At 38.9% G+C, this 288,358-nt stretch overlaps 4 protein-coding genes, 1 long non-coding RNA gene and 2 other non-coding genes across 12 annotated transcripts; 3 read left to right on the forward strand and 4 right to left on the reverse strand.

Moving 5' to 3' along the window:
* Nucleotides 1–14,377: 14,377 nt before the first annotated feature.
* On the forward strand, nucleotides 14,378–120,059 carry LOC105032798 (transcriptional adapter ADA2). Of its 3 annotated transcripts, none has more exons than XM_010907365.4 (15): nucleotides 14,378–14,553; nucleotides 41,298–41,353; nucleotides 41,849–42,012; nucleotides 43,025–43,090; nucleotides 43,229–43,354; nucleotides 43,453–43,513; nucleotides 55,207–55,270; nucleotides 55,354–55,409; nucleotides 55,492–55,614; nucleotides 75,232–75,454; nucleotides 76,362–76,572; nucleotides 77,941–78,273; nucleotides 78,788–78,949; nucleotides 83,184–83,350; nucleotides 119,932–120,059. In XM_010907365.4, exons 1-15 carry the CDS (start codon nucleotides 14,501–14,503, stop codon nucleotides 119,960–119,962), a joined length of 1,896 nt encoding a protein of 631 aa, XP_010905667.3. In that variant the 5' UTR covers nucleotides 14,378–14,500; the 3' UTR covers nucleotides 119,963–120,059. The 3 variants fall into 3 exon arrangements, with proteins under 3 accessions (XP_010905667.3, XP_029116970.1, XP_073103747.1); XM_029261137.2 differs by lacking the exon at nucleotides 119,932–120,059 and adding an exon at nucleotides 84,581–84,854; XM_073247646.1 differs by lacking the exon at nucleotides 119,932–120,059 and having other exon boundaries at nucleotides 78,788–78,913; nucleotides 83,184–83,677.
* LOC140853261 (uncharacterized) lies at nucleotides 66,723–69,107 on the reverse strand. The gene is made up of 2 exons (XM_073247647.1): nucleotides 67,529–69,107; nucleotides 66,723–67,440 (listed from the first exon to the last, which is right to left on the reverse strand). Exons 1-2 carry the CDS (start codon nucleotides 69,090–69,092, stop codon nucleotides 67,298–67,300), a joined length of 1,707 nt encoding a protein of 568 aa, XP_073103748.1. The 5' UTR covers nucleotides 69,093–69,107; the 3' UTR covers nucleotides 66,723–67,297.
* Nucleotides 120,038–151,170, forward strand: LOC105032799 (plant-specific TFIIB-related protein 1). The gene is made up of 3 exons (XM_010907366.3): nucleotides 120,038–120,673; nucleotides 149,610–149,768; nucleotides 149,861–151,170. Exons 1-3 carry the CDS (start codon nucleotides 120,038–120,040, stop codon nucleotides 150,719–150,721), a joined length of 1,656 nt encoding a protein of 551 aa, XP_010905668.1. The 3' UTR covers nucleotides 150,722–151,170.
* A 48,060-nt stretch (nucleotides 151,171–199,230) lies between these two features.
* LOC105035983 (uncharacterized) lies at nucleotides 199,231–250,842 on the forward strand. 4 transcript variants are annotated; one of them, XM_073247826.1, is made up of 8 exons: nucleotides 199,237–199,388; nucleotides 242,884–242,935; nucleotides 243,666–243,954; nucleotides 244,218–244,270; nucleotides 244,424–244,625; nucleotides 244,770–244,866; nucleotides 249,730–249,812; nucleotides 250,577–250,842. In XM_073247826.1, exons 1-8 carry the CDS (start codon nucleotides 199,312–199,314, stop codon nucleotides 250,582–250,584), a joined length of 861 nt encoding a protein of 286 aa, XP_073103927.1. In that variant the 5' UTR covers nucleotides 199,237–199,311; the 3' UTR covers nucleotides 250,585–250,842. The 4 variants fall into 4 exon arrangements, 3 of the variants coding, with proteins under 3 accessions (XP_073103927.1, XP_073103929.1, XP_073103928.1); XM_073247828.1 differs by lacking the exon at nucleotides 199,237–199,388 and adding an exon at nucleotides 242,024–242,327; XM_073247827.1 differs by lacking the exon at nucleotides 199,237–199,388 and adding an exon at nucleotides 242,389–242,799.
* Nucleotides 250,843–253,634: 2,792 nt separating this feature from the next.
* On the reverse strand, nucleotides 253,635–255,953 carry LOC140853387 (uncharacterized). The gene is made up of 2 exons (XR_012136388.1): nucleotides 255,416–255,953; nucleotides 253,635–255,319 (listed from the first exon to the last, which is right to left on the reverse strand). It is a non-coding gene; the product is annotated as an uncharacterized lncRNA (long non-coding RNA).
* LOC140853544 (small nucleolar RNA R16) lies at nucleotides 254,557–254,638 on the reverse strand. Its single transcript, XR_012136614.1, has one exon. It is a non-coding gene; the product is annotated as a small nucleolar RNA R16 (small nucleolar RNA).
* On the reverse strand, nucleotides 254,745–254,830 carry LOC114913777 (small nucleolar RNA R16). The gene has a single exon (XR_003799660.1). It is a non-coding gene; the product is annotated as a small nucleolar RNA R16 (small nucleolar RNA).
* Nucleotides 255,954–288,358: the final 32,405 nt, after the last annotated feature.

Below are 288,358 nucleotides of genomic sequence, written 5' to 3' on the forward strand. Positions count from 1 at the left end.
CATAAAATATTATCAATGATGAGATTATTTGCGACGAAATATTAGTGATCAAACTTTCATCGCTAATATTATTAGCGATGAAAATCAAAAATTTTTCATCGCTAATAACCTATTTTATTGTAGTAAATAAATTACTTACAATCTCAATATCCTATAAATACTATCGATCTCAATTCATAATAAATAATTTTATATTAACAAATATTAATCTTGTATAATTTATAAAACTTGATCATCCAACTATCATTGATGGTGCTTTATCTAATCGATCCTTTCAATTACGATTCCTACCTTGATCAGGTGCATGTATCCCGTAACTCTAAAAAAGAAAAGAGGAGAAAAAGAGATGGTGAGCTTTATAGCCCAACAAAAATCTCCACACACTCACATTAATATAATAATAATTCAAAAATAACACATGAACAGTAAAAAAAAAATAAGCTACAAATTCTCATGTCAAAAATCCAATATAACTCAATACTAATATATACAAAAGCATGCATCACATACCATCAATATCCATCTTTTTAAAAGTGATATACTGCACATATATAGTTAAGTAAAATCCTTTTTTACTTAATTATGATTTCATGTCTTATCTCTCATTAACTTGATCCGATTCAATCAACGATTGTTTTTAGGATTTTAGACTAATCATGATCGTGCTTTAGCCTGTGACTGGCAAATCATAAACCATGCTTCAGCTCGTAATGGCAATCCATGATAACTGCACTGCAACCCCTAGTAAGAAACCATAATAATCATGCTTTAGTTCGTAGTGATAAATCAGAATATCTACGATCCAGTGTATGGTGGCAAACTAGAATAACCGCACTTCAGTCCGTATTGATAAATCAGAACAACTATACTTCAGCCCAGGTGGTAAACCAAGAATAACCATGCTTCAGCCTGCAATTGCAAACTAAGAATATCCGCACTCTAGCCTATAGTGGCAAACTCAAATATACCATATATCTATCCGTGGTGGGGCTATTCTCGATACTGTATATTTATCCATAAAGGGCTATTCTCAGTACCATGTATTTATCCATGGTAGGCTATTCTTAGTACTATATATCTGTCCATGGTGGACTATTCTCAATACTATATTCCTGCCTATAGTGGGCTATTCTCAATATCACGTTTCTATCCATGACGAGACTATTCTCAATTTAATATGGCTAGCCCAAATATTGAATCTCAATTTATTAAATTTCAATTATGCCAAGAAAGTACAGTATCATATTATGTTCTTTTCAAAAATCTCAATTGCTGGTGTCACAACCTAAATCATCAAAAAAACCATCATTAAAGTATGTAGAAAGTAAAAGTAGTCATATGGACAATCATATATCTATCAAAATCGATCATAAAAAATCAAAATTATATAATACAAAAATAAACATATATACAGGTATTTGTGTACAAGAATCTTTATCTCTATTGATGATTGACTCAACACAGTAATTGATAAATTTCTCAATCTATGAACTTCAAAATAAGATATTCTGCTTAATACTTTGTACAGACAATTACACCTCTATATGATCAAGATCAAATATAAAAATCATAGAAGATTAGGAATGCTGAAAAATTACGATAAATGACCTTAATATCATAAGTTCAGGATCTCTCTTAGGATTAACCAATTGATCTAGATTACCTAAGTACTTGGACCCTCCACTAATCCATATGATTTTTAGAGAGAGAAATCTATGAAAAGAGAGAAACAATCTAAAGAGAAAATATAGAGAGAGAAATTTATAGAGAGAGAAAGTGGAGAGAAAGTTGAGAGAGGAGGGAGAGAAAGAGGGAAGAGAGGGAAAACTCTCTCTTTTTTTCTTTTCTTTTCTTTTTTCCTTTCTTTTTCTTTTTCTCCTCTCTCTCTTTTTCTCATTTTCTTCTTTATGAAAATAGGGGATGCAAAATGATCGTTTAGGCCGGCCATCTCCCTCTATGGTGTACACCGACGGTAGTGGTGACCCCATGGTGCCAACAATAGTGGCTCCAATCGGTGGTAGTCTGAGCGCTGCCACATCCAATGATGACAGCATACTCATTGGAAGGAAAAGAAAAGGAAAATAGGGTAGCCTCCGTCCATCAAAAAATTCAGTGAATCACCGATCAATACCAGGTGATATGAAGCCTTGAGACCGAAAAAGGGAAGAGAAGAGATGCTGAATGTCCTTACCTCATCGTCGGTGAGAAATTGGTAGTGATTTGCCGAGAAAAGCTCAACATAATCCAAGAGAAATTGGACCTCATCGAGGATTGGCTGTAGATTTAAGTGGCACATTGAGAAGGATGGGAGGAAAATTTATAGGTGTGGATCTTAGGGTCTTCGCCGGAGTTTGAATGCCTCAAGGATCCTTCTCCCAATTAGACAATGAAGATGGAAGAATAATTCCTTCAAGAGTCTTCTTCTGTTCTTTTTTTTTATATCCTGCTTTAAGATTTATGCAGGTAAGGTTAAAAAATCTGGGTTCTCACAGAAGTAGTCCATTTTCAAATACTCCAATGAATAAAATTTCTTGCATCATTTGTTGAACATGAATCTCAAAGTCCATTATTCATTGCATTCTATTTCATGATATAGATACCCTTTGTTCTCACATTTAATAGGCTTAAATTGCAATCTTTTTACTTCATTGCTAATTGGCATAATTTGAAACCCATAGGCATCAATTATAACAAAATTATAAGATAGCATCAAAATTGTATTAACATTGTTTAACAATTGTTATTGTGCAACATGTGTCACACTTGAATAGCTCCTTTTTGTATTATATTTTATAAACCTTAGGTTTTGCATTAATTTCATTGGCATTTGCCTAGGCATCTAAACTCCTTTTGTTTCATATGATCATATAACCTAATGCACCTATATAACTTTGTCAAGTTACAAATAATTCTCATTGGCCTACTAATACACTAACACATTCTTAAATAGAGTAGATGCATTCCTATTATGCCCTTGACCCAAGTTTTGTGAGCTAGAAGTTATGACAATCACCGCATACTAATAGAGAACTCGCTCCATAAGCATGAAAGGCAATCCAATATGATATCAATGCATCACAACAGAATTGACTTAAATAACTCAAAGTTGAAATTCAATTAATTAACCAATCCAACTGATAACCAAATTTAAAAGTCTGACATCAATAAATCACAATTAAAATTCAAAATGATAATAACAGATCTCAATCCAACTAATTTGATATTATCAAATCTCATTTCCAATCTTGTACTCAAGCAATATTCATATCCACAACTAAATATTTGAATATGACAAAAAAAAAGGAGAGATAATAGCTCAATAGTACAGTAAATAATAAATAACTCAACTTGATATTTCAGATATTATCATAAAATATTTTGTTCAAAGATAAATGCCATGAATAAATATAAAAACATAATTCATGCAATTAAATTCTTTCAAATATATTATATATATATATATTCAATGATTCAGTTTGAAATAAATCTATTCAACTCATCAGTCTTTAGCTATGACTACAGTTATATCCTGTGATGGGGTCAGAATAGAATAATGAGCCCAATAATAATCAGAGTATCAATGCATAACCTCCATTAGTAGAATTCAGAGAATCAATACATAATCTCTGTTGATAAGATCCAGAAAATCAATGCATAACCCCCATTGATAATATCTAAAAAATCAATACATAACCCCTATTGGTAGAATTCAAAAAACATAGGTAGACTGAGAGCTCAAATCCGACATGTACTAAAATACTTTTTCAAGATAATATATATACCATAATTCCAATCAACAAATGCATATTTCATAATAAATTGATAAATTATAATTTTTTGAATATATCAAATTTATAAATTACTCTTCATTCAAATATAGTTCTACAAAATTACACATAAATCAAAGACTAATTATTTACTTTTAAAATAAAATATTTAAATAAAATATCTTGAAAAGATGGTTCATTGCTTACTTTTGCAGAATAATGAATGAACAGATTCAATCAATCCTGAGAGGATCCTTCAGAATCTATTATTAAAAGAATTTAATCATGAATATTTAAGAATAAAAATCATAAGTACCAACACCTTCATAGGTTTGGCAAAGCCATAGCGCCTGACATCCCAATTGCCCAATCAAGGTAATTTTAGCTGATCATAACTAGAATAGAATACAGATGATTCGACAAAGATCGAAAGTGATCAAACCAGTAGTATTCGATAAGAGCCAAGGTGGAGACCAATATACCATCCGATGATCAAAGATTAGTATAATCAAGTAACTTTAGTTGATCAGAGTTACTTAAGATATAAGAACTTGATAAAGATCAATAAGGACCAAACCCATGAGATGCTCAATAAAGGCTTGACTAGTATATATATGTTATTAACAGAGCAGTTCAAAATCTCTTACTAGAATCAATTCAAATTCAAAGCAACAAAGCTCAGGATCTTTCACTAGGTTCATAAATCAAGTAGAGAAAGAATGTCGGATGAGAGAAAAATTAATAATATGGAACTGGACTGATCAGGAAACACTGCCTAGCATCTCGATCTAGCTGATCAAGATAATTTGACTAAATCATGACTAAATTAGTATACAGATAACTCAATGAAAATCATGGGTGATCAAATATAATAGTACCTAGTCTAAGTAGGGTCGGTGCTGGCAAACTATCTAGCAATCATGGATCAAGACCTCTTCACTAAGATCATTCAAACTCATTAAGACGGGCTTCTTGAAAATCCAAAAAAAAACTCTATGAGAAAAAACAATCTAGGGAGAGAAAAAGTAGGGGAAGCAAGTGAAGAGAGAGAAATGAAAGAGAGGGAAGAGAGAAAAACTCTCTCTCCTTTTCTTTTTCTTTTCTTTCTCTCTTTTTTCTTTCTTCTTCTTCTTCTATTCTTTGGTAAAACAGGGACATGTTGATCCTCTTATTTTCCAAAATAGATAAGATCCCCGAACCAATGGTGCCCATGCCTAGAAAAGTGGACCATGGCGATGCAACCAATGGACCCTAGTTTAGTGATCAACGATGATGAACGACATCGGAAGAATTCCAACAATCATAGAAAAATAGAAAAAATTTGGAAGCTTAGTTTTTCCCAAGAAATCTAGTGATCGGGCTTCAACAATGGGCACAAGCTAACATAGAGCGTCGGTTAAGAACTCCAATGATACATACCGATGGCGGAAAAGGATGGAAAAAGGAGAAATAAGGCCGAAAATTGAATCTAAAAATCGGGGTTGCTAGAATTAAAATAGGACACCCCTTGTTTTAATGAAATCTGATGACTAGTCAGCTAAAATATGTAGTTTAAAGCTAAGGAGGATGAGAAAACATATAAATTCAAAGATTAAAGGATCTTATCAGGGTTCTAGTGGTGATTTTTTGTGACCATAAAGGTGGCGGCTATCGATACTCAGAAAGGAAGAAGAATATGGTTGAGTCTCAAAACCAATAATAGAGGTTGAAGGACAATTGGATTGAGCTAAACAAGAGGGCTTGGTGAAGTTCTTTGAGCACATGGCTCCCCGGTGATAGACCCCCACTCAGAGTCAATCAGAGTCTCGGTCGGCAAAGAAGAGAAGACTATTTCTTTTTTCTGGTTTGGGTTTGCATTGTGCTTTTGGGCCGGCCTAGCCCAGTACATTTTGGGGTAGGGTATTATTGTTCCCCCCTAAACATAAATTTTAACCTTGAAATTTCTTGTGTTAAAAAAAAAAGAACTGGGAATTCACGGTTCTAATCTCATTCTCGAGCTTTTTGATATTCTAATTCTCGATGTAATTTTATCGTTAAATCATAAGAAAAATATCAATACCACAAAAGTTGATCTGAATTATAATCATTTATTTCTTGTGATTGAAATCAATATCTTAATTTCAGATAAAAATATCAAATTTCTTGCTAAAAATATCAATTGCTCTTGATTTAATTGATCTATCATAAGATCATTAGTAAACTCTAATGTGCTCTTAGTAGACGAGCATTAGAATATAAAATCTATGATTGATAAATAATCTCATATACTTTCTAACAAATAAAGAAGTATAAGCTTCAATTCTACAAGAAAAAAACCCACCTACATATATTCCAACTCCAAGATCAACAATCGATGGCCGACTAACCATAAACTCAGGATGCCTTTTTTCATAGCACAATAAATAGAGGAACTACTAGTAAAAACTACATACGGACATCTAATGTAATCCAAAATCAAAAGTATTATCCTCTTTGTTATCAATGAAATCCTCTAGAAGAAAAAATAAAATCGGATCTTCCAGCACAAATTTTCTAATTCAAAGAGTTAGTATTGCTGGCCAACTTAAAATAATCCAAACTACTATACTTTCATTGTGCACTCTGATTTAAACTGCCATAATTCTTTGGATGTACTGAATAACTTTCAATTAAAATACTTTGAAAAGATTCAAAATTTAATTCCTAAGTAAGTCAAAAAGAAACTTCTAAGCTTCGTCCCCAATATGCATCAAGCATATCCATCCAATTAACCCTTGAATTAATTGACCCATTTAAACCCAGCATATAGGCCAGTTACTAAAATTCAAACATGGATTACATCTTAATCCTCTTATCAACTTGAGTGAATGATTCCAAATCAAACCTCTATAAGTGAAAACAATTAGAAGATTTTTTTATTCAGTGCTCCATCAAGTTAGAAAGCCTTAAATCAAAATACATAAGTAAAAACTAATTTAATCATCTCTCTTAAAATTTTCTTTCATCAACATCTTTAATATCTATGAAGAATCTTTAATAATAATCATGCAAACCACTTAAAATCAAATTCTCCAATCCATACTAGATTTTACTAGCGACCTCAATAACAATGGCACAAGAACTCTGAATTAGTTCATAAGTCAAAACTTTGAATCAAAGTTTCAGACACCCTCTATAGTCTCCAATAGAATAAGATCCATTATTTTAATTCAAAGATAGAAATTAAAATGATCAAAGGTTCAACTAAGATTTATATTTTATGACTTCAAAATAAAATCAATTCCTTTAATGAGATAATAGACTTATGAGCAATATCTCCAAATGCATTTCCTTCTATATGCCAATTTATGCATGATCCACATGCTAGGTTCAACCTCAAAGAGTATTGCATTCAAATATTATTAAAAAAATAATCTTTCTTAAATCAAATCTTTTACAACTTCATATGAATTTATCCAAATTTGTCACTTAATGATTTACTTCAAAACTAAATATCATAGTGCTATGCCCATATTAAATTGGAGCTCCCAATTTCATTTAAACAACTAATGAACACATAATCACATCGCATGATCATATTCATAGTCAATTCTCCTACATTTAATTTAGGTCAAAATCTAACTATCATAACATGATTCCATAAATTAACTAGCCTTCAGTTATAAGTCAAACCCTATGAATCAATTTTATCATAATTTTCTGATCTTTTCATACATAATAACAAAGCTTAGAAATTCATTAAGATAACTTACACTATAATCAACACAGATTTATATCTCAATATCCTTTGTGTCCACCCACCTATACTTATCATATATTATATTATATATATTATAATTCATCAATTTATACTCTGATACCATATTAATTGTTATACCTCCGACCCAAGATTTGCTAGCTAGAGGTCATGGCAATCACTGTATACTCATGAAAAAAAATTTTCACAAGCATAAAAGGTATTCCAACATGATATCAATGTATCACAGTAGAATTAACTTAAATAATTCAAAGTCAAAATTCAATTAATTGACCAATTCAATTAATAACCAAATTTAAAAGTCTTATATCAAATAAATCTCAACTAAAAATTTAAAATGATATTAATAGATCTCAATCCATCTATTTTAATACTGTCAAATTTTGCTTCTAATCTCACATTCGAGTAATATCTATGTTCGTCATTAAGTATCTAAATCTAAAAAGAAAGAAGAGATAATAAGCTTGAAAGCCCAGAAAGTGATATGAATATCTCAATTAGATATATCACATGATATGATGTTCAAAAATAAATACCATGAATAAACATAACTAGATAATTCATGCAATCAAATTCTTTTAAATATTATATATATATATATATATATATATATATATATATTCAATGATTCGATTCGAAACAAGTCCATTCAAGTCATCAATCTTTAGCTACGACTATACTTATACTCTATGGTGGGGCCAGAATAGAACAATAAGCTCAATACTAACCAAAGTGCCAACATATAATCTCTATCGTCAAGGTTCAGAGAGCAAATGCATAATCTTCATTGACAGGATTCAGAAATCAATGCATAACTCTCGTTAGCAGTGTCTAGAGAACATAGCTTAACTGAGAGTTCAAATTTAATGTATACCAAAATACTTTTGTAAGATAATATATATACCATAATTTTCATCAATATATACATATTCAATAATAAATCAATAAACCATAATTTTTTTTAAAATCTAAAATTTGTAAATTACTCTCCATTCAAATATAGTTTCATAAATCATATATAAATTAAAAACTAATTATTTGCTTTCAAAATAAAATATCTTGAAAAGATGGTCCATTACTTACCTTTTGCAGAACAATGAATGGATAGGTTCGATAAATCTTAAGTGGATCCCTAAGAACCTAATATTCAAAATATATTCATTTATCAAAATTTAACCATAAATATTTAAGAACAAAAATCTTAAATTTCGACATCTCCACAAGTCTTGCAAAGCAGTAGCGTCCGACATCCTAGTTCATCCAATCAAGATAATTTCAGCTAATCATGATTAGACTAAAAAACAGATGGTTCAATAGAGATTGAGAGTGATCAAACTAGTAGTGTCCTAGAAGGGCTAAGATGGAGGCCAATATTACCACTTCATGATCAAAAGTTAGTTTGATCAAGTAACTTCATCCGATCAAAGTCACTTAAGGTATAAGAACTCAATAAAGATCAATAAGGACTAGATCCTGAGATACTTGATAAAGACTTGGCAGGTGTGGATATGTTGCTCGACTAATATAATGGTTTAAAACTCCTTATCGGAATCAACTTGGATTCAAAGCAACAGGGCTCGGAGCCTTTCACTAGATTTATATATCAAGTATAGAGAGAATGTTGGAGGAGAGAGAAATTAATAAGATAGAAAGTATAGAGAGAATGTTGGAGGAGAGAGAAATTAATAAGATAGAATTTGATTGATCAGGCAACACTATTTAGCATCTCAATCGGTTTGATTAAGATAATTTGATAAATCATAATTGAACTAGTATATGGATGACCTAATAGAAATCATTGATGATCAAATCTAGTAGTACCGAGTCTAACTAGGATCGGGGTTGGAGAAATAAGTGAGAAAAACAAGCGAAGAGAGAGAAGGGAGAGACAAGAAAGAGAGAAAACTCTTTCCTTTTTATTTTCTTTTCTTTTGTTTTTTTTTGTCTCTCTATTTTTTTTCTTCTTCTTTCTCCCTTCTTTGACAAAATAGGAGACCCATTGATCCCCTATTTCCCAAAATAGGGAAGGTCTCCCAGTCAGTGGCACAATTGATGGACCCTAGTTCGATGATCGGGGGTGATGAATAGCACCAAAAAATCCCAAAATAATCACTTGAAAATATGAGAAAATTCAGAAGCTTAGTTTTTTCCAGGAAAATCCAGTAATTGGGCTTCAATAATAGGCACAAGTTGATACAAGTTATTGATCAAGAACTCTGACGACACATGTTGATAATGGAAAAGACCAGAAAAAGGAGAAACAAGGCCAAAAATTAGATCTAAAAACAGGGGTTGCTAGAATCAAAATAGGACACCCATGTTCTTAACGAAATCCGATGACTAGTTGGTTGGAATCTATAATTTAAGGCCAAGGAGGATGAGAAACCAAGGTTCCAACAGTGATTTTTCATGACCATAGAGGTGGTAGCTACCGACGATCAGAAAGAAAGAAGGAACACCGATGAGGCCCGAAACCATGATGGAGGTCGGAGGACAATTGGATTGAGCTAAATAAGAGGGTTTGGGGAAGCTCTTTGAGCACTTGGCTCCTCAGTGATGGACTCCCACTTGAAGTCCATCGGAGTCTCAATCGACAAAGGAGATAAGACCCCTTCATGAGTCTGTTTTATTGCCTTTTCTTTTTTTTTGGTTTGGGCTTGCATTGTGCTTCTAGCCGGTCCATCGGACCTGGACCAATACATTATGGGGGAAGGGTATTATAGTTCCTTGCTGGACAAATGAAAGCCCTTAATTGGCCTTTACAAATTATATGGCTGCATATCTAGTGACTTTGGCTGTATTATGAGAACTAGTTAATGTAAGTTGACTTGTTCCAATATTTGATGCTAACAAATGAAACACTTTAATCCCACTTAGTTTACCCATAAGATTATAAAGAAACTGATCGAAGACCCCACGTTGCGCAGGATCAAATGCATGAAAATAATTTTTTAAATATTATTATCCTATTTTTCAGATATTGCTGTGTTCTTATTATTATTCAAATTATTATTAATAATAAATTTATATTTTAAAAATAATATTTTTATAATTATTTTAAAATAATATTTTTAAAAAATATTTTATTATTAATTTTAAAATTAATTTTTAAAAATAATATGTTATTATATAAATAGTATTTTTAAATTAATAATAAAAATATTATTTTTTTTAAATAATATTCTAAAAAATAATATTTTTATTATTATTTTAAAATTATTTTTTTTTTGCTTCAAATTATTAATAATAATAAAATAATAATATTTTTTATTTTAAAAAATATTTTTTTAATTTTTTAAAATTTTTCTTCTTTTTCCTTCCTCCTCCTGCCCCCGCCCCCACAGCATAAGATCCAGGTCATGGCTATCCGCACCACCCCTACCGCGGCCCCACCCCACCATCAGGATGTATGAAAATAATTTTTTTGATATTGCTGTATTTTTGTTATTATTCAAATTATTGTTAATAATAAATTAATATTTTAAAAATAATATATTTAGTATTATTTTAAAAATAATATTATTTTAAAATAATTTTTATTATTAATTTTTTGAAATAAAATTTTTAAAAATAATATGTTATTATTATTAATCATATTTTAAAAATAATATTTTGAAAAAAATAATATTTTTATTATTATTTTAAAATTAATATTTTTTTTCTGCTTCAAATTATTATTAATAATAAAATAATAATATTTTTTATTTTTGCTTTTTCTTCTCCTCTTCAAATATTTTTTATAAAATTAATATCCTAAAAAAATAATATTTTAAATTATTATTAGTAATAAAATAATAATATTTTTTCCTCCCCCTCCTCAAATATTTTTTTTCTTTCTTTTCTTTTTCCTTTTTCTCCTTCCCTTCCCTTTCTCCCGCCATCTCTCCCCCACCCTCTGCCCAGTCATGTCCCCCGGCTCCGACACCACCAACCCCCCTTCTCTCTCCTTTACGGCCCCACCCCCATCACCGTCCCCTCCTGTTCCCTCCCTTGGCCCTGACGAACCCGAGCCCTTGCGGCTCTATGCAAGCACTGACAACCGTGCCTCCCCTCCCCCTGCTCCGGCGCCATTAATCTAGCCCCGCCGCACCCGCCGTCTGCATTGCACTCGCCGTCCGCACTGCATCCGGTTCTGTGTGATCACCAAACCCCCTCCCCCCCTCCTCCGGCTCCAATGCCACCAACACCTCTCCCCTCTCCTTCGCGGCCTCGCTCCGTCGCTGTCTCCTCTTGTTCCCTCCCTCGGCCCCAGCGAACTCGAGCCCCATAGCTCCATGCGAGCATCAACGACCATCCCTCCCCTCCTTCGGCTACGGCGCCACTAACCCTCCCTCCCCTCCACTCCCCTGGCTCTGGCACCACCAACTCTCCTCGCCTCCCCTCCCCAAGCCCCACCTCCGTGCGACCACCACCCCCATCCCCTTCCTCCCAGATCCCGATGGCCGTCCGTGCGAACACCAAAACCATCTCGAACGTCTTCATCAGGAATGGCGGTGGGGCCACTTCGTTCAGCCCCACCATCAACCGCGTGCTCATCGCCGCCGCCTCCTCCTCCTTCACCACCACCACCTCGCTGCCACCTTCCATCCACTCGTCCTTCATCAAAAACTTTGTGTATATGAATCTATGGCGATCCTCTCTGATCTCTTGATGGAGATTCTGATCCCAGTGGCTGCTATCGTCGGGATCTTCTTCTCCTTGGTCCAGTGGTGATGATCACAACTGCTGTCGATGTCGCCTCCAATGGTGGCTCTCCCTTCCCCCACCCTGCATCTTCGAGTGTGTCATCGGTATCTTAAGAGCTTCAAGTTTCTCTTTGACCCCGTAACCCACATCCTTGACCACGTTTTCCTTATACGCGGCTCGCTTCTTTTTTGAAACCTTCCGCACGATGCATCATTTTTGTGGTATACATGGCACAACAAAATTCATTTGAGAAGCTAAGTTGGCAACACCCCGACGTTCCTCCACAGAGTATTGTTATATATATATATATATATATATATATATAATTTGAAATAGGCCTTACACATACCAAAGAAGTGAAGAAATACTCGACTGTGCTTGTTTTGTGATCAGATGAGGATATGGTAATATATAGTATTCTTGGCAACACAAGTTTATAAGAAGGGATAAAATAAAGTGGCTAAAGTAAAAAATAATCAATTTTTGCGATGTGACTTTTTGAAAAGTAATTTTTAATGAAAATAGAATCTTATTGTTTGGTGTGTCGATGAAGGTGATGCTAAAAAATTAAGTACTGAAACTTTAAATAAGATAATATTATTTTATTATTGATCATTTAATTGATATTTTTATAATAATTTTTTTAATTTGAATGTAAATATATATTTCTTGAATATTTAATCATAGACGATATCGCTAAAAAAATATAACAAATTTACTACTCTTATTTATTGGTAATAAAATTAAAAAAATAATGGTAACATTATAGTTCATGATATTATTAAAAATAAACAACAAATCATTAATATTCTTCAATATGATGAAATAAAATACATTTTAAAATCATATTATTTAAATATTAATATAATAAATAATAGTAATATTAGTGATAAAAAATAAATCATATTAGTATTAGATATTTTTAAATAATATTAACATTGTTAACTATGAACAATATTAATTACTAATATCTCATTTTAAATAATATAAATGAAAAAGTAATATTATTATTTTTTAATATTTCAATAATATTGCATTAGTTGTGTAATATTATTTATTACAAGTAGCATATTATAATATATTTTTAAATTAAATAATTTTATTATAACCATAGAATTTTGTAATATTTAAGTAATATTTATATTAATTATTCAATATTATTTTCTATTAATAATAAATATGTATATTATCAACAAAAAGTGGGGGCAAAGTGAATAACCTCCTTTTTTTTTTTTTTTTTTTTCTCTCAATTTTTTCACTTTCAAGTGATCACGAGCAGGAATACAAATGAGTTGAGCTACTCGTGAGCTATTCGAGTTTAAATCGATTCCAAGCTCGACTCAATTTAATTATTATCTAGTTCGAGTAGTTTAAATAATTTTTTAAGTCAAATTCGAGTAATAGGATGCTTAGCTCGGAAGCTCACTGAATTTATTCAAATTTATATATTTTTAATTATACTATTTTTGTTTATTATATATACTATTAATAAGCTAAGACTCGAATTTGAGCTCAAATTGGAACTTGAGTATAGCTTGGTTGATATTCGAGTTGTGTTAAGGTGATCTTGAGTTTTATCTTTTTTTTCATTAAATCAAACTTAACCATTAACGCTCAATCGATCTTGAATCAAATTTTGAACCTCAATATTTTATATCGAATCGAACTAGAATTTTTAGTCGATTGCATCCCTAATTATGAAACTTAGATGCCCAAACACTTTGGAGTTGAACCCTCTATCTTCTGGCATTCATTTTGATTTTCTCCAGCTGAAACCGTTGATCATCTTCTCATGCCACCACTGACAGCTTCTGTTATATCATCTACTAAACACGCATCTCAAAGTCCATTTATAGCACTCCATCAATACAGTTCCGCAACTTTTGTTACGTGACGTGTCATCCTAGCACGGCTCTTTCAGATATTTCATTTTATAAATTTTAGCGTGTTTCCTACAGTAGCAGTGAGTGGTACTTCACTAGGCGCCAAGACCCAACCGGAGAACCAAATGTTCTTCAAGATGATATAAACTAACGTGCACAGAACATCGTTGGGTAACACGCGGTTCCCGTCTGGCTTTACAAGAGGGTGTCCGACGATGTAAACTGTGTTCCTGCGGAACAAAGTGAGCGAGATTCCACAGGGAGCCCTTCCATAAACACGCTGCCTCGCAACACTGAAAGTGGACGCATTTGTGAGGACTGGAAACCGGCGAGCGCACACAGGCGGGGCATCTCCGGAGACTAGAGTGTTTTGGGTTATTTATTCGGAAGATTAGGGTTTCGGAGGGGCATTCTGATCCCGACCCACAATGGGGCGCTCTCGCGGAGAAACCAATTCCACAGGCAAAGATTCCAGACAGAGGTGAGGATTTCGTCTCATTCTCTCCTCCTTTCCCTTTAATTTCTTCTCTTCCGATCTTTCTAAGGTTTTTGCGTTGCAGTTCGTGGATTTTTGGGAACTTCCATGTGGAATTTTTGGTATTCTCTGCTGGATTTTCTGTTTCTTTTGTTGGATCTTTTGCAAAGCTTCAGGATGTTCAGTGGGATTTTGGTAGGCATTGAGTTTGATGAATTGTAGGTCATTTTAGTTGGAAAGATATCGACTTGCGCTTGATTTTCTATGAGGGAAGGGGATTATTGGTTTGATAGGTGCCTGTGGATGAGTTGAGATAGATTTTATAACGTAAATTAAGAGTACAATTTGGAAATGGGGTTGAGATGGAGCTGTGGATCCAGGATTTGCAATGCGTCTAGGTTATTGTCATTATGTGCATATTTTGATGAGAAGTATGGAGATCTGACACTTTTTAGGTATCATGTGAATATTCATTATGTGGATATCTAACTAGTCACTCAACTTTGGTGAATGGTCATGAACATATGTAGAAAGAGTCTGAAGAGTAGTGAGAGGATTAGTTATAATCCATGCAGAAGGTGATGAAGCCTATAAGAGGAATGATTAATTTTTTTTGAAGATAGAACAATAAAATGGGGGCAAAAGGAGTTGCTATGCCCCTGGATCTTGGAGTTTCAAAGATAAAATATTCATGTACAAGGAAATTTGTAATTTTGTAAAGGTCCATGAGTCAATGAATGAGAAATAAAAAAGGATGTTTGATATTGCGTGATGTTGTTGTAGGACACTGTGATTATCAGTTTAAATCCGACTTTGAAAAAAATTAAAATACATAAAAAGCAATGAATCAGGTCGATTCTACAGAGAAGGCAATATTGATTTGAAAACTTTGATTTTATAAAAGAAAAAAAAGATGCGAGAAAATAATTGAAATCGAAAAATAGAAATTTAAAAGTACAAAAAAAAAACTTAGTACTGAGATCTATTATCTAGATCTTAGCTTCTACTTGCGATAAAAGTAAAGAACAAAAATTTAAAGTGCATAAAAATAACTTTTGTATTAATTAAAATCAGAATTTAATTACAAAGAATTTAAAAAATAAGTAAATAAAGTAAAACAAAACTGTAACAAAGATTTGAAGTTGATTGGTGCAGCCTCGTCGAGAAGATAGTTGATGACTCTCCTTCTTCCTTCAAACTCCTCAGAGCATGCTGGGCTTCCTCTTCTTCTTCCTCTTTGGATCTGATCTTTGAGATGATGTAGGCGTGGAGATGGTGCAGGAAGCAAAGCTCTCTTCTAAGCTCCTCTTTCTTAGAAGCCAACCCAAAACCCTAAGCTATGCTGCCTCCTCTCTCTTGGATGATTTTTTTCTCTTCTTCCTGTACCCCTTTTTATATGCTTCAAAACCCCCGAAGTCCTAAATGTATTCAATCTTTGAGTCTCTCGCGGTTTCACGGCTTCCTGCGTTCTATTTTCGCATATCAAATGCATCTCACTCGCTGGCCTTGTTCGGACCCATCAACCGTTGTCTACTCTTGCCTTGCATGAAATCCCACTTAAAACCATGCTTGAACCGGCCCTGCTCGCCCATGTGAACCCAAGCTCCAAGCACTTGCTTGAAGTCTGTTTGAATCCACTCCATCACTCACTCAAAAGCCGTGTGAAAGGTCGAAAAGTCGCTGGGTCCCTCCAAACAGCCACCGGTCCACCTTTTCTTTTAACACCCACTAGGTCCCCCATGAAATCATGCCTTTCTTATTTCTCTTTTTTTTTCTTTTATCCATTGGGTCCTTGCCATGCATCCATGTACCTTCGCATGTCATGTATGTGATAGGTTTAAATTTGAACTCGAGCTTCATCTGCACGTGTTGGAGAGCTGTTGCTTGTTGGTTTGCAATTAAATCTTCATAATTAATTATTTCTGAAGAAGAGCATAAAATGTATCAAATATTAAATAATAAAAATTAAATAATAAAGGTTTTAATACTTCTTATATTATATTTGATGCACTGATTATACCCCCCAACTTGAACTTTGCTTGTCCTCGAGTAAAGAAAGGATTTAGGGCAAAGTATCATTTAGCTTTGAGTTTTAGAATTTCATCAGGCAATTTTCAAAAGGACCATTGATGTTCAGTAGAGCGTGAGTGAATTGTCATTGGGATATTAGTATTAATCAATGTGGAAGTTAAGCCAAGAACATTAAATTTTTTCTAAACATTTTCTAAATTGCCCCTACCTTTATCTCTAAATCGCCTAACTTTCATATGGGCAAGTGTAGTGTTGCTTCCGTCTTTCATTTATTGATTTTTTTTCATATTTCTTTAACGTTGTACTGCTATTGAGTGTCTTAACCTCTTAAGCTTTCTGTTTGATCTATGTAGCGAGTTTTCAATCAATGACTCCCGAATCAGATAGCTTTAGGGTATTAGGTATAAAATATCCCTCGAGCTTATTTAGCTCGAATTAAATAGGCTACGAGTTAAGACTAGTTTTACAACAGAGCTTCTTTGCTCTTCACATCTTTTAATGCGAAACTCAATTCTTGCTTAGGCAAAGAGGTCCGATTACTCAACATGGAGTTCTTGAAAACTTTTTTTTTATAAAATAGTTTATTTTATGAAGAAGCATATAGTTATCCTACACAAGCCCATAAGAAGTAAACTCTTCTTTGATGCTATTAGGAGGAATTAAAAATGCTCATAGAAAAAATATTTATATTCTAGATTTAATTTTTTATTGAATTTTTTTAGTACTTGATCCCACGATATCTCACAAACTCTCTGGGCTGTGCATCAATTTTTTTAAAAAAAAATGCTTGGTTCAACTCGAGTCTTAAGCGTAATCGGATGCCAAACGCTAAATATTAAGTTATTTGAGGATTTATTAAATTTTTTTATTATTCTACCTCCCCAATTTAATTGACATTGTCCTCAATGGAGTAGAAAAAATAAAGTATGATAGACAAAGAGGAAGAAAAGGAGAGATGTCACCTGACCCAGATGTGTATTTAGTTCAGCTTGGCCTTCATGATTCTACTCGAAGTCTTCTCAAAATTGATTTTTCCCCCAACTTAGTCTTAAACTTAAAAAAAAAGGTAAGCTAAAAATAAAAAGTAGATTCAAATATAAAAGCTAGGTTGTCTTTCAACAAACGCTAAGTTTAAAGTTTTCAGCCAGACTATGCCGATTCTCTCACCTATCCAGTATCAAATACTGGATTGAAAAATTCTAGTAGTCTTTCACATCTAAATTTAAAAAGATAGCTTGCAAGCCGATCATTGATAAATTCCATTCTTTCATATTATCGATTTTCGGAAGATGGTTTGTGCCCCCATTTTTAGTTTCTTGTTTATCTAGAATTGTTTCTATATATTCTTCTAAAATGCTCTTAAATTGGGTTTTAGGAATTGGATCTGATGCAATGATTACTAACAAGGTTTTCTTAGGCCCTAGAAACACATACTTAAGTAATTTAGGCAAAGGTTTCAGTTAAGTTGTGGTGGGGCTTGAATCGAAGGATGTAATGGTTCAATTTCTAGCTTAAGTAAGGGCTTAATTCTCATTGATCAAGGCAATGGATGTGATGGGTGAGGTGAATCAAGTAGGACATTCACCTTCTGGACTTGAGTTTCTTCAATGGGCTTGTCTAAAAAATTATCTTTCATCAAATCTAAGAAGGAATCGGACTCAACTATCTCATCTATCAGATCAATTACAGAACAGTTTTCCTCTTTTTGAGCGTACTTTAAGGCATTGAAAATGTTGATTCTCACCTTTTGATCTCCAAAAGAAATGTCCATGGCTCCTGTTTTACAATCGATGTTGGCATTGGCAGTGGCTAGAAATGGACGACCTAGAATTATAGGATCTGATTCAGCTCTTGAGATAGTTCCATATCAAGTATAAGGAAGTTTACTGGGAAATAACATTTGTTTACTCTAATTAGGACATCCTCAATCAGACCACGTGACGTCTTTATAGATCTATCAACTAGTTGCAAAATCATCGATGTGGGTTTCCGTTCTTCTATCCTAAATTTTTCATTGATCAAGGTTGGAAGTAGGTTCACATTAGCTCTTAAATCTAACAAGGCTCGGTCAAAGGTGATGCCTCCTATAACACATGAAATCAAAGGAGCACCAGGGTCTTTTATGTTCTGAGGTAATGGGTTCAACAGGATTACACTTACATCCTCAGACAGCATAATTCTCTTTGTGGTTCGTGACTCACGTTTTTGGGTGTAAAGTTCCTTGAGAAATTTAGCGTAAGTTGAAATATGTTGAATTGCATCGAGAAGGGGTAGATTAATATGAACTTGCTTAAATAATTTCATTAACTTCTCATTATGTGCTCTTGCTTTTTGCAGAAAGAACCGGCTTCGAGGGTTGAAGGAAACGGGACTCTAGGTTTATATATCTCGGATAACTCATCTGCTCTCCTCTTCCTTTTATCTTTCTCACTCAAATTGGAACCAGCATCAGTATCAGTTTCGGACTTAGGTTCTTCTATGCAGTTAGTCTCAGTACTAACCTTTTCTTCTAAATTTATATTTTGGCTAGCATCAGTACTAGCCTCTCTTACCTGATCTTGGTATGGGTCCTTAAGAATCCTATCACTTCAAAGCTCAGAAGTTGCTTTGGCATTCTCAAATTGGGGATTCTTAAGGTAGGATATTGGATTGATGACTAGATCCAGATGGTTGGTGGACATTGGATGGGTTGTTCTTAGGATTCGCTATCGGTTAGTTTCACAATTGATCTGATTCTCTCCTCATGGTGGACTCAACTAACTATCTTATTTATACTTTTAGCTTGATGATGGATTGTTGTTGGGTCACAATCAGTTGTTAAAGTTGAGTAAACCTATCGTCGGCTATATTGGTCTGTTGAAGAGGTGGGTATGATGGCTGATTGTGATATGGTGGCTGGGTAGGCTAATTAGGCTGATCTTTATTATATGCATAATTCTGATATTGGGGTCTATTTCGAAAGTTTTGCATTAGAGGAACTTGGGTTTGAGCCTGAGTCTGTTGGGGTTTCCAAAAAAAAATTGGGGTGGTTCCTTCAATCTGGGTTATATGTATTCGTGAATGGATCATTAACCGGCTTGGAGTAGCCTTGTGCAGCTTGGACTTGTTCTTGGATGAAAGGTGAAAACTGTGCAGCCATGAGACATTCACTCATATGATGGGCTGGGCTAGCATAGATAGAATAAATCTCCTGATAATTAGAAGGTGATGTGCATTGTGCAGGAGATTATTGATCTAAGGCTAGGACTTGATCTAACTTCTGAGCAAGAAGATCGATTTTATCTAATTTTTGAGCTATCAGGCTCAAGTTAGCCTTAGAACTAGAGTCTGAATGTTTGATCTCATAGATTGTCCATTTTTGGTGAGGAATCGACCTTTCATAAGCAGATAATGAAGCATGGTGGATCGAATTTTCATCCAAAATTTCAAACAAGACATAGGCTTCATCCTCACTCTTGTTCATGAATGCAGCTCCACAAGATGCATCCACTATCTGTCTATATTGGTCTCCTAAATCCTCATAGAAAGCTTGAACAATTTGCCACTTAGATAGATCATGGTGTGGGCATTTTCTAAGAAGTTCCTTAAGTCTCTTTCATGACTCGTGAATTTGCTCTCCTGGAAGCTGAGCAAATCCAGTGATGGCTCGCCTCATGGTGTTGGTTCGACCTATGGGATAGAATTTTTTAAAAAATTTGTGTTGCATTTCAGCCCAAGTTCGGATTGATCTCCTTATTGTGCCAAGCCAATGCTTGGCTTTGTCCTTTAGTGAAAAAGAGAACAAGGTCAGTCTAAGTGCATCATCAGTAAAATTTTGGATCTTTACCATGGAATAGATTTCTAAAAACTCATCTAGATGCTTATAAGGATCTTCATTGATGTTCCCATAACAGGATGGGAGCATCTGGATTGTGGTCGATTTGATCTCATAATGGCTTATAGGAATATCAGATAAGTGGATACAAGTCGATGGATTATAGGTAGAAGGAATAAAGTATTCCTTTATCTGCCTAGATGGTTCTTCAGGATTTCTAGCCATTTGATTGTCAGATTTAACGTGGATCATCCATTCAATTTCAGGATTGGGTTTAACTAGGTTAGGAAAAAGAGATCTCCTACCATGCATGTATTAGTGCAAATCCTAATGTGTGTGGTTCATATTTTTTTTTTAAAGGAAGAGGGAGAGAGGAAGAAGAGAATAGGAAGAAAGAGAAAAGTTCTAAAGATGAGAATCCCAAGAGAGTCCTAGACCTAGAGACGATAGAAGAGAAAAATTATTGTGGTTAGATATTAATTGCAATCAAGTTAGCACAAAGTGAACTCTCTATCTTGAGGTTATCCTAAATCTAAACAGCTTCTAACTGTTTCAAGTGCACCGTTAAGCACTCCAAGTGTGAACCTAACCAACCAAGTGTCCAGATAAGTGTAAGGTTAGTGGGGGTCCCCCTGTTGCTTTCCTTAAACACCAACTAAGTTGGCCAGATCAACGAACGAAACCAATTAATAACCATCTTTCTTCAGGACATAGTCTCTGAACCACTTTTCTAGACATCAACTGATCAACTAGGCCCGATCAGGTTCAACTTTTGGGATCACTTATCCTATTAAGCTCAAGTTCCTTCGGGGTTGACGTCTAGTTAATTTTAATTTAGAGGCTTGGGTTAATGAGGGATGCTAGTTGGTTATTTTTGGGCTAAGGAAGGGTGATGAAATCCCCACCCTATGTTGTTAATGGGTGTTGCCCTTAAGTTGATTTGAGATGAATATGCACAACTAATTTCAAACAAGAGGTTCTATGCAACTAAATTAGATGCATGAAAATAATTAAACTTGAGAGGCTTACCTTATCTCCAGCAATCACCAAAAAGTAAATCTAAATAATGGATGCTCTAAGCAATTAGGGTTTCTACTCTTGTCATGAAGTTTTGATTAGGTTTAAGTGGGTTATTGTTAAGTTAATTTGAAAAGAAAGCAACTAATGCTAAAAAAGAAAGAAAACTAGGCTTAGGATTGATCTCATTAAGCGAAATTGGAAGCTTTTTTTCTCTCCTTTTTTTTTTTTTTTTTTTTCTGCAAGAAAAATAAGAAAAGTTAGTAAGCTATATTCACAAGAAATCAAAAACTTTAGCATTCGTGCCTTTCCCAGTAACAGCATCAAAAACTTGATATTGCACGATGTTGTTGTAGAACACTGTGATTATCAGTTTAAATCCGACTTTGAAAAAAATTAAAAATACGTAGAAAGCAACGAGTCGGGTTGATTCCACAGAGAAGGCAATGCTGATTTGAAAACTTTGATCTTATAAAAAAAAGAAAGATGCGAGGAAGTAATTGAAATCGAAAAACAGAAATTTAAAAGTGAAAAAAAAAAAACTTGGTACTAAGATCTACTATCTAGATCTTAGCTTCTACTTGCGATAAAAGTAAAGAACAAAAATTTAAAGTGCATAAAAATAACTTCTACATTAATTAAAATCAGAATTCAATTACAAAAAAATTTAAAAAATAAGTAAATAAAGTAAAAGAAAACTATAACAAAGATTTAAAGTTGATTGGCGTAGTCTTGTCGGGAAGATGACTCTTCTTCCTTCAAACTCAGAGCATGCTGGGCTTCCTCTTCTTCTTCCTCTTTGGATCTGATCTTTGAGATGGTGTAGGCATGGAGATGGTGCAGGAAGCAAAGCTCTCTTCTAAGCTCTTCTTTCTTAGAAGGCAACCCAAAACCCTAAGCTATACTGCCTCCTCTCTTTATGCCGCCTCCTCTCTCTTGGATGATTTTTTTCTCCTCCCTGTACTCCTTTTTATAGCCTTCAAAACCCCCCAAGTCCTGAACATATTCAATCTTTGAGTCTCTCAAGGTTTCATAGCTTTCTGCATTCTGTTTCCACATATCAAACGCGTCTCGCTTGCTGGCCTTGTTCGGACCCGTCAACTGTTGTCCACTCTCGCCTTGCGTGAACTCCTGCTTAAAACTGCACTTGAATGGCCCGGCTCGCCCATGTGAACCCAAGCTCCAGGCGCTCATTTGAAGCCTGTTTGAATCCACTCCATCACCCGCTCAAAAGCCGCGTGAAAGGCCGAAAAGTTGCTGGGTCCCTCCAAACAGCCATTGGTCCACTTTTTTCTTTTAATACCCACTGGGTCCCCCATGAAATCATGCCTTTCTTCTTTCTTTTTTTTTTTTTCTTTTTTTCTTTTATCCATTGGATCCTTGCCATGCGTCCGTGTACCTTCACGTGTCATGTACGTGACAGGTTTAAATTTGAACTCGAGCTTCATCTGCACATGTTGGAGGGCCGTTGCTCGTTGGTTTGCAATTAAATCTTCATAATTATTCCTGAAAAAGAGCATAAAAAGTATCAAATACTAAATAACAAAGATTAAATAATAAAGATTTTAATACTTCTTATGTCACATTTGATGCGTTGATCAATGTTATGCTCCAACATTTGGTATCTGATTATAAACCAAACTATTTTGAAAAATCCAAGAATTTCACCAAGGAGGGGAAAAAATCAGTTAGGTGAAATATGCGATGCTACACCCAAAGATGGCCCATTACCATGGTGCTGGTGATCCAACAGCGACCCGATGTGTGTCTTCCAGAGGAAATGACAAAGCGACTGCCCAGCTTTTGTCATCTGGACATTTACGACTGCACCAAGGAGTTCTAGAGTCTTCTATTCGCTAAAAGACAAATGGCAGACCATTCCATCACTTTGCTTCCTCTACTCAGTGAGATCCAAAATCTTAATAACCTCGGAACGTGCATGCCCTTATCCTCTAGCAACCATAGCATGTAATGTCTCCATGGCGCTGAAGGGGAAAAATGGCACCCATTTCCTCAGACGATAGGTGCCCCCTTCATCTATAAAAACCTAATTCTCCGGGACCCTTTAGGTAAACGAAAAGAAAAGTAAGTGAACACTTGCTCTGCTTGCTTTCTTCTTGAGCTAGATCCCATACGAATTGGAACCTAACTCCATGACAAGACTTTGAGCAGTTTTGATTCCACTTCTGAACTCCATCTCCTATAAGACCTTCTCTAAACTATCACTCTCCACTCTCAACATAGAACAAGTTTCACCTCATACTCAACCACGAAACTCTTTGAAAAAGCTCAGACCTCTTTTATTTGCTTCTGCAAGAGATTGACTTAGGCATCGAAAGGTCCACCGCCGGGGAAACCTCCAGTGTGAGGACTTTTTTGTCTTTGGTGGTGTTACAGGATTTGATTTGAAGGATCGACCGTGGGCTCGGAGTCGGCATCTGACTCGGAGGTCTCGACCAATCATCCTGCGATCATCTCTCTCCCTTTCTTGACTCCTGCTTGTCGGTCTGAGCCAAATCGACTCTTCGGTGGCAACAGATTCGCGTTAGAGGAAGGGCCTGACCCATATTTGAGGTTCTGAGCTCTTTTTTCTCCCCTTAATTTGAAGTATGAGGCACAGAAAGATCGTGGTGACATCTTTCGCTACCCTCCCAGGAGTGCCTGTGGAATCCACTGAGCCCGACTATGATCATCAAGATCCTAACATCCTGAAGGTGCCGACCACTAAGGTTTTAAATCCTGTGGGATGGGGTTATCCCAATTTTCTCATGGAATTGGACGTGTCGCTGTCTCATCCCATCTTGACACTTGGGACAGAGGATGTCTCAAGACATCCTGGTCGGAACATTGGGGTGCTAGCGAGATGGCCTTGTGCGGACACATGAGATGGTATCCCATCTCGATGTCCCATGAGACGTCCTGCTGTGACTTGAATCCTTGCCGACTACCCCAGACATCACCTTCGAGTAGTTTCGGTATCTCCTGCAATAGGTGCAAGCATTAACCACTGTAGTTTATGATCTGCAGTAGTCGATTGATTGGCCCATTTCGGTGTCGAGTGATTACCCAGCTTTGGTATGCCCTGATCTTCCTTCTTCCTGAAGGAGCCTGAGGCGGAGCAATCGATCTCACCCTGCCAACCCAGAAGGGGTTCCCCGGGTTTTTCGATCCACCCATCGGAGTCCCGAGCGAGCTTTGTTTTACGATCAGCAAGGCAAGGAGCGCAAACCCGATCCCCTTCTCCTTTACTCTCTTTTTCCTTGTAAGGTTCATCTACAAGTAGATCCACTGATCGACGGCCCCGAAGGAGGTACGGTCGGTGGGACAAACTGGATTGAAAGCTCCAGGAAGTGGACCATTACCTGCTATGCAAGTCCTTCCTAGCCACTCTCCAGGGAGTTGCTCTAGCTTAGTACACTAGGTTTCAACTAAACTCCATCCATTCTTTTGAAGAGTTTGGTCGCTAATTCGCTGCTCAGTTTTAGAGCAGTAGGAAGCCAAGAAAGGGTACTGATGCCTCCTCTATTAAGTAGGAAGATGGATAATCCCTTCGAAGCTACATGAGTTGCTTAAAAGTGGCCATGTTGGAAGTCCATGATCTGGATCATTCGATTGCGATGTCAGTCCTCAAAAAAGGGCTGAAGGCTAATGGTTTCTACTTCTCCCTCTCAAAGAGGTTTCCTCGCAACTTCTTCGAGCTCCTCGCCCATGTCGATAAGTACATTGACAATGAGGAGGGGATGACGGAGAAGCGGAAGGAGAGGGTAGATCACAAAAGGTCTAGGGAGGATCACCTTGTTCCTCAGTTGAAGAAGTAGAAGCATGATGGGAGACCACCCGCCGATCTCGGAGCCCTCGATGCTTCGAGGACTTCATGCCCCTGAATGCTCGTCGGAGGCAGATTCTCATGGAAATAAAGAATCAAGACATTCTTCGATGGTTGAAGAATATGAATCAATGGTCTCAGTCTTGGCACGATCAGTCAAAGTACTGCCACTTCCATTGGGATCACGGCCATGACACTGAGGACTATTTTTAGTTGAAAAAGAAGATAGAGATCCTCATTCGGTGGGACTATTTGTGGGACTTTGTCAACCGCTTGGAGGATGCCAAGGCTTCGGGTTGCAAACTCCAACCTGTGCCTTAGCCTTCGATCGAGAATCGGCCTATCATTGGAGTTATCCATACCATCATAGGAGGATCTGTTGTTGGAGGCGAGAGCTCATTCGCAAGAAAGACCTATGCCCGCACTATCCAGTCTAGGGTCCCTATGCCAAAGTGGCAGAGGTTGGATGAAGTCATCTCCTTCTCGGATGTTGATGCTGAGGGCATCCAGATGCCTCATGATGATGTTGTCGTCATTTCCATAATCATTGCAAACTATGATATAAAAAGAATTTTGATGGATAATGGAAGCTCTACAGATATCTTACTTTATGATGCTTTTTTGTAAAATGAATTTGCCTATGGGGTGGCTTTGAAAGAGAATTCTCCTTTGGTTGATTTTGCGGGCGATGCTGTCTCCATAGAAGGCATTGTAACCCTGCCTATGACCACAGGGCTGGCTTCGAAACAAGCCATGGTGTTATGCTTGATTTCTTGGTTATGAGCGTAGTCTTGGCCTATAATGCAATCATGGAAAGGCCTGGCTTGAACGTCCTCCAAGCCATCATCTCCACTACTATTTGTTGGTAAAGTTCCCTACTACCTGAGGCATAGGGGAGCTTCGGGGTGATCAGGCTCGGCTTGGCACTGCTATGTTGCCTCACTTAAGGGCAAGAAGCCTAAGGAGGCTATGCTTATCAAAAGCCTTGACGACCACAGTGAAGGAAGGCGGCAATAGGGAGAATCGGTTGAACAGCTCATCTTAGTTTCTCTGCACGAATCGGATCTGATTAGGACGATCCAAATCAGATCACTGCAGGATGAAGCCTCTTGATCCAAGCTCCTAGGCTTCTTGCAGGCTAACGCCAATATTTTTACGTGGTTGGCTGAGGACATGCCTGGAGTCGACCTGAAGGTCATGATGCACCATCTTCATGTCACCCACTGCATTGATTGGTGCGGCAGAAGTAACGGAGTTTCATCTCTGAGCACCAGCAGACCATCAAGTAGGTGGTGGACAAGCTCCTAGCGGCTGGTTTTATTGCGAGGTGGACTACCTCGAATAGTTAGCAAACGTCTTCATCAAGAAGGCAAATGATAAATGGCAGATATATATAGACTTTACTGAATTGAATAAAGCTTGTCTAAAAGATAGTTTTCTTTTGTCCAGGATAGACCATCTCGTCGATGCTACTATGGGGCACCAAATGCTCAGCTTTTTGGATGCCTTCTCCAGATACAACCACATCCGGATGGCACCTGAGGATGAGGAGAAGATATCTTTCGTCACCAACCAAGGGCTCTACTGCTACAAAAACATGCCTTTCGGACTAAAAAACATGGGAGCCACCTACCAGTGCCTCGTCAATGGGGTCTTCAGAGATCAAATCGGTTGCAATGTGGAGGTCGATATAGATGACATGCTAGTAAAAGGCTGTTTGGTGGAGTAGTGCATGGCCGATTTTGAGGAGACTTTTCAGACCCTGAGGAGGTATCGCATGAGGCTCAACCCGAGCAAGTGTGCTTTCGGGATTGCCTCAGAAGAATTCCTCGATTTTATGGTTATCCATCATGGGATCGAGGCAAATCCGAAGAACATTCAAGCCATCATGGAGATGTCACCCCAAGGATGTGGAAGGAAGTGCAATGCCTCACCGAATGAGTGGCTACACTAAAAAGATTTGTGGCTAGGTCAGAAATGCTCGTTGTTCTTGAAGACCTTGAAGCAGATCAAGGACTTCTAGTGGACAATGGAGTGCCAAATCACCTTCGACCAGCTTCGGGAGTATCTTACCTCGGCTATACTCTTGGCCAGATCGTCTAACGAGGGGATACTATACCTATATCTCACCATCTCCTCAGTGGCTGTGAGCTCTGTCCTCATCCAGGAGGAGGGAGGAGTGCAGAAGCCCATTTACCACACCAATAGGGTGCTGTAAGATGCATAAACCCGAATCCAAAGGTGAAGAAGATTGTCTACGTCTTGGTGACATTAGCATAGAGGCTTCGACCCTACTTCCAAACGCATGTCATCACCATGTTGATCGATCAATCCTTAAGGTAGGTCTTACAGAGGCTTGACACCTCAGGGAGGCTGACCAAGTGGGCTGTGGAACTCGAAAAATTTGATATTCACTACCGACCCCGACCATCCGTCAAGGCTCAGGTTCTAGTAGATTTCCTTATGGAGTGCTCACTCCTCGAGGAGGTCGAGGTTATGCTAGAATCTTCTATCTCAATGCTTGTGATTTCGTGGATGTTGCATGTCGATGGATCGTTCAACATTGGAGGCACTGGGGTCGGGTGATCCTCTCCAATCCTGACGGCATCATGTGGAACAAGCTCTCAACTTCAGCTTCAAGACCTCAAACAACGAATCATACTACAAAGCAATCTTAGTCGAGCTAAGGCTCACTTAGAAACTCAGAGTCTAGCACCTTTAAGTCTTCATTGACTCCTAACTGGTGGTCGGCCATGTTGGCGGGAATATGAGGCAAAGGCGCCCTCCATGGAAAAATATCTATAGAAGGTATGAAAAATAATCCTTTCTTTCGATAAATTCGAGATTTTTCAGATACCCAGGATGTAGAATGCTCAGGCAGACCTATTATCGAAGCTAGCAACCTTTGAATACGCCGATATCTAAAAATCAACCTGTCTGGAGATCTTCGATAGACCCAGTATCGAGGAAGAGCTGGCTCAGGTGGCATAGGTGACTCCAAACCCAGCTGGATGGATCCATTGATCAAATACTTGTAGGATGGGTCATTACTGGAGGATCGAGCAGAAGCCTGAAGGATCCAATCCTAGTCCACATGGTACATGATGCTTGAGGGAAAGTTCTACAGATGATCCTTCTCCATGCCTCTCCGTCGCTGTCTCCGACCCTCCGAGGCCGAATATGCCTTGCATGAGGTCCACGAAGGTATTTGCGGCAACCATTTGGGGGACAAAGCTTTAGCCTACAGAGTCTTGTAGTAAGGATATTACTGGCCAAGCATTTGCCAAGATGCAGTCGAGTTCATAAAGTATTATGATCAATGCCAATAACACTCGAGCATTCAGCGCCTGCCAGTAGCTCCTTTCTCCAACCATCCTTAGCTGTTCGTTCAGTGAGGGATGGACATCCTTGGCCCTTTCACATTGGCCACCAGACAAAGAAAGTCCCTCATAGTGGCGATCGACTACTTTACTAAGTGGGTTGAAGCTGAACTACTTGCCTGGATCATTAAGAACAACGCTCACGACTTCATTTGGAAGAGCATCATTTATCGCTTCGATTTGTCTCGGGTCATCATAATCGACAATAGTCGATAGTTCGACAATGCCTCCTTCTGTGAGTTCTATCAAGAACTCCACATCAACCACTGCTTCATCTCCGTTAGACATCGCCAAACTAATGAAGAGGCAGAAGTGACCAACCAAACTATTCTTCAAGGCTTGAAGATTGGTTGGGCAAGGCCAAGGGACTCAATAAATGAACTACACAGCATCCTCTGGGCCTTTCGGACCATGCACAGGTTTTCGATGGATGAAACACCATTTAATCTCGCCTTCGGAACCGAAGTAGTTGTCTTGATGGAGATAGGCCTGCCCACGTTTTGGTTGGAGGCCTTCAATGCACAAAAGAATTTGGAAGACCTACGGGTGAACCTGGATCTTCTAGAGGAAGCTTGAGAGAACTCATTAGTCCCAATGGCGGCATACCTAGGGCACATCACGTGCTATTACAACTCCAAGGTGAAGGAGAAGCACTTCCGACCTGGAGATCTGGTGCTTCGAAGTACTGAAGTTAGTCAGCCCACCAAACGAGGGAAACTCTCACCTAATTAGGAAGGATTGTACCGTATCATCGAGGTAGTATGCTTTGGAGCATATCATCTGGAGCAGTTGGATGGGATGCCTTTCCCATGCACCTGAAATTTTGCTAATCTCCGACTTTTCTATCAGTGAGGTGCTCCATGTAAAGCTATTTCTACAACGAAACTCTAATTTTTCTATGCAAAGAGAAATGTTATCGAGTAATGCAGTCCAAAGAAGCAAACTTCCTAGGCCGCTGCACCTGATGAGAAGTTCTGGTTGAGCTACGCACCCCTGGCTGGATCATCATGCCCGAAAGTCTTGGTTGCCCTGTATGCCTCTAATGGTGGAAGACTCCGAGCCTCGGGGAAAGAGTAAGCCCATACTAGCTGAAAACTCTGAGAAAGCTCTGGATGAGCCATATGCCCTAGGCCAAGCCACCATGCCTATCGAGAAGCTCTGGGCAAGCTACGTGCCCTAGGCCAGATCACCATGCCTGAAAGCCTCAGCTATCTTGTACGTCTTCAATGGCGGAAGACTTTGAGCCTTAGAGAAAGAGTAAGCCCATGCTAGCTTAAAACTCTAAGAAAGCCCTTGGCGAGCTGCACGCCCCAGGCCAAGCCACCATACCTATCCTCTCCACATTTCGAAGGCCATGGCATGCTCGAGTGCTCCTCAAGATCCCCAGTGAAAAAGACTTCTAGCCTTGGGTGGCCCAGACTCCGAAGATTCCTTCTTTCGAGTCCGCCCAACTCAAAGGAAGATGAAGCCTCAACTCCCAAGCCTTCGAAAACCCCTTCCCTTGAGTCCACAGAACTTGAAGGAAGACGAAGGCTGAGCTATCAAGCCTCCAAAGATGCCTTCCCTCGAGTCAGCACAACTTGAAGAAAGACGAAGCCTCAGCCCTCAAGCTTTGGAAGATCCCTTTAAGTCCACAAAACTTCAAGGAATGTGGAGCCCTGACTATCAAGCTTTGGGCCATCGAGCCTCAGGATGCTCCCTCTTTTAAGTCTTAGGGCTTAAAGGAGGGCAGGCCGACACCTCAGTAGCTCCTTGCCGACCCTAAGGGGGTGGGGGCAAGGCCTCAGAAGAAGCTTGCCGAAGCACCAAAATAAAGATTCAGATGGAGGCAAAGCCTCGGATCACAGCACATCCATAACAGCCATTCACAACAGAACAAAGAGAGGTTAAACAAAAAATCTTTCTTTATTCATTCATGGTTCAAAAATACAGGACTTCGATTCAAAGATAGTGACAGAACGTGTGGACTTTAAGTACAAGGATATTGGGGGGTAGAACCCCTCATACGTGACCTTGAAGAGACATTCTCACTGGCCCGGCCAAGCAATGTTGGAGATGGCATGACCTCTGTTGGATTGATGCACCCATGGAACCCGTCCATCTCTCGGATATTCCTTGATGGAAAGCCCTATGAAGTAAACTCAATGGGAAGATGAGGCTCGACTGAAAGGTCCATGGCCTTCCAGAAGGACCTAAGGCTGAGAAGGTCCCTTAACCTGCTGCTTGCCCCTCATCGGAACCAATGGTGAACATGGGCTACTTCGTTCTCCACTAACACGAAATCACATTGGAATGGTTGGAACCTCAGCAGTTCGCTGGAATGATTGGAACTTTAGTAGATTGCCCCAATCGTGGCTTCACGACTGGAGCAGTGACACCCATTGGCTCCCCACTTGGTTTTGAAGGCTCCGTATATAGTCGAAGGGTGGGAGAGAACCCCTCCAGAGAGCAGTGAACACCAGCGACGGCGATCCCACTGATGGGAGGCTGCACCGGCAACATTCTCTCCAAAATTTCCAAGTGGGAATGGATTTGGCCATAGGTTAGAGCCCCTTCCCCTTATTTATAGAGAGATCCGGGTGAAAGGAAACCCTTCGTCTCTCAAATCAAGTGCCAGGTGGTGCAACACCAGTGGCCCCAAGAGATTGTGCCTTCCAGAAAAAGATGCTTCAGGCACTTCTTTTGATGAAATGCCATTTTGGGGGCTATAGCATTAAAAAATCATGCAGTCTTCTAGAGAGAGGTGTGCCAATTGTCGGAGCATTAAATGCTCTAGGATCTTCGGATAATGTCCGCACCAAACTTGCAAAAGGCGAAACGGACGATGGGAGTTGGTGTGGGGCATGATGTCCCATGTGACCAAGGGGGCAGAATATCTCAGCATGAATCCCAAACTTGCATAGGGCAAGCACTGAATAGACGTTCGTCTTATGTTGCCAAGAAATCAAGACAAGAGGCACGTATGCACAAAAAGGTAGAAAAAGAGAGTTTGGCTAGGGGGCAGGAAGGCGACACCTCAACCGCTTCCTAGGAGTGGCCCGCACTCACCTCCACGATCCCAGCCATCGTGACAACTGGTCCCTTCTCGACCTCCTTCTTGGCTTCAATGAAGCCTGTTGCAACTACTGGAGTCACCTGTTATAGTCTGACCTTCAGCATCCTCACTAGCAATCTGAGACATCTTGTCCGCCACATTTGAAGCTTCGATGATGGCGATGGGCGAAGACTCCATTACGGTCCCTTGGCCGGCGATCTCCACTGCACCCCAAGGAGTTGCCTCAAGATTAGACACGTCCGGCTCTGGCTTAGCAAGCAATTCTAAGGTCTTGGCCCGGACTCCAGCATCGACAGGCTAAGACTCCAATGCAATCGGAAGTGGCTCTGTGTTGGATGGGCCTCCCACAGTCTTTGGCAGACTTGGCTCGACAGCCTCAACAAGTTGATCACCAGTTGCTGCCCCGATTGCCGACACATCCTTGATCATGCCTGAAGAAGGCTCGGTTGGGAAAGCCTACCTAGGAATGCCGAGAGTAGTCGAACCTTGCCCTCTTGTTTCCCAGTTCAGCTTGGCGCTTGAGACAACCCTTGCATAGCTCAGTTCAACAGCCTCGACAAGCTAGGTACCGACCCCCATTCTGACTTTCGGCACATCTCTGGCTATGCCTGCGGAAGGCTCGGCCAGTAGAACCCCATTGAGAACATCGGGAACTATCGAACTTTGTCCTCAGTTCAGCCCAGCGTGACCAGTCTTCCTCTTCTTCACTTTCAGCAAGTCGGCCAATAGCTCCTCCATGGTGAACTTCACTCTGCCCAAGCCAAGAAGTCACAAGATAAGGACATACACAAGGAAGAAGAGAGCAAAGGCCGACATTCCAAAAAGATCCATTCATTTCCAATGGCTTTTCTTAAATTACAAAGTTCTATCAACCAAGTTACAGAAAGAAAGAAAAAGAAAAATTCATTGAGGGTGTGACTCAGCATCACCCTTCGTATTCCCATCTTCTGCATCGATCGAACCATTGCTAGAGGAAGACGAAGCCAACGTCGATGCAGGACTTAGATCGATTTTCAAAAATCGTGCCGCAATCTTCTTCTTGCACTAGTCGAAACCAGTGAAGAAGGCCTCCCGGTACGACGTTAGCAGCTCTTCGTGGAAGGCCTCGCTCTGCTTGAAATCTTCCATGCCTTTGGCGGCAGCTTCCACAAGATGATGCTCAGCAGCTGCAACCTCATCCTCAAACCGAGATTGAGTCTCTCTCATCTGGGTCGCTTCTTCTCTAACTTGGTGCACAGTTCTCTCAGTTCTCACTAGTTGGTCCCCCAAGGCTGCCTTCATGGCATCAGCACAAGACTTCTCTGCAGCAAGCTGCTCCTCCGATTGCACCAAGATAGAATGCAGCCTCTCCTCAGCCTTGCCTCGCTCCTCTCCAGCTATCTAAAGATGATAAAAAAACTAGCAAACTTCCTCCTCTGGACTTTGTGCCTGCTGCAAAAGGCCCCATGTCATGAGGGTTCCCTGAAGATCTCCATCAAGTTAGGGTAGTGACATACTGAAAAAAGAATCAAAGTTGAAATTTTACCTCGATGGCATCCTGAAGACAATCCCCGAGGGACCATGCCAGTAGTCTCCATCTCAACCGACGGCACATCCTCCTCCTACATCAAGAGAGCTATTCGCAATGGGAGCTGCATAGGCCGCGACGGCCTCTATTACCTCGACCATAGGAGCAGCATGCCTCTTCTTCGACCATTTCTCCCTCCGTTGATCCAAGGCCTCGGCTACTTCTGGCTTTATAGCCTCGGCTTCGGCTATCCTTGCCTCGACAATGATAGCCTCAGCCGTGATAGCCTCAGGAGAAGGAAGCAAGATAATCCACTTCCTCTTCTTTTCCTTCTTCTTGGGAGGACTGGTTCTAGATAGCTCCTCCTGAGAAAATATCAAACTTGCACAGACATGAAGTCGATAACTTTGGCCCCATAGTTGGAAGGTCGAACAAACAAACACCGACACTCGCCTCCAAGAGTTGGACCTCCAGAGTATAGTCTTCGAAGGAGAACCTCGCATAAGAGCTCCAAGTATAATGGTACCTCAAGCTGTCTTAGTTCCCTCACCATCACCTCTTCTACTTTGATCAACTCTAGGAGCTTCAATGATGCTGACTTCATTGGTGCTCCCCATTTGGTCGGAAATCCCCACGGAGTCGGGGAGGATGTGAAGAAAAATTGGCTCTTCCACTCATGAATGGAGGAAGGATCGGAAGGAAAGTTGGTGACACCCTTCTGGGGAGAAGCGTACTACCAATCTCTGCTCCGAGAATGCATCTTCACTTGAAAAAGCATCTGGAACATCATTGCTCGAAGAGGTACCCCTAACACAAAAGGAAATAGAAAAACCCAACCATCATCCACCAAGCATTGAAGATGAGTTGAGCGGGACAAAGCTGATACCATTCCAGTAATTTGGCAAAGATCTCGAGAATCGGGAGCCTAAGGCCGGCCCTTAAGGCCTCCTCATACAAGGCTACCCTATTTCCCCAGGAGGAAGTAACCCTATCAAAAAGATTGGGTACTTCAAGGATTATATTCTTTGGGATCCCGTACTCCCTTCGAATTCGCTCGAGATCATCATCCTCTAGAATAGACTTGATTGTGTCTGGAGTTTGATGGGCCTCAAGCACCTTTGTGGCGGAACCCTCAGAAACTCGGGCAGGCAACCCTGGATCAATGGGTCCCTGTTCTATCGGTTTTTCTAAAGGCGAAGCCACGAAAACAAATGTAGGACCAAGGAAAAAGAACCAGGAGAACAAAGACTAAAGACAGAGGAAAGCCAATCCACCAAAAATCCTAGGCAGGATGGAGACGACGACTATGGCCACCATAATGCCCCTCTCCAACTCTACAAACAGGAAATAAAGTGGGCGACGCCCGCCTCTCCTGTGTGCCATTTATAGTATGGCCCGATAGAATAGAAATCCGGACGAACGGTCTGATCAGCTTATGTGTGTCAGCACTCTGCTGGATGCCATCACATCACTTGGCTTGACATCTCTGAAATGTCCAATCATCTCGTTGCAAAGCCCACATGCCGTGGTGCCTTTTCGGAAAAAGGGTGGTGAATGCATGTCTGCCATAAATGCGCATAGCGGTGCGTGATGTCAAGGCTCTTTACTCCATTTGGCATGCTGCTCAAGGCGCTCCTTGGTGCGATCTCTGCCCCAAGTGCCCTCGCCAGCATTGGTACCAAGGTCTCCGCTCGAAGCTTCGACGTCAGCTCTGGCTGCCAATGCCACGATGAGCGCAAGAGAATCTTTTACTTCCTTCACCCAAGGCAAGGAAATGCCTCAGCCTCAGAAGTGGAAGGCAACTGATACACCTAAAGATGGCCCATCCATCGTGGCATTGGTGACCCAACAGCGACCCGACGTGTGTCTTTGAGAGGAAGTGACGAAGCGACTGCTTTGCTTCTGCCTTCTAGACTTTTACGACCTCCCCAAGGAGTTCTAGAGTCTTCCATTTGCTAGAAGACAAGAGGCAGACCATCCTACCACTTCGCTTCCTCCACCCAGTGAGATCCGTAATCTCAACAATCTTTAGATGTGCAAGCTGTTATCCTCTAACAATCAGAGAATGTCACATTTTTGTGGTGTTGACAGGGAAAAATAATGCATGTTTCCTCAGACGATAGGTACCCCCTTCATCTATAAAATCTTAACCCCCAGGACCCTTCAGGTAAGCAATAAAGAAAGTAAGCAAACACTTGCTCTTCTTGCTTTCTCTCTGAGCTAGATCCCATACGAACTGGAACCTAGCTCCTCCACAAGACTCTGAGCAATTTTGATTCCATTTTTGAACTCCATCTCCCACAAAACCTTCTTTGAACTATCACTCTCCACTCTCTCAACACAAAACCTGTTCCACCTCATACTCAGCACCAAAACTCTTTGAGAAAGCTCAAACCTCTTCTGTTTGCTTCCGCAAGACACTGCATCGAAGGTCTATTGCTGGGGAACCCCCTAGTGCAAGGACTTTCCTATCTTTGGTGGTGTTGGAGGATCTAGTTCGAACGATTGATCGCGGACTCGGAGCCAACGTCTGACTCGGAGGTCTCGACCAGTTATCCTGCGACCATCTCTCCCCCTCTCTCAACTCCAGCTTGTCGGCCTGAGCTAGATCGACTCTCCGGCGGCAACATGCGGCATATCCATAGGTTTTACATGCTATGTTTGAAATTAGCAACACACACACACACACACACACACACACACACAAAGAAGCAAAATATTGAGCATAAGGAAAAGTAATGATCTGAATGGTTTTAGCTATATCCTTCTTGTTAAGCAAGGTTCATGCTAGGGTACCTTTGAGTGACTAAAAAGATTACTGAAAAAATTATGAAGACTCTTTTAGAATTTGTCAAATGAGGAGAATTTTAGGAATGTGGGGATACTGGACATTCCATGCATATTGGTGGTGGAAATAATAATGGATGTGCTATTTCAAAATAGCAAACAAATGGTGACTTCAACTAGGATGGAAAGGGATTGGCATTTGAAATCAGATGGGTTATTAAACTCAGATATAAACATATACAACCTAAGTTCAATTGGCCTTATTTATGGACCTCTTAAATGATTTTGTAAAGACTGGGTGGGTAAATAGAAAGCACAATGGTACTGTTAAGTGTGGAACAAAGGAGATACAGGATGTTGACTGCATTGCTCTGGATTTGCTGAAGTAAACTTACAATTTATGCTAGAAATGAAAATGACAAAATAGAATAATTGATGGCATAATTTCTGTACCAACATTATGCTATTAAGGTTTAAAGTGGACTAATGTTTCATGCTCAAAAAATTGATAGAAAAAAATCAGAAAAGGAAAATTTACACAAGGTTCTATATCTTTCAAAAAAGCTTATGGTGGAGTATAGGGCCTTAGCAGGTGTCATTAGCAAGAAATGTATCATGAATGCATATATTGACAATGCTTAGGACATATTTGCTGGTGCAAATCCAAGTGTATGCACTATCTATAGGTGGACTAGGGAGATTCTAACATGAGTGTCCCTTCTTTAGAGTTCAATTTGAGGACTTGCTACCTTTTACTTGTTTAATTCACTTATTATCTTCAATAGATCATTCATATTAATTTCATATGATATAGTGTTACTTGATAGGAAAAATAAATGGATGGCCAACACATTGTAGCTAAGTAATTTTCATAGATGGTCAACTATGGAGTAAGAGTCTAGTTTGAGAAGCTCATATGCATGGATTTAGTTGATTCTTCAGCCACACATAAGCTTGATTTGAATCCTTTAAAGATTGGCCCCAAATTCTTGGCTTCAGCAATATTTGACAGTCTAGTTGGCAGGCAGGGAAATCTACCAATTTGGTTGTGGTTCAAGCTTAGGTAACTAAAAAGCAACAGCATATATTGCCCTAGACTTGGAAGAATCTAAATGAGGATGCAAGATGACCATGTTTGATAATGGGAATTATATTAATCTTTGAAGCACAAGTTGCAAGCCAAGTGAGAAAGAAAAAGTCAATAAAAATTGCTTGATATATGATTTAACATAGTCAAATATGTAATTAAAGTCGATGGTTAAGTAATTCTGCATGTATTTTTTTTAATATATTTTAAATTTGGATCTATTTTTCCTCTCATAGAGTAGAAGATGGATGGGGTGTCTCTAATAGGATCACAAGGTGAGTGGATTCGACTTTGGTGCATAGTCTAAAAGCCAAATACCACAAAGACATGAATAAATTGTATAAGATACTCACAGGTTTAGCTTCTTTTGCATTAGCTTTCTGTCTTGGTTGTCTAATCTGCTCTGGAAATTTGTGTCCACTCCTGTCCATGATTTTGATCTTTCTAATGCTGATATTGATAGCCATTGCTTTCACGGATTGATTTAATTTCTTTCATACTTGACTAATTTGATGCACCTTGTTATATGATATCTGCCTCACTTGTATCCTTGTACATATTACTGTTAGGGAATGCCTTTAAATTTGGTATCATATATATACAAAGAATGTATTATTTGAGGCTACTACTTTGCGCACTTTTTGATTCCTAGATCTAGGTTTATGTCAGATTGGCTTGTAGATTACCAGAAGAGCAATAACATATTTCCAAGTCGTTTTAGTCTCTTCCTTTCAAACACTGACATTGACATGCGATATTTTGCTCATAGTATTATGGGAGTATAAGATGACAAATGTGTGACTAAACAATCAGCTTAATCATGTTGAGAAAAGGGTGATTTAAGATTTCATCCTCCACAAACTGTCCTCTAATATGAAAGAAGAGATATTATAAGTTTTGTAAGAGGAAATCCATGAAGGTTCCAGGATAATAACTTAGAATGTTGAAGATTTTTCAAAAGTCAATTTGTAAGCAGCCTTGTAGTTTATACTCTATGTTCATCTGATAGAAAAAATTAAATCATTAAAGACTTGACATCCATTTTAGAACTAGTCTCAGTGGTGGAAGTTACATTGATGTATTTTTGATGATCATTGTCAAACCTCAATGATTAACATCACTTCCTTGTTAATTGATCTGTAGATGTGCAAAATCTAATAATAATTTGAGAATGGAGCATCATTTTGAGGTTTGATATGGATCTTGATTGATCATAACAGTCCAATGTGGAACCTAAAGCTGGAGTGCATTATTGTGTACTCAAAATAAGATCCATGCAGTGGAAGCAAATTGATGTAATAAAACTTGGTGTTTTGGATCAAGTATTTTTTGTCTTTTAAGTTCTTTTCTGGAATGAATCCTATATTTGATGGGATAATGTTTGGGTAATCATGATGATGATGATGGCAATCTTTCTTGTTTTGTTATTTATTTGTTACTTCACATATTTTAAGTTCCCTTTTGTAATGGACCTTATATTTGATGGGACAAGGCTTGGGTAATCATGATGATAATGATGAAGAATTGAAGATCTTTCTTATTTTGCTATTTATTTTTTCTGCATAAAATAGTTATGCAGTTAAGAATAAAATAGACTTTACGATGTTCGGTCTGTTATCTTTCACTTCTGATAAGTTAACTAAGATGATCATGTCATATTATTATAGAAGCTAAAATCAGTTTTCAAGAGGAAAAGAAATATTTACTGAGGGAGAGATGAAGAAGAGCAAAAGAAGGAAAGGAAAGAAAAAAAACACAGGAAAGGTATGAGAACACGAGGAGAACCTTTCATTTTTATTTATTTATTTATTTTGTTGGGGTGGGGGGAGCGAGTGGGTGGGTTGGGGTGGGGAGGGTGGGTGAAAGATGTCCAGCTTTCTGGCTCTATGAGGGAGGCTCTTTGCATGGTGGTTCAATATAATGCCAAATTTAGCTATTTTCTTTTTTGATTATTTCAGTGATGTATCCCGGATGGCTCTTGTAAGGGATTTAGGAATGTAAGATGAGAGATGAATATCTCAGTTCTTAATACAGTCCATTGACTTTTTGAAACAATTTGATCCTTTCACATATCTTCTCTCGTCTTCTCATGTACATAGTAGGCTCAAGTTTCATCTGTATCTCGGTACCTGGGATTGTCTATGCACCCCTTTCAACTATGTCTTAAGCATGATTTTCTGCATAAATCTGATGTAGTTTTGGATTCATATTTTGAACTTGAGCAAATTCATATCTAGGGCTATTGAAGCTTAGTTAAGATCAGTTTGAACTTTGAACAATGATCTACCCAGGTAGCATCAACATGTATGCACAACTGCATTGTGTATGAGATGTAAATATTATTTATTTTATTGTGGTATACAGTCCACAATTTTGATTGTCACTATCATTGTTTTATGTATTATATGCTTTTTTGCTTATTAATATTGATGTAAACTGTGCCATTAACCATTATTGTTCTCCAAGGATGAAATATCATTGTGGCAAGAATATGTATGAAGGAAAATGCGTGCCACAAAACAATTTAGACTATTGTCATGCTTAGTATCAACAACTATGAGGGAATTGGCTAAATTTTGCACCACTTAGAGTTTTTTTCTTATAGATAAGACAGATTGAGATGATAGTAAAGAATGGATGAAAAATGAGTTTGATAACAAGGAATGGTCTTTGACTCTTTTTCAAGTTTTTTTTTTTTTTTTTGGCTTTTCATGATAATAAAGACTATATGTGTGATAATGAATATCACGAATGAAAAAGGTCTCTTTAGACTTTTCTAGAGGAAGATTGCGAGAAAACTTTCCGGAGAGAAACCCTTTCTTGAAGTGTCAGCTGCCCCTCTGTGGGCTACTCGGTCCTTTGAGGCTAGGGAGCCCCGACCCTCCTCTCCCTACCCTCTTCCTCCCATCTCATCTTCTTCTTCCTCTTCTCTCTCTATATCTCTTTGTAGGGGCTCATAAGTATCTCTCTTTGTAGTCTATTGGATGAAATAGAATCTACAGATTTTAATCATTCAGAGCCTTGTTTAATTGGTTAACTCAAAAGGTCATGAGACAGTGGCTCATAAATATCACTCTTTGTGGTCCATTGGGATGAAATACTTGGAGGATTCAAGTTGTATAGCCATTTGTTTGCATTTGCTGTGATACTGTTGGGATGTCACTGGAATATGCTCAAGGTGCAAAAAAATGGTGGAAAATAATACCTAGACTTATTCCATTGACAGTATTGATGAAGTAAGTGTTTGAATGTGAGTCATTTAGAGAAGTGTATAAAATTTTCTTGCATGATACAAACCGTGATGATTAATTGAAGATGGTAATAATTGTGCCAACAAGAGGATGAGTTTTGGCTCAATGGTAAGATCGCTCCATTTTGACCTGGAAGTCCCTGGTTTAAAACCAAATCCAAAATTGTGCGAGCATCATGCTCTGGGCCACCCTTTCTTGATAATTACAATTTACACCAATAAATTAAACAGTCAAAAATTGATATTCGCTGTGCAAATTTTGTTGCTGGTTTGTTTAAGGATGAAGATGATCTTTTGGCCTAATCTAGAACTCCAAACTAATGAAAGGGAGTATGATGAAAATCAATCACCTGAAGGGGCATTAAGAGAGAGAAAATTAGGGCTATGTGGTAGTAACAAAAAAAAAGTTATGATGTCATCTAAATAACTTGTGGGAAGTTATAGTTGATTTCCTGAAATTTTTTTTTTGTTGTTTTGAGAGATTGATTTCATGAATGGTAGTATTTATTTGCATGCATGTCTTGTTTTATGTAGTTTGTCTTGTGTTCTACGTTGATATTGATTTAATTGAAGAGTTGAAACTTGAAAGCTTTAAAAGTTCAAGATTGTTTCAGTGGGCTAGCATAGTGTCGCTCAGAATTGTAAATTCAGCTAACTTTTTCAAGTTTCTTATGGGAATAATAGAAAAAATGTTCCAAATACTTCTACCATTCTCTCTATGATTATTTTATAATCTTGTCTTTTTACTTTCTTCTTTTCCCTTTTTTTGTTTCCAGTTCCAAATATTGCTACAAAGTTAAGATAGACTATATTTAATTTCCTGTTCCCATGCCTTTTTGTCATAACAGCTCATATATACTCATTACTTGTATAAAATGCTGCACATTGTTATTATTAAATTCAGTGGTCAACTTGCATTCACATGTTTAGTTTTAATTTCTTTTTCACATATGTTTCTGCCTGTCTAATAAACTCCATTTTGTTGTTCTTTTGTAGATCAAAGAAGCGAAGAGCTGTGCCAGTCAAAGAAGATGCTGAAACCTTAGATGCAGGTCTGTTTCCTCTGTGCAGCTGAGCTGCAGATTGCACAAAATAACTTTTATCATATGAATGCCCTGATGAACATGAATGTGGGAATTTAAGAATTGAACATGTTAAAGAAAATGGCATTTGGTTCTTCAAAATAATGATCATAATTAAGACTCGATTTCTGAAACTAAAAATGTCTTTTGACTCCAAAGGCATTGCAGTTATATGACATACAAAGCATATTAACCTTAAACTTTATGAAAGAACTCCTTTGGTTATTTTTGAAGTTGTCCATGTTTTCTTGCTAGAACAGCAACAATTCTAAAGTTTCTAACATTTGAGCTATTTTTTTTATTGTACTAATAATTTTTAATGTTTGAGATCTTGTGGTATAGTTTCTTGAGTAATTTATTTAATACTTTGTTATACTACATAATCATAAGCACAAATATGGATCTTTTGCCATTTAAATACTGTCTAATGGTAGTTGCCTTTTTTGTTTTTTGAGACCATATCAGGAACTAAAGAAAGGAAATATCACTGCAATTACTGCAACAAGGACATTTCTGGGATGATTCGCATAAAGTGTGCGATATGTGCTGATTTTGATCTATGTGTGGAATGCTTTTCTGTGGGTGCTGAAGTCAGTCCGCACAAAAGCAATCACCCTTACAGGGTTATGGTTGGTGCAACTCTGTCTTCTTTGGAATGATTATTGCTGATTCACTATGTCTGCTATGTCTGAGTTGATGTCTTGTTGCTTAAAAATGTTAAATAAAAAAGTTGTTAAATGTGATGTTTAGCCTGTACTATTAAAATAAGTGTAATATTTCACTGTCTTCTGCAACTTGCTATGTGTTCTTCTTTGGCTTTCTCTAGCACTATGCTGAGTCATTGATATTTAAGATATAAATGTGTGATTCTGATGTTAACTTGACCCTGTAGTAATTCTTGATTCCCAAGTTTTTTTTTTTTTCAATTTCAAGAATTTTTCATGGATGCATGGTTGGTCATTACATTCGCAAAGAAAATAAGGTTAAGTTCTTGGCATGTTGATGTCTTGCACAAAGTTAGGATATCAGCTTTTTGGGTTTTAGGTAGAAAAAAAAAATATTTTTGGAGGCTTAGGTCACAGTTATGTGTTCATTTTGCACTGAGTTCTGTGTTCAGTTTGGACTACATATATTGACATTTTTTGGTGATAAACGGGTATAAATAAATATATAAGACAATCAAGGACATTATAAATCCATTATGGCAAGCACATAATTCTCTAGAAACATGTCTCTGTTTGCTCAGTTGTCACAGATTATTAGAGTGACATCCTTAATCTCTTTGATTATTTGGTATAATAGAGCGAATTGACTGAATAATAACTGATTCTGGGTGTCTATTTACCATGAATGTTAACTGAAGCCTGGCCCATTATAATCTGCATGTACTTTCTATATTTTAGTTGGTCCCATTAATTTTGCATCCTAATATTCATTGACAGTTCTAGTTTGCTTTCTATTCTTGTAACTGTTGCATCATTAAGTACTCCGGAAATGACATAAAAGATGCTGCTGTCTACACTTTATTCTGGCTCCTACTTTTGTGAACCGTATCATTCTCTCTCTCTTTGATAGCTCTAATATATTGGGATGATGACAGATCGGATATATATTGATTGCACACTATTTTTTTTCCAACAGGACAACAAATCATTTCCCCTACTATGTTCAGACTGGAATGCAGATGAGGAAATATTGCTTCTAGAGGTATGCCCGAAATTTCTGTCACTTATAGTATAACATGCTGAAGATCCGGGTATTAGCATATATAGGAAGAAATCTGGCTAACTTTTGTCAAGATAAGTTACAATTCTAAGGCTGAGGTTTTCCTTTTTGTTTCCTTAGGGAATTGATATGTATGGATTGGGGGGCTGGGCAGAAATTGCTGAGCATGTTGGTACCAAGAATAAGGCACAATGTATCGATCACTATACAACAGCATACATGAACTCACCCAGTTTTCCTCTGCCGGTATTACATTTTCCCACCATGTCAGTATTCTTTACTAACTTTCATGCTATCTAGTATTTAATCACATTCCCTTGTGCTTGTTGATGTGTAAATGGCAGGGCATGTCTCATGTCCATGGGGCAGCAAAAACTGATCTTCTTGCTATGGACAATGTGCAAGGTGAGGGAAAGCTCCATGCTGCTTGGTCTGTGATATTATTGCTTTCCGTACATCTGTACAAGTTACTTTCACTGCAATATTTTCCTTTCATAGTTCCTATTTTTTTTATACCTAAATATATGGACAGATATTTTGATGTGTCCTATGTTCTTTATGAACTACCTTCTTGGTAAAATAAAATGAAAATATACCAACTTAATTTTGGATGTCACTGCGGAATTCTCATTCGGTAAAGCATGGAATCACTGATTATTTCTCCAAAATTTTGGACTGTGCATTGTTGGATGCTAAGAATCAAAATCCTGCAGCTCTAAAATCAATCATCATACAAAATGAGTATCTTCTTCTTTGTAATAACTAATCAAAGACAATAATCATTGTTTCTATACTGATTGTATAGTGCTGTTATGGAGAAGAGACATGTGATAGAGGACTTGAAGATTTGGTTAATAGGCATAGTTTTGCAAGTTCACCGATACTCAAGTGCATATGTAGAAGCTTATACATCCATTTACAAATGCTTTCTCATATGCAAGGTTCACCGAACTAGTACCAGGTGCCATACCAGTTGGTCTCCGATATGGTATGGCATCATTCTGTATCATATGGATACACGGTATGGGCTGATGCACCAATCATCTAAGCGGTACACCATTTTCTTTATTTTTTTTGTTTTTTCAATTTTTTTGTTTTCTTTTTTTTTGTTTTTGTTTTTGATTTTGATATTTATGATTGTCTAGTTTGAAATTTTGATGTCTTTTTGGTTATGAAATGAAATTGAAGTACATTTAAGGCATTTATAAGTGAATATACATATAATACAAAAAGTGGAGTCGATTGAATGTATTTAAAGTCGAGGTTCGCCATCTCGATATTGGGCTTTGCACCGGTGCCACCCTATTACTATATCAGTATGGGGCTGGTTCGGCATACCAAGTGTTTGTATGCCCCCCATACTGCATTCTGGCATCGAATCGGTATGTTATGGTATTCTTCATATTGCCCAATTCGATTTGGTGCAACAAACCTTGATTAAAGTATAAAATACATATCGACATCTAAAATTTTGTGGAGTGTCAATGTCTCTTGTAAACATAGGGAACACAATCATAGTCCCAACATGGGATACCACTCCAAGAGTGTAGGAGGATTGTCTCATATTTCTGCCAACCTATTGGATAGCATCCTAAAACTGTTCCTCTATCTGATACATGGCTGGCCATCCAAAGATTGTGAAAATGAAATTTTAAATCGAAGATTGTGATGAAATCCAATGTGTAAGTTGCTAGAGGATATGAAGGTGGTACCTACTCAAATATGATGCCTCAGACGAACCGTATCCACATGGGTCATAGCTTGGCCTGTGGAATAGGATCCGATGCATGATTTAGATCCAGATAAGCCCAAGGGCCCTACTCCATATGCAGTGTCATCTGTAGCAGCAGTAGCATCATATACTGAATGACCTCGAGGGGCCCATCTTTTGTATGTAATGGTTTCTTTGCGGGCTCTAGCAAGTCATGCATCATGATCTCTATTCAGTTTGACATAAGTGAACTAGGACCCATCAATGAATCAAGGACCATCTTGGGGTTGTGAGTCATATACTGTTGTGTCATGTCCATTGCTACCTTCCTAGCCCCTAGATGCATCATTGCTCGAATTCTCATCATTGCCGGTATCATGGGTCGATCTGGGCAACCAATCATTCGAGGGCTTATTGGTCTTTGAATATGACATAGACTCCTTGACTCTCCAATAGAACTACAATTGTCTTTCCTTGTCCATTCATGTTGGCTTGAGAAGCTGTCTTCTTTCCTTGGGTTCCCCTCTCTACCTGGCTTTACTGGGTGGATTGACTACTCCCTCCACCTTGAGTAGGTCGAATACCATGGTGGTCTCTTCTCAGCAACTCTCCATAAATCTTTGGAAGGATGTCTTGGACATGAAGCCTTGCGATGATCGGCTCTTCTCGACCTTTGTCAGTGCTCGGCTAGATGTAACCATGGCATATGTTGTTCTGCTAATTGATTTGCATTCACCCTAGCCTCCATGGCCATGAAACTAGCTGGTTAAGGAGGCAATTTAGGCTCATCTAGCTCAAGCAATTGTTGTTGGCACTTAAGCCAACTAATCATCACATCCTTTTTATTATACACAATGTTGTCGTGAAGTGGATCATCATGCTTCAGCAATACTTCCTCTTCAGTGTACTTTAATATAAGATGTAGATTGTAACGAACATATATAAGATCATTTAGGAGCTTCTGCATGAGACGGTTTATTTGTTTGCTATAATGGTTTCTCTATTTGCTATGGATAACGGTGAAGGTAAATTGGTTGTTGCCACAACCATTGGAGGAGACCATCTGCTAGAGGATCTGGATTGCCTGCCTTGAAGGTTCCTAGGTGATTGCTTGAAGTGGAACCACCATACGGTTGCAAATGCATTCAAGAAAATTGCATATTAGATGCTAGTAATTATAAAACATCAGAGGAGCTGTTATAATCGGTGTCTCAAAATACTTAGATTTATGCTTCCTTTACTTACCACAACTAGCCTATCGTTGAAGCTTTGGTAGCCCTCCCTAAACATTTGTCTACTGAAATAATACATGTAATGTGATGCCAATTTGACATTGTCAATGATTTACATGAGTTGACAAAGTAATGATCTTGTACACCACTCACATTGACTTATCTCTTCTAGATGCTGGGCAACAACTTTTGGAGCAGGCTTCATCTTATATATGACATTTCACAGGCAGCCAGAATTTTTTTATCCATATTTATTGCTGGGATGCTATACTGTAACTTCTGGTTGAGGTATTGGGCGATTAATACATTTGGTAGTTGATTTAGTATAAAACATTATGTGAGTACATGATGAACAAGTATATGACTAGACATTATTTGCTAGATATAACTCCCTATCCATCTGATAATCCTATCTATGCATAGTGATGTCAATATATTCCTGGGCATGGTTTAGGTCTGCTTGCCTGATTTGAGCCTTGGCAACGATCATCTTACAATACAGGAAGCCCATCTAGGGTATCTCTCGTTGTCCATGGCTTTTAGCACTTGTTACAAAGGTGTGATAACCTTCACAATTTTCTCAGTTTGCTGCTAAAACTATTAGCTTGTGACCATGCCCTCGACGTGACTCCTTCAGTGCCTACCTAGGAATATCTGCTCTCTCATGACAAGGAATTGATGAACATCTGATGCAGACCTACTTTCTTCTCGATGAGGCTATTGAGTGCAATGTAATTGGTGGCCAAAAAGGTGACTATTGGCCTCAAATCTCATCCCTTGTATACTTTCTTGTAAAAAATAGTACCATGTATGGTTGTAAATAAATCTAGTAATGGACTGGGTTGTCTTGGTGACTTGTTTCACTCCACAAATCTTTTCGATGTTCATCAACGTTAGATCTATGTAGTGTGCAGCACATGAAGTCCAAAAAATATCACCATCTACCATTAGAGTCTCTCCTATGGCATTTTATTGTGGCCTATTATTCATGACCATCTGCATGAAATTTTGCTCCCTTACTGGTCGATAATCTTGTCTATCAATCTGAGAATGTAATAGGCATTGTGCATGTGATCCGAAGAATCAACTAACTTGTGGGAAATTATTTTAAGGTCACAATATATTAGAAAATTGATGACGCTCCGCCTGCTAGGATCCATCCTACCATCACATATCAAAGTTAGCCTTAGGTGTCCCACTTGCTTTGGTAGGAGGCTGCCCAGTTCTCTAACTAATTATTTTCTAATAGCTGACCATATAAATCCTTTAGCCCCGGAGGACCTACATCCTGATCAGCTCACTAGATGGAAGCGATAGTAGATTGATAGAATGCATTGTCTGTCACATTTGTAGGGATGTGGTTGAAGTGGAACCAGGATGCAATAGCTCTCCATATTTCATTTTTCATATCCTTCACCAGCATGATGTCAATCCTCTGCTACTTGGAATCTCTATTGGAAAAGGTATGCGAATCTACATCATGAATGATAGCTCCACTGGTATCTCTTAGGATTTCTTCCTTTCCTTATTGCCAAAAACTCCAAACATAGAGGCTATATAGCCTCTGTCTTTGTCGACAATCTCCCTGACTGTCAAGATCCTCCTGAGCTTGGATCTACCATAGCAAACTTGAAGCTCGAGCTTGACTCATATTCTGAGGGCCTAAGCTAAGCTTTGTGCCTGGCAATCTCCTTCCACTGGTAGTCATTTAGGTACTCCTAGATGGCAGCTTGAATTTGCATCTCCTTATCATTTAGGATGGATGCCTCATAGTCCTCTGGATTCTTGGAGTGGTATAACTATGGCTCTGCTGCTTGGTGTTTGACCACCACTTCTTCTCAACACTTCTTTGCTTGGTTGTCTTAAAATTGGCGAAGTGTTTCCTTATTAGTTGGTGGACCTCCTGTAGGCATTTCTAGCAAGAAGACACGTCAGAGTAACCATTAGATAAATGTTTCTTCAACCTGGTAAACCTTTCCCCTTGAACTTTATGTTGCACCACTTGCACATTCATTGATGTCGGTTTGGGAGCATGACCCTATGATCCTAGTCAATGTCACGGTCAGACTCTTTTCTTCCTGGATCCATTCCACAGGATTATTGAACACATGTCAAACATTTTACATGAATTCATAATTACTTAATTATATAAAATTAGTAAAATTACATTGTAATAACCAAAGCCAAATTAGTCCAAAAGATACTTCTTCATTGTCTGTATATATAAAAATTTTAATAATTTTTAGACTTCACTAAATATTTTTAATTAATTTTTATACAATAAATTGAAAGTTAATTACAAAATATCTAGAAAATATATGTTGATCCAAAATACTGTATAACCCTATTAAGGATGCTACATATATTATTATCTCCATCAAGGTTCGTCATCTTGGTATTGATCCCTATACCGGTACTATCCTACTATAGTATCGGTATGTGGTTTGATATGATACAGTACGGCATATTAGTATGGTAAGGTATGTTCCATATTATCCGATACGGTACCATGTGCCCCATATTGGGCAGTATGGCAAAACTTCTCAATTGATTATTATTTAATTAATGATTTAAAAACAGTAAATTTCATTGTAATGCAAAAAATCAGTTTTCTACTTTTAGAAAATACTTCTAGATTATGCATACATGATACTATTTTTTCATAATTGGTTGTATTATTTATATTTTTGATTATTTTTATTAAAATAAATATTTAAGTATAAAATATTCAAAAAATTAATGGTACTTCATATCAAGGGAGCACCTTATTGGGATTCTACTTATATTTTTCTTAACCCATGGACATACACAAAAGACCACTTATTTTTTTTCAAATTTATTTAAAATTAAGCCTAGGTCTCTATGCACATAATCATGCCCAAACTTAAATAAATTGCTGCTAAAGTTAGATACATAATGGCTTGCATACCCCTAATTATGCTATCAATTTTGCAAGATTTTTTTGATCATTATTTTTATTTTGTTAATTATTTTTAATCTAGACTTAACGAAAAATTATGCTTTTAGCTGTATTGCATAGATCATTCAGAGATAGCATATCATGAAATCATGCCAAAATCCAAAATTTTGGCATGATCTCTCCTTGTTTTTTAAAAAAAAAATTATTGATTTTTGGCTTGAAAGAAAAAAAGAGAGGAGAGGTGGGGTGAAGGCCATTTACCTGTTTTTGGCTTTGATCTGGGCTGAAATCCACAGATTCTGGCCTCTTTCTTTGCATTGAAAAAAAAATATATATAGGAGGAAGGGCAGAGAAGGCACGGGAGGCCTTCTTCACCTCCCTCTCAATAATTAAAGAGGGAGAGAGGGCCAAATGACCCTAAATTAATTTGGATCAAAAGGTTCAACTAAATCCATGATTGTATTGCTCAGTTTAGGCCCGAACTAAATGGTTTGGGCCTTGTCTTGAACCAAACAAGTGTACCATCTTCGTTCATCGCTGGCATGGTTCAGTACACACAGAGCTAGGTGGTTCGGGATGGTATGGCCTTCCTTGATAGTAATGAGTTTGATGTTTAGGGTTAATTTCACAAGCTTGAGACTTGAGAATTTCAGATTGCAGAATTTGGAAAAAATCCAGTGATTTCAGAGGGACTTTAGGATATTCTAAAAAAAATAAATATAAAAAAAAATTAATGACTAGATTTTTATATATACGGAGAGAGCAAAATATAAATATCAAATACCAAAGAAGTAGAACCAGATCAGTATATGGGAAGATTAGATGGAGAGAAGAAAAATAATGGAAGGAAAAGGAAGAAGAGAGAATGGAATAAGAATGACTTCTGATGTCGCTGTTGGGAAAATAATATTTCAATATTGATGTAATCCCAAAGTTAGTAGAACACCTCTTCCTGAATCCCATCCCATGGCATTCCTGCACTTTGTGTTGTTTTAGAGCTTGAGCCCTGCAGAACGGCCAACCACTGCTTCTCACATATAATGCAATTAACTATTCAACAATTCACAAATAAATTGCTAGTTTAATGAATTAATGATATATTCTTGTATGGATGAATAATTTGTAGAATAATTCATTAGACTTGCCGAACTAGGATAATTTGTGAAATTTTCAATTATTTGGAGAATTCTATGATATATATATACATTTATGTATGTGTTGTGTCTATTTGTGCACACACATACCCCAGTATCATGAATCTTCAAAGAATATTCCTACTAGATCATGATATTTATGTATGTGACTAAATTTGATATTGATGCTTTCTTCTTTATAAAAAAAGTAATTTCTTATACTCTAATTTAAATATCTCACCTTGACTATGGCACAATTATACCAAAGACTCTTCCCCTTTTCACTGCACACCAGTAACAATTTTTTGTAATAGAGCTATTTCAATAGTGAAGACTGTTGATGCTTAGAGTAGTGTCTCCTTGCTAAACTTGGTGTTAAGTGTGATAAAAGCAGAGCTTGTTTTTGTTGTATGTCAAGCTTGTTGTTTGTTGGACTAAGTTATGGTTTGGAAGTCTTGGTACTACCTTGTCACTCGATTGATTTCCAAAAAGAGGAATCTTCGATACATTTGAAGGCAATGTTCGACGGACTGGTATCATTGGCCATACTTGTTGGCAACCAGTTTGGTTGGTAAGGATAGGTACTGTATTATTTCGAAGTGTTCCACCAGGGAGAGGGAGAGGGAGGGAGAGGGGTCAATGTAGAAGAGGAGAGGGAGGAGAAGAGATACAAGGGGAAGAGGAAGGTGGGAAAGAGAGGAAAGGAGAGAGTGGCTTATGGATAGAGAACGAAGGCGAGAGAAGAAGAGAGAGAGGGAGGGAGAGAGAGAGAAGAGGAGACTTACGTTGTGTTTGGCAAATGGCATTGTCGAATAGGAGAGAGAGTGTGGCTGAGGAAGGGCAGTGAGTGAGTGAGAGAGGGAACTTATCGGGGGGGGGTGGGGGGTGGCGCGGGTCTGTAACCTGAACCCGCTCGTATGGCAAACCATCCCAATTTAGTCTCAGTTCAGTTCGATACAGGCTGAACTACTCAGTTCGGTTGGTTCAATGATCTTATTTGAAAGGATAATGTTCTTTTTTATAATTCATTACAGCTTTGCTATCTATTGACCAGAAGAGTAAGAGAAATTAATCTCCATGAATATTTTATAGTAGCTTCTGTAATATGCCATCGGATCATCTTTCTCAAGAGGCAAACTTGTTTGTGTCACATGCTATAGGAGTAAGTAGCAATACCTTTTGTTCTATGCTATATGCAAGTTTTGTCATATTGGATCATAATACCCTGTACTATGCATACTGTACTTTGTTGGTTGATACTCGGTATGGGGGGCATACAGAATGTTGGTATCACAAACCAATCTGTACCTACACTACAATAGCATGGTGCTAGTATGGCTATCGAAATCGGTACTGTGAACCATGGTTAGATGCATGTGTCTAAATTTGTGTATGGCATTTTGCACTTTAGTTATTTTTCCTTTTACAGTATCTCATGGTATAGGCAAACATAGTAATTCCATTCTTCTATATGTAGGGGTTGTTCCTCAAAGGTGCATATGCTTAGCATATCCTTATCTAATTGTCAAGTTATCATCAACATCAAAGCTTGCATATTTGCCTAGGAGCTTTGAGTGAAAGCTTGGGTGGGATTCTATTGTTGTAGTTTCAGAAATCATCTTAATCAGGGGTGACACTAGAGAAGACTAAGGGGCAGCCACCACTATTATTGTTTTTAAGGTTTTGCCAAGTAATGCATTAGAAAGAAAAATAAAAGACTATTCATAATCTGAAATTTAAACTAATGCATAGGATATGAAACTTACTTTAGATATTTAAATATCTAAAAAATATATCTATTGGTCTATAAATTATATTTTATATCGTAATTTATAGTCTATAAACATAAAAAAACTTTTAAAAAATATGCATCGACATGAATAAGAAATTATGTATAGAAAAAGAAGAATGAGGTAGAAAAGATACATAACATTCAAAAAAAAAGATAAATATTATGATAAAATAAATAACAAAGAAAAATACATAGCAGATGGAAGGGAAAATTTGCATAACTTGATTGATACAATTCCATAATTAGTCCCAATAATGCATAATCAATATTCAACCAAAGTCCAGGTCCTAAATTAGCATTTGATATGAATTGTTACAGTGACATTTTCTAAATCTAGTTTAATGTGGTTAGAGGGAGCAAGCACACATAAGTGCCATCCTGAGGTTTTAGACTAGGGTAGCTTGTGAGGTCATCTGCATGGCCATTGCCATGAAAGGAATGCAAGACTTGGAAGAGCAGAGGGCCTTAGGGCAAAAGGAGAAAAGGAGGCTGAGATGTGGAGTGTAACCAAAAACACACACAACAAAGAGCATGTAATGAGACAAGGTGCATTGATTGGACTAAACAAGGTGGGAGATTTGACAAAAAAGCCTGAGTGCGAAGGTCTTTTCAAGTTGGAACTGGTTTGGGGCTAGTTGAGGCTAGGATCTCTGATCAAAAGGCCAATAGGGGCACAACTAGTCTTTTTCAAGTTGGAACTGGTCTGGGACTAGTTGAGGCTAGGATCTCTGATCAAAGGGCCAACAGGGGGCACAATTGGTCAAAGTAGGACTTTTGGGGTATCAATTGAAAGAGTATTGAAGGTCATGTGGCAAGCCAAGGGGGCATGTTCCTCCATGGGATCCCTTGCTTTGCTGCAGATCTTGATGATTTGGAAGTTGGATTGAAAAACTACATTGTCTCTTTGTGCTTATGTACTCATTGAACAATATTCTGTGCTGGAATCCAACAAATTTAACTGTTGGTTTTTGTTCAGAATTTTACTAGAGTCTTGAACAAGGTTCGTAGATTCAGTATCGAAATCCGTGTTGGCCAGCTGGCAGTACGGGTCAGTATAGATCCGTACCGGACCGGACCAACATGAACCGACACAGGCAAAGGAAGCGAACCGAGAGGAGAAAAAGAGAGAAAGAGAGAGAGAGATAGAGAGAGGGGGGAAGAAAGAAAAGGAGGGAGGAAAAGATATCAGAGAGGCCGCCGGACAGTCTCCTGCGGTCGGCCATGGTCGCTGGATGGCATACTTCATGCTTGCGGTGTCGTGGATGTGAAACAAGGGCATCGATGTGATGCCCCTGTTTCATGATTTTTTTTAAAAAAAAAATCCGAAAAATAGTAAAGTCGACAAAATCATTGCCATCTTCATTGTTTTGAATTTTTTTAAAAAAAAATTCAAAAAGTGAAGCCGGCAAAGCCATTGCGCCGGCTTCACTATTCATCTATGTTTTTTAAAAAATGTGACAAAGGAACAGGGGCCACCACTAAATTGAAGCCAGCAAAATCAATTGCCAGCTTCACTATTTTTAACTTTTTTAAAAAAATTCAAAAAAGTGAAACCGGCAAACTCATTGTGCCCGCTTCACTATTCATCGGCATTTTTAAAAAAATATGAGGAATAAATAGGGGTGGTTGCCCTTGTTCCACAGCCGCGCTCCACCTACACGATTTTTGCCGCTCAATGGCCACAGCGGCCATTGACGAACTCTGGTAACCCCTCTGTCGGCTGCACCTCCATCCGGTATGTCGCTCTCTCTCTTTTTCTCGCTTGTTTAAAAGTTCTATTAGACGACATTGAGCCATGGAGGCTTCTGCAGCCCTCCGACGGCCGCAGCGGGCCACTGCCAGCCTTCGGCGGCATCGTGTTCCCTCTCCCTCTCCTCCTCTCTCTCTCTCTTCCTCTCTTTCCCTCTCTTTCCCTCTCCCTCCTTTGGTGTACCATTCTCCTTGGCCGAACTATCCCGGTTCCCCACCAGTTTGGCTCGGTAGGGGGTGTATCGGTTGGTTTGGGCCGGTATGGAATTCACTAGTCTTGAATAACCTTTCACTCTTTGAAGATCTTCTCAAGAAGAGTTGACTATGCATTTGGACTACTTGTTGGGTGTGTGCTATGGAAGATCATAGTAGATCTTTCTTGAACCCAAACATTTTTCTTCTTTTTTCTGGCTGTTCTTTCCCAGCAATCTTTCTAGCAAAAATTGTCATTTGGATTGGTTTTTTGCACTCCTTGTCTTGCCAAAATTATCATCTAGATTAGTTTCTCTCTCTCTCTCTCTCTCTCTCTCTCTCTCTCTCTCTCTCTTTTTCTTTCTCTCCTTTGCCATTTTGCTGGACATGGTCTGATAAATATTGCCAGCTTCCATATCTGTACTTCTTAGTTCTTGTTCTCCACATTCAACTCTTCATGTTTTGACTTTTGATGATCTCTTTTTTGCCATTGTTCTATTGGTCTTTGTATGAGAAATTTCTTATTAAGTAGTTAATGTTAAAATATAGAAGACATGTTATCTCTTAGTTCTTGTTCTCCACATTCAACTCTTCATGTTTTGACTTTTGATTATCTCTTTCTTGCCATTGTTCTACTGGTCTTTATAAGAAATTTCTTCTTAAGTAGTTAATGTTAAAACATTGAAGAAATGTCATCATTAGTATTAGTATGAAAATTATATTTTGAAGATAACTTCATGTATCGAGCAGATTAGATTCACTTATGCAGCCTTGGATATAAATAATATGGTATATATGAGAAGAATATATACAATCTTGCACCATTATTTGTCTGTACATACTACCATGAAGGTACTCCATTTGGTCTTTTGTGTTCATAAATTCTTTCATGTCATGTAGGCCAATAAGCACATTCAGAAAGAGGAACTCATTTCTGCACGTGCATAGCTTTCAGTTACTTTCAAGAAGCTGCATGCGCTAGAATCTTAGCAGTAGTTTTCATTTATGCTTGCTGATTCTTGTTGTCCTTTTTGGCTGGGTTAATGATTTATGTTATTGGTTTCCATGTGTAGCATGGTTCTTCCATGTAATGTGAAACTGACAACCCTATTCATAGATCTTAGGCTGGTTTTAGGATCCTTTGTCGCTATTCATGTCTATGAAGGAGTTGAACAGCAATGGAGGAAAAAATAGAGATGAGGAATTGACGAAGGATTCATATCATAGTTTCTCCTTGTTAGAACCTGCTATCAACTATGTCAACTTTTCACCTTTTCTTCTCTTCAAATTGTTCGCAGACTATGATTAGCTGTTAACTACTTTACTAGGAATACTGTACTCTCCTGTTATGCCCTGTCTATTGTGACAGGGATTTCGGTGCCACAAAATGCTAGTCCAAAAGTGGAATCTTTATTCTCATCTTCAGGGCTCAAGTATGTCGACTATCAAATAACCTTCTTTCCTTTAACTACTGTATTTTTTTTTCACTGAGAGTTTTTATCCCGTGAATTAATAGGATTGGAATTCCAAGTAGTGAGCCTCCAGCTGAACGATACTCAAGCTCAACTTCTGGTAGTATTAGCACTTCACTCAAACTTCTCTATGTGATTGAATTTTAGTACAAGATATTCTAAATACATAAACAATCATGCAGTTTGGACAGGCGAAGACTGTACAAATATGTCTTCCACAGCTGCAAATATGAAGGCTCCGAACATGTTGAAGTTTACGAATGGTTCTGGTGGAACTAAACTGGAAAGTTCGACATCAGCTGAAGGTATCGTAGATGCCAGAAATTTCTGGCCAATGTTAATTGTTGTTTATTTCATGTCATAAGTTATTTAGGATATAACCTCACCAATCTCAAATTTTTAGTTCTTTATATTATTTTGATAATGGAGGAATATGTTGATGCAATACTATATGGTAATGGCAAAATCATACTTAAGAAACATGAATACAGAGCATACCTGTAATCTGTAAGCTTTACGCTTACAATGGTCGGTATATCTTCTTAAACAGGCAATCCAATCAGCAGACTAATTGCCTTCCTGTGAATGAAAAAATGACATCATCCACATTACAACCACATCCATACATTTTACCTTTGTTTTTAGAAAGTTGTTGTCCTAGTTTCATGGAGCAGTTGTTACCAGAAACAACTTTCCTTCTATACAGAATTTATGTATAAGCTCCCTATCCATCTGCCTACCTATTTTGGTTTCGGTTTTAAACTGTAAAGCCTTTTGTTTTACTGCACATGAATGTAACTACTGCATGAGACTTGGATGGCCTAATGGCTAGTTTATACTTTATACTTTATACTGTAATCCATCTTCCAACCTCTCACTATCCTGGTTGACTGTGACCAGTTGAAAGTTTGCCCACCAACATGCAGGCCACACTGCAGCATTCCACTCTATACTTTCATCACGTGGTGTATAAGTTGGACTTGCCTAAGCTTTCTTTCAGCAAATGTCTAGTATTAGTGATGTTAGCATTATACATTAGAGATTTCTTTTCTGTTTATTAGAGGTGTAATTTCCTCCATATCGCCATACTCTAAAGCTTCTGCTTAGTTTTGTTGATCATCTTGGGGATCTCAAAATGCAATTGTTGTTATTCTGTTGCTTTTGCTTCTCTTTGCACCAACAAGTAGGGTTTGATTGTAGCATTTTGTTATGATTAACTAACTATTGTAATCAATGCTTCTTCATGCCACTTAATTTAATAAAGTTTGTGTGCTTTTTAGTTGGAGGCTTGGAGCTGTTGCTTTTGGTTTATTTTCTAGCATATTTTTCTGACATTTTAACTTTTGAAATTTTTATGATGAGTTTATGTTTAGAGACTTTTCTTGTCCAATAAGGTACCTAATACTGACACTTAAGCTTGTTGTGGCATTTTTCAGAATGCACTTCTTGTTTGTGGAACTTAAGTCTTAATTTAATACCATATTTTAGTGATCCCAAAACTGTATCTGTTTGATTTGGAATTACACAGTTTGATTTTTGGTTCACACATGAATTTGGTTTTTTTATTCCAAATCTCAAGTAGATTCAGAATCTATGGAATCATTTCTAGGGGTAGTGTTTTTATGCATTTCAATTGGTTTTCCATATTAGCAGATAAATCTCTTTTAAGATTAATTAATATATACACATATTAAAGTGTGTCAAATATATTTCCATATTCAAGGTTTATGAAATTGACCTACCAGGTGGAGTATGTTTTATACTGAGGTATGCATCACATGGCATATTGAGGCATATCAAGGAACCATGATTTTATATGTAAGCACACCACTGTATGTACCATGCCATACATGACAGCTATGCTCTTGTAATATGATACTACAAAGCTTCTCCATTATTAATATCCTAAAATAACGGACCCCTCCAACCCTATTATTTGCTCCTGCAAAAGGAAATGGTAGCTGTTGCTACCCATTGCAGCCCTATATTGGGTTTATATGGGAAAAAAATCAATATGTATACATACATACATATATATATGTATGTGTATATATATATATATATGTATGTACATATATACATACATACATACATACATATATATATATATATCCTAAAATAACAGACCCCTCCAAAACTGTTATCTACTCCTGTGAAGGAAATTGTAGCTGTTGTTACCCATTTCAGCCCTTTATTGGGTTTATATGGGAATATCATAATGGCTGTCATAAGGGCTGTGGGACCTAATGGGTGAATGATGTTTACTGATTGAGAGATTTTTTTTTTTCAACTGGTATAAAATCTGAATTTAAGTGTTATTTTATTCAGATTAACATTAAAAAATATTAAATAATGGCCATTATATGTAGACCTGACCTAGCCTCAGTGACTTGATGGTTCTAGAAGATTTTCCATGGACCTGACCTGAACCAAACCCATGCAGATAGCCAATGGATCGGATCCAGACCCAAAAAGATGACCTAGATGACCAGGTTGGAGCTAGTCCAGTTGTAAATAGTAAGCCTAATTCTAGATCAATAATCTGCCAAACTTCATGAAAAATCATAATATTTTGTTTTTGGTGGATCATGAAAGAAGGATGCAGGTTCTGATTCTTGAAAAGCAATTAGAATCTTCATTTATAATTGAAGTATAAAAAAGGTAACTCACAAAGTAACCAAAAAATAAATGCAAGCTACAAAGTTGCAAATGCAAGCTACTTGAAATTATTCTGATATGCACTAATGGATCAACTAAGATTTCAATGTTCGACTATATTAGCCCATATTGACCCATACGTACCATACCAATTGTGAACTAGTATCCAACACCCTTCGAGATGGTTCAATGAGTGAACTGGGCTGAACTGACTGTACCAGTCTTGAACATGCATGTAATCCTGAATTGAACACCTCCTTAACATCAAAGCTCAAAAGGTGTCTTTCCACACCCTTCTTTTGTTTTAATACAATGGCTGCTCAGTATCTTGGGTTTGAAGATCAGTTGTCTTAGAGCTTCTTTTGTTTCGATGGCTGTTGGTACCTTGTATTAGTATTGTACATACCATATCAGCCAGTGACCTGTACAAAGCTATTCTGCAAGATCTGAAACCTTGGAAATCAACTATAAAATGAAAGCACAGTAGTTTTGTACATTCAGGGAGTGTCTAGAATAGAACAAGCCATACTGATCATTTCCTTAGCAATGGTCAAAATTGATTTTGTGATGGCAACATTAAGAAATCAAAGTGTTCTCTTATTTTTGTAATATAACATTTGACATAACTACTTATACAACAAATTATGCAGCCTGCTGATTATCTTACATACATGCATGCACATGTTCATGTTTCAGCTAGATTAAGTGATGCAGCCTATAGCGCGGCGATCGTTGAGGAAGAAGGATTGAAGACGCACGAAACAAAGAAAGATGGAAAAAAGAAGGAACTCTCTTCTCATGAGTTTTTATTCAATGATCTCAAAATAAAACTGATTACAATGATAGCCAAGGGCCTTATTTATAGTGTAAAAGTTCTAACTCAACTAAAAGAAGGAATTTGAAAGAAAATAAAATACTAAATAAATCAAAAATAGACTCCATGTTAGACTAGGACTCTTGCGTGCTCCCGTAGGTTTGTTAAACAATTGAATTAGGCTCTGAAACTCGTAGTGGCAGTGAAGTACTCAGCCTTGTAGAGCTTAAAAAGAGCTTTTTGGAATGGGATCAACTTAAGGATTCTGATATCGAATGACAAAGTTATGGCTGTTTTACTGGAACAGCATCAGAACCCTGTAGGAATCGACGGTACTTCAGATACCTTAGTAGATATACCTCGGATACCTCAGTAGATACCTCGGATACCTCAGTAGATACTTCAGATACCTCAATGGATACCTCGGTAGCACATGGATATCTCGGATCAGTCAGTATCCTAGCACATGCAATAGCTGTCAAGTTGAATTCGCACCCTTGTGGATCCGATCCCTCAATTCCATGTATCTGTGCACTATGACGTCTGCGTCATTCTCCCCTAGCTGAAAAGAACTCGTCCTCGAGTTGTTAACCTCCTCATCTGATGAATCACCTGCATAAGGAATTAAATGCTTCACATTGAACACATCAGAGATTCAAAGATGACTTGGTAATTTCAACTGATAGGTGTTGTCACTGATTTTCTTAAGTATCTCGAAAGGACCTATCTTGCGTTGGCTCAGCTTGTTATATTCTCCCACTGGATATCTGTCTTTGGTTAAAACAGTCCATACATAGTCGCCAACTTCAAAAGTTACCTTTTTTCTGTGTTTGTCCGTAGCCTCCTTGCACTTGGCATTGCTAGCTTCAATCTGTTCTTTTACTGATTGATGAATAGCTTGAATATCTGCAGCCAAATCTTCAGCCTTTGCACTGGTCATCCTCTGGAAGTGATGGGAGTTAAATCCAGAGCACTACTCAGGTTCAGTCCATAGACAAACTGAAACGGACTGTAGCCCGTAGTCCTATTCACTGAATGGTTGAACGTGAACTCAGCCTGTGCTAAAGCTAAATCCCATTGCTTTGGGCATTCGCCAGCAAGACTCCTCAATAAATTTTCCAAACTTCTATTAACGGACTCGATTTGACCATCTGTTTGAGGATGATAAGCTGAACTGAACTGCAAAGTAGTTCCTAAACTCCTCCACAGGCTCCTCCAAAAGTGGTTCATGAACTTTGTGTCTCGGTCAGATGTAATGGATTTGGTTACTCCATGGAGTCGTACAATCTCTTTGAAAAATAACTGAGCAATGTTTGAAGCATCCATGGTCTTACGACAGGTAATGAAGTGGGTCATCTTAGAGAATCAATCTACGACCACGAAGATCGAATCGTTCCTCTTTTGAGTCACAGGCAATCCCAACACAAAATCCATGCTAACTTCCTCTCAGGGATGATCAGGGATAGGTAAAGGAGTGTACAGCTTGGCATTGGTCGCCGTCCCCTTAGAAACTTGACATATCTGGCATCGCTGCACATAGCGAGTCACATCACGCTTCATCTTGGATCAAAAATATTTGTTGTGGATCAATGTGAGAGTCTTATCTCTGCCAAAATGATCTTTTGCATGAAGCTCCTGTACTATCTTCTTCCGCAAAGAGCAATCGGGGATACAGAGCTGTACATCTCGAAACAAGAAGCCATCATGTAATTGGAAATCAATTCGTTTGTGAGAATGTACCTCTTGTAAAATTTGGCCAAAGTTTGGATCGCTGGCATAGAGGTCCTTCAGGGTATCAAATCCAATCACCTCCACACGAAGAACTTCTAGCAACTTGGCTGTCTAGCTTAATGCATCCGCCACCTGATTCTGAGCACCAGATTTGTGCTTCAGAACAAAGTGGAACTCTTGCAAGTAGTTCAGCTATTTGATATGCTTGCAACTCAGCTTTTCTTGTCCATTGATGGGCTTTAGGGCTTCATGATCAGTATACAAAATAAACTCTTTTTGGACCAAATAATGTCACCGCTGTCAAAGTTCACTGATCACCGCATAAAACTCTACATCATATGTCGAATAGTTCAGCTTAGACCTGGACAATTTTTTACTGTGGAAGCAAACGGGCTGCCCCTCTTGACTGAGTATTCCACCGACTCCAGTAGAGGATGCATCACACTCTACCTCAAAGACCTTAGTGAAATCAGGTAGGGCAAGAACATCAGCAGAGGTGATCTTCAATTTAATTTCTTTAAAAGTAGACGCACCTCAAGAGTTTATTGAAATCACCTTCCTCATGCAGTCGGTAACCAAAGACATCACCGAAGAAAAACCTCAGATGAATCTGCGATAGAAGGATGCCATGCCATGGAAACTTTGGACTTCAGAGATGTTGCGCGGCATCAGCCAATTCTGAACAGCCTGAATTTTGGATGGATCAGCCCACAGCCCTTCGGAGGAGATGATATAGCCCAAAAAGGTCAGACTATCCGCCACAAAGCTGCACTTCTTGGGATTGGCGAATAACTTCTTTCTCCTCGGTGTGCTAAGAACCTCGGTGAGATGCTGCAAGTGATCTTCTAAAGTAGGGCTATAGATAAGCATATCATCAAAATAAACCACAACGAATTTATCGATGTATGGTTGCAGCATATGGTTCATCAGCCTCATGAAGGTGCTTGGCGCGTTGGAAAGTCCGAACGGCATCACCAGCCATTCATACAGACCCTCCCTTATCTTAAAGGCTGTCTTCTACTCGTCTCCAGGTCTGATGCGCAACTGATGGTAGCCACTCTTCAAGTCCATTTTGGTGAACACCTTGGCCCCAGCAAATTGATCAAGCATGTCGTCTAGCCTCAGAATCGAAAACCAGTATTTAATGGTGGTCCGATTGATGGCTTGGCTATCAATGCACATGCGCCAAGAACCATCCTTTTTCGAGACCAGCAGAGCAAGAACCACACACGGACTCATGCTCGGATGGATGTATCCCTTGTCCAACAGCTCTTGGACCTGCCATTGTAACTCCTCATGTTCAGCTGGGCTCATGTGGTATGCCGGTTTGTTTGGTAGACTCGCCCCAGGAACAAGATCAATGTGGTGTTGTATGTCTCTTTCTGGTGGTAATCCTGCATGCAAGTCTTCAGAGAATACATCAGCAAATTTCTGAAGTATAGGATGTACCAAGGGTGGGGTGTCTTGCTCAGCCAACTCACCCTTTTCCACCACTACTAGCAAGTAGTTGGCCTCCATCACTTCCTTCAGATAGGTGTGCTTCGTCAGAAGGTTGATGCTGGTCTTCGCTTTAGATTTGGTAAATCCTCTTCCTTCATTGGTGTCAGGGTGATCTTCTAATTATCTTTCCAGAAGGTATAAGTGTTCCGATGGCCATTATGAATAACACCACGATCATACTGCCATGGCCTTCTTAGGAGTAGATGACAGGCATCCATTGCAACAATATCACACCACACCTTGTCATAGTACTTCTGCCCAATAAAGAATGAAACAAGGCAACGACTGCTAACAATCACCTCACTTCCCTTTTGAAACCAAGATAGCTTGTATGGTTGTGGGTGCTTCTCAATGGCTAGATTCAGTTTTGTAATAGCCTCGTGGGAGATGACGTGTTCACAGCTTCCACCATCTATGATGACTTTGCAAACTCTCTTCTCAATGGTGCAGCAGGTATGGAAAATATTGGTCTATCTCCAGTCCTTTTTTTTCTCTCTTTTGGGAGAAAGTAGGCTCTTTCGAATAACTAAAGCCTCCCCGCTATCGCCAAACAGCAAGGAGTCATCCTTTTTGTTATCCATTTCATCGTAAACAGGCTCTTGTTCTTCCTTTGATGGTTCTTCTTCAATCAACAGTTGCTTCCTGGGTCGTCCAACGGGCTTCTTACAATTGTTCTGTGTGTGTCCAATTTCACCGTAATTGTAACACCGCAGATTCAATGATCCAATCGGGGTTAGATTTGAGGATCTTGTATCTACAATACGAACAGAAGGGTTAGTAGTATTGCACTGCATGTCCCCCTGGTTTTCTGTCACTTGATTGCTTTGTTGGGGTGGGTCAGATCTGTGTATAGGTCTGCGTCGCAGCTGCTCCTCAGCAACAACAGCATGATGGTACACCTCTTTGACCGTCCACAGGGTATGAAGCCTCAAAGCATCCGGAATCTGCAGTCATAGTCCCCCCAAATACCTCGCGACTATCTATTTCTCATTCTCCGCAAGGTCGTTTCTAGCCACGAGTTGGTAAAACTTTTTCGTGTAATCATCCACAGATCTAGGACATTGTCGCAAGTTTTGTAGGCACTGGTATAAGGATTGCATGTAATTGAAGGGTAAAAACTGCTCCCTCAACGCTTTCATCTTCTTCCAATTCTGAATTTTTGGTTTGCCTCTGCGCTTCCTGATTTTTTTTAACTGTTGCCACCATGCAGAAGCTCGACCTATCAATTTTAAGGCAACAAATTTTACCTTTTTATCATCAGGTACCTCCTTGTACTTGAAGATGCGCTCATTTGATCCAGCCAATCAAGGAACACCTCCGTTTGCAGACCACCAGAATATGCAGGTAGATCTACTCTTATGGAATCAAACCAGCGGGCTGATCATTTGAACAAGTCACCACGACCTTCTCGCCGACGTGTGACCCCTATGAAAGGGATTTTCGAAATCTGAAAACTCTCTGTCAGATCTGCGATCATTAGGTTCCGTCTCGGATCTCGCATTCTAAATTTCTAACTGCGTATGACGTGCAGTCAGATCCATCACCTGTCTCCTCAAATCTTTGCACTCCAACATCAGGTCCCGTTCTTAGTGTGTGATTTCTTCATGGGCTGCTGCTTGATTCGCAGGTTGGTTTTTCTTGCGACCACTATCCGCCATCTGAACTGCAGTAAAGAATCAACACTCATGGATCTGAAGGGCTCTGATACCAACTGACGCAGCCTATAGTGCGGCGATCGTTGGAGAAGAAGGATTGAAGATGCACGAAACAAAGAAAGACGAAAAAAGAAGGAACTCTCTTCTCACAAATTTTTATTCAATGATCTCAAAATAAAACTGATTACAATGATAGCCAAGGGCCTTATTTATAGTGTAAAAATCCTAACTCAACTAAAAGAAGGAATTTGAAAGAAAATAAAATACTAAATAAATAAAAAACAGACTCTATGTCAGACTAGGACTCTTGCGGACTTCCGTAGGTTTGTCAAACGATTGAATTAGGCTTTGAAACTCGCAGTGACGGCAAAGTCGCCAGCCTCGTAGAGCTCGAAAAGAACTTTCCGGAATGGGGTCAATTTAAGGATTCTGACATCGGATGACAAAGTTATGGTCGTTTTACTGCAACAGTGTCAGAACCCTATAGGAATCGGCTGTACTTCAGATACCTCAGCAGATATACCTCAGATATCTCAGCAAATATCTCGGATACCTTAGCAGTTACTTCGAATGCCTCGGTGGATACCTCGGCAACACCATGGATACCTCGGATCAGTCAGTATCCTGGCACATGCAATAGCTGTCAAGTCGAATTCGCACCCTTTTGGGTCCGATCCCTCAATTCCATGTATCTGTGCGCTATGCCGTCTGCGTCATTAAGTTGGGTCTAGGTTCAAGTTCAATTCAATTTAGAAGAAAAAGACACTATTATTCTTCTATTTTTGGAAGAAAAACTAATAAAGACATGGATTAAAGGTGAACATGACTAAAATAAGGTTTTTGGTGCAGATTGCCACCATTTATGTTGTTAATAAAGATGTGGTACCACTTCGATTGAGCCTTCAACTTGCAATTAATGTGTTAACTGATATACTTTGATGTGATCAGCATGCCCTTTGTACCTCCTATTTTGGCCTTGATTTTTTTTTTTAAAAAAGAATTCTTATGCTATATTGTGTTAATTATGTTTTTATAAGAAATATAATGACTATTGACTTAAGTGCCCTAGTCATGGTTTTCAATGTGCACTTGCTTTTGAAGTGCATGCTTGTGGCATAAAATCATATGACTGAGAATTAATACATTTGTATGTGTTAAAACCAACTATTAAAATCCGATTTGTTTATTCACCATCACTGAATTGATGGATGATACGAAGGACTACCAAGGTTTGAATGTGGAATAGTCTACAACTAGCACTTTTTGATTAGTAACAAATGAAGAATACATTTGTAAGGGTTATTTTGGATTTATATAATTTGCTGACATAGGTTTTGGGATTCAACACAAACCAAATTTTATTTTTGATGTCAGACTCGTGCACTAAAGCATGATAAAATGATAAAAAATCACTAGATCCATCAATGACATAAGAAGCATAGTTTTGTCCAATTTAGCACTAATTTATTTTCATTTTTTTGCGAAAATTATAAGAAAGGATAGAGTCATAGAGAAGTAATTTACCTACCCAGAACATTGTCATAGCCCAAAAACTTGATGATTTTTGCTCGAACCTCACAACAAATATGTCTAGATAGATCCAGATTTGTTCATTAGCTTTTTCCCACCCTGAACTGGTGAGCGCATGCTGAAAAGTGAATTAAAAGGTCATCCCAGGAGATCCTACTTGGTTCTGTTTGATCTGGGGCCAATTTGGGTCTAATCTGCCCCAATCTGGCCTACTATTTACTGTTTGCACCTGGTTTGGACCATCTAGTTGACCATAGAGTTTATGTGATCTTTCTTCTACAAGCTCAAGGTCAGTGTACTGGCTAGTATGAGGTCCATATATCTGGCATTTTGATCCTTCTTATAGCATCAACTTTGGTCCTTGAAGAAGGTAATTCTTCGCCACTAGTTAAAACATGAAGAAAGAAGCTCCAAAATAATCAAAGCCTCCTCTAAGTCACATCTCATCATGAATGCTAACATGCAATAATGCCAGCAATTGTGTTGGGTGGATGTCTGGCCAGGACACCACCTCCCAAGATCCTTTCAGTACCACGCGATGCAGCAGGAAGAAAGAAGAAACAAAACAAAAGGAAAAACAATCACCATACGTGGATCAGTCACAAAAGGGCTCGCCTCCACGGGGCATGCAAACTTCACTATGAAAAGAAAATTTTACAAGAGGAGACCTCACCCTCAACCCTTGTACACCTAATTCTCTCTCACATAAAGTTCCCCTCACAAAAGCTCTCTCTCTCTTGGAGACCCCCCTAAACCCCTGAAGAGCCTGGCGACCGCTGTCCAGGAGCCTCCTGCTCCTTCTCTCACAGTGCCCTAGCCTCTCTCTCTTCAATCGGGTTCGTACGGCTGTAGGCGAGAAACCCGAGCCCACACTTCTTCTCTATTCGTCTCAGGCTTTTTAAAGACCTTAAACAGAGCTTAAAAACGTGATTAGAGAGGGATTAGGAGTCCTAAACAAAGCCAAAAAACCCCCTGGACCGTCGGATCAAGATCGGGAGCCTCCTGGGCCCTTAGATCGCGCTCCGGTCCACGGAATAGTGCCGTGGACCGCGAGAAACGCGTGGGAAACGCCCACGCGGTCCACAGACCGCGCCGTGGACCACCCGGTCCACGGTGGACCGGGGCAAGGGGCCAGCAGGCCTGGGTCGCGCGTCCCGCGCGGGCCTGGGCCTGGGTCGCGCGTCCCGCGCGCCGCTGTCGCCCGCCGCCGGTCGCCGGCGGTCCTCCACCGCCTCGATTTTCGTGCCGACTTCAAAAGCTCGTATCTCCTCCATCCGAGCTCCGTTTCAGGTGATCTTGGTCTCGTTGGACTCCGTTTTTCGCCGCGAACCTCGCTGTGGGCTCAATGTGGGCTGAATCTCGAGGCGTCAAATCCTAACAATCTCCACCTCGACTCGATATTCGGCCTCCTCCAAACTCCGAGAGCTTCTGGATCTCCTCGCCCCCATGCCCTGGGGCAATCGCCTGCTGATCATGGATGGGCAAACATGGGAGTCGAGCCAGGCTGCTCGATCATGGAGGGGATCCTGGCTCATCAAGCTCTGGCTCCTGCTGCTGACCTGCAAGCCATCCGATGATCGGATCGTCATCCTCGTCGGCATAATCATCCAGCGTCGGATCAGTGTACTTCAACTGAACTTCTTCCTGAATATATTTTAGCCTCAACCTCAGATTGTAGTGAACATATACAAGATCGTCGAGGTATTTTTGTGTCAGACGATTTCTCTGTTTGCTATGGATAAGGGCGAAAGTGGACCAATTATGCTCACAGCCACTAGCAGAGACCGTCTGAGAAAGAATACGGACAGTCATATGTCTCAAATTTTCTGCTGACGTTTCAAAATGAATCCACCATTCAGCTACAAAAGTAAAATTATATATCAAATTTGATGATATTATTAAGCAAAATTACATATCAATCTACATTGCTCATTATTGATATGTAATTTATCTGGATTCATCTGCTTTTTGCTTACGACAACTGATGGGACTCCAAAACTGTCTGATCCCTCTCTAAACTGTTTCGTCTGAAATAAAATATATTTATTATTTATAAATATATCAAATCGAATTCAGTTGAATAATTACATCTGTTTTAAACTAGCATACCTCTTGCAGACACAACGATCCGATTTCTGGATCGGGCACCATCTTATATATGACATTGCGAAGAGCAGCAAGAAGCTCGCTATCCATATCTATCCTCGGAATAGTATATTGAAATCTCGGATTCAAGTAATAAGCTGCAGATAAATTTCAAGACTGATTAAGCACAATTTTATTTTCATGCTTTGAAAAAATATTTTAAAACATTCTTGAATCCAAATTTACCAACTAGATGCAAATCTCTGCCCATCTGATAGTCCCAACGGCGCTCAATAATGTTAATGAATTCTTGAGCATGCTTGGAATCATTCTCACTGATCTGTTTCTTTGTCCTCTCCATCATGTAATATAGGAAGCCCATCTGGGGGTATCTCTCGCTGTCCACGGTGCGAAGCACCTCATATAAAGGCTTGATAGCCTTCACTATCTTCTCAGCCCATTGCCAAAATGACTGACTCGTCATCAAGTTCTCCACATGACTTCCATCAGTGCCGGCCCTCGCATATCTGCTCTCCTGCCACTCGGCACTGACAAACATCTGACGTAGGGCTGTTTTCTTCTGAAGAAGACTATCAAGTGCTATGTAGTTGGTAGCAAACCGTGTGATACCCGGTCGTAAGATCTCCCCCCCAGTATACGTCCGCATCAATGAAAGAACCCATGTGTGGTTGTAGATGAATCTAGTAATGGTCTGGGCAATCTCCACTACCTGCTGCACCCTGCGAATCTTTCCGATATCCATCAATATAAGATCAATGCAATGTGCAGCATATGGGGTCCAGTATATCTGCGGTCGCTGCTCCATCAGCAACTTTCCGGCAGCCTTATATTGTGGTCCGTTATCTGTGATGACCTGCACGACATGCTGCTCACTCACTGAATCAATCACCTCCTCCATCAGACCAAGGATATATGTGGCATCGTGCATTTTATCTGAAGCATCGATTGATTTGTAAAAAAATATTTTTCCATCACAGTATGTCAAAAAATTAATGATGCTCCGTCTAGTAGGACCTGTCCAACCATCACATATCACTGTCAAACCGTATGTAGGCCATTTATTTTTGTAAGAAGCAATCCATCTCTGCAGATCCTCCTTATTGCTGTCAAGAAGCTGACCATAGATGTCCTTAGGTCCTGGAGGATCTACACCCTGGCCGGCAGCCTCTATGGCTGAAATAGCAGATCGGTAGTAAGGATTGGCTGCTGCATTTGCTGGAATATGGCTGAAATGAAACCATGATCCAATAGCTCGCTGCATATCCTTCTTCTTATCTTTTTTCAGCATACTGTCAATTCTCTGCTGCTTTGAATCCTTGCTGGACAAAGCATGTGGATCCAAATCCTGAATGCTGGCTCCTGCTGGAATATCTCTGGAGGACCTCCTCCTACTGCCAAAAGCTCCCAACAAAGAAGACATGCTGCGTCTGCTCCCTCTACCACCAGGCTCTCTGACTGAGGTAGTCCTCCTGAACTCGAATTCTCCCCTACCAGTCGCTGATCCAGATCCTGATTCGTAGCATGATGGTCCGAATCGGTCTCTGTATCGGGCCATCTCCTCCTGCTGGTACTGATCCGCCAAGCTCGCATGAATGGCAGCCTCAATCTGTGCCTCCTCATCATCTGGAGCAGAAGCTTCCTCTGACTCTCTAGAGTGATAAGAAGGTGGCTCTACAGCTCGACGGTCTACTTCGATCTTTTTCTGCTTTGCCCTTTCCTTCACTGCTTTCGAATCAGCAAAGTGCTTTTTCATCAATTGTCGGACCTCTTGCGGATATTTCCGACACATCGATACATCAGGATAACCACCAGCTAGATGCTACTTCAACCTAGTCACTCCTCCTCCCTTGAACTCTGTGTTGCACCATTGCATCTCCAATGATGTCGAGCCGAGAGCATCTCGCCATGATCCCAACCGATGTCACGCTCTTGATCTTTCTTCTTACTCATTTCTGCAGATATAACAAAATACTAATTATTTCGAATTACCTGTAATATAACACTAATTACATATATTTTTTATTATTTAAATATTTACAAAAAAAATTTAAAAAAAATCTCAAGTTAGATTCAAATATTTCAATTGTTTTGAATCATTCTAAACATTATTCTCAATTTCAAAATTAACACTGATTTTTTATTTTTTTATTTTTTTAATAATTTTTATATAAATAAATATACTATAAAATAGCTGATTAATTAAAATGAACGAACGTCATGCTCTAAATTTTTTTTCTTATAAATATATGCAAGTATAACAAACAACGATAGTTTAACGATAATTAAAATAATTATATATAATTTTAAAATAATTTTAATAATTATTTTAAAACTTATAAATTCAAAATAAATATGTTATATGCTTCAAATAATATTTTTAAATTAACTAAAATATAACACTATTTTTATATATTTTTTATTTTATAATTAAATTTTTAAATTTAAATAATTAAAAAAATATTTTTTTAATTTCAAATATTTGAAAAAAAATTAGAAATTAGATTTAAGTAGTTTGAATAATTCTAAACATGATTCCCAAACTCTGATTTTTTTCATAAAATTTAAATTTTTTTAATTTTTAAATAAATAAATATTTAAAAATATTTAAAAAATATATAATTAATAAAAATTAATAATTTTGGTGTCATCATGTAGATCTTCCAAAGATCTATCACATGTAATTAAATCATCCCAAAATCATAAGATTTTGACATGATTTTCTCTTATTTTCATTCTTTCTCATTCTTATCCTATTTTTAACAATAAAAATTAAAAAAAAATATTTACTAAGAAAATAACATATTATCTTACCTCCGGCCAAAGATCAGCCTCTCCTCGAACCACTCCTGCAATTTGACAAATTTTTTTTCTTTTTTTCTAATTTTTCGGAGGTCTCAACGGTTTCGTTGAGACCTTCGGACCCTCGGGAGTTCTCTAAGACATCTCAGAGAACTCCAAAGCAGGTAAGGCTTTTTATGCATGTGATCTCCGACCCCCCCTCCCCCCCTCGTCACTTTTGGCACATGGGATGTCGGTACGGTTTGGTTCACACCGAACCGGACCGAACCGGACCATACCGTCCGATTTTGGACGGTATGGAAGCGAACCGGACCGAACCGCTCGGTTCGGTACCGGTTCGGGCTGTTTCTCAAAAAAAAGGTCCGAACCGGACCGTTTGAGCACCGGTCCGGCTCGGTACGCCCCGTACCGGGCGGTTCGGTCCGGTACGGCGAACCCTGCGCCCTGCTCTCCCATCCCACCCCGATAGCTGTCCCGGTCATACATCCTGATAGATATCCTCCATCTCTCTCTCTTCTTTTTTCCTTTCTTTATTTTTTTTCTTTCGTTCCTTCTTTTCTTTCGTTCCTTCTTTTCTTTCTTTTTCTTCTATCTTCTTTTCTTTCCTTCTTTTCTTTATTTTTGTCATCCCTTTATTTCTTTCTTTTTTCCTTTTCTTCCTTCTTTCCTTCCTTTCTTTTTCTTCTCCCTTCCCTTCTTTCTTTTGTTTTTCTTCTTCTTCTTCTTCTTTCCTTTTACTTTTCTCTTTTTTCATCTTCCTTTCTTTCATCTTTCTTCTTCTTTCTGTATGAATGGGTTTCGCAGTCTTGACCTCATCTTGGTCCCATTTTCTCATAGGAACTGGATGGGACGGTCGGGATGCCCCCCATTCCATCAGGATGTAAAACCTTGCTCCCTTCCACACCCTCTAGCTTCTTAGTCTCTCTAGAGCTATATGTAATGGTTTTGGGGGGATATCAGATATAGTTGTTTGTCTAATGATGTGTCAACATAGTCATGTTGAGGTAATGCCCAGATTTGGCTATCATATGTCCAACAAAGGCACATATATTTTCATATTTCATCTAAATTGATGATCCCTTCTCCCCTCTAGATCTTCCTCTACAGCCTTTCGATACTAATTAGCAAAATTCAATCACCTAGCCCATCTATACCACTCTAGTTAATCTCAATGGCATGGAGGAGGCTTTAACATGATTACATGGATAAAATTAATGCAAGCAAGAGAGCATAAGGCTAGCGGACTACTAAGGAAAGGATGATACGGAACTGAAATCATGAGGATCCATGTAGGCATCTATCTAGTCCCACATCAGTTATGTGATGGAGGTGAGCTTGGGTACGTATACAGGGCCAAGAAATCCAAATAATACCTTCCAGCTTGTATTTTTATGTCCGGTTTTGCATATTACAAATGACATCAAAGCCAAGTTAGATTCCAAACAATTGTGCAGACTTCTATAATTTTCATGTGAAGCTACTGCACCCAAGCCAATAACTCTTTCTTAATATACATATTTGCCACAAGCAATTAGTGAAACAACATATCCTCTTTAACAAGCCAAAGAAAAAAATTATCATTGTTGTGTTGGCATGGCCATGGGATGACCTTCATCCCTTCAAATGTAGGTAGCAAGAGAAGTCAAGCTGCATGGCATTATGCATTTCTGTACTTTTTTTAAGATGGATATTCATCAACTTAATGCTATAAGGGAGAAACAAAGAGATGAAATGCTCCCAAAGATTGTTAGCAATGGGTATTACAACTCAAACCCTAGGATCTCTTTGTTGTTACTTTTGATAATTATTAGGTTTCTGAGCTTTTATTTCTTGTTGGCTAGGTGAGAATTTGAGTTTTGAGATTTTGCTTACTTTTTCTATTTTTTGTTACTCTTTAGCTTGTCAAGAGGTGTGCGTGCCTCTTCAACATTTTCTATATAATAGGGATTAAGAGCTACAATCAATAGGTGATGTCTGTTAGTTATAGAGGACATTGATTGTCCTACATGAAAAGTAAAATATTTCATAATGCGAGACTAGCAAGAACTAGTTGGTCTCAAAAATGTCTGTAGCTCTTCTTCATGAAAAATTTAATTTCATTACTTTCCTTCCTTGGTTCCAAATCTTACTAAATCCAAACCCATAATTTCTATCATCCAATAGTAATAGGAATAAAAATTAATTGTATGATAGCATTAAAGATTCATTTTTAAACACATATGGTTAATATTTTATTATTTTTAGCAATAGCCACTGTGGAACTGAACCCACCTCCACCTCCATGTCCACCCCTTCCTTGGCAATTCCCTTTCTTTGGGCCGCTCAAGTCTTCTCTTGTTCTTGGTTCACTGAAGCCGTGTTCCTTTTCTTCTTTCGATATGCTTGGCCACCTTACTGAACCCTCCCAATGATTATTGCAGCACTTGGTGCAAGTAATATTGTCTAATTCGACAACCATCAGGATTTCGACATCCCTCCACTTCTTCGGTGAGTTAGCATGAAGCTGGGCAATTTGATGGCCTTGCAGGAGAATGCCATCTCAGATGAAGAGGTGGGAGAAGGGAATGGGGAATAGGGTAAAAAATGTGTGAGATAGTGAAAAGGGAATGGGGAATGGATCCCTTTTTATAGATGCAAGCTAGGGTGTTCTAGCAATAGCTGTGAAGAGAGTGATTGAGTAGGGAGGGGATTTTAATTAATATAAAAACAAAAATTGATAAAAGAGACATGAAAAATGACCTTTAGTAATTATGGGGTCAGCAAAATCTATTTAAATGGTTCCAATTTTCTTAACTCATACTAATCATGATTGATTCATGAATTATATGTATAATCTAATTCTTCTTCTTCTTCTTTTAAATTTAGCCAAATTTTGATTGATTTGAGTGAGTTTCATGACAAATCTTGTTATGGTACTTAAAAACTATTCATTTACTGTCGCAGTCTTTAGAATATTTAAAATTTGTTAAGTGTTCTAAATTATGATTGAAAATTTATCGGTTCTAAGTCAGTCAAGTCAGTCTTAGCAAACAATTTATATGCTCCTACACATTTGTGACATGAAGTGAGTATGTAGTAATAGTAATGTGAAAAGGCCTATCTTCCTTAAACATCTAAAACCCTAAAACATGCAAACATAACTTCAACCACTGCTGGAAGAATCATGTTGTTGGAGGACTGTTTAAGGCTGATTTCGAGAAAGCCTTTGATTAAGAGGAGGGTGGGTTCATCTGCAAGATCCTTGCTCATTGTGGCTTCCCACCAAAGTGGATAAGTCGGGTTTCCCAAACCCTCTCCCCTCCAAAGTTGCCCCTATTCTCAATTCTACACTCAGTAATTGGATTGTTGCAAGGGAATATTCCAAGGAGGCCCTTTGTCACCTTTTTTTCTTTTAATTCTTATAGGCAATGTGATGAACTGGATGCTTAAGATTGCTGCAAGGAACAATCTGATCAGACCACTTGGTTCTTAAGCCTTTCAAGGGGGTCTAATTTTGTCAAATATGCTGATGACATGTTCATTTGCCAGGCCACCTTGCTTTACTTGCTCAATTTAAAGATGCTGCTCTGGTCCTTTGGATTACTCTCGGGCCTTCATATTAATTACAACATTAGTGCAGTGATCTATAAAGACAGGGATTTGACAAAGGAAGTAACTTGCCTATCTTCTGGGGTGCAAATGTGAATCTCTCCATTGAACACTTGGGTCTTCGTTTGAAGGCAAATCTCTTACTCAAGCTAACTCAATTCCTTTGATCAGAAAGGTGGAGTAGAGTCAGTAGGATGGAAATGATTATCTCTATCTATGGAAGGAAGGTTAACCTTGGTTAATTCTGTACTATCAGTCGTCCCTGCTTACTTCCTCTCTGTTTTCACTCTACCTTCACGGGCAAGATTGAAAATTGACCAGATGAGGAAGGCATTTTCTCTGGATGGGTTGTGCCTGTATGAGTACATTTTCAAGTCTTGCAAAGTCATTTATAGGTCAAAAGAAAAAAGGTGGCCTTGATATAATTGATTTGAGCACCTTCAACGTAGCTCTCCTTGCTAAATGGTATCATAGCAGACCTAGTTAGGACTCATGTGGACTAGTTGATAGTGCAGCATGACCATTTTTTTGGGCTGATCATGGGTTGATCATGGTATTTGTGATTGGACTTGACCAGATTTGGACCTTTATCTTGACTAGGATGCCGGGACTTATACATGGGGAAGTATGTGAGGATCTATGTGAGCATGTGTTTAGTCCCATATTGGTTGTAAGCTTGTAACTACTAGTACTTATCAAGGCCAAGGAGCCCAAATAATGCATTCTAGCTAGCCTTTTTGGTTGAGGTCCTTGGTTGTTATGTACATGGCACGTTGGTGCTGGCACAGTCATTAGCCTTATGATTAAAGTTGAGAAGTTCTGGTCGAAGCTAAAAGGTCCTTTTGGGCATCAATGGTAAACCTACATTAAAAAATCGCTGCTTTGTATCAGCAGTGGAAGGGCAATTTACTGGCTGAAGACTATGTGAAGCTAGAGTATGAAATAACCTTCGATTAGATCCAGTTTTAAAATGCCATTGAACAACTTACATAGTAAAGCGATGGCAAATTTATTGATAGTCTGTATTGTAACATTTAGTGTTGGCAGAATATACTGATTGGCATGGAGTTTAGTCTTCCTTTTCATTTTTTTTACCTTAACCCAATCAATAATTGCAGTATTAAAATTTCTTTCATGAAGTTCCATGAGGGCTTTGTATTGGCATCTTTCTATGGGGCTTTTTTTTCTCCTTAATTGAGTTTAGAATTCTATTCTTGCTGTCAATACAAAAACTTTTCTCATTCTGTAGAGGCATGGCCTGTATTAACACATTTCCTGCCTGATTTTAATTATTATTGTAACCTACTTAGTTTATGAAGTTATTATTTGGACTACTTTCTAAGACTCAATTTTTTGGTTTCTTCAGCTTTTTTGCCCCTTTAGAGTTCAAACAGGAGCTTGTTTCCCTCTTGATAAATTCAGTTGTACATTTGTAAATTTTGCGGACAGTGGATTTTTGTTATTTCCCATGTTCAGTCAATATATGACTTGTTGAAGAATGAGGATCTTCCTAATACTTGGTGTAACGATTCTGTTGGCAGGCACTCATGGGGATACAAGTTCTGGCATAAAAAAGACTAAAGATCCAGGAGATAATGGGCTTTCTTTGAGTGAGTTGAATGGCTACAATCCCAAAACACAGGAATTTGATCCTGAATATGATGATGATGCAGAAAAGGCACTGGCTGATATGAAATTCATGCCAAATGACACTGAAATTCATCATGAACTGAAGCTGCGAATGCTACATATTTATTGCTCAAGGTTCTAGTTAGGCTATTATTTCAATCATCATGCATAAAATTTATATCATTTGGCAAGAAAATCTTTATCATCCAGCAACATATGTGTGAGTTTGCGAAGTCAAATTATTCACCAGAACTAAAATGTGTTTTGTATTTCACCATAATGCATGTGAAGTCAGAAATTATACATAAAAAAATGCTTGGAAACTTTAGAATTTCATTTGTTATTTTGTTTTTTCACAGTCAGATGGTGTATCTCTCTTTTGCATGAAATCCTTTTTACTGCTATGCAGAATGTCTTCTTGCACATGACACTACCATCACCATGGATCCTTGAATAATCATATATTGAGGAGACACAGAACTTTCAGCTTTAGAACTAGAAGGTGAAGGCAGTGGTATTGTGCCAATAGTGACTTTTGCTATTTATACAAGATCCATTGGCCTGAGAAACCCCTTCCAAAATAGTCTCTTACGGAAAATTCAATTTATTAGCTAGCTTCAGCTGCGTATTATACATCAATGATATATTCTGTATAATGTTATATTGTCTAAACAACAAATGGAATAAATTTATGTTCTTCGAGTTACAAATATTTGCTAATTTAATATCAGCATATGTTTCTATTGGGGATCATATAATGTTAATCGTGATTGTATGTCATTTCTCACTAACATAGATATTACTAGATTTCTTTTCCACACTTTGTGGAGTTTCAATTCAAAACTAAATGGAGATGCAGAAAAAACCTGCTGCCCCTGATACCTATTGATAGTGTTCCATGTCAATGCAAAATATTCAAGAGACTCGCTTGTCAGGTTACAGCAAAAATATAGTTATGCTACATATTTCATAGTAACACGAGTAAATTTTTGTTTGTTATTATTCTGTTACTAGCATGTTATATTCTTTTCCCTTCTGATAGGCTTGATGAGAGGAAACGGAGAAAGGATTTCATATTGGAAAGAAACTTACTTCATACTATTCCATTGGAGAAGGAACTCTCTGTTGAGGATAGAGAAGTGTATGAGCGGTATAAGGTTTTCATGCGTTATCAGTCTCCAGAAGAACATGATGCCTTAGTCCAGAGTGTCATTGAAGAGCATAAACTTCGAAGAAGAATTCAAGAGCTTCAGGTATGATGTTGACTATGTTATAAAACTCTTCCTATCTGCTTAAAGAACTACTTATATTTTTTCGTTGCTCTTTCCATTCATTTTATACCCAGTATGTATATTGGATTTATGAATTGTAGTGGAAAAGGAATACCTAAATGGCAGTCTTTGGCACAGTAGTAAGGTTGCTTCATTGTGATCTGTTTGTCATGGGTTGAAAGTACATAAACAGCCTCTCCACACATTGGGGTAAGGCTGCATAGATCTGACCCTCCTCAAACCCTGCAGCACTGGGAGCCTCAAGGATGCCCTTTTTAGTGGAAAAGGAATACATAATTTGCAAATTCCTTTTTGCCTGTCTAGTGCTTTAAATTCAGATGTAAAGAGGGTCTGTATTCTAATAAGTTGACTCATGCCTTCTGACTTTTTTTCTAGCGAACCTTTTTACTGCAACATATTCCAGCTACTGAAAATTGAAATATTAGATCAAACTCCATAGAAAGTTCACAATATTTAATTATTGAATTGGCTGATGTTTTCTGAGGTAACACTTGTTTATAACTTTATATTGTATGGGTTGATTGTAGGTGTGTACGTTGGAGGACATGAATGTTTAACTGTTGCTTTGTCTTAGTGATATGCATTTAGTGCACACACTTGTATAATTGCTCAAGTTTCACAGAGTCTAAACAACTGATTGGGCTCAAATTATCAGATCCTTATTGCATGTGGTCTAATTGCCAATGTTTACCATCTTCACTAGATTAAGTTGCCCCAACTTGACTTGTTACTTGATTCATTCTTTGAACCAGCACTAATTTGCTGTATTGCAACTGGCCTCCAAACAACGCCAGATAACCAGAACATAAAGCTTTGTGTTGTCTGGCCTTGATACTTCCTGCAGTTTGTTCATTTTTGGCTTTTGATGAACCAAGTTAAATTTTCACTAGTGTGCATACATATATGTATGTGAGAAAGATGTGAAGCCCCACCAATTTTTCATTTCAAAGAGAAACGGAATGAACGAGCAGTAGAATATGATCATCAATTCATCAAGCAAAACAACTAATTTTAAGATATCAAAGGAGCTTGTCAAACTTAGGATCAGCTGAAGTCCACTGACACCAAAATTTCCTTTCTCTAATGATGTCAACAGGATAGACAACAGCTGTTCCTCAAAAGTCAAAAGAGTTTCTTGCTTTTGGATTTTCATAGCCTCCACTAAATAGTGATATTCAGCATATTTATCGCAATTAGTTGTCAAATCCTTCTTAAAACTCTTGATATGTATGTATGTATGTATGTACGCTTGTATGTATGTATATAGTATGTGAAGTGATCTGAATTTAGATCTCATGTTAAATACTGACCTTTGTATCTAAATTTCAGGAATGCCGTGCTGCAGGATGTCGTACCATGGCAGAAGCAAAAGCATACATTGAGCAGAAGAAGTTAAGAGAATTAGAAGCTAGCATGAATAAAACAAAGTTAGATAGCCAAGTTTCTAGTAGTAGTAAAATACTCAGAGCAAATGAGCTCTCAAACAAAGAAGATGGGTTATCTGATGGAAGCCCACAAAACATCAATGAAGGGAATGGTGGTTCAGGGTTAGAGCTTGATGGGAAGGATCCATCTGCTGTGGCTACGATGCAGGTCACTTCAAAATCATTTGATGTGTGGGATGTCACTGGACTTCCTGGTGCAGACTTGCTAAGTGAAACTGTAAGAAATACCTCATTTTTTCGGTTCTAGATAGCTTTAACTATTTCGGTTTTGAAGTTACTGATGTCAAAAATATTGTTGTGATGGAAATATTTAGTTTCCAAGGCTGATACCGCAGAACTGTGGCCTGTTGCTTGATTTTGCTGTTTTAAGTAAACTATCAGGGTAGTCTCAGATGGAAGATCATCATGACAGCAGATTATTATTTTTACCGAGAATTTAGATTGTAAACTTGCTACTTCAGAAATCTAAGCATGATGAGTTCTGATTTTAAACAGAACTGTTAGCTCACAGTTAATTCTGAAATTCAGTTTCCAATCAAACCTGTCTTTATATGTGTGGTCAATCAATTTGAGCAGATTGTCAGACATGGAGTTGCAATTATGAATTTACTGGTTATTCAAAAATCTATGAACTACTCATATCAGTCTCTCTATTTCATTGATGTTTAGTGGGCATGCTTTTAGATTAACTTGAAATATATGATTGACTTGCTTATTTGCCTGTTTCTCAGGAGCGAAGGTTATGCTGTGAGTGCAAATTACTGCCCTGTCACTATCTTAAAATTCAGGAGGTGCTGATGACTGAAATATACAAGGGTACCATTGTCAAGAAATCTGATGCTTATAGCTTCTTCAAGGTTGATCCAAGCAAAATAAATAAGATTTATGATGTGGTAATGAAAAAAATAGGCCCAGCATGAGTCACTTTCATTTGATTTACTCTTTAGTTGAGCCTTGCTTTGTTTTTTTAACCTTCTTGAACATATCGTAGTCTCTTATTGGCTTGTCATCACCAGTGTTGGATCTAGTAGTCATTTGTAAAAATTCTTCCTTTCTGAAGATTTATAAAGTTAGTATGGAGTCAGATGGTAGAAATGAATTTATTTATATTAGATGAAAGTGAATATTGACTTATGTAGCATAAATCCTATCTTCATTATAATAATTGGTGGACAATCATCAGACAGTTCAGACCAGTGTCAATCTTTGTGGGAAAAGCTTAACCATTGTTTGGGCATGAATATAAATACAAGCAATTGCCTTAATTATTTATACTGCCAGTAGCTCACAGTTAATTGATGACACCTGGCAAACCTGAAAAAGTACTTGGATCTCATTTCATGGTTGGCTAGAGAATACTGTGGTACAGAAGTAAGTGCAGTTTCTTCATAGCAATGTTTCGTATATAGATGGTTCGGTACATGGTATTCCGTACTGGTCCGAACCAGCTGATACACCCCTACCGTACCATACCGGCGGAGAATCGATTCGGTTCAGGCTGGATATTTGAACAATGGCCTGAACCAGACCGAACCGGTCGGTTCGGTATGATATCGGCACCAACCACCCGATACCGGGTGGTTTGGTCTGGTTCGGGGCCGGTTCGATCCAGTTTTCTCTTTTTTTTTGTGCTGTTAGGTGAGATTTTTTTTTTTGATTTTTTTATGTCCAGTATGGTACGGTCCGATATTCTACCGTATTGTACCGTCCCAACTGGCAATCGACATGGATTCCGGTGTCGAGTCTGCGAACTTTGGTTATGTACGTGATAGATGAATTTAATAGCTAGAAGGGACTGATTGAAGTTACAAACTAATTAGACATCATAATGAACATTAGCCCATCCCTTTTGAGAATATTTATGGACTTTGAGACTACATGGAGAAGAACATTCCCATACTCTTAGCTTTCCCTAGTAGAGTGATGTTCTTGTAATTCTATAATTCACATATATCACATGTAGCATGCAACAATTGTAGAATGTATGATAGATTTGTAGAGACCCGAGACAGTGTAAGGATTTCAGAGCCAACTTGTGCATGAGAGCAAGCGTGCATGCGCAGAGAGAAGGGGGTTGGGGATGGGGCAATGGGCAAGCTAGAAACCAGCTAGAACTTGAGCTTGAGCTCAGATCTTTTGTGAGAGTGATACACACATACATATACACATATATGTACATGTTCACATACATATGCTTATACATAATGTATGCATTCGCACATGCATAGTCTAAAATTAAGACCATTAATATCATATAGCCAAAAGTTGAATGTTTTAAAGGTTTTTATATATGATCAATTGAAGCCAAAATGGATGACATTGGTAGGCATAGGGTGTCAAAATGCATGGTTGTCCAATATAAGTTATGAATCTACAAGATAACTTTTGACCATACGTCTTAAACGGACACATGGACTAAAATTTAGCAATTTTGACATATAAATTAAGTAAAACCATCAAAACTGTTGTTAAAATTTGTTCATCCTTATGATAATAATTAAGTTCAATGAAGCATCATATCATTCACAAAGATATGCCTACTTACATCACAATATTGTTGAAGACATATTTCTCCTTTTCTCTTGACCAAACTAGACTTGATTTTTTTATTAAATTTCACTATGAAAGAATGTGCATGTGCAATACATGCTTACAAGAACAGATGTTAGGGATGCACTTAATGGTCGTGAACTCACGATGCTATGTAGGAATTCCTCCTATACAAAGATAGAATATTGACCACATACACTTGTATCCTTAAGGTCGACAACAAATAGAATGTGCTTGTTTGGTAATATAATCTAACATTGCATAATTGACAATGATGATTGAACATCAAGAACTTGCATCAACCACCATTTAGCATTTTCTTTCCTAGTGTGTGCGTGCATGTTTCTCTTCCAATATATACCAAAACTTTAGTGTCAATAAAGGTTAAAAAGTATGTATTGAGAGGAACAAAAAAATCAAAACAAAAATCATGACATTTTCTTGTGCAGTATCAAATAGCATGGGATGTGCTTCCTAATCTTATTGGAAAGTTACTCTCGATCCCCCTTCTTTTTACATCCAAAAGGTCTTCATTGTGAATTTTCTACTTAAATATCCATTTATGGTATATTGACTCTATCATACAAGAAAATTATTTGCAACCGACCAGCTTCCAAGGGGAAGGAAAAAAGAAGTATAATTGAGGGAAGTAAAAGGAGTTAGTTTAATCAAATGAGATAAACCAATTGCATCATTTGATAGGCATATGGCATGATGTAAATATTTGTGAGTTTTTAGTAGACCTCAAACCCAAAAATATCAATTCCTAAAGTAAAGTTTTCACAAAACCTATTTATCACGAGAAAAAGGAGAAAAGCTTCAAATATCCTTATAAACATGCTTTTACGGAATGCTTCTATTTTAGAATCTCATGATAAAAATTATTGAGGGCATTGATATATTGTTACCTTATAATGAGTGTGGGTTGTCTTCCTTTACTTACAAAAATTATATGTTTCATGCCATGGCCATTAAACTCTCTGAGGTTTGACTACCCAAAAAAAAGACTATAAGGTTTCTAGATACCATTAATCAGTGCTTCAGTCGTGTCAAAAACCATGCTTCCTAAGCTTTGGGCACTTCAAATTTTTTAAAGCATCTTACAAACTTTTTGATGTCAACATTAGATATTATGAGGGTTATAGCCAGCGACGTAAAAATCACTGATGCTGATTCCAAGCATGGATGAAAGAGGTGGAAGGTTGATATTAGGTTGGCAATCGGTTCCAAAGAAGCATGTTGGACAAAAAAAAAATCCAAATTTGATATTCATGAATGCTAGGACAGCATCAAATGCTTGGTGAATTAGGATTTGTAAAGCCAATCCAAATAGTTTGGAACAAGGTTTAATGGTTGTGTAAAGGTTTCGTACATAAGGAATGTTAGATGCATGGTTCTCCGTACCACCTATATCGGACGGTATGGGGTGTACCACATATTGACACTGTAGTGGGATTTCATTGTAACGGGTCCGGTACGGAGATGGCGAACCTTGGTTAGATATACGTGCTTCTATAGGTGATAAGAAGTTATGTGAGTATGTGAAACATCGTTCTCCATGCCCTTATCTAATTTTTAGTGGAGAACCCATGTGGATATGTGTGATGATGATGCACGACCTTTTCATATGTTTCTCATCTACTGATATCAACTTGTGTTGGCAGGCTCATATCAAGCTGTTCTAGTTTAGCACAGGTACAAGCAAGTATTGAGACCTTTTCTTTTATTTGGTTTCTTTGCTTTCTTGTATTTTGGCATTGCACAGAATATGTCAGTATGCCAACACATGGCTAGCACATACTGTGCCAGCAATTAGCTGAGACTTACCGAAACTTGCTCAATCCTTGACGTGACAGTTGGTTTTCATGTGTACTATATAATTTTACCTAGTCTTTGCACCAAGATTTTAATATATCTGTCATAGCTTTAATGATACGTGAGCTTGAAATCATCTTCAAATGTTTAATGGAATGTTATTCAGGTAGAAAATTCAGACAGCTATATATGATTACTATGTCGTAATGGCATTTTTGTTAGAAGTTATAATAGAAAGGGATAAAAACAGACAGGTATGGAAAAGTAATAATGAGATTGAACAAACTTACTATTCCCAATTTTTTTATTATTATTAATGTCTCTTCATATTTATGAAGATGTTAGTATAAAAGCATTTCTGTTCCATTTTGTAAACACTTACAAGGCCAAGAAACGGCCATTATGGTGCAATATATTGTCACTAGAATAGGCATTATGTGTGTTATTCATTTCTAATATTATTGTGTAAGGCATTTCTATTTATGAACAGCAGGATAGCAGGTGTCCTTAAGTGAGTGTACTTCTCATTTTCTGAAATCTTCTTGAATTTCATGTAAACATTTTAAATCGTGAAAGTTGCTGTTTTTTTGCTCAAATTATGTATAGGTAGTCAACTCCTTGAAGGTAAACTGTATTTGAACATAAAAATTACCAATTATGTTCATCACTAAAGTTTACTTACTAATGGTGAAAACTGTTTGGTGAATTTTATGCTTTAACTTCTAATACGGGTTTTTTTGTGTCTAATTCTGATAAACCCAGCTTTCCAAATGGTCCAAAAGATTCCTGTACTATCTATCTTATTTGATGGAGCCTCCAATGGGAAATCTCTTGCCATGGAATCTCCGGAAAGCACACTCAAGTGAAGTCTCAGGTGGCATTCAATCAATTTCTCTGAGGCATGCAAACTTTTCTGCATTCCTTATCAGGTTCTTATCCATTCTCCACTTTGTGAAGGCCACAACATTGGTGAAGTTTTATTTCTGTAATATCATGGCAACTCTATTACTTCTATTGATTTAAGCTGCATGCATAAAAATAGAACCAAGGGGGTACTTGGTTTCTTTTGAACATGAGGTTAGATTGGATGAAGATCAGATCTACAAACTCTGAATATTACTGTTACTTGAATCTCTGTAGTATCTTATTACAGATAATGATGAGTGATGTGTTCTTCTTCAACAATCATATCATACTGTTATTTCTTATTTTCGTATAAGTAGCTTATCATGATAATAAAGAACCTAGGTCCTTGGTACCAACTCCCAAGGACTCTATCAACTACACTAGTTGGCGTGGACAGACTCTTGCTTTCAAGAAGTCTGGGAGGTTATTGGTGATGATTTTTAATATACTATTGTATACATGACATTGTAACAAAGTCAGCAACATTCCCATTATCATATAAATTGTCCAAGAAATTGCTTGATTTAAATTGAAAGTGGGTGTTTATATATATATATATATATATATATCGCTATATTCTCAAACAATTTTAAGATGGGAAATTAAAGTCTTTTTTTTTTTTTTTTTTTTGTGAAATCACTTAGCTGAATAGCATTTAGTGTAGAGAACAAATATTACATAAATGTACTAATTATAAGCTATGGATGGTGGTAGTGCATGGCTGTGAAATTTGAAGTGTCCACAACAGCTTGCTAATATGCCTTGGAATGAACTAACTATAGATATATTCCCTTTTTAATTAACTTTAGAAGGTAATCATATATTCCTCTTGAATAATTTATAGCATTCCATTAAGAAACATCACACTGGTTATCGTAATTTTCATCATACTTAGGTCAGGTCAGGCTATTATATTGCTCATTCAGATAGGATTTGGATCAATAAACATCAACCAAATTGTATCTAGATTAAGTTAGGTTCAAGGTTTTAAATCCCATGGGATGGAGGTATCTCGATTTTTGTCCAGAATGGGATGCCCTACGTCCTGCCCCATCCTGATGGCCGTCCTGATTAGACGTCTCGGTATGTGCTTGGGACACTCTATTATATAAAAAATAATATTTTTTTAATTTATCTTAAAATTTTACTGTTCTATTTATTGTTTAAATATGTTTGAACTTTTTAAAAGTGATATATTTATAATATATCGATTTTATTTAATACTAACACTCTGATGCATTATGATCTTCCAGGTTATTGAAGATCGTTTGTTGATTACAAAGCAAAGACTTCTCATAATTGATGCATCTACGAGTATTTGATAAAGTAAAAATATCGAAGTTTGATGAAAAAGCTGCAATTCATATAACTGGAGCTTAGTCACTTATGTATGAAAATATAGATATGCTAATAATTTCAATGTTACACAAAATAGATTCATCAGTTTAAGATAAACATATCAAATTTATTACTAATTGTAGATGGAATGCCTATAAAGCTCATAAACTTCTGGATCCTGCTCATAATCAGGGCTTTGAATATGATGCCAATTTTGATACTGAGTCTATCCTTGTTGTTCATCTTATATATGATGTTGTCCAGGATAATCCTCTTGATAGTATATTAGGTAAGAGATTGCCCATCTTTAGTTAGGATAATGAGAAGTAATACCATAATGTGGCCCAAAAAGGTATCCATATAAAGGTGGGTGCTGCATCTTAGAATACTTTTTAGGATATGACCACTAGGAGGATACATCTGAATCATTCGTAGAAAAAGAAAGGTCATGATATATGCTTCGGCTATTTGATGCTCTGATAGATCCTATTTTGGTTGATGATGATGATGATGATCTAGCTTGCTTAAACTTTAACTTATTTCTCAAAGCATCTTGCTCCATTTGCGCCATAAACTCCAGATATGTCTGACATTGACGTTTCTCATTTATTCTCAACTCTTTGTAAAAATGATTCAAAATATTTGTACCACGTGTGTCACATCCTGCAATAATTCATCTCCTCATTCTATAGGCTAGCAACTCCTTATCCTGATATCTAGATCTGGGTTTGGCTTTATAGTCCTGGTCCTATGTGGTATGGGTAAAATATGATTCTTTAGTAAAAAAGGCTAATTCCATATGCTTCACCACCTCCTCCACCCTGATCATTATGATCATTAGATCCATCATCACTCTTGCTATCATTATCATCATCGCTATTATCACGAGATGATCTAGACAATCCGAAATCTGAGGACTCAGGTGTTTCAATATGATTATCTCGAACCTGCACATCATTAATTGCCTCTAGTACATTAATTGTTGCATTTCTTTTTGATTTAAACTTTGCATATCTCTCCTCAATTGCAACTCTTTAGCTTCCTCTCAAGCTTTGACTGGTCTTTGCTTGTTGAGTTATTCTACTTCTACTACTAGTCTCGATGCCTTGACTATGTTTGGAGATCATTGTTTGATGTCTTGAACTAAATATTTCACGATCAGATTGTTGATTAGAATCTTTGGATTGTCTGGTATCTGATCTACCATCATCTCTATCAATATCTCGCATTCCACTCTGAACGGGGGATAAATGAGAGATCGCCCATCAGTCTATATCTTGTACCCTTGCTTCATGTGCTATTATTTTACATGGTCGGGGGGATCTCCTGGCTCATCCAACATTAGTGGATCCCATGCTTCCTGATTTGCAATCTAACTCAGCATAGGATCCTCATCATGGACAAAGTTCTCTTTAAATGGGTCATCTTGTCTGGGCTCTATCCCCTCATTGATATACTTGAGCTTTAACCTCATGTTATAGTGGATAAAAATCAGATCTCTTAATCTTCGTGAGGTTAGAAGATTTTTTATTTTTATATGGATCAAGACAAATGTACTTTAATTGTGCTTGCATCCACTTGATGAGACAGACTATGATAGAATTCGAATGGCAATCTTTTTTAGATTTAGTGCAGATGTGCCCCACTCGACTCATCACTCTTCTGAATTCAAATAATACATTTGTATATAAATGTTTAAGTCCTCAAATATACATAGATGTAAAGATAATAAAAAATAGTCTTATATTAATATCTGGTAATATTTTAGATATGGATTGATATGCTCCTTATTCTCCAAAGCTCTCTTTTCTCTCTCAAAAAAATTTTTCCTACCCAATCAATATAGACTTCTCATTGAAGGTCATTTAATTTCAACAAATTAGTATAATCTAAAAATATACCAATAATTCTATTATGATAGGCATCTACTCATTTATTACCTCATTTATAGCTTTTGCAGCCAAGTCCAAATCGCTTTCTAGCCTATACACAATATTCCTTAAGACCATCAGAAGCTCCTCATCCAAGGTAATATTATAATCATATTGATATTTAGAATTTAAATAGTAGGTTGTATGAAAAATAAGAACAATATTGATTAAAAATAAAAATATTCACAATTTATTCGATAAAGGATAAGTGAGAGTTGAGATTCAAACAAATTTTACCTGTCAAGTACAATTCCTTCCCCATTTGAGTCTTCCATCTATCCTCAATGATATGCAGATATATTACAGCTATATCTCTTCTTTGCAGATAGACATCTTAAAATATGTATAGCCTATTTGAGAAAAATTTTTAGTATTTACTTTTCATAGCACTACATATAAGGGCTCTACTACCTTAACCACATCAGAGCGCCTATCCTAAAAATCATTACTTAATATAATACCCTTGACAAGTTGTCTATCCTTGGTCCTTGCATATTTGGAAGCTCTCCATTCATCAAAAATCATCATAGCTCTCAAACACGATTTATTATCAAGAAGACTCTTTAATGCTATATAACTAGTGGCAAATCTTGTCAACCCCGGCCTAAGCAGCTCCCCTTGTATATGTTTTTTTATAAGAGCAAGTATCCAGGTATGATTGTAGATATATTTTGATACTGTTTGTCCACTATCTACTGCGGATTTTACCTTAGGTAGATGTCCCATATCCTTCATCATCAGCTCTATACAATGTGCTGTACAAGGAGTCCAATACGGATATTGCTTTTCTAGCATCAGATCCTTTTTTGCTTTCATATAGTTTGCTCCATTAGCTGTGACTACTTGGAATATATACTTTTCACCAATCTCATCAGCTACGTCCCTCATCAAGCTCAAAATATAATTAAAATTATATATTTTATCTGAAGCATCAATTGAATTATGAAAGATAGTCACTCTATCACAATAGACTAGGAAGTTGATAATACTCTTAGTATGCCCAAACTAACCATTAAACATCAAAGTCACTCCATAAGTGTTCCACTTTCTTTTATAACTTTCAATCTAAGATTTGATATCTGTGACTTGCTGTTGCAAATATGGTCTATGTATCTCATAGGGTGTAAGAGGATTAATATCTGGATCGGCTTTCTATACCATACTAATCATCGATCAAAAATATATATTTGCTGTCCATTCTGAAATATGATTAAAGTGAAACTAGTTAGCAATTGCCCTTCTTATTTATTTTTTTTATCCTTATTTATATGGTTATCAATTTATGATAGCTTTGACTCTAGATCTGGATATGCCGTAGGATCTATATTATGGATATTGGGATCTCTTGAGTTCTTCTTCGACTTCTTCTCAAATGCACCAAATAATGATTTGATTGAAGATGATTCTATCCTCATGGACTGACTCCTCTCTAATCAAGCAAACTGTAAATATTAACGTGATCTTTCTCCTGCATCAAACCATCATATTTTCAAATTGAGAACGTCCAAACTATGCTCTATGTCTCAATACCTCCTCATATTGCCATTGGTCTTGTTGGGAGATCTGAGTAGCCTCCTATAGATGAGCTGTCTCTAAATCGTCTGGATCAAAATAATTGTCATTATTATCTAAGTCTACATGAATATATGATTGAGATGTTCAATAATCAAATGCTTTTCTTCGAGCTTTGGATGCTATTTTTGCTTCTTTTTCTTTCTGTAGATGATCCTCCATCATTATTCGAACATCTGTAGGCACCTTTGGACACTTCTTGATATCACTGAAGCCACCTACCAAGTGTTGCTTCAATCGGATGACTCCATTTCTTCTATTTTCTAGTCCACAGTAATTATATTTTTATTAATGCTGATCTTTTCTTATTTTTTTTAAATGCCACCCAATATCTGGATCTTTCTGTTGCTTGCTATCAGGATCCATCTAGTTTAAAAAAGTTTATAAAATTAATAATTATAAATATTTAGAAATTGAATTTAAGTTGTGTATGCTATATCTATACTTTTCCAAAGTTATTATAATTTTTTAATTTTTTTATTATTTTAATTATTTATTATATTCAGTTACCTACCCATTTCTATATTTAATTTTTTTTTGTAATTTCTAAATTATATTTTTATAATCAATAATATTTATTTTAATTATTTATTATATTTATTATATTCAATTACCTATCCATCTCTATGTTTAGGATTTTTTATAATTTTTAAAATATATTTTTATAATTTTTAAATATTTTATAATTAATAATTTTTTAATTATTTATTATATTTATTACATTCACTATGTACCCTTTTCTAGGTTTAGGATATAGTTTTATGATTTCTAAATATTTTTATAATTACTAAAATTTGTCTTAGTTATTTATTATATTTATTATATCCAGTTATCTATCCATTTCTATTTTTAAGATTTTTTATAAGTTTCAAAATATATTTTAATAATTTATAATTATTTTATAATTCATAAAAATTAGATTAATTATTTATTATATTTATTACAAGTAGTCAAGGAATTTTTAAAGAAATTATATCATTTGGTGCCCATCAGACAAAACATTTGACTTTTGTATTCAAACACCAGGTATCGCAAAATTATAAATCTATACTTATGGGTCTACAAAATGTACCACTTTAGATTAATCAATAATGGCTAGATGTCTAGACCAGCAGCTAGTTTGTAGCTCACTCTCAGGCCTTAGGTCTATACTCAATATTAGTAATTAAATTAACCATAGGGCTGTTAAATTTATTAGCTAATATTTATAAATCAATATAGAATAGTTCTTTTATTTACCAAAAAAGAAGTAAGTTTATTTAGAAGAAAAAAAGAAAAGAAGAAATTGATGTAGAAGAACCATCATTTATGATATTTAATATTTTTTGATATCAAAAAATTGTCATCTCAAGTTAATAGAGATACTAAAACATATCTACATCACATTTGTCATATATCCATACATGAAACAAAGTTGAAGATGAGCAAAATACCCCAGTACATCAGAGGGGATCAAAAAGTTTCAGCAAATGTCCTCAAATTACTAAAAGAACATAAAAAGACAACAATGGATAGAAAATTATATTCTTTTTATGGGGATATTAATAAGACCATTGCTTATGTACATGAGATATAGTCTTTGATGAATGCAGCAAAGTCTGTGTAGGAGGTTGGTTCAGAATAAAATGATTAAGATTAAATAATCAACTACTTCATTGTCAAACCCTCACATCTAGTAGAAATATACAAATAAATGGTGGGAGTAGAAATACCACTGGCATCCTTTCTCTCCTTTCTTAGGTAAGGCTCCAAGATGCTCAAAAATAATAGTGCCATGAGAATTTGCACTCTAAACTCTTGGTGAATGTTGTGGCCATGGGAGACTAAGACTTGGATGTAAAAATTTATAGGAATTAAATGCACATTGGATGTTGTGAAGATCATTGGATGCTATGGTGATCAAGCCACACTTACAATCAAATCATGCTGTGAAAACCAATCATCCTATTGCGCTTTGCAAGTCATAGGTGAAGGCTGTGCATAGTCAAATCACGTGTGAAGGCCAAGTCATGTGCGCATAGGCAAATGTCCGAGTGCTTTGAGGGTCATATGGGTGCGTAGAGCTGAGTCACATATCATTCACAGACCAAATCACATGCACACATGCACATAGAATCATGCGCACATGTGAAGACCGAAGTCACTAAACCATGAATCACGTAGTACCAAGACGCACACACGCACAGCGAAAACAGAGGTTCCGATGCTTTGAGATTCATGTGGGTGCGATCAGTTGGCATTAGGTTGAAAGAGGCAAAAACCATCTTAAGGTTTTCAGTAGAGCGACCATTCTTTCCCTCTGCTCCTCTCTTCTCGCTCCTCCCTCCCTTATTTCCTTATCGGAGATCCGAACGCCTCCTTCTTCCATCCTCCTCTCTCTCCTCCCTTCTCCTCCCCGAGTAGCTCCTCCCTCTTGGTCGTGCTCCTCCCTCTTAGTGATGATGACAATGGCAACAAAAAAAAACGTAAGTATGGCTCCTTCCCTCCCATGCTCCTCCCTCTTGGTGATGAATCGAAAGAGGAAAACAATGCAAGTCCAAACCAGAATGACTGTACTGATGCATGATCTAGCCGAAAAGAAGACGAGATGGTTGGGACAGAGGCTAGATGTTCATTTCGGGGTTTCACACTCATCTCAGGTATTGGAATCTCAAAAGAACGAGATGGGATGGCTGGGATGGTCCCCATCCCATCGAAACTTAAATCCTTGGTTAGGTTAAAGACTCGAGCAACTTGACCCTTCTCTAACTCAATGTTGCCCTGGTTTCTTTCTCAAAACAAGCTGATATAACCAACTTAGCTCAACCTCATCTAGTCGAGGCAAATAGATCCAAGTGACATTCAATCTGGAACTTGCTAATTTGTTGGGTTGTGTCCAAGGTTTTGAAAGTCAGATCGAACTGCCCAATTCGAGGTGTACCGAACTGGATTGACGCTGAATCGGGTTGGTTCAGTCCTAATTTTCAGCACTCGACCCAAAAAAATAAAAAAAATTAAGAACCATTTGGTTCATGCCCAAATCGAGCTATTTCGGTGCGAACCAGATGGAATGCTGCCTTATCGAGCCGAATCGCTCGATTCGATGTGGGTTCTTTTATTTTAGGTGATAGAGAAGAAGTTTTTCGACTTCTTCCCTGTTTGTAAGCATCTCTCACATTCTTTCTCTCCATTTCTTACTCCCTAACATCGAAGATTCAAGGAAAATATAAGTGGATTAAAGGTTTTAAGGTATATTTCTCAAAACCATGCTAATCTTTCCTCTTTTCCTCTCTTTTTTTTTGAAAAATTTATGAAAAATAGAAAAACAAGGGAAAACTATGGAAAAATTTTTTTTGACATGATTTTAATATATGTTATAGACCTATAGATGATCTACACGATGATACTAAAATCATTAATTTTCATTAAGTATATACTTTTTTAAATTAAAAATATATTTTTGAAATAAAAATTAAAAAAATAAATTTTAAAAAATAATTATAAAATCAGATTATTGTTTATGGACTTGTAAGCTACTTTTGATATAAATTTGATGCCAATTTATCAATGTTTTAATGTATCTTGCGCATAATAGCCTAGGCTTAAATTTTAAAAAGAAATCAGCATTTCATGCATGTCCACCGTCTAAGAAAATTATATGTAGTATCCATGGTAAGATTCTACATAGATCTAAGATCAAATTATTTTTTTCATAATTTTTTTAAATTTTTATTATATTTTTTAAAAAAAATTAAAAAATAAATATATAATTTTAAAAATATAAAAAAATTAGGTAAATGAAATCTATCATTTTTACATACTTATTGAAGTGATATGCTTATCAATTTTCGAGAATGGATCTATCAAGGAAGAAAAAGGATCTAGAATGTGACATCGGTTGGAAGCATAGGGAGATGCTTTCAGATCGGCATCATTGGAGATGTAAATAGTATAGCATAGAATTTAAGAGAGGAGGAGTTAACGGTTGAAGCAATATTTGACTGGCAACTATTCAAATGAGTTATGTGCCGTAAGTATCCACAAGAGGTCCGTCAGTTAATGAAGAAATACTTCGCTAATTCTAAAGTAGTGAAGAAAAAAAAATTGATGAAGAAGGCAGAGGTGGATCATCGAGCAGTAGAACCACCTTCTTATCATTCTAGGGAGTCAGAGAAATGATCTGTTTCAGATGATGAGCAGGCACAGATCGATGCTTCAATTTGGATGAGCTTAGATGATCAGTAACAGCTAGAGGAGGTAGCTAGGAACAGAGCTCGATTTGGACCGTCAGCTTATCAGGGCGGGTTAGGCTCAGGGAGAACTACAACAGAGTCTGAGTTACGATTTAGGAAGACATCCTCAGTTAGAGAGCCTGCTAGTAGAGGCACTAGCCATCTTACATCTATGTTGGGAGCATTTGACAGTAGAAAGAAGTCCTCTAGGGAGATTCCAATAGGAGTTACTATCCACGACTTGGATCCATACGCATTTCCTAGAAGAGATTCTAAGCAACAGAGGATTGATACTATATTGAAGAAAGATAAGAAGAAGGATATGTGGTGAGCAATATGGATCTTGGTTTCACTTCAATCACATCCCAGTGCATGCAGCGGATATCCCATATTATCACTCTGCCATGTCATCTATACATGCGGTCGGTCCAGGTGTAGATCCTTCAGGACCAAGGGATATCTATGGTGAGCTTTTTGACCAGAATAAGAAGGATCTTGAAAAATGAATTGCCTCATATCAGAGCAAGTGGCCAGTATATGGTTTGACTATGATGCATGATGGTTGGACTGGTCCTACTAGACGAAGCATCATCAACTTCTTGACATATTGTGATGAAATAATATTTTTTTCATAAGTCTGTTAATACTTGCGTTGAGGTGCACGACGCCAGCTACATCTTCAGATTGATGGAGGAGGTAATTGATCGGATAGGAGAGCGAAATGTCATGCAAGTTATTACATATAATGGACCATAATATAAAGCTGTAGGGGAGATATTGATGGAGCAGCGACCGTATATTTTCTGGATCCCATATATTGCACATTGCACCGATCTGATATTATTTGATATTGGAAAGATTCGTAGGGTGTAGAAGGTAGTGGAGTTTGTTAGAATTCGAAGTTTGGTGCATACATATATATTTTAAAATTTTATTTTCTAAACAACGCCATGGAGAACAAGATTAAAATGCTTTTAATCTAAATTATGCATACATGAAAATATAAAACCACATGGATCTATTTTATATGCTGAAATTGATGAATGCTGAAATTCAGATTGTGATCAAATTACATATCTGTTTCGTAATTTTTTTCTTCAAATCTGGATCTGGAAGAGAAAAGGTTCTCTCTTAGCCGCATAAGTGTTCGGCCTCTACGAGTATCCACTCGGGATCAGTCTAGAACAGCTCTCTTTAATCTAAATTTTTTTCTCCAAAAATTCAGTCTGCTGAATCTGAACGAAACCTGGATCGCGATCAACACTTGATCTCTTTTTTTGATCTTCTTCTTTTCCTCTTCTCTAGAGTTTCTCCTTGCTATGTGCTACTACCAGATGTTAGAAACCAGTAAGAAAGAGGCACCCAACACTCTTGGGCATGCAACACTTTGGGACGCGCATCCCAAGATAAGGGATATGTAGAACGCTCAAGAGAGAAGAGAAAAGGAGAGGAAGAGAGGACGTGGAAACCTTCTATGGGTGTGGGGACTGTTGGTTTGGATGCTCTAGGGACCTTAGGGGAGGTCTCTTTAAATAGATACAAGGATTGAATCCTATTCAATCAGATAATACAAGTCCTACTTGCATTGGATTTCTTATTAACTTAAGTTATCCAACTTACTTTAAGAGACTCTTTAGGTGCCAACAATTGGAGCACTTGCACATATAATTAGACATCCCAAAATACACCCAAGAGATGCCCCATAGGAGAATTAAAGGCCCTCTAATCAATGGACACACTCAACTTGATCAAATCAAAGTGGTGCCCAAGAATAACTATCAAGAAAATTAATTAGGGACTTGCACCCTTAATTTATATGATCCATAACCTTAGACACCCAACAATTGGAGTCTAATGAATCTTATTCATTTAGGTTATTAGCAGGTAATTAAGTTAGAATTATCTTATCAAATAAAAAATCTCAATGAAAAGAGGAATTGGGTCCAACCATGTGCTAGCAAGGTTACCATGAACCCAATGGATTTCTCTAAACTCAATTGAGACTTCATAAGCTCAATTGCTTATTCCAGGCCTAATCTCTTTGTTGTGTGACCCCATAGATTCAATTCTATCTGGTAGTGAGATATACAATGATCTCTATCAAAGTATCATTGAAACTCTTTTCAATAGGTCGAAACAATTTCACTCTAACTCAGCAAGGATTGTCGATCCAGAACAACCCTGGTGAGCTCTCACAATCCACCAATGACACCTAACAGTATATAGTGGCAACTCAGTAGAACTGAAATGAACCTCTAGGTGTAGTTAACGTATGATTTAGTCCCTCTATCGTGAGTCCCGACTAGATCGTAGGACATAGATAAATCATCAAATCTCAGCATCAGTCATATGATAGATTCGATTAGCTCAAGTCCAGTTGTGACTTATGAAAATTCTTTTCCATCAATCACATTGTTGTGGCCACAGACTCTTGGACTTAGCCTCTCAAATCTCATAGGACTACTCATCGCTATCAAGATCAATAGATCCTATCTTGATGCGCACCCTACCCCTACAGTGAACCAACTATCGCCAACATCCACTATAAAGACTCATTGAGATCCATGTTTATATGTCAATCAAACTTCAGCAGTCTTACTGCGAGTAGCAGTACCATCTCAAGTCAAAAAATCAGTCACACAACTACAGCATCGAGATAATCACTGACGATCGAATAGAAATCCAAGTGATCTCTCGTATGGTTACGCTCAGTACTAGTTGTTCTCTAACAATATCCGTACTCATCATTCAATGTCTCTACACAATAGACCAGAGACTTATCTATTCTGAAGGAAGCGATTTGTGCGCCAGTCTATCCGAATCTATCATCATCCTCATGATGATCTTATGACCAAAAGTATTTAAGAATTAAATACATGTCTCTAATTCTCAACACCTTGAGAATATATACCAAAACTAATTTCATGGACGATTCAAAGATACATCACACTTGAATGAAAAAAATTTATTTTTTTATTGATCATATCAATATATTAAGTACAAAATTGTGCCCTAAATTTATTACAGTGTGTCGCTATATTAGCTTCTAGGATATACATCTAACAATCTTCCACTTGGACTAAAGCCAATTGGTCACAAATCTAAGTCTCATCTTCTCAAGATGGACTTCCATTTTCAGTTGGCTCAACTGCTTAGTTAGCGGGTCTGCCACATTGTCTGCGGAGTCTACTCCGTGTACCTCAACATGTTTCTTTTCGAGGTAGTAGTCGTATATAATATGAAACTGCTGCTCGATGTGCTTAGATTTTTGATGAGACCTCAGCTCCTTAACAAGTGCTATGGCTCCATTGTTGTCGTAGTACAATGGTATAGCATCCGATGTCATAACCCCAAGTTTCGCAACGAACTTCTTGAATCAGAAGCCTTCTTTTGCAGCATCCAAAGCAGCGACATACTCAGCCTTCATGATCGAATTCGCTATGATAGGTTACTTGAAACTCTTCTAGCTAACTGCACCACCATTGCAAATGAACACATACCCTGATGTAGACTTTCTATCATCAAGATCAGATATGAAGTCTGAATTAGTGTACCCTTCGACTCGCAACTCAGAATCACCTCTAAAGATCAAGAACAAATCCTTAGTCCTTTTTAAGTACTTAAGGATGTTCTTCACAGCTATCCAATGCTCCTCACCTGAATTTGACTGATACCTGCTTGTGACATTTACAGCAAGGACAATATCAGGTCGAGTACATAGCATGGCGTACATGAGGCTCCCTATCATCGAGGCATAAGGAATCCTACTCATGTGCTGCACCTCCTCAGATATGGTCGGACACATTGTCTTGGAGAGACTAATACCATGCCTAAGAGGTAAGAGACCTTTCTTAGAGTTTTTCATGCTGAACCTCTTCAGCACCTTCTCTATGTACAGCTTTTGTGACAGACCAAGCGTCTATTTAGGTCTATCTCTATAGATCTTTATTCTGAGAATATAGGACGCTTCTCCTAGATCTTTCATGGAGAATTTTTTGGACAACCATCTTTTGACTGTGGTCAGTATGGGAATATCATTCTCAATGAGGAGAATATCATCCACATATAATACGAGGAATGTTATCGCACTCCCACTGACCTTCTTGTATACACAAGGTTCCTCTTCGTTTTTTATGAAATCAAACGATTTGATTGTCTCATTAAAATGATGGTTCCAACTTCGAGAAGCTTACTTGAATCTATATATGGACCTTTGCAGCTTGCAGACTCTGTGATCACCATCATCAGATGTGAAATTCACAGACTGCTCTATATAGATATCTTTCTCAAGATATTCATTCAAGAAAGCAGTTTTCACATCCATCTGTCAGATTTCATAATTATTGTGAGCTACAACAGCAAGCAGAGTGCGGATGGATTTCAGCATGGCTATGGGTGAGAAAATTTTCTAATAGTCAATGCCCTCACGCTGACTATAACTTTTAGCCACAAACCTAGCTTTATAGGTCTCTACCTTACCATCGGCACCTATCTTCCTTTTGTAGATCTATTTATACCCAATGGGTACAATATCCTCAGGTAAATCCACTAAGATCCAGATCTGGTTCGAGTGCATTGAGTCAATTTCTGACTTCATAGCATCTAATCATTTCTCAAAATCGATGTCAGACATCCCTCGTCAAAGGTATTAGGATCATCACTATGAACCCTATCTTCCATAAGAAATATTTTCTTTACTTCCTTCGTAAGTATACCTATGTACCTTTTAGGAGGTCAGAAAATTCTACTAGATCTACGAGGTGTAGAGGAACATCAACTACTGGCTCATAGACTACAGGTTCTTGAGGTTTTATAGCTCTTGGCTCTTCAGAGACTTTCTCTTCGAGTTTCACTAACCTCCCACTATCGCCATCCTGGATAAATTATTTTTTTCAGAAATACGGCATTTCGACTCACAATCACATTGTGATCTTATGGAAAGAGAAGTAGTATTCCATGGATTCTTTTAGATACCCTATAAAGTGAGCTATAATAGATTTATCCTCCAATTTATCCGTCATTTGTCTCTTGACATAGATCGGACATCTCCAAGTCTTGAGATAACCCAGACTTGGCTTCTTACCGAATCAAATCTCATATGGTATGGTAGGAGCGGACTTTGATGGAACCCTATTCAACAAGTAAATGGCAGTTAATAAGGTATGTCCCCAAAAAAATAAGGGTAGATCAATGAAGCTCATCATGGACCTGATTATATCCAATAGGGTCCTGTTCCTCTTTTTGGATATCCCGTTGAGGTGAGGTGTTTCAGGAGACATCCATTGAGAGACTATGCCATTGTCCTTAAGATATTTCAAAAATTTTTGATTAAGATATTTACCTCCTCGATCAGATCGAAGAACCTTAACGGGTTTACCTGTCTACTTTTCTACTTCATGTCTGAATTTTTTAAACTTTTCAAAGATCTCAGATTTGTGTTTCATGAGATACACATACCCATACCTAGACAGATCATCGGTAAAGATAATGAAGTAGGTATAACCACCTCTGACCTGCACATCAAATGGCCTACACACATCGGTATATACCAGGGTGAGTAACTCAGTGGCCCTCTCCTCATATCCTACAAAGGGTAACTTGATCATTTTTTCTTGAAGACAGAATTCGTAAGCTGGATATGACTTTGGATTAAGAGAGCCAAGAATCTCATCCTTTTTCAGTCTGTTTATCCTGTCCTCTCTAATATGGCCTAGTCTATGGTGCCACAAGTACTTCTGATTAATTTCATCTCTGGATTTTTTTTGACCTACGGCACTCACTATTTACTCGTTTAGGTTCACATTCGTGTCAATATGCAAGTGATAAAGACTGTCAATTAAAAGACCTCGTGCAACCAATTTATTTTGTAAATAAATAGAATAAAAATCTTTATTGAAACAAATTTTAAAACCTTTCTGTGCTAGGACAGACACGAAAATCAAATTCTGACTAGCTACAGGAACATAATAACAGGTGTTGGGTATAAAATACCCACAGCCGAAGTCCTCAGCAGAAACAACTCCAGGAGGACTCCGACCGGACTTCTACGGGAGCCGGGCTCCGCCCACGACTCCAACCTCAAGGGGGACTCCGCCCGGACTCCTACGGGAGCCGGGCTTCGTCGCCAACGTCAACCGTCGGTAAGATCCGTCCGGGCTCCTACGGGAGCCGGACTCTGCACCTGACTTAATTACAGGAGGACTCCGACCGGACTCCTACGGGAGCCGGGCTCCGCCCATGACTCCAACCTCAAGGGGGACTCCGCCCGGACTCCTACGGGAGCCGGGCTTCGTCGCCAACGTCAACCGCCGGTAAGATCCGTCCGGGCTCCTACGGGAGCCGGACTCCGCACCTGACTTTAATTGCAGGAGGACTCCGCCCGGAATCCTACGGGAACCGGACTCCGATCGCAACATCAACTCCAGGAGGACTCCGACCGGACTCCTACGGGAGCCCGGCTCCGCCCACGACTCCAACCTCAAGGGGGACTCCGCCCGGACTCCTACGGGAGCCGGGCTTCGTCGCCAACGTCAACAGCCGGTAAGATCCGTCCGGACTCCTACGGGAGCCGGACTCCGCACCTGACTTTAATTGCAGGAGGACTCCGCCCGGACTCCTACGGGAACCGGGCTCCGATCGCAACATCAACTCCAGGAGGACTCCGCCCGGACTCCTACGGGAGTCGGGCTCCGCCCACAACTCCAACCTCAAGGGGCACTCCGCCCGGACTCCTACGGGAGCCGGGCTTCGTCGCCAACGTCAACCGTCGGTAAGATCCGTCCGGGCTCCTACGGGAGCCAGACTTCGCACCTGACGTTAATTGCAGGAGGACTCCGCCCGGACTCCTACGAGAACCGGGCTCCGATCGCAACATCAACTCCAGGAGGACTCCGACCGGACTCCTACGGGAGTCGGGCTCCGCCCACGACTCCAACCTCAAGGGGGACTCCGCCCGGACTCCTACGGGAGTCGGACTTCGTCGCCAACGTCAACCGCCGGTAAGATCCGTCCGGGCTCCTACGGGAGCCGGACTCCGCACCTGACTTTAATTGCAGGAGGACTCCGTCCGGACTCCTACGGGAACCGGGCTCCGATCGCAACATCAACTCCAGGAGGACTCCGCCCGAACTCCTATGGGAGCCGGGCTCCGCCCACAACTCCAACCTCAAGGGGGACTCCGCCCGGACTCCTACGGGAGCCGGGCTTTGTCGCCAACGTCAACCGCCGGTAAGATCCGTCCGGGCTCCTACAGGAGTCGAACTCCGCACCTGACTTTAATTGCGGGAGGACTCCGCCCGGACTCCTACGGGAGTCGGGCTCCGTCCTCAACATCAACTGCCGGTAAGCCTTGTCCGGACTCCTACGGGAGCCGGACTTCGCCTTTGACTTTAATTGCAGGAAGACTCTGCCCGGACTCCTACGGGAGCCGGGCTTCGTCCTCGACTCCAATGGCTGCAGACAGACTTCGTTCGGACTCCTATGGGAGCCGGACTCCACCGACAACTTCAACCGCAAGTAGACTCCGCCCGAACTCCTACGGGAGCCGGGCTCCGTCCTCAACATCAACTGCCGGTAAGCCTTGTCCGGACTCCTACGGGAGCCGGACTTCGCCTTTGACTTTAATTGCAGGAAGACTCCGCTCGGACTCCTACGGGAGCCGGACTTCGTCCTCGACTCCAACGGCTGCAGACAGACTTCGTCCGGACTCCTACGGGAGCCGGACTCCGCCGACAACTTCAACCGCAAGTAGACTCCGCCCGAACTCCTACAGGAGCCGGGCTCCGTCCTTAACATCAACTGCCGGTAAGCCTTGTCCGGACTCCTATGGGAGCCGGACTTCGCCTTTGACTTTAATTGCAGGAAGACTCCGCCCGGACTCCTATGGGAGCCGGGCTTCGTCCTTGACTCCAATGGCTACAGACAGACTTCGTCCGGACTCCCACGGGAGCCGGACTCCGCCGACAACTTCAACCGCAAGTAGACTCCGCCCAGACTCCTACGGGAGCCAGACTCCATCATCAGCTCCGATCGCTGCCGAACTTCAGCCGACGGATCTGCACTCCCAGGCAGGCCACAATAACGGCCACGATCCTGCTCCACTTCCTGCGGCAGATTCCGCGCAGCTCCATCACTCCCTGACAGGCCGCAGTAACGGTCACGGCACTGCTCCACTTCCTACGACGGATCTCGCGCAGCTCCACTACCCCCTGGCGGGCCACAATAACGGCAACGATCCTGCTCCACTTCCTGCGACGGATACCGCGCGATTCTCCCATCCGCTGGCAAGTCGCGACAACAGACGCCGCTCCACTCCCCGCGGCAGACTCCACGTGGCACACCCCGGTGATAGCCACGGGTCCACTCCACTACTCTTCGCAGCAAACTCCGCCTGACCCTGGGCAGCCCACTGCCAGACGGTTACAGATGTCGCTATCAAGCTACTGCCCCCTCCGCCTATAAAAGGGGGCTCCAGATACGTTATTCAATAACCTCTCATCTTTCATCTAAAAACTCTGCTAAATTCTCCGTTCGAGCACTCCATTCTTGTTGAGGCAGAAAACTGACTTGAGCATCGGAGGGTCTTGCCGGAGCAACCCCACCTCCGGTTTAGACTTCCTTTGCAGGTCCCGGCGGCGACCGCGACTTCCTCGACTCCAGCTTCTCCGGTGCAGGCGAATTTTTGCACCAACAGGATTGGCGCTAGAGAAAGGGTCCTGTGTCTTCGCAGTACCCTTGTTCTTGAAGGAGCGTTCAACGGAGCCGCCCCCGATCGTCTCCTCCAACACCCACTCCTTGTTTCCCCCCATGGGATCCATACTTGATGCCTCCTCGCAAGGCGTCCACGCGACGGTCCACGGCCTCCGCGGCCAGATCTCAGGCTCTGGCCTCCCCTCCTGTTTCTCAACCTCCTCCTCCTCCGGCGGCGGCGGTCGTCGCGGAGCAGTTTGACCTGCTGGCGCAGCAGGTCAGAGGCCTCACCGAGGCTGTGCAAGCTATGCAGCAGCAGCAGCCGCAGGCATCGGTACACTCGGAAAGGGCGTTCCCGGAACACCAGAATCCGACGGCGGGGCGGGCCACCTGGGCCAGCCGCCCCGTCCTTCCTGGAAAAACGAACCCGAGGGTAGAGAGCCCTCAATCGGACCACGACTCCACCCCTGGAAGATCCCTGCCCCCGTTCTGCCAGAGGACCCTCGAGACTCGAAGTCGAGAGGATTTCCTGGACCGGAGGCTCCAGGAGATGAACCGGCGGATCGAAGAACTCCGCCATGCACCCCCCGCTTATGGTGAAGATATTTGTACTGACCCTCCCTTCTCCCAAATGATCATGCAGGAACCGATCCCGTCAAACTTCAAGCTTCCCCAGTTCGAAAGCTACGACGGGACTTCGGACCCGGTTGATCATCTGGAGGCCTTCCGGACGATGATGCTGCTTCACGGTGCTCCTGATGCCATTTTATGCCGGGCCTTCCCGTCCACCTTGAAGGGAGCGGCGAGGAACTGGTACTCGGCTTTGAAATCGGGTACCATCTTTTCCTTCGATCAAATGAGCCACCAATTTGTGGCCCATTTTGTCAGCAGCCGGCGCCTCCGGAAGGGTTCGGAGTCCCTCATCAACATCAAGCAAAGGGAAGGGGAGTCCATTCGGGCCTACATCAACCGCTTCAACATCGCGGCGCTGAAGGTCCGGAACTTAGACCAATCAGTCGCAATGGCCACCCTGAAGGGTGGCCTTCAGAAGAATGATCTTTTGTTCTCCTTGGAGAAAAAGTATCCCAAGGATTTTGCTGATTTGCTGGCCCGGGCCGAAGGATACGCCCGAGCGGAAGAAGCCTTCAAAATGAAGGATGAAGAGACGGCGAGGGAGCGGCAAGCGGGAGACTCGAGTAAGCCCGCAATTGAAAAAAGGCCAAAGGAAGCCCGGCTGCGTTCTCGATCCCCTCCTGGGCATAAGCGCGCCCATACCCCACCCCGGGCGCGCAGGCAGAGAAGCCCGGATCGCGGGGTTCGGCGGGGTTCCCCACCAGGGAGATTCCGCAACTACGCCCCCCTCAACGCCTCGAAGGCCCAGGTATTGATGGAGGTCAGGGAGCAGCTCCTTAGGCCGGAGAGGATGCGCACACACCCCGGGAAGCACAACCCCAACAAGTTCTGCCTCTACCACCACGACCACGGCCACGACACAGAGGAATGCATCCAGCTCCGGGACGAGATCGAGGAGCTCATTCGGCGAGGTCGACTCGACAGGTTCATCCGACGCAGGCCTGAGGGTAGAGGAGATCGGCCAAGGGCCCTTCCGCAGCCTGAACCGCCAAGAAGGGAGGAGCAACCCGGGGACCGGCCTCCCATCGGGACCATCGACTCCATCATCGGAGGGCCTCAAGGAGGAGCGGACCACCCGCGACCGTGGAACTCGAAAAATCTGTAAATGTATCACTTACGATTTCACCTTGAATCTAAATTTCTTTCTACTTGACGTACTCTTCCCATCTGGCATGGATTTATTACGACCGGATATGACCCCTCCAAACGCTTGAAACAAAGTTATGTTAGGAACGGGGGAGAACCCCGTCCTAACATACCTAAAATGAAAGTCCGACTATCTCGAAATTGGATTGGGGGAGAGGCCTTACAACGCCTTAATGTGCCCCCACGGCCATGTCAGGAACAGGAGGAGAACCTCGTCCTGACATGAGCAAAGTCGAAGGTCCGGTTCTTTTAGACCGGATGGGGGGAGAGGCCTTACAGCGCCCTAATGTGCCCCCACAGCCATGTCAGGAACAGGAGGAGAACCTCGTCCTGACATGAGCAAAGTCAAAGGCCCGGTTCTTTTAGACCGGATGGGGGGAGAGGCCTTACAGCGCCCTAATGTGCCCCCACAGCCATGTCAGGAACAGGAGGAGAATCTCGTCCTGACATGAGCAAAGTCAAAGGTCCGGTTCTTTTAGACCGGATGGGGGGAGAGGCCTTACAGCACCCTAATGTGCCCCCACAGCCATATCAGGAACAGGAGGAGAACCTCGTCCTGACATGAGCAAAGTCAAAGGCCCGGTTCTTTTAGACCAGATGGAGGAAGAGGCCTTACAGCGCCCTAATGTGCCCCCACAGCCATGTCAGGAACAGGAGGAGAACCTCGTCCTGACATAAGCAAAGTCAAAGGCCCGGTTCTTTTAGACCGGATGGGGGGAGAGGCCTTACAGCGCCCTAACGCGCCCCCACAGCCAAGCCGGGAACAGGAGGAGAACCTCGCCCTGGCTCAAGCAAAGTGGAAGTCCCGGACTCCTACGGGAGCCGGGCTCCGTCCACGACGCCAAGGAAGACTCCACCCGGACTCCTACGGGAGCCGGGCTCCGTCCACGACATCAAGGAAGACTCCATCCGGATTCCTACGGGAGCCGAGCTCCATCCACGACGCCAAGGAAGACTCCATCCGGACTCCTACGGGAGTCGGGCTCCGTCCACGACGCCAAGGAAGACTCCATTCGGACTCCTACGGGAGTCGGGCTCCGTACACGACGCCAAGGAAGATCCCACCCGGACCCCTACGGGAGCCGGGCTCCACCCGCGACTTCTGCAGCAAGGGCTGATGGTGGCGAAACCCGACCGCCCAACAAGATCGGATGAAAGGAAAAAGCCCCTCAGCGGCACCTCCTTGCTTCTATGCAACCCCGCGAAAAGCGGGGGGAGGGCCCTCACTCTGAGAAGAGGAGAAAAATTAAAAAGGAAGGATGACGAACTACGACGGGAACAGATGAAGGATGAACCGCGCCAAAAGACCTAAAGGACTTCATCCCAACTGAAACGAGGAGTTCCTACCGAACACCCCCGGCCTCTAAAAGGACTTTCGACACTAGTTAGGAAAACAACGACGTCCCCAAAGTAATGCGGAGTCCGAACGGCCAAGCTCGGGCTTGCGGCCATGTACGACGAGAAAGGCGAGCTAACGCATTGACGACCAGGCGCCCCCCAACGATGTCTACATCAGACAGGTCAAACGACAAGAAAAGTTCGACGGACGGCAATTTAGTGCAACGCGCGGACGAGGTAACACAAAACACCCTTTTCATTCCATTTCCGATATACACGCTACAAAGCCCGGAAGGCCAAGGAAAGAAAGGCAAAACGACAAAAAGGGAAGTAAATACATGAAAAGACAGAAAGACGAAAAGAGCTCTAAGGAGGCCCTGCTCCCTCCGACCTAGAATTATCTACTCCATCCCTTAACCAGGACTGCCTTAGATTCTCAATTTCTTCTTCTAGCTCTTCCCTTTTCTGCAGCGCGTCCTGGAGTGCCCAACGAAGTCGCTGGCTCTCGGCCTCCGCCTCTCGACGCCTCTTCCTCAAGACCTCAGATTCCACCTCCGCGTCCGCGACGGCCCGCTGCTCGTATGCCAGTTGGATCTTCAGTTGTTGCAGCTCGGCTGTCTTTTCCCCGAGGGAGACAGAAATCCCCTCAACGGTGCCTCTTAGGGCTTGGAGCTCATCAGAATCTCGGGCGAAAGTAAGCTGTGCCCTGCTAGCCAGCTGCCTCTGGAGACGGACGACTTCGTCGGCCGCCGCCCTGAATCTCCCTTTATATTCTTCCACCTGCCTACGCCAGCTAGTCCGATGCACGTCGTGGCTCACCTCGGCGTCCTGAAGCTGCTGCTGAAGGTCGGAGACTTTTTTCGACCACTCCTGGTCACCGTCGACCCGGGCCCAGAGTCGGGATGAATTTCCTTCCAGCTGGCCGATCTTCCCCTTCGCAGCTGACAGTTCCACCTTGAGGGCGCTGATCCTGGCGGCCTAGGCCCAAATTCGATCGCTGGCGCTCTTCTTGCATTCCTCGAGTTCCTTCACGAAGTCCGCCTTCCTCCGGCTATACTCCATGATCCCCTTCACGTGGAGATTCCGAAAGTGGGTGGCCTCAGCGATGGCTTCAGAATGACATTCTCTCAATCTGCGGAGCTCGCCTTCCATCTTCTTTGACTTCTTTGTCAGGTGAAGGACTTCCTTCTTCAGCCGCTGGATCGTCGATTTCAGCGGGGCCCCCAGGGGCAGGGGGAGTGCTTCTGCAGGACACTGCCATCGGAAGGCAAAAGCATCAAAGCACGACTCATTGCAGGAAGAAGAACAGAGAGAAGGAGGGGGGGAGGAGAAGCCGTCCGCAACAAGAAATTTAACTTTATTGATTGGATGATTTTTGAAGACAAACAGAAAAGAAAAATTGCGACGAAATAAAGGTACAAGATCGGAGGTCTCAGACCTTGGGGGCGGGGGTTGGAGAACTTGACGTCCCCAGCAAGGGGGCTGCGACAGCAGTGGCGGCTGGCGAGGGACCGGTCTCGTCTTCAGACTCCTCGCCTAGGAAGCTGAGGTCAAGCTCTGAAAATTTTCTGGCCACCTTCTCTTGGCAGAGCTCGAACCCCCTTATAAATGCTTCCTGGCCAAATTGGACCTTCAGGTCCCTCATCTCCGCGGAGGCCTTGAATTCCTCTACCGCAAGGACTCTGGCCTCCGAGACCAGGACCGGAATTTGCTCGGCCAAGTTGGCGACCTCGGCCTCCGCCTTTCTCGCCGATTCCTCCAAGGTCTGCCTCTCCTCCTCCCGGGCTCGTTTCTCTCTTTCCAGGGCCTCCTGGAGGGCGACTACTTTGGCCGTCTTTGCTTGGAGGCGAGCAACCTCGGCCTGACAGCGTTCCTCTACCTGGAGGATGTCCCTCCTCGCACGGTTCACCGCCTCGATATAGGCGAGGAGCTGGTGCCCAATCTGCAAGGGCGGCTAGGGAATTAGAACAAAGGCCGAATAGCCATGTAAATGAAGATTCGCTTACCTCAAGGAAGGACCCCAAAGAGTCCCAGGCCCGCTGCTCAGGATCGATGCGGTCGATCCTCTCAACGACGTCAGGCAGAATGCAACCATCGATCAACCGCCTGATCAAGCCCCTATCATTGAAGGGATTCTCCGACCCCTCTTCGGAGCAGAGGGACTCGTCCGTAGCAGTTCGGCGGCTACTCGCCCTGCGGGCCATCGATTTCATTCTTTTCCTCTCGACTATGGGCGCCTCCGTGGAGCGGACCCCCGAAATGGGGGCTCCAGTCGGCGGACTCCTGAGGAGGCCCGGGGAGCCGTTGGCTCGGCATCCGAGGGAATGTCGATGGCCGGGGCCACCTGAACGGGTACAGCTAAGCTCGACTCCTCCGCCCTGGCCCTCTTCGTCGATCCGGAGGTCGCAGCACCCTTTCTCTTGTGGGCCCTAAGGCCCCTGGCAAGCATCCGCGCTGCTTTGGCGTCCATTCCTAAAAAAAAAAAAAAAAAAAGAAAAAGAAGCGAACCAATCAATCAAGAGTCAAAAAAAAAAAAAAAAAGAGAAGAAAGGGGAAGAAAGAAAGAAAGAAACAGAGGGGAAAAAGAGAGAGAAGGAAGAAGAGGTAAAAAGAGAAGGGAAAAGGAGAAAGGCATGAAAAGAGAAGATAAGGTAAAAGATGAATACTCGCTGGATCCTGGGGACTCAGGCCGATGTTGAAAAGAAATTGCTCCCTCAGAAGATTGGGAAGGGAAGGAGCAGAGTAAGCTAGAAGCTTCCGGGCAGCCTGGAGGTCATCCTCCGGAGGAACTCCATACTGAACCCTTATCAGAAGGAGTTCCTCCGAGGTCAGGGAACATGGAATGGCGCCCGGTGCAAAAATCGGGCGGAGCCCAGCCCCAGACGCAGGTTCGTCTACAGAGCAGGGGACCTGGGGGTTTGAGGCGGAAGAGCTCCCGGAACTGCAGGGAGCGGAAGAGCCGGACGACATTTTGGGTAGTTTCGAAGGAGGGCTCTAAAGGTCCCTAAGAAGACGGACAGGATGGGGGACGAGAGGCCACAGGAAACTAACTCGGAGGGATGCAAAAAATAATGACAGAGAAGAAGTCCCTAGGCGGTGGGAAGAAGGTTGAAGGTGCTGGAGCTAACCTATATCGCTCTGAGGGACCAGAGGGACGAAGACAGGGACGATTTGGAAGACACCTACGGCTCGAGAAGATGCCCACTGAAACAGGGCTCTCGAAGAGAAGGCAGACACTGATAGAAACTCTGGAACGGAGTAGGACACCTAAAGGTGGGAGGACGAGTTTAAATAGACCCTGGGATCCGGCGCCATAATGATCACGAATCCCCCCAAGCCAGTCCACACCCGACACGTGTCCCACTCCTCCCGGTGGGCGGCTAAAAGCGGCTGATGGATCAGCAGGGCCATTATGGCGCCGTAACTGGGCCAGTGTACCGGCGAGAATTTCGAAGGGTCCCTTCGTATCGTCCCGATCCGAAAAGACTCCAGCACGCGCACATTTAATGCCAAAATATCTGGGGGCGGCAGTGCGCAGGATCCGAGGGGACGGTTTCGGCTGTGCCCATCTCTCTGTACTTCCTTCGTTCGAAATTCAAACTCGGAAGTAGGGGGACTGGTGTTGGGTATAAAATACCCACAGCCGAAGTCCTCAGCAGAATCAACTCCAAGAGGACTCCGACCGGACTCCTACGGGAGCCGGGCTCCGCCCACGACTCCAACCTCAAGGGGGACTCCGCCCGGACTCCTACGGGAGCCGGGCTTCGTCGCCAACGTCAACCGTCGGTAAGATCCGTCCGGGCTCCTACGGGAGCCGGACTCTGCACCTGACTTTAATTGCAGGAGGACTCCGACCGGACTCCTACGGGAGCTGGGCTCCGCCCACGACTCCAACCTCAAGGGGGACTCCGCCCGGACTCCTACGGGAGCCGGGCTTCGTCGCCAACGCCAACCGCCGGTAAGATCCGTCCGGGCTCCAACGGGAGCCGGACTCCGCACCTGACTTTAATTGCAGAAGGACTCCGCCCGAACTCCTACGGGAACCAGGCTCCGATCGCAACATCAACTCCAGGAGGACTCCGACCGTACTCCTACGGGAGCCGGGCTCCGCCCACGACTCCAACCTCAAGGGGGACTCCGCCCGGACTCCTATGGGAGCCGGGCTTCGTCGCCAACGTCAACCGCCGGTAAGATCCGTCCGGACTCCTACGGGAGCCAGACTCCGCACCTGACTTTAATTACAGGAGGACTCTGCCCGGAATCCTACGGGAACCGGGCTCCGATCGCAACATCAACTCCAGGAGGACTCCGCCCGGACTCTTACGGGAGCCGGGCTCCGCCCACAACTCCAACCTCAAGGGGGACCCCGCCCGGACTCCTACGGGAGCCGGGCTTCGTCGCCAACGTCAACCGCCGGTAAGATCCGTCCGGGCTCCTACGGGAGCCGGACTCCGCACCTGACTTTAATTGCAGGAGGACTCCGCCCGGACTCCTACGGGAACCGGGCTCCGATCGCAACATCAACTCCAAGAGGACTCCGACCGGACTCCTACGGGAGCCGGGCTCCGCCCACGACTCCAACCTCAAGGTGGACTCCGCCCGGACTCCTACGGGAGCCGGGCTTCATCGCCAACGTCAACCACCGGTAAGATCCGTCCGGGCTCCTATGGGAGCCGGACTCCGCACCTGACTTTAATTGCAGGAGGACTCCGCCCGGACTCCTATGGGAACCGGGCTCCGATCGCAACATCAACTTCAGGAGGACTCCGCTCGGACTCCTACGGGAGCCGGGCTCCGCCCACAACTCCAACCTCAAGGGGGACTCCGCCCGGACTCCTACGGGAGCCGGGCTTCGTCGCCAACGTCAACCGCCGGTAAGATCCGTCCGGGCTCCTACGAGAGCCGGACTCCGCACCTGACTTTAATTGCGGGAGGACTCCGTCGGACTCCTACGGGAGCCGGGCTCCGTCCTCAACATCAACTGCCGGTAAGCCTTGTCCGGACTCCTACGGGAGCCGGACTTCGCCTTTGACTTTAATTGCAGGAAGACTCCGCCCGGACTCCTACGGGAGCCGGGCTTCATCCTCGACTCCAACGGCTGCAGACAGACTTCATCCGGACTCCTACGGGAGCCGGACTCCGCCGACAACTTCAACCGCAAGTAGACTTCGCTCGAACTCCTACGGGAGTCGGGCTCCGTCCTCAACATCAACTGCCGGTAAGCCTTGTCCGGACTCCTACGGGAGCCGAACTTCGCCTTTGACTTTAATTGCAGGAAGACTCCGCCCGGACTCCTACGGGAGCCGGGCTTCGTCCTCGACTCCAACGGCTGCAGACAGACTTCGTCCGGACTCCTACGGGAGCCGGACTCCGCCGACAACTTCAACCGCAAGTAGACTCCGCCCGAACTCCTACGGGAGCCGGGCTCCGTCCTCAACATCAACTGCCGGTAAGCCTTGTCCGGACTCCTACGGGAGCCGGACTTCGCCTTTGACTTTAATTGCAGGAAGACTCCGTCCGGACTCCTACGGGAGCTGGGCTTCGTCCTCAACTCCAATGGCTGCAGACAGACTTCGTCCGGACTCCCACGGGAGCCGGACTCCGCCGACAACTTCAACCGTAAGTAGACTCCGCCCGGACTCCTACGGGAGCCAGACTCCGTCATCAGCTCCGACCGCTGCCGAACTTTAGCCGACGGATCTGCACTCCTAGGCAGGCCACAATAACGGCCATGATCCTGCTCCAATTCCTGCGGCAGATTCCGTGCAGCTCCATCACTCCTTGACAGGCCGCAGTAACGGTCACGGCACTGCTCCACTTCCTACGACGGATCTCGCGCAGCTCCACTACCCCCTGGCGGGCCACAATAACGGCCACGATCCTGCTCCACTTCCTGCGACGGATATCGCGCGATTCTCCCATCCGCTGGCAAGTCGCGACAACAGACGCCGCTCCACTCCCCGCGGCAGACTCCACGTGGCACACCCCGGTGATAGCCACGGGTCCACTCCACTACTCTTCGCAGCAAACTCCGCCTGACCCTGGGCAGCCCACTGCCAGACGGTTACAGATGTCGCTATCAAGCTACTGCCCCCTCCGCCTATAAAAGAGGGCTCCAGATACGTTATTCAATAAGCTCTCATCTTTCATCTAAAAACTCTGCTAAATTCTCCGTTCGAGCACTCCATTCTTGTTGAGGCAGAAAACTGACTTGAGCATCGGAGGGTCTTGCCGGAGCAACCCCACCTCCGGTTTAGACTTCCTTTGCAGGTCCCGGCGGCGACCGCGACTTCCTCGACTCCAGCTTCTCCGGCGCAGGCGGATTTTTGCACCAACAGGATTGGCGCTAGAGAAAGGGTCCTGTGTCTTCGCAGTACCCTTGTTCTTGAAGGAGCGTTCAACGGAGCCGCCCCCGATCGTCTCCTCCAACACCCACTCCTTGTTTCCCCCCATGGGATCCATACTTGATGCCTCCTCGCAAGGCGTCCACGCGACGGTCCACGGCCTCCGCGGCCAGATCTCAGGCTCCGGCCTCCCCTCCTGTTTCTCAACCTCCTCCTCCTCCGGCGGCGGCGGTCGGCGCGGAGCAGTTTGACCTGCTGGCGCAGCAGGTCAGAGGCCTCACCGAGGCTGTGCAAGCTATGCAGCAGCAGCAGCCGCAGGCATTGGTACGCCCGGAAAGGGCATTCCCGGAACACCAGAATCCGACGGCGGGACGGGCCACCTGGGCCAGCCGCCCCGTCCTTCCTGGAAAAACGAACCCGAGGGTAGAGAGCCCTCAATCGAACCATGACTCCACCCCTGGAAGATCCCTGCCCCCGTTCTGCCAGAGGACCCTCGAGACTCGAAGTCGAGAGGATTTCCTGGACCGGAGGCTCCAGGAGATGAACCGACGGATCGAAGAACTCCGCCATGCGCCCCCCGCTTATGGTGAAGATATTTGTACTGACCCTCCCTTCTCCCAAATGATCATGCAGGAACCGATCCCACCAAACTTCAAGCTTCCCCAGTTCGAAAGCTACGATGGGACTTCGGACCCGGTTGATCATCTGGAGGCCTTCCGAATGATGATGCTGCTTCACGGTGCTCCTGATGCCATTTTATGCTGGGCCTTCCCGTCCACCTTGAAGGGAGCAGCGAGGAACTGGTACTCGGCTTTGAAATCGGGTACCATCTTTTCCTTCGATCAAATAAGCCACCAATTTGTGGCCCATTTTGTCAGCAGCCGGCGCCCTCGGAAGGGTTCGGAGTCCCTCATCAACATCAAGCAAAGGGAAGGGGAGTCCATTCGGGCCTACATCAACCGCTTCAACATCGCGGTGCTGGAGGTCCGGAACTTGGACCAATCAGTCGCAATGGCCACCCTGAAGGATGGCCTTCAGAAGAATGATCTTTTGTTCTCCCTGGAGAAGAAGTATCCCAAGGATTTTGCTGATTTGCTGGCCTGGGCCGAAGGATACGCCCGAGCGGAAGAAGCCTTCAAAATGAAGGATGAAGAGACGGCGAGGGAGCGGCAAGTGGGAGACTCGAGTAAGCCCGCAATTGAAAAAAGGCCAAAGGAAGCCCGGCTGCGTTCTCGATCCCCTCCTGGGCATAAGCGCGCCCATACCCCACCTCGGGAGCGCAGGCAGAGAAGCCCGGATCGCGTGGTTCGGCGGGGTTCCCCACCAGGGAGATTCCGCAACTACGCCCCCCTCAACGCCTCGAAGGCCCAGGTATTGATGGAGGTCAGGGAGCAGCTCCCTAGGCCGGAGAGGATGCGCACACACCCCGGGAAGTCGCGATAACAGACGCCGCTCCACTCCCCGTGGCAGACTCCACGTGGCACACCCCGGTGATAGCCACGGGTCCACTCCACTACTCTTCGCAGCAAACTCCGCCTGACTCTGGGCAGCCCACTGCCAGACGGTTACAGATGTCGCTATCAGGCTACTGCCCCCTCCGCCTATAAAAGGGGGCTCCAGATACGTTATTCAATAAGCTCTCATCTTTCATCTAAAAATTTTGCTAAATTCTCCGTTCGAGCACTCCATTCTTGTTGAGGCAGAGAACTGACTTGAGCGTCGGAGGATCTTGCCGGAGCAACCCCACCTCCGGTTTAGACTTCCTTTGCAGGTCCCGACGGCGACCGCGACTTCCTCGACTCTAGCTTCTCCGGCGCAGGCGGATTTTTGCACCAACAACAGTCTTTCAAATCTAATCTAACATCAGATGGTAATCGAAGAGGATAAGTGCCAATGGCCTCTGCAGCAACCTTTGCTCCATTGTGACCCGAAGGATCATGTCACCTTTCCTTAACCTTCTACTTTCTATCAGACTCTGTATTGAGGTATATATATGAGCACTCGAGCCAGAGTTTAATACTCAACTAGAAGTAGAAAAACCATAAGATTAGATTCAAGTACGAGCATACCTTTAAAAGGCTTATCACCCTTTTTGGTCTTTAGGCTCTCTCGGTATTTAGGACAGTTCCTCCTCTAGTGGCCTTCAGCATGACAGTGGAAATACTTTTCCTTTGCCTCAACCGCCTTTGGACCATCCTTCTTCAGCTTGCTCTCTTTTTTCTGCTTTTTTGTGGATTTAACCTTCTTCTTTTCAGTAAACTTTCTCTTGGAAGAAGAAGTCTGCTCCACAGCGAGAACAGTGCCCCTTGAACTCTCCAAGGTATCCTTCGTAGTGATCAACATGTTAACGAGTTCGAAAATAGTGTAGTCAAGTTTGTTCATATGAAAATTCATAATGAATTGACTATATGAACTAGTAAGAGATTGAAGGATCAGATCCATTTGCAGTTTCTTTTGTATATCCAGCCCGAGCTTTTCAAGCTCCTCAATGTCCTTGATCACTATCATACAGTGTTCATGGACAGACCGTCCCTCGCACATCTTGAGATTGAAGAGTCTTTTGGATACTTCAAAGCGCGCAGTATGACTCTGCTCATCATATAACTCTTGTAGGTGAGTGATCATAGCCCGGACAGTGGGTATATGCTCGTGCTGGCTTTGCAACTTGTTTGACATGGACGCCAGCATATAGCACTCGACCTGACTGTTTTCATCCGTTCAATTCTTAAAAGCAGCTCTCTGCTCAGTCGTAGGACGGTTTGATAACACTACGAGATCTTGGTCGAGAACATGGCTTAACTTTTCTGAGATCAGGACAATCTGAAAATTTCTGAGCCAGTCTTTGAAATTATTATCAATCAAACGATTGGTTTCAAAGATGCGGGCTAGAGGATTTGAGGCTAACATTATAAAACTGCGAGAGTAGAGATTCAAGTTAGACTTTTGTACTTAATGTTTAATTTGCTTTTAGGAACTTTAAGATGCAAATAATGACTCATACTAATTTTTCGGATCCCTCCACTCTCCGGAAAGGAAACGAAAATCCTAACGCGACAAAGGATTCCTAGTGGGTGCTGTGGTCCCACCGATGATATGCACCTCACCTAACAGTTATTGGTAACATGCACACCGATGCGTAGGCAACTCTTTACCCAGATGCTTCTCTAAATATGTTGCAGTGACTTGGTCTCTAAGTCATGTGGGCTCACCTAATAGTTATTGCCCACACTTCTTAGTTATGTCCGACCCACCGTTCACAAGCAGATGCAAGGCCGTCATTGGGTCTCTCACTTAATAGTTATTGGGTCCAACCCCATCTTTATCTTGGAGCAACTCTTTGCTAATAGAGTGGTTGCGTGTTCCTGATGCAACTGAACCACTGTAACCAGTCGAGAACAATCAATGCCGGTAGCACGTCCGCACATCTACAACGGTGGAAGACCTATAGACTTAATATGTATGGGGAGGTTTAGTTTTAGATCTCATCTAATCAGTCATCATATGATCGATCTAACTGACATGGGCTAAATCAAATCGATAAGCAACCTAATTCAAGACCCAATCTTCCAAATTGATCAGGTAAGTGGAGATCGATGGGATCCCCCCGTTGCCTTCCTTAGACATCAATAAATTGGTCAGGTTAGCTAACGGAATTAATTAAATAATCACGTCTCATTAACTTGTCCTAGACACCTATAGGTCGATTGATCAAAATTGGTTAGCTCAAGCGAATCGGGTTCAAACCAACGAGCCAAATTAAGTCCTTAGGTTAATCGATTCTACATATAGGATTTAATTGATTTGATCAACAACAATTGTATGATCATTAACTTAATTGATCTGATCTTGATCAACACTTGACTCGGTTTGATCAATTACTTAATCAGATTAGACCCATATGACTCAAATAAAAAATTTTAAATATAATTCTATTACATGACCTAATTAATAATTTTTCCATGATCAAAATCCTCATGCGCAAACATAAATTTTAGATTCTAAAATCATATTTCAGATCTAAATTCTTTGCATAAAAGTTAATTCTAAAATATGAAAATATTTTTTTGATTTTAACACATAAATATATATCATATATATATGCATGTAAAATCAGATTTAAATAAAATTTTAGATCTAAGCATGATATCATATATCTCATATACTAATCATGGATCAGATTAAAAATAAATTTATGATCTAAATATGCAAATATATAACACATATATGGATCAAAATTCAGATCATATAAAAATTTTAGATTTTATGCATGCATCTGTATATCACATGAACATGAATTAGAATTCTTTCTAGATCAAAATTCAGATCTATGTATGCAATAACATATCAACTATATGTTCTAAAATTAAATCCAAAATCAAATTTCAGATTTGAAGATCTATCTATATATCTCATGTATCAAGGAAAAATCTGATTTTAAAATCTTTTCAAAAATATGTATATCAAAATTTAGCATATGAAAATCCGTGGTTCTGATACTACTGTTGGAATTCAGGATTTAATACATGCATATGTGTTTCAAAACTTTATTTTTTAAATACTACATCGGAGAACGAGATTAAAATACTTTTAATCTTAATTATGCATGTATGAAAATATAAAACTACATGGATCTATTTCATATGCTGAAATTGATGTATGCTAAAATTCAAATTGTGATCAAATCACATACCTGTTTCATAATCTTTTTCTTCAAATCTAGATCTGAAAGAGAAGAAGTTCTCTCTTAGCCATACAAGTGTCCGACCTCTACAAGTATCTACTCGAAATCAGTCTAGAACAGTCCTCTTTAGTTTGAATTTTTTTTAAAAATTTAGCCTACTGAATCTGAATGAAGCTTGGATCGCGATCAACACTTGATCTTCTTCTTCTGCTCTTCTCTAAAATTTTTTCTTACTATGTGCTGCTACCAGATGCTAAAAACTAGTAAGAAAGAGGCACCCAATAGCTTTGGATGTGGAACACCTTGGGATGCGCATCCCAAGAGAAGGGGCATGTGGAACACCCAAGAGAGAAGAGAAAAGGAGAGGAAGAGAGGGCGTGGAGACTTTCTATGGGTGTGGGGGCTACTGGTTTGGATGTTCTAGGGATCTTATGAGAGGTCCCTTTAAATAGGCACAAGGATTGAATCCTATTCAATCACATAATACAAGTCCTACTTGCATTGGGTTTCCTATTAACTTAAGTTATCCAACTTATTTTAGGAGACCCTTTGGGCGCCAACAATTAGAGCCCTTGCACCCATAATTAGACACCTCAAAATACACCCAAGAGACGCCCCATAGGAGAACTAAAGGCCCTCTAATCAATGGACATGCCCAACTTGATCAAATCAAGGTGGCGCCCAAGAATAACTATCAAGAAAATTAATTAGGGATTTGCACTCTTAATTTATATGATCCATAACCTTAGACAACCAACAATTGGAGTTCAATGAATCTTATTCATTTAGGTTATTAGCAGGTAATTAAGTTAGAATTATCTTATCAAATAAAAAATTTCAATGGAAAGAAGAATTGGGTCAACCATGTGCTAGCAAGGTTACCATAAACCCAATGGGTTTTTCTAAATTCAATTAAGACTTTATAAGCTCAATTGCTTATTCCAAACCTAATCTCTTTGTTGTGTGATCCTATAGATTCAATTCTATCTGGTAGTGAGATATATAATGATCTCTATTAAAGTATCATTAAAACTCTTTTCAATGGATCAAAATAATTTCACTCTAACTCAGTAAGGATTGTCGATCCAGAACAATCCTGGTGAGCTCTCACAATCTACCAGTGATACCTAACAGTATATAGTGGCAACCTAGTAGAATTGAAATGAATCTCTAGGTATAGTTAACATATGATTCAGTCCCTCTATCGTGAGTTCTGACTAAATGGCAGGTCATGGATAAATCGTCAAATCTCAGCTTCAGTCATATGATTGATTCGATTAGCTCAAATCCAGTTGTGACTTTTATGAACATTTTTTTCTATCAATCATACTGCTGTGACCACAGACTCTTGGACATAGCCTCTCAAATTTTATAGGACTACTCCTCTCTATTAAGGTCGATAGATCCTATCTTGATGCGCACCCTATCCCTATAGTGGATCAATTATCGTCAACATCCACTACAAGGGCTCATTGAGATCCATGTTTATGTGTCAGTTAAACTCCAGCAGTCTCACTGTGAGTAATAGTACCATCTCAAGTCAAAGGACTAGTCACACAACTACAGCATCGAGATAATCACTGATGATCGAATAAAAATTCAAGTGATCTCTCTTATGGTCACGCTCAGTACTAGTTATTCTCTAACAACTATCTACACTTGTTATCCAGTGTCTCTACATAGTAGATCAAAGACTTATCTATCCCGAAGAAAGTGATTTGTGTGTCAATCTATCCGGATCTATCATCATTCTCCTGATGATCCTATGATCGGGAGTATTTAGGAATTAAATATATATCTTTAATTCTCAACACTTTGAAAATATGTATCAAAATTAATTTCATGGACGATTCAAGGACACACCACACTCGAATGAAAAAGAACTTATCCTTTTATTGATCATATCAATATATTAAGTAAAAAATTGTGTCCTAGATTTATTATAATGTGTCAGCTATATTGGCTTCTAGGACATACATCTAACAGAGTCAGCATAGAGCATCATTAGATTCATCTACAACTATATATGGATTCTATCATTGATGCGGCAGTTTGCTGGGGGTGATATTGAGATCAAGTGTTCCACGATTTGCTACTAATTATATAGCACTTAATATCATGATTGAAAAAAAGTATATCTGCATTAGATGTTTGTCAATCCTGAGTAGCAATAGAGTAGATATACTCGGACAGGCACTGAAGGGAGCAATGTGGAGATCTTAATGATGAGACAGTCATTCTGACAATAGGTCGAGAAGATAGTGGCGGCTATCAAGCCTCTATATAAAGTGCTTCAAGCTGTGGATGGTGAGCGATACCCCCAGATGGGCTTCTTATATTATATGATGTAGAAGGCAAAGGAACAAAACAAGATGGCAGATCCACAACATGTCAATGAGTACATCAGAATCATCGACCATCGATGGGGCTATCAAATGGATCGGGAGTTACATTTAGCAGGTAAGCAGCAAATCAAAAATTCTTTCAAAATTTGTATAAATAAATTTAATTAATTATGAAAATCTATGTGCAGCTTATTATCTTAACCCGAGGTTCCAGTACTCCATACCTGGTATTGGCATGGATGAAGAGCTTTTGTCTGCCTTGCGAAATGTAATAGACAAGATGGAGCCCGATCCAGACATCGTGGCTGTGTCTTGAATAAGTATTTTAAGTTCAATGATTTTATAACAATTGAACTGTTTCTTCAACAATTAAGATTTTATAATAAATAATTTTCTTACAAATGAAAATATTTCGGGAGGGCACATAATCATTTAGAAGTAATACAGTGATCAGAAGCAAATCAAAGATGAATCCAGCTATACATTAATAAATCTATTATCATGTTGATATATTTAATCTTCTTTTTGATTTTGTTAAATTTTAATAATTTTGCAGCTAAATGGTGGGTGCATTTTGGTGGATCTGCACGATTTGAAAGATATTGCTATCATGATCTTCTCTCAGATGATTTCATCGAGTGGATGTGAGTGCAACTGGTCGACTTTGGCTTTATCCAAAGTAAGTAGAGGAACCGTCTAAAACAGAAATGCCTCAACGATCTTGTGTATGTGCATTATAATTTGAGGCTGAGGCTTAAATACATTGAGAAGGAAGTTCAGCTCTCATACTCAGATCTGACTATGAGTGATTTTGTTGATGAAGATAAAGATCTGATGATTGAATGGGTTATGAGTCAGCAGCAGGAATCAGAGCTTGATGAGCTGGGATCGCTTCCACGATCTATCAGTTTTATTGCTAGTGAGGCTGGGGTGGACGTCTCTGATGAGCAAGTCGGAACATTCCACATAGACCTCCAGCTGATATGCCACAGCATCTACCCTTGCAGCCTAGGCAGCTAGAGCAAGGCATGACGAGAGGGCAGGCAGCCAAAGACAAGAAAAGAAAAGGCAGTTGCAGCTCCAGTAGAGAGTGAGCATTTGGTTCACTCAGATTCAGACACCAGACAGAGCAGTGATGATAGTTCTTCAGCTACTCATGGATCTGGTGATCATGGAGGAACTGGAGGATAGGAGATGCAGCTGATTGGTGGTCTTTCATTCACTGATGAGTCTCAGTTTACACACGCCATGCAGGATAGAGACCATGGTGTCCGAGCTGGTAGAGCTCATGGCGATACGATTTCATATAGACGACGGGCTCTGTGAGGTTATTCAGAATATGATGCAGTTGCAGATGATCTCGCACGTGGAGTAGAATCCATAGATGTATCAGGTTCGTCCTCCTATTCTGGATCCTCTTACTCATAGCCACAGACAGTCTATGATTCTTATGGATATGGATATGTATATGGTACATCAAAGATATCATCTTCTAGTGGCTATTATCCTGTGCAGTCCGCAATACAGTATGAATCGAAGTTTGTTGTCGGTATATTTGGATGGGCCTCTTCACAACCAGCCTATCAGCCCAATGATAGCTTTCATTGAGGGTTCGAGGATGAGTTATGATCCAGCGCGCCTACCTTATGGAATGAGCGCAAAGAATTATCATGCTACGTGGCTAGAGAAATGGACCGATGTTCCTCCTGAAGATATAGGTGATCCTAATATTTATGGACATCGACGATCGATCAGATTCTGATGATCGGTACGTATTGAGTATTTTTATATTTTTTAATTGATTTTACGCATTTTAAAATTCAATGATAACTAATCCATGTATTGATTATTTAGGATGCTAAATATTATATCATAATATCATGCTTAGATTCGTGTCACACGTGATTGAGGGTGTATCAGAATGATACGAATATTAATAAATATCACTTAATATTATTTTAGATTTTAAATTATTTAATAATATATAAATATTTGATTGGACACCTCCCACCTCCAAAAAAAAGAAAAAAGTAAAAAAAAATGGTGCCAGTTTGACCGACATGCCCTCGTACTGTGTGTCGGTATGGTACTGAACCGATACCGTATCGAATCGGCTGGTGACCAAGACGGTCACCGGTACCGATTTTCAAATCCTTGATTGAGTCATATTAAGTTTGGGTAAGTTAATAATAATTTGATTAACAATAAATTAGCTCTTGAGACAAACCAACCTCCCTTAGATGCATCACCCAAATATTTTCCCTTTTTGAAGCAGTCCACAATAATTATTCATCAGTCATCATAGCAGTAAATCTGTGCTTTTTTTTTCTTCTTTTTCGTCAAATTCTGCTAGTTGCTAATTTTTCCGTTTGGTTAGGACACGTGCAGGGCATGTCAGGCTGAAATAGAAGCGGATGGCCCACAAGTCTTGAAGTAGGAAACCGGAGCAGCACCACGGTGGTCCGTTGAGAGGGTGAGAGAGGATGTGGATGCTGCGGTGCCCGTACTGCCCGGGGACGCAGGGCCGGTGCGCCGCCACGGCGGCGGGGCGGTGGGTGACAGAGTGCTGCTCGTGCGGGCGCGTGGTGGAGGAGCGCCAGGTTCACTCCCACCCCCTCTTTCTCCTCCGCGCCCTTGACAACCCCCTCCCTCTCGTCACCCCCGACCTCCTCTTCCCTTCTCTTTCGACCACGAAACAAGAAGAACATATTAACAGAGGAGGAGGAGAAGCCGCCGAAGATGACGATCCCTTCCGCCCCACGGGCTTCATCACCGCCTTCTCCACCTGGTCCCTCGAGCCCGCCCCCATCTTCGCCCGCTCCGCCTCCTCCTTCGCCGGCCACCTCGCCGAGCTCGAGCGTGCCCTCGACTGCTCCTCCTCCTCTTTCGGCGACCCTTCTTGTGGCCCCCTCGTCTCCGTCGACCACCTCCGCGCCTACCTCCAGGTCCTGGACGTGGCGTCCCTCCTGAAGCTTGACCATGACATCGCCGACCACGCCTTCCAGCTCTTCCGCGACTGCTCCTCCGCCACCTGTCTGCGCAACCGCAGCGTCGAGGCCCTCGCCACTGCTGCCCTCGTCCAGGCCATCCGTGAGGCCCAAGAGCCCAGAACCCTCCAGGTCGCAGTCATTTCTGTTTCTTTCGTTCTTTCTTTGGCTTTTCTTCTTCCTTTCTTTGGATATTGATTGCTTTCTTTGGATATTGATTGCTTGCTTTGTTCTATAATAAAGTCTTTTTTTTATTATTCACGTCATTGTTTGATTGATTGAGATAACATTTATAATTTATGGAATTACATACTGTTGGGACAATCAGATCTGCTCTCCCGATTCAGGGTCGGGCCCCGACTATGTATCGGCAACAGATGATGGACCGTCAAAACGGAACCGCCAAAGGAGTTATTGGTTCGACTATAGCCTCTACAGAGTTCGTCACCCGATATTCTATCGACGTTGTTGAACACGGATGGCCGACTATCTATCGATATACTGACTGCCTATTGATAACTTCAAATCACTTCAGACGGCAACCAATCTCAACGACTCGATCAACTGTACAGCCGATGGCTAATTGGAATATCAGAATCTCCGACTGATGGTCAGTCGGTATATTAGAAACACCAATATATAGTTGGTATATTAAAATCACCGACTGTCAATCGGTATATCGGACTCAACGATCACGATACTATAATCATGGGTAATAACTACATACCACGACCGTTAGTGGGCATAAACTGCCTACTAACTCCATGATTATGGCCTAATAGTAAGGGTTAACTATCCTTTTGTGCTATAAAAAGTGAGACTCCACATGTTTGACGGTTATATCCGAATTGCCTATAAAGGAGAGGTAAGAGAACATCAATGGTAAGAGATTTTTCTGAGCTAAAAATTCTGTCGAATTCTACTTTAAATCTACTGTTCACCACTCCTCGCTGACTTAGGCATCGGAGGGTTCCTGTTCGACAAAAATTCGGTTAGCAGACTTGTTTTGCAGGTCGCTCTTCAACGGACTCAGGCACACTCGGGAATTGGCTGCAACAGATTGGCGCGCTAGGAAAGGATGGCGAAAGAATCCAATCATCATGACGAAAACGAGAGCCCAAAATGTTTCCATTGGCTTCGTCTGACAATCTTTCCACTGGAAAGATCTCCCACCATCGGTAGAGCCTAGTTTCTCGTGTTCGGTCATCATCGCGGATGCTCAATAATTTATTGCCTTAGTACAGCAGGTGAAAACATTGACGGAGGCTATGCACAATCTCCAGCAACAGCAAATACAACAACAGCAGCAATCGGTGGAGCCGGCGCCGCATACAGTGCCTCCAAGCACAGTCGCCACGTCCCGTGACGATCTCCTTCTCCATTCTTGGAACGATGACCTACTCGACATTCCCACCATGTCGAGCTACCATTACCTCGGCACACCCACCGTGCCGTCCGCCAACAGCGACGGTCTCCTCCTCGCCATTACAATAATAAGAAGGGGAAGAGGCCGCGCTCGTCTTCAAGTTCTTCATTCTCAAGTTCTTCAGGGAATTTTATCCCTGCATTCTCATAGCAACGACGACTTAATAATTATGAGCACAAGCTCAGAGACATCGACTACCGACTCGCTCAGCTCCAAGTGGATGGCCGAGGGTCTTTCAGTGACTTCGGCATCCACACTACACCCTTCTCTCGATGCATCTTGGATGAGCTGATTCCAACTCGATTCAAGATGCCACAGATGGAGCCTTATGATGGCTCCACCAATCCTGTCGAGCATCTGGAGAGCTATAAAGCTCTCATGAGTCATGATGATTTACGGGCAACCGACATTCTCTTATGTCTTGGTTTCTCGACTACCATTCGGAAAGCTGCTCGAACTTGGTATTCTAAGCTCCAGCTAGAAAGCATATATTCTTTCGAGCAGCTGGAATATTCGTTCGTGACCCACTTCGGCACCAGCAGAAAGATGCCGCGAACATCCGATAGCTTGTTCTCCCTCAAACAGTAAGAGGGAGAAAAACTCAGAGATTTTATGGTGCGTTTCAACGCTGCCACACTTGAGGTTCTGGATCTCAATGCAGACATGGCCATCTCTGCCATGAAGAGGGGACTTAGAAACTCCAAATTTACTTGGTCATTAGACAAGACGCTCCCTTGGACTTGTCCTGAGCTTTTAGAATGCATATATAAATATGTTTGCGCAGAAGAAAGCATTTTTGACCGATGCGAATCTGAGAAGAAAGGTCAGAAAATGAAATAGAAGAACGGAGCTCCGACTGAACCAAGTCGGGTATCAACCAACAAAGGAACTTCACCCCACCGACGGAGTTCAAAACCAAATAATTTTGGTTACAGGTATGACTCCTACACTCCCTCTGCTCGTGTGTAGATCTTAATGAAGATCGAGAAAAAAGACTACCTTCGTCATCCCCCACCAATGAAAGCGCCCTCGAGAAGCCGCAACAAGAACAAATACTGTCGGTTCTATCGCGATCACGATCACGATATCGAACAGTGTATTCAACTAAAAGATGAAATAGAAGACCTAATCCAATGGGGCTATCTTGAAAAATATCGACGCGATCATCCGACTCAACCTCTTATCGACCAACAACCTCAGCTTCAATCTGAGGAAGCTAACAATAATCGACCAACAGCGGGAGTAATCAATATGATCTTAAGGCGATCGAGAGACTGGGTGCAAATTCTGAAGAAAAATTATTCAAAAAACAATGGCAAGATAATGTATTTTTTTTCAGATAATGATGCTCAAGGAGTACAGACTCCTCATGATGATGCTGCCGTCGTTTCGACGACAATAGTTAACTATGATGTAAAAAGAATCCTTGTAGATAATGAAAGTTCTACGAATGTCTTATTCTACTATGCTTTCTCTCAAATATGACTATCTACTGATCGACTCAAGAAGGTTTTTACTTCTTTGATCGGCTTCACAGGAGATGCGGTCAATGTAGAGAGGGAATTACTCTCTCTCTAACCATCGAAACTAAACCACGATAAAGCATCATCCTCTTAATGTTTACGGTTGTTCGAGTTCTTTCGACTTATAATGTCATACTCAGATGATCATGACTTAATGTGTTGAGAGCGGTTGTTTCGACACACCATCTTCTTGTCAAATTTTCAATAAGGAAAGAATTCGGAGAGATGCGAGGGGATCAACAACTGATCTGACGTTGCTTCATGGTCTCTATTGATGGCAGCAAATCTGAAGACCCTCTGTCGGTTGACAAATTAGACCAGAGGGATAATGAAGAGGGGTGAGCCAGTTGAACAACTGATTTTGATCCCATTCAGAGAATACGATCTGACTAAAACTATTCAAATTGGATTATTACTACCTGAGTTGGAGCGAAATCAACTGATGGATCTACTAAGATGGAACGTCGATGTCTTTGCCTGATCGACGACCGATATGCCTGGGATTCTTCCAGAAATAAAAACTCATCGATTAAATATTGATCCAAAAGTTAGACAGGTGGGATAAAAAAAAAGAACTTTTGCTCCTGAAAGGTAGAAGGTTATCGATGAAGAGGTAGATAAGCTTCTTGCGGTATGTTTCATCAGAAGCCAGCTATCCGAATTGGCTAGTCAATGTTGTGATAGTGAAAAAAGCCAACAAAAAATGACGAATCTGTATCGACTATGCCAACTTAAATGAAGCATGTTCGAAGGACAATTTTTCTTTATCGAAGATTGATCAATTAGTCGATGTAACATCGGGACATAGACTCTTGAGCTTTATGGATGCCTTTTCGGGATACAATCAGATCCAAATGATGCTCGAAGATGAAGAGAACACAGTCTTTACGACCGACAAAGATATCTACAGCTACAAAGTGATGCCTTTCGATCTGAAAAATATCGGAGCGACTTATCAACGGCTAGTCAACAGTGTTTAAGAAACAGATCGGATGAAACATGGAAGTCTACATCGATGACATGTTTGTGAAAGGCATCGAAACTCATGACTACGTCTAAGATTTGGAGGAAGCCTTCGACACACTTCGATGACATCAGATGAAATTGAATCCAATTAAGTGTGTATTTGGTGTGACAGCTGAAAATTTTCTCAGATTTCTTGTGTCACAATGGAGAATCGAAGCTAATCCGAAGAAGATAAAGGTCATTCTCGATATGAAGCATTTCAGCTCTAAGAATGAGATACAACAGATGAATGAAAGAATTATCGCATTTAGTCGATTCATTTCAAAATCGGCGGAAAGGTGTTTACCCTTTTTCAAGACATTGCAGCAAATGAAGGGCTTCATTTGGATGGACGAATGCCGATAGGCCTTTGAAGACTTGAAAAGGTACCGAACATCTCCACTACTTACAAAATCGGAGGATGGAGAGGCATTGTATCTCTACTTGGCTATGTTTTCAGAAGCAGTTAGTTCGGTTCTCGTCAAAAAAGATGAAAATTGAATTCAAAGGTCTACCTACTATACAAGTAGAGTACTCTATAACATTGAGATCAAATATTCGAAGACGAAAAAAATGATCTACGCTCTGATTATATCGATCCAACGACTTCGACCATACTTTCAAGTACACTCAATGGTTGTCTTAACAGACCAATCCTTGAGGGTAATCTTGCAGTGATCTGATACCTCCGATCAGATGGTGAAGTGAGTGATTAAACTCAACGAATTTGATATACAATATCATCCACGACCGTCAATGAAAGTTCAAGTCTTATCTGACTTTGTCGCCGAATGTACCGTACCTGACAATAAATCTGATGACAAGTCCGAGCAAATTGGGAGCTCAGAGGCCGAACCAGAATCTGTTTGGGTGTTGCACGTTGATGGAGCATCCAACTCTCAAGGAAGTGGAGCCGTCCTCATACTCACCAACTCCAAAGGGACAGTGATTGAATATGCTTTTCGGTTCAATTTTAAAGCTTTGAATAACCAAGCTGAATATGAAGCCTTATTGACTAGCTTGAAAATGACAAAAAAACTTGGTATGGGTAAATTGAAGGTCTTCATTGGCTCACAATAGATCATCGGATAAGTTAAAGGTGAATTTGAGGCCCGAGATCCGATCATGGTGAAGTATCTTCAGAAAGTGAAAGATCTCGTTCAAACTTTCAAGTATTTCGAGATCTCTCACATTTTCAGAGCTAAAAATACGTGTCGACACACTTTCTCGATTGACAACTATCAATCTATTCGATCGAACATTCGTCGAACACCTCGAATAATCGAGTATTGACAAAGTGGAAGTGTAATAGATAAACGAAAAACTAAGCTGGATGGATCCGATCATTCAGTACTTAACCGATGGGACTCTATCCACATATTCATTAGAAGCCAAATGGCTAAGATGGATGGCCTCGCAGTATGTGCTGATGGAAGGATAATTATACAAAAGTCCTTTCTTCCACTGCTTAAGTGTTTAAGACCTATCGAAGCAGATTATGCTCTCCGAGAAGTCTACGAAGGGATTTGCGAAAATTACTTGGGGGCAAATCACTGGCTTATAAAGTCTTATGACAGGGGTGTTACTAGCCCACTATGAAGAAAGATGCCATCGAGCTTGTTCGGAAGTGCGAAGCATGTCAAAAGTATGCCAACATTCAACATCAACCGGTCAGTCAGTTGACGCCAATCATTGCATCGTGACCCTTCGCATAATGAGGAATTAACATACTCGATCTTTTTTCTCCGATGACTGGTCAGAGAAAGTTCTTAGTCATTGCTATGAATTATTTCACCAAATGGATGGAAGCCGAACCCCTAGCGCAAATTACTGAGGGCAAAATGGAAGACTTCATTCAGAAGTCTATTATATGTCGATTCAGATTGACACATATCATTATCACTGATAATGATCGATAATTTGATAAGTTCAAAGAGTTTTGTGCAAAACTTCAATCACCCACAAACTCACTTCTGTCGGCCATCCGCAATCAAATGGAGAAGCAGAAGTGATAAACCGAATGATTCTATATGGTCTCAAAATTCAACTGAATGAAACCAAGAACTTACGGGTAGAAGAATTATACCCAATCTTATGGATTTATCAGACGACTCCTCGCATCCCATTGGGAGAGTCACCATTTAATCTGGCATATGGAACGGAAGCGGTGATCCCATTGGAGATCGGACTACTATCAATGAGAGTCGAACAGTATGTAGAGCCAAGTAATTCTGACTGTCGAAGAGCTGACTTGGATTTACTTTCGAAGGTTCGACAGCAAGCTCAAATAAGGATGGCCGCATACCGACAAAGAGTGGTCCGGTATTACAACATAAGGGTCAAACCGAAGGTCTTCCATCCTGGAGACTTGGTTCTGAGAAAAGCGGAAGTTTTGAAACTCTTGGAGCAAGGAAAGCTATCTCCTAATTGGGAAGGTCCCTACAGGGTGACCGAAACCCTTCGTCTGGATGCAATCGACTTGAGACCCTCAACGGAACGACCGTCCCCTGGACGTGGAATGCCGACAACCTACGAATGTATTATCAATGAAATTTATTCTCATAAAATATTCGAAATGACATGATCGATTTTCAACTTTTGCTGAATATTCGACTATCCACAAACATGATGTTTGACTGACGATCCGTCGGTCGATTCTACATACCGACTTTGATCGGATGACTCTACATATTGGCTATGATCGGTCAAAAGATATGCCGATCCGACTATGGTCAGACGGAACAATATACCGATCCGATTACGATCGGGCGAAACAATATGCTGACTCCACTATAGTCGAGCAGAATAATACGCTGATTCGACTCTGGTTGATCGGAAGATATACCGGCTTGATTTTGGTAGGTCGAAGGATATTCGGTTAGTCCCTGTGTATTAAATACTTAGAAAAAATTATGCCCAAATAGTTGGTTAATACCTGACTAAAGGCAAACTCTACGATATCAATTATCGATTGCTATTCGTTTACATTAGCAACAATTACCTACTATGAATAATGATCATGCTCAAGAAGTTCAACACTGGAAATATTTCTTTCATTGCCAACTGAAGATTGGAGGCTACAAAATCAGACTAAGGTCCAATAACAAAAGAAAGGAAATTTCAGTGTCAACTGAGAGCTACAAAAATCGGACTGAAGTTTGGTAACAAAAAGAGAAAACCTAACTACACTGACTGATGCTTGGCCTCATCAACTACTGCTTCGGCTTCAGGAACCCTAACTGTTGCTGGCTCTACTTCGGTTGATGCAGGTGCGACCTCTTCAGTCGAAGCAGTTCCTTTGGCAGTTGGTGTTTCGGCTGCCGTTTCCTCTGGAGTCGGGACAATGATGCTACTCAGATCCAGGTCGGATGAAGCTTCCCGATGGCATCTCTGCCATCCTCGTACTTGATCCAATAGGCTTCATCACTGCCTTCGAGGACTTTACTCTTGAAATCTTCAGATTTTTTGTAGTCTTCGATGGCCTGACTAAGGGCCTCCTGAGCTCGACTTAGAGCCTCCTCAGCAGTCTTTATCGCCTCCTTCGCAGACGCCGACTCAGCATCGGCTTGTGCCAACCTTGCTTCGATGGCCCGATGCCTCTCCTGCTCACCCTTCAGCTCATGAAGACAATCATCACACTTCCCCCGAAGTTGACTGATTGTATGCTTCTTCTATTGGATTCGGGTATCATGGGAGGTGATGGTCTGTTGAGCTAACGCTAATTCGGCCTTCAATCGGGGGATTTCCTCCTTGTACTCCCGATCTTCCGTCGCTTTAAGGAGCTCGTCGGCGACTTCCTTGTTGGCTTTTGCAATTGCAACCTGATCGGTCCATGTCCGATCGAGTTCCATTAGTTCGTCGAATCTATTCTCCACTGTCGACATATCATGCATCAACTGAAAAAGACGACAGTTAAAATTATAAGGTAGCTGAGACAAAAGTAAAAGAATCGTGAAATACCGACTTACGTTGAGAATGATGGGGTAAAAGGACAAAAAGGTTGTCGGGTATAGTCGGACTCTTTCTATTCTCCCTGTCCGTCGAGAGAAGTGCAGCTTCCAAAAGCTGCTTGGCCAGCTTCGGGTTCTCCAAGGCCGACTCACAGCAGGTATCCGAATGTCGAAGTGCTCCGTTAAGTCTTCCAGAGCCTCACCACCAACCGGAACTTGTGGTGCCTTCCCTCGATCTTGGGCAGATGGTTGATCTGTTGGTGCTGACATCCATTCGGGTGTGGGAGGCGCCCGAGACGTCATCGGTGCCATAATGGCCAGTACTGGATCACCGATCATGACATTGTCATGATTGCTCAATTCCTCAATTGGTAGAGGAACTTCAGATAATGGAAGCACTGCTGGAGTTGATAGTGCGATGATTGGTTCGATGCGGACTTCAGAGATGACCACCGAAGGTGTGTCGTGCGGAGTCTTCTTCAGACCCCAAGAGGGACCAACGTCAACAACGGGTCTCTTCTTGATGGCTTTCTGTTGGATCTCATCCATCGACGGTCGCATACATGCAGACAGAAAACAACAGTGACTTAGCTACAAATTTAAGGCGGAACGAAAAATAAAAGAGCGACATGCACTATATTGTACCTACAGCATGCGTCACACAACATCGTATAGGCTTTGCTCCGTCAGCAGCTCCCATTGTGGAGGGGCTTCCATATCTTTCAAATGCAGAAAGTCTTCTCCGTTGGCGGCATTGACTTTGCTATTTTCATTTGGGCTCACCCTTGGATTCCCTCAAGTAGAAGGAAAGCCCCATGCCAAAAAGAAAAAAACAAAAAAGAATTGATTCTTCCATCCATGGATGAAAGAAGGAAGATCGGTAATAAAAGACAAGCCCTTTCTCAAGCTAAAAAACCACCAACCCTCGGCCTTAGGGTGTGGATGGAGTACGAAGAAAGCTCGAAAAAGGGACACTTTAGGGTTGATCGGAATCATATGACATAACAAAGCGAAGCTGATGAGGAGCCGAATGGAATTCAGAGCAAGTTGGGCTGGATGGATCCTATAATAATCAAAAATATTCCGAACGAAGTCCGAAATCGGAAAACGAAGGACAGTCCGAAGGTTCTCTACATAAAAAGCTACTTGGTCTGGAGGAGGAGAAATTACCCGGTCATCCAAACCAGGCGCATAAAGCCAAAACTGTTTCGGGATGTGATACTGCTCCCGAAAATGAAGAACTGCGGATTTGATCAGAGAAGATGCTTTTACTGTCCGACCCCGAAGGGAATCGTTAATCGAACTAGCCGATCGACTACCCCGAGAGGGTTCTGGTTTAGGAACCCGATCTACAAGTCTATCTTCTTCCCTAACCTTAGCTTTGCCCTTTCTAACTACTAGCCATTGATAATGGTGGAAAAAAATCGATAAAGAAAGCAGAGAAAATAGACAAAGAAAGGAAGGGAAGGAGAAAAGGCCAATCTGAAAGCTAAAGGAAGCCTTGGAGACCATGAAGATGGGGAACAAGAAGATGATTCCCCGAAGCTCTCGACAGTCGACACCCACGGGAAAACTCTCAAGAGTTGCAACAGAAAATCCAAACGGAGGAAGACAACCTTTATATAGAGCTCACTGATGGTCGAGATGAGTTCATTCAAATCAAGGTCTTCCCAGATCTTGACACATGGCAACGTCAGGGCGGAACATCATTCGGACCTTTTGATACACCTACCGCCTGATCAGAACACGTTGGCACAATCCGCATAAATAGTTGGGAGCCAACAATCATTGGACACGTGGTGGCACCTGATTGGTCAAAATCAAATCAATTGAATCGTGCCGCCGTCTGACTGACTGCAACATTAAATAACCATCCTTTCGATTCGATATTCCAATGATATTACATGATCATCGAAGCGACAAAACGGTCGGAGATTTTTAGTTTTCGAGAGGTTCATTAATGCATGCAGCCGAAACGATCGCAGAATCGGGATGGCAGAAGATATGCTGACCCCCGTCGTCCAACGCGTCAAGCCACCTCGTACTTGAAAGTGAGGAGCAACTGTTAGGACAATCGGATTTGCTTCCCTCGATTCAGGGTCGGGCTTCGACTGTGTCGGCAATAGATGATGGACCATCAAAACAGAACCATCAAAGGAGTTATCGGTTCGACTATGGCCTCTATACGGTTCGTCATCCAACATTCTATCGGCGTCGTTGAACATGGATGGCCGACCATCTATCGGTATACTGACTACTTATCGATAACTTCGAATCACTTCAGACGGCAACCAATCTCAACGACTCGATCAACTGTACAGTTGATGATCAGTCGGAATATCAGAATCTTTGACTGATGGCGAGTTGGTATATCAGAAATATCGACATTTAGTCAGTATATCAAAATCACCAACTGCCAATTGGTATATCGGAGTCAACGATCACGATACTACAATCATGGGTAATAACTATATGCCACGACCATTAGTGGGCATAAACTGTCCACTAACTCTATGATTATGGCCCGATAGTAAGGGTTAACCTGCCCATTAACTCTATAATTATGGCCTGATAGTAAGGGTTAACTACTATCCTTTCATGCCATAAAAAGTGGGACTCCATATCTGATTTGCCTATAAAGGAGAGGTAAGGAAACATCAATGGTAAGAGGCTTTTTCTGGACTAAAAATTTTGTCGAATTCTATTTTAAATCTACTGTTCACCACTCTCTGCTGGCTTAGGCATCGGAGGGTCCCTGTCGGACAAAAATCCAGTCAGTGGATTTGTTTTGTAGGTCGCTCTTTAGCAGACTCAAGTGCACTCGGGGATTGGTCGCAACACGTGGTTGTGAAGGCAGTGTGAAACTTTTTCTTCATGGGCCATGTCCTATTGAACACCCCATCGAGGTCAGTAACAGAACCTCTTTGCTTGTCATAACCTGTCAAGAATGTGAGCCTTTGTAGGTTAGTTATATTATGGTCAATCAGGCTGTGGATAGCTCTTCTTTTTGGCTTCTATACTCATATTCAGGAGCATTTTTATTCTCATCCTTTATTGAAAGTAGTGGTGAGACCTTAAGTGTCACGCCTCCGACCCGAGATCGTGAGCTGAAGGTTGCGGCAATCACTGCATACTCATGGAGAATTCTCTTCACAAGCATGCAAAGGCATCTCATCGTGATATTATAAAGCAACAGGAGAATAAAATTCAAATAATTTATGTTTAACTTTATTTCAACTAGCTAAATTAAATGTCTTACAAAATAAAATTTCATAGTCTTGCAATCAAATCTCAATAAATCCTAATCTAAAACAAAATATCAAAGTCTTCCTCTAATTCGCTCTCCCATATCGAATCCTAGAGTCAAGCTATATTTCTGAATTTGTAAAAACAGTAAAATAGAATAATGAGCTAGACAGCTTAGTAAGCAATGATTACCTTGACTAGATAATTCATATGATAATATAAATTGCAATTATCAAAATACAGTTTATCGCCTTTCACTATGACCACACTTATATCATGTGGCCGGGCCAGAATACCACATTTATATCCTATGGCAGGGCCGGAATACCATACTTATACCTTATGGTCGGGTTAGAATACTATACTTATATCCTATGATTGAGCCGGAAACAAAATCATGAGCTCAGAGTGTCAATGTATAACCTCCAATTGGCAGGGTTCAGAATATAATCGGACTGAGAGTCCAAAGCCGATTTGTATCAAATTTTTTTCATAGAATAACACATATTTCATAATCAAATCAAAATATGCACATATGATTTCAAATCAGCAAACAGTTACGATAATTTCTTATCAATTTTCATTCAAAACATATTTTCATGAGATTCATAAATCATATATAAATTAATTAATAATTTATTCGATATTCAAAATAATATTATATAAATAAAAAATCTAGAGAAGGTGAATCATTACTTACCTTATGAATGAAGTCAATCGATCTATCTAGTTAGTTTTGAGGGCCTTTCTCAGTTTCCGCCACCACTATCTCAAAAGTCTGTACATCTTGTTGCATAAGAGCATAAACCCTTGGGTTTATGATTTCAAATTTTCATTTTTGTTTTGTTCAGCTATTGGAATAGACTGACTCTCAATTCTCTCTGGGCACTCAGCTATTTTGTGATCTATTTTATCACATCTTAAGCAAGCATCGATAATCCAACGACATTCACTATTCGCATGAGCTTCATGACATCTAGAACATCTAACAATATTAGATGACCCAGAGTTGTCACTTGTTGACCTTTTATTCGAGTCCCCAGTATTTTTATTACTTTGTCTTTGAGAATCATTCGATCTATTTCTTTTCTTTTGATTTCTTTCTCTTTTTGTACGTTCTTTATTGACTTCCCTTTCAATTATTAATGCTTTATTCACCATATCTACATAAATAGTTAATTCATATGGCACTACTTGTTTCCTAATCTTTGTTCTCGGTCCTATCCCAAATTATGCACTCCATCATGCTCATTCTCAATCTGCCTCGGAATAAACTCCGTAAACTTAGCTTCATATTCCGCAACTGTCATAGTTCTTTATTTTAGATAAATAAATTTTTGTTCTTTCTGAATTCTTACACTTCGAGAAAAATACTGTTCATAAAACGCCCTTCGAAAACTCTCTCAGATGAGCTGCTCTCCTTCTTTCTCGTATTTATGTAGCAATCTTTGATACCAATTAAATGCTTCACCTTGTAATAAATAAGCTGCACACTGAATCCTTTCATCATCGTGGCACTTTGGAACTACGAATGTCTTTTCGATCTCCATAATCCAATTATCAGCTTTCAAAGGTTCAGTAGTCTCCTTGAAGGTTGGTGGAGCAAGCTTTTTAAATTCTGTACTGTTGTTTCGCTATACCAGCTGCTCTCCATGACCATGCTGTTGTGGTATATCTCGATGTGTCTATTGCTATTCAAGCAATTGCTGCTGCCTCTATATCACCCTTACTAGAGTTTACATTAATCGAGCCATGTTCGGTTCTTGCTACACTGTCGAAGTAGTTCCGATCGGATCAACGACTCCCTTCTGCTAGGGGGTGCCACTAATCGGTTGGGGAGTACTATTCTCTTGTTGGTTTGATGTCTCTCTAGCAGCACCTCGAGCAACTCTCTTTATCTGATGTGGAGCCATCTTAACAAGCTTTCTGAAATTTTTTTTTAAACCTAATATCCAAAATATTTAATCATGACTATTTTTTTTAAATAAAAATGCTAAATTCTCATAGGGCTGGCTATTTGACAGTCAACGGCCAAGATCCCCTCATCAGGATCTATCAAAGTCATCTTTGTAAAAATCCGAAAAAAACCTTAGAAGAGAGAAACCTTTAGAGAGAGAAACTTTTAGAGAGAGAAAATGGGATTTTCTTTCTAGAGAGAGTTGGACTTTCTAGTGAGATAAAGTGGATGTCCAGGAAGAGAGAGAATCTCTCCCTTTTCTTTTTTTGTTTCTTCTTTTTTTTCTTCTTCTCTTTCATTCTTCCCATGGCTCTTTTGGGCAAAATAGGGGACCGTGTGGTCCCTTCCTATTTGTCGGATCGGAGGCCACAGTCGGGATGGTTGTGGGCGGCGATAGTTGGGGTTGCTGCGGTGCAGCCCAGGGAAACCAGGTCGGCGATTAGCAGTGACTACCGACGCTGTAAAAAGCAATAAAAAAAAGGGGCCGGGCATGGGAAAAACAGAGGTGGGGGTTTCTTAAGGTAAATCCGGCGATTGCCGGCTGGAATCAAGGCTGCCAAAGGTGAGGAAGAGGGAAAAGACAAAAAAAAAGGAGATATGGCTTCTTACCTAGCTTCTTCGATGGCTTTTGGGGTGAAATCCGGTGAGCTCAAGGAGAGGAAGAAGAGGGAAAACTCCGGTGATCTTTCTCAGATTTGTCCTCAATTCTTGATCGGAGGAAGAGGGAAACCCTCTTCTCTTTAAATAGGGCTGGAGGGGAGGAGTTCCGCTCCTCCCCATGGAGGATTTCCGACTCTGTTTAGGAGTCATTCGGGAAAGAAGACTCCTTATGGGAGTCTTCTTCAAATTTCTTTTGTTTTTTTGGTTTTCCTCTGCTTTAAGATTTGTGCGGTCACTTAACTAGGATTGGGGTATCACCTTAAGAAAACATATTAAGTAAATATTAAGCTAAGAAAACATATTGAGTAGACATTAAGCTTAGACTCCTAGCTTTCAATGAAGGATAGCTGTCTGACCAGTAAGAAGCCTAAGCTATAAGGTAAAACAAGATAAACTTTGTATGTTTATGCTAATTTGAAACATTCATATTGGTTATTCTATGTCTGATTTAATTCTTGATTTTTGGGATATGCTCCTAACTCTTTTGTTTCATTATCCAAGGACTCAAGGTTGTAGCAGATCTAAATATTGTGTCTTGTCTGGAACTAGACTTTTAGAATGCACAATTAAATCGGCATTTAAAATCTTGGTGTAGTTGTGGTATATCTTGTTGGATTAGGATTGCTTACCATTATGCATATATCAACATCAATTCAAGTTCCTCCAAATGGCTGATTAATGGTGGCCCTTTTGGGTATGCTGGAATATTTCTGCTTTGTTGACCTTTTTAAAAAAGCATTGTTTTAAATATCATCATAATCTTAGCCTTTCGCATCAAAAGGAGGCCTGTTGTGAAGCATTATCCATGACCTATCATTAATTAGACATCAACCATTTTGAAAATTGTTACTGAATTCCTTGCCAAGGCAACTTAGGTGGGAGAAGGGCTTGCCAAGGTATATAGATTGTTTACTTGCTTGTAAGAAGGCCTACTTAATTCATCATTGTTTCTATTCCTTCCACAAGGAGAAGTTAGCTTTGAAAATTCTCTAGGTTTGAAAAGAAATTAGATGAAAAAAGGAAAGATGAGAGGTTTGATGTTAGGAACATTTTATCTTTGAGGCATGAATTGAAAACCAAGGGGTTAATTTAATGCAATGTAGCTAGGTCCAATGGAATTTTATTTTTCTTGGCATGGCTTGTTTAAATTTGTATTAGACTGAAGATTGGACAATTGACTTAACATATAAAATTGTGTTTTCAAATGGAATTGGAGAATTTGGTAGTTCTATTGTTGACTTCCAAGTTTAACCATGCTATAGAGCTGAGTTGTGGTTATGATATAGTCAAATTCTGCTAAACTAAGATGAAATCACCGGAGGTTTTTGCCACACCCTTGACCCGAAACTGTGAGTTAGAGACATGGCAATTGCCATTATTCTCATAAGGTGTTGCCCCACAAGCAGGCAAGGCATGCAACATGAGATCATGATAGAATAAATAAGGCAGTGGAATTAAATTAGAGTAACTAAAATTCCTAATTCATTACTTAATAGGTCCAAAACTTAAAAGAATCATCAAGAATTTTGTTCACAAGAGTCTGTGGTCAATTGTTCTCCAATTGTTAAATCAAAGAAAGAAATCTATAAGAAAATACTTCCAATATCTACACTAATAAAACAAATATTAATTGTAGGCTATACCGAATATTCTGCTCTTGCATCTAGTTACACTCTTATAATAGTATCCCGTTAGCAATTAGTTCTCTTGATCTATAAGGAAAAAAGACAAAAAAATGTGCTCAATAGCTCACTAAGTAATGAATACCTTAACTAAATAATTCAATAATAAATTTGATAATTTTTTATGCTGATATTGTATTTCCTCTGGAGTGGGTTGAAATACTGCGCTTATACCCTGTAGAGTTGGGCAGAGCACCACATTATACCCTACATTATACCCTGTGGCAAGGCTAGAATAATAAGTTTGGGAATAGTTAAAGTACATTGGTATCCAAAACATAGTTTGGTTGAAAGTCAAATATTAAAACATATCAAGCTACTTATAAATCATATAAATGTCAAATTCTAAACAAGTATGCATATTCATAAAAGATTTCTGAACAATTATGCATAATATTTGGTAATAAAATGATAATTTCAATTTGCAAAATTATTTTCCATTTATTCATGAATTGCATATTAATCAATTATAGTTTATTTGATACCAATATTTATTCAGAGTAAATAAATGAAAAATCTAGGAGAGGTAAATCATTACTTGCCTTGTAATCAATAAACAATTCTATGTAATCATGAAAAGTTTCTATAGACCTTAGTATCTCAGCAATTGTATTATTATCAAAATATGACCATGATAATTTTAAAGGAAATTCTAAGTTTTTGATGCTGTAGGATCTAAACAAAACCTAATAATTACCAGATCTAACATGTTTCTAAACCTGCATGAATTGATCAACCTAACAACTAATTCTATATGTTATTTATTGAAAATAGTACATCATAGGATATACTAAATTAAATTCTAATTACTTTATTATTTTCATAATTTTCAAATTAATATCTTATAGAAATAAGTCCCTGCAACATATTATACAGCAAATTAATAATCTGAATTTTCAGTTGTAATTCATTGTACATCTTAAATTACATAAGTTTCATTTTGTAGAAATTAATAATATATTATAATATACAAATTTAACAATCAGAATCTGAAAGCAATGCATAGATATCCAGAAAAATATTTTGCAGCAATTTAAAACAGAATTTTATTTTGCAGAAATTAAGTTCCTAAATAGATATATTTGATTACAAGAAATTTAGATTATTGTTATTTACTTCCCAGAAATTAATTTAAAGAATTATTCATTTAAATTACAATTGCTGAGATACTAAGGTCAAATTTAAATTAATTCATCAAATTTAAATTACAATTTTTAAATATACATAAATCTAAGATGCAAAGATTTAGAAAAAAAAATATGATATTGAGAAAATTTATTTGCAGAAATTGAAAACAGATTTTGCTTTGCTAGAATTAAATATTGCAGAGCTTATTCATGGAAGTTTAAATTTCAAACTGTTTAATATTCAAAAAATATAAAACCAGGAAATAATTTTCAGAAAAAGTATATTACAGAAATTAAAATAGATATTTGGCTTTCTGAATTTAATTATTGCAGAAATTGTTTTAAAAAAGATGACTCATGTTTATAGAAAATAAATTCAAATGTTAAAATTATATGGAGAGGGAAAAAAAAGGAAGAAATGTGCTGTGGAAACTTGCAACAAATCGGGATCGATGAGGGGTTCTCTTGAGAGAGGAGACAGGTGATAGCGTTGAATCGAGAGAGAGAGAGAGAGAGAGAGAGAGAGAGAATGTATGCATGGGTTTCTCATGGACAGTGAGGGTTTAAATAGAGTAGCACCACCCTTGCTTCTTTTTCCTAAACTAAGTATAACTCTGTCCTCATCCTGCCCATACCAAATATAGGATCAACATGACACATGATCTCCATTTTTTTCTTCTTTTTTTAAACCAAGTGGAACTCTTTTATTTTATTGTGTTGTTGTTGTGTCTCCCTTCCCTTTTTCTCACCTAAAGCAAGTAAAATTTAGTTGAGAGGTGGGCTTGGTGTTATAGTTTTACCCTTAGGTGGAACTGTCATTGGTGGGCTATGACTATGACATGGTCATGGCCTACTTGACGAGTATCTATTTGTCAGATGAAAATTAGTATTAAGAAAACAAGATAGAAAAATGAAATTGCACTCCTAAAAATCTAGTCTTTCGCTCCTCCCAATAGGTACCTTTTCCTTCATGCTCACTCTAGAAACCTGGTTAAGCAAAACTATCAAACACATCAATTTTAGGGTTTCTCTCTTTTGCTTTTAAGATGTGAAAGGACTTAATTTTAACACCATTATTGATGCAAGTGGCTGTTATGGAGTCTTTTAGGCTTCACATGAGTGTTATTCAATACTAGTTAGAAAGTTAGAAGATTTTTATGGGACTAACTGGGGATTGTATCTAGATTTTCTTTTTTCTGGATTCATTATGTTTAGATGGTTTTAAAAGATAGTTTGTGATACTTTTTGCCCTTAGATTTGTGAGGTCTTTGAGAACTGCATTATACTCTTTTTATTTTTACTTTTTATTTTTCTTTTTGGTACATTGTAGGATTCCTTTCTTTTAAGTTGTTTACTCTATCCTATAGAGAGAGAGAGGCTAGTAATCATAAAACTAAATTTGAAGAGAAGCATGTTTTTTAGAGCTTCATTATATCCTCTCTCAACTTCTTTTAGATACTCCTTTCTCCTTTGCCAGCTCTTCTTCCTTTTCTTCTATTCGCTAGATTTATTTTGTCACCATTGTCATCTAAAAATGGTGAACAAAACCAGTTCTAATTTTATTTCAGAGTTCCTTCTTGTGGGATGCACTGGGTGGTATTAGAGCAACCAAATTCTGTCCTGACATGGTTGCAGAATTGAGGGAGCTTGTGTTGGAGCAAAGCAATAGTTGAGGATCTTATGGAGAAGACAAAGATTTACATGTTCATGAACTGATGTACTATGACAAAAAATCCAACCCTTTTGGTCATGTCATCTGTTTTCTAGATCTTAACCTCTTCATCATTTTGAAACTATCTTTGGTCAAAATATCTGATCTAAGGTGCAACATGGAAGACAACAAGTAACCTCTTTGTCTTCATCATCTATCAGTTAAATCAATGAAGAAATTGTTTATGTATATTTCCAAAAAGTCATGAGTGGTTACTCTTCCCTTGAAATACGAGACATGATGAAATTTGATACATTGGATGGAAAAAACATACTTGCATGCAGGAAGCAGGCCCAAGGTTTTCTATACTAGTATCACCAAATGTCAGGTGTGTTATATTGACCTGATAAGATACTAGTATGGTTTGAGGGCTCAACACGATATTATCTCACCTCCAAGAGCATACCATGTATTGGTACAAGGTATATACTGCATAGATCCAACCTGTATGGATAAGCTACTGGTACAGAATCCAGTATCAAGACTGAAAACCTTGAGTATATATGTTGATAGACAGGAAATGAAGTGAGTTTACAGTGCATAAATGCTTACAAAATTATGATAACTTGTTGCACAAAAGCATATTCAAGTATTCATTAGTGAGGGAGCTATAGAGAATTTTTGTCCTAATAAGGTGGATGGATAGCTGAATGTGAAAATCGAATGAATAGAAACCCATTATCAGTTGACTTTGTGAATGAATTTGATTGTCTAATTGTGCCATTTTGTTGGAAGCCATATAACTAGGGTCAAGAAGACCATGGATTTACAATTGAATCACAGAAACCATACTCAAGATAAGGCTGCAAATGGGTCGGGTTGACCCGTGACAACCCGACCCTATCCGACCCGTGCAGACTCGATCCGAACCATTTTAAAGGACCTGTGGATCTGGGTCGGGTTCTAAAATTGGATCCGTTTCATTTTTTGGGTCGGGTCTGGATTTACTAAATTTTGACCCGACCCGATTCGACCCGATCCATGGAGACTTTTGGGTTGATTTGGATCTTGAGATAAATGACCTGATCCAATCCAAACCCATCCCTCATCTCTTTTTGTTCCTATATTGCATGAATGTTAATTTTGATCGAGCCTGCTTTAATATATGTCGTTCTTGAAAATGCATTCTATTGATTTTTAGATATTTATCTTTTAAAATTTTGTTAGAATATTTTGAATTTGGATCAACCAAGTCAGGAACAATGGCGAGGAAAATGTGATTAGACTTTTTGGATTCTTGGATGAAGAGTATGTGGGACATGAGGGCTCTAATAGTCTCATGCATTAGGATCAAAATTTATAGTGCAAATAAGGTTGTTTATAGATCTTCTACTTATTGATCTTGTTATTTATAACTTAGATCCTAATCAGCCTAGATCCGAATCCAAACCAAACCCATATTTCATGGATCGAGGCTGGGTTATTCATGGATCCGACCTGATCCGATCTTTTGTTGGGCTGGGTTTGGGTCCAATATTTAGACCCGATCAAGAAATCGGTTTCGATCGGAGTCACTCATGATCTGGTCCGACCCGACCCATTTGCATCCCTAACTCAGGATGATGCCAATACCATCTGATGGTAAGGCACAAAATACAAATTTGTTTCAAGCAAGTCAAATCGTGATCCTGGACCTAAAACTTCTTACTTGATTCAGAGATTGCAATTCATGTTTTGTTTTTTTAGCAGAAAGTAGTACTTGGACATATTAGAGAAGCAGTTGTGGGAAAGGTGGATTAAAAGTTTAAACCCCTTATCAAATAGCGGAACACTAGGCTGCCAGTGGCTTAGGATCTCCAACCAAATACAGAAGAAACCCAAGCTTAGGTTAAAAATGAAAAGCTTCAGTGTTTCATAATAGATTACCAACATACAAAATTTGGAGACTAGTGAGATGAGGAAAATTTCTATGGCAAAATCGAAACTTCACAAAGGGGTTTCTTCTACTAGCTTCACTCCCACTTGCACATCTACGAGCTTGTGGACATGTAGATCAATGATAGTCCATGGAAATCTGGTAGAATTGTTATAGTTTCTAGAAGGGATGAAGTCAGAATAATATAGGTGTTGAGGTCATGAGTAGATGGAAATCTTATGCAAGTGGATTCATTTTACATTTATGAGATAGATGGGGAATGAATATGATGGCCCAAGGATGAGATAGGTGGGTGAAGTAATATTTAATAAGTAGGTTCAAAATTCAAATTGGGTGCCATGGTAGTGAAGGATGGGGGGAAGTAGGCTGATCTGAATATGTGTGAGTCACCCATGCTACAAAAATAAAAACAATGCCCTACTAAGTTTACCCTACTACATAGTATATAATTTTTTTTTGAAAACTGACTAGTAACATGATATGGTTCCAAAAATATGCCTTGCAATATTTGATTACAGCTTGCAAAGGCCCTAAACTTAGGAATGAGATTCCTACAACAGAAGCAATCAATGGAATCAGCTATGTAAAGGTCTTTTGGTCTCAAATGAATATCAATCAAATCTACTTAGTTTTTCAAGAATATTTAAAGGGAACGTTCGAGGATCAAAACTGGTTTCTTTTTTTGGTGTTCTAATTCACTAAATTTGGGTGATTTGAAAAGATATATTATTCTCTTTCCTTCCCTTTTTTTTTGTAGTGATATTTGGGAGATATCTGAGTGCTACATTATGATCTTTTATAATATATATTTGGGAGATATCATCGTGGCAACCGCCGCATACTTATGAAAAAACTCTCCACATGCATGCAAGGCGTTCCTAACATGATATCAATGCATCATAGTAGAATTAATAAATCACATCCAAAATTTAACTTATCAAAATCAACTTTAATCTCACCAAATTACAACGATACTCAAAGGATCTAACATTAATTAAACTTCAAATAATAATCTTATAAAATATAATAATAAATCAATATATCTCGCCTCTAAACTCACTCCCAAAGCACTACCCATATCTGCAATTAAGAATCTGAATCTAAACAGCAAAGAGAGGTAATGAGCTCGATAGTTCAGTAAGTAATGAATATTTCAATTAGACATTTTAGATATTATTATAAGATATGATGTTCAAAAATAAATGTCGTGAATAATATAAGAACATATTTAATGCTAATTAATGCAAATCAAATCTTTTAAATATCCATATACATACATAATCATAAATCTGATTTTAAATAAATCACATATAACTCAACAGTTTTTGACTATGCCCCACTAATACCCTGTGGCAGGGCCAGAGCTCAATAATAATCAGAGTGCCAATGCAAAATCTCCATTGCCAGGGTCCATTGAATTCCAATGCACAAATCCTATTACTAAAGTCCACTGATACCAATGCACAACCTCCATTAGCAGCATCTACTGAATATCAATGCATAATTCCCATTAGCAGGATCTATTTAACATAGTTAGGCTGAAAGTTCAAGTCGAATGCATAAATGAAATTACCTCTGCAAGGTAACATGTGTCATAATTCTAGTCAATATATGCATATTCCATAATAAATCAATAAATCATAATTTTTCAAAAATCTTAAATTTATAAATTACTCTCCATTCAAATAGAGTTTCATAAATCATGCATAATTCAAAGATTAATTATTTACTTTCAAAATAAATTATGAAATATTTTGAAAAGATGGTTTATTACTTATCTCTGCAGAACATTTAATGGATAGATTCAATTAATCCTGAGAGGATCCTTTAGAACCTATTATTCAAAATATATTTTAATCAAAATTTAACCATCAATATTTAAGAATAAAAATCCTATGTTCCAATGCTCTTATAAGGTTTGCAAAGCGGTAGCATCCAACAACTCGATTGATCCAATCAAGATAATTTTATCTAATCATGATTAGAATAGAAAGTTGATGGTTCAACAGAGATCAATGGTGATCAAATTTATTAATACCCACAAAAGTCAAAGTGGAGAGTAGTATGCCATCCAACGGTCAGGATCAATTTGATCAAGTAGCTTCATCTAATCAAAATCACTTAAAATATAATGATTTAATAGAAATCAACAAGCATCGGATCTTGCGATGCTCGACAAAAGCTTGAATGGTATGGGTATGTTGTTTGACTATTAGAGCGATTCAAAATTTCCTATTGGAATCAATTTGGATTCAAAACAACAGGGCTTAGGATCCTTCATTGGGTTCATAGATCAAGTAGTGAGAGAATGTCAAAGGAGCGAAAAATTAAGAGGATGAAACAAAATTGATCAGGCGATACTATCCGGCATCTCAATCAATCCGATCAAGGTGATTTAATCAAATCATGATAAAATTAGTGTATATGTGGTCCATGAAAATCATGGATAATCGAATCTAGAATAATCAAGTTTGACCAAGGTCGGTGTTGCCACACTATCCGACGGCCACGGGTGAGCATCCTTTTCACTAGGATCGGATCAAAATCATTGAAAGAAAGTCCTTCGCTAGACTAATCCTAGAGAGATAAATTTCATATAGAAAGAATAAATTCTAGAGAGAGAAAATTGTAGAGAAAGAAACTAGAGAGAGGAAGTTTCTAGAGAGAAAGCAGTGGAAAGAGAAAGTAGGGGGAAGCAAGAGAGAATCTCTCTCCCTTTTTTCTTTTTTCTTTTTTTTCTTCTTTTTTTCTCTTTTTCTTCTTTTCTTTCTTTTTTTTCTCTTCTTCCTTCTCTAGTTAACAAAATAGGGGATCTTTTCCCCCTTATTTTTCTCGGAACGCATGACCTCCCGCTGGTCGAGACTATGGCTAGGGGTGGCTGGGCCCATGGCGAGCCAACAGGTGGTACCAGCGATCGACAGCGATAAATGATATTGGACAAGGAAGAAAAATCATGAAAAATAAATAGAGGAATAGAGTGCTTCCTTGATTTAATTCAGCAAATTGTCAATCGGAATCCATAGTTAAAGTTTGAAGATTAAAGATTTTTTTTATCTTGATTTCGATGATGTTCAGGCCGTCGTGGTGGTGGACTTCCTCAATGAAGGAACTTGCGCAAACACCAGCAAAGTTCGCAAACTCCAAATCTTTCCGATGTGGAATTGAAGAGGAGATGGAAATGCTTAAATAGAACATAATTAAGGAGTCCTTGGGCACCTGAAATTTGTTGGCGGTTGGACTCATGTTGACTAGTGGAAGAAGATGATTCCCATTGGGAGTTTGTCTCTTCCCTAGCACGTGCTCTGCATGTGCATAGTTTTTTTCCCTCCAATGATTTAAAATTCATGCTAAATCTTTTGGGCTTTCTGGTGACTGGGTCTGAATTGGGACTGGGGTATCACATTCTCCCCCCCCAAAAAGAAATTTTATTCTCGAAATTTTTCTTGCTCAAGTTCTAAAAAACTTAGGATTACTTTTACCTCAAGTTATAGTCATCTTCTTATTTCATGATGAAGTTTTTCGTTATAATGCCCTTCAAATCAAATTAATATTATGATCAGCTTGAAAATAAGTTAGATCACTATGCTTTCATTGCACACTCTTATTTAAACCATCAAAATTTCTTAGATTCACCAAATAATTTCGACCAAAACATTACTCTATACTATAGATGGAAAAGATCTAAGATTTCAAATTCCATTTGAAGCCAAAGCTGAACTTTTAATTCTTATCCCTAATTTTTCCCTGGAGCACAACAATCTTGATTAACCTTTGGTTCCATTAGCACATTCAAAACCATCATATAGGTTTACTATATTGCAATATGAATTAAACTTTTATTCTCTTGTCCATTCATTTAAATAATTTCAAATCAAAATCCTGTAAGTAAAATCAATAAGAAAAATCTTTTGATGCTCAGCCAAGTTAGGACTTAAGTAAAATTGATTCAATTATCTCTTCTAAAATTTTTCTATTGAAATCTTTGATATCTATCAAAATCGTTCCATAACAATCATACAAGTCTCTTAAAATCAAATCTCAATGCAATACCAGATTGTATCAAAGATCTCAATAACAAGGGCAAAAGAACTCCAGATCGGTTCACAAACCAAGAATTACAGTTTCACATGTCTCATAATCCTCGAATAGATATAAATAGTTTTTCTTATCTTGATCCAAATGTGTCAGTCATATATTTTACCATTAACCTCAATAACAATATCTAGAGATCCCTAGATTAACCTAGAAACCTAAACTTTGAATTGAAGCATCATGCACACCATATGATCTCTAATAGATATAAATAAGATCTATTACTTGGATCCAAAGATGGCAACCAATGATTCCATCCAATGAATATTCTACAGAAATAAACTTGCAATATCTCCAATTAATTTTTTTTTCTCCCTCATTCATGTCAGTTTTATACATGATCCACGTATTTGATTCAATTTTGAAAAATATTCGAATTAGATATCATATAAGATCTTTCTTTTCTTGGTCTGCACCATAAACAATTTTTAAAGAATGAACATTTACAATTTTTATTTTTGACTCGTCAATGAATCCACTGCCATCGCATAGTAATTTTGCTTCATGTAATGAATTAATTGGTCTTTTTTTTTATGTGAATCAAATTTAATACAGAATGGTTTGTGGATTCCGAACAGCTATGATGACTGAACTTAATAAGATAGCAATTACGACCCCAGAAGTGATAAGTACTTGGGCATGGATTTGTAGACCTCCTATTTGCCAATAGAAATGTTGGCCTACTTCTACACTCGATATATCGACCAACATTATCCACTTGTTCGACTATTGCTAAGCAGTTTTTGGATATCAAATGGACCTTTCCAGATGGTAATCTTAATGTGGTTGATTTAGCCTCTTTTGCAATCAGTTTTGCTACAACACCTACTGCTCTAGCTACTTGTGAAACGTTCAATTATTGGAATGTATCAACAGAATTATTTGATTTATTCGATTAGTGATTCTAACCAAAATCGATTCGTTGGGTACAACCTGTATTTTACATATCCATATGATAGAGTCTTTAGGTTTTCAAAATAGTGTAATATAAAAAGTACTTCGAATCATTGCTATTTGACTCGGATCTGTTCTGAAAGTCTCGAGGTATTTTGAATTGCCCCAAATAGGATTTAAACCTACGATCAGTTAGTTAACAGCCAATCGCTCTACCACCGAGCTACTGAAGAACAATGGGAGATTCGACCTCATAGAGTTCAACTCCCATTCTCAACCCATGAACAATCCACGGTTGACAAATAGAGGAGTTTAGGCCGTAAAAAGGCACCGGCCCCATTGGGATTTTGCTTTCCTTATCTACGCATGCACTGGTCAGCACAGACGGAAAAGAGGTCGGCTTTACAGAATAAGAAGGGGCGGGCCGGGTGCTTGTGGGCCCCCCTCTGCTGCAAGTGCTTGTTGGACCCCCACACCCATTTCCTGAGGGGGGTCGGGCTGTGTTTCCCCAACAGCCACCCAGTGGTGGTAGAAAACGTATCTTGTCACTAAATAATTAACTTCAAAGCTAGGAGTAATATCATAGTATTACTTCCATATCACATTTGAGCTTGTAATTCATTTAAACAATTAATGATCAAACTAATAATCACTATAAATTTTCATGAGCAGTCCTCCTGCCATTATTTTAGATCAAAATCCAACTAATCATATCATGATCTATAGATTACTGCATCATATATCAAACTCTGTGAATCATTATTCTTAAGCGATATTCTCATTCATAATTACAAGGTTTAGTCAAAAATTATGAAGACAACTTATACTGCAATCATTATAGATCTATATCTCGATGTCCCTAGTGTCTATCCATTTACGCTCATTCTATGTCTGATTCTGCGTGTCATAATTTATTCACTTATGCTTTGATACCATATTAATTGCCTTGCCCTTTATCTGAGATTGTGAGCTAGAGATGGTGGCAACTGTCGCATACTTATGAAGAACTCTTTCTACAAGCATATTAGGCATTCCAAATACAATATCAATGTTTCACAGCAGAATTAATAAATTATGTCCAAAATTTAACTAACCAAAATCAACTTTAATCTCTCACTAAATTTCAACGACATTTAAAGGATCTTATATCAATTAAATCTCAAATAATAATCTCATAAAATATAATAATAAATATATATCTAAACTCGATTGATATTGTCGACTCTTGTCTTTAAACTCACTTCCAATATAGTAACCACCTCCACAATTAATAATCTAAATATAAAAAGAAAGGAAAGGTAATGAGTTCGATAGTCCAGTAAGTAATAAGTATCTCAACTAGATATTTTAGATGTTATCATAAGATATGATATTCAAAAATAAATATCATGAATAAATGTAAGAACATATTCAATGCTAATTAATGTGAATCAAATCTTTTTAAATATTTATATACATACATAATCATAAATTCGATTCGAAACAAATCATATATAACTCAACAATCTTTGACTATGACCATACTTATATCCTATGATGGGGTCAGAGCTCAATAATAATCAATGTCAATGCATCATGCTTATTGGTCGGATCCATTTAGTACCAATATATAATCTCCATTGGCAAGGTCCATTGATATCAATGCATAACCTCCATTCTCAGGGTCCACCGAACACCAATGCATAACCCTCATTAGTAAGGTCCACTGAACATAGTTAGATTGAGAGTTCAAATCCGATGCATAAATGAAAATGTTTGCAAGATAACATATATGTCATAATTTCAGTCAATATATACATAGTCCATAATAAATCAATAAATCATAATATTTCAAAAATCTCAAATTTGCAAATCACTCTCTATTCAAATAGAGTTTCATAAATCATGCATAATTCAAAGACTAATTATTTGCTTTCAAATAAGTTATGAAATATTTAGAAAAGATGGTTCATTACTTATCTCTACAGAACATTTAACAGACAGATTTAATTAATTTTGAGAGGGTCCTTCAAAACTTATTATTCAAAAATATATTTTAATCAAAATTTGACCATCAATATTTTAAGAATAAAAATCTTATGTTCCAACCTCATAAGGTTTGCAAAGTGGTAGCGTCCAATAATTCGATTGGTCCAATTAGGATAATTTTATCTGATCATGATTAGAATAGGAAACAGATGGTTCAACAGAGATTGATGGTGATCAAATCTATTAATACCTAACAAAAGTCAAAGTGCAGAGTGGAGTGCCATCCAATGGTCAGGGTTAATTTGATCAAGTAGCTTCATCTAATTAGGATCACTTAAGATATAATGATTTAATAGAAATCAACAAAGACTAGATCTTGTGATGTTCGATAAAGGCTCGGATGTTATGGCAATATTTTTCGACTAACAGAGCGGTTCAAAATCTTCTATTGGAATCAACTTAAACTCAAAGCAATAGGATTTGGGATCTTTCATTAGATTCATAGATCAAGCAGAGATAGAATATTAGAGGAGAGAAATTAAGCGACTAAAACAATGCTGATCAGGCGACACTGTTCGGCATCGCAATCGGTCCGATTAAGATGATTTAATCAAATGATGATTATACTAGTATACATATGGTCCAATGGAAATCATGGATAATCAAATCTAGAATAATCTAGTCTAGCCAAGGTCGGTGTCGGCACGCTATTCGAGGATCACGGGTGAGGATACTTTTCACTAGGATTGGATCAAAATTATTGAAAGAAAACCCTTCACTGGACTAATCTTAGAGAGATAAATTTCATAGAGAGAAAAAATTTTAGAGAGAGAGTTGTTGAGAGAAACTAAGGAGAAAGTGGAACGTTTTAGAGAGAGAAAGTAGTGGAAAGAGAAAGTAGGGGAAGCAAGAGAGAGAATCTCTCACCTTTTTTTCTTTTCTTTTTCCTTTTTTTTCTCTTTTTCTTCTTTTCTTTCTTTTTCTTCTCTTCTTCCTTCTCTGGTTCTTAACAAAATAGGGGACCTTTTCCCCCTTGTTTTTCGCAGAACATACGACCTCCCATTGATGGTGGCTGTGGCCGTGGCCATGGCCGGTGGTGATAAATGATACCGGAGAAGGAAGAAAAACCACGAAAAATAAATAGGGGAACAGAGCACTTCTTTCTTGATTTAATCCAGCAAATTTCTAGTCGGAATCTATGGTTTAAGGACCAAGGAAGATAGGAAACAGCATAAGTTCGGATTAAAGATCTTTTACCTTGATTTCAATGGTGTTTGGGCTGTGGTGGTGGTGGGCTTCCTCAGTGAAGGAACTTGGGCAAACATCGGCAAAGTCCACGAACTCCAAATCTCTCCGATGTGGAATTGAAGAGGGAGATGGAAATGCTTAAATAGAACGGGATCAGGGAGTCCTTGAGCACCTGAAATTTGTTGGCAGTTGGATGCCATGCCAATTAGAGGAAGGTCTCTTCCCTAGCACGTGCATAGTTTTTTTTCCTTCCAGTGCTTTAAAATTCATGGTAAATCTTTTGGGCTTTCTGGTGACTGGGCCTGAATTGGGACTGGGATATCACAACCTTTCAAAAATTACTCTTTCAAGTCTTCATTCTTTGAATACGATGTTGTCAACTTCATTATTTAAATACAATACTGTTGGATGTTCTTCTCTGGTGGCCATGTTACGTTTCGGTTGCCATTAACAAAACCAGAGTTTGACATCATCTTTCCAATTTCAACATTTTATCAATTGACCTAACAGGTTATTGATTTCCTTTGACAGATAATAAGCTACCGTATGAAACTCATGATTAACTAGATGGAATTAAACTTTTAGCATCAAATAGATTTTCACTAACTTGTTTTGCCTTGATAAGGTATCTGTTTTAAATTAAGCATTACTGTAATAAACAACTGATGTCAACTTTTGAAATACTGTGTGTACTGGTTGCCAGGAAATCTCTACTGCAAGCAACCTTCCTCAGAAGGAGATTGGGAAGTACATCAAAATCCTTGGTGAAGCCCTGAAACTAAGCCAACCCATTAACAGCAATTCAATATCAGTTCACATGCCTAGGTTTTGCACACTACTCCAGCTTAATAAATCTGCTCAGGTATTCCTTATTCAAAGTGTCTTAACAAGTATGATAATAGATTCATTATATTTGTGATCATACTCTATTAATGTTTCATATAATCTTCCTAGGAACTCGCTGCTCATATCGGAGAAGTTGTCGTCAATAAATGTTTTTGTACGCGTCGGAACCCAATCAGCATCTCTGCTGCTGCTATCTACCTGGCATGTCAGCTAGAGGACAAACGTAAGACCCAGGCTGAGATCTGCAAGGTGACGGGGCTTACAGAGGTTACTCTTCGTAAAGTCTACAAAGAGTTATTGGAGAATTGGGATGATCTTCTTCCACCGAATTACATTCCAGCTGTGCCTCCAGAGAAGGCTTTTCCTATGACTGCCATCTCCTCAGGTCGTTCTTCAACTCCTAAAGTTGATGTGGTTGATTTGTTGCATTTGAATACATGTCAGGATAAAGATAAGCACCCAGAAGTCATCAAATCAAGTAAAGCTTCCGATGTTCTGGAGATTGATCCTCCAGTTATTGTTAAGGAGGAGGTGGAAAAGAAGAGTAATCTTCATGGCCGCTTGCTTACACCATTTGATGTCCAAGACCTAAATCAAGCAGCATTCTGGCAGCCACAGGCTCCATTTGGCATGCCTGTGTCAAAAGCAGATGAAGAAAAAGATCAGAAGGCTGATAAAGGCATGAATGTTGGTAACACCAGCTCCCTCCTATCTGACTGCGAGCCACAAGTCAATGGAGACTTGAAAATTGGTAATCCTGCTAGATGGATGGGTCAAACTCCAGCTATCTCATCTTCTAAGAATTACTTGAATCCATGGCAGTTTAATGCACCATCAGTAGTAGCAAGGTCTGCACATGCTCAGTTTGTGAAGGAACAGATGGGCCTTCATTTTCCATCTGGCCAAGGGACTGGAAACCAGAGTAGAGCTGATGTTGCCGATGCCTGTGATGATAAGGATGAGAAATAAAACCCCAAAGAAATTTTGCCAGCATATACTCAGATCAGATGTGCAAAACATCTGAGAATTTTAGCAATTTTGTCATGTGGTGATCATGTTAACATTTATACATGGGGCGGTAGGTGTATGTAGCTCAGGCTTACCCATAATCAAAAACAAATCTTTATCTCAAATTTAACTCAATCACTGTAGATTTAATTAGCTGTTGTTATTTTGGGTGACAATGTCTGGGTTCGTGGATGTCTGTCTTTTAGGAAAAAAAATGACAAAGTCTTGCACCTTGTTCATTCTCGTGTTCTGTATATATGCTACAACAATGAACTAGTACCATGCGCACGTAGGGCACATATGGCTGTGTACAATGGAATGCAAGCACCACCTTGTTATCCTTTTGTAAGAGAAATGCTGCATATCAGCACTCATAATTTCTACCATTTCTTTTCCCTTCTTTCATTTTCCTTCTATGAAGTATGCTGTTGAAAGTATGAGTTGATGCACGCCGAATGACTAATTGAAGTTATAGATGGATTGGGTTGCATACAAGTGTAAGGTGGCACCTAGGAACATTTAAGTGCAGAAAAGAAAACGTGTGTGGGATGATAGAGAGCAATTGATTGAAGAGATCAACATTTTATATGCGAATATGCATTAAGTGGCAGAATCTCTACTCTCCATTTGCTTTATACATGGTGAATTATACAAGGAATTGTTGGAAAAGGAAGCAATCAAAGTGGTATTTTTTTCAATTTGATCAATATTTGGTTAACATGAAGTTGAAATTGTAATTCCTTAAAGTGGATCATAACTGTTGTGAAACAATATTATCTTTGGAAGATCTTATATCTCTACTGTCTACCAGGTTGATTTTTTCTAACATAATATTGTATTAAGTTGAACTTTTCATGGTTAACGTGATAGAGGTGGCACATTCAAAAAAAAAATAAAACAAAAAACATAGTAGAGGTGGCTGAAGTGTGATGCTTATCATGTGAAATGCTAAGGGAACATGGTAAACTCCGAACAATCCCCTTACTGCACAAATATATGTTTTTGTGCTGGGCTCACAAGTCCATCTAGTTACACATGTAAGAAAATAGAGAAAATTGTTCTAACGATGGATCGTATGGAAGTACAGATTCTTGCTCAGTTCACTTCAACCACTAACATTTTGAATGTTCCATTTCCATGTTTTATTATTTGTTTGGAAGGTACAAATCTCTCTTCCCTCACAATAGACATGATAAATCTATTAGCTAAAATTCTGCAACCTGCCAAGGTGGTGAGAAGTTAAGTAACATTTCAGCAGTTCAAAGAACAACTCAGTACATCATCAAAGAGAGAACAGCACAATAAGGAACAAAATGTTTCAAGTGGAACAAGCCATCCTCTTTCAATGAGAGCTGTGTCTACTCAGCATCTCCATGTATGTAAGCTCAATTTTTACTGGAATGTAACGGGAAAAAGAATAGCGGAAACATCATTATTCATTTGAGCTTGTCTAGATGCGCTGCTGAACTGGTCTGATCAGGTGGAGCCTACAGACCTGTAACGTGGTAAATTTTCATCAATTTCCTCATGCTATGGTCAGACTAACGGTGAGTCTAATATAGCATTAAAAAGAAAGGTCAGGCATAATCTTGAGGCTTGTTTGCATATAAAAAGACAAAACAGCGAAAACAGGATTGAACATTCGTAGGACAATCTGACCAGAAGATTAGTGTTTACGTGGGAGTTCATGTTAATTGTTGCTCATTGATCAGGAGAATGTGCTCTATGCAAGTGCCAGTTATAGACTGCATGCAGTAGTTTTTTTTTTCCCCCATTTTCTTTAAGGTCATGAACGGCATTGATGATATTTCAAGGATTTTAGAAGCCAATATCTCAAGATAGCAAACAGAACCATCTAATTTCAGAATATACATAGTAAAAGTTGTATCATGCTGGTAAACCAGATAATGTCAGAAGAAACAAAAGCAAAATAAAATTCAACTAATACATTCTTGATGCCATCAGATTAGTCTGAGTTTAGGTAGCCTCCCTCCCTAATGGATGTAACCTTGCAACATTGCCTATGATCATGCAGCAAGTTTTAAAGTTTCATCCCCAGTTGAATCATTTCACGCAAGACCAATTCTAGATCTCATAAATTACCGATAGCTTCTGCAATTTCTCTTAGAAGTTACTCCTTACGGAAACTTCTTAAGAGAGTGCAACGTTCCTTCTAAAAGTTAATAAAGAGTAAAATGTTCCCTTTAAAAAGTTTTATTAAGAGAGTTCATAAAAGCATGTAATTGAATTAAGAATGACATTTTTTTTATTCTTTTGAAAGTCATATTGGAGAAATTTTAGAGGAGTACATATGGAATGACAACGTTATAATGAGTTTTGTAATGTACATTTAGTCTGTTACAAATATATTTCAACTAACTATCCGTAATTGAATTATTTTCATGTTTACGCCATGTATTGCTGCTTTCGTACTCATTTCGTTTCTAATGAAATGTGTGGTGGCTCGTTCCACCGTTTAACACAAAAAAAATACAAGGTATTGCTGCAGTTCCCTTATGTAGAGTGCATCATTGTTATCAGAAATCATCCACCAACACTAACACCAACTTTTACATGCACGCAAAATCAGATAACTAGTAGAAGAAATTACCATACAAAGTGACATCCTTGTGAGGACTTTGAGTGGGTAGTTTCAACGTATGGTATATTATCAAATTATTCAATGTCTAGTCGTGGATAATTGCCATGTAAGAATTGGTAATTTTGTACATCAGGAAAATAGACCATACAACTTGGGCAGGAGCTTACGTAATTACCCTAAAATGGAAATCTGTACATTGTCTTCCCGAAAGCATAGATTCCCCATCACAGGCATAGCGGTCAAACTTGATGGCCAGCTATTTTGATAAGCCTCCATATCCACTGCCCCCAACATACATCAATCATTTGGTATAGGTTTTCTTGGTGAGGTTTAAAAATAAAAATAAAAACTTGACATAGAAAAGCTACAAAAAGGAAGGAAATAGTCTATGAATAGAAAATTCTACTCACAAAGTATGAACAAATAAGCAAAGAAAGAAAGAAAAAAAAAAAAAAAAAAAAAAAAAATATATATATATATATATATATATATATATATATATATATATATATATATAAAAGACAGAACCAAGTGTTTGCGTTTACCATCTGGTTTTCACACTTGGATGGGAAGAGAGAAATTTCACCTTTGCTGATACCTTGGATATGACTGAGAGGAGCACAGAATTCCTTACAGAAGGATATCTTCTACTCAATCTTCAAAAGGAATCTCCTTGAGGCAACCTCATAATGACAAAGGAGAAACTCAAGTATATTGTATCATTATTACATAATATGCAGACGAATATAGTTCACTTATAAAATCCTTGCATTCTCCCAACTTTTTCTACATAATTAAAACTACAGTCACATCAAGTGTTGCTCTAGCTAAGCCTTTCAGATTGCCAAGTGACCTTCTGCACATGGTAGGCACTTTTTGCTCTAAAGGTGTATTGGTGATCTAAGAATAAATTTGTAATTTTGCATCCCGAGTTGTTTGCTATTTTGGAAGCATAAAACAATGAAATAGACCTGTTTTAAACAAACAACAAGCCAGAGAAAAATCAAACCTGGGCACCATATATATTCTAGGTTTAAATTCTTTTTTCCTTGAAATTGCTATTATGATGACCAACACAAAGCATAAGGCCAAAACACATTAATGCAACATCATATGTTCATTCCCTATTTCCATGAAAAAGTTTGTATTGGATAGACTTTAATCAAAAATGAGATTCCATTGGTGTTTTTTGCAGAGTAGGTAACTTGGTTCTGCATATGAGGGGTCTGTCAGAATAGCTTAAGTCATAGTTTCACTGGGTCTCTAAGTCTGTGTTTCTCTTGGTTGAATCCGAAGTTCTCATTCTCCATCATTCTCTACTTCTTCCCAAATGCCCTACCATCCTCTTGCAGTCTTACCTATTGCAATGTAGCTTCCACATACACTACCACTAGCATGTTCCTCACTCGATAAGTCATCATGACCTCATAATGCAACCATTTATTTTCTTTTTCATACAAAGCAGTAATCTTGTTCATCAATTAGTCATTTTTATAGCTAGTTATCTTCAATCAGCCATTCCTTGAGTAGTACATCTTCAAATATCCAACAACCATTATTATGGTATCATCATCATCATCATCATCATTAGTAACTTCCCTACTCCCTAGAGACTTGTATCAGCATGTGCCTAACTTTACCATATATTTAGGTTGATCATGGCATCATAATTCAGCAAGTACTTTTGTTTTGGCTTATCTTTCTCCGGTGCTCATTTCCACTATAGGTCATCTTCAACTAACATAAACTGTATTTAGTGGGCTACCACCCTATTCAATATTTTGATCGTATTTCTTTGCTCCAACCTCTTACAGAATGGCAATTTGCATGTTCATGAAACTCTGTTGAAGCGAACCTACTTCCATGGAGGAATACAAAAGCGATCACATTGTCACTCAAACCTTAATTTGATGTAGTCTAATTGAGGAATCCAATGGTGATGAATTTAATTTTGGGGAATTTATTTTGAATATATGGCAGTTAATTATGATATAACTTAGTAAATTTGTGTGCGGACATGCATGCACTATATTTATTGACAATAGAAACGTTCAAGGGATTAATGGTGGCTCTACCTGGATATTCACTGGTCGATAAACTTAATGCTGTGCTTGGAGTTCCCATGAACAAAATTTCCAGGAGTCAGGTTAAAAAAGCATATTTCAAGATTAAAATCCGTCAAAGGTGGTGATTTTCCTACTTATATAACAAGAGGGAGAGAAGAATGATGAACTTGTGGGTTAGTGGGTGGGTGTTTGTGTGTGTGGAGCGGGGATATCATCTTTTTCGGGATCTCATATTCTGAAACTAATTAAAAATCGATTTTACTAAAATCATAGCTTCAACTATCAAAGTCATGGAAAATCACCAAAATATCTTAATCTTTTAGCATGTCAAGAAGCATTAGTTCCATCACCTTTCTCATCATTCATATTCCTTTTACAATAAGATCTGATTGGAAAGGAAAAAAAAAAGGACAGCTCCTTCATTCCAATATTTAATATATGTTTTTTGAGTGAATACAGGCTCCTACAATGTGCTATCTTGAAAGCTAAATATTTTGGAAATCTGTAATTTTATATTTTACAAAAGATGGTGCATTGATGCTTTTTGTGGATAACTGCAAACACAAATAACTCAAATTGACATGCAGAAAAAACAATAGCTAGAATTGTTAGAAGTATTGCACGAACATAAAGTGAAAAAAGTGTTTCAAACAAAAGAATAATGGTTGGAAGAGAAATTTACAATGCACAATATAGAAAGAGTAAGGAAGAGAAGGAAGTTAACATTTAGTCCTTCTAAAATTTGATGCTTGGAAGGCTAATAGAATTTTCATCTATTTTACACAACAAAACTAGATCCTTATAGTCTGTTAGTATACATGTTGTGAATATATGTCGATCAATCATAAAATCTGGCAGAGAATCTGTTTATTACCAAAAGGGGAAGGTTTATTTCTCATGCCAATGATATAAAAGGGATGAAGGTGCTTAAACAAACAAAAAACAAATTAAAAAAAAAAAAAAACAAAGATAATCCAGATTACAAATGTTTAGATGAATATGAAACTGTTGTAACCAGAACTATCACTAATGTATATCACAGTCATCTATTAATTCAACAGACAAGTTAAATCCCTTCCGAATTCTTCTCGATCAAAAGAGACTATGAGTACCTCTGAAATGGAACCAAAGTTGCTCTGGATATTTAAATCAGATCTTTAGTGCATCAAGAGCCTGTATGGCCCCATTCCTCTAATGATCAGCAAAGACAATATTATTTTGCCTCAGAGGTCTGGCAGGAATTGTTCCCTGTTTAAAAACTTTGATGCCTCATGTCTTGCCAGCTCTGGTGGCACTAGACTCTTGCTTTGTATAAGCATTTAATTCAGATCATAAAATACCTTGGTATCTTTCAAATTTAACAATATAGTTGCCACACCTATTTTCCCAGTATGCCCTGTACTTCCAATTTGGTGAGTGTATGTCTCAATTTTATCTGGCATATCATAGTCGACGACATGAAAAATATTTGAAATATCAATTCCACATCCCAATATATCGGTCGCCGCAAGAACATTATACTGTCTGCTTCTAAAACCCTCGAGGCTGAGCTTTTGCTTTCTTGCAACTTTTCACAATAGAGCAACTTCGTCTTGTAGCCCAACTTGCGCAACTGGCTCCTTCATGTTATAGAACACAATGGTAGTCCCATCCCTGAGATAATCTAACAGTCTCTGAAGGCTGGGGAGCTCCCCAGGCTTCTTCACCATGATCACATTTTGCATTACAAGATCTGTGGCCTTTCCAGCTATGTCGACTATCATGACGACAGGGTTCCATAAGTACTTCCTAGCAAGATATTGGTCGCACTAAACATATAAGTCGTCCAGCATATATCTTCTTGTCATCGAGCACTTTATTCTCATTCTTGGCTACAAATTGCTTGAAGGCATTGCATCCAAGATTCCAACAACCTGCTCCTCAAAACCCATGTTAATCATCAGGTCAGCCTCATCAAGAACAACATAGTTGCGTTGGTTGAGAACAGAATACCACCGCTCCAAGCAATCAAGAAGGCAGCCAGGGATCGCGACAACAACCTCACTTGGCACTCAGTTAACCCTTGACCCACCACTTTATTCTTCATGGTCAAAGGGAGGTCTTCCTCTTAACTAGCAGCCTGCTACTCTTATGCCTGTTGCTTCTATCTGATAGTGTTGTTGGAAATAAAGGAACTCCAGAATTTTTCTTAATAAACAAGGTTCTGTGTCTTCTGTGGCTCTTAATGCGATGGTTCTCCTCAATGACTAGTCTAATTAATGTCATCAAAAGGACCTTCGAAGGTTCCTCAAAGTATGGTCAAAGCTGAAAGGCTTCTAAATTTTACTACGATGCTTCGCATCAGGATTGGTCAAGTCACTCTATGTTGGCTTCTTTATTCTCTTCTTTATTTAAATAATGTTGTGTCTACTCGATAAGCTCTAATCCAAATTAATTTTTTGGTGGCTCCTACCTTCTGAAATTCTTATCTTTGGCTTCTTTCTGAGCTTATTTTGAGGATGAAGCTATTGAACTGGTACTTTGATGATGGAACCTTGGAAAGAATCTCTCTTTCTCTAGATATGATGAGATTTTCTTTTGTTAACTATGATTCAAAGAGTAATATCTCTTCCCAGTTGGAACCTCTCTATTCTGTTTCTCTGTAATTGATGTGGCGTTCATTCTCACGTTTGAATTCAACTTTATTTTCATCTCTTGACACTCGTCTAGATTCTCTCTTACTCTTTTCTGATTCACCTTCTGAGTTCAATATCTGATTGCTTGAGGCACTACAAGAATTCAGAAATTTAGTGATCAACTTTTAGTAATGAAACACGTCTAGTCACTAAAAGACTAATACTTATTAGTGATGAAAACAAGAAGTGGTCATAATGCATCCGGTGTCTTCTCCTTCCTCTTCTTCGAGTTCACATACTATGGAGACTTCAGTCGGGGGTAAGCCTGGATTTGCATAATGGTCCCCCATGAGAGTCATATTTTGGAACAGTAGGGGGTTGCTAAGCGTCCTTTTGCTAATTATTTGATCCTGGCTTTGGGTCTTTTTGGGGGATTGTGATAGCTTGGCAAAAGAGTTTAGGAGCTGTTAGTTTCATCCATATTAATCACTTGATAGCCTTTGGTATTATTTCATTTCCTAAAGAACCTAATTGGATTTTGAGTGTTCTTTATGCTAATAATCATGTGTTTAGCATCAGCCAATTGGGTCCTATGTTTTGGATGTTCCATGTTTACATGTTTTCTTCCTAATAGCGGGTGGTTTTAATTGTATTCTTCATGCTAAAGATAAGGAAGGAGAGAAATCTTTTTTGGCTAACCATGATATTAGAGTGTAATACCCCAACTCTCAACCGTACAAATCTTAAAGCAATAAAAATAATAATAATAAAAAAAAAACTTTAGAGCCAGCATGTGCCCTACACGTGCTAGGCTGTGGACGGTGAGCGTGGAACCAGGGAAGAACGTGAGGAGCTCCCGAAGGAGAGTTCCTCTTCCAATCAAATCCCAAATCTATTTGAAATCCTAATTGAAAACAAACTCTAAATCCCTTCTATTTGTAGTCTATTTAAAGGCCCTAATTCCTCTGATTTTTTTCTCACCGAAAATCATCAAAGCTTGCTGCTATTCTTCCCTTCTTTTCCTCTTGATTACCGGCCGCTTAGTTTTGTTTTGGCCACTAAAAATCTGATCAAATCCCTTCAAAAATCATGTAAATCTCTTTTCTCTTATTCCCTCAATCTTTTAGGGGTTTTAATTTTGAATCTTTTTGAAATTTTTTGCTGAAAAATCATTTGAAAATCACTATTTTTTTGATCCCCTATTTTCTCCATGCTGTTTTGGTTTTTCCCGTCGCTGGTTGTTATCGCTGGTCACCGGACCCGGCCGCTCGACGTCGTCGGAGACTGCCCCACTGGCCTGAGTGGTGGTCGGCTGGGGGGGAGGGTCTCGTCATCGGGAGCAAAAGCTCCCCAGTTTCGTGAAAGAAAAGAAGGAAGAGAGGGATGCGGGTTCCCGCTCATGTGAAAAAAGAAAAACAAAAGAAGAAAAAAAAGAAAAAAGAAAAGAAAAAGGGAAGGGAAAGAAAAAAAATAACTAAAAAAAGAGAGAGAGTTTCTCTCTCTTCCTTCAGTCTGAACACTTACTTTTTCTCTCTAGAAATTTTTACTTTTTCTCTCTACTTTCTCTCTCTAAATTTTTTTTTAGACTATTTCTCTCTCTTAATATATTTTCTCTCTCAAAGTTATCTTTTTAAGATTAGCGTAATTTGGGATTTGTTTAGATCTAATTCTCAACTAGAATTAATACAAGAATATAATTTTGAATAATAGGCACCGAAAAATCTCCTAAAGGTTAATAGATCTGTTCATTCAGTGGTCTGTGAAAGATAAGTAATAAATCATCTTCTCGAGATATTTTATATTTATTTTGAAAGTAAATAATTATTTTTTAAAATTATGCATGATTTATAAAATTATATTTGAACGAAAAGTGATTCTGAAATACTATGGTTTATTGATTATGCATATGTTTAGTGAAAATTGTGATATGTTATGATATAAAAGTATTTTGATATAGATCGAATTTATGCTCTTAGCCTAACTATATTTCAGTGGGCCCCGCTAATGAGAATTATATGTTGGTACTCAGTGGATCCTATCAGTGGATGTTGTGCGCTGGTATTTAGTGGATCCTGTCAGTAGAAGTTGTACGCTGGTATTCGATGGACCCTGCCAATGGAGATTGTGCACTGGTATTTAGTGGACCCCACTAATGGAGGTTAAACATTGGTCATAGTCGAGGCCGTTAAGTTATGAATGTTTTGATTTGAATCGGATTTATGATTATATATTATATGTGAATATTTGAAAAAAAATTAGATTTGCATTGAATTAGTATGAAATGTATTTTTATGTTTATTCACAGCATTATTCTTGAATATTATATAATATCTGAAATGTCTAGTTCAGATATTTGTTACTTACTAGACTGTCTAGCTTATTACCTCTCTTTTTATTTTTTTCTGATTCAGATAATTAATTGTGAGCATGGGTAATAATGTTGGGATAGAGCTTTTAGAGGTGAGATTTAGCATTGTCAACTTCATTGAACTTAGAACTATTGTTTTATTTTTAGTGAAACTTTATTGGATGTGAGACATTTGATTTAGTTATTTAAATTAAAATTAAATAATAATTATTTAAATTTTATTCTGCTGTGATGCATTGATATCGTGATGAGATGCCTTGCATACTTATGGAGAGGGTTCTTCATAAGTATGCGGCAGTTGCCATAATTTCTGGCTCGCAGATCGGGAGCGTGACATAGAGACTCTCATTTCTTTTTTTGGAATATTGGTCTCTTGGATTTTGGTTTTTAGGTCCTAAGTACACATGGTGCAATAATCAATATAGTTTAGCTAAAGTTTCGGAACATATTGATTGACTATTTGCTTTCGATCTTTGGCTAAATGCATATTCTGAATCCACGGTTGCTCATCTTGTACACTTGTATTTGATCATTGTCTTTTGCTAGTTATCATAACTAATCAATATAATCATGGTCCTAAACTTCTTCAATTTAAAAAATTCTGGATACCAATTCTTGGATTATATGGTATCATTCAGCATGCCTGGCATTATAATGGGTCTCATACTTTGGGAATTAGGCTGTTTATTTTATTGCATCTGATTCAAAAAGCAGTAGAACAGTAGAAATAGAGTATAGAAAATCTTTTTCATCAGTGTCATTCCTTATATAATCAAATTTATAATTAGCAAATTTTAGAATCATAATAAGGTGGCCTTTCTGGCCAACATCATTTGATCTTTTGGATCTTCTTAGGCAATATCAAATAACTTGTCCACATAAGAAACATTTTGGCATCAGAAGTCTTGGGCTATGTGGTTACATGGGGGGGATTCCAATACTAGGATTTTTCATTGCTTTATAGTCCTACGCCATAGATGAAATAGAATTCATTGTTTATATATAATGGACTGTGATTGCATTGCTTCTAAGGATGTTAGGATTCTCTTGTTGGATCATTTTAAGAATTGTACATTGGACAACTCAGGAAGATTTACCCTAGCTCATTCCACCTATTGTTACTCCTACTATTACACTTGACCAACTACCTTATTACTTCATCTTGAAACTAAGTTTAAGATTGAGCAAGCTTTCCTCTCTATGCATCCCGATGAAGCTCCTCGTCTAGATGGTTTCCTGGTATTTTTTCCCCATCATTATTGGTCCTTAGTCAAATCTAAGGTTTTTTGTGCTATTCAATATTTCTTTTGTTTTGTTGAATTGCCTGACTCTTGGGAAAGAATACATATTGCTATGATACGTAAGGCATCTTCTCCTCAATCGACTATTGATAATCATACCATTAGTCTTTAATACAATTTATAAACTTGTAGTGAAGATTTTGGTTAATAGGCTACAACATATCTTGCCTTCACTAATTTTGGTAGAGCAAGGTGCATTTTTATATGGTCGTCATATTAGTAATAATATTTTAGTTGCATAAGAAGTCATAAGTTCTCTTTTTTAGGCCCCTCGATGTAAAAGCTTAATGATGTTAACAATTGATATACAGAAGGTATACATTCACATTTTTTATCTCATCTACTATATTAATTTGGCTTTCATCCAACATTTGTTAAATGGATCCAATTTCATGTCCTTGATCTAATTTCATCTTGTTTATTTTGTGTTTAGAAGTTTTCTCCATAATATTACATTGTAATACAAAATAGTTGGCTCAGAGCTTTCAAACCATCGAGAAGCCTGGCTATCTCTCATGTGTTTTTTGCGAATAATTATATTTTAGTTGCTAGGGCTACTGTTAGAGATGCAGTCTATCATGTTGCTATTTTGGATGCATATTGTCCAATAAGCAGTTAATTATGTCAAGTTGCATCTTCTTTTTAGCCCTATTACTCAAATTAAATCCCAAGTCAGTTCTGTTCTTCATGTTCTCGATGCATCTGTCGCTTGGAATTATTTTGGAGTTCCCTTATCTGGCCATGCTCTCACTCCATCACATGTTCAACTTTTGTTTATTCAGGTTTCGCAAATAAATTGCTGCTTGGAATGGAAAACTTTTCACTAACCGGCTGCCCCATGCTGCTTCAATCAGTTCTTCCTACTATTCCTTTGTAAGCTGTATCTTCTTCACATATTCCACTATTTGTCCTGCATAAAATTAAAAAGGAATTTTGACCTTTTATTTGGGGATATCCCAGTGATTGACATGGCTTCCATCCAATTGCATGGTCTTAGGTCTGCATGCCTCATATTGTTGGAGGTTTAGGTCTTCAATCTTTATTACATCATTGATATCTTTGTTTGTGTAAGCTTATAGTCCAATTAATACTCTAACCTACATCTCTCTGGGCTCAGTTAGTTATAGCTAAATATCAATTTTCTAGTTCCTCGTATAAATACACTAAGCCTAGATATTGTTCCACAATTTGATCAAAAATTATTTGGAAGGTGCAACTGTACAATTTCATTTTCAATGGCTTATAGGTATTGGCACTCTTATTAATGTATTTTGCAGCCATGGATTTCCAATTTACCTTTAGTAGCATGGCCTACTTTTATCAATATGAACCTCCAATATTAAATATGCATGTTTCATATCTCATTACTCCTAATCAAAACTAGCATCTGGATTGTCTATCTTTCCTATTTTCCTATTGATCTTTTATCTCGTGTTGGTTTCCACTCCTACATCATATGGCCTTTGGTTTGATCAACTTGTTTGGCACACCACTATACATGATATGTCTATCTTGTTACCTACACCTCATTTGCATAATGTACAAATAAATTTTACTTTGGACTGAAAATTGCAACCACCCATAGAGTTTAAGACCTTTTGGTGGTGACTTGCTTGGGATAGACTTCCTCATATAGTATTGCTTGTGAATTATGGTATAATTCCTATGCAGGATATAGCTTGCGATTTATGCCCAGAGACAATTGAAAATACTGAGCATTTCATCACTTGTCATTTTGCTATGGCTTCTTGGAGGCAACTTAGTCATATGTGCCATCTGCATTTCTATTGTCTTTGCCAGCATTAGTGGATTATCAATCTAATGATATGGTACAACAGAGTCAAAAAGCATTAGTTGCATCTGTACCTTGGTTGCTTTGGCAAGCACGCGATGATCATCTGTTCAATAATATTAATAACTCTTCTATTCAGCTTGTTCGTAAAGGTTTGGTCCTGCTTAACCATTTGGATCGTTAAATAGTACACAATACTTCTGATACTCCATCTAGGTATTGGGGTGGTCATCAACAGCATCAATACTTTTCTTATACATACAATTTGGTTTTCTAGCTACCTCTTCTCTTAGGGGTACTCAAAGTGAAATTTGATGCTTCTGTTGTCCGAGACAAAGCTTATATTGGATTTGTTATTAGAGATCACTATGGTGTTGTCATCCGAGCTGCAAGCAAGTGTCTAGGTCATGCAACTATGTCCTTAATTTGTAGACTCACCGCGGCCTGGTTGGGGTTTCTTTCTACTTTCCATCATCTTCATGCATCTTAAATCTAGTTGGAAGGTGATTTTGTTATGGTTATCACTTGGATTCTTCAACCCCCCTTCTAAATTTGATTATATGCTCACTCCTTTACTTAAAGATTTATGGGAATGATAACAATCTCCTTCATGTTTTAGAGTGTCACACATATATCAAGAAGGTAATCGATTGGCCAATTTTTTTGCTACTAAAGCTTTGCAAGAAGGTGATTTTTGCTACTTCGCATTGTTTGAATGTGATACTCATGGGTTACTTTTGCAACAAGCCAATTTCTATGGCACTCACTATCCATGACATTATTGATCTAGTATATACATATCTTATAATTAGAAACAAGCAAGGGAGGATGTGTGGAAGAGGGAGCACTAGAACATAGAGCTAAAGATGAATGTGCAAAAGTGGGAGTAGTGGAAGAAGAAAAAACTTAAAAGGAATATAAAAAAAATACAAAATAGAAAAAATATGAGTAGTAAATGGGGAAAAAATGAGTGAGGAAAAAATGGAGGAAAACAGGTTTTTGAAGAGGGAGATAAAAATGAAAAGTGAAAAGATAAAGAAGGTAATGACAAAATAGAAAAAAGTAAAATAATAGTAGTAGGTGGAAAAGATATATTGAGTTGCTCTATTTTTTCTATTTTTGCTGCTTCGTATCTTTAAACCATTCACTTTCTCTCTTCACACTCTTACTTGTCCTAACTCATTACCTACTTCTACTATTTACCTTACTTTATTCTTTCTCTCAGTTTTTGTTGTCTCCTTTATTTCTCTACATTCTCTTTTCCTTCACAATTTTCTTTTATATCTTTACCTATCATTTCTCCATTTTTCCTACAATATAGTATGCAACAATATTTCTTCATTTGGTGTTCTTAGCTTCAAGATTTTATGTCCTAATGAGATGAAGGATGTCCCGGCCATTAAAAAGAGCAAATGTGATCGAGATTGGGTCAGGGCTTTGAAATCCATCCATGCAGATAAAGAAGAAGAAAGAAGAAAGAAAGGAAGGAAAGATGAACAAAAGAAAAAATTGAGAAGAAAGAGAAAGAAAAAAAATGAAGAAGAAAAAGAAAGGAAGGAGAAAAAGAAATGAAGGAAAGAACCAAGGAAAGAAAAGAAGAAAAAAAAAAAGAAGGGATAAGAAATAGAAAGAAAAAGGAAAGAAAAGAATAGAAGGTAGAAAAAAAAGAAAGAAAAGAATAGAAGGTAGAAAAAAATGAAAGAAAAGAAAGAAAAAAATAAAAAGGAATAAAAGAATAGAAAGAAGAATTAATAGAGAGAGAGATGAAGTATAATTATCGGGATGTATGATTAGGATTGTTGACAAGATGGGGTAGGACAATAGAATGTCCTGTTCTATGGAGTAACCAAAAAACCTTATCCCGATTTAAAATCTTATATCATATAATCAGAGTCTAGAGTTCTAATATTTCAATGCATGGAATGCAACTTACAGGATCTATAGCCATCTTTGATATGTCATGCTGGAGCACTCTTCTCTTATTTGTATCTATGGTTCTTCTAATGCATCATGTACTATCTAGTTGTTTAATTTATTAGCTTTCGGCAATCAAGAGAGGATATGATTTCTACCTTGCTATTATATGCCAATTTTTTTGGACTTCTCTAATATATACGATTTTGTTGCTGCTTAATTAGGTTTGTTGTATTTTTTTCCCTATAATGTTCAACATTTGAGAATTAAACATACTCTATAGCTTATGGATCCTTCGTGGTCGCTCATTACCAAACATGTGATGGTCTCCACTCGAGCCTTATATCCTTGTTCTTCATCAGGACTCTTCATTATGGAATCTCGAAGTCAAATCATCTATACTGTATTAGTATAGCTTCTAATCCCAATTGTTGCAGAGGATTATTTCTTTTATTGGAGTTTTCTATGCATCATATTCTCTTATATCAGATCTTTGTATTTGCAAGGCTGAGATATGCTTCATTATCATAATTTATGTTTACTCAAACTTCTATCAATGATGGCATATCTTCTTATGTCTACTAGAACTACTAAGTTGCTTTTAGATTAATATCATTATTATCGGATGCTAGAGTATCTCGGCTTCTATCTCCCATTCTTCTCACTTACTATGCTATTGCTCATTTACTATATATGCTTCTAATATAATGGGATAGCTATGTGGCTTTAGTTCTTATTTTGCTTCGTAAGGTTATCTACTGCAGTTGGCTTTTCTAGTTTTTAAGTTATTATATTGTCTATTCTCTCATGGAAGCAGGATCTTTAAATTGCTTATATACTCATGGGTTCACAATCTTTGCTCTACTTGTTTGTTGGATATTCTCCTATATAGGCATCCCCAAAGCTTCGCTCTATACACGGAAGCTAGTAGCTGCACCATGCTAGGTGTACTTATTTTCTTCTTCTTTTATTAGATTGATGGGTACGAGTTGTATAATCTTCCATATTGTATTTAATAAAGTAACCTTCTGTTTATATATATAGAGTGCACTACTTTTACCAAATAAGAGGCCATCCAATATTGTAATGGGTTTCAAACATTATGAAAAATTTTTTATATGAAAAATATTTTTATTTTAAAATAATATATTTATTTATACTAAGGCATTACTTTTTTAGGGGTGGGATGGGAGGTAGTTTAAAACGTATGACGTGACATGTTCAGTTTTCTTTTTTTTTAAAGAAAAATCTTGAATTTTGGAAAGGATAATACATAAGTATTGTGACATGTATGCAAGAAGAGAAAATTTATTTAAAAACATATTTTCCATAAATAATATATATTAATTTATAATTTTTAATTCATGAATCTTTTAGATTGTTGAAGCAGAAGTTTAATCAAAAAGAATTTTGGATAAGTGAAAGTTCTAATTAAAGAAGGTAAATTATAAAATTTTTATATTGGTCGAATTCAAGAGAGAGTATATATTGCTTGAGATTATGGAAGAAGATTCCAGTTAATTTGAAATCAATGATATGGCATGCATTATTTTTCTAAAATTTTTCTCAATATTAGAGAGGGAAAGCTTTTTCTCCCCTATCCATTTAGTAGGCACATAGCATTCGACATGTGAGTGCAAAGATAAATATTTTTACATAAAAGTATTTTTATTTTAAAAATAATATATTAAATTATATTTTTTATTCATGAAATCTTTTGATTATGGAAGTTTAGTTCTAATCAAAAGGAGGTCTGAATAAGGGTAACTTCTAATTAACTTTTATTTAGAGTTCTAGAAAAGATTTACTTCTTCCAACTGTGATCAAGGAAGGAGATTCTAGAATTTCTCTAAATTTTGGAGAGTATAGATTTTCTCTCTCCAATCTATTTAGTGGGTGTGTGCATTATGTATATGCATATATATGTATATATATAACTACACACACATATGTATATATATATTATTGATTTAATGGGTTGATTTTGATAAGTACAAAATATTTGAGTATGATACTAATCATTATATATTTTTAGAGTTATTAATTTATCTTGTAGGAAGTTCAATGGATTTAAAAAATTAGAGAAACATGGAGAAGCCTAAAAAAATAAATTTTAAAGTTGAAAAAATATTTGAAATATCTTAAAAGCTTCTACCGTGGAAGAATCAACCACAAGTGAATAAAAGTTGATCCAGGATCCTAAGAGTCAACCCTAAATATGCAGAAGTTGATTCTAAAAAATCATAGGACAAGATATAATATAGTTATTTTTAGACATTTTAGGAATCTGCCTAAGACTTCACGAGGCGATCCTAAGACTTCACGAGGCGATCCTAAGACTTCAAGAGTAGACCCCAAGGTTGAAGAGTGGACCCAAAGACTTTCAGGAGTTGACTTCAGTATTTTAGGAGCCTACTCCTTTGGATCTGGTAGCTCTAACTGTCAGTTCTTTTGCAAGCACAGAATATACATAATAGCTTCCAATGGCTATTTTTCCGCTCTCCAATAGTTAGAAATGGCTGTTTAACGTCTTTTCAAGCTATAAATGCTTTCAAATTTAATTAGATAGTGTACGGATTAAGGAGATTGAGTGGATATGAGGAAAGAAGAAGGAATACAAGTCAATCACCACTTCTAAAGCTTCAGCTTGAGTATAGATGACCATTAAAAGTCTCCATCCATTTTAAAGAGCTTCCAAATACCCATAAAGAGAGTTCAAGATGTATTTATTGAGTTCCACCATAAAATCAATAGTAAGCAAGAAAGAGAATTGGCAAAGGGTAGAATTCTATCCACCTTAAGATCCCAATATTTGGAGCAATCAAATTCGAGCTACAACAACATAAATTCAACATTTATAGATGTTATATTTTATTTTATTTTCTTTATTTCTTTTGTGCATGATATTAGGGAATCTTGTGTGGAGTTTTTGTGTACCTGATATTGTGAAAAATCAACTATCTTATAAGATTTGGTTGTACCCAAGAGACAGCAAAATTATGGTTGATTACCCTAAAAAATTGAAGAAGTTTCGTTGAACTTGGAAGTCAATAAGGAGTTCTTATGTATTGGAGCTGGGGTTGGTCCAGCTGTACTAGTGAAACAGCCTGGTTTTGGTTGATTGTCAAGAAAAATCAATTGGGTTAGGTTGCAAGCCTAAAAAATAATTGAGTTATAATCTTGTTGATAGATTATAATAGAATTCTTAAGATGAGAGTCTTAGAGAGTGGATGTAGGAGTTGGGTTTGGCTCTAAAATATTATAAATCTTTGTATTTTGTTCTTATCTCGTGTATTTATTTATCACTTGTTTTGTTGTGCAGACTTAATATACATCACTCTCACATTGCATAATTAAGTTTAGATTAGTTTTAATTAAGCATTGTTTAAGCTAATAAATTTTTTTTGTAAAATCTAATTTATCCCCCTCTTGAGTTGTTATCTTAAGCAACATATATGAATATATATATGTACGCATGTATGTATATTATATAATGATATATGGCTTCCATAAAGTACAGATGAACAATCCTCTTGCCACCTTGCCATGTGGCAAGGAGGCAGTATTACTCATGGATTGGCAAACACAACAAGTTGATTAGTTGTAAGTTACCAATTGTGGGTTGAAAGAAGTTTTTGTGTGCACTTTGAGGGCATCTCAAAGTATTTTTCAAAATATAATAATAAAATAGAATAAAAAGATTGTTTTAATGAGTTATCTAATGTTGTTATTGTCCATTATAATTCAAATAACAATCCTTATTTGTATTTTATATTTTAAATAAATAATTTATTTTGACAATAAAGATTGTTTTCACAATAAAGATTTATTTTTTGGTTATTATATGTTCTTTTCAATTATGATACCATTCATAGTTACAAGCAATCTGGCACATTGAAGATGAGAAAAGAGAAAGTAAGTGATGAACTACAATCTGTTTGCGAGTTGAATTAGAAAGTCCATTCTATAAGTTGAATTAAAAAAAAAAAAAAAGAGATAGGGTTCAATTTGTTAAGGAGTTTTAGGAAGAGATCCAATTTAAATTTTTGATTGGAAAAGGAGAAAAAAAGTGCATTTATATGATAGTTAATATGTATACGAACTTCACTAGATAGTTAATATATTTTTTAAAAAGATATTCTCAATGCAAACAGAGACAAATGTAATCAATAAGAAATATTTCTTAATTTCAAGATTATCATTTTTTAAATTCAAATAACATTTTTTTATTCTTATTTAAAAGTCTAAATTATATAAAATATGGTCAATGATACATTACAACTATCATAACAACTAACAAAATTAAGTGGTGGATATTATAATCGATTCTATAGATTAAAAGAGAGTGTAGAGCATTTTAGGATGTTAATGTTACAAGCTTAAGGTCGCTAAGTATCGTAAGCTTAGAGAGGCATGTAGAACACTTCTAGAATGCTAAGTGTCACATGTGAATTGTGAGCATAGTATGTGTCCTCTATTCTAATTATATCGAACATCCATCTTTTAGAGCTTAGATGTTCCATCGCAAGTCTATCTGTAGCGTACGCATGTATATGTGGATAGTCACACAACTACGAGGTCTGATGGCTTTGATCATTCGCAGCAATAGGGTTTACCCTCATTCCTGTTGGGAATAGTGTCCCAAAGCCAATCGTCAGCCTGTTGACGGTTGTGCTCATTTTTGTATATGTACATGAATTATGAATTAATAAAAATTATTTTGATATTTTTCATCATAAAATATTTCATCTTCTAATGAACTGCTATATTGTGGTGAAGTCCTTAAGACTATTTAGACTCGACAAAGGAGGATTTGTCGGTTAGTCCTTAAATCTGTTCGCGACCAAATGATACGTTGTTATCAAGGATGACAACGTTTATCAAGCATAGGTCGTTGTGTGCCATATAGGTTGGTTGTCCTCTTAACCAATGAGTGTGGAGACACTGGTATGGCATACAGGTGAGATGTAAGGGTACATCTGCACTGAACGTGACCGACTCCGGAGCTATTTCTGCTGTCAAGATTTGCTCCGATGGAATATGGGTATAAATATCCCTCCGACCTGAGACCGCCACGGTGACTTGCAAGCAACTCACTGCACTTAGACACTGGACTACCTGAATTTCTAATTCAGTGATGGAAGGCTGCTGGGTGTAGTCAAGTACTTGACTTGTCGGTGCATGTGTCAAGATGAAATTGACCACTCCAGTTTAGGAGCTGTGTACATTCGTGTTTCAATTTAGCAAAACCTTGGCCAGGATAGTCCTTGTGAGGAGTCACAGGAGTGTTTGAGTTGAGCATGATTCGGATGATCTGATCAGGGTTGATAGTTTAACCCTGAGTCATCCTAAACACAGGGGTCAAAAGGATGAATTATACAGTAACCATATTTATGTAGGTTCTGAGTATTGTGATTGTAACTCTTCGATCTATCCGGACATCGGGTACCATTGTTAGATGGTCACTTCGATTAGTACAAGAATTGGTTCCTGTGCTACCGGCTTAGGTTCGAACCTGCGGGGTCACACACATTAGAGGTTCCTATCTGATCTGATGGCTGATGTAGAATCCTATATGTTTGAGACTCAGTGATCGAGAATCAGAATTTTTTGATCATGAGTTCCACACATTATGGATACTGGGGTCAAGAGTCCCACTGGTTGGGATTTTTCTATCAGGATTACATATCGATGAATTCTGATGCCCGATTGCCCATCAAATTTGGACTCAGTATTTATGAAAGGTTTAATTAGTGATTTGATCACTAATTAACTCAATTTAATTGAGTAATTATTTTTGGATCAAGTCCAATTGAATTGGATTCAGTTGGGTTTGATCCGATTAGGTTAAGAGTTGAGCTAATCGTCGAGATGGTTTGGTCCCTGATTTGATCAGGGGTTGGGCTTAGTCAATTCCTGATTTGATTAAGATTTTATTGAGCCTAATTAAGCCTAATTAAGTTGGGTTTAAATTAGTCTAATTGGATCTAACTTATTTAGTTCAATTAGGTTGGTTTAAATAATTAAACCACCTTGACCCAATCTCCATGCGCCACCTCACTTCCATTGCACCCATTTGAATTCATGAGAAGGAACTTCTCATGAATTTTTTTCTCACGCCAAGCCCTTCTCCACGCCCCACTTTAATGTGCCAAATTAATAGATAAGGATGATTAGTTGGCCATTCAAATTCAAAATAAAGTTTGAATTTGAATGGGCAATCAATCTTTGCACCTTATCCCTTTTTTTACGCCCTATTTATTACATGAGAAAAAGTTTCTCATGAAATCACTCCATGTACAATTTAAGCCATGCCTCACACCTTTAGTGGATAAGGGATGAGTTGGTGTCCATTTGAATTCAAAATTTGATTTGAATTCAAATGTGCAATTACTCATCTTTATTCTTTCTTCTGGATAAAACCTTTGATGTTGTTATAAAAGGAGGAGAAGAGTGGGGCGTGCAAGAAGAAGATTTTTGAAGAAAAATTCTAGGGCATGAGAAGTCTTGTGCATGAGAGGAAAGTCCATATCCTTTCAAGAGAAAAAGAAAGAAAAAAAAAGAAAAGTGGGTGCAAGATTTTTGATGAGTTTCCTAGAGTTTTAGTCTGGGGTTCGGGAAGAGAGAAAGTGAGCTACGAGTGTCGTGAGCTCACAAAATCTTAAGAAGATCGATCAGATCGAAAGCTTCATGTGGACGATCCACAGAGGCCAGACACACTGTGTGGCTGTGTTGGAACGATCAGACTCTCCCGACGGTGATCAGATTATGACGATCTACTATCCGCACAAAGGTATTGTGTTCTGAACACATTACAATAAAGTGTTTACTGTTTGAATTTGAAATTCAAATTTAAATGTATGCATGCTATATATCATATTTAGATCCTAGTATAAAATAATTTTAGATTAATTAATTAAATTAATTAATATTTTTCTACTGTAAAATCATGATTTTGAAAAAATATTTTAAAATTATCATTTTACCCCTGCATTAAATTTTTCCCACAAATGGTATCAGAGTGGGTTCTTAGATATGATATATATATTTGCATGCATAGAATAAGTTGTAATCTAAAAGTTTAAATTTAAAATTTAAATTTTGAATTTTGAAAGTTGTTCGAAATTCAAAATTCAAAAATTTGAAATTCAAAATTTGAAATTTGAATTTTGAAATTTAAAATTCAAAATTTAAAATTCAAAAAAATTTGAAATTCAAAATTTGAAATTTGGTTGAAATTTCAAATTTAAAATTCAAAATTTAAAATTCAAAATTTGAAATTCAAAATTTGAAATTCAAAAATTTGAAATTTAAAATTTGTTTGAAATTTAAAATTCAAAATTTAAAATTTGAAATTTGAAATTTAAATTTTAAAATTGATATATTTAGATATACTTGATCCAAGTAGCAAGTAATCGAATTGGATTGATTGCCATGGCTGTCCGGTCATAGGAGAAAAGCAGGATTTAAAGGCCCTCTCCTCCCATTCGATGGGGTATCCTATGGCGGTAGGGGTGCCGCTGCAATTATATCCCATGCAGATGAAGCAGCGAAAGAAATTAATTGTAAAGGTTCTGTTGGTGCAAAATCCGCCTGCGTCGGAAAAGCTGGAGTCGAGGGAGTCGCGGTCACCACCGGGACCTGTAAAAGAAGACTAAACCGAAGGTGGGGTTGCTCCGGCAAGACCCTCTGACGCTCAAGTCAGTTCTCTGCCTCAACAAGAATGGAGTGCTCGAATGAAAATTTTAGCAGAGTTTTTAGGTAAGAAATGAGAGCTTAGAGAATAACGTATCTAGGCCCCCTTTTTATAGGCAGGGGGAGCAACAGATTGATAGCGATTGTTCGTAACTGCCTCGTCGTGGGCCGCACGGAGTCAGGAGAAATTTATCATGAAGAGTAACGGGGTGGAGTCGTGGCTGTCACCATGGGTCACCACGTGGAATCTGTTGCAGAAAGTGGAGCGGCATCCGTTGTTGCGACTTGCCAGAGAGTGGTGGAGCCACGCAGCATCCGCCGTGGGGAGTGGAGTGGATTCGTGGTATTACTGCGACCTACCGCGTGGAGCCTGTTGCGGGGAGTGGTGGAGCCACGCAGAATCCGTCGCAGGAGGTGGAGCAGAGTCTTGGCCGTTACTGCGGCCTGCCAGGGGGTCCAGGCCTGTCGGTCGAAGTTTGGTTAGAGTCCGGTCCTCGTAGAAGCCCGGACGGGGATCATTTGTCGAGGAGTCTCGGCCAAGGTTACTCGTGGTAGGAACTTGAAGTAGATCGTTTGCAGCGGTAACTCGGAGTGGGTCGCTTGCAACAGGAGCTCGAAGTCCGGCTCCCATAGGAGTCCGGACGAAGTCTTCCTGTAGTCGAAGTCGGGGATGAAGTCCGACTCCCGTACGAGTCCGGACGAAGTCTACCTGCAAGCGAAGTCGTGGGCGGAGTCCGACTCCCGTAGGAATCCGAACGAAGTCTACCTGCAAGCGAAGTCGGGGACGAGGTCCGGCTCCCATAGGAGTCTGGACGAGGCCTTCCTGCAGCCGGAGTTGGGGACGAGGTCCGGCTCCCGTAGGAGTCCGGACGAGGCCTTCCTACAGCCAGAGTTGGGGATGAGGTCCGGTTCCCGTAGGAGTCTGGGCGAAGTCTTCCTGCGGTAGAAGTCAGGGGCGAAGTCCGGCTCCCGTAGGAGTCCGGACGAAATCTGCCTGCGGTAGAAGTTAGGGGCGAAGTCCGACTCCCATAGGAGTCCGGACGAAGTCTGCCTGCGGTAGAAGTCGGGGATGAAGTCCGGCTCCTGTAGGAGTCCGGACGAAGTCTGCTTGCGGTAGAAGTCGGGGACGAAGTCTGGCTCCCGTAGGAGTCCGTCTGTCGTGGAGACTCTGGTCGACGCTGGTGGGGGTTTATCCATCGGTAGAGCTCGGAAATGCTGCGGAAGCTCGACCGCCAGAGAGGTTCGGAAAGATATCGCCGAAGGTCGAAAATTGGCGGAATCCCCGAAGGGTCACTCCTGGCATAAATTTTGGCTGAGGGGGTATTTTGTACCCAACACTAGTCACCCTACTTTCGAGTTCGAGTTTTGAATGGAGGAAGTACAAAAGAATTTTACAGCCGAAGTTATCCCCTTGATTTTCGTGCGCGATCACCCTCAGATATTTTGGCATTTAATGCGCGCGTGCCGGAGCCTTTTTCCAACCAGGACGATCCGAAGGGTCCTTTCAAAATTTCCACCGGAGTGTAGTCCCAAGCGCCACACCATAATGGTCCCGCCAACGGTCAGCCCTATGCCGCGGTGAGTGGGACACATGGCGGGCACTGGTTGACCTAGGGATATCTGCCACCATAACTGCGCCAGGCCCCGTCGCTTATTTAAGCCCCCTCCTTCCCTCCAGGGGCTTCACTTCGCCTGAGAGTTGGCATCCTTCTCCTGCCTGAGAGTTTAGCCACCCCTATCGGTGCCCTTTTTGACTCCAAGCACCCTTCGTACCAGTCTCTGCCATCCCCACCGGCTCTCCGCCGCCTTCAATCTTTCGAGCCCCTTCGAGGGGTTCTCCCGTCGGGGCCTCTGCCCCGGAGGCCAATCTCGAGAGGATGCCACGGATCAAGAGGAGTATGAGGGAGAAAACAGCGGCCTGCGAATTCTCCGGCTGTCGAACTGTCACTGAGGGTTTCCATCGCCTCAAAGGGGGCTCGAGGGAGAATTCCTTCATCAACAGAGATTTAATAACGGGGGAAACCGGTGAGTGAGTTCCGCCGAGAATTTCAGAGTAGTTGATCGGGGCGACACCGGTCAAAGGGGGCAGAATTATCGTCACAAGCTGTGGCGGGGTTCTTGACGTCGTCGGGGCCGAGGGACCAGAAGCAGCCGGCGCCGACGGTGGGGCAGTAGAACTTGTTGCGGGGACGGTGAAAGTAGCGCATGCCGACCTTGCCGAAATACCTAGGACGGTGGTGGTCGTGGAGCACACGGTGATGGTGCACACCTCCGGCGCCATCGCGGCCCCCAGGGTACCTCTGGTTCTTCTTAATGCAGGTCATCGTCGCCGCTGCCGTTGCCGTCGCTGCCCCCTGAATTCTATCCCACCCTTTTCCCCCTAGGGCTGGGGTTTCGACAATGGAGCGGAACAAGGAGGGGGGTGAGAGCTGAGGAATTTATTACACGCACTGGAAAATGCTGCCGAGATAGACGGAACCGGAAGGAGAAGTTGGGAGCTTGAAGTGGTCTCCAGCGTGTTCCTTTTGAGTCTTGTAGTAATATTTTTTTTTTTCCGGCCCCTAGGGCTTTGTAACGTACACCTTTGTTAATCAAGAATGAGAAGGAGATTTTGTTACTTCGTCCGCACTTTGCGTCGAATTGCTGCCTGCCGAACTTCTTTCATTTGCCATTGTTATTGTGGTATTCCCTTCTTTTTCCTTTTCTCTCTCTTTTTTTTTTTCGATGTCGTCCGGAGGTCGCTGGTCGTTGCCACGTCGGCTCGCTTTTTCAGTCATCCTTCTTCTTTAGCCTTAATGGTCCTGTAATGCATATTTAATAAATGACATGAGAAGGGAATTTTTCGCTACCTCTTTTACTCATGTGTTGAATTATCGCTTGCCGAGCTTCTTTCGGCTTTTGCCTTGCTCGAAATTGATGCCGTTCGGAGGTACCCGATTGCCGTCGCATTGACCCATCCTTTCATCCATGGCCGCAGATTTGCTCAGGGCCGCTCGGGTTTGACGCCCTTTTTCAGAGTTCGAGCTCGGAGGTCCGAGCTTCTCGTCACCCCGAGGAAGTCGTCTTATCTCCGGCTCGTGTTTAGAGTTTTCTCGAAGGTCGGGGATTTTGATAAGAACCCCGATCCTTGCTGAGACAAGGTTCCTTGCATCTTTGATGTAATTCATTTTCCATTCATCGCTGATGCAGTCCGTCGCTTTCCTTTTTAACTCCCCTCCCCTTTTTCTTTTTCTTTTTTCGAGTGAGGATTTTCCCTCTGCTCTTGGTAGGGTCGCGGGAGTGCGAGGGGGTCGTTGGAAAAGTTTTCTTCTTCCTATCTGGTCTTAAATGACCAGATCTTGACTGGCTCAGGGCGGGGTTCTTCCCCTATAATCGATTTTAGCTCAGGTTAGGACGAGGTTCTCCTCTTATCGCTAACAGGGTTATGGGGGCGCATACGGGCACTGCGGAGCCTCTCCCCCCATCCGGTCTGAGTGTAATCGGGCCTTCGACCTTGCTCAAGTTAGGACGAGGTTCTCCTCCTGTCCCTAACAGGGCTGTGGGGGCACATATGGGCGTTGCAGGGCCTCTCCCCCCATCTGGTCTAAGGGTAACCGGGCCTTCGACTTTGCTCAAGTTAGGATGAGGTTCTCCTCCTGTCCCTAACAGGGCTGTGGGGGCACATATGGGTGTTGCAGGGCCTCTCCCCCCATCCGATCTAAGGGTAACCGAGCCTTCGACTTTGCTCAAGTTAGGACGAGGTTCTCCTCCCGTCCCTAACAGGGCTGTGGGGGCACATATGGGCGTTGCAGGGCCTCTCCCCCCATCCGGTCTAAGGAGAATCGGGCCTTCGATTTTGTCGAGATGAAGTTCTTCTCCTGCTCCCGACACGGTTTGTTTTGACTGTCCTATCGATATAGGCTCGTGCCGAGAGAGAAGACATGTAGATATGAAACTTTTATTTAAAATAAAGTTATCGGTAATATATTCGTAAGTTTTTCGAGCTCCATGGTCGCGGGAGGTCTGCTCCTCTGAGCTCCTTGAGGTAATAAGTTTCGGGCTGGACTACTTCTTTGACTTCGTACGGGCCTTCCCAATTTGGGGCGAGCTTCCCTCGATCCTGAGGTTGCGAGACAGTGGCTCGTCGAAGCACTAGATCTCCTGCTCTAAAGACTTTATTCTTGACTCTGAAATTGTAATAGCGGGTGACTTTCTGTCTGTAGGCTGCCATCCGAACTTGAGCTACCTCCCACTTTTCTTCCAGTAAGTCGAGGTTGGCTTTAAGACCTTGCGAATTGTGATGTTCGTTGAATGCCACGACTCGTGCCGACGGGAGTTTAAGCTCAATTGGGATAACAGCCTCCGTTCCGAAGGCTAGAGCGAAGGGGGTCTCCCCCGTGGACAGTCTTTGGGTAGTTCGGTACGCCCACAGCACATGATAAAGTTCATCTGCCCAAGTTCCCTTCGCCTTTTCGAGCCTTGTCTTGATCCCTTGCAGCAGAGTTCTGTTGGTCACTTCAGCTTCGCCGTTCGCCTGAGGGTGGGCTACTGATGTGAAGTTGTGGGAGATGTTTAGGTCTTCATAGAATTCGATGAATCTCGCTCCCGCGAATTGCCGCCCATTATCAGTGATTAGGGTTCTTGGCAGGCCGAACCTACAAATGATCGACTTCCAGACGAAGTCTTGCACTTTAGCTTCTGTGATTTTCGCTAGTGGTTCGACTTCGACCCACTTGGTGAAATAGTCAATCGCTATCAGGAGAAACTTCCTCTGCCCTGACGCCACGGGAAAGGGTCCAAGGATATCCATCCCCCATTGCGCAAACGGCCATGGGGCACTCAAGGGGGTAAGCTCGGTGGCGGGCTGTCTCTGGATGTTGGCATATCTCTAACATCGATCGCACTTTCTGACGTACTCAATTGAGTCACGATGCATAGTCGGCCAGTAATATCCTTGGTGGAGCAACTTGTGGGATAAGGACCTAGCCCCCAGATAGCTTCCGCAGATTCCTTCATGCACCTCCCACAAGGCGTAGTTGGTTTTCGAAGGTCAGAGACATTTTAAGAGGGGCAAAGAGTATAATCTCTTGTACAGCCTATCCTCATAGAGGATGTATCGGGAGGTTTGATTTCTGAGCTTTCGGGCTTCTTTCGCATCATGAGGGAGAACCCCGTCCCTAAGATATGCCACCAGCGGGTCAATCCAACTGGACTCATGATCAATTTCCATCATGGGCCACGATTCCTCCGTACTTGGGCACTTCAGAACTTCGAAAAGAACACCCTTGGGCAATTCAGTCGGAGCCAGCGTAGCTAGCTTGGAGAGAAGATCGGCCATGGTATTTTTCATTCTTGGAATCTGCCCGATGTGGAAGCTACTAAAGGCGGGGACGAGCTCCTTTACCTTTTCAAGATACTTAGCCATGCTGTCCTCCCGCGCTTCGTAGTTTTCATTGATTTGTCCCACTACCAATTGGAAATCACTGTAGACTTGGAGCCGATCTACTCCCAATTCTTTGGCGATCCTTAACCCTGCGATCAGAGCTTCATATTCAGCTTCATTGTTGGTCGCGGGGAACTCGAAGCGCAGAGCGTACTCCGTGATGATTCCCTCTAGACTGATCAAGATCAGGCCCGCACCTGCACCCGACATGTTGGAAGACCCATCCACGTAGAGGGCCCAAAAGCAACCAGGGAGGTCGGCTTCTTCTTCAGGGGAGTTCGGTCGGTGCTCAAGGTCATCCATTTCACCCTGTTCCGGTTCGGCCTCCTCCGAGATTGTGCATTCTACTATAAAATCTGCCAATATTTGGGCTTTTACCATCGGTCTGGGTCGATAGTTGATATCAAATTCGATGAGCTCGATCGCCCATTTCGCCATCCTCCCGAAGGCATCTGCCCGGTGTAGAATAGCCTTGATCCGCTGGTCGGTGAGTAACGTTACAGTGTGCCCTTAAAAGCAGGGTCGGAGCCTTCAGGCTGCAATCAACAGGGCGTAAGTTAGTTTCTCTAATTTAGTATACATGGTTTCGGCGTCTCTCAATGCGCGACTGACGTAGTAGATCGACCGTTGAATTTTTTTCCTCTTCCTTAACAAGGACTGCTGCGAGAGCCATAGGGGAGACCGCCAGGTACAAAAATAGCTCCTCTCCAGGTTCGGGCTTCGCCAACAACGGAGGCGAGCCGAGGTAGCTCTTCAGCTCTTCAAATGCCTGTTGGCACTCAGGGGTCCAGCAGAAGTTCTTCGGCCGCTTGAGGGTTTGGAAGAAGGGTAGGCACCGTTCGGCCGACCTCGCGATGAAGCGATTCAGGACTGCTACCCTCCCTGTAAGGTGCTGAATCTCCTTTATCGACTTCGGGGCGGCCATCTCCTGGATGGCGCGAATTTTCTCCGGATTGGCTTCAATTCTATGCCCCGATACCATGAAGCCCAGGAACTTTCCTGAGGTCACTCCGAAAGCATATTTAGTCGGGTTCAGCTTCATCTTATATTTTCGGAGGACGTCGAAGGTCTCCTCAAGGTCGGCGACGTGGTTCATGGAAGATTTGCTTTTCACGAGCATGTCATCCACGTAGACCTCCATGTTGCGACCGATCTGCTCCTTGAAGATTTTGTTCACCAGCCGCTGATAGGTCGCACCTGCATTTTTGAGGTCAAAAGGCATGATCCTGTAACAGTAAAGGCCACGGTTAGTAATGAAAGCAGTCTTTTTTTCGTCTTCCGACGCCATCTTGATTTGATTATAGCCGGAGAATGCATCCATAAAGGTGAGAAGCTCATGGCCCAAGGTCGCATCCACTAGTTGATCAATTCTGGGCAGAGGGTAGCTGTCCTTTGGGCAAGCTTTATTCAGCTTTTTAAAGTCTATACACATCCTCCACTTGTCGTTTGCCTTTTTGACTAGGACAACATTGAAAATCCAGTCAGGATAATTGACTTCTCTAATGAATCTGGCTTTCAGGAGTTTGTCCACTTCCTCGGCTATCGCTTTCTGCCTCTCCGGTGCATGACCTCAGATTTTCTCTTTCGTTGGCCGATGTTTGGGATTGATGGCCAGGCAGTGCTCCATGACTTCCGTGTCAATTCCCGGCATGTCTGCTAAAACCCAAGTGAAAACGTCCGCATTTTTTCGTAGAAAATCGATGAGATGCATCCGTACCTCTTCCTCCAGGTTGGAGCCGATCTTCACCACATGCTCCGTATTCTCGTCGTTCAAAGAGATCGAAACCAGATCTTCGATTGGGCCGCCCCTCTCCTCAGCGAGGTCGTCGCGGGTGTCCAGCCCATCAACTGGACAGAGGTCGGATTGGTCACTTCTTTGCAAGGCTATGTTGTAGCAGTGTCTGGCCAGGGCTTGGTCTCCCCTGACTTCTCCGACCCTCTGGTTGGTAGAGAATTTTAATTTCAAATGGTAGGTTGATACGACGGCCCGGAGAGCGTTGAGGCCAGATCGGTCGAGGATTGCGTTGTAGGCCGACGGCGCCTTCACCACCAGAAAATTCACCAGAGCCCTGGATTGTCTTGGATATCGTCCCGCAGCTACAGTCAAAGTTATTACTCCCTCCATCGGGACAACATCGCCGGTAAACCCTACCAGAGGGGAGCCAATCGGCCCCAAATGGCCGTCAAGGATGGACATTCTTGAGAAAGCATCGTAGAATAAAATATCGACCGAACTTTCATTGTCGACAAGAATGTGGCAGACATCGTAATTAGCTATATTCAAAGAAACTACAACCACGTCATTATGAGAAAATTGAACTCCCCGAGCATCTTCTTCAGTAAAGGTTATGAACTCTTCAGTCTTTTGTCGCTTGGGGGGTACGGCCAACATGCTGATTGCTCCCTATCGGAATTCTCCCGAGATGGTGTTGGCGAAATCCATCGGAGGTCGATTGTCTGACCGCCCCACGCCGACGGCCATTGCCGGAGGGGGAGAAGAAGGCTGGGAAACTGAAGGTGAGGTTGGAGCCTGAGATCTGACTGCGGAGGTCATGGATCGCCGTGTGGATGCCTTGCGAGGAGACATCGAGCGAAGATCTAGTGGGGGAAGGAGGAGTGGATGTCGAAAAAGGTGACCGAAAGCGGTCCCGTTGAGCGCTCTTTTAAGAATAAGAGTACTGCGAAGACACAGGCCCCTCCTTCTAGCGCCAATCCTGTTGGTGCAAAAATCCACCTGCATCAGAGAAGCTGGAGTCGAGGGAGTCGCGGTCGCCGTCGGGACCTGTAAAAGAAGTCTAAATCGGAGGTGGGGTTGCTCCGGCAAGACCCTCCGACGCTCAAGTCAGTTCTCTACCTCAATAAGAATGGAGTGCTCGAATGGAAATTTTAGTAAAATTTTTAGGTAAGAAATGAGAGCTTAGAGAATAACGTATCCGGGCTCCCTTTTTATAGGCGGAAGGAGCAACGGAATGATAGCGATTGTTCGTAACCACCTCGTCGTGGGCTGCATGGGACCAGGAGGAATTTATCATGAAGAGTAATGGGGTGGAGTCGTGGCTGTCACCATGGCTCGCCACGTGGAATCTGTTGCAGAAAGTGGAGCGGCGTCCGTTGTCGCGACTTGCCAGGGAGTGGTGGAGCCACGCAGCATCTGCTGTGGGGAGTGGAGAGGATTCATGGTCATTACTGTGGCCTGCCGCGTGGAGCCTGTTGCGGGGAGTAATGGAGCCACGCAGAATCTGTCGCAGGAGGTGGAGCAGAGTCGTGGCTGTTACTGTGGCCTGCTAGGGGGTCCAGGACTGTCGGTCGAAGTTTGGTTAGAGTCTGGTCTCCGTAGAAGCCCGGACGGGGATCATTTGTCGAGGAGTCTCGGCCAAGGTTACTCGTGGTAAGAACTTGAAGTAGATCGTTTGCAGCGGTAACTCGGAGTGGGTCGCTTGCAACAGGAGCTCGAAGTCCGGCTCCCGTAGGAGTCCGAACGAAGTCTTCCTACAGTCGAAGTTGGGGATGAAGTCCAGCTCCCGTAGGAGTCTGGATGAAGTTTACCTGCAAGCGAAGTCATGGGCGGAGTCCGGCTCCCGTAGGAATCCGGACGAAGTCTACCTGCAAGCGAAGTCGGGGACGAGGTCCGGCTCCCGTAGGAGTCCGGACGAGGCCTTCCTGCAGCCAGAGTTGGGGACGAGGTCCGGCTCCCGTAGGAGTCCGGACGAGGCCTTCCTGCAGCCGGAGTTGGGGACGAGGTCCGGTTTTCGTAGGAGTCCGGACGAAGTCTTCCTGTGGTAGAAGTCAGGGGCGAAGTCTGGCTCCCGTAGGAGTCTGGACGAAGTCTGCCTACGGTAGAAGTCAGGGGCGAGGTCTGGCTCCCGTAGGAGTCTGGACGAAGTCTGCCTGCGGTAGAAATCAGGGACGAAGTCTGGCTTCCATAGGAGTCCGGACGAAGTCTGCCTGCGGTAGAAGTCGGGGATGAAGTCCAGCTCCCGTAGGAGTCCGTCTGTCATGGAGACTCTGGTCGACACTGGTGGGGGTTTATCCATCGGTAGAGCTCAGGAATGCTACGAAAGCTCGACCGCCAGAGAGGTTCGGAAAGATGTCGTCGAAGGTCGGAAGTTGGCAGAATCCCCGGAGGGTCACTCCTGGCGCAAACTTTGGTTGAGGGGGTATTTTGTACCCAACAGGTTCAATTATGAAATTTATCATGAATGTGTAAGATTAGATCTAAAGAAATATTCATGATTTATTTTGATTGAGTTATTTTCTATTATGTAATTAGCAATAGGATTGCTATTTATGAAATGTGCTGATCTATTTGTGAAATGAGTCAACATATTTAGTGAACAGAAAATAAAACCTTTCAAATTTGAAAATTATTTTTGAAATGCCAAATCCTGACCCATCAGTCCAAATACTTAATTAAAAGAATTAAGTGTTGTCTAGTAGATCTAGAATTGTGAATTAAGATTTAAGACAATTGCATAAACTTGTGGGTCAATGGGTTAGATAGATTAGGTCCATAATTAGGTTAGACCTAAGGTTAGCTTAAAGAAATGGACTAAATTAGAGTAATTGGTCAAATCTAATCAAAAATTGAATTAGATTAGGTCAAGGATACTCTAGACTCAACTCCAATAGTTGTAGTTGAATGGGTCCATATCTTTAATTAGACCAAGATGGACTTAATTCATGACTCCGCGGTGGAACCCAATTTACTAAGTTGATCAAATTAAAACTAATGAACCGGTTGGTGTCTAAGGTAAGTTTGGCAGTTTGACCAGTGGTTTTTAAGCGGGAGCTACTCGCAGTGATTCGATCTCTGACGAGTTAATGGCATATCCCCACCACTGATCTCACTTACCTGACCAACTTGGTGAATTAGATTTTGATTAGATCACTTGGTGATTAGGGCTCACCCATGTCATTAGGTAAATCAGTTTGACTAATTTAGGTGCTCCTAATGCCAGCTTTAATTAATTTTTTTTTTTTTAATCTGACTTGGTGAAGTCAGTGGGAGGATTGAAATTGGCTGGATATTTTTTTCTCATCTATCTTTTAATAAAATCCTTAAAAAAATTATTAGATCCTTAAAAATGATTAAGTTATATTGATAACTAAGTCATAGCCTCTCATTAAGTGAGTGATAATGAGTCCATTAGTTTAATAATCATTGGAGGCCCAAAGGCCTGGTGCTTATTGACTAATAAAATTATCATTCATAATATGATAATTTGGTTTGAGTCTTTCTGATGGTGATCAGGTTGGCCGGCCAAAGTTGGGCCTGATCATTCATTGGTCCGATTCATCAAATCAAATCATGTTAATGATTGGATCTAACCAGATCTTTTCAGTGGAGGCCAAAGCCTACTGATTAGGTTTTGGGGCAAAATCAATTACTAGAAGTTGTTTAGAGAAATAACTGGTTATGAACCTACCCATAGATGCACATAGGTTGACCAACCAAAGTTGGGCTCGTGTGTAGTTTGTGTGGATTCTAGTACCCACTAAGGAATTAAAGTAATTTCTCGAATTGAAGGTTGAGGCTACCAGTTCGTAAAAATACTGGGAGAAACTTTAGACTAAAGTCTAAGTCTTTAGTATTTATAATTTATGTACTAATAGAGGTCTGATTTTTCTTTATGCAGCTATGGCCACTACCCTGTCGGTCCGATCATTATTAGATAATGACAAGCTCATGGGACTTAATTTTGATAGCTGGTATCGAAAATTAAAAATCATCCTTGAGCATGAGCGGATCCTTTATATAGTAACGGATCTGACACCTGAGGAGCCAGCCCCGAACGTTAGAGGGACGGTCCGAGACACTTATCAGAAGTGGCTCAACGACTGCACCACCGTTCGGTGCATAATGCTGGCGGCAATGAATGATGAGTTCAGCCGCAGGTTCGAGAATGCCCAGCCCCAGGAGATGCTTCAATTGTTGAATGACTCCTTTGGCACACCTGACGACGTTGAAAGGCACAAAACTAGTTGTGCCATTTCCAATGCTCGGATGAGGGATGGAGCCTCAGTCACTGATCATGTACTGTACATGATCGAAATGATTGAGCGCCTAAGTAAACTGGGCTTTCCCTTGTACGAGCAGCTCGATAAGGATGCGATCCTTAATTCATTGCCCAAGTTTTTCCTCCCCTTCCTTACTCATTTTCGGATGACAAAGTCCGCAGTGAACTACCATGGCTTGTTGGGGTTGCTGCAGAACTTTGAGAAGGATCATCAGCTCCATAAGAAGTCGGTGAATGTTGTGGGAGGGTCTTCTTTTGGTCGTCGACACTTTAAGAAAGGGAAGAAGAAGAAGAAGAAGAAGAAGAAGAAGGTGCTGCTGCATGCTGGGACGTCTGCACAGGGTCAGACCAAGAAGTGCAAGCCCAACTAGAGCCAGGCGGAGTGCTTCTTTTGTAAGAAGCAGGGGCACTGGAAGAGGAACTATCCTCTATACATTGCCTCCTTAGATCCGAACAGGCCGAAGAAGAAGCAAGGTACTTATATGACAACACCTTGCAACTTTTTCATTTGTGATACTACTGCCTGGGTATTGGATATCGGAACCCTTATCATATTTGCAATTCGATGCAGGGTCTGCAGGTCAGTAGGAGATTTGATGAAGGCGAGAGGTTTCTGAACATTGGAGATGGAAGCAAAGTTCCAATTCTAGCATTAGGAATCATGAACCTTGTAATCAATTTTCGAAACGGGATTCTGAGTGTATGTCACTATTGTCCAAGCTTTTTATTAAATATTATTTCTGTAGGCCTTTTGGCCATGAACGGTTATCAATTTTTAATAAAAGGAAACGTTTGCAATATCATTTTGAATGGTGTACAATATTTGTTGGACAACTTATTAATGGAATTTACTTTCTATCACAACCTGTTAATGTAGTTCAAACCTCCGGTAAACGTCCTAGAATACATAATGTGTCAGAAGTCTACCTTTGGCACTGTAGGCTAGGTCATATCAATAAGAACAGGATAAACAAGTTGGCTCAAGAAGGAATTCTTGAAGTAGGTGATTGTGAATCACTTCCAACCTGTGAGTCCTGTCTTCTTGGTAAAATGATCAAGTCACCTTTTACTGGAAAAGGTGAGCGAGCCAGTGAACTCTTGGCTCTGGTACATTCTGATGTATGTGGACCCATGTGCTCAAGTGCAAGAGGTGATTATTTCTACTTTATAACCTTCACAGACGACCTATCGAGGTATGGGTATGTCTATTTAATGAAGCATAAGTTGGAGTCGTTTGACATGTTCAAACTATTCCGAAATGAGGTAGAAAAATAAACTGAAAAGTGTATTAAAACTCTTCGATCTGATCGAGGAGGTGAATACCTTTCCAATGATTTTCTGACATATCTTGGAGAGAATGAGATTCTCTCTCAGTGGACACCTCTTGGAACACCACAGCATAATGGTGTGTCTGAAAGGAGGAATCGGACCTTGTTGGACATGGTTCGATCCATGATGGGGTTTGCTGGTCTGCCGATCTTCCTCTGGGGATATGCGCTCGAATCGGCTTGTTACCTTCTAAATAGAGTTTCGAGTAAGTCTGTAACTAAAATGCCATATGAGATATGGATAGGACGTAAGCCAGTACTCTCGCACCTTAGGGTTTGGGAGTGTCCGATTTATGTTAAATGTTTAATTACGGACAAGCTTGGACCTAGGTCTGACAAGTATAATTTTATAGGGTACCCAAAAGAGATCAAAGGATATTACTTCTACCTAGCTGATGAGCAAAAAATGTTTGTCAGCCTTAAGGTAATCTTTTTGGAAAAGGAGTTCCTTGGTGAAGGGACTGTTGCCTCTAAGGTCGAATTTGATGAAGTTCGACAGGTGAAAAAATCGACACAAGTTGCTGAACTTGAACCGGATTTGATTAGATCAGATCCAGAGCCCATTGTTCAAGTACCCTTAAGACGATCTGGTAGAGTACCACGTCAACCGGACAGATACTATGGTTTCTTGGTCCGGGATGACGATCCTATCGAACTTGATGAAAACGATGAGAATCCGATCACCTATATGGATGCAATGCAGAGATCCGACTCTGAGAAATGGCTAGAAGCCATGAAATTCGAAATGGAGTCCATGAAGGTTAACGATGTGTGGACATTGGTTGACCCACCCGAAGGAGTAAAATCCATAGGGTGTAAGTGGGTCTTCAACAGGAAGAGGGGCACAGACGAAAATGTGGAAACCTATAAAGCTTGTCTGGTTACCAAAGGATATCGTCAACATTATGGTATAGACTATGATGAGACGTTTTCTCCTGTGGTAATGCTCAAATCCATTTGGATTATACTTGCGATAGCTGTTCATCTGGACTATGAAATCTGGCAGATGGATGTAAAGACAGCTTTCCAAAATAAAGAGCTGGATGAAGAGGTGTATATGATACAACCTGAAGGATTCACATCCACAGATGAGTCTAAGGTGTGCAGGCTACAGAGGTCTATTTATGGACTTAAGCAGGCATCACGGAGTTGGAACATACATTTTGATAAGACGATCAAGACGTATGGCTTCGTTAAGAACGGAGAAGAGCCCTGCAATTATAAGTGGGCTAATGGTCCAGTAGTAGTATTTCTTGTATTGTATGTAGATGACATTCTCTTAATCGAGAATGATGTCCCTACATTACAGGGAATAAAGATTTGGCTGTCGTCATAGTTCTCCATGAAGGATCTGGGAGAAGTTTCCTACATCCTAGGGATGAGGATCTATAGGGATAGATCTAAAAGATTATTTGGTTTATCTCAGTCCACGTACATTGATACTATGCTGAAGAGGTTCAGCATGGAGAATTTCAAGAAAAGCTATCTTCCGATAGGCCATGAAATTTCTCTCTCGAAGAGGGATTGTCCGACAACACCTCAAGAGAGAGAGCGTATGGGTAGAATTCTATATGCTTCGACAGTGGGATCTATCATGTACGTCATGACATGTACACGATCAGATATGGCATACTCACTAGGGGTAGTGAGTAGATACCAATCTGATCCAAGGGAGAATCACTGGAAGGTTGTTAAAATCATCCTGAAGTATTTAAGAAATACTAAGAACCAGTGGCTTATTTATGGTGAATCGGACTTGAGACTTATAGGGTTTATAGATTAATTTTCAGTCTGATCACGATGACAGTAAAAGTGTGTCGAAATTTATTTTTACCCTTAATGGTGGGGCTATCTGCTGGAAAAGTTTCAAGCAGCACACAATGGCTGATTTAGTTTGTGAGGTAGAGTATGTCGCTGCATCAGATGCTGCCAAAGAAGTGGTGTGGCTGAAAAAATTCATCACCGAGCTCGAAGTAGCACCCTCCCTTGTTGGTCCAGTTCTGCTCTACTGTGACAGCTCTGGAGCCATTGCTCAGGCGAAGGAACCAAAGGCACACCAGCGGATGAAGCATATTCTTCATCGCTATGATCACATCTGAAAAATTATGGATCGAGGTGATGTCGATCTTCAGAAGATCGACGGGAAGGAGAACCTGACCGACCCATTCACTAAAGCCATTACGGTGAAGGAGTTTGACAACTACAAGTCGAAGATGGATATTAGATACTACACCGATTGGCTTTAGGCCAAGTGAGAGATTGTTGGGAATAGTGTCCCAAAGCCAATCATCAGTCTGTAGACGGTTGTGCTCATTTTTGTATATATACATGAATTATGAATTAATAAAAATTATTTTGGTATTTTTCATCACAAAATATTTTATCTTCTAATGAACTCCTATGTTGTGGTGAAGTCCTTAGGACTATTTAGACTCGACAAAGGAGGATTTATCGTTTAGTCCTTAAATATATTCGCGACCAAATGATACGTTGTTACCAAGGACGATAATGTTTATCAAGCATAGGTCATTGTGTGCCATATAGATTGGTTGTCCTCTTAACCAATGAGTGTGGAGACACTGGTATGGCATACAGGTGAGATGTAAGGGTACATCTGCATTGAACGTGACTGACTCCGGAGCTATTTCTGCTATCATGATTTGCTCCGATGGAATATTGGTATAAATGTTCCTCCGACCTGAGACTGCCACGGTGACTTGCAAGCAACTTACTGCACTTAGGCACTGGACTACTTGAATTTCTAATTCAGTGACGGAAGGCTGCTGGGTGTAGTCAAGTACTTGACTTGTCGGTGCGTGTGTCAAGATGGGATTGACCACTCCAGTTTAGGAGCTGTGTATAGTCATGTTTCAATTTAGCAAAACTTTGGCCAGGGTAGTCCTTGTGAGGAGTCACAGGAGTATTTGAGTTGAGCACGATTCGGATGATCTGATCAGGGTTGACAGTTTAACCCTGAGTTGTCCTAAACACAGGGGTCAAAAGGATGAATTATACAGTAACCATATTCATGTAGGTTCTGAGTGTTGCGATTGTGACTCTTCGACCTATCCGGACATCGGGTACCATTGCTAGATGGTCACTTCGATTAGTGCAGGAATTGATTCCTGTGCTACCGGCTTAGGTTCGAACCTATGGGGTCACACACATTAGAGGTTCCTATCTGATCTGATGGCTGATGTAGAATCGTACATGTTTGGGACTCAGTGATCGAGAATCAGGATTCTCTGATCATGAGTTCCACACATTATGGGTACCGGGATCAAGAGTCCCACTGGTTGGGACTTTTCTATCAGGATTACATATCGATGAATTCTGATGCCCGATTGCCCACCGGATTTGGACTCAATATTTATGAGAGGTTTAATTAGTAATTTGATCGCTAATTAACTCAATTTGATTGAGTAATTATTTTTGGATCAAGTCCAATTGAATTGGATTCAGTTGGGTTTGACCCGATTAGGTTAAGAGTTGACCTAGTCGTCGAGATGGTTTGGTCCCTGATTTGATCAGGGGTTGGGCTTAGTCAATTCCTGATTTGATTAGAATTTTATTGAGCCTATTTAAGCCTAATTAAGTTGGGTTTAAATTAGTCTAATTAGACCTAACTTATTTGGTTCAATTAGGTTGGTTTAAATAATTAAACCACCTTGACCCAATCTCCATGCGCCACCTCACTTCCATTGCACCCATTTGAATTCATGAGAAGAAACTTCTCATGAATTTTTTTCTCATACCAAGCCCTTCTCCACGCCCCACTTTAATGTGCCAAATGAATGGATAAGGATGATTGGTTGGCCATTCAAATTCAAAATAAAGTTTGAATTTGAATGGGCAATCAATCTTTGCACCTTATCCCTTTTTTTATGTCCTATTTATTACATGAGAAAAGATTTCTCATGAAATCACTCCATGCACAATTTAAGCCACGCCTCACGTCTTTAGTGGATAAGAGATGAGTTGGTGTCCATTTGAATTCAAAATTTGATTTGAATTCAAATGTGCAATTACTCATCTTTATCCTTTCTTTTGGATAAGACATTTGATGTTGTTATAAAGGGAGGAGAAGAGTAGGCCATGCAAGAAGAAGATTTTTGAAGAAAAATTTTGGGATGTGAGAAGTCTTGTGCGTGAGAAGGAAGTCCATATCCTTCCAAGAGAAAAAGAAAGAAAAGGAAGAAAAGTGTGTGCAAGATTTTCGATGAGTTCCCTAGAGTTTTAGCCTGGGGTTCGGAAAGAGAGAATGTGAGCTACGAGTGTCGTGAGCTCACAAAATCTCTGAGAGATCTTCAACATCCTCTCAAGCACGTCTGTTGACGATTTGAAGCATCCGAAGAACAATAGACATCGATCGAAGGAGTTCGATCAGCATCAACCGTCAAAAGGGCTCTACAACGAGTTAGCACTCGTGAGGAGTCGATCAGATCGGAAGCTTCGTGTGGATGATCTGCAGAGGCCAGACACGCTGTGTGGCTGCGTCGCATTGATCAGACTCTCCCGACAGTGATCAAATTATGGCGATCTACTACCCGCACAAAGGTATTGTGTTCTGAACACATTACAATAAAGTGTTTACTGTTTGAATTTGAAATTCAAATTTAAATGTATGCATGCTATTTATCATATTTAGATCCTAGTGTAAGGATAAATTCATGTTAATTAATTAGATTAATTAATATTTTTTCACTGTAAAATCATGATTTTGAAAAAAAAATTTAAAATTATCATTTTACCCCTGCATTGAATTTTCCCCATAATTCCACCATTTGATTTGGTGGTATATGGCCATCAATCTCCATGGGTGGGTGAGATTGACTTATTAGTAATACAGAGTATAAAAAAAAAAAAAAAGAAAGAAAAGAAGAAGTACTTTTTCTTCATGATACAAATCTACTTGTTGAGTCTATGGGTCTTTGTTGCTCTCAACCATCATGTATGGTTGCCGATCTCGGCAAGTTGAAAAGTATGATGCATTCGAAAGAGGGAAAAAATTATGTTAAGATTGTAGAGTTATATATTTGAATCAAAATTAAAAAAAAAAAAAAAACTTTTCTACATGGTGGGGATCTAGCAGTTGTTGTTGATAATGATTTGGTGGATTAGATGTCAACAAACTAGAAAAAGAAAAGCAAGAAAGATCAACAATCACGTTCTTAGCCTAACTTGGATATATTTAAATAAGAAAAAAAAATTATCATTCACTTGTCGCATCGAGCTGTCCTGTGGTATCATGTGGGTCGAAAAAGTTATCCTCAAGTAGGTTGGATACCTCCTTATGAGTGGAGGGAGGGGGGCAATGGTCAAAGCCTCCACCATAACCTCATACTTTTACCTCCAAATAGGGTATGGCAATCAGGCATTGGTAAGATCAGATGGAGAGCTCGAATTATAGCTATTTAGCATTCTTAGGAGGAGTGCTCTATCTCACATTGACTAACTTCTAGTCTAACTCTCAAGCTTTTACCCATCCATTTTCTCCACCTTCCCTTTTACTTCAATTATGCATGTGGGGGTTTCCTAGCCATGGATGGTAGCCATCCTTTTCTTGCATGTTAGTTTCTAATACGAAAAGGGGTGGAAAAAATAGAAAAAAAAATTGAGAGGAAAGTATGGGGTATTGATATGCTACTAAAAAAAGAATGGAAAAGGTTGTATTGATGAGAAAAGTTGGATTGTTCGGGCTGTTAATTGGATAATGGCAGACGATGAGGGATCTATGCCCTTGTTTCCCTCTATTTCTAATCCTAAGCGGCCATATAGTGATGTGAGGGAAGGATACGCAGCACCCAGGGCCCGGTTCCTTCTTTTCAAAAGTAAAAAATATATAAAATGCTATGATTTGATAAAAAATATATTTAAAAATATCTATGATTATTTTTTCAAATTTTTGTTTCTAATCACCTAGTGGTCACGTGCTAGCATAAGGACTGGTTTAGGAATCCTTTGAAATATATATATTAATTTGGATATATGGCATTGAGGGTTAGTACCCTTTTTTCCCCTTCTGTATAGTTCTATATTATTATCTTTTTTTTGAAAGGTGAAACAACATAGAGAATTATTGTTTTCTTAAATAATTTTATATGCAAAAATAATTATTAGAAGCTTAGAGCAGGAATGAACTATATATTTTTTTTAAAAAGAATAGATTTGGATTAGAAGATAACTTTGGATTTTATCTACTGCATTTGGAGGAATTTTTTTAAGCTATGTGCAGCTTGAATTACAAGGGGAAAAAAAATTATACTGACAAATAGCAAAAAGGTTGAAATTGGGTCGAAAGGGTGGTTCAGAATTAGCATTCACCATTTGGTGCATATGCAAGAGAGAGTCAAGGAGAAGCAAAGAAAAAAAAATAGATTTTTGAAATAGAATTTCACCTTCAATTTTGGTTGAAGGGAGCAGTTAATAGAGGATATTACTGGCACACCATGGATCGGAGAGGAGAATCTGGAGTTTGAGAAGAGAAAAAATGAGAAGAATAGAGAGGAAAGAGCTAGATCCAACTACTAAATAGCTTTGAATAGGACTATACTCACTGCTATAGTTATTGGAGAGGAAAGAGTCCAATCCAGTGCCGATGAAGAAGGAGAACAACCATATATAGTGGTCACCATTCCATGCTAAGTTTTGAATGCTAGTGAGGGAGCATAGAGTCAAGAGGTTGAGTTAAGTAGAGGAGATTAAGGTGAGTTGAACAAAGACTATTGTTCCGACAGCAATCAATGAGTGGAACCGGTATGGATGATGATTGCGGTTCCCCACCATGTTGGGCATATGTTGGAGAAGTAGCATAAAGTCTGGTAGGTAGGTTGAGTGAAGGAGAATGAGGGTGAGTTGAATAGAGCTATGGATGGGTTGGGGTTTCTATAGAAAGGGGAGGAACATACTAGCATTCTTGTGGAACTTTCTGATGTTTGTTCGGTTTAAGGGATACACTCCTATGCCACACATAATTTGAACAAGTGTTGACCAGCAATATTTTATTTTATTTTTTCATAGCGTATCCATAGTGTTCTATCCATTTTTGGTTTCTAAGACATCGACACGAATTATTTTATGCAAGTTCGACCGCATCAAACTTAATCTAATGCCTATACAGTTGATTATATAAAAAAAATATATGATCATGTATCTATATAAAAACCTTCTTTTCTCAATGAAATTGTCCACACTGTTTTTTTATGCTTATAATCTAGCTAAAAAAATTATATTTTTTATTTTTTGAAAAATGAATATATTTTGTAGGGTGATTTTCTGGATGTGAGAGACCTTTTTTTCTTTTTGTTGTGCTATAAGGTATAAAAAATGAATCATAACAGGTCAGTTTATATCAGAGTTTTGGTGCTAGCCCTTCTTTTTCTCACCCTTTAGAAGTTATTGTTAGAACACCCAACAAGCATATTCATTCCAAGCTTTTTCAAGAGACTCCTTCAAAATCATCATTGCATGCACCAGGATAATATACTTTCATTGTTGACCATTTCACAATGAAGCATAAATATTTAAATTATAACTTTTATAATAGCGGCAAGCACAATTTTATTGACTCGTGTAGAGACCCAAATGCGGACTTAGATTAATGCACCACTTGTTATAAAAAAAAGCATGTGAAAGATAATATAACTTTTATGAATTTCCAATCATCATTATGGGTCTAAATGTTGATTTTTTTTTTCTCATTTAGCACAATAGTTTGGAACTTGACAAATAAATTAATGATAAGTTATGATAATTGAGAGAAACAAAATCCAATTATCAATGTCTCTGTTTCACTGATATTATTTTTTTATTTTCTACAAATTCATTGATAAAATATTGTACAGCATGGCCCCCTTGCTAGTAGAATATTTGTTGTGACCACCTCGCATTTAACCGATTGCTCGGCTCTTATGTGAGAGATTGAGGATTGGATTTGAAAAGCATTGGCTCTCAATATTTTTTCAGCTCGGTATTTAACTTCAATGACAGTCTAGGCCTTTCCATCCTTTTTTTTAATTAAAAAAAAGGAAGAGCATCTTCTTTAATCAGCAAATTTGTCTTTTCTTAAGCTATGAGAAACCAAAAAAATGATATATTTTCTTTGTCATGTTCCAGATAGCATAAGAGAGGCAATCACAGATCTAGGTTTTGTTCTGGGAGGACTAGTCCATAATAGAAACAACTTGAAAACCAATGGAGTTAGCACAATTTGTTTTTTGAGACCTAGGGTTCTGGTCAAATTGTGAAGTAGATCTATTTTAATAGGTCATTATTTTGGGGCTTATGAACTTTATATTTTCTTATTTTCTTTCAAAATATTTATCTATATAACAATTCATGAGATCTATAATGGATCTATTTCAACTCAATTTTTAAGATTTTGATTGAACATGTAACCTAGTTTCTTTGTAATCATCAAAAAGAATACCTAATTTGAAGAAAAGAAAAGAAAAAGAAAGAAATGAAAAGTCCTTTTAAAGGTTAACATGCTTCTTAAATGTTAAAGAAAATATCAAGCACTACAAGGACAAATCTATTAAAAAGAACTACAAAGATGCCAAATTATTTCTTTTTAAGAAATCAAAAATAGAAAAAGGAAAATGATGCTGGATACCTAGAAACAAGTATTCTTCCTGACTTTTATATCTCCGTGTTTGACTCTATTAGTTCAGTGCATCAGGAAAAAAGATTGTAACTTGTCAATATTATTTTCTTGATCTATCAAATCATTTTCAAACATTTGAAATAAAATTTTGATAAAAAAGGGTATGGTTTAAATAGACAATAAGATCTTTCGATGTCATTTTCATGTATGTTATAATTTTTACAAATTTGGAGCTACCTTTATCTAGGAAAGGCATTACTTAGAAAAAGGGTAAAACTAATTATTGAAGAGTCCTATGCCTGTGAAGTTTATAGTGCTTCATATAATTAGTTTCTTAAATTTTAGATGCGGAAATAGCATGAAAAAGAAAAAAAGGCTCCCCTAGTAGAGAGAGAGATGATAAGGTAGATTTCTCTACAAGCACCAATCCCTAATCCAAGAGAGGATCATTGAAGTGTCCTTAGTTTATAATTACAATAAGTTTGCTAATTAAATACCCTCCTAAGGCCCTTAAAGTATCAAGGCAGTGCAAGACATTGTAATGAGCCTCTCAAAGGAGCCGGCAATCACATACTCAGAAGAAGATCTACTAAATGTGCCATTTGAAACTAAGGAATACCTAGAAACAAAAAAGCTAACTGTTGCTAGAATATTAGTGATATTCTCCTTTATCTTCTACTTGATACAAGTGATCTTCCAAAAGATACAAAAAATTAAAAAATCTTTGCACAAGTTTTGAGATATAAGTATTTAAGAACCTCGTTGTCTATGCTATTTGTTAGTGGGCAGTGGAGGAATCAAAAGATAGAGATGGCAAGATATGGGAAGGAGAGAATGTTTAATGCTCCCTATTTTTATTGGTATAATTTGTCAGGTTGAGAGATAGCCTTCTTGGGAGTAGAGTAGATATTCGTAACATCCTCTCTCTTTTCCAAGGTTATTAGCACCGTTACCATGCTCATAGTTTCTATATTTGCTATCGTATTCCCCCGTGGAAAGATAGAATGAATATAAAAAAAGCTTTCTAGTTGGCTGTAGACCATTGATTGGTATTGATGGTTGATTCCTCAAAGATAGGTATGAGGTCAATTGTTATCTATTATGGGGATAGATACAAATGACTGTATATATCCTATTGCTTATGATGTTGTTGAAACTAAGAGCAGAGATTCTCGGACAAGATTTTTGAATCTGTTGGTAGAGGACTTAAGAATGGAGAATCAATATCACTAGATTTGGATTTCTGATCAACAAATGGTATTATTTATCTTGGTTCTTATTTTTCATATGTCATTAACTATTTTACTTATCATCTGATGTGTACGTGCGTCATATGCTAGGGATTGGTGCCAGCACTTGAAAAGCTATTCTCAAATATCGAACATATATAGATCCTATGTGAGATATTTAAATAATTTTAAGGCAAAGCATCCAGGAAAGAGGTTGAAAGATGCTTTGGAGCAGAGCCAAAATAATATATATGGAGGACTTTGAGAAGAAGATGGACAAACTAAAGGAACTATCTAAGGATGCTTATAAGTGGCTTCTGAAGGAATGATTGCATGCTCGATCAATCAGATCAAGATACAGTAAAATTCAAAAACTTTTCGATCAACGTACGATCTAATTGAGATGTGATCTCATCGTGACTAGATCGATTATGCATCTAGATTAAGAGAAAAATAGAGATTTAAATAATTTAAATTAGAATATAAGATGGTTACATCACCTTGCATGGATAGAAGAAACACCACAGTCCGATAATCGTAGAGTTTTGAGATTTGCTATTGAGCTGCGCATGTGCCCGCCTCTACAGGTATCTACTTGGGCTTAGACTAGGATGCTCTCTCCGTCTTCAATTAGTCTGCTCCTAGATGAATCTGCAAACTTTTGAATCAGCCTTGGATCTGATCTCCGATAGGATTTCGATCAGTGCTTGATCGCAGCCTTCTTGTTCTTTTGCACAGATTGAATGGAATTCGATGCCTCGAGGCCACCAGATGGGCCACCCAACACCTTTGGACCTGGGAGAGGATGTGAGATCAAAGAGGAGAGGGAGATGGCACGGAGAGGAGAAGAGGAGGCGTGGAGACTTTCTTATGATGGGCACTAGAGTCAAATGGCTTTGATAGAGCACCTTTTTATAGAATTAGAAATCTAGAGTCCTAGGGCTTTAAGTCTTCAAATGACTTAAAGCAGAAGGACTTTCATATCTGGCATCCCTTCCTCTACTTTCCATGCATTTCTTCATAGAATCTCTATCAGAAATCAACTTGGGCGTGTGCCATGGATAAGATTGTAAGCACCCCCATCTTATCTCCCTCAATTAAATTTGAACCCTTCAAATTAAAATTGGCTTTATCCCTATCTCAATTTGAACTCAAATTCAAATGAGATAAAACCTTTATCCTCATCTACAAGGAGATAAGTCCCCTTTAAATTTGAATCTTAATTCAAATGGGGTGCAAGCCCCTTTATCTCATCCTATCCACAAGGTGGGATGCCCTTTGGATCGTATCCATTTTGGGCGCCCCTTCTTTCTACGCACAAGTCACTGAAGATAAATGGGGTGCCAATAGTTGGTGCCCCACCACTCTTATCATTTAATTCTTACATGAAAGAAAGGATTCTAGGACTCCAACTCTAGATGTCCAAACGATCTCGCTTTGATTTGGTTAAGTCCTATCCAATAGAAAACCCAAATCAAGGAGAAATTGGATTTAATCATATGCTAGCATGATTTTCTTAAATCTAAAATTAAGATTTAATTAATCATAATCCAATTAGACTATGCTAGCCTAATTGTGTAATCCTAGACCAATATCCTTGTTTGTGTGACCTCATAGGTCTAATTCTGTCTGATAGTGAGATATGTTGTGATCTCCATCACAGATATTATCGAAAATCTTTTTGATTGATCGAAACTCTTTTCAATTCAGCCAATTAGAATTATTGATCATCGACATAATTTTAATTAATCCCATAATCCATCAGTGATATCTAGCAGTATGTAGTGGCAACCCAGTAGAACTGAATAATGAACCTCTAAAAATAGTTACCATGTGATTCAGTTCTTCTATCATGAGTCCTGACAAGCATAGATTAAGGATAACTCATCAAACCTAATTTTTGTCGTATGCTAGAATCAACCGACTCGAATTCAATGTGAAAACCAATAGAAACACCTTTCTATCTTTCACAATGCCATGGTCATAAGCTTTAGGACTCAATCTCATGATCTACATAGCACTACTCATCTACTAAGGTCGATAGATCCCATCTTGATGCGCATCCTATTTCTATAGTGAGTCTACTGCAGCCAACATACACCTCAAGATCTTCATCTAGCTAGGAGATGAGTTATGATGTAGTCAAACTACAGCAACCTCACTGTGAACAGCCGAGGCACTGCAGGTCAAAAAACTAGTCATACTATCACAGCATCGAGTTAGTCACCGACGAGAAGATAGATATCTTAGTGACTATTCGTGATTGATCATGCTCAGTACCCTTATTCCTAACAAGTATTTGCACTCTCACTCCGATGTCTCCATACCGTAGATTCAAGACTCATCTATCATAAAAAAATAATTATGCACCAATCTCTCCAGATCAAACACCATCCCCATGATGATCCTACGATCGGGAGTCATTTATGAATTAATTATAATGATATATGTCTCAAATTCTCAACTCTTGAGAATATGTGTCATTATACTCATTAACTCAATGGACGATTTAGAGATACTTAATAACACAGATCTGAATGAAAATAAAATTCAACTTTATTAATTTATAAGTCAATATTACAAAATATGCTTCAAAAAAAGTTTACAAGTATCGGTTAATCTGACTTCTAGGACATACATCTAACAACTTCCCACTTGACTTAAAGATAATTGGCTACAAATGTAAGTCATATCTTCTCAAGGTGGGCTTTACTCATTTGTTGGCTCAATTGCTTTGTCAGTGAGTTAGCTACGTTGTCTGCAGTGTCGACTTTCTTAATCTCAACGTATTTCTTCTTGAGGTAATCACGAATGAGGTGGAATCGTCACTCGATGTGCTTAGATTTATAGTGAGACCTTGGCTCATTAGCTAGGATTATGGCACCGTTATTATCGCAGAAGAGTGGGACGGCATCAGATGGCATCACATCTAACTTCACAATGAATTTTTTGAACTAGAATGCCTCCTTAACAACTTTCGATGTGGTGACGTACTTTACTTTCATGATGGTATTTGCAATAACAGGCTGCTTGAAACTCTTCTAGCTTACGGTACCACTAGTACACAAGAAAATACTGTCTGATGTTGACTTTCAATCATCAACGTCAGATATAAAATCTGAATTAGTATAACCTTATATCCTCAATTCTTCATTACCAAAGATCAAAAATATATCCTTAGTCTTTCTCAAGTACTTAAGGATACATTTTACAGAAATTCAGTGTTCTTCCTTTGGATTGGCATTGCAGTAAAAATACCTTTTAATGATAATTTTATAGCGGCAATTCTTTAATAGCCATCAAAAATTAAATATTTATATATCAATTATGGTTATTAATAAATGATCATAAAAAATGTACTATTCTTCTTTAATTGCCATTAAAAATAATAAAATTGGTCCAACGCCAAATCACCTGCGCTGATAATTCAGCCTAACATGGTGCCCCCCACGCCCCATTTGCTTTCGTATTCCCTTAATCCTCACATTAATTCTTCCATTCTCTCCCCACGCCCCGGCCCCCTATTCTTTCATATTCCCCTAAACCTTCCCAAAGCCTCCATTCTCTTCACTCTGCAGATCTATCCGAGGCTCACCAATGCTCAAAATATTTCTTGCAGAGAAATCAGTGCAGGGGCTTGGTGATTGGCTTCCTTCCATCTCCTCCATTTCTAGGTATGTTTGTTTCTTTGGATCATTTTCAATCTTGAAACGATGCTTGTGTCCAGATGTTCTTGAAAAATTAGGTTTCATGGTCATTAAGTTTTGAAAATGATTTTTTTTTTCAAGAAACAACAATAGTAACCAAGGAAAATCACTTGTATGCGAAGTTAATAATGAGTTTTTCAATTGTACATTTCAATTTCTTCCCAATGTTCGGTTTCTTATGCAGTACCAGAAGGACGAGATGCTATGTTTACATCTTAAGCTTAGCTCTATGTTTTTCTTTCTCAAGTTTTAGCAATTCACTCCCACAAAAGAATCCCATCCTTCCACCCTTTTGAGACCTTGTATTTGCCTTTTTAAAGGGAAGGAGGATAAGCTCTGGGGATGATTCCAAGTGTCCTAGCTTCTCTAATAGAAATAGGTATTTTTATTTTTTAACCACACCTTCCATAGCCATGCATGGATCTTTAATTCGCCAACCCAGACTTCTCTCTCTCTTTTAATTTTTAATTTTTTTTCTGTCATGCCTTCCAACAAAATCCAATAGGTCCTGGCCTCTGTTCTTGTGTCTTAAACAGCCTGATTGGGTAAAACCTATTTCAGATTTAGTAAACTATCTTCCATCTAGAGTGAAAAATATGTATCTGATGAGTATATTAAATATATCAATAAAAATATTAATTTATAAATTAATTTATTTTTATTTTTTAAAAATTAATACTTCTGTTTATCTTTTGTAGAAAAAATGATTGCCGATGCAAAGAGCTCGGTTCATAGATTAAAAGAACTTAAATTAGAAGCAAATCGGACTTAAAATAGGTCCCAAATGGAGATCCAAAAGAGGCTCAAATTCAAATCAAATTAAGCTCAAAATCAACTCAAATTGACCCACAAATCAAGCCCAAATCGGTCCATCAGACTGCTCGATGTACCATGGACCGACCGACCGATCCATAGAAGTAGGGGGCTGCAGTCCACAAAATTTTTTCACTGATCCACATCATGGTGCAGGGGAGGGCAAACTTCTTTTGCACCATTGGATGGCTGAGGCGGCATGGAACACCCGATCGGATGGCCAAAAATGCTCCTTCCCATATACTTCGGTGGTGGCCCCTCTAGTGCACGATCCAACAGCCCAAATCGATCCAGAGGTGTGATCGGATGGTGGGGACGTGTAGCCGGCTGGGAGAACAAACTAGAAGCTGATATTTGTGCCATCCGACCATCCAGAACAAGGATAGAACACGATCCAATGGCCAGCATTGATTCCAAAATTGATAAGGTGATGGGCTGCATTTTTTGATGTAATTTGGGCGTTCGATCAAGATCCAGTGGCCAAAAAATTGGGACATGCCTGGGATGCATTTGGGATGCGAGTTTGATAGTTTGAACGTAGCTCGGAATCTTAATATGTGAAGAATTAAGAGACAAGGTACGGTCGGGACTTGAGGGGGTTATGAAGGCTATAAAAAGGGATCTAGAGAGGAGAAAAAAGATAGAACAAAAATTGAGAGAAAATTATGGAGAAAAAGAGAGAGGAAGAGAGGGAGGTTGCAAGAGTTTAGAGCTTTGGGAGAGAGTTTTGGGGTGGCATAAGGAGGCTCTGTTGCATCTTCTTCTTCAAGTTCTTTTTCAACCTTCAGAGAAGATGGAGTTTTTGATGGCGAGCAAGATCCAATCCATGAGCAGCTAAACCCTTCATCTTTAAGAGAGTAGATGAAGTTCTTTAATCCAGATTTGTATTTTATTTTTTGATCTTATTGTGTATTTTTTTTATTATGCAATCAATTACTTGAACGTTGTAAGGCTTCTTTATTTATAAATAATATTGAATATTTAACAAACATAAATTTTTCTATGATTTTATTCATGTGTTCAAGTAATAGTTTTTCTTGTTTCATGAGATAGATTTTTGAATAGTTTATGATTGTTGTCCAGCTATGCAACCTAAGAGAGGGGGTGAATTGGATTTCTAAAAATTTAAAGTTAATTTACAACTATGAGGATTTTATAACAATAAGCAGGATAAATATGGAGAGTGAAATTTATGCAAGATGTAGAAGCTGGATGCAAGAATGCAAGAAGATAAGAAAATTTAAAAGGAGAGTAAGTAAGTACTACACAAACAAGAAGATTTATAGTAGTTCAATGCCAACCTTGCACCTACGTCCACTCCCCAAGCTCCTATTTGGAAATTCAAATCCACTAAACCGTATTTAATCCGAATACAATGTCGGAACCTCCGACTCTAGCTATTCCAAGCTAGAATATTTATTTTTCGGGTACAAGCCAATCCAATACAATCCGATTCAAGGTTCGTTTCCACATTTTGGAACCCTTCCAAAATAAAAAATATTAACACAAAATAGAGTATAGCAGTTAGTCACACAGAAATACAGATGTAACTCTTTTAATAAGCAAATAAAGCTTTAAATATACTTTACACAAAGAGAAGCAAGCTTTTCTGATTTTTCTCAAGATGGTTGAAGACTTGAATGAGCTCTTGAGGGGTTGGTGAACTTAAAATAAAAGCTTCTTTAACTTCAAGAGGGCTCTTGCTTGGGGTTGAAAATGAATGCTTGAAGAATATTTTCAAAAAACCTTGTTGATTTTCTCCTTTAAGTGTCTTTTATAACTTCAAATAATGGTGGAAAGAAATCTGGACTAAAATAGAGCCGTTGGAGCATATTAAATGGGCATTAAATGCAGCCAAAACGAGCTGAAAACTAGTCGTTGCAGAATTTTTTCATCACATGGGTCGACTCGTAGGGTCGACTCATGCTCATGAGTCGACTCATGGGGTTGACTTCTGTGGCACAGAATAGAAAATTACTGTTCTGTAATTTTGGCCTACACAACAGCAGAGGTCGACTCATAGGGTTGACTCATGCTCAGGGGTCGACTCATGGGGTCGACTCACAGAGTGTGCCAGCCAAAGAATTCGGTGTGCCGTTCAGCCTCTTTTGCCATGAGTCGACTCATGGGATTGACTCAAATATATAAACATGATTTTCTTTCAAAATACATATTCAAAAATATTAAAATTACCTCCAATAGATTACCTCCAATATTAAAATTACCTCCAATCGATACAGACTGCATCAGGGCACTAAACTGAGTAGAAACATTCTCACTGGAGCCCCGATCTCTCTCCTCAAGAAGTCAAAACCACTCTATAAGATTCCTCGAAGTCTAGCCGCCTTTGCAGTTAGGTCTGAGACCTCTGTGATATCCTCATGCGACTGAAAATGGGTTAAAGCTAATACTTGCCCCTGCAAATCTAATACTCTGCCTGTCAATCTTAAAATATATCCCTCAAGCTGCTAAATGCGTACCGACTGAGTAGTGAGCATCTGAAAAATAGTAGAAATGTGAGGGATCAGAGTCTGATCTGAGTCATCCTGGGATGTCGATCTCTGTGCAAAGATTGAAGTGGTAAATTGTTGAGATAGAATGGAGGCAACACACTGGGACATCATCTCAATCTGATATCTACTAGCCTAAACTCTGAAGGATGTGTCCTGCTCTCTGACTGTGGAGCTGAAGCATGCCTCCTCACAGACTCTGAAGGACCAGTCTCGTGATCAGATATGAACTGAATATCTGGGGATGCTCTGTGATCACGAAGAGGTGAAGATGGTCCCTCCTCTTCTGCTTTATCCTCTGCTCTTTCCACGACACCTTTTATTAGTTTTAGAGAAACCCATGCGATGCAGTGTGTGGCGGTTGATGGTGTCGGAATGGGATAGTCTAACAACTGCCTCCCCCTCAAAACTGACTCTGAACCTTCTAAAAACTAGGGTGAGTGCCATACCAAAAGGCAAGTGAGCTTTGGACCTGTTCAGGATCTCTCTCATGGCCTCAAACATCAATGCGGGAAGGTTCAGGGGGGTTTGGATGATCACATGGTACATAATGCAAATGTTCCTACCAGATAGAAGGTCGTGTCTACCACTCCTAGGGACAAACAGTTTGGTTACCAAGTGATGTAACAACCTCATCTCAACGGAAAGAATTTTTGCTTCCAATTTATTTAGACTTCCAGTATAGGTTCTCCTTAAGATAACATTAATTCCTTCTTCTTTAATAGGAAGCTCTGTATTGGTATAGTCTTCACAAGGCAAATGCAGTATCTGTCCTAAATGTACTGGATCAAGAATAACATCAATATTTTTTACTGTAGATTTCACTGTTCCATTGCTATAGCTCAAATTTAAGTAAAATTCTCTGACTAGATCGACATAAGTATTTTCCTTTAAAGAGCAGTAAAATTTCCATCCTTGATACTTAATCTTCGATCCAATAGTGAATCCTTCTTTTTCAAAAAACTTGAAATCAATATTTTTTTCGAGTTTCACTTTTCAATCAGAGAGAGGTACCTTGCTTGGGCTGATTGGAGACTGAGTGAAAGCTGAAGCAGGACCTGGAGCAGGGATTGGAGCAGGAGAGGGCTCGACTGCTAATCTCTTTCTGTGCACACTCTCTTCCAACCCACGAACTAATTTTCTCTTCTATGGTAGCTTCATTTTGGGAGCCATTAGGTCAAGAGAGACTTGAAAGGAGCTTAGGAGACTAAATGTGAGGTAGAGAGGAAAGGATTTTGGAAGGAAGAAGGCAAGGATTTGAGGAGTTAAATTAGTAGTTTGGAGAAGAGGAGATGATTCTAGAGCAAGCTCGAACCACCCCAAATGAGAAAGGGAGAGGAGAAGAAGTTGGTTCCTTAACGGATGATTTGAGGAGTGAAAATCGGTGGGAGGAGATATTTGAGAGAAATCTTTGGTTTGAGGGAGAAGAGATGGAGAGCTTTTGGTTCTGTGGGAGGAAGAAGATGAAGGGCTGAGTCGGCTCAAGAAAAAATTTTCAATAAGAAGAGAGAGCCCGAAGGGTTTGACAAAATTGCAAAATTATCCTAGGGTCGATCCTGGGGTCGACTCATGGCACAGAAAAAATTCAAAAGAATGATGGGATAATTTTGAAAAAAATTGAAACTCTGAGAGAAGGATGTTTACACAAGTATTGATTATGTGAATGATAGTTTTGAGCTTTTGAGCTCTTAAGAAAAATGAGAATTGAGCTCAATAGATTTGGTTCAATAAATTTTTGACATTAAGAATTTGAAATCAGAGAGATACTTAAGCTGATAGATCAAAGATTCCTAGTTCTCTCCTAATTTCATAAAATCTATCTTCACTTAAGACCTTGATAAAGATGTCAGCCAATTATTTTTCAGTACAAACATAATCAAGAATTATATCTTTATTTTGGATTTGTTCTCTTATGAAATGATGCCTAATTTCAATATGTTTTGATCTAGAATGCTGAATTGAATTTTTAGTTAGATTTATAGCACTAGTGTTATCACATCTTATGGGAGTTTCATTGAGTTTGATGCCAAAGTCTTCAAGTTATTGCTTAATCCACAAGATTTGAGCACAACAACTTCCGACTGCAATATATTCGACCTCAGCCGTAGACAGTGCTACTGAGTTTTGCTTCTTGCTAAACCAAGAGATTAAGTTAACTCTAAGAAATTGACAAGTTTCACTAGTACTTTTTCTATCTAATCTACATCCAGCAAAATCGATATTTGAATATCCTATCAAGTCAATTGATGAGTCTTTAGAATACCATAGTCCTAGAGTTTGTGTACCATTTAAATATCTAAAAATTCTTTTAACTGCATTCAAGTGAGATTCTTTCGGATTTGATTGAAAGCGAGCACAAAGATAAATACTAAACATAATATCTGGTCTACTAGCAGTTAAATACAATAGAGAACTAATCATACCTCTATAAAATTTTAAGTCTACATTTTTACCTCCTTCATCTTTGTCAAGCTTACATGATGGGCTTATGGGTGTACTAATTGCTTTGAAGTTCTTCATTCCAAATCTTTTAAGTAGTTCTCTTGTGTACTTGCTTTGGGTGATGGAGATTCTTTCCTTTGTTTGTTTGATTTGAAGTCCAAAAAAGAATGTAGGTTCTTCCATCATGTTTATCTCGAACTTTTCCTGCATGAGCTTAGCAAAATCTTGATAAAGAGTTTCATTAATAAACCCAAAAATAAGGTCATCAACATATATTTGTATAACTAATATATCATTTTGATTTTTTTTAATGAAAAAGATTGTATCTACATTTTCTCTTGAAAAATTATTATTAAGCAGAAATTTGCTTAGCCTTTCATACTAAGTCCTAGGTGCTTGTTTCAAATCATATAATGCTTTGTTTAATTTAAAAATATGATTAGGAAAAGCATGATTTTTAAAACCTAGAGGTTGTTCTACATAAACTTCTTCAGCAATATATCCATTTAGAAAAATACTTGTGACATCCATTTGGAATAACTTAAAATTCATAAAGCAAGCATATACAAGTAGAAATCTAATTGCTTTTAATCTAGCAACAGATGCAAAGGTCTCATCAAAATCAATTCATTCTTTTTGATTATAACCTTTTACAACTAATCTCGCTTTATTTCTTATCACATTTTCATGTTCATCCAATTTATTCTTATATACCCATTTTGTGCCAATTATTGAATAATTTTTAGGTCTTGAAACTAAAGTCCATACATTATTTCTTTCAAATTGATTAAGTTCTTCTTGCATTGCGTTTATCCCATTATAATCTTTTTTAGCTTCATCTATGGTTTTAGGTTCAAGATGAGAGATAAAAGCAAAATGATTGAATGCATCTCTAAGTGAAGAGCGAGTTCTTACACCATGTGTAAGATCATCAATGATTAGTTCTTTGGGGTGATTGTGATCATACCTCCATTCTTTGGGTAAATCATTTATACCTAGAGATTATTCTTGTTGTTCTTCACCTTCCTCATCCTATTTGTCTTTATGTTCTTCATTATCTTGAATGGTTGAGTCTTTTAGAGTGATCTCCTTCATTCCTTCTATAAGAGGATCTGCATCATCAAATACTTTCATTCTTCCTTGAAGGAAGATCATTAGTTTCATCAAAAATAACATGTATTGACTCCTCTACAATTAAAGTTCTTTTGTTGAAAACTCTAAAAGCTTTGCTAGAAAAGCAGTAACCAAGAAAAATCGCTTCATCGGATTTTGCATCAAATTTTTCTAATCTTTCTTTACCATTGTTCAAAACAAAACATCGACAACCAAAATATAAAAATATGCAATGTTTGATTTTCTTTCTTTCCAAAGCTCATAAGGAGTTTTCTTTAAAATTGGTCTAATTAAAATATAGTTTAATATGTAACATGCCGTGTTAATTGCTTCCGCCTAAAAATATTTTGGAAGGTTACTTTCATATAGCATGTTTCATATAGCATGGTACGGGCCATTTCTTCAAGAGTTCTATTTTTCTTTTCTACTACCTTATTTTGTTGGGTTGTCCTAGGTGCTGAAAAGTTATGGTCAATATCTTTTTCATCATAAAATTTTTAAAAATTTTGATTTTCAAATTCAGTTCCATGATCACTTCAAATATTTTGAATTAAAAAATCTTTTTTATTTGTGACTTTTCGATAAAATTTTGAAAAAAAATGAAATGTTTCATCCTTATATACTAAGAAGAAGATCCATGTAAAACGAGAGAAATCATCAATAATCACAAAACCATATCGTTTTTCACCTAGATTAGTAGTTCTAGTGGGTCCAAATAAATCCATGTGTAATAGTTCTAATGGCCTAGAAGTTGAAACAATATTTTTAGATTTGAATGAGACTCGTGTTCGTTTACCCATTTGGCATGCATCACAAATTCTATCCTTTTCAAAATTTAATTTGGGTAAGCCGATAACCAATTCCTTTTTAATAAGTTTTGAGAGTGAATGTATGCTAATATGTGCAAGCCTACGATGTCAAAGCCAACTAGTCTCATTAATCTTGGCATTCAAGGCTACTAGGCATTGCATGCTTATTTTGAAAAGATCATTCAAGTCTACCATATAAATATTACCATGTCTGTGCCCAACAAATTTAATGCCTTCATTAATAGGACTAGTTACAATGCAAACTGAAGATTCAAAAATGACTTTGTATCATTTATCACAAAATTGACTGATGCTTAATAAATTATGTTTTAAATCATTTACTAATAAAATATTTTTAATATACTTGGAGGGAGTGATACCAATGTTGCCTATACCGATGATCTTTCCTTTGCCATTGTCTCCAAAGGTGATCATCCCTTCATTTTTAGCATCAAGTGTGATGAATTGAGATTCATCATCAGTCATGTATCTTGAGCACCCGCTATCAAGATACCATCTCCAGTTTGCTCCTTGGGATGCAAGACACACCTATACACAAGAATCAAGTTTTGACTTTAGGTACCTAAATTTTCTTGGATCTTTTTTAGTTAGTCATAATGGTTTTTTTTAGAACCCATATTTTTTTTACATTGAAATTTTCAGATTTGTTAGAAAAACATGAATAGGATTTGTGTCATATTCTACCACATTTAAAGCAAGTTATATTTGAAAACTTATTGTATGATGAGTTTACAAAGATGTTTTTCAAAAATTTTTGTTTCTTTAAAGGGTTATATCCAAGACCGACTTTATCATAAATGGCTTTTTGATTGTTAAGTATCATATGAAGTTTATTTAAACTTAAAGTGAACTTTTCAACCATTGATTTTAACTTGGCAATCTCATTTTTTACGTTCAGATTTTTTTGAGACATGATTGATTTTTCATTTGAAATACTCTCATTTTCTTTTAGCAAAGATTGATTCTTTGATTTTAATTCTTTGTTCTTTACCCCTAGCTTCTTTAGTTCATCAATTAGGTTATAAAACGCTTCATGAAGTTCTTCAAAGATAAAGTCAATAGGAGTTTCGGTATTTGCCCCATTTTTATGTGCCATAAGGCATAAGTTGGCTTGTTCATTTGAGTCTTCTTCTTCAAAACTTGACTCATCATTTCTGCTCCATGTAGCCATCATAGTCTTTTTCTTGTACTTCTTGGGATCCTTCTTCAGTTGTGGGCATTCAGACTTAAAGTGTCCCGATTTCTTGCATTCATAACAAATAAGGGGTTACTCCTTATCCTTCTCTTTGCTATATTCCCCTTTTGTAGGTGGTCTCTTCCTCATTCTTTGTCTTCTTTTCTTTAAGAACTTCTTAAACCTTCTAGTAATGAGGGTCATTTCTTCATCCTGCTCTTCATTTTCTGTATTATCGGATTCTTCATCAGGTTGAGCAGTGGATTTGAGGGCGATTATCCTCTTCTTTTTTACATCTTTTTCTTAGTGTTGTTTCATGCTTAGCTCGTAAGTCATCAGTGATCCTAGAAGCTCCTTCAAGGGTAAGATATTTAGATCTTTGGCTTCTTGGATTGTGGTCACTTTGACCTCCCAAATCCTTGGTAAAGACCTAAGAATCTTTCTTACGAGATCACTGTTAGAATAAGACTTTCTAAGACTTTTTAGATCATTAATAATATCAGTAAAATGAGTAAACATCTCAGTTATTGATTCATCATGCTCCATTTTAAAAAGTTCATATTTATGCACAAGCATGTTGATTTTTGATACCTTCACTTGATTAGTTCCTTCATGAGTTACTTCTAATCTATTCCATATTTCTTTAGCTGACATGCATGTTGAAATATGATTAAATTCATTAGCATCTAGAGCATAATATAAAATATTCATGGCTTTAGCATTAAGTTGAGCCATTTTCTTATCAACCTCATCCTATTCTTTTTCGAGTTTGGTTGATTCCACACTATCAATTATTTTAGTGGGTGTGTGTGGTCCATTTACTATGATACTCCACATATCATAGTCAAGTGCTTGAATAAAGATTTTCATCCGAGCTTTTCAATAGGTATAATTTGATCCATTGAAAAGTGGAGGTCGGTTTGTGGACTGTCCCTCGGCTAGTGAAGTGCCAACTTGAGTTGCCATAGATCTTTAACTCTTTGATGGTTAAATCAAAGTAAGGCTACAGCACCAAGCTCTAATACCACTTATTGCCCAGCTATGCAACCCAAGAAGGGAGGTGAATTGGGTTTGTAAAAATTTAAAGTTAATTTACAACTATGAGGATTTTATAAAAATAAGCAGGATAAATATGGAGAGTAAAATTTATGCAAGGTGTAGAAGTTGAATGCAAGAATGCAAGAAGATAAAAAAATTTAAAAGGATAGCAAGTAAGCACAACACAAACAAGAAGATTTTTAGTAGTTCGGTGCCAATCTTGCACCTACGTCCACTCTCCAAGCTCCTACTTGAGAATTCAAATCCACTAAATCATATTCAACCCGAATACAACGTCGGAACCTCCGACTCTAGTTATTCCAAGCTAGAACATTTATTTTTCGGGTACAAGCCAATCCAATATAATTCGATTCAAGGTTCGAATCAATCTTTTCACGTTTTGGAACCCTTCCAAAACAAAAAATATCAACACAAAATAGAGTATAGCAGTTAGTCACACAGAAATACAGATGTAGCTCCTTTAATGAGCGAATAAAGCTTTAAATACACTTTACACAAAGAGAAGCAAGCTTTTCTGATTTTTCTCAAGGTGGTTGAAGACTTGAATGAGCTCTTGAGGAGTTGGTGAACTTGAAATAAAAGCTTCTTTAACTTCAAGAGGGCTCCTGCTTGGGGTTGAAAATGAATGCTTGAAGAACCTTTTCAAAAAACCTTGTTGATTCTCTCCTTTAAGTGCCTTTTATAACTTCAAATAATGGTGGAGAAAAATCTGGACTGAAATAGAGCCATTGGAGCACATTAAATGGGCATTAAATGCAGCCAAAATGAGCTGAAAACTAGCCGTTGCGGAATTTTTTCATCACAGAGGTCGACTCATGCTCACGAGTCGACTCATGGGGTCGTCTTCTGTGGCACAGAACAGAAAATGACTGTTTTGTAATTTTGACCTACACAGCAGCAGAGGTTGACTCATAGGATCGACTCATGTTCAGAGGTCGACTCATGGGGTCGACTCACAGAGTGTGCTAGCCAAAGAATTCAGCGTGCCGTTCAGCTCTTTTTGCCATGAGTCGACTCATGGCATCAACTCAAATATATAAACATGATTTTCTTTCAAAATATATATTCAAAAATATTAAAATTGCCTCTAATAGATTACAAATCTTGTGTTCTTACTTTTGAGGCTTCCGAATCAGAACTTGGTAAAATTATGATTTTACCTCTGAAATACAATAAATTTTTTTCCAAGCCAAAATCATTAGTGTTGGGTATAAAATACCCCCCAGCCGAAGTTCGTGATGGGAGTGACCTTCCGGGGATCCAACTGACTTTCGACCTCCGGCAACGTCTCTTCAAACCTCCCAGACGGTCGAGCCTCCGCCACACCCCCAAATTTTGCCGACGAGCAGGACCCCGCCAGCACCGACCGGATTCTTCGCGACGTCCGGACTCCTACGGGAGCCAGATCTCGTCTCCGACTCCAGCTGCAGGCAGGCTTCGTCCGGACTCCTACAGGAGCCGAACTTCATCCCCAACCTCAACTGCTGGAAGGCTTCACCCGGACTCCTACGGGAGCTGAGCTCCGTCCGCGACTTCACTTACAGGTAAACTCCGTTCGGACTCCTACGGGACCCGGACTTCATCCCTGACCTTGATTGCAGGTGGACTTCGATTGGACTCCTACGGGAGCCAGATCTTGTCTCTGACTCCAGCTGCAGGCAGGCTTCGTCCGGACTCCTACGGGAGCCGAACTTCGTCCCTAACCTCAATTGCTGGAAGGCTTCACCCGGACTCCTACGGGAGCCGAACTCCGCCCGCGACCTCGATTGCGGGAAGGCTTCGCCCGGACTCCTATGGGAGCCGGGCTCCTTCCACGACTTCACTTACAGGTAAACTCCGTCCGGACTCCTACGGGAGCCGGACTTCGTCCCTGACCTTGATTGCAGGTGGACTTCGACCGGACTCCTATGGGAGCCAGATCTCATCTCCGACTCCAGCTGCAGGCAGGCTTCGTCCGGACTCCTATGGGAGCCGAACTTCATCCCCAACCTCAACTGCTGGAAGGCTTCACTCGGACTCCTATGGGAGCTGAGCTCCGCCCGCGACTTCACTTACAGGTAAACTCCGTCTGGACTCCTATGGGAGCCAGACTTCATCCCTGACCTTGATTGCAGGTGGACTTCGATCGGACTCCTACGGGAGCCAGATCTCGTCTCCGACTCCAGCTGCAGGCAGGCTTCGTCCGGACTCCTACGGGAGCCGAACTTCGTCCCCAACCTCAACTGCTGGAAGGCTTCACCCGGACTCCTACGGGAGTCGAGCTCCACCCGCGACCTCGACTGCGGGAAGGCTTCGCCCGGACTCCTATGGGAGCCGGGCTCCGCCCACGACTTCACTTACAAGTAAACTCTGTCCGGACTCCTATGGGAGTCGGACTTCGTCCCTGACCTTAATTGCAAGTGGACTTCGATCGGACTCCTACGGGAGCCAGATCTCGTCTCTGACTCCAGCCACAAACAGACTTCGTCCGGACTCCTACGGGAGCCAAACTTCGTCCCAAACCTCAACTGCTGGAAGGCTTCACTCGGACTCCTATGGGAGCCGGGCTCCGCCCACGACTTCACTTACAGGTAAACTCCGTCCGGACCCTTACTAGAGCCGGACTTCGTCCCTGACCTTAATTGCAGGTGGACTTCGACCGGACTCCTACGGGAGCCAGATCTCATCTCCGACTCTAGCTACAGGCAGAGTTCGTCCGGACTCCTACGGGAGCCGGACTTCGTCCCCAGCCTCAACTGCTGGGAGGCTTCGCTCGGACTCCCATGGGAGCCGGGCTCTGTCCTCGATCTCGACTGCGGGCAGGCTTCGCCCAGACTCCTACGGGAGCCAGGCTCCGCCCAGGACTTCACTTACAGGTAAACTTCGTCCGGACTCTTAAGGGAGCCGGACTTCGCCCCTGACTTTAACAGCAAGTAAACTTCGTCCGGACCCCTACTGGAGCTGGGCTTTGTCTCCGACTTTGACTGTTGGTGAACTTCGTCCAGACTCCTATGGGAGCTGGACTCTGAGCTCCACTTAGACGGATGGCTAGCCACCTCTCTCCGCCAGACACTCCAGCCGAACTTCGACCGACAGGCCTGGGCCCACTGGTGGGCCGCAGCAATAGCCACGACCCTACTTCACCTCCTGCTACAGATTCCGCACGGCTCCATCACTCCCTGGCAGGCCGCAGTAACGGCCACCACACTGCTCCACCCCCTGCGATGGATTCCGTGTGGCTTCATCACTCCCTGACAGATCGCCATAATGACCATGATGCTGCTCCACTCCCTGCGACGGATACCGCGCGATTCCTCCCACCTCCTGGCAAGTCGCGACAACGGACGCCGTTCCACTACCCGCAACAGACCCCATGTGGCACGTCCCGGCGGTGGCCACGATCCCACTCCACTGCTCTTCACAACAAACTCCGCCTGACTCTGGGCAGCCCACTGCCAGACAGTTATGGATATCGCTATCAGTCTGCTGTCCTCTTTCGCCTATAAAAAGGGGGCCCAGATACGTTATTTGAGAGATTTTTTTTACCTAGAAACTCTGCTAAAATTTTCGTTCGAGCACTCCATTCTTGTTGAGGCAGAGAACTGACTTGAGCGTCGGAGGGTCTTGCTGGAGCAACCCCACTTCTGGTTGAGACTTCTTTTGCAGGTCCCGACGGCGACCGCGACCCCCTCGACTCCAGCTTCTCCGACGCAAGCGAATTTTTGCACCAACAATTAGTAATCCCCTCAAATGCTTTGTAATCATCAAAATTATTTCAAGGAGCAATAATGACTACGTAGAGATGGGTCATGATCTAAGAATACTATTCGTGCTCAGTGAGATAAGCTATACTCGAAATTTAATCATGAATTTATCTTTTTTCAATTACTAAGGCTTATAGTATTTAGTAATCTAGATTGTTTAAATTAAAATATAAATCTATGATTAAAGGATAAATTCAAAAACTTGAGGTATTTTCTTCTAATTGATTTTTCTTAACTTTATTTCTGTCAAATTTGGTTTTTATCTTTTCAAAATTTTAAAATCTTAATTCTTCACTTTATTTTCTAATTTGAACATATTTTAGTCCTTTGATCTCTGAGGATACGATTCCGACTCGTCCTATTTATATGGTTTGAGTTAGATTTTATTTTTGACCACCCATGATAGCGATAAAATTTTGATACCATTGTCGGAGATCATTGGCACGGTTGTTTCATATAAAAAGCAAAACAAAAAAGTAAAAAAAAAATTACATAATACATATAGTGATATTAGAAACAAAAACAAAGGAAAAAAAATATTGCTTGGACAACTTGTTTTATTGCATTGCATCATCATAACACATCTTAAAGGTATAAATCTTAAATAAGATAAAGTGAAGATTTCATCATCCTTCCTTGACCCACAAATAAGTTTCTTACATTTTGCATAAATCCTAACCTTAATTAAAATCAATTGGATATTGGCTTCTAAGGAATTCGAGCTTAATAGGATAAGTGACTCCGAAAGTTAAATCGAATTGAGCCTAATTAATCAGTTGGTGTCTAGAAAAGTGGTTCAGAGACTACATCCTGAAGGAAGATGATTACTTAATCGATTTTATTTGCTGATCTGGTCAACTTAATTAGTGTCTAAGGAAAGCAATGGGGGGATCTCCATCAACTTTACACTTATCTGATCAGCTGGTTAGTTAGGTTCACACTTGGAGTGCTTGACAGTATACTTGGAATAGTTAGAAGCTATCTAGATCTTGGACAATCCTAAGATAGAGAGTCTATTCTTGTTTAACTTGATTGTAATTAACATCAAACATTAACTAATTCTTCTCTCTCTCATAGATTTGGGATTCTTTAGGTTCTCATCTTTAGAATTCTCCTCTCTCTTTCTTCTTTCTTCTTTCTTCTCTTATCTTCTTCAACAAAAACATTAAAAAAAAAATTAGGATTTTTCTGATCTTAAATTTTTTGCTATATGCTTGATCGTTGATTGTTACAATCAGAACTGTAACTATTAGACCAAGAAATTGAAAAGACTCTCAAAATAATTCAATTTAGGAATATGGTTGAACCAGATGAACCCAACCCTCCTCATCAACTGAAAGAGTATTTCACCCCATCCTCATATACATATTCTCCTTGTATTCAGGTGCCCCCCGTAGAGGCCTCCCAATATGAGATTAAGTCCAGTATTATTCAAATATTGCCTTCTTTCTATGGACTTAGTAATGAGAATCCTTACAAATATTTTGATGAATTTTTTGAGATATGCTCCATTGTCAAAATTTAGAATTTCTCTGATGATGCCCTTAGGTTAAAATTGTTTCTATTTTCTCTTAAGGACAAGGCCAAATACTGGCTAAACTCCCTGGACTCGATAACAATTTCAACTTAGGACCAACTTCAGAGAGAATTTTTTAAGAAGTACTTCCTTATAGGAAAGACAAACCGGATTAAAAAAGTCATTACCAGTTTTTCCAGATAGATGGAGAAATATTCCACGCGACTTGGGAGAGACTCAAAGACCTAATTCATAAATATCTGCACTATGCCATACCTAAATGACAACTAGTCCAGTGCTTTTATGATGGTCTATCAGAAAAGCACCGACAGATGGTTGATGCCTCGTGTGGTGGAACATTTATGCTTAAAAATGAATATGAGGCCTGGCAACTATTTGAGATTCATAGCAAAAACTCCTACACCACATGTCTGCCGTCCGAAGAGACTCTCCCATGATTGGACCAAAAAGAGGTGGAATTTATAAGGTAGCCCATTCTATGGATATCCACAATAAGATAGATGAACTATCACAAAAACTTGACCGACTACTGCAAGTCGGGCAGACCTCCACCCCATCCACACATGTGCAAGATGTTTGTGCCATTTGTTCAAGCCCAACCCACTTTGTGGGTGATTGCCCAGCCACACATCAATTTTTTGAGTTTGTGTAGGAGCAAATTTATCAGGTTCAAACCCAGATTGCTCCCAGACTAGATAACAACCCATATTCAAACACTTACAATCTTGGCCGGAGAAATCACCCAAACTTCTCCTGAAAATTATAACCTATGGTTAACCCGGTGACCCACAGACCCAACTACTAGGAGACATAATATCGGAACACATCTTACACTCAGTATCAAAATGCTCCTCAACCTTCCACCATGGCATATAGTTCAGCTTTTGAGGAGAAGGTCTTGAAAATACTGAAATGATTGGAAGTCAACACCCAGACCCTTCACTCCCACACGCAATCATTAGCTAAGCTAGAGGCTCAAATAGGTCAATTAGCTATAGCCTTCAATAGGAGAGAAGAGAAAAAATTGTCTAGCCAATCTATAAGTAATCTGAAGAGGCACTACATGGCTGAAAGCTCTACCGCCCATGAAATCTTTTCTGAGCATGCAAAGTTGATAATGACCTTGAGGAATGAAAAAATCTCAGAACAGTCAAGAAGAACCAACGAGCTGAAAACTTAAATCCAACCAAAATTAAGCCATCTGAAAAGAAAAAAGACCCCAAGGATGGGGATGAACCAACTTCTCCAGCACCCGCACTTAAAGTTCTATTTCTGAGTGCTCTAGAATCCCCTGCACCATTCAATAAGAAGGAAGAAAAATTGGATGAAATGATGGAACTGATAAGTTACATATTTTTACATTTATTGTAGATATTTTTGATGATTTATGGTGCTAACATCTTCTAAAAATCTTAATTTCATAAATAAATTAGATTTTTTATAAAAATAAATAATTTTAAAAAATATAAAATTAGAGTATATTTATGAAAAATAGATGTCAAGTTAATTGAGTAATTTTAAGTATCAAAATAATAAAAAATTAATGAGTAATTTAATACATATATTTTTTTATTTTTCAGACACAAAATCGGAGCAAAAATCAAGCCAAAATATCTTAAAAAATATTTAAAATAGCCTTTGGTGCACGATGGACCGGCCGCTTGATCCATAGATTTAAGGGTGCGATCCACAAGAAGTCTCGTGGTCCATGATGCAGTCTATGGTGGGTGGAAGAGTTTTCACGCAATCGGACGGCTGATATTGCTCCAAATACCAAATCGGATGGCTGAGGATGCACGTCACCATATCCAACGGTGGTGGCCCACTCCCAGTGCACGATCCGATGGTCCAAATTAATCCCGAATGAGATCCAATGGTTGATGTCGATTGTCGACTGAAAACTAAACCAGAAGAAGAAAATTTGAGCATGATCCGATGGTCGAAACTCGATCTGAAGCTTGATCCGGCAGCTGGTGTTCATCCCGACTGTGAATAGAAAAACTTTTGTGCTGATCGACGGTCCAGAGCTGATCTGATGAAGGATCCGATGGCTGATATCATTCTCAATCGAGAGAAGGAGTGAAACGATGATTTTTGGGCCGATCTGGGTGGTCCAATGAAGATCTAATGGCCAGAATAAAATGATACAGGTATAATATATTTTCTAAGAATTTTAAGACTCCTTTTGCTATCAGAAAAAGATAAAAAAATTTATGTATAAATAGGAGGTTCGAAAATAAGAGAAAAGAATATAAAAAATTAGTAGAAAAATAAAAAAATAAAAAAATAAGAAAAATTTAGGGATCCAAGGAGAAGAAGAAGAGAAGTCGGTTTGCTCCACGGAGTACGAAGGAAGATGGAGAGGTCATCAACCATCTTTCCGATGAGGTTGTGCTGATCAACTTCAGGTCTTTGTTATAGTTTTATTTTATTTTATTATTCTTCTTAAATTTTTTGTACTTGAATTTTACTTTTAGTTAATACAAAAATTTATTTTATTGTACTTTAAATTTTTGTCTTTTATTTTTATTGCAAGTAGATGCTAGAATCTAGTTAGTAGATCTTAGTATCAATTTATTTTTATGCTCTTTAAATTTTTATTATTTATTTTTATTGTAAGTAGAAGTTAGAATCTAAATAGCAGATCTTAGTACTCAATTTATTTTTTATGCTTTTAATTTTTATTTTCTGACTTAAATTATTTTTCTCAAAATTTTATTTTTTTTATAAAATCAAAGATTTCAAATCAAAGTACTGCCTTCTCTGTGGATTCAATCCGACTCACTACTTTATATATATTTTTAATTTTTAACAAAAGTCAAAATTAATTTGATAAACACGGTGTCCTAACGACAATATCGCGAGCATATCAATTCTTGATACTGTTGCTGAGGAAGGCATCAATTTTAATATTTGATTTCTTTGATTTTCTTATCAATATAATTTATTAACTTTTTTGATTTTTTTTCTAAAAAAAAGAGAAGAAAAGAAGGGTGAAATACTTCAATTTGGTGAGATCAATCCTAACCCTAACCCTAACTATTTTTTTTAATATTAATTATTATTTTTTAAATTAATCTAAAATTTATCTACATAAACCTAATAAAAATCGTATGACAAGAATAGAAACTTAATTATTTAGAAGTATTCATCATCTTAGATTTACTTTTGATCATCATTGGAGACAAGGTAAGCTTTCAAGTTTGATTAGTTTCATGCATCTAATTTAGTTGTATAGAATCCCTTATTTAAAATTAATTGTGCATATTCATCTCAAATCAACTTAAGGGCAACACCCATTAATAAGATAAGATGGAGATTTCATCATCCTTTCTTAGCCCAAAAACAACCAACCAGCATTCTACATTAACCCAAGTTTAATTAAAATTAAGTAGATGTTGGCCTCTAAGATCAATTGAGTTCAGTTTGAGTATTGTGGTAAAATCAAGTGCAAAGTAAATTTGAACTCACCCCTAAAACTGGTGTCTAAGGCAAGAGGTTACAAAAGCTAAGTCTAAGTGGACTCATGGTTATTTAATTGATTCCGTTAGCTTATCTGACCAATCCAATTGGTGTTTAAGGCAAGCAACAGGGAGACCCCCACGACCCCACCTCTTATTTGGCTAGTTGAAGGAAGTGAGAATAGACCCAACTTACATCTAGGCTAAGCCACTCTACATTAAACTGTTAGGTTTAAGAAACCCGTAGGTGTCTAGGTTTAATTGGTTACTAACTTGATTACGATTAACACTTAACCACAACTAATTCTTCTCATCTATCATCTTTAGGTCTAGGACTTTCTTAAGATTCTCACCTTTATAACCTTTCTCTTTCTTTCCTTTCTCTTTTCTCTCTCCCTCTTTCTTAAAAAGAAAATTTAAACCACACTTATTAGGGTTTGCTCTGGTATATGCATGATAAAAGATTTTTTCTAACCTAGTTGAACCTAATTATGAAATTGAATGGCTGATCTATGTTAAACCTGATAATCAAATAGTTGAAAATTTTGAGAACCACCTAGGCAGATGAAAGAATATTTTATTCCTTCCACCTATAACTCATCGATGTTTTCATCATTCTATGAGATCAAACATTCAGACTCTAGTCCTAAGACCGATTGAAATCTGATAGTCCAAAAATTAGATAAAGTCAACTTTCTTATAGATAAATTTCTAGTCCTAGGTCAACAATCTCCTGCGCAATACACACCACCTCCTAATTATTAGGAGATTTGTTCTATCTATGCTAGCCTAGCCCATCATGTGAGTTAATGTCCCACGGCTGCACAATTTTTACCTTTCATCTAAGAACAAGTTCAAGCTGTCCAAAGTTACTCCAAGCCTGTCAATGACCCATTCTCAAATATATATAATCCAGATTGGAGGAACCATCCTAATTTTTTTGGAGATATCAACAGACTCAAGCCTAGACCCAAATGTCATCTGTGCAAAACTTTCAAAATAGGCCCCAATAGCAAAATTATATCTATAATGGAGGTCAGCTTAGTCAGCCTACCCAGCTATCATATCACAATCAGCCGTCATACCCATTTCTTCAACAGACCTTTCTAGCCGATGATAGGTTTAGCCAACTTCAATAAATAATTATGATCCAACAGCAATCCTTTGTCAGGCTAAAAGTACAAATAGGTTAGTTGGCTGAGTCTTCCATGAGGAGAGAACTAGATCAATTGTCGAGCCAACTAATATCGAATTTTAAAAACAACCCACCCACCCACCAACCACCTAGAACTAGTCATCAATCCAATATCCTATCTAAGAATTCTCAATTTGAAATGATAAAGTAATCTCTGAGCTTAGAAGTCTTAAGATTCTTAAGGACACATATCAAGACCAGATGAAAGAGGTTAGTACTAATACTAGCCAAAATATGAATTTAAAAGAGGAGGTTCGTACTGAGAGTAATCGTATAGAAGAACTTAAGCCCAAAATTGGTATTGATGCTGATTCCAATTTGAGTAAGAAAGACAAAGGAAAAAAAAGAGCGGATGAGTTTCTCGAGATATATAAACCAAGAATTTTATTTTTTTCAGTCTTAGAAGTCGGTTCTTCCACTCTAGAATCATCACCTTCTTCAGAACTGAAGTTTTTCTTGATTACACCTGAATATGCATGTTTGGAATCAAGTGACATCCTTCCAGCACCTATTGCATCGAACTCAACTCCTAACCCAAAAACTCAATTCATGAGCATTTTAGAAGAACAAATAGGAGAAATTCTCAATAAATAAAGGTCTGTAAATGGGTTTGTAATCTATGTTCTTAAAATTAAGAAAAGGGATGTGAACTACTTTTTGAAGATTGACAACAAAATACTGAAATTTATTGTAGACTATCTTCCTAAGATTGGCAATCCAAAACTATTAAAATTTGTCAATCTAATATTTGACATGGGATAGATTAGGTAGAATCTGCATTTGGTCTGGTTGAAGATGGTAAACTTAGCACTTTCTAGAAGGCAATCCAACTTCTATTTTTTGTTATCTTTTACATTTTATTTAGGTTAATTGAGTCTTGCTTAGTATCTTTTGTAGAGATTTGAAGATAATGTTGATTAAGTTAGGAGGGGGAGAATAATAAAAAATTTTATTTTTTTTAGTTCTCAAGTAAGTTAGTATTTAGCATTTAAGCACCTAATTATTACTTAAGAATTGAGTTAAATCAAGTATTTTTTTTAAAAAAATTGATGTACAGACCAAAGAGTTTGTGAGATATTGAGGGATCAAGTGTTAAGAAAATTCAAAAAAAAATTAAGTTTAGAACTTGAACAATTTTCTTTGAACTTTTCTAAATTTTTTTACTAGCATCAAAGAAGAGTTTACTTCCTATGAGATTGTGTAGGATAACTATATATTTCTTTATATATATATATATATAAAATTTTAAGTACTTCATGCTAAGTAATTGGGCCTCTTTGCCTAAGCAAGCATTGAGTTTTCCATCAAAAGGTGTGAAGGGCAAAGAAGCTTTGTTATAAAGCTAGTTTTAACTCATAGCCTGTTTGATTCGAGCAAGTAAATTTGAAGGGTATTCTATACTTGGTGCCCTAAAGTCATCTGATTCCGGAATCATTGGCTGAAAACTCGCTACATGAGTAAAACATAGCTTAAGGGATTAAGACACTCAATAGCGGTATAATATTAAAATAATAATAATAATAAATGAAAGATGGAAGTAACAATATACTTATCTATATAACGGTTAATGATTTGGAGATAAAGATAGGAGTAATTTAGAAAAAGTTCAAAAAAAATTTAATATTCTTAGTTTAACTCCCACATTAATTAGTATTAATACTCCAATGACATACCTTACTCAAGCTCTACTGAACATCAGTGGTTTCTTTTAAAATTATTTGATGAAATTTGAAACTTTAAGTTAAACAGTATTTAATTCTAAATTCTTTCTTTATTCGAGAATGAGCAAAGTTTAAATTGGAGGATATGATAAGTTGCATATTTTTACATTTATTTTAGATATTTTTGATAATTTATGATATTAACATCTTCTAAAAAACTTAATTTCATAAATAAATTAGATTTTTTTATAAAAATAAATAATTTAAAAAAAATAAAATTAGTATATATTTATGAAAAATAAATGTCAAGTTAATTAAGTAATTTTAAGCACCAAAGTAATAGAGAATTAATAAGCAATTTAATGTATATATATTTTTTTATTTTTTAGACACAAAATCGAAGAAAAAATCAAGCCAAAATATCTTAAAAAATATTTAAAATAGTCTTCGGTGCGTGGTGGACCAATCGCTCCGTCCACAGATTCAAGGGCATGGTCCACAGGAAGTCTCACGGTCCATGATGTGGTCTACGATGGGTGGAAGAGTTTTCATGTGATCGAATGGTTGATATCACTCCAAATACCAAATCGGATGGCTGAGGATGCGTGTTACCATATCCAGTGGTGGTGGCCCATTCTTAGTGCATGATTCGATGATCCAAATTAATCCCGAATGAGATCCAACGGTTGCTATCGATTACTGACTGAAAACTAAACCAGAAGTAAAAAATTTAAGCACGATCCGACAGTCGAAACTTGATCTAAAGCTTGATTCGATGATTGGTGTTCATCCTGATTGTGAATAGGAAAATTTTTGCACTAATCGACGGTCCAAAGCCGATCTGATGAAGGATCTGACGACTGATATCATTTTTGATCGAGAGGAGTGTAACGATGATTTTTGGGCTGATCTGGGTGGTCCAATGAAGATCCAATGGTCAGAATAAAATGATACAAGTATAATACAATTTCTAAGAGTTTTATAATTTTTTTTGCTATCAGAAAAAGATAAAAAATTTATCTATAAATAGGAGGTCCGAGAATAAGAGAAAAATGAAGAAAAAATTAATAAAAAAATAAAAAAAAATAAAAAAAATAAGAGAAGTTTAGAGATCCAAGAAGAAGAAGAGAAGTCGGTTCGCTCCACGGAGTATAAAAGAAGTAGAAGAGGTCATCAACCATCTTTTCGACGAGGCTGTGCTGATCAACTTCAGATTTTTATTACAGTTTTATTTTATTTTATTATTATTCTTAAATTTTTTATACTTAAATTTTATTTTTAATTAATATAAAAATTTATTTTATTATACTTTAAATTTTTATTTTTTATTTTTATTGTAAGTAGATGCTATGATCTAATTAGTAGATCTTAGTACCAATTTATTTTTATACTCTTTAAATTCATATTATTTATTTTTATTATAAATAGAAGCTAGAATCTAAATAATAGATCTTAGTATCCGATTTATTTTTTACGCTTTTAATTTCTATTTTTTGACTTAAATTATTTTTTTTTAAATTTTATTTTTTTTTGTAAAATCAAAGATTTCAAATCAAAGTACTGTGTTCTCTGTGGATTCAATCCGACTTACTACTTTCTATGTATTTTTAATTTTTATTAAAGTTGAAATTAATTTGATAAGTAGGTGTCCTAACGACAACATCGCAAGCATATCAGGAACTATTTAAGCAAGTTCAAATTAATCTTCCCCTTCTCAACATAATAAAACAAGTCTCGGCCTTTGTCAAGTTTTTGAAGGATTTGTACACACAAAAATGTAAATTTAGAGCACAAATTTCAAAGAAAGTTTGCCTCACTGAACAGGCCAGTTCAGTCTTCCAACATGCTAACCCTCCTAAACTTAAGGATCCAGGTATCCCTATCATCTCTTGCTTTATAGGTGACTTACATATTGAGAATGCTCTGTTGGATTTTGGGGCAAGTATAAATTGTTTGCCTAGTTCAGTATATGATCTCTTTGGATTTGGTGAGCTGAAACCCACCTCAGTCACTATATAATGAGCTGATAGATCTGTCAAAGTACTGCATGTTAGAATACGTAACGGTTTCATACGTGTAGTTTAAAAATTTTTCTTAAACATCTATGCAGCAGAAATAAATAAATTAAAATAATTTTAATTTATACATACCAGATCAGATCTAAAAATTGTAGCATGGATCTTGATACGAACAAGTACCCACAATCTGAAATTTGAAATAGAAAAATAAATTATTAGAAAAAATAAATGGAGATCAGATCTCCATACCTCGAATCCTATGGATGTCTCGGATTCTGATCGTAGCCATGCACGCACCCGACCTCTACTGATATCCACATGGAGTCATCTTATTGGAGCATCAAGATCATCGGTGTGCTAGTACCTTACAGATCTCATTCCTCATCCTTGGATCTTGATCTCTTCTTCTAAATCTTGAAGAAGAAGATCGCTGCGCAAACTCTTTCGCACAGATCCGATAGGATCTGAATCAGATCACCATGAAGAGAAGAACTCTTTTTCTTCTCTTCTTCTCTCTCTTTCTCTCTCTTAGATATGATCACCATCAGATCTGGGCATTGGATGAAGGGGAGAAGGGAGGAGGAGATGTTGAGAAGAATTTTGATGTAAGAAAGAAGAGCTTCATCTCTTTAGCGCATGCCATCTCTCCTTTTATTTTTGTCGCTCTAATCAGATCTCTCACACCCCAAACCCTTCTTAATGCCTTAAAAGATCAAATCCCATTGGATCTTGGGCATCCAAAACAAAAAGAATGGATGAGATGCCTTGAGATAATGGAAGAAAGAAAGAGAGATGTCTAATGCCAACAATTAGCGCATGTCCCAACTTTCTCAAAATTTTTTGTCACAAAAAAATCTTCCATGCCCCAATTAGAAAGATTTCTATCCTATTTTGAATCAAATTTAAATAGAAAAAAATTTGGATGAAAAAGAGTTCCAGATAAGGTGGGGCACCAATCTCCTTGGCGCCCCCTCTCCTTTCATGCACGCTAAGAAAAAAGAATGAGAAAAAATAACACCCCACTTCTTCTTTTGGCATGATTTCTAAAGAGAGAGTCTCAAAAAACTTGGGCTCTTCATGTCATAGTTCATCTGGTTCAAATAGGGCCTCAATTGGGTTCAAATAGAGTCCGAAACGAGCTGAATTTGAAAAGACTGTCAAGCTTGATCCAATCAGGTCTGAAATCCAAATCTAATTTGGATAATTGAACTCAATTATCATTAAATTAAATTAAATCTAATTTAAATTAATTAAAACTTAATTCATAATTTAATTAGTCTCAAAAAAATCATAATATTTGTAATTAAGTCCCTGCGCTGACAATTAGCAGCTGCCAATACTGTAACGCTTACAAATTAGCAGTTTCTAAAATTCAAACTATCTATCTGATTGATAATTCGAATATAATCCAAGTCATTGATCAGGTCATGCTCCTTTTGTGTGTGATCCCTCAGGTTCTATTCTATCTGATAGTGAGACATATCGTGATCTCCATCATAGTATCATCAAAACTCTTTTCGATGGACTGAAACGATTCTAACTCACTCTAACAAAAATCGTTGATTCGAAAATGATCTTAGTGAGCTCTCACGATCCACCAGTGACGTCTAGCAATATGTAGTGGCAATCCAGTAGAACAAAAAAGTGAATCCTTAGGTGTAGTTATTGTGTGATACAATTTCTCTATCGAGAGTTCTGACTTGATGGAGGTCATGGAGAACTCGTTAAACCCCATCATCAGTCATATGCTAGATTGGCTCGACTCGAGTTTATTTATGAATCTCATGAAAACTATTTTTCAGTATTCACACTTTGGCTAGAAATTTTTTTGAACTCAGTCTTACGAATCGTATAGGACTTCTTCTTTTCTATCAAGGTCGATAGATTCCATCTAGATGTATCCTACTCCAAACAGCGAACCTGAACCTACATAGCCAATATATACAGCAAGAACCCATATGACTAGGGACCAAAGAAATATGCAGTCAAACTATATAACCTCGCTATGAATAGCCAATACACTGCAAATCAAAGGATCAGTCACACCACTACAGCATCGAGAAAGACCGCTAACGAGTGAGTAGATATCCAAGTTTTTTATGTTGGTTATGCTCAGTGCAAGTTGTTCTTTAACAACCATCTGCACTCTCACCTTAGTGTCTCTACACCATAGACTCGAGACTCATTTGTCCTGAAGGGAGGTGATCCGTGCACCGATCTCGAATGGATTGATCACTGTCTTTCGTGACGATCTTTCGATCAGGAGCATTTAAAAATTAACCACTAATGATGTATGTCTTAAATTCTCAATACTTTGAGAATATATAAAATTATTTTTGTTAATTTTTAGGATAAATCATGGACACATAAGACATGATTGGTTAGAAAGACTGCCCAACAAGTACAAAACATGCCCTAGAGAAAAGTATGTGTCATCCAAGATTGGCATCTACGACACACATCCAACAAACTTTTACTTGCACTAAAGCCAATATGCCATATACTTGAGCCCCATCTTCTGAAGACAGGCTTTAGTGTTTAGCTGGTTAAGTGACTTTGGCCTACCACTATCATGTGGAGTCTACTCTTTTCACCTCCATATATTTCTACTTGAGATAATCACGTATATCTGTTCTATATGCATAGACTTCTGGTGAGACCTTGGCTCCTTAGCGAGGGTTATGGACCATTATCTTTACAATACAATGCATAGCATTCAATGGTATGACATCTAAATCTGTAACTATTACAAGAACCAAAATGTATCTTGCGCATCTATAGCATATTCAGCTTTCATTGATCGATTGTCTAGAACCCTTCCATCATATCGAACCAACATTACTTAAGAATATATGCTGATGTAGATATTCTACCATCAGCATCAGTGTATCCTCCCACTCTTAGCTCTAACCCTTTTTCAAAAACAAGAAATAATCCCTTAGTGCTTCTCAAGTACTTAGGGATATTTTCACAGCAGTCTAATACTTCTAGCTTGCATTCAACTAATATCTGCTCATGACTTTCACAGCAAGATATACCAAGTTGAGTACATAGCATGGCATACACCTATGCCCAAGAGGATAACATATCCCTCTTGAAGGTTTCAATATCGAACTCTTTCAGTACCTCTTCTATGTACTTGTCTATGAAAACCAAACATCCTTTTGAGATCTATCTCTATAGACCTTTTATTTTTAGAATATTTGACCTAGGTCTTTGAAAAAAAATTCTATATATAACCACATCGTAATCGATGTCAGCATGGAGCCCTCCCACTGACTTTTATGTAACTATATGATTCCTCATATCATATCGTTGTAGGTTTTGGGATCATCTCTATATTCTCAATCTCTCTCGAGAAATATTTTCTCTGAATCCTTTGTCAGAATACCAAGTATCTTTCTAAAGGATAGGAGATCCTACTAGATCTACGAGATGGAGGAAGTACTACATATACTGGCTCATCTTATATAGGTTGTAAGGTCCTGTAACTCGTTCTTCTTTAGAGATTTTCTCTTTGAGTTCATCCTCTCACTGTTTTCAAGAAAATAGTATGATTGATCATAATCATATTATGAACCATTAAGAACAGAAAATGATATCTCAAACACCTTTTGGGATATTCTATAAATGAGTTCTCACAAACCTATCCTCTAACTTATCCACCATATCATATCTCATATGGTGTGATGAACCAACTTTAGAGAAAATCTAATTTAAATTTCAGAAATTAAATCTTGCTCTTAAAAAAATAATAGTTAGATTAGTAACGTTCATGATGGATTGGATCATATCTCATACAGTGCCATCGCTCCTCACATATACACCATTGAGCTAAGGTGTACAAGAAGAATTCTATCATGAAATTATGCCGTTCTCTTTAAATATTTGATAAATTTTTTAATTTGGTATTGCATCTTCGATCTAATCGAAGTACCTTTAGAATTTTTTTTCATTTATCTTTTCTACTTCATATCTGAATTCTTTGAGCCTTTCAAAGTCTTTCAGATTTGTATTTTACATACATACCTATACCATGGTACTCATCGATAAAGGTGATGAAGTAGTGATAATCTCCTAGTCTGGCTCATCAAATAAGCCATATACATCGTATGTGTACTAAGGCAAGTATCTCAGTGGTCCTATATCTTTAACCCATAAAGAACAGCTTGATCATTAATCTTCAAAGAGATGATTCATAGACTAGATATAACTTAACAGTCAATGAGCTCAAAAGCTCATTTTCTCCAGTCGGTAAATCATTTCTTCTCATACGTGACCTAGTTAAAAAGAACCATCTGTATACTTCAGGTTATTTGGTTCTGGATCTCTTAGACCCAATGGTATTTACTATTTGCTCAAATAATTTCTCAAATGCATCACTATGCAAATGATCAAGAACCAAATCTAAATGATAATCTCCGAGATTAGGTGCCCACAGCCTAGTGCAACTTTTGCACCATTGCCAACTAAAAAAAAAATCACTTCACCTTATCTCGGTTCTCTTCCTTCCTTAGACCTTATGTTAAAGTGCGTAATATGCACTAGAGTCTAATGAAAAAAAAAATCGTAAGATTAATTTTGAGCAATTTGACATACTTTCTAAAAGCATGTCAATATTTCTTTAGGTTCTCCAAGTATGTACCTCTGAACTTTTCAAGGTCCCTTAGTTACCAGCATATCGATCGATTCAGTTAAGATGCTATAATATTTATTCATATAATAGTTTCATAAACTATTCATATGAATAAAAAATTACAGGATCAAATCCATTAGTATTTTTTTATGCATGGTCATGTTGAGCTTTTCAAGCTCTTTGATGTCCTTGATCATCGATCATAGACAAACTACCCATCATGCATCTCATGCATTGTGTGACTCTGATCATCTCATAACTGTTGCAGATGAATCAGCATGTCATTGGCAGTCTACATGTCCTTATGCATATATTAGATCTTATCGACTATGAAATCTAATTTATAGCACCTAACATAATTGTCAATATCCAACTATTTGTCAAGTCTAGCTTGTTGACTATGAATTAGATAACCTGATGACATTGGGTTAACCTGGTCAAGAAAATGATTTAATTTCTAAAAGCCAAAAATTATTCTTAAATTTTGAGTCAGAATATATAATTAATTTTTTGGGGGTGGAATCGTGATCAGACAGAGGGCTCTCCGCCCTCTGCTTCCCCTTTCCGGGGGATACAGGGCGATTGGCCCAAGTGGGCCGTCTGTGGTGGAACCAGATCTAGGGTTTTAGGGTTAGATCTTGAAAAGAGGGTTAGATCTTGAAACTTTTTCAAGATCATACAGCGGAAGACTAAAATAAATCAAAATTTATTTTCTAAGATCAGAAAATCCCTAGATCTAAGATCCTATTACATGATTATTACATGGCATTAAATCAGAAATTAAAATATATAAATATAGCATGAACTACATGTTGATCATATCAACATGTTTCTATACTACATCTAATGTATGTATTAAACAATAGATCAGATCTATTACCTTGCAAGTTAGACGTTCTAACCTTGCTGATCTAGGCTTGAGGATGATGTTGCAAGCCGCACACGCGTCCGGCCTCTAGGAGTCGTCCACACGAGCTCACGAATCTCGATCAGAAGTCCTGCTTCAGGAAATCAGCATAGTATGCTAGTACTGCGCTGATCCTTCTTTGATGGTTGATCAGGTGCCTCCTTCTTGATTTGGACTCTTCCAAAGATGGAAAGTAGAAGGAGGAGTTTTAGATCTGAGACACTCTCAGAAAACTCAAGATGGAGGGAGGAAAGATATGAAAAACAAAAATCCAAGAAGAAGACCCTCTTCTTCTTCACGTTTTTCTCTCTAGACACCCAAACTTGCATCTTTTATATCTCCATGACCCAAAGGTATTTCTCTCTGATTTTTGGATGGAAGAAAGGTCTCTCAAATATCTATCTCCCCCTAAAATTTCACGAAGAAACTCGTCTTATATAGAGAGATATGATAGAGTCCTTGTCTAGATCAAACACCTAGTCAAGGCTTATCCAAACATGGCAAGTTAAGGGACGCCCAACTCTTGAGCACCTCCAACATAGTTTCATGCATGGATCATAAGAAAAGGGTGCACAATGTATACCCTAAAAGCCACGAAAATTCCAAAAAAAATTTGGATAAATTCGGTGCAAAATTGAAAGAGTTTTGGATTTCTAAAACTCTATCTCATAGAATTCAAAATCCAAACTTATTCCTTTTAGATTTGATCCAAACCACCTTCCATGTAAGAAAGAAGAGAGGAGACCTTTTGTGAACGTGGGAGAGATCTGGGAGAGGACTTTTGTCACACAAAATAAGTGGAGATTGGCGTTGAATAAGAGAGAGGGCGTGGAGAAGGTTTATGTGGCGCAAGGTGGAATCCTAGTCCTACTAGGATTCTGTCTCATAACTTGTTTTAATTTGGTTTTTCAAACCAAATCAAATCAAAATTAGATCAACCCAATTAAAATAGGTCTTAACCCAATTAAGAACCTAATTTAATCAGATTAAATTATATTTAAATCTGATTTAATTTTCTAATCAAATTAGAAATTAGATTGACCCAAGTCCTATTTGAACTAGGACTAGTTTTTTCCTTGCACTTGGCTTATCCAATAAACCAATTGGACTTGATCCAATCAAGCCCAAACCAAATCTAATTAAATCATATTTAATTAGACTTAATCTCATCCCATTGGCTTAATCAAATTAAGCCAATCAGCAATCAAATTGCTAATAGATCCTCCTGCAACACTTGCACTGGGTTAAATGTCAATCGTATTGATCATTTAACCCTAGAATGATTCTTAATCATTGATCAACCATCTGATTGGATCATGAACTCTAATGTGTGTGACCTCATAGGTCTGAACCTAAGCCGGTAGCATAGGAACAAATTCTTATACCAATCGAAGTGACCATCTAGCAATGGTACCCGACGATCGGATAGGTCGAATGTGTAGAACAATATCCTTAGAACCCATGCGGATATAGTTTTCATATAATTCATCCCCTTGACCAAAATGATCATAGGATACCCCAAAGTTCAACTGTCAACTCTGATCAGGTTGTCCACATTGTATTTCAAAATATCAAATCCATCTGATGGATTACCCTGGCCAAGGTTTTGCTAAATTGAAATACAGCGACTCATTCTTCTCCAACTCTTGGAGTGGTCAATCCCATCTCGATCACACTCTGACTTCGCAAGTACTTGACTGTGCCCAGAAGCCTTCCGTCCCTGAATTAGAAATTCAGTTAGTCCAGTACCAAAGCACAGTGAGTTGCTTGCAAGTCACTGAGGCGATCTCAGGTCTAAGGGACACTTATACCTATATCCCATCAGAGATATTCTCGACAGTAGAATACTTTGGAGTTGGTCACGTTCAATGATGATGTACCCTTACATCTCACCTGTATGCCATACCAATGTCTCCACACTCTTTGGTTAAGAGGACAACCAACCCATATGGCCTACAGCGACCTATGCTCGATAGAAGCTGTCGTCCTTATTAACAGCCTATCATTTGGTCGTGAACAGTTTTAAGGACTAATCGATAAATCCTCTCTTTATCGAACTTAAATAGTCCTAAGGACTTCATCATAACAACGGAGTTCATTAGAAGATGAAAGCTTATGATGAAGATGCCAAATATATTTTATTTATTAACAAATCAATTACAATACTTGGTTGCTCAACCGTCAACAGCTTGACGATTGACTTTTTGGGACACATTTCCCAACAACTCCCACTTGTCCTAAAGCCACTCGGCACAGTATCTAATACCCATCTTCGACTTGTGGTTGTCGAACTCCTTTATTGCCAGGGCTCTAATGAAGGGGTCGGCTAGGTTCTCCTTTTAGTCGATCTTCTGAAGGTCGACGTCACCTCGATCCATGATCTCTCGGACCAGGTGGAAGCGGTGCAAGATGTGCTTCGTCCGCTGATGTGCTTTGGGTTCCTTCACCTGAGCTATGGTACCAGTGCTGTCGCAGTAGAGCAGGACTGGACCATCGAAGGAGGCTGCTACTCCGAGCTCATTGATGAATTTCCTCAGCCACACAGCTTCCTTCGCGGCATCCGATGCTGCGATGTACTCCGCTTCACAAACAGAGTCCGCCACAGTATGCTGCTTGGAACTCTTCCAGCAGATGGCTCCACCATTCAGAGTAAAGATATAACCCGACACACTCCTGCTGTCATCATGGTCAGATTGAAAGCTGGAGTCTGTGAACCCCACAAGTTTCAGATCTGACTCGCCATAAACCAACCATTGGTCCTTAGTATTTCTCAAATACTTAAGGATGGCTTTAACCACTTTTCAGTGGTTTTCTCCAGGATCAGATTGGTATCTACTCACTACTCCTAGTGAGTATGCCACATCTGGTCTTGTACATGTCATGGCGTACATGATAGATCCCACGGCTGAAGCATATGGGACTCTACTCATACGCTCTCTCTCTTCAGGAGTTGTCGGACAATCCTTCTTAGAGAGAGAAATTTCTTGGCCTATCGGTAGATAGCCCTTCTTGGAATTCTCCATGCTGAACCTCTTCAGCACAGTGTCTATGTACATGGACTGGGATAACCCAAGCATCCTTTTAGATCTATCCCTATAGATCTTCATCCCTAGGATGTAGGATGCTTCACCCAAGTCCTTCATAGAGAACTATGATGACAACCAAACTTTTATTTCCTATAGTGCGGGGATGTCATTCCCGATTAAGAGAATGTCATCCACGTACAAGACAAGGAATACCATAACTGGACCATTTGTCCATTTATAAATGCAGGGCTCTTCTCCATTCTTAATGAAGCCATATATTTTGATCACCTTATCAAAACGCATGTTCTAACTCCGAGAAGCTTGCTTAAATCCATAAATGGATCTCTGAAGCTTGCACACCTTGGACTCATCTGTGGATGTAAACCCCTCAGGTTGTATCATATACACCTCTTCGGTCAGCTCTCCATTCAGAAAAGCTGTCTTTACATCCATCTGCCAGATCTCATAATCTAGATGGGCAGCTATTGCAAGCATTATCCGAATAGATTTGAGCATTGCCACAGGAGAAAATATCTCGTCATAGTCAATACCATAACGTTGACGATACCCCTTGGCAACCAGACGGGCTTTATAGGTCTCCACCTTTTCGTCTGCGCCCCTCTTCCTTTTGAAGATCCATTTACACCCAATGGGTTTAACCCCTTCAGGTGGATCAACCAATGTCCATACATCGTTGACCTTCATGGACTCCATTTCGGATTTCATGGCTTCAAGCCATTTCTCGGAATCAGGTCTCTGCATTGCATCCATATAGGTGATCGGATCCTCATTATTCTCATCAAGTTCGATGGGATCACTGTCCCGGATCAAGAAACCGTAGTATCTGTCCGGTTGACGCGGTACTCTACCAGATCGCCTTAATGGTGCAGGTACATTGGGCTCCGGATATGATCTAATCATATCAGACTCAGGTTCAGCTATTGGTGTCGGTACTTCTACCTGTTGAACTTCATCAAGTTCAATCTTAGAGGCAACGGTTCCTTCACCAAGGAACTCCTTTTCTAAAAAGATTGCCTTAAGGCTGACGAACACCTTTTGTTCATCAGCATGGTAGAAAAAATATCCTTTTGTCTCTTTGGGGTACCCTATGAATGAGCATTTGTCAGACCTAGGTCCAAGTTTGTCTGTGACTAATCGTTTGACATAGGCCGGGCACCCCCAGACCCTAAGGTGTGAAAGTACTGGCTTACGCCCTATCCATATCTCATATGGAGTCTTAATTACAGACTTACTTGGAATCCTATTTAACAGATAACAGACCGATTCCAGTGCATATCCCCAGAAGGATATCAGCAAACTAGCAAAAACCCATCATGGATCGGACCATGTCTAACAAAGTCCGATTCCTCCTTTCAAACACACCATTATGCTGTGGTGTTCCTGGAGGAGTCCATTGGGAGAGAATCCCATTCTCTCCTAGATATGTAAGAAACTCACTAGAAAGGTATTCTCCTCCTCGATCAGATCGAAGAGTTTTAATACTCTTCCCAGTTTATTTTTCTACTTCACTTCAGAATCGTTTGAACATTTCAAATGAATCCGACTTATGTTTCATCAGATAGACATATCCATATCGGGATAGGTCATCCGTGAAAGTTATGAAGTAGAAATATCCACCTCTAGCACTGGTGCTCATAGGCCCACATACATCAGTATGTACTAGGCTTAAGAGCTCAGTAGCTCTCTCACCTTTTTCAGTAAAAGGTGACTTGGTCATTTTACCAAGAAGACAGGACTCACAGGTTGAAAGTGATTCACAATCACTGACTTCGAGGATTCCCTCTTGAGTCAACCTGTTTATTCTGTTCTTGTTTATATGACCTAGCCTCCAATACCATAAGTAGATATCTGACACACTATCTAATCTAGGGTGCTTGCCAGTAGAATAGACTCTTATCAGGCTTGATCTTTTTGGTCTGGCTCTGCACAGATGTCCCAGCCTGAACTTGCACCTTCTTTATTTTCTTCTTCTTGTTCTTCTTCCCTTTCTTAAAAGGTCGAGAACCAGAAGACGAACCTCCCACTAAATTCACCGACTCCTTGTGAAGTTAGTGATCCTTCTCAAAGTTCTGAAGCAACCCCAGTAACCCGTGGTAGTTCTCTTCAGGCTTTGTCATTCTATAATGAGTGAGGAATGGGAGATAAGACTTGGGCAGCGAGTTCAGTATTGCATCTTTCCCAAGCTGCTCATGCAAGGAAAAGTCGAGCTTGCTCAATCATTCCATCAGCTCGATCATGTACAATACATGATCAGTGACAGAGGCACCATCCCGCATTTTGGCGTTGAAGATGGCACAACTAGTCTTGTGCCTCTCCACGTCATCGGGTGTGCCAAAGGCATCCTCCAACACTTGAAGCTTGTCCTTTGGCTGAGCCGTCTCGAATCTGCGACTGAACTCGTCGCTCATGATAGCCAGCATGATACAGCGCACCGTGGTCCGATCACTGAGCCACTTCTGGTAAGTGTCTCTGATTGTTCCACGTGCATTGACAGCTGGCTCCTCAGGTGCAGGATCTATTATCACATATAGGATCCGTTCATGCTCCAGGACTATCTTCAACTTTCGGTACCAGCTACCGAAGTTGGGTCCCACCAACTTATCATTGTCCAACAATGATCGGAGTGATAGGGAAGTGGCCATATTTGCACAAAGGAGAACCATAACCTAATTAGTAATTGATTCATTAAACCTAAAGATTTGGACTTTAATCAAAAGGTTTCTCCCACTATTTTATTCGAATTGGTAGCCTCTACCTCCAACTCGAGGAATTACCCTAATTCCTTAGCGGGTACTAGAATCCACTTAGACTGCACACAAGCCCAACTTTGGTTGGTCAACCCATGTACATCTAAGGGTAGGTTCATAACCAATTGTTTCTCTAAACAATTTCTAGTAATTTTAATTTTGCCCCAGAAACCTAATCAGTAGGCTTTGGCCTCCACTGTAAGGATCCAGTTAGGTCCAACCATTAACATGATCATACTTGGTGTATCTAACCAACGAATGATTAAGCCCAACTTTGGTTGGCTCACCTAACCACCATTAGAGAGATACTTCCAAGTCGTCATATGATGAGTGATAATTCCATTAGTCAACAAGCACCAGGCCTTTGGGTCTGCAATGATTATTGAGTTCATGGACTCATTATCAAACACCTTAATGGGAGGCTATGACTCAGTTATCTCCATAACTTTATCATTTTAAGGACCTAATAATTTTAGAAGATTTAAATAATATAGAGGATGAGGTCAGATGGACCAGCTTATCATGATCCTCCCACTGGCTTCACCAAGTCAGCTTAAGGGAGACCAGGGTTGGTCTACGAGCACCTAAATCAGTCACACTGATTTACCTAGCTGACATGGGTCAGCTCGAATAGTCAAGTGATCGATCAAAACATAATTTCACCAAGAGGCCAGGTAAGTTCGATCAGTGGGAGGGTCTGCCAAAGCTTGCCTTAGACACCATCAGAAATGGCCAGGTAAGTGGGCTCCCAATTAAAAACCACCGGTCTGGTTTACCTTAGACACCAACTGGTTTAATTAGTTTCGATTAGATCAACCTAACAGTTCGTGCTAGACCGCTTAGCCAAGAATCAAGTCCATTTGATTCTCATTAAAGATATGGACTTGACCAACTACAACTATTGTAATTGATCTAGAGAATCCTTGACTTAATCTAAGACAACAATTGATTAGATTTAGTCAATTCTCTAATTAAGTCCATCTTCAATCTAACCATAGGTCTAACCCAATTAATGGACCTAATTCCCGCTAACCCATTAACCCAATGTGTTATGATTTGTGTCTTAGGTTCTTCAATTCACAATCCTAGAACCTAATCAAACAACTTCTTAATTCTTAATTAAGTTTTGGGCTGAGGGTTGGGCTCGGCTTTTCAAAAAATAATTTTCATATTTATAAAATAATTTTACAATATGATTCTACCAACCATATTGCATGTTTGATTCATAATCAAGATGCAAGTGAAATAAACATGAAACTACTTTAGATCTAATCTAAACAGGTTCATGTAATTGAAATAATTTCAACTTTAAACAATTTCTTTGCACAAAAATTATTAACAAAGAGATTTTATTTCAGATTTAAATATCTTTTAAATCTAATAAATCATAAATTTAATCTAGATCATATCTAATAAATTTATGATTAAAGATAGATCTACACAAACTAGGACAACCTTTGCACTGTAAGGGGTAAACCTTACAGCAGGACAACCTTGCAGTTTGTGATTGATCTAAAATTTTAATTTCAGATTTAATAATCAGATTATAAATTAGATCTAATCTAAAAATAATCTAAGCATGTATAAATAATCATGTAATAAAGAACCTAGGCTCTGATACCAATTGGTGGAACCAGATCTAGGGTTTCAGGGTTAGATCTTGAAAAGAGGGTTAGATCTTGAAATTTTTTCAAGATCATACAGCGGAAGACTAAAATAAATCAAAATTTATTTTCTAAGATCAGAAAATTTCTAGATCTAAGATCCTATTACATGATTATTATATGGCATTAAATCAGAAATTAAAATATATAAATATAGCATGAACTACATGTTGATCATATCAACATGTTTCTATACTACATCTAATGTATGTATTAAACAATAGATCAGATCTATTACCTTGCAAGTTAGACGTTCTAACCTTGCTGATCTAGGCTTGAGGATGATGTTGCAAGCCGCACACGCGTCCGGCCTCTAGGAGTCGTCCACACGAGCCCACGAATCTCGATCAGAAGTCCTGCTTCAGGAAATCAGCATAGTATGCTAGTACTGCGCTGATCCTTCTTTGATGGTTGATCAGGTGCCTCCTTCTTCTTGATTTGGACTCTTCCAAAGATGGAAAGTAGAAGGAGAAGTTTCAGATCTGAGACACTCTCAGAAAACTCAAGATGGAGGGAGGAAAGATATGAAAAACAAAAACCTAAGAAGAAGACCCTCTTCTTCTTCACGTTTTTCTCTCTAGACACCTAAACTTGCATCTTTTATATCTCCACGATCCAAAGGTATTTCTCTCTGATTTTTGGATGGCAGAAAGGTCTCTCAAATATCTATCTCCCCCTAAAATTTTATGAAGAAACTCGTCTTATATAGAGAGATATGATAGAGTCCTTGTCTAGGTTAAACACCTAGTCAAGGCTTATCCAAACATGGCAAGTTAAGGGACGCCCAACTCTTGAGCACCTCCTCCATATTTTCATGCATGGATCATAAGAAAAGGGTGCACAATGTATACCCTAAGAGCTACGAAAATTCCAAAAAAAATTTGGATAAATTCGGTGCAAAATTGAAAGAGTTTTGGATTTCTAAAACTCTATCTCATAGAATTCAAAATCCAAACTTATTCCTTTTAGATTTGATCCAAACCACCTTCCATGTAAGAAAGAAGAGAGGAGACCTTTTGTGAACGTGGGAGAGATCTGGGAGAGGGCTTTTGTCGCACAAAATAAGTGGAGATTGGCGTTGAATAAGAGAGAGGGCGTGGAGAAGGTTTATGTGGCGCAAGGTGGAATCCTAGTCCTACTAGGATTCTGTCTCATAACTTGTTTTAATTTGGTTTTCCAAATCAAATCAAATCAAAATTAGATCAACCCAATTAAAATAGGTCTTAACCCAATTAAGAACCTAATTTAATCAGATTAAATTATATTTAAATCTGATTTAATTTTTTAATCAAATTAGAAATTAGATTGACCCAAGTCCTATTTGAACTAGGACTAGTTTTTTCCTTGCACTTGGCTTATCCAATAAACCAATTGGACTTGATCCAATCAAGTCCAAACCAAATCTAATTAAATCATATTTAATTAGACTTAATCTCATCCCATTGGCTTAATCAAATTAAGCCAATCAGCAATCGAATTGCTAATAGATCCTCCTGCAACACTTGCACTGGGTTAAATGTCAATCGTATTGATCATTTAACCCTAGAACGATTCTTAATCATTGATCAACCATCTGATCGGATCATGAACTCTAATGTGTGTGACCTCATAGGTCCGAACCTAAGCCGGTAGCATAGGAACAAATTCCTATACCAATCGAAGTGACCATCTAGCAATGGTACCCGACGATCGGATAGGTCGAATGTGTATAACAACATCCTTAGAACCCATGCGGATATAGTTTTCATATAATTCATCCCCTTGATCAAAATGATCATAGGACACCCCAGAGTTTAACTGTCAACTCTGATCAGGTTATCCACATTGTATTTCAAAATATCAAATCCATCTGATGGATTACCCTGGCCAAAGTTTTGCTAAATTGAAATACAGCGACTCATTCTTCTCCAACTCTTGGAATAGTCAATCCCATCTCGATCACACTCTGACTTCGCAAGTACTTGACTGTGCCCAGAAGCCTTCCGTCCCTGAATTAGAAATTCAGTTAGTCCAGTACCAAAGCACAGTGAGTTGCTTGCAAGTCACTGAGGCGATCTCAGGTCTAAGGGACACTTATACCTATATCCCATCAGAGATATTCTCGACAGTAGAATACTCTGGAGTTGGTCACGTTCAATGACGATGTACCCTTACATCTCACCTGTATGCCATACCAGTGTCTCCACACTCTTTGGTTAAGAAGACAACCAACCCATATAGCCTACAGCGATCTATGCTCGATAGAAGCTGTCGTCCTTATTAACAGCCTATCATTTGGTCGTGAACAGTTTTAAGGACTAATCGATAAATCCTCTCTTTATCGAACTTAAATAGTCCTAAGAACTTCATCATAACAACGGAGTTCATTAGAAGATGAAAGCTTATGATGAAGATGCCAAATATATTTTATTTATTAATAAATCAATTACAATACTTGGTTGCTCAACCGTCAATAGCTTGACGATTGGCTTTTTGGGACACATTTTCCAACAGTCCGATCGTCGGCTTTTGGAACTCCGACGATGCTCTTTCCAGCCGCATAGATGCCTGCGGCTGCTGCTGCTGCATGGCCTGCACCGCTTCAGTGAGGCCCCTGATCTACTGAACCAACAGGTCGAACTGCTCCATGCCGACTGCCGTTGTCGGAGGAGCCTGAAAAACTGGAGGCGAGGCCGGAGCTGACGGATCTTGCTGAGATCTGGCCATGGAGGCCGTAGATCGCCTGGTGGATGCCTTTCGGGGAGGCATCAGGTTGGGATCTGACCGAAGAAGATGTCGAAGAAGATGATCGGAGACAGTCCCGTTGAGTACTCCTTTAAGAACAAGGGTCCTGCGAAGACACAGCCCCCTTCCTCTAGCGCCAATTCTGTTGGTGCAAAATTCTGCCGATACCGGAGAAGCTGGAGTTGAGAGGATCACGACCGCCGCTGGGACCTGCAAGGAAAGTCTAAACCGGAGTTGGGGGTGCTCCGGCAAGACCCTCCGTCTATTGGTGCAGAATTCCATCGATGTCGGAGAAGCTGGAGTTGAGAGGATCATGGCCGCCATCGGGACCTGCAAAGAAAATCTAAACCGGAGTTGGGGGTGCTCCGGCAAGACCCTCCGACGTTCAAGTCAGTACTCTGCTTCAACAGAAATGGAGCACTCGAATGGAATTTTAGCAGAGTTTAGAGATAGTGTTTAGAGCTTAGAGGAGAACATATCTGGGGGGTCTCTTTTATAGATGGGAGAGCATAACTGATTGACAGCGACGTCCGTAACTGCCTGGTAGTGGGCCGTTCGGGGCCACGTGGAGCTTGTTACGGAAAGTGGAGTGGTGTCCGTTGTCGCGACTTGCCGGAGAGTGGTGGGGCCACGTGGAGTTTGTTACGGAGAGTGGAGTGGTGTCCGTTGTCGCGACTTACCCGGAAGTTCGGACCGGACGGCTGAAACTCGGTTGGGACGTCTGATGGAGCAGAATAGCTCTCTGTCTCAGCAATCTAAGAGAAACTCGGATGTTTCCGAGGTTGCCAACGGATTAACTGTTGTTGGGTGCCTTAGGCGTTGATGCTGCAGTCGGAAGTCATCTGCTATAGAAGTCCGGACGGAAACTTTCTATTGGAGAAATCCGGCTGGAGTCCGATTGCTAGAGAAATCCGTTTGAAATTTGTCTGATGTAGAAGCTTGTCTGAAGACTGTCCGCTGGAGAGGTCCGGTTGCATGAGAAATCCGACAGAAGGTTGACCGATAGCGAAATTCTGAAGGCGTTGTGGAAGTTCGTCCGCTGGAGGAGTTCGAAGAAAATTTATCCGTTGGAAGGGTCTGGTTGGCACTGTTGAAGTCCGGTTGGCGTTGTTGAAGGTTGATGGCTAGAGAGGTACTGAAGACACCAGAGACAGTCGGTCACTGTAGAAATCCGATTGTTGGAGCCTGTCCGTTGTAAAAGTTCGTCTGGAATCCAATTCTGTTGTAGAAGTTCGGACGGAGTCCGATTCTTGTAAGAGTCCGGAAGGAGGCCGCTTACTCTAGAAGCTCGGATGGAGACCGGTTACCGTGGAAGCCCGGATGGAGACCGCTTATTGTAGAAGCTCGGATGGAGACCGGTTGCCGTGGAAGCCTGGATGGAGACCGCTTATTGTAGAAGCTCGGATGAAATTCGAAAGGCGGTCGACCATTGTAGGAACTAGGATGGAGTCTAGTTACTGTAGAAGTCTTGCTGCTGGAGAAGCTCGGACATATGGCTCATCAACAATAACTGTCAGATAGTTGGTTGATGTGAGCTTACTTATGCCCTTATTATAATTCTTTCTTTTATCTTTCATATTTATTCTTATATTTGTTAATTTAATTATTATTATTTTTTTATTTTAGAACTCTTGTCAATATCAAACATCATAGTCAAATAGAATTGTATCATCTACCATACCAGATATAATGGTATCATCCCTCATACTAAGTCAATTTATATCAACTCGAGCTGAATCCATGGCTATCCCAAGCATGCAACAAAGTCAGATAGAGTTAGTGGGACCGCATCTAGTATCAACTGAATCTATTGCATTCTAATTTGCCCGAACTAACTAATGCAGTCGTGGAGGAGAATATATGAAGTTGAGGGCATTGAGGGTGTTTTTTTTTTAAATTTAGAGATATACTATTTTGTATTGTAGGAAGAACACCTGTTGATGGTAGTGTAATTATGTTCTATATTTTTGGATTGATACAGAAAGATGTTATATGTTGATGCCTTTTTTATATAAAAATTGATATCAAACAATGCCAGGTTGATACTTAAGTGCCAAATTTTTTGTGCACAATTTATTTCTTATAGAAATTAAATGAAAATAAAAAGTTTTTAGTAGTAGTTGTACTCCAGTTATTAATCATTTGTCATTTCAATCTAGAGCCAAATGTCTGTGCTTAGTTTGTTATCATATTATACCATATACTCAAGGATACATTGTAGGAAAGAGATTGCACAAGTGCATTTTACTATTTAAAAATATAAAAATTACCAGTTCATTACATTTTATCATAGTCATTGAGGGTTACTTTTGCAATTATGATCTATATTACCCTAATTGATCTACACAAAAGATAACCCTGTCCAGCATAAATACTGCAAGTCATCTATATTAGGTTAAACCATATAAAAAAGGCATCAACCTATTTCTCCATTCTTCTTTCAGTTGCATTTTCCATCTCTATTCCCATCACCTTTTGTAATAGCCCTATAACAACTTGCCTTTCATGATCATTGATGACGGATAATATCAAGCAAAGTACCCCACATGCACCAGATTGTTACAACCAAAAAGAAAATAAGGTGGTCAATGCTCTATGCATCAAATAAAGAAAGAAAAGAAATATAAGTCTCCAATGAAAGAAGAAAAGAAAAATAGCCAACTCACCCTGTAGCTCCCTTGAGAAATCTTCTCCATAGATTGACCTTTGTCTACAAAGTCTTCAATTATCCACCTTCTCTACAAAAACACATGGGGATGACCATATTAGAGGCTTCTATCTTTGCAAAGAAGATAATTTTTCTCTTTCTCTCTCCATCCTTTTTTTTCATTTTTCCTCCTAGGAGCTTTGTTCCATCTCAAATCAGAGATCCTTCTCTTTTATCTTGGAAGAAATTTTCTTCCAGCAACTTGCTCGCGTAGCACATTTCCTCCAAACTGGTTTTGTTTGTCACGTCCTGGACTTATAAGTGGTATCCTATTGCCACATCACAAAAAAATGCCACCTATACAGTCTTATTTGATTGCTGACAGAATAGTGATTGTAATGACTCAAAATTGATTCAATTCTAAAAATTGAGGATTAAAATAATTTCACATCCAAACCTGATAGACAAATTTAGTAATTAAGCCTACTTAATATACTATATTTTATTTCACAGTCATGTATTAGTTACATAACAGAGGTCAGAAACTGAGACTAGTGGTTGAAGATTCTACTGAATCAAAGCCTAGAACAGATATCGTTTCATCTGGGATATGCATCCAAACTTCACTCACACGCCTGAAGAAAACCCTTGAACCATAAAATTTTGGGTCATAAACGAGCATGTTGTCACTGCATCAAAAATGATCCAAACATAATAATTTTCTTCCTCAACTTCTTGCAGTGAAGTAGAGGGCTCAACAAAATGGGTCAATATATAAGACATAAGTTCTAAAATAATTTTCCTCACCCTTTCTCCAACCCTATTTCTCTGCTCCCTCTCTCCTCTTCTCCTCCCGCTTCCTCTCTGTCCCCCTTCTCACGCTCCGCCATCTGCTGTGACCTCGGCAGCGCCGCCATCCGACGGCCGGCCTCCCTTTTGCCTCCATCTCTATCAGCGGCCGACGGCGATAATTTTTCGGTACACCTTCTTGACTTCCTGTATTTCTCTTCTCATTTTTCTTCCTTTTTCTCCGATCTTTTCCTCGTTCCTAAGCCTCTTAGGCCCGGGCCAGCGATAATTGTTCCTTTTTCTCCCCTCTTCCTCGAATTGACACCGGTCCACCTTCATCCCTTGTTTGTGGTCCCAAAATATTATCCTTCATTTTTAAACCTCCGCCAAAAAAATGATCGAAGAGAAGAAATTATATAAAGCTGAAGGTTTTGTGGAGAAGAAAAAGAGCACGAACCTTCTTTCACACTGGTCATGCTCCTGTTAACCTCCCAACAAACAAAGGATATCACTTCAAACATGCTCATTTCTCCTTCTCACTGCCAAAATCTCTTTTAAGACTGTTGAGAACTTTGTTTAGTAACCCTGTGGAATTATGGGGACCCAATTGGCACAAACGATGCCAGATGTTCTTTTCCTTTCTTCTTCTTCATATTTTGAAGTACTGATTAACTTAATATTTCCTTTCTTGGATTCAAAGACTCGAGCTTAATTGCATTGATTGGTTGGTCGCTTCTCATTGCAGGTATATGGATTTATCCGATGAAATTGTAAGGGTCTTGATCCCCCCTCAACGAGTAAGTGCTTCACTTTTTAAAGATTATGTGCTTGTAGTGCCAAAAATGTGCTCTTGGAATGGCTTGTGAGAGCTAAGGATGTGTTCCTGAGTAGTTTTGAAGCTCATGTTTTGCGAAGTTCTTTAGTTTGTTCGATTGTTAAAGAGTACTGGATTTGGTTGATGATTAGTTGGATTATTTGTCTTGAGTGCTTTTGGGAAATAGAAACTTCTTTTATCTGAGTTTTGAAAACTGTTTGACGATTGATAAAGGTTTTCTTCTTTTAAAAATAAGAAGTGGAAGTGGCACCCTGATGCAAATATTGCATAGGAGTGGTAGAAAAGGATTTTGTTCGAATAGCTTGGTTAATAGGAAAGTAGACCAATCCTTGATAAATTATATGATTCATATGTTTTGTTTTCGTACAAGGTTTTGTGCTGGGTTGTTATGGGAGACATCTTATTGATTATGATGCAATTGGTTTGAGACAATATAGTTTGCAATAATCACTGCCTTTTTTATGGGAATATATCAAGTTAAATGATCATTTCTCGGCATCCCCTTAAGAAAAATGTGTGATTTCTACATGGTTGTTCTTGTTTTCGCCACTCCCTCCTTGCTTTCATTTCTCAATGGAATTTTTAGACAAATAAGGTCAATGGTTGAATGTTGACATGGTTCATCTTTTCTTCCCTCCTTAAAATAACATACGTTTGAAGTTGGCACTTTTTATGGTTCTTGGAATATGCAGAGGGTCCGGTCATCCAAAATTTTGAGGCTTACTCTGGGATCTTTCTGGTGTTTACTCCATCTACTAGTCAACATCGTACATCTTGGGTCTTATCTGATTAACCTACTACTTTACTGTATGATTTCGAGTGGATTACTACAAAAGTATCAAAATCTCCAACTAGACAAGCTTCGTTACTTGGCAATTGTGGTAGAAAGTGAAGAAGCTAAAAACACTACAAAGATCAAGCAGCTTTTAGGCTGGTTGGCAGCTATTGGTGTGAAGTATGTGACTCTTTATGACATGGAAGGTAAGCATGTGCAGTCATAACAAATGTCATCAACTCTTCAAGGTTTAACGAGTGATTTATATTGCATATCATTCACTTATTGTTGTTTACAATGTTCTATGAATTCTGCAAAATAGAGATAGAAATATGCAGATTGGTTCACATTGAAGATTATGCCATATTGTGGATTATTGGTGCATTATATATGTCCTCCCACTATTCTTGCTGTTATAGTTTAACTGATCTTAAAACAGATGATTTATAAATTATTTTTGATGGTGTAGGTGTGCTGAAGAAGTCAGTGGAAACTGTTCTAAAGAGCTCGGCAAATCCAAGTGTAAGAACATGCTCTGTGAGTTATGAACTGTAATTTATAGTTTCATTATGAATATCGATGTAGAATCCTTTAGGCAAAGACTACTTATCATTTTATGCTAAATTATCCTTGTGGATGATGTTGAATTCTAAGATAATTTGCTACAATATTTAGGTTGCCAATGGAAATGCAGTGGTTTCACTTCATCAAGACAGAATGACAATAGAGCTACTTTCTTTCTCTGATGGTAAAGAAGCAGTTGCTAAAGCAGCTAGCTTTCTATGTTTACAGTATCTGGAAGGTGATTCTGTAGGCTACAATAAGATGGAGCCAGTCTTCACAGAAACTGATGTGACCAATGCTCTAAAAGCAGTAGGTTTGTTCTTTTCTTCCCCTACATGCAAGTTGTACTGAACTTATGTTGTAATTCTCTTCATTTCTTGTTTATCTCTTGTATGTAATGTAGGTGTTTATTATTGTTGCACACCATGATGTATTTTAAATTATTCTTCCTGGTTAGGTCATGGTGGACCAGATCTTGATCTCCTTCTTGTATATGGGCCTGCTAGGTGCCATTTAGGATTTCCTGCATGGAGAATACGGTACACAGAGATTGTGTAAGTTTCATTGTCATGATTCATGAATGGAAAAGATTCCCTGTTCCCTTCTTTGTACTCCAAAAGAATAATGAGGCCAATAGTGGAAATAATTTTCCTTGCCAGTTTTTTTATTATCTCACAGTGTCTAATTTTTAGTTTTTACTAAAGCATATGTTATATAATGAATATATTAGGCGGAGGAACAAATGTTATCTAATAACCATGGCATAGCCTACTTTAAAATGGTACCCATATTTGTCTCAATAATATGTCAATAATGTAGAGGTTTGTCATCTTCTGAGCAGCCTCTTTTCAGGGGCAAATGGACAATTATTATGATCATCTTTGCTGTTACCAGTGTTATAAAACTATATGGAACCTGTAGTCCAGGTTAAAATGATTTGGATCATAAGTCAATTGACATCAAACATTTTAAGTGGGTGATAGGACTGATTCTTTTTCTTGTTTTTTCTTCCTTGTTCAATAATGTAGGAGTCTGTTGTGATTTTGAGTCCAAATAGATGTAATGCATGATATTCAATAGTTTTTTTCTTTTTAATTAAAATTTGGCTGTTTCTCTATGTTCACTAGGGCCTCATAATCTGAGTTTCTCCCATTTTGGTTTGCTTTTACCATCTACTGTTTGCATGCCAGTGAGAACATTTCTTTTTTATTTTTATTTTTTAATTTTTTAACTTCTAGAAATAAAATTATCGAGAACAAGGGAGTGTATTTGAAAATTTTATGTTTAAATAATCTTTAAATGCTTAATTCATGCCTCGTTCTCCTGTAAACCATGATTCAGCTAATTCTAGTTGGACAAATTTAGGGAACCATGCAATTGGTGACCTGTTGCACTGTAAATGCTTGATGAATTAGGGAAGAAATCTAAGATAGACTAAATTACTTCCCAGTTTCCATATTGGTATGACCTTAGGATGTAGATGGCACTTTGGATTGGTGATTAGTCTGTGCATGATATTGAATTCTATTTCAGTTGCATATTTATGCAACAGAATTCTATTTCGGTTTATGACTTACATACTATAGCAGTTTCAGGAGACAATAAATAAATGGAAACCCATAATACTGTGTCCACAATGTTGAAAAGAAACTTCAGGCAAACAAGATGGATATTGCAGAAATTAGGATATCAAGATGGATTTGATAGATTAGGAATTGTAGAGTGAGAAGTGAATACTTATTCTAGTTGGAGGCAGCACAGGAGTTTCACATATCAAATTGAGATGGCATAGGGATGTATCACGAGGATGTCAATGAGCCTAAGGTGCTTGGAAGGGGAGGAGAAACCTAAACAGACAAGAATGAAAGGTGAGAGATATGACCGAATAGTTTGCGGTGATCCTAGAGGTAGACTTGAACTGAAATGGTTAGGTTATTTGTTGGTTCACTTGGTTTGGTTTCTAGATCATAATCGTAAGTCTGTCATTAAAAATGAATTAGGTTTGCTTAGTAGAATGAACAATTTTCTCTTGTATTTATTTGTTATGACCTTCTAACGTTTCTTATTGTTGTATAAAGTTTTTTGCTTTCCAAGAAAAGGTCTAATATCAATATATAGAAACTTCTGGCAAAAACACGGCCTGAACTTATCAAGGTATGAGAGATGAATAAAAGAAGAAAAAGACAATAAGATAGTTTTATATCTGTGAAGTGATCAAATATTCTTTTTTATAACATTCCTTATTCATTCTTTTTTTTCCATTATTACCAAACTGTACTGTGAACCAGTTCACTTTATATCAGTTTAGAATTCACTTGTCATTCAGGAATTAGGTAATCATGACTGAATAAAACCTACTCCAGTGAGTGGGGATAAGGCATGATGGTTATGATTATGGTTATTTATTTGCCTATTTTTAATATGTAAGTCCAACATTTATATCTTCTGCCACTCAAGATTTTTACCTAGATTATGCCAGGTAATGTCTGTTTTGGTTCCATATTGAATAACTAATCAATATGTAACCCTGATTTGACTTTCAAATATTTGGTCCAAAAGTAATTCAAGTTTTGCTCTCCAACCATGTTTTTAGAGGTCATGTATGCTAAATTCCCAGAATTGCTCTAGTTTTGACAACTATAGAAGGTTTCTAAAATTTTGTCCTCACTTTTTTTTTTCTTTAAAAAATCATTTCTTTTTCGGTCTCAAAAATTGTTGAATGGCAGCCATTTTATTAAATCAAAGTTCAATGGTATTGGCTGCTTTGACTCATATATTGTTAGTTATGATCTTAGGGACTTGATATACTCTACTTTGATTTACTGATTTGTCAATTTGTATTTGTGAAATGCAAATCTGACTTGGTTTAGTGTACAAGTCATTGGAACCAAGAAGTAGAGTAGCATATGCTACCATTGAGCCAGTCTATCATGATATCCTATTCTTCTAATTCAGGAATCTAGTATTGGAATAATTAATAGCTGTTAAAACTTAAAAACGACCTGTCATAACCTATCTTCTATAATGAACATATGATACCTTAAACTTCCCCAAAGTCTGTTAATTTTGGACTTTGTGTGTACGTCTTAATATTTGGCAAGTTTCTCATGTGGGGAAGAGAATTTTTTTTTATGTAGACAAACTTGGTTGGCAAATGGAATAGAATAGTGAAGTTTTTAGAAGATATATGGCTTGCTGATGCAGCCTTTGACAAACTCTTTTTGTCACTGACAGCAACTAATATGAACAATTAATATTAGTGAATTTAGTGAAATTTTGATTGACTTTGGGATTTGAAATTTGTTCTAGAAGAGAACTCATGCATGAGGTGAGGCATTATACATTGCCTCTTCTAGCATTCAACAAATAGTAGTATTACAGTTGTGGTTAAGTGTATTAGTACTCCTATTTTAATTTGGGGTAAGCCTGCTCCTTACAATTTATCGCTTCTGTTGGCTACCAAGTGGAATTAGGGTTCTCATAGAAAATTACATCAAAATTATCCTCTTGTATGGCGTTCGAGTTTCCAGTTGTCATGTGTAGAGACATGAAATTAGTCAATAACCTTCTTTTGCATCGTAATACTTTTGTACTTGTGTTGACTTATATTACCTTGAAAAAAATTGTTGCATTCTTGTTCTGTCCAGACCTTGTTAAGTTGCTACTCACCCAACAACAACTTTCTTTTGCTCCATTACTGAAAATCATTGACTTAATGTTCCATGTTTGACATATGCTGCAAGGTATTAGGTCATGGCATGGAATATCTATTAGGTGCCATACTGTTAAAATTTTTAAATTAGATGGGATCCTTTGTAGGTGCTTCCACCCAAAACCAATGTTGCCTTCAGTTCGTTTATTAATGGCTGTTGACTTCCTAAGAATTTTAGAACTCTTTTGCCCCGTGGCTGTGATATCATCCAACTCTACCTTTAGTGTTATTTGTGAAGAAAATTATTCAGCAATAATGTGGGAGCACAGGTGTAGGATTCTGTATTGAATCTGTTTATGAGAGTCAACCTCATTAAACTACAGAACAAGGTAAATGATCTTCTAACTTTGTATGTACATTTGTGCGGACTGACACGTGTGGCAATGATGAACAGGATGTTGAAGGACTGAAACTACTTGGATTATCTTCTCTTCTATTATTACCCAGTAGGCCATGAGCCACTATTTGTGAGTCTGTGAGCTGTCCATCTGTATACTATTTACATGTGCTCTTCTTTCAGAATTACACCTCATTTGTTTCAATTCTCTGCCTTTAAAGTTCGGGATGGATTGGTATGGTTCCTATATACCAGGACACTAGAATATCGAATGCTGAATGATTGCGTGGAAGAAAAGCATATTGCTAGTGATTGTGAGGCCTCAATTCTTGACCGGAAGGGACATCATCTGCCCTTCTGTGAGTGGGAGGAGAATGTGTTCTCTGATCGTAGGCTTGTTTTTGATAAGATCTCTGGTTGCATGCTTGTCGGAGGATGACCTAATGTGATGTCTAACTATGTGCCTGTTGAAGAATGAGCTAGCGATTCAAATATAGTTGCTTTGTTAAGGGAACCCACTGGATCTGTAGTGAAAGTGATTCTTCATAGGGCAATTGTCACTGCTTATGGACCTGAACTTGGGTGATTCCATGACTAGCATGGGAGATAGACAACCAGAGCCTTGTGAAAGGTGGGACAATTGGGAGTTCTGGTTTAGTATTAGAATATATTTGTGTACCCTCTTTGTGTAACCAATTTTCAGAGCTTTCTTACAAATTTAGATTGCCCAAACCTTGTTAACGCTTTTTCTGATTTTGCATGTTATTGGTTCAAGGATTGACAAAAGCTTCACAAACTCATGGCTGGTCTTTGACAAAGTCATTGTGGTGGCATACTGTATTGTACGAAGATTAGGGCATATACATCAACCTAAGCATGTCTGGATATGCATTTATGTGAATGCTATGAGTTTTCTGATTAATGCTTATGTTTGTATATTGTATCTTTATTTCTTGCATCAGTAGAAATATACAATTCTATGCTATATTTATGTGCTATGGAGGCAAAGTCAAGTGATATTGATTATTAATCATGGGAAATATTCATGAGTTAAAGCTCGTGTTGCCATTCTGTTATTTATTCCCTATCAACTAGTTTTATCATTCAATAGTAAAGATCTCAGCATGGTTCTATATCATTGTTTGTTTTCTTATCTATTAGAATATAATATAATTCTAAAGTTAATATAAAAAAAAAAGGTCTAATTCTTGAGAAATTGATGTTTGTGTTCAAGTACATGCATAAGCACATATTTGTGAAATGAATGTTGGATCTTATAATGCTTGTGTCCTGTTTCTTTTGTCATCCTTATACTTCTGCTCACATTGTCACTTTTTTATCTATTGAAGTTTCTTTTGCTATTTTCAGACATATGGGATCATTGCAATCCATGAAATATGGTGCAGTTGTGAAAGCCATTTATGACTTCTCAAAGAAGCACCAAAACTATGGTAGGTACCTGATTACATGAATTATGTCTGCAAGCTAACATGTCATATGTTCATTTGAAACCATTTGCTCTGCCATATGTAACTGTAGAAGTCTCTTGATGTGATTGGTCATCTGAGCATCATAAAACTCTTACAGTTTTATTTAATGTAAGATTGATATGCGAGATGATAAAGGCATGTTTTCTCCTTTTGTTTGCACACTCTCGAACTATCAGGTGAAAGAAGTCAAAATGTACATGCATACAAATTAGCAGGGTGTCTACATCACCATTGAAAATATTTCTAAGCATGATCATTCAGCATGTTTGTATTTAAATGAAACTTTGAGGTTCACAAAGGCTTCCAAGCTGAGATATGATCATTCCCCTCTTAAGCAGATCTACCCTTCTAGATTCTCTCTTTAAATAAGGTTTGAAAGAGATTGAAGAAATGAGAAGTTGGATATACCAGAAGATTAAGTGTGCACAGACAAAGCAAGTCTTGTTATCAATTTATACATGCATTAATGAATTCCAAAAATTTCATCAGACATCGAATGCTTTTTTCTCTTAATATAGATTTATGCATTCAATGTGTTCTAAATACTATAAAATATGAATCTGGAGGTAGTTGATTCTTTATCTTACGAAAATGTCAGCCTCCTTGTTCTTTCTTGGATCTTATGTGTGGTATTAGGAATGCTGAATGTTGTCTGTTGAACTATTTTCATTGCAAAGAACATACCATATTTTGTTTATAAACATTTCTAATCTCTATGGTATCAGGTTCATGAGGCAGATTTTTATTGTACTATCATAATCGAACAGCAAAAGGTCTCTGAGCTCCAGATGGTCAGGGCAGTCCATCCGCACAAGTCTACCGTCCAAAGCCAATGAAGGATTGATATTAGCTTTGTAATCAAGACATTAAGTTCCACAGGCAGTGTGAATCATATGTATTTTTTTCACTATTATTTAGAAAAACATTTTTAGTTCTCCCTTTATACATAATTTGAATCATGGATGCTAGACTCCTCAAATCACTTGTCTAATCCCGGTACCTAATATTGTCCTTATATCGTTTCAGTAGTATATATCAGCAAAAGGTACCATAGTTTAAAAAATGCTATATTGTTTCCAATTCTCGTGTTCCCACCATTCATACGTTCGCATAAGTTTATTTCAAATTTACAGAAAAGAAAGAGAGGATAAATTAGCAATTATGCATCATATGTTTTGTTAGAAAATAATATCATTTGCGTTAATATCTTGCATGCTTGTGATGGAAGGACTTCAATTCTTTAGCTGCAACACAGAGTTTGCAGTAGCTATTATGAATTTTTTATCAAAATAATATTATTTTTAAAATAATTTATTAAAAAATATTTTTTCAAAAATATTTATCAAAATATTATTCGAGACAAAGTCATCTTATGATTGGGTAATTTTTTGTGCTGACGCGATATATCCAACATTAAGTTGGATGGACATGTTGGACAATAAAATTGCCTTGTGACGATTCAGAGTCGTCTTAAGATATGAGTCATCTTCTCATAGAGCGATTAAATATGTTTTAATAAAAAAAATAAAATTCCAACCTCCTCTTCTTCGATGCGAGAATCCTCTCGATCCCTGACGGCCCTCCTCTTGATCTGATTCTCTTTCCTCTTCTTTTTCGATGCGAGAACTCTCTTCGATCAGTTGAGTTTTGATAACTATCTTAAAATTTTTTGGAGGAAAGAGGACTGTCGGAGATCGACGAAGATTCTCGCATCAGGGAGGAGGGAGAAGGGGGGTGGGTTGAGAGGAGGAGGGAGGGCCGTCGGGCACTGGAGGGTTCTTGAGCTAAGGAGGAAGAGGAGGGGGGTGGGCCAAGTCGAGAGATGGAGAGATGGAGGAAGGGCCACTGGAGATTAGGTTTTCTCACATCGAAAAAGAGAGAGGTTGAGATTTTTTTTTTTTTTGATTAAATCACGTTAAATTGCTTTACGAGAAGACGACTCTATAAATCATCTTATCATAAAGCGATTTTTATTGTCCAACACATCCACTCAATCTAACGTTGGACATATTGAGTTAGCATAAAAAATCATCACGATTTTGCCACCGACAGTATTTTAATAAATATTTTTTAAAAAATATTATTTTTATAAATTATTTTAAAAATAATATTATTTTAATAAAAATCTAACTATTATTCATGTGCTCAAGTTACCTTCTTTCTAATACTTGTACTCATGCCACAAAAGGTCCCCTTGATTTCTTTCTTACATGTTCTTAAACTATTTTTCTGTGGATTTTGATTTGGTATAGGTCCTGTTTATTTGGCTCTATCTCAACTCATCTCGGGACCTAAACATGTTTAGTCTTCTATCTCAACTCATCTCAGGACCTAAACATGTTTAGTCTTCTGCAGCACATTGAGAGACTGCACGACCGAATGTAGCATCTCTTGAAAAGAATCAGAACTCGTGATATCATTCCGGTTTACAACTCTTTTTCTTCACTCTCCTGAACCAACCTATCTTCCCCTGCTTTTCATGCTCGCAACCACGCATTGAGACCATCTTGGCTCTGCCACCGACCACTTTGGCGTTTAAACCGACCAACATGGTGCTTCGATTAGCCAATCTAGTGCTTGTATCAACCAACCTGGAGCTCTAATAGACGGCAAAATGGGTGAAGCCTGCCTTGATGAAGATCTTTGATCATTTATTGGGAATGTACAGCGTGGGTTACACTTGGCTTATAGATGTTGGATAAAACGGCAAGGACAATATTTTCTTTCCTCTCTGAACAACGGAACAATGTCTGCTCTTACAACAATAATTAGAACGTTTTCTATTACATACAAACAAAACTATATCAATTATATAGCCTTGCTGCAAACTTGGCTGCTGCAATCTCATTACTAATTCACCATCAATAGAACCAAACTGCTCCATGATCTTTTAAGACTCTACGTAGAAGGTGCCTTCATTTGAAAATTTTCATCATGCAAGAGAGCTAATCTGTCTTCTACATGAAGAATGAGCAAAAACCATCACAGGCAATGACATGCACACAGTATGATTTGTTCAATTCAATCTTTCCTACATCAGTTTTTTAAGCAAATATTGACTAGCTGCTGCGGTTCTCGAAATATTTTATTTTGTGATATGAGTTTTCTTTTGTGGGTTGGTAGAGCTGGCATTAGCCCTAATTAGATGTGTGTGGTAACGTCTGCCCAAGGCAAATATTAAGAGAGGAGTTTCATGCAACTATTACTAATGTTTGGTCCCCTAACGGTCCAAGGGCTCGCATTCAGAGGATATTGGGAACCAACAGATACTTCTTATGTTGTTTTTTAGCTATATAATTAGTTTCAGCGCATGCTATGTGCGGGTAATGGAGCAGAACACTATAAAAATAAAACAGGAAAAAGATTTGGAACACTTCATTTAAGCTTTCTGTTTTTATTTTCAAAAACTCAAAAACAATGAACCATTACTTGAGAGCTTTTGTATCTTGAGCAACACATGTAATGAAACCATTTTGCTTTTAAATTTGTTTGTAAAAACTTGAGAGCTTTTGGTGCCAAAGTTTCATTGGAGAAGCTCTCTCCAAATGCTATCTTAGAACAAATATTTACAGCTTTCTTCATCAATCACACCTTTGAAATTTTACTAATGGTTACTAACTTTAAACTGTTAAACAACTCTCATTATATTGGAAGCAAGTCAACCAACTTTCTTGAATTTTACCAAAAAAGGAAAATTCTTGATAACAATTCGATTTGAAAGCATTTTAACCCTGATATGGTTGTAGCATACATAAATACTCTGAGACATATCCACACAAAATGGAACCACAGAAACCGCAACCTGTTGCTATATTATATACGGAAACCAAATAATATACGACAAATAAAAAAATATAAATGTGCTCAGAAGAAATAATCAAATCATAGAATAGCCTCATATGCCGAGACCTATAATTCAGCTTCTTCATCACAGCTGAAAAATCAAACGTCAAAGAATGGTTACTCTGTTCACGGAAAGCACAAAAAAAGAAGTGAAATGCAAATATCAAGGTTAGATCTCCCATGCTTTTCATAATTCACATACGGTAACCTAATTATTTGACCAGAAAAATATATAAATGCTATACAAATTCATGAAGGAGATAGCTACCAATCCATCACAACCATCAACATTCAATAGTTGCCAACCAGCAGCCAAAAATGTAGTTTACCATAAGAATGGGGGATGACAGACATTTGACTATGGATTAAGAGTTCCACCATTTGGTTAGACGAAGAGAGCAGAGAAAGCCGGATGTCTTAGATGGCTAAACAAGGAGAGGAGAATGATGCAAAGATGGTTTTTTTCAAGCTCTCTATCTCATGATAAAGATAATTCCAACTTCAGAAAAAAAAAAAACCGTTGCAGAATTTACCAAAAAAAACATTAGAACATTGAATTATTCTCAAGCAACCAAAGAGAGGGAAAGGAGCTTTTCTTGCAGTTAGGATCCACCGACCAATATTAACCAGCAACTAATAACAAACAGCAGAGTTCTGCAGCGACCCAGAGATTGTTTCTGGAGACACACAATTCTGAAACACTAAACAAGACTCACGAGAATGAACAAGACGTGGCTAAAATCAATATAAAAATATATAACAATCCGTTTCTATATATATATATATATATATATATATATATATATATATATATATATATAAAAGAGAACTTTGGATCCAATAATCCAAATTGATTACCATAAATGGCATCAGATAATAAGCAGAGTATATGTCCACACAACCACTTCAGTGTGTAGGATAAGATATTTGCATCGCTTGCCATCATCCCAGCAAAATTCTAAACAACTTGCAAAGCTTGTAATCATGTAGAAATGTTAACAGATCGAGTAAAACTAATGAAAACATGACTGAAAGGGCAGCAGTACAGAAAGGGGCATCAGATAACAAGCGGAGTTTAAGTCCACACAACAATTCAGTGTGTAGGATAAGATTTCACTATCACATCCCTTGCCAACTTAACAATTCTTGCTCTTTAAACATGAATTTTTTCAGTGAAAAAAAAAAAGAAATTTCGAGTGGACCATTTGACACCAGAGCAACCAAATATTATGCAATGGGCTGGTAAGCCAACCGTTTAGCTGTCTGCACCCGTTATATCTCCCCAGACAAAGAATAAATCATCTGAGAAGAGGGTAACTGGTGCAATTCCTTTACTACAAAAATTATATCACCAGAATAAACATCACAAGATCAAAAGTGGCGTCAATCAATAGCTCAGAAGATGCGTATTTAATCAAAGATCCAAAATAGATCTCAGATGTCCAGACATAGAAAATTTTTGGCATCTTCATCATAGCATATCGACAAACACTTTATATGAAATTAAATAAGAAAACATAGAGAAAAAAAAAAGGAAATACCCATCTCTCAGATGCGTTCCTTGAAACAACAGGGAAGGCATAGATTGCAGACATTCAACATGGCATCAGTTTCTGACCGCCCGTCTGCTTCGATTCTCGTCATCGAGAGGTCAAAAGATTAGAAGAAGAAGATGATGAAGAAGAAGAAGTAGAAGAAATAGATAAAAGAAAGAAGAATACCGATCTCTGATGGAGAAAAAGAGCCACAGGAAGAACGAGGGGGCGAGCAATGGGAGGCTGCGGCGTCCGGCAGGGGTTTAAATAGGGTTTCTCCCATTGAGCCCTAAAACACGGGCTAGGGTTTTTTCATGTAAGGCTAACCAGCCGCATGCCGAAGACCAGAAAGTAATGGGCTGTGATGATATTTTGGGCTCAAAACGGACTGGAATGGGTTGCCTTATGGACACCCAAAGGGCAACGTGATCCTTCTCCCCTTCAGCAAAAGTCAATTTTGATTTTTTTTTATTCCCAATTGTTTTTTGGGTAGGGTTGGTTCTAGTTTAGCTTTTTATTTTCCAAAGAAAAAGGTTTTACACTTCGAAATAGTCTAGAATAAACTATTTCAAGCTAAATATTTTTTTTTGAAATTATAAAATATATTATTCTTAATAGGAAAGCTTAAAAGTAATATGATAAGGCATTGTAGATGTTATGGTGCAGAAAGAAAAGCATTATTAATCCCATATTGGTTGTGAGTCAATGAAGATTCTAGTTTATATGAAATGAGATCTTCTCTCCCCTATGAGGTACTTTTGAAGGGGCAAATCGTGAGGTCTCATACCATAGCGGCCAAAGGTTGAAGCGAATAATATCTCACAGACACGAAGCAGAGACCGACAGTCCAAGCCACGAGCCTTTAACCACAACACTAGCACTAGAGGAAAGATCGGTGTGCCTTCCACAACATTGCCCAGAGTCTTCCTTGATTGGAAACTATGTTGTGATATAAAAGGAAGGACATTTTTAGTCCTACATTGGTTGTGAGTCAATAGAGACTTTAGTTTATATGAGATGGGACTTTCTCTCCCCCATAAGTATCTTTTGAAAGACAAAACTATGAGATCCAGTGCCATAGTAATAAATAGCCAAAGTGGATAATACCTCACATATGCAGAAGTGCAGACCAATCCATCCGAGCCATGAGCTCTTGACTGCAACAGTGGATATTCAAGATGGCCACTTTACTATTTTTTATTTTTTTCTATAGGATGAGAGCATATTCTACACATCTTAGTAAGATAGTTTTGCTTTTCTATAGGTATGATTCTATCTCTACACATGTATTGCTTAATGAGCGAAATTTAAACATCTATGTTAAATCTCCTAATAAAAATAAATTAAGACTCAATTCGAGTCATTCGTAATATTTGTTATTAGATTTGATACACTAATTTAAAAATTAGATCGACATTGACTCGAAAAAGAAGCTTGGTCAAGGATCATCAATTCAACCATTAGATCAATCTAGGTCGACCATTGCATCTAATATATGAATTATTAATTATTTATATATAATATTAATATTATAAATATCTATCAAATTTTTAACAAAAATATGAAATAAAATATGCATGCTTTGTTGAAATATTTTTAGGTTGTTTAACAAATGAGTTTTAGAAAACTGATATTTCATAGAATGTAAAAAATAAGTTTCATGAGATTTCTCAAGTTTTTCATAAAACTTAATTTACATTAATTAGAATATGTTAGTATCAGATTTAGAAATACTTAATTATTCATGGACAACCCACAGTCTCTAAAAATCTTAAGATTCCTCTCTTTCTACATCTTTTATAGAGTAAAATTAGAGCTTTTGTGGAAAAGATAAACTTAATTATTAATTAGATATTTTAGCTAGATAGTTCTGGATGGATAAATATGAAGATGCTATTTTGTTAGAGTCGGTTAATTAGATTGAGATATTGAGTAGTTCTGAAGTTATTAGAGTTGGTTGTTGCTTTCCGAGCCCCCAGCCTACCTCCCCCCTTCTTCTCCTCACCTTTCTCCTCCCTTCTTCTCCTGCCACGCAGTGCCATCTTCTGCTGCACAGCACTGCCTTAGTACCGCAGCGCCGCCTCCATGCTATAGCACCATTTTCATGGATTTGGTGAGTATTAGCGATGGCGGTGGCGACGACTGCATAGCAGTCGTCAAATACCATTGTTTTAAATTTTTTTATATTTTAAATTAATATTTATATGATTTAGTTAAATTAGATTTAATATTTAAATTAAATTAATAATATTTAATTAAATTTAGTTAAATTAATTTTAGATTAATAATATTTAATTAATTAAAATTAATAATATTAATAATAATAATATGATCAATATTATTAATTTTAATAATAATATTATTAATATTATTAATTTTAATAATTTTATTATTAATATTATTAATTTTAATAATTTTATTATTAATATTATTAATTTTAATAATAATATTAATAATATTATTAAAATTAATATTATTCTTGAGAGGTGGAACGACTCCAGGAAGCTCTCTAGTGAGAGTAGCCCTATTGCCTTCGACGATAAGGGTTCGAGGCTGGGCCACCATCGACAGACTGGTTCTAGCCCGCTCATCTACTCTGATGGCGGCTAGAGGAGTATATCTTTAGGCCCTAGGCTTGGCCCAAAGTCTGCAAAAATTTTCAAACCAGACTCAAGGATGAAGGGAAGGAAAACTATTTCTCTTTGGATAGCTCAGGTTGCATCTAAAAATTTTTTATTAATCTACATGAATAAAAATTTAATCCTTACCTGATTAACAGTAGAACTAGAGATCAAATCTCTAAAAATCTGAAACAATCCTTCGTAGAGGCCTGGATGTGTAGACCCTCTACTTCGTATATACGTCAGACACTGCAGAAAAGCGGGATGAACTCCAATCATAGCAACCAATCAAACGAGGAAGGAGATGTGTTGGTATGACACCTCACACCAACAAGTGGGATGCCCAAGGAGGGCCCACGCCAAGGGAGGAGGGGCGGCATCAAAGGGAGAGGCTAAGGAGAAGAAGAAGGGCTTCTCTCTTCTCACGCCTCTCTTTCTTTCTCTCTCTTCTCTCAATCTGATTTGTTTGCTATGCATCCATAGGTAGAGATCCTCTTTATTTATAGATGAATCTCATGACCTAATAAGTATAGAACTCCTAACTCAAAATATATTTTGAATTAGTCCAATACTCATGAAAGAATAATTCCTACATGAGATAGAATTGCCATCACATATAACAACCACATTGCACCCAATCCCTCACCCACATGGGACACCCACAATGAGCAAAGCTTCAGGTGTTGGTTGGCCCATAAGAGAGGAGATTCTCAGTGCAAGTAAGATTTCTCATATCTCATCTAAAATGGATCCGATTTGAATCCAATTCGAAGTTGGTTCGAAATAATTTCAAAAGGCTGTTAATCTTAAACTCTTTAGGATTTTGTACCAAATCTAACTTAAATTTTGAATCTAATTAAGTCTAATTAATTTAGATTTAATTTAAAATTAATTAATACTTAAATCCAATCTTTCATATACTCCATGGATCATAGATCAGAAACTATTCATTCTCAGGATCGAACCCGAACCTCATGTGTAGTGCTAGCTAGATATAGTCAACTCTTCAATCCTATTTGACCCATAACTTAATTCTCAATTAAATTAGCTTATATGTTCAATCAAGTCAAGTACTTTCAAATTAGACATATAAATATAGGTCAATACTTTTCTACGATGTTTGACTTGTCTGTGTGACTCCATAGGTTCAAACATTAAGCCAGTAGCATAGGAACCAATTCCTACACTAATCAAGATACTATTTAGCAATGATTTTCGACATCCAGATAGGTCGAATTATCGTAAAAAAATATTTCAGAACTTATATATGTGGTTATCGCATAATTCATCCTTTTGACCCTGAATGCTTTAGGATGGTCTTAGGTTAATTATCAATCGAGATTGCTTCATCCACATTGTATTTCAACCTTGCAAATCCATCTTATGGATTATCCTAGTCAAGGCTTTACTAAATTGAAATACAGTGATACATCAACTCTAATAATCCAGAGAGGTCAATCCCATCTTGATCCATACATAGACTTCGTAAGTACTTGACTATACTCAGTAGTCTTCTATCACTGTATTAGAAATACAGATAGTCCAGCACCAAAGCACAGTGAATTGCTTGCAAGTCACTATGGTGATCTCAGGTTTGAAGGATACTTACATCCATGTGCTTCGCGAGCAGTTCTTGACAGTAGAATGCTCAATAGGTGAATTACTTGTTCAGTGATAATGTACTCCTACATCTCACCTATATGCTATATCAGTGTTACCACACTCCTTAGTTAAGAGGATAATCAATCTATATGGCATACAACGACCTCCACTCGATAAATATCATCATTCTGTAATGACGTATCATTTGATCGCGAACATGTTTCAGAACTATATGATAAATCCTCTCTTTATCGTACACTAATATAGTTTTAAGGACTTCATCACAATACAAAAGTTTAAGAAAGATGTAACTTTGTGATGAAAAATGTTAGAATAATATTTATTTATTTTTTTAATAATTCATATACAAAGAAGAATTCAATCATCACATGATTGATTTTAGGATACAATTTTCAATAACTTCCACTTGGACTAAAGTCAATCAGGACAGTGTGGGAAAATTCAGTGCAGGGGTAAAATGATAATTTTAAAATTTTTTCAAAATTATGAATTTACAGTGAAAAAATATTAATTAATCTAATTAATTAATATAAATTTATCCTATACTAGGATCTAAATATGATATATAGCATGCATGCATTTAAATTTGAAATTCAAATTTGAACAGTAAATACTTTACTGTAATGTGTTCAAAACACAATATCTTTATGTGGGTAGTAGATTGTCGCAATCTGATCACCATCGGGAGAGTCTGATCATCACGATGCAGCCACACAGTATATCTGACCTCTGTGGATTATCCACATGAAGCTCCCGATCTGATCGACTCCTCACGAGTGCTAGCTCGTTGTAGAGCCCTTTCGACGGCTGATGCTGATCGAACTCCTTCGATCGATGTCTGTTGATTCTTCAGATGCTCTGGATCGTCAGTAGACATGCTTGAGAGGATGTTGAAGATTTTTCTAAAATTTGGTGGGCTCACGACACTCGTAGCTCACCTTCTCACTTCCCGAACTCTAGGCTGAAACCCTGAAGAACTAACTGAAACCCTGCGCACACTTTTTCTTTCTTTTTCTCTCGGAAGGATATAGACCTTCACCTTGCACACAAGGATTCCTCATGCCCAGATTTTTTCTTCAAATTTTTTTTTTTCACATGCCCCACTCTTCTCCTCCTTTTAAAATAATGTCAAACGTCTTATCCACGTGAGAGGATAAAGATGAGTAATTGCACATTTGAATTCAAATCAAATTTTGAATTTAAATGGAAATCAATTTATTCCTATCCACTAAGGGCGTGAGAAGAGGAGGGCGTGGCTTAATTTGTGCGTGAGTGATTTCATGAGAAACATTTTCTTGTGTAATAAATGGGACGTTAAAAGAGGATAAGGTCAAGGTGCTAAGATTGGTTGCTCATTCAAATTCAAATTTTGTTTTGAATTTGAATGGCCAACCAATCATCCTTATCCACTCATTTGGTGCATTAAAGTAGGAAGTGAGGAGGGCTTTGCGTGAGAAAAAATTTATGAGAACTTTCTTCTCGTGAATTCAAATGGGCACAGTGGAAGTGAGGTGGCGCAGGGAGAATGGGTCAAGGTGGTTTCATTATTTAAACCAACTTAATTGAACCAAATAAGTTAGGCCCAATTAGACTAATTTAAACCCAACTAAATTAGGCTTAATTAGGCTCAATAAAATCTTAATCAAATCAGAAATTGATTAAGCTCAACCCCTGATCATATCAGGGACCAAACCATCTCGACAATTAGGTCAACTCTTAACCTAATCGGGTCAAACCCAACTGAATCCAAGTCAATTGGACTTGATCCAAAAATAATTATTCAATTAAATTGAGTTAATTAGTGATCAAATCACTAATTAAATCTCTCATAAATATTGAATCCAAATCCGATAGATAATCGGGCATCAGAATTCATCGATATGTAACCCTGATCGAAAAGTCCCAAACCAGTGAGACTCTTGACCCCGGTACCCAAAATGTGTGGGACTCATGATCAGAGAATCCAGATTTTTGATCACAGAGTTCCAGACATGTAAGACTCATAGTCCACGAGCATTAGGACTCTTCATCAGCCATCAGATCAGATAGGAACCTCTAATGTGTGTGACCGCGCAGGTTCGAACCTAAGCCGTTAGCACAGGAATCAATTCCTGTACTAATCGAAGTGACCATCTAGCAATGATACCCGACGATCGGATAGATCGAATGGTTACAATCGCAACACTCAAAACCTACGTGAGTATGGTTACTGTATAATTCATCTTTTTGACCTCTGTGTTTAGGATGACTCAGGGTTAAACTGTCAACCCTGATTAGATCATCCGAATCGTGCTCAACTCAAACAGTCCTATGACTCCTCACAAAGACTATCCTGGCCAAAGTTTTGCTAAATTGAAATACGACTGTACACAGCTTCTAAACTGGAGTGGTCAATCCCATCTTGACACATGCACCGACAAGTCAAGTACTTGACTACACCCAGCAGCCTTCCATCACTGAATTAGAAATTCAGGTAGTCCAGTGCCTAAGTGCAGTGAGTTGCTTGCAAGTCACCATGGTGGTCTCAGATTGGAGGGATATTTATACCCATATTCCATCAGAACAAATCTTGACAGCAGAAATAGCTCTAGAGTCGGTCACGTTTAGTGCAGATGTACCCTTACATCTCACCTGTATGCCATACCAGTGTCTCCACACTCATTGGTTAAGAGGACAACCAACCTATATGGCACACAATGACCTATGCTTGATAAACGTTGTCGTCCTTGGTAACAATGTATCATTTGGTTGCGAACAGATTTAAGGACTAAATGATAAATCCTCCTTTGTCGAGTCTAAATAGTCCTAAGGACTTCACCACAATATAGGAGTTCATTAGAAGATGAAATATTTTATGATGAAAAATACCAAAATAATTTTTATTAATTTATAATTCATGTACATATATAAAAATGAGCACAACCGTCAACAGACTGACGATTGACTTTGGGACACTATTCCCAATAATCTCTCACTTGGCCTAAAGTCAATCGGTGCAGTATCTAATACCCATCTTCGACTTGTAGTCGTCAAACTCCTTCACCGCAATGGCTTTAGTGAATGGGTCGGTTAGGTTCTCTTTTCTGTCGATCTTCTGAAGGTCGACGTCACCTCGATCCATAATTTTCCTGATGAGATGGTAGCGGCGTAGAATATGCTTTGTCTGCTGGTGTGCCTTGGGTTCCTTCGCCTGAGCAATGGCTCCAGAGCTGTCACAGCAGAGCAGAACTGGACCAACAAGGGAGGGTGCTACTCCGAGCTCGGTGATGAATTTTCTCAGCCACACCGCTTCTTTGGCAGCATCTGATGCAGCGACATACTCCACCTCGCAAACTGAATCAGCCACTGTGTGTTGCTTGGAACTCTTCCAGCAGATAGCCCTACCATTAAGGGTAAAAATAAATTCTGACATAATTTTGCTGTCATCATGATCAGACTGAAAATTAGAGTCTGTTAACCCTATAAGTCTCAAGTCTGATTCACCATAAACAAGCCACTGGTCCTTAGTATTTCTTAAATACTTCAGGATGGTTTTAACAACCTTCCAGTGATTCTCCCCTGGATCAGATTGGTATCTATTCACTACCCCTAGTGAGTATGCCACATCTGGTTGTGTACATGTCATAGCGTACATGATAGATCCCACTGTCGAAGCATATGGAATCCTACCCATACGCTCTCTCTCTTGAGGTGTTGTCGGACAATCCCTCTTCGAGAGAGAAATTCCATGGCCTATCGGTAGATAGCCTTTCTTAAAATTTTTCATGCTGAACCTCTTCAGCATAGTATCTATGTACGTAGACTGAGATAAATCAAGCAACCTTTTAGATCTATCCCTATAGATCCTCATCCCTAGGATGTAGGAAGCTTCTCCCAAATCTTTCATGGAGAACTGTGACGACAGCCAAATCTTTATTCCCTGTAATGTAGGGACATCATTTTTGATTAAGAGAATATCATCCACATACAATACAAGAAATACTACTACTGGATCATTAGCCCACTTATAAATGCAAGGCTCTTCTCTGTTCTTAACGAAGCCATACGTCTTAATCGTCCTATCAAAACGTATGTTCCAACTCCGGAATGCCTGCTTAAGTCCATAAATGAACCTCTGTAGTCTGCACACCTTAGACTCATCTGTGGATGTGAATCTTTCAGGTTGTATCATATACACCTCTTCATCCAGCTCTCCGTTTAGGAAAGCTGTCTTCACATCCATCTGTCAGATTTCATAGTCCAAATGGACAGCTATCGCAAGCATAATCCGAATGGATTTGAGCATTGCCACAGGAGAAAATATCTCGTCATAGTCTATACCATAACGTTGACGATATCCCTTGGCAACCAGACGGGCTTTATAGGTTTTCACCTTTCCGTCTGTGCCCCTCTTCCTCTTGAAGACCCACTTACACCCTATGGGTTTTACTCCTTCGGATGGGTCAACCAATGTCCACACATCGTTGACCTTCATGGACTCCATTTCGGATTTCATGGCCTCTAGCCATTTCTCAGAGTCGGGTCTCTGCATTGCATCCATGTAGGTGATCGGATCCTCATCATTTTCATCAAGTTCGATAGGATCGTCGTCCCGGACCAAGAAACCATAGTATCTGTCCGGTTGACGTGGTACTCTACCAGATCGCCTTAAGGATGCTTGAACAATGGGCTCCGGATCTGATCTAATCAAATCCGGTTCAGGTTCAGCAACTTGCGTCGGATTTTTCACCTATCGAATTTCGTCAAGTTCGACCTTAGAAGCAACAGTCCCTTCACCAAGAAACTTTCTTTCCAAAAAGATTACCTTAAGGCTGACAAACACTTTTTGCTCATCAGCTAGGTAGAAGTAATACCCTTTGGTCTCTTTTGGGTACCCTATAAAATTACACTTGTCAGACCTAGGTCCTAGCTTGTCCATAATTAAACATTTAACATAAGCCGGACACCCCCAAACCCTAAGGTGCGAGAGTACTGGCTTACGTCCTATCCATATCTCATATGGTGTTTTGGTTACAGACTTACTCAGAACTCTATTTAGAAGGTAACAAGCTGATTCAAGAGTATATCCCCAAAGGGAGATCGGCAGACCAGCAAACCCCATCATGGATCGAACCATGTCCAACAAGATCCGATTCCTCCTTTCAGACACACCATTATGTTGGAAATAGTGTCCCAAAGCCGATCGTCAGCCTGTTGACGGTTGTGCTCCTTTTTGTATTAGTACATGAATTATAAATAAATAAAAGTTATTTTGATATTTTTTCATCATAAATGTTTCATCTTCTAATAAACTCCTGTGTTGTGGTGAAGTCCTTAGGACTATTTAGACTCGACAAAGGAGGATTTGTCGCTTAGTCCTTAAACATGTTCACGACCAAATGATACGTTGTTACCAAGGACGACAACGTTTATCGAGCATAGGTCATTGTGTGCCATATGGGTTGGTTGTCCTCATAACCAAAGAGTGTGGAGACACTGGTATGGCATACAGGTGAGATGTAATGGTACATCTGCACTGAACGTGACCAACTCCGGAGCTATTTCTGCTGTCAAGATTTGCTCTGATGGGATATAGGTATAAATGTCCCTCCGATCTGAGACCGCCACAGTGACTTGCAAGCAACTCACTGCACTTAGGCACTGGACTACATGAATTTCTAATTCAGTGACGGAAGGTTGCTGGGTGTAGTCAAGTACTTGACTTGTCGGTGCGTGTGTCAAGATGGGATTGACCACTCCAGTTTAGGAGCTGTGTACAGTCGTGTTTCAATTTAGTAAAACCTTGGCCAGGGTAGTCCTAGTGAGGAGTCACAGGACTAATTGAGTTGAGCACGATTCGGATGATATCATCAGGGTTGATAGTTTAACCCTGAGTCATCCTAAACACAGGGGTCAAAAGGGATGAATTATACGGTAACCATATTCACGTAGGTTCTGAATGTTGCGATTGTGATTATTTGACCTATCCGATCATCGGGTACCATTGCTAGATGGTCACTTCGATTAGTACAGGAATTGGTTCCTGTGCTACCGGTTTAGGTTCGAACCTGCGGGGTCACACACATTAGAGGTTCCTTTTTGATCTGATGGCTGATTATGAGTCTTATCTATCTGGGACTCTATGATTGAGAATTAAGATTCTCTAATCATGAGTTCCACATATTTTGGGTACCGGGGTCAAAATTTTGAATTTCAAATTTTGAATTTGAAATTTGAACTCTTTGATCAGGGTTTCATATCGATGGTCTCTGATGCCTGATTGCCCATCGGATTTGGATTCAATATTTATGAGAGGTTTAATTAGTGATTTAATCACTAATTAACTCAAGGTGAAGGTCCAAAACCTTCTGAGAGAAAAAGAAAGAAAACAGAGAAAATTGGGCACAGGGTTTTTGGTGTGTACCCTAGGGTTTCTACCTAGGGTTCGGGAAGTGAGATTGGTGTGCCACGAGTGTCGTGAGTCTACCAAATTTCAAAGAGAGATCCATCAGCCTCTCAAGCAATTGTGCAGACAATTCGGAGCATCCAAGAAGTCAGCACACATCGATCGAAGGAGTTCGATCAACATCTGCCATCAAAAGGGTGAAATCACGAACTAGCATTCGTGAGGAGCTGATCAGACGGGAGCTTCGTGTGGATGATCCGCAGAGGCCAGATATTTGTGTGGCTGTGATGTGATGATCAGAGCCCCCCGACGGTGATCAGATTGCGGTGATCGACTACCCGCAAAAGGTGATGTGTTCTGAACACAGTACTGTAAAACGTTTACTGATTCAAATTTGAATTTTAAATTTAAATGCATGCTGTTGTATCATATTTAGATCCTAGTGTAGGGTTAATTAGTATTAATTAATGATATTAATTAATAATTCCACTGTAAAATAGTAATTTTGAAAAAGTTTTAAAATTACCATTTTGCCCCTGCACTAAATTTTCGCTACAAAATGGTATCAGAGCATGGTTCTAGAATATGATATACATATGCATGCGTAGATTAAGGTGTAATCTATAAGTTTAAATTTGAAATTCAAAATTCAAAATTCAAAAAGATTTAAAATTTAAAATTTAAAATTTGAAATTTGTTAGAAGTTTCAAATTTGAAATTTGGTTGAAATCTCAAATTTGAAATTTGAAATTTGAAATTCAAAATTTAAAATTTGAAATTCAAAATTCAAAATTTGAAATTTGATTGAAATCTCAAATTTGAAATTTGAAATTTAAAATTCAAAATTCAAAATTTAAAATTCAAAGATTGAAAATTCGAAATTTGAAATTTAGTTGAAATCTCAAATTTGAAATTTAAAATTTAAAATTTGAAATTTGAAATTCAAAATTTAAATTTTGAAATTGGTATATTTAGATCCAAGTAGCAAGTAATCTAATTGGGTTGGTTGCCATGGCCGTCCGGTCATAGGAGAAAAGTAGGGTTTAAAGGCCCTCTCTTCTCCTTCGATGGGGTCTCCTATGGCGGTAGGGGTGCCGATGCAATTATATCCCATGTCGATGAAGCAGCGAAAGAACTTAATTAAGAAATCTATCATGTATGTGTTAGATTAGATCTAAAAAAAAATTTATGATTTATTTTGAGTTATTTTCTGTTATGAAATGAGCAATAGAATTGCTATTTATGAAATGTGCTGACCCGTTTGTGAAATGAGTTAACACATTTGGTGAACAGAAAATAAAATCTTTCAAATTTGAAAATTGTTTTCGAAATGCCAAACCCTGACCCATCAGCCCAAGTATTTAATTAAAAGAATTAAGTGTTGTCTAGTCGGTCTAGAATTGTGAATTAAGACCTAAGACAATTGCATAAACTTGTGGGTCAATGGGTTAGATGAATTAGGTCCATAATTGGGTTAGACCTAAGGTTAGTTTAAAAAATGGACTAAATGGAGTAATTGGTCAAATCTAATCAAAAGTTGAATTAGATTAGGTCAAGGATACTCTAGACTCAACTTCAATAGTTGTAGTTGAATGGGTCCATGTCTTTAACTAGACCAAGATGGACTTAATTCATGGCTACGCGGTGGAGCCCTATTTACTAAGTTGATCAAAATTAAAACTAATGAACCGATTGGTGTCTAAGGTAAGTTTGGCAGTTTTGACCAGTGGTTCTTAAGCGGGAGCTACTCGCATTGATTCGATCATTGACGAGTTAATGGCAAATCCCCACCACTGATCTCACTTACCTGACCAATCTGGTAAGTTAGATTTTGATTAGATCACTTGGTGATTAGAGCTCACCCATGTCATTAGGTAAATCAGTGTGACTGATTTAGGTGCTCCTAATGCCAGCTTTAATTAAATCCTTTTTTAATCTGACTTGGTGAAGTCAGTGGGAGGATTGAAATTGGCTGGATGATTTCTTCTCTACTATTCTTTAATAAAATCTTCAAAATTATTAGGTCCCTAAAATGATTAAGTTATAATGATAACTAAGTCATAGCCTCCCATTAAGTGAGTGATAATGAGTCTATTAGTTCAATGATCATTGGAGGCCCAAAGGCCTGGTGCTTATTGGCTAATGGAATTATTATTCATAATATGATAATTTGATTGAGTCTTTCTGATGGTGGTTAGGTTGGCCGACCAAAGTCGGGCCTGATCATTTATTGGTCCGATTCACTAAATTAAGTCATGTTAATGGTTGGACCTAACCAGATCTTTTCAGTGGAGGCCAAAGCCTACTGATTAGGTTCTGGGGCAAAATCAATTACTAGAAGTTGTTTAGAGAAATAACTGGTTAAGAACCTACCCATAGATGCACATGGGTTGACCAACCAAAGTTGGGCTCGTGTGTAGTCTGTGTGGATTCTAGTACCCATTAAGGAATTAAAGTAATTCCTCGAATTGGAGGATGAGGCTACCAGTTCGTAAAAATATTGGAAAAAACTTTAGACTAAAATTCAAGTCTTTAGTATTAATTTATGTACTAATAGAGGTCTCATTTTTCTTTAAGCAGCTATGGCCACTACCCTGTCACTCCGATCATTATTAGATAATGACAAGCTCATGGGATCCAATTTCGATAGCTGGTATCAAAAATTGAAAATCATCCTTGAGCATGAGCGGATCCTTTATGTAGTAACGGATCCAGCACCTGAGGAGCCAGCTCCGAACGCTAGTAAGACGATCCGAGATACTTACTTGAAGTGGCTCAATGACCGCACCACCGTTCGATATATTATGCTGGCAGCAATGAATGACGAGTTCAGCAGAAGGTTTGAGAACGCCCAGCCACAGGAGATGCTTCAAATGTTGAACGACTTCTTTGGCACGCCTGACGATGTTGAAAGGTACAAAACTAGTTGTGCCATTTTTAATACTCGGATGAGGGATGGGGCCTCAGTCACTGATCATGTACTGTACATGATCGAGATGATTAAGCACCTAAGAAAATTGGGCTTTCCTCTGCACGAGCAGCTCGATAAGGATGCGATCCTTAATTCCTTGCCCAAGTCCTTCCTCCCATTCCTTACTCATTTTTGAATGACAAAGTCTGCAGTAAACTACCACGGATTGTTGGGGTTGCTGCAGAACTTTGAGAAGGACCACCAACTCCATAAGGAGTCGGTGAATGTAGTGGGAGGGTCTTCTTCTCGTCGTCAACCCTTTGGGAAGGGGAAGAAGAACAAGAAGAAGAAAAAATAAGAAGGTGCAATCTCATGCTGGGACAATAGCACGGGGTCAGACCAAGAAGCGCAAGCACGATCAGAGCCAGGCGGAGTGCTTCTTTTGCAAGAAGCACGGGCATTGGAAGAGGAACTGTCCTCAATATATTGCCTCCCTGGACCTGAACAGGCCAAAGAAGAAGCAAGGTAATTATATGATAACTCCTTGCAACTTTTTGATTTGTGATACTACTGCCTGGGTATTGGATACCGGAAGCCCTTATCATATTTGTAATTCGATGCAGGGTCTGCAGGTCAGTAGGAGATTTGATGAAGGCGAGAGGTTCCTGAATGTTGGAGATGGAAGCAAAGTTCCAGTTCTAGCTTTAGGAATCATGAGTCTTGTAATCAATTCTCGTAATGTAATTCTGAGTGAATGTCACTATTGTCCAAGTTTTTTATTAAATATTATTTCTGTAGGCCTTTTGGTCATGTACGGTTATGATTTTTTAATAAAAAAAAATATTTGCAATATCATTTTGAATGGTGTTACAATATTTGTTGGATAATTAAATAATAGAATTTACTTACTATCACAGCCTGTTAATGTGGTTCAAAAATTCGGTAAACGCTCTAGAATAGATAATGTGTCAGAAGTCTACCTTTGGCACTGTAGGCTAGGTCATATCAATAAGAACAGGATAAACAGGTTGGCTCAAGAAGGAATTCTTGAAGTTAGTGATTGTGAATCACTTCCAACCTGTGAGTCCTGTCTTCTTGGAAAGATGACCAAGTCACCTTTTACTGGAAAAGGTGAGCGAGCCAGTGAACTCTTAGGTCTGGTACATTCTGATGTATGTGGACCCATGAGCTCAAGTGCAAGAGATGGATTTTTCTACTTCATAACCTTCACAGACGACCTATCTAGGTATGGATATGTCTATTTAATGAAGCATAAGTCGGAATCATTTAAAATGTTCAAACTATTCCGAAATGAGGTAGAAAAATAAACTGGAAAGTGTATTAAAACTCTTCGATCTGATCGAGGAGGTGAATACCTTTCCAATGAGTTTCTGACGTATCTAGGGGAGAATGAGATTCTCTCTCAGTGGACTCCTCCTGGAACACCACAGCATAATGGTGTGTCTGAAAGGAGGAATCGGACCATGTTAGACATGGTTCGATCCATGATGGGGTTTGCTGGTCTGCCGATCTCCCTCTGGGGATATGCGCTCGAATCGGCTTGTTACCTTCTAAATAGAGTTCCGAGTAAGTCTGTAGCCAAAACGCCATATGAGATATGGATAGGACGTAAGCCAGTACTCTCGCACCTTAGGGTTTGGGGGTGTCCGGCTTATGTTAAACGTTTAATTACAGACAAGCTTGGACCTAGGTCTGACAAGTGTAATTTTATAGGGTACCCAAAAGAGACCAAAGGGTATTATTTCTACCTTGCTGATGAGCAAAAGGTGTTTGTCAGCCTTAAGGCAATCTTTTTAGAAAAGGAGTTCCTTAGTGAAGGAACTGTTGCCTCTAAAGTCGAACTTGACGAAGTTCGACAGGTGGAAAAACCGACACATGTTACTGAACCTGAACCGGATTTGATTAGATCAGATCCGGAGCCCATTGATTATGCACCCTTAAGGCGGTCTGGTAGAGTACCACATCAATCGGACAGATACTATGGTTTCTTGGTCCGGGATGGTGATCCTGTCGAACTTGATGAAAACGATGAGGATCCGATCACCTACATGGATGCAATGCAGAGATCTGACTCTGAGAAATGGCTAGAGGCCATGAAATCCGAAATGGAGTCCATGAAGGTCAACGATGTGTGGACATTGGTTGACCCACTCGAAGGAGTAAAACCCATAGGGTGTAAGTGGGTCTTCAAAAGGAAGAGGGGCACAGACGGAAAGGTGGAGACCTATAAAGCCCGTCTGGTTGCCAAGGGATATCGTCAATGTTATGGTATAGACTATGACGAGACGTTTTCTCCTGTGGCAATGCTCAAATCCATTCGGATTATGCTTGCGATAGCTGCCCATCTGGACTATGAAATCTGGCAGATGGATGTGAAGACAGCTTTCCTAAACGGAGAGCTGGACGAAGAGGTGTATATGATACAACCTGAAGGGTTCACATCCACAGATGAGTCTAAGGTGTGCAAGCTACAGAGGTCCATTTATGGACTTAAGCAGGCATCTCGGAGTTGGAACATACGTTTTGATAGGACGATCAAAATGTATAGCTTCGTTAAGAACGGAGAAGAGCCCTGCATTGTGGGCTAATGGTCCAGTAGTAGTATTTCTTGTATTGTATGTGGATGACATTCTCTTAATCGAGAATGATGTCCCTGCATTACAGGGAATAAAGATTTGGCTATCGTCACAGTTCTCCATGAAGGATCTGGGAGAAGCTTCCTACATCCTAGGGATGAGGATCTATAGGGATAGATCCAAAAAGTTGCTTGGCTTATCCCAGTCCACGTACATTGATACTATGCTGAAAAGGTTCAGCATGGAAAATTCCAAGAAAGGCTATCTACCGATGGCCATGGAATTTCTCTCTCGAAGAGGGATTGTCCGACAACACCTCAAGAGAGAGAGCGTATGGGTAGGATTCCATATGCTTCGGCAGTGGGATCTATCATGTACGAAATGACATGTACACGACCAGATGTGGCATACTCACTAGGGGTAGTGAGTAGATACCAATCTGATCCAGGAGAGAATCATTGGAAGGTTGTTAAAACCATCCTGAAGTATTTAAGAAATACTAAGGACCAGTGGCTTATATATGGTGAATCGGACTTGAGACTTATAGGGTTTACAGACTCTAGTTTTCAGTCTGATCGCGATGATAGCAAGAGTGTGTCAGGATTTATTTTTACCCTTAATGGTGGGGCTGTCTGCTGGAAGAGTTCCAAGCAGCACACTGTGGCTGATTCAGTATGCGAGGCGGAGTATATTGCTGCATCAGATGCTGCCAAAGAAGCGGTGTGGCTGAGAAAATTCATCACCGAGCTCGGAGTAGCACCCTCCCTTGTTGGTCCAGTTCTGCTCTACTGCAACAGCTCTGGAGCCATTGCTCAGGCGAAGGAACCAAAGGCACACCAACGGACGAAGCATATTCTGCACCGCTACCATCTCATCCGGGAGATCGTGGATCGAGGTGACGTCGACCTTTAGAAGATCGACGGGAAGGAGAACTTGGCCGACCCATTCACTAAAGCCATTGCGGTGAAGGAGTTCAACGACTACAAGTCGAAGATGGGTATTAGATACTGCACCGATAGGCTTTAGGCCAAGTGGGAGATTATTGGGAATAGTGTCCCAAAGCCAATCGTCAGCCTGTTGACGGTTGTGCTCCTTTTTGTATTAGTACATTAATTATAAATAAATAAAAGTTATTTTGATATTTTTTCATTACAAATGTTTCATCTTCTAATGAACTCCTGTGTTGTGGTGAAGTCTTTAAGACTATTTAGACTCGACAAAAGAGGATTTGTCGCTTAGTCCTTAAATATGTTCACGACCAAATGATACGTTGTTATCAAGGACGACAACGTTTATCGAGCATAGGTCATTGTGTGCCATATGGGTTGGTTGTCCTCATAACCAAAGAGTGTGGAGACACTGGTATGGCATACAGGTGAGATGTAATGGTACATCTGCACTGAACGTGACCAACTCCGGAGCTATTTCTGCTGTCAAGATTTGCTCCGATGGGATATGGGTATAAATGTCCCTCCGACCTGAGACCGCCACGGTGACTTGCAAGCAACTCACTGCACTTAGGCACTGGACTACCTGAATTTCTAATTCAGTGACGGAAGGTTGCTGGGTGTAGTCAAGTACTTGACTTGTCGGTGCGTGTGTCAAGATGGGATTGACCACTCTAGTTTAGGAGCTGTGTACAGTCGTGTTTCAATTTAGCAAAACCTTGGCCAGGGTAGTCTTAGTGAGGAGTCACAGGACTAATTGAGTTGAGCACGATTCGGATGATATCATCAGGGTTGATAGTTTAACCCTGAGTCGTCCTAAACACAGGGGTCAAAAGGGATGAATTATACGGTAACCATATTCACGTAGGTTCTGAATGTTGCGATTGCGATTATTTGATCTATCCGGTCATCGGGTACCATTGCTAGATGGTCACTTCGATTAGTACAGGAATTGGTTCCTGTGCTACCGGTTTAGGTTCGAACCTGCGGGGTCACACACATTAGAGGTTCCTTTCTGATCTGATGGCTGATTATGAGTCTTATCTATCTGAGACTCTATGATTGAGAATTAGGATTCTCTAATCATGAGTTCCACATATTTTGGATACCGGGGTCAAAATTTTGAATTTCAAATTTTGAATTTGAAATTTGAACTCTTTGATCAGGGTTTCATATCGATGGTCTCTGATGCCTGATTGCCCATCGAATTTGGACTCAATATTTATGAGAGATTTAATTAGTAATTTAATCACTAATTAACTCAATTTGATTGAGTAATTATTTTTGGATCAAGTTCAATTGAATTGGATTTAGTTTGGATTGACCCGATTAGGTTAAATGTTGACCTAATCGCTAAGGTGGTTTAGTCCCTGATTTGATCAGGGGTTAGGTTTAGTTAATTCCTGATTTGATTAGGATTTTATTGAGCCTAATTAAGCCTAATTATGTTGAGTTTAATCTGGTCTAATTGTGCTTAACCTATTTTAAACTAGGTTGGCTCAATTTGAATCAAACCACCTTGTTTTAAATTTCCTGCGACACCCAACTTCCTTGCACCCATTTGAATTCACGAGAAGAAACTTCTCATGAAATTTTTCTCACGCAAAACCCTTCCCCACGCCCTCATTTGTGCACCATATGGATGGATAAAATAATTAGTTAGCCATTCAAATTCAAAGCATGTTTGAATTTGAATGGATAACTTATCACTTGCCCTTTCGTCCTTATCCATTTTGTGTGCCACATTACTTACACGAGAAAAGGTTTCTCGTGAAACATTTTCCACGCACAAAGAGCCACACCCCTTCTCTTCTCACACCCAAAAGGATAGGGATAAGTTGCTTTCGTTTGAATTCAAATTTGATTTGAATTCAAATGTGTAACCTCTTGTCTTTATCCTCTCACGCGGATAAGACACGTTCGACGTTGTTTTAAAAGGAGGAAAAAGGTGAGACATGCGTAGAAATTTTAGGAGAGAAACTTTGGGGCGTGAAGAAGGCTTCTGCGCAAGGTGAAGGTCCAAAACCTTTCGAGAGAAAAAGAAAGAAGAGAGAGAAAATTGGGCACGGGGTTTTTGGTGTGTACCCTAGGGTTTCTACCTAGGGTTCGGGAAGTGAGATTGGTGTGCCACGAGTGTCGTGAGTCTACCAAATTTCAGAGAGAGATCCATCAGCCTCTCAAGCAACTGTGTAGATATTCTGGAGCATCCAAAAAGTCAGCACACATCGATCGAAGGAGTTCGATCAACATCTGCCATCAAAAGGGTGAAATCACGAACTAGCATTCGTGAGGAGCTGATCAGACGGGAGCTTCGTGTGGATGATCCGCAGAGGCCAGATATTTGTGTGGCTGTGACATGACGATCAGAGCCCCCCGATGGTGATCAGATTGCGGTGATCGACTATCCGCAAAAGGTGATGTGTTCTGAACACAGTACTGTAAAACGTTTACTGATTCAAATTTAAATTTCAAATTTAAATGCATGCTGTTGTATCATATTTAGATCCTAGTGTAGGGTTAATTAGTATTAATTAATGAGATTAATTAATAATTCTACTATAAAATAGTAATTTTGAAAAGTTTTAAAATTATCATTTTGCCCCTGCACTAAATTTTCGCTACACATTATGCTGTGGTGTTACAGGAGGTGTCCACTGAGAGAGAATCCTATTCTCTCCAAGATATGTCAGAAAATCATTGGAAAGGTATTCACCTCCTCGATCAGATCGAAGAGTTTTAATACACTTTCTAGTTTATTTTTCTACCTCATTTCGAAATAGTTTGAATATTTCAAATGACTCCGACTTATGCTTCATTAAATAGACATACCCATATCTTGATAGGTCGTCTGTGAAGGTTATGAAGTAGAAATATCCACCTCTTGTACTTGAGCTCATGGGTCCACATACATCAGAATGTACCAGAGCCAAGAGTTCACTGGCTCGCTCACCTTTTCCAGTAAAAGATGATTTGGTCATTTTACCAAGAATACAGGACTCACAGGTTGGAAGTGATTCACAATCACCTACTTCAAGAATTCCTTCTTAAGCCAACCTGTTTATCCTGTTCTTATTGATATGACCTAGCCTACAGTGTCAAAAGTAGACTTCTGACACATTATCTATTCTTGGGCATTTACCGAAGGTTTGAACCACATTAACAGGTTGTGATAGAAAGTAAATTTCATTATTAAGTTGTCCAACAAATATTGTAACACCATTCAAAATGATTTTACAAATGTTTCCTTTTATTAAAAATTGATAACCGTTCATGGCCAAAAGGCCTACAGAAATAATATTTAATAAAAAGCTTGGACAATAGTGACATTCACTCAAAAGTATATTTCGAGAATTGATTAAAAAGTTCATGATTTCTAATGCTAGAACTGGAACTTTGCTTCCATCTCCAACGTTCAGGAATCTCTCGCCTTCATCAAATCTCCTACTGACCTGCAGACCCTGCATCGAATTGCAAATATGATAAGGGCTTCCGGTATCCAATATCCAGACAGTAGTATCACAAATAAAAAAGTTGCAAGGTGTTATCATATAAGTACCTTGCTTCTTCTTCGGCCTGTTCGGGTCCAGTGAGGCAATGTATAGAGGACAGTTCCTCTTCCAGTGCCCCTACTTCTTGCAAAAGAAGTACTCCGTCTGGCTCTGGTCGAGCTTGCGCTTCTTGGTCTGACCCTGTGCAGACATCCCAGCATGCGGCTACACCTTCTTATTCTTCTTCTTCTTGTTCTTCTTCCCTTTTCCACAACATTTACCGACTCCTTATGGAGTTGGTGGTCCTTCTCAAAGTTCTGCAGCAACCCCAACAAGCCGTGGTAGTTCACTGTAGACTTTGTCATTCGAAAATGAGTAAGGAAGGGAAGGTAGGACTTGGGCAGAGAATTAAGGATCGCATCCTTACCGAGCTACTCGTGTAGGAGAAAGCCCAGTTTACTTAGGCGCTCAATCATTTCGATCATGTACAGTACATGATCAGTGACTGAGGCTCCATCCCTCATCCGAGCATTGAAAATGGCACAACTAGTTTTGTGCCTTTCAACGTCGTCAGGCATGCCAAAGGAGTCGTTCAACATTTGAAGCATCTCCTGTGGTTGGACATTCTCAAACCTACGGTTGAACTCATCATTCATTGCCGCCAGCATAATGCACCAAATGGTGGTACGATCATTGAGCCACTTCTGATAAGTTCTCGGACCACCCCTCTAGCGTTCGAGGCTGGCTCCTCAGGTGTCGGATCCGTTACTACATAAAGGATCCGCTCATGCTCAAGAATGATTTTTAATTTTCGATACCAGCTATCGAAATTAGGTCCCATGAGCTTGTCATTATCTAATAATAACCGAAGTATCAGGGTAGTGGCCATCGCTGTATAAAGAAAAATCAGACCTATATTAGTACATAAATTATTAATACTAAAGACTTGGACTTTAGTCTAAAGTTTCTCCCAGTATTTTTATGAATTGGTAGCCTCAACTTCCAATTCAAAAAATTACTTTAATTCCTTAGTGGGTACTAGAATCCACACAGACTACACACGAGCCCAACTTTGGTTGGTCAACCCATGTATATCTATGGGTAGGTTCATAACCAGTTATTTCTCTAAACAACTTCTAATAATTGATTTTGCCCCAGAACCTAATCAGTAGGCTTTGGCCTCCACTGAAAAGATTTGGTTAGGTCCAACCATTAACATGATTTGATTTGGTGAATTGGACCAATAAATGATCAGGCCCGACTTTGGCCGGCCAACCTGACCACCATCAGAAAGACTCAAACTAAATTATCATATTATGAATGATAATTCTATTAGTCAATAAGTACCAGGCCTTTGGGCCTCCAATGATTATTAAACTAATGGACTCATTATCACTCACTTAATGGGAGGCTATGACTTAGTTATCACTATAACTTAATCATTTTTAGGGACCTAATAATTTTTGAGGATTTTATTAAAGGATAGAAGAGAAGAAATTAACCAGCAAATTTCAATCCTCCCACTGACTTCACCAAGTCAGATTAAAAAAGATTTAATTAAAGCCGACATTAGGAGCACCTAAATCAGTCACACTGATTTACCTAATGACATGGGTGAGCCCTAATCACCAAGTGATCTAATTAAAACCTAACTCACCAAGTTGGCCAGGTAAGTGAGATCAGTGGTGGGGATAAGCCATTAACTCGTCAGAGATCGAATCACTGCGAGTAGCTCCCGCTTAAAAACCATTGGTCAAACTGCCAAACTTATCTTAGACACCAATCGGTTCATTAGTTTTAATTTGATCAACTTAGTAAATAGGGTTCCACCGCGTAGCCATGAATTAAGTCCATCTTGGTCTAGTTAAAGATATGGACCCATTCAACTACAACTATTAGAGTTGAGTCTAGAGTATCCTTGATCTAATCTAATTCAACTTTTGATTAGATTTGACCAATTACTCTAATTTAGTCCATTTCTTTAAGCTAACCTTAGGTCTAACAAAATTATGGACCTAATCCATCTAACCCATTGACCCACAAGTTTATGCAATTGTCTTAGGTCTTAATTCACAATTCTAGACCTACTAGACAATACTTAATTCTTGTAATTAAGTATTTGGACTGATAGGTCAGGGTTTGGCATTTCAAAAATAATTTTTATATTTGAAAGGTTTTATTTTCTGTTCACCAAATATGTTGACTCATTTCACAAATAGATCAACATATTTCATAAATAGCAATCCTATTGCTAATTATATAATAGAAAATAACTCAATCAAAATAAATCATGAATATTCTTTTAGATCTAATCTAACACATTCATGAAAAATTTTATAATTGAACCTATACAATTAATTTCTTTCGCTGCTTCATCTGCATGGGATATAATTATAATGGTGCCCCTACCACCATAGGAGACCCCATCAAATGGGAGGAGAGGGCCTTTAAACCCTACTTTTCTCCTATGACCAGACGGCCATGACAACCAACCCAATTCGATTACTTGCTACTTGGATCAAGTATATCTAAATATATCAATTTTAAAATTTAAATTTCAAATTTCAAATTTCAAATTTTTTGAATTTTAAATTTTGAATTTTAAATTTTGAATTTTAAATTTTGAATTTTAATTTTTGAATTTTAAATTTTGAATTTTAAATTTTAAAATTTAAAATTTAAATTTTTGAATTTTAAATTTTGAACAACTTTCAAAATTCAAATTTTAAATTTAAACTTTTAGATTATAACTTAATCTACACATGCAAATATATATATCATATCTTAGAACCTTGCTCTGATACCATTTGTGGAGAAATTCAGTACAGGGGTAAAATAATAATTTTAAAATTTTTTCAAATTTTAAATTTTAAATTTTGAATTTTAAATTTTGAATTTCAAATTTGAACAGTAAACACTTTACTGTAATATGTTCAGAACACAATACCTTTGTGCGGGTAGTAGATTGCCACAATCTGATCACTGTTAGGAGAGTTTGATCATCATGATGCAGCCACACAATATGTTTGGCCTTTGTGCATCATCTACATGAAGCTCCTGGTCTGATCGACTCCTCACGAGTGCTAGCTCGTTGTAGAGCCTTTTCGACGGTCGATGCTGATCGAACTCCTTCGATCGATGTCTGTCAATTCTTCAGATACTCTGGATTATCAGCAGACGTGCTTGAGAGGATGTTGAAGATTTTTTTGAAATTTGGTGGGCTCACGACACTCGTAGCTCACCTTCTCACTTCTCGAACTCTAGGCTGAAACCCTGAAGAACTCACTGAAACCCTGTGCATACTTTTTCTTTCATTTCTTTCTTTTTCTCTCGAAAGGATATAGACCTTCACCTTGCACACAAGGATTCCTCACGCCCAGATTTTCTCTCCAAAATTTTTTTTTCATACGCCCCACTCTTCTCCTCCTTTTAAAACAATGTCAAACGTCTTATCACGTGAGAGGATAAAGATGAGTAATTGCATATTTGAATTCAAATTAAATTTTAAATTCAAATGGAAATCAATTTATTCCTATCCACTAAGGGCGTGAGAAGAGGAGGGCGTGGCTTAATTTGTGCATGAGTGATTTCATGAGAAATATTTTCTCGTGTAATAAATGGGATGTTAAAAGAGGATAAGGTCAAGGCGCTAAGATTGGTTGCTCATTCAAATTCAAACTTTGTTTTGAATTTGAATGGCCAACCAATCATCCTTATCCACTCATTTGGTGCATTAAAGTAGGGTGTGAGGAGGGCTTTGCGTGAGGAGAAATTCATAAGAACTTTCTTCTCGTGAATCCAAATGGGCGTAGTGGAAGTGAGGTGGCGTAGGGAGAATGGGTCAAGGTGGTTTCATTATTTAAACCAACTTAATTGAACCAAATAAGTTAGACCCAAATAGACTAATTTAAACTTAACTAAATTAGGCTTAATTAGGCTCAATAAAATCCTAATCAAATCAGAAATTGATTAAGCCCAACCCCTGATCATATCAGAGACCAAACCATCTCGATGATTAGGTCAACTCTTAACCTAATCGGGTCCAACCCAACTGAATCCAAGTCAATTGGACTTGATCCAAAAATAATTACTCAATCAAATTGAGTTAATTAACAATCAAATCACTAATTAAACCTCTCATAAATATTAAGTCCAAATCTGATGGATAATCGGGCATCAGAATTCATCGATATGTAACCCTGATCGAAGAGTCCCAAACTAGTGGGACTCTTGACCCCGGTACCCAAAATGTGTGGGACTCGTGATCAAAAAATTTTGATTCTCGATCACAGAGTCTCAGACATGTAGGACTCATAGTCCATGAGCATTAGGACTCTTCATCAGCCATCAGATCAGAAGGAACCTCTAATGTATGTGACCCCGTAGGTTCGAACCTAAGTCGGTAGCACAGGAATCAATTTCTGTACTAATCGAAGTGATCATCTAGTAATGATACCCGATGATCGGATAGGTCGAATGGTTGCAATCGCAACACTCAGAACCTACGTGAATATGGTTACTGTATAATTCATCCTTTTGACCTCTGTGTTTAGGATGACTCAGGGTTAAACTGTCAACCCTGATTAGATCATCCGAATTGTGCTCAACTCAAACAGTCCTGTGACTCCTCACAAAGACTACCCTGGTCAAGGTTTTGGTAAATTAAAACACGATTGTACACAGCTCCTAAACTAGAGTGGTCAATCTCATCTTGACACATGCATCGACAAGTCAAGTACTTGACTACACCCAGCAGCCTTCCATCACTGAATTAGAAATTCAGGTAGTCCAATGCCTAAGTGTAGTGAGTTGCTTGCAAGTCACCGTGGCGGTCTCAGGTCGGAGGGGTATTTATACCCATATTCCATCAGAGCAAATCTTGACAGCAGAAATAGCTCCGGAGTCGGTCACGTTCAGTGCAGATGTACCCTTACATCTCACCTGTATGCCATACCAGTGTCTCCACACTCATTGGTTAAGAGGACAACCAACCTATATGGCACACAATGACCTATGCTTGATAAACGTTGTCATCCTTGGTAACAACGTATCATTTGGTCGCGAACAGATTTAAGGACTAAACGATAAATTCTCCTTTGTCGAGTCTAAATAGTCCTAAGGACTTCACCACAACATAGGAGTTCATTAGAAGATGAAATATTTTGTGATAAAAAATATTAAAATAATTTTTATTAATTCATAATTCATGTACATATACAAAAATAAGCACAACCGTCAACAGACTGACGATTGGCTTTGGGATACTATTCCCAACAGACAGTATCTTACATCCATCTTCTATTTGAAGTCATCGAACTCTTTGATCTCGAGAGCTTTAATGAAGAAGTTGGCTAAGTTCTCCTTTCCGTCGATCTTCAAAAGATCGACATTATCTCAGCTCACGATCTCTCACATCAGGTGATAGCGGCGCAGAACATACTTGGTGTGATGGTGCGACTTTTGTTCTTTCGCTTGGACTATGGCACTGGAGTTATCATAGTACTGTAAGACAGGGCCATTAATGGAAGGTATAACTCCCAGCTCGATGATGAATTTTCGTAACCACACCGTATCCTTTGCAGTATCCGATGCAACATTGTATTCCACTTCGCATACAGAGTCGGCAACAGTATGTTGCTTGAAACTCTTCCAGCAAACAGCTCCTCCATTCAGAGTAAATGTTGCCCAAATATGGAGCCTAAGAAGGAGGGTGAATTGGGTCTTTTTAAAATTTTTGTGATTAGTACACTCAAGTAATATGCTATACTTGTTGAGTGGAGTGAATTGATTAGCTAAGAAAATAAAATCAATCACAAAAGATAAGTAAGCAAGTATAAAGCACAATGAATGAACAAAGAGATGCAAATACAACAAATACAAGAGATTTATAGTGGTTCGGTGCCAACTTTATACCTACATCCACTCTCTAAGTCTCTACTTGAGAATTCAATCTACTAAAAAGATTTCAAGATACAACACATCGGATAACCCCGACCCTTACTATCCAAGCAAGAATACTTATTTTTTGGATACAAGCCAACCCACAATACTTCGATTTCAGGTTTGGATCAACCTATTTGAGTTTTGAAACCCCTCAAAACTCAAAACCCAAAATACAACAGCAAGTAAATAGTATACAAAAATTTCAGCACAACAACCTCTTAAATGAGCATAATAAATGCAATAAAAATATAATACTTAAGGAGAAGAAGCTTTTGCTGAATACCCTCAATTGATTGGCATACTTGAATGCAGTTGGAGAGTGGTTGGTGAGCTGATTGAATGCTTCTTTCCTCTCTTTCTAGATTTTTCTTTCTCTTTCATGAATGTGAGCTTGAATGCATAAATCATAGTTGATTTTCCATCTTTAGAGAGCATTTATAGCCTCCATTTGGATTTGAGAGTATCTTAGTATCGGTTAAGAGCCGTTGGAGAGTGTTAAATGCATATTAAATACACCAAAAACAAACTGAAAACTAGTTGTTACTAGGTTCGTCTAGAATGGATCGTCCCATTGTGATTGAAAAGTCTCATGAGTCATCTCATTTGGCCAGTCTAAAAAATAAACTCTCTATTTTGGTCTCAAAGTCTCAGGGGTCGACTCATGGGTCGTCCCACTGCGTGCCACAAGCCAAAAATAGAGCATACCGGCTATTCAATGGAAGGGGATGACCCAGTTGGGTTGCTCCATTTTGTTTCAACCCAATTTTTCATATTTAAAATCTGAAACTTACCAGAACACTATCAAATATTTTTAAATGAATTTGAATCAATTTGACACTTTCAAAAGGCTTCAAAAATGGCTTCAACTTGTAGAAACATCAATCTTGGCACACTTGATGGAGCTTTTCAAACTCAATATTTTGGACTACTTGAAACATCACTGAAATATTCTTCAAAGATAAGAAACTCATTAGTAATCCCCTCAAATAGTTTGTGATCATCAAAATCAATTCTTGAAGCAACAATCTCTCCCTTTTTGACGATGATAAAATATTTGAGTGTTCAAAAAAAAATCTATAAAGTTCAAGGGATTGAGCTTGTGAAGCACTTGTAGAAATATACCAAAGATTAAGCATAGAATATCATGAGATATATATTTTCAGCAAGTTATAATATTTTAAATTATTTTGATAAAAATTATTTGTGAAGGTATAAAGGTTATTTCAAAAATTATTTTTAATCAGCAAAATTCTCCTCTTTCTTATATGAAAAAGATGAAAGTAACCATTTTGTAAAAATTCTCTCCTTTTCTTATATAAAAAGTGGTCAAGTTGTAAAAACTTTTCTTATATTTATTATCAAAGCAAAAATGGTTCATAAAAAAAAAATTTTCTCTTCATTGTTTTTAGTATCAGAGCAATATGTATATAAAAAGAATCTTTCTTTCTCTCTTCCTTATTTTGGTATCAAAGCAAAGATGAAAGTATCCGAGCAAAAATAAAAAATAGATATATCAGAGTATTTTGTAAAATCAAAAATAGATGTATCAGAGTATTTTATAAAATCAAAAATAGATGTATCAGAGTATTTTGTAAAAATATTAAAATAGACGTATTAGAGTAAAAATGGATGTATCAGAGTAAAATTCAAAAAAATTCGCAAAGATTCAAGATAGACTACCTTCTCCTCCTTTTTGACATCATCACAAATAGACTAGAGAGAGTAATTTTTTTTAATGAGCTATGGTGGTACATCAGGTATTAGAGTAATTTTAAATGTAATAGACATTCATTCATTCACATATAAATAGAAGTTAGCTATACAAAGTGATGATAATAGATAATCTCATACATTATTTACAATAAAATATGTGGTTACAAGAGTCAAGTATATTTATTCATTACAATGATCAAGTCATAATATATATCTATGAGCATAAGGTTCTCATCTATTCAACTACTAAAACAAAATACAACAATTAAGTAGTATGTAACCTAAAACTGCTAATACAAAATGATCATATTATAGAGCATGGGCATCAAGCTCAAGATCAAAATAACTGAAACAGAATCAGCCTCGGCCTCGACTGGATGGTCTAGTCTGAGTGAAAGATATCGAAGGACGGAATGTGATAGGTTGGACAAAAGCGGGCTCACTGGATACGGAGGGTCTGGACTGAAGCTGAGTCCTAATGCCATCTAGCTGAGATAAGATGCCTCTCACTGAAACTCAAAGCCCCTCAAGATCAGAAGAAATAAAGTTCCTCGAGTCTCTGATATCAATCTGGATTAGCTCAAGTGTGGAATGAAGTAGGTAGTGGAGTTTCTCTATCTTTCGAGTTAAATCAGCCAACTGAGGTGAAGAGGTGCTCGATGTGCTTGCTCCTGTCGATAGAGAATCCAGTATCAGTCTGATCTCTCTCTTAATATTAAAGATTCCGCCACTAAATCTGAGCATGGAGCTCTCTACACTCTTCAGTCTAGAGCTCAGATCAGACAAAAGTTGTACTAGTGAGGAAATATTTGGCACGACTGAGAGATCTGAAGAGGCAGAAAAAAACTCCACTGAGGTGGATGATACTGCTGCTGCTACACCTGCTGGATGATCTGCTGCTGATACTGTTGAAACTGATGGAGCTACTGAAGAACTTGCTCCTAGAGCTGCTGCTGTTGGATGGAGAGAATACGTGTTACTCACTCAGCTAACAATCCCATCTCATCCTCCCTCAATCTAAATGAAGATGGCACGGCATGGCCCGTAGATGGGGGTGCACTGACTGAGGGTCCTGCCTCAGGCTCCAATACAAAGTGAACATCAGGGCTCTGCTTGGGCTCAAGTGGTGATGAGGGATCCTCCCCCTTAGCACGCTCCTCCTCCTCGACTGTAGCTCCTCGACCCTTGGTCCAATGACTATCCACTCTGATAAATCCCGTGCATCGAAGAGAGTGGTCGTTGTAGGTGTCAGTGTTTGATAATTTACAAACAACCTCCCCCTCAAAGCTCACTCCAGACTCTCTAAATATCACTGTAAGAGCCATACCATAGGGCAAAGGAGCCTTGGATCTATTCAAGGCCTCCCTCATAGCATCAATCATAAAAAATGACAGATTTAGTAAAGACTCGGAGACTACATGGTGCATCAAACAGATGTCTCGACCAGTCATCAAATCATATCTTCCCCCTCTGGGGAAGAAAATCTTGAAAATCATGTGGTGGAGCAATCTCATCTCCACACTCAAATTCTTAGCTTCAATTTTCATGAACCCCTTCACATTCTCTCTTCCTAAAATGGTCTTGAGCCCGATTTCTTTTCTTGGAAGCTCATCGAGGCAACTACCTTCACAGGGTATCTGAAGAAGTTTACTCAGCCTAGGAGCATTTAGTATAATTTGGACATCCTTAACTATTGATCTTAAAATCCCATCAGTGAAAATTAGATTAGAATAAAACTCCTTGACCAGATCAATGTATACGGGCTCAGACATACTACAGAAAAATCTCCACCCTTGTTTGATTAATTTTTCACCAATAGTAAGTCCATCACTTCTTAAAAATCAAAAATCAACATTTCTTCTCAAGACAACCTTTCTTGCAGACAGAGGGATCTTACTTGGGGTTATGGGAGGAGAAGCTTGAACTAAAACTTGAGCAATCTTCTTCCTTCTTTCTTCAACCTCCAAAGGCCTCACTGACTTCCTTCTCTGTGGCAACCGCATCTTGGGGGCCATTGTCCCAATGAGAGCAAGAGAACCGATCAAGAGAATAGAGAAGGGTGAAGGATGAATAGAAATGAAGAGAAGTAAGGAATTTTAAGGTGATTGTCTTAGATTTTTGAGATTAGAGCTTAAGGTTTTGATGGAGAGCAAGAAGGAGAGGGCTTTGATCAAAGATATGCCGAGAGAATATGTTTATCCTAGATTTTGAGGTAGAAATCAAAGATTTTTGGACGGATAAGGGGATGGATTTAGGAGATTATGGCCGATGGAGAGTTTGGAGAAGGGTTTCAATTTGGGATGAGAAGAGAAGGAAGAAGCATAGCAAATGAGTCACCCCACTTAGGTTTTAAGAGAAGAATTTAAACGGGTCAGCTCACACAAAATCTATTTGCCCAATCTATTGGGACACCCCATAGGTCGTCCTATCCAGAGAAAAATCAGATGATGAGAAAATAATTTAAAAATAAGAAAAAAATCAAAAAAAAATTTGAAAAGACTTGTATCGACTTGAGATGATCATGTAAAATTCAAGTAAATTTTGATATAACTTTTGATGAAGAATTTCAATGAAAAAAATTTGAGATCATATTTGAATAACATTGATGATTTTTTAATTGACTTGAAATAATCCTAAAAAAAGATAGAAGCCTCCCAAAATTAAGATGATGAAGTCAAAAGATTTTGGATAGATTTTGAAAGTAAAATTATGATTATAGATCAAGCAGAAAGATCTAAGATGCTCAATTCTCTTCTAATTTCATAAAATCTATTTTTATTTAATACTTTAGTGAAATTGTCAGCTAATTGCTTTTTAGTATTTATGTATTCAAGTGCTACATTATTATTTTGAACATGTTCTCTTATAAAGTGATGTTTAATTTCAATATATTTTGACCTAGAGTGTTGGATTAGATTTTTGATCAAATTAATGGCACTAGTGTTATTACATCTTATGAAAATATTTTTAAGTTTAATTTCAAAATCTGTGAGCTATTGTTTAATCCACAAGATTTGAGTACAGCAGCTTCCGACTGCAATGTACTCGACCTCGACCGTAGACAATACCATCAAATTTTGCTTCTTATTAAATCAAAAGATTAAGTTCACTCCTAGAAATTGGCAAGTTTCACTAATACTTTTTCTATCTAACCTATATCCAGCAAAATCTGTATCTGAGTAACCTATTAAATCTATAGAAAATTATTTAAAAAACCAAAGTCCTAGATTTTGTATTCCTTTTAAGTATTTGAAAGTTCTTTTAACAGTTTTTAAGTGAGATTCCTTAAGATTTGACTGAAATCTAGTACATATACATACACTGAATATTATATCAGATCCACTGGCTATAAGATATAACAAAGAGCCTATCATGCCTCTATAAAGCTTTGAATCAACATTCTTACCATATTCATCTTTATCTAATTTACAAGAAGGGATCATAGGAGTATTTACACTTTTGGAGCTCTCCATTTCAAATTTTTTTAATAGTTCTCTTGTGTACTTACTTTGGATGATAGAGATCCCTTCCTTCATTTGCTTGATCTGGAGTTCGAGGAAGAAAGTGAGTTCTCCCATCATGCTCATCTCAAACTCTCCCTGCATGAGCTTGGCAAATTATTGGCATAAAGCTTCATTAGTAGATCCACATATAATATCATCAATATATATTTGTATAACTAAAATTTTTTCATCTTTTCTTTTTATAAAAAGAGTTGTATCTACTTTTTTTCTTGAAAAATTATTTTTTAGTAAAAACTTACTTAATCTTTCATACCAAGTCCTAGGAGCTTATTTTAAACCATACAATGCTTTATTTAACTTAAATAAATGATCTAGATATTTATGATTTTCAAAGCCTAGAAGTTGCTCCACATATACTTCTTCAACAATATAACCATTTAGAAAAGTACTTTTAACATCTATTTGAAATAATTTAAAGTTTATGAAATATACATAAGCAAGTAGCATTCTTATGACTTCTAGTGTAGCAATAAGTATAAATGTTTCATCAAAATCAATTCTTTCTTATTGATTATATCCTTTAACAAATAATCTAGCTTTATTTCTGATTACATTACTATCTTCATCTAATTTATTCCTATATACCCATTTTATTTCTATTATTGGATAATTTTTAGGTCTAGCAACAAGAGTCCATACATTGTTTCTTTCCAACTAATTTATCTCTTCTTGCATAGTAATTATCTAGTTATGGTCCTATTCAGCTTCTTCTATTATTTTAGGTTTTAGGTGTGAAACAAAAGCCACATAATTATATACATCTCTAAGAGAGGATGGAGTTCTTACCCCTTATGCCAGATCACCAATGATTAATTCTTTAGGGTGATTGTGGACATACCTCCATTTTCTTACAAGATTACTTGTATCTTGAGATTGTTCTTGAATGTTTTGATCATTGATGCTTTCATCCTCATATTTTTCTTCCAACTGTTCTTTGTTTTGCTCATTTGAGTTATTGATGGTGAGCTCTTTTATTCTTTCTTCTATGATACCTACATCATCAGCACGTTCTCTCTTCTTTGATGGAAGATCATTAGCTTCATCAAAAACTACATGAATTGACTCTTCCACTACTAGTATTCTTTTATTAAATACTCTAAAAATTTTGCTAGAAGTGGAATAGCCAAGAAAGATAGCATCATCAGATTTAGCATCAAATGTACCTAAGCTATCTTTGCTATTATTTAAAATAAAACAGCGGCAACCAAAAATATGAAAATATCCTATGTTAAGTTTTCAACCTTTTCATAATTCATAAAGTATTTTTTTTAAAATTGATCTTATTAAAGCACGATTTAAGATGTAATATGCTGTGTTAATTGCTTCTGTCCAAAAATACGTTGAGAGCTTGCTCTCACATAGCATGGTACGGGCTAT

The sequence above is a fragment of the Elaeis guineensis genome, chromosome 13, assembly GCF_000442705.2.
Source record: "Elaeis guineensis isolate ETL-2024a chromosome 13, EG11, whole genome shotgun sequence".
NCBI classification, from domain to species: domain Eukaryota; kingdom Viridiplantae; phylum Streptophyta; class Magnoliopsida; order Arecales; family Arecaceae; genus Elaeis; species Elaeis guineensis.

Bases quoted from the DNA above. Each gene is read 5' to 3' on its own strand.
- LOC105032798 (XM_073247646.1), top strand. From the start codon at position 14,501: ATGGGGCGCTCTCGCGGAGAAACCAATTCCACAGGCAAAGATTCCAGA. The intron at 76,573-77,940 runs GTATGATGTTGA...TCTAAATTTCAG, and splicing joins GAAGAATTCAAGAGCTTCAG to GAATGCCGTGCTGCAGGATG. The intron at 78,914-83,183 runs GTTGATCCAAGC...TGATAAACCCAG, and splicing joins ATGCTTATAGCTTCTTCAAG to CTTTCCAAATGGTCCAAAAG.
- LOC140853261 (XM_073247647.1), bottom strand. From the start codon at position 69,092: ATGTGTCGGAAATATCCGCAAGAGGTCCGACAATTGATGAAAAAGCAC. The intron at 67,441-67,528 runs GTAAATTTGGAT...ATTTATCTGCAG, and splicing joins CAGAGATTTGCATCTAGTTG to CTTATTACTTGAATCCGAGA.
- LOC105032799 (XM_010907366.3), top strand. From the start codon at position 120,038: ATGTGGATGCTGCGGTGCCCGTACTGCCCGGGGACGCAGGGCCGGTGC. The intron at 120,674-149,609 runs GTCGCAGTCATT...ACTGGTTGCCAG, and splicing joins AAGAGCCCAGAACCCTCCAG to GAAATCTCTACTGCAAGCAA. The intron at 149,769-149,860 runs GTATTCCTTATT...TAATCTTCCTAG, and splicing joins AGCTTAATAAATCTGCTCAG to GAACTCGCTGCTCATATCGG.
- LOC105035983 (XM_073247826.1), top strand. From the start codon at position 199,312: ATGCTCAAAATATTTCTTGCAGAGAAATCAGTGCAGGGGCTTGGTGAT. The intron at 243,955-244,217 runs GTAAGCATGTGC...TTGATGGTGTAG, and splicing joins GACTCTTTATGACATGGAAG to GTGTGCTGAAGAAGTCAGTG. The intron at 244,271-244,423 runs GTAAGAACATGC...TACAATATTTAG, and splicing joins AGAGCTCGGCAAATCCAAGT to GTTGCCAATGGAAATGCAGT.